Raw genomic sequence first — 259,037 nt, 5'->3', positions numbered from 1 at the left:
AACCCACTCAATGAATTATGAGGCCACTCTTGAACCTCTTGTTTAAAGGGACAGTCTACACCAGAATTGTTATTGTTTTAAAAGATAGATAATCCCTTTATTACCCATTCCCCATTTTTGCATAACCAACACAGTTATATTAATATACTTTTAACTTCTGTGATTATCTTGTATCTAAGCCTCTGCAAACTGCCCCTTTATTTCAGTTCTTTTGACAGACTTGCAGTTTAGCCAATCAGTGCCTGCTCCCAGATAACTTCACGTGCATGAGCACAGTGTTAACTATATGAAATACATGAACTAACATCCTCTAGTGGTGAAAAACTGTTAAAATGCATTTAGATTATAGGCGGCCTTCAAGGTCTAAGAAATTAGCATATGAGCCTCCAAGGTTAAGCTTTCAACTAAGAATACCAATAGAACAAAGCAAAATTGGTGAAAAAAGTAAACTGGAAAATTGTTTAAAATTACATGCCCTATCCGAATCATGAAAGTTTATTTTGGCCTAGACTGTCCCTATAATGCAAATAAGTGTATGTTAAGTGGGTGATTATCAACAGGGAGAGACCACTTTTGTGTCTCATATGGTGAACCTTATATTTTCAGGGGGGGGGGAGATTCTTAAAGAGAAAAGCATACTGTAGTAGGACTATAGTTTTAGGCGATATATAGGGATGATTTAAGGGTAAGTGGAATTTGTTTTATCAATCCCTTTTAGGGGTTCAAAGCTTATCTAAGGAATTCACTAGAGGTTGTACCTCAAAATGTTTAAGGTTAGAGTTATATGCAGCGTTACCTTTACAACTGTTTAGGCTCCCTAAGGATTATTAAATCACCTGGTAGATTGGGTGTAGTCAGATGCTTCTATGTTGGAATATGCAAAAGAAACCTCAGGGTCAAAGGATATTCAAAATGATGCATTTTCCTATTCTTACCTAGTAAGCAGTATCTGTGGGGGGATGGGGTTGGCGGGAAAATACCATAGGAGCTAAAATCACTATATAGCAAGACTTTGACAGATTGCAGTTATAAGTAACACAATAACTGATATCTATATGGGCAGTCAAAATAAAAGAGCTACAGTCCTTAGTAAACTAGCTACTGAACATGGAACTTTGGGGAAAGCATGAAATATATTGAACATGGGTAGGTAACTGGTGTATTAATAATTAAAACGACCAACACTCATACACCAAACTCTAAGAAGCAACCACAATGGATCCTATGGAATAATATGCGACTGATATTTCTGTAATGTCCAAGACTAGTGCAATCACCATACACTATGAATTTGGGTAGTCCCAAGTGGTGCAATACAATGGTGGATTGGTGTAATCAATTTTAATAACGAATCTTCATTGAAAAAAACAGCACCCACTACCATAGTATAATAACAGATGTAATGGCCATTCAGTTAGCGTGTATGTGTATATTCGAATTGGAATGCTCCCAATAGCATAAGCAGCCAGTAATGTTATCACAATTCGCAATACCCACACCGGTAATTCAGTGAATGTTGAAATAAACTTAACTTTATAACAAAGTGTTATCCCGGTCCTACTCACCGCAGGGAGGGTAAATTGCAATGCATGTAGTATGCGATCCTGTCCGTGTTGATTTCACTTTGTATCCCACACACGCTGAGCACGCTGAACACACCTGCAGATTAGCTCAGTGATTGCCTGTTACACAGACTGCTGCTACTCGGAAAGAAACACAGGTCATGAGTTGCATTAGCTTCAAATCAGCGTTTCCCTTGCGCTGATATAAGACAAAGATTCCAAAAGAGTTATGTGAAGCAATGCAGGCAGCACAACTTGGATGTAGTAAAATGTAAATAAACTTTTTATTCCATCATTTAAAAATTATTGTACAAGCACAGATACAAGTGTTACCCAAACACACAGGGGAAAGACTGCCTTCCGACGCGTTTCCTGCTCAGACTGAGCACTTCATCAGGGATGAAGTGCTCAGTCTGAGCAGGAAACGCGTCGGAAGGCAGTCATACAGGAAATAGGGACATCCCTATCAAGTTAAAGATTAACAGAGAACATAATCATTATAATTAAACAACTCAAGCTCCACAAATATACATAAATATCATTGAGCTACCATAGTTGACTAAAATTTGGGCATTAAAAGGCATCATAACTAGATAAACATTATCAGCCATCTGGTATCAAAAACATTATGCCTGCCAGTTGGTGTGCAGAGCTAACTAGGTACATTAATAAATAATCACTCAATAAATTATAGAAAATAGTATCTAACGTCAACTACCATATATTAGGTTATATAAAAGACTCAAACCTACTGGGAGGTAATTTTCAGCTGAATTATAACCTGGACACCAAGCTTATACCCTCAACCAGGATTACCTCGATAGGCTACATCTTCTCTAGTAATCTGTCAAGTCAGGTGTCATCTTAACATAAATTCTATTAATATCAATATCCACAAATGTGTACACAATATAAAAAGGTATGGAATAAATTAAACAGACCCCAGGGTTAGTATTATACATACTCTCCATATAGATATGGTGTTATGAAGGGGTCTATTCGATCCCGGTCTTGTACCAATTCAAGCCAGACTTCATCTGTAGTAAACTATCCTTTTCCAAGTCCATAAGAATAGAGCCAGCGGGTTCCCTATCAGGGAATGCCTCTCTCACACGGCTGTAATGTAGCTCATCTAGTTGGCTGTTGTGGGTGAGGTTCATTGTCAGTTCTCCAAAGAGCATCTCTGTGTCCATCTTCTGCAGCAAGCGCTGATCAACTGCCTTGTGCGGTCGTGGACTCCTCGAGATAACCCCTCTCTCCTGCAGTTATAGATCTCACCACGCACTACAGGTCGCAGCAGTCTTCCACCTCTATTTTCTCATCTGATTTTGTGAGTAAGGACGGAGCTCTTTTCTTCCTTTCTTCTAACGTGGCCAAGGTCCCAGGCTTCTCAAAGCCGTTATCGGTACTCTGCCATGCATTCACTATGCATGTCTCAAGATGTGGCAGCTCAATAGAAAAAATGTGCTCCAAATTTTTCCAGCAACGCTGTTTCAAAACGCTTTGTCGTTAAGGAGACATGTAGCTGAGTAGCTTCAATTGCTATATCCGGATCCACCGAGGTAGGATTAGACAAGAGTCAATTACAAACTAGGCCGCAGCTGTCCTCCCAGAATATGGCCGCTCCTAGGCGAACGTAGTACAAATTGCCACAGAGATTTCAGGTTTCCTTGTCACTCTCCTTCATCACATGGTATTTTCCGACGCTTTAAGCTGGTCGTGATATGTTCTTAGTGTTAGCCACCCTTCTGTGACAATTTTAGGCAGATTTTTAGAGGTTAAGTAAAGGATTTTTGTAATGTTATCAGAGCTATAGTACTAGGAGACCTCTCATTGTCAGAACTTGATCCGTCCCCTCGATTTTTTTATTTTTTTTTAAACAACAAAAATTCTGGTGTTGACTGTCCCTTTAATACAGGACATGACTAAGAACCAATTGCTGGTTTGAAACATTGTTGCTGTATTATGGACTCTGTGTAAGTGAATAAAGTTTTTTTCTTACTATTTGGAGGCTGGAAATCCTTTTGATATTTGACCATGATATTGGGATCTGGCTAATCACTTTCCGTGCCCCAAAATTTGGAGAGAGAGGTGCTATCTTCCCATGTGATTTGTTTGCATATTAAACAGGACACTGACAGAATATTTTTCAGTTATTATAAAAATCTCTCTCAAGGGGGGCGGAGCTAACCACCATACAGAGCGGTCGCACTAGTAAGGAGCTCTGCATTTACCAAGGACAATTGTTATATTTTCAGCAGACAGTTTAAGGGACACTGAACCCAATTTTTTTCTTTCATGATTCAGATAGAGCATGCAATTTTAAGTAACTTTCTCATTTACTCCTAATATCCTTTTTTCTTCATTCTCTTACTATCTTTATTTGAAAATAATGAATGTAAATCTTAGCAGCCAGCCCATTTTAGGTTCAGCACGATGGATAGCGCTTGCTTATTGGAGGCTGACATTTACACACCAATAAGCAAGCATAACCCAGGTTCTCAACCAAAAATGATCCGACTCCTATGCATCACATTCCTGCTTTTTAAATAAAGATAGCAAGAGAACGAAGAAAAATTGATAATAGGAGTAAAATAGAAAGTTGCTTAAAATTGCATGCTCTATCTGAATCATTAAAGATAAAAAATTGCGTTTAGTGTCACTTTAAGCCACAAACTGGCACAGTTACTCTAACTCGGCTGAGTGAGTCCAGCTGCGAGTCCGGAGTTCCTGGGCTAACTTGTTTTTTTTTCCTGGAAGGGACACTTCTACGGCCTGGTGAGCCCCATCTGTATGAGGTAGCGGCAGCCTTTGATTTTGCTCTCAAGCGGCAATTCCGGAGGGTCGGGGCTCTGCTCCGAAGCTATATTGCCTGTGCCTAAAAAGAAGATGACGCGAATCATTGAATATGGATGCTGTATAACTAGCCGGCAATCGACTTCGGATGGGGGAGGAGTTTTGCAGTGTACCTGCATGTAGGTGTTGTGAGAGGACGCCGCATCATCAGCTCCCCGCTCTCCGCCACTTACCTGGGAAAGCTTGCCGAGGTTTATGAGTGTGGCGCTCTGCAGGGTTGCGACCCGCTTGAGAGGTGAAGACAGGATAAGCCATTACGGCTGTGACTGCCTTGCAGTATACATTTTAAACTTTTCCCACAAGCTACTTCCAAGAAGGGGTATTCGAGTGCTGTGGAGGTGAACAAGGAAGGACCCGTCCTGGACAACTAAGTGGCCACGCAGCGGCCTGGGCAAGGCTGTTCAGCAGTGCCGGTGTCTTGGGCTCGAGTGCTGAGAGAGAATCTCGGATGATGAAGTTGCCTTGCTGGACCCGGTCATATTCCTAGACGCCTCCTGGTGAGCCGTAGAGATAAGCCGCAGAGACAAGTCTAGAGCGCTACTGCCCGCTAAATCCCCGGATCTTGCCATCGGCAATAAGAACAGATGCAGGCTGGCGTATTGGAGTTCGGGGGCACACAACTACTGCAGGTCAGACTCTCTTATGGGTTCATTTTATCTGTTTAGAAGGCATGGTGGGCAAACCAGAAGCCCTATATTACTGCCCGGTGTTATTTTGAAGCCCTCTACCTTTAAGATTGGCCCCTGTATACCACATATATCTGCTGGAGAAGAGATCAGCAGCTAAACAAGGGAACGATACAGTCCACTGGCATAGTGAGAGGACGCTGATCCTCGGCATTACCTCCCTGCTTTCTCCTATGCTGAGACACAGAGCTATATTGGCGGGGTATTGCTAAGAGGGAAGAGCTGTTCGGTCCTAGAGCTACGTAGAAGTTCCTCCTGATATTTGGGCGCACTTGGGTTGCGGCGCTGACCTGCTGAAGATGTCTTGGGCAATCTGCCTTATATTCTGCTAAAGATTTCCCGCATACACAGTTTCCAAAAAGTATCTACATTGGACTGGTGTGCTCGCAAGAAGTGGCAGGTGTAATTGTCTATTGCAGTCCTCTTGTCTGCAGCTGCGGTACAGCAAAAATCCACTGAACTAGGTGCTGATTCAGATGCAGTTTTGAAATCCCCTATTATCTTACTGTTTTTGAATGTTAAGTTTCCCGGAGCTCGGGGGGGAAAGGAAAATTTCAGGAAAATAGCAACAGACGGTGATACCACTGCTAAGAAGTGTACAGTGGTGTTAGTTGGCTTATTCAATTTCAAGCTAAAACTGCCTGATTAAGACGCTCTGCTGTAGATAAAAAGTGTCTCTATTCCCTGGGCTGCGGATACATTGAACTGTGGACGATGTTATGGTCAGAGAATGTTTGATTGATCAAATTTAAAATGTATAGTTGTGTAGTATTTTCATTGGTTAAAGCATACATGTAACAAAACATAGAGTCAATATCTTTAATGTGATCGAAGTCCATTTAAAATGTCAAATAGAGTATTAGAAATTTAGACAGTTAGAGGTTAGAGTTCTGCACATTAAACCTGAGCTTTTTACAGCAGGTTTGTTAACTCTTTCTGTTACAATAACAAGTTTGACAGATACCTCTGTGGTTACTAAAAAAAATTTGAGAAAGGGGAAAAAACGGGAAAAAAGAAAAAGAATGTGTAATAAATGGAAGGAATGGTATCTGATCTAGGGATTGAGAATGTTTGACTGATCAAGGCTAATATCTATAGCTGTCATTTATTTCCAGGGTTTAAAGCAAATCCATAATAAAACCTAGAGAGATATCATCCTTAATGTGACTGAAGTTTAGTGGAAACGTTAATAAAGGTGCAGAATTTGTAGATAGTTAGAGGTCTATTCATTTAACTTCTAGGCAGAATTTTTATAGTACAAAGGGCGACGATAATTAGTATACTTGTGCCTCCAGCATTGTGGGCAAAGTACAATTTATGATCTCTTCCACTCTATTAATACAACTTGGTTTGTTAGAGGTCTGTTGATTGGGTATTAAGTGAGAGTGCTATACTATTGGGACTAACTTGAGATCATACTAATATAACAATTACTACAGGGGGGGTATAATTCAGTAACTAGTGGAATAATATTGGGTAGTTATTGGGTGTTTTTTTTTTCACTAAGGTCGAACTCACGGTTGATTAATTTTTTCACACTAGATCACCCCTTTTTTTCCTCAACTTTGTATGCACTTAGGGGCATACTCTTAAAAAAATCAAGGGATCTTGATTCTCACATAGGAGGGGCGGGGTCCCCTCCCTAACTGTTTTTTTTTTTTTTTGTGGCTCATTCACGTGTGTTATTGGTGCACTCACTTTTCACGTAAAAATTTATGGATACATTTTTGCTGCAGGGGAAATCCTCTTCACCTAAAATGCCGGTTAAAGCTAAAGATAAAAGAGCTAAAGTGCCCGATCTAGCAGAGTCGGTGGTCAACATGGTTGACACTCACTCTTTAATTACACAATTGTCCAATTTATTCTCACCACAATTTGATATGATCAAAAAGGAGTTTGGGATCTATTTCATTGGTTGTTGCTGAAACTTTCTTTATACACTTGTCAAAAGATTTTTTTCACCCTGTTGGAAGCTAATAGCCCTCTCACTTCCCCCTTTCCTGCCTAGCTTATCTGGGCGGGTCACCTCCACTTCCCTTTTCCCCTTCCATTAGGTTGTATCCCCATTCCCTGAAGTTAGAGCGGATAACAGAATCTGTATTGCTACTGTAAGAGTACTTCTTAGATACTCACTCACTACTTATTGTTGTCACTTGCATTGTACTTTATTGCATCAGTTTCTGTCCTACAGGTATAGTTCTTGGCTCCCCCCTCTACCCACCCATTTTTGCCTAGCTAGTCTGGGTGGGTCACTTCCTCTTTCCTTTTTCCCCCTTTAATTAGGAAGTATCCCGTCCCTTGGGTGTGAGGGAGTAAGCCAAGTGCTGGAATCCATCTATTCATAATTACTTAAGCCCTTAGTGGTGCCCCCCCCCCCCAGCACTAAGGACCTCCATAGCCCTCTACCCCTCAAAGTACCACCAGACTTAAGGCACACACAGAGGTACATAAATACTATTTACCCCTCACATCTTTTTTAGAACTCAGTGACTAGATTATCTCTCCTGCCCCATATCACATATCCTCAAGGGAGCATTACTACTTCCCCCACACCCGAGTAATAATTAAATAGAAGAGTCTGTTGCTGGTTTACCTGTACCTAGCCTAAAACTAAACTAGCATGGTCTAGAAGTGATGGCGGGACTCTACCTAGCCCAGCTCCGCTGCTGTATTGTATACAATTTGTGTTCTCTAGACAGTTAACCCACTTTTTCATTGGTAAAACACAGTGAACCTAGATAATTTGTGTACCTCATACTTCCAGGAGACACACAAAAACCCCAACAGCCATCAAGAAGACAGTCCATGACCATTTTACCCAACCCAGTAAGGAAAAGGCTATGGATACCAATGGAGAGCTGAGCAACCCAGAATCACTTGATGAGGAATCACAGTCAAGTATAAACTCATCTGTCCCTTCTCAACATTTTATTACAAAATCTACTCTACAAAAGATGCTAGCCTCTCAGGCACGCTCCATCACTCAGGAGATCCAACGTAATTCAGCTGAGCTAAAGAAGGATATCTCTGAGATTGGTGAGAGAGTATATTCTCTTGAACGCAAGCAAGATGATATGGCAGTTGATCAAAACAGCTTACTTTCATACACGGAAAGTTTAGCTTGACCAGCTAACACAACTGGAATTCTAATTAACTGATGTTGAAGACAGAGCCCGCAGGAACAACATACAATTTTGGGGCATCCCAGAGAGCATTGCAACAGCTGATCTACAAGCATTCCTAAGAGAGTTCTACGTAGAGCTAGTGGGTACACCAGAAGGCCTTGTTAACACCATGGAAAGAGGTCATAGAGCTCTAAAGTCGAGAGCAGTACCCCTAGACAAACCAAGAGACGTGATAGTCTGCTTTCATAGCTTCATCTACAAAGAAAGACTGATGCAGGCTGCATTAAAAAAAAAAACTCCCCTCTCTGAGAAATTCAGGGACATCCAACTTCTGCCAGATCTATCTGTTCATACCTTGCAGTACCGCAAAACCAGTCACCTCTGTCCACCGCAAAGTGAATATTAAAATACTGATGGGGATATCCCACAAATCTTATCATCACAAAAGACAATCAGACCCATGTAGCCTCTACCCTGCACCAAGGCCTACAGTCTGATTCACCCCCTTTGCAACCAATTGCAAATCCGAAACTATGAGCCTCAGCTCCTGAATGGTCCAGTAGGGAGCAAAGTGTGAAACGCTCCAAACCTTCTCAGTCTCAGGGGCTCACCTGAATTTGAATTTTCCTAGCTCACCCCTCAACAAGAGATGCCCCATTCTAGGTATCTACACCTGCAACCAACCCTTACTCCTTAAGGTTGGTAAAAGTTTTGTATCTTTGCACTTGACAAATTCTTTATATATAACTATAACGTTTACACTAGTTCTTCCTTGTTATTACATTAACTGTCTGTTAGAAAATGTTATTGTTGCGGAGCAGGGTTAGCATAGATAGCTCCTGTTTCTTACCCTCTCTCTTTCAACTATTGTTCTCCTACCCCAATAGAAGCCCACGCCAGGGTTCCACTGTGGTGGACTAATTCCACTGATTTTGACCACCCCCTACCCATACATTATCTTCGCCTACATCTCTACTTCCCCTTTCTCACCCTTTTCTAGCCCTCACGCGTAACACCCGACTACCTGTCCACGTACGTGACGTATAACTTACAAAGCCCATGTCTACTCTCAAATGATTGACAAATAATGTAAGAGGTTTAAACTTGACACATAAACGTAGCTTATTGCTGAGAGAGCACTTAAATTCCACAATCCCAATGTGGTCTTCTTACAAGAAACGCATTGGGCATCTGACAGCCCCCATCAGATAGTCTCTAAGGACTATACAACATTAGAATATGCCTCATTCTCTAAAAGAAATCAGGGGTACAGCCATATTAGTACATAAGAGAATTGCCTATGAGCAAATCCAGGTCAAGGATCCCCAAGCTAGATTCCTGATATTGGTCTGTTAACTAAACCATGTTAACTATACCTTAGTATCCATCTACCTCCCTAATACCCACCAACCCAAATGCCTGCAGCAAACACTGACTGCAGTAGGGAGAGTTAAAATTGGCACTTATCCTTGCGGGTGACTTTAATCTAGTTTGGGACTACAAATTAGATAGGAAACCAGAAAATTAAATAAACATAATTCCCACGCGAACAACTTGCCCTCAAATTTAGAAATATTATATCCCAATCTAACTAAGGAGGAAGGAAACTTCACCAGAGAATTTCTTGAGGCCACAATTCTCACTATCCCAAAACCCTTAAAAGACATGTTACTTTGCTCTAGTTATAGGCCCATATCCCTTATTAATTTAGATGTCAAAATTTACGTCAAATGATTAGCAAATCACATTTCTAAATTGCTCCCTCATCTTATTACTCTAGATCAAGTAGGCTTCATACCCAATTGCGAAGAACCTGACAACACTAGACACTTGCTCAATATCCTCACCGAATCCACTAGGTTAAACAGACCTTTCTTGGTCATATCACTGGACGCAGAAAAAGCGTTCGACTGAGTCCGCTGGAATTATTTATGGGAGGTCTTTAAGGCCTTTAGATTTCCTGAGGAGACCCTGACAGCTATCCAAGCTTTATACTCCACGCCTACTGCAGTTAAAGGATTAGGTTACAATTCTCCCCCTTTTTTAATTTCCAATGGCACTAGACAGGGCTGCCCCCTCTCGCCCATCCTGTTTGCCCTAGCAATTGAATCTCTTGCAGAAAAGATTAGGTCTGACAAACATATAGATGGAATTACTCTACACGGCACAACACACAAAATAGCTCTTTTTGCATACGATGTGACGGTCTTCTCAGCAGACCCAGCGACCTCAATTCCCAAACTTAAAGCCATTTTAGAATCCTTTGGGAACATGTCCTTTTACAAATTAAACTTATCCAAAACTAAAATTTTCACTTGGGCTATCCCCCAAAGTCAAGTCCAGCTTCTTCACCAAGCTAACTGGGTTGAAAATTATGTTACACATCTTGGAGTTAAGCTCTTGAATAACATAGCCCATATAATTAAGGATAACTATCTCCCTCTTATCTGAATTACGAACCTTAAAAGATAGATGAAATTACACTCACATATCCTGGATAGGATGACTAACGGCCCTTAAAATGTCATTCTTACCTAAAATAACCTACCTCTTTAGATGCCTCCCAGTTAGATTCCCTAGACACTCACTCTATCAATTCCAGAGCGAGTTCACCAAATATATTTGGCAACATAAACCACCTAGGGTGGCACACAAAATCTTTAGATATCACTAACCCAATAATTTGGGAATGCCTCGTGATGTGGGATAAGATTAGGCATTACACTCACATAGCCCCACACACCTCACCGATCACCTCCCTTGCAGGACTACTCACAATTCTCCCAGAGACTCACCTCCATAAGTGGACACAATTGGGGGTACAAACTGTCTCAGACCTTTGGTCTCCCCCCCCCAGAATACCTTATTCGCACCTTAGATGAAATAGGAGATGGCACCCCAATACCGCAATATATGATTTTTGAATACACTAGACTGAAAAGCTTCCTAACTAGTTGGGGCTTTAAGCCCGAGCTATCTCGCCCTTGCACACTATGGGAAACCATTTGGAGCCAGAATAATAGGCTATGCAGGCCCCTTTCCCTACACTACTCTCTTATAGGGAACACAAACCAAGAAGATAAACCATCTCACTTACAAAAATGGGAAACTTATCTAAATATAACTGTCCCCTTGCAAACATGGGAGCACATTTTAACCCTAATTAAAAAAGCCTTACATAGTGTCACACTGTTGAGACCTATTATAAATTGCTAACACATTGGTACTACATCCCTACACGACTTGCCAAAATGTACGGTGCTACCTCCCCTATATGTTGGCGTAACTGTGGGCACATCGGGGACTCAATGCATATATGGTGGGAATGCCCCAAACTTAGACTCTTATGGAATACATGCTTCCAAACACTGACCAGAATGGGTATACCCCTACCTAGAACCCCTGCTATTGCCCTTCTCCATATTGGTACCTATACTCTCCCTAAACACCATTCTTATTTATGCATCTCTCGTTTAAACAGGTTAAAGCGTTGTCAAATCTTGGAAAAACCTATCCCCTCCAAGTTGGCCTATGATTCACAACTCTACGGCATATGTCTACACAATGCAAAAAAGCATCTTCTACTCACTAAACTTTGAACTCATATGGGCAGACTGGGGAACAAGATTTAATACTACATGGACTACTAATGTTATGACTACAAACTGAACTTAAACCTCTTTAAAATATCGGACTTCCCTCTCCCACCCTCCCCCATGCAAAGAGCTCCAATGCACACACACATATATATATATATATATATATATATATATATATATATATATATATATATATATATATATATATACACACACACACATACACACAGTTGTATGCAAATGTTTAGGCACCCCTGACAATTTCCATGATTATCATTTATAAATAATTGGGTGTTTGAATCAGCAATTTCATTTTGATCTATCAAGTAACTGAAGGACACAGTAATATTTCAGTAGTGAAATAAAGTTTATTGAATTAACAGATAATGTGCTATATGCATCAAAATGAAATTAGACAGGTGCATACATTTTTGGCACCCTTGTCATTTTGTTGATTTGAATACCTGTAACTACCTAGCACTGAATCATTGGAACACACAATTGGTTTGGTGATCCCATTAAGCCTTGAACTTCATAGACAGGTGCATCCAATCATGAGAAAGGGTATTTAAGGTGGCCAATTGCAAGTTGTTGTTCTCTTTGACTCTCCTCTGAAGAGTGGCCACATGGGGGCCTCAAAACAACTCTCAAATAACCTGAAAACAAAGACTGTTCAACATTATGGTTTAGGGGAAGGCTACAAAAAGCTATCACAGAGATTTAAGCTGTCAGTGTCCACTGTGAGGAACATAGTGAGGAAATGAAAGACCACAGGCACAGTTCTTGTTAAAGCCAGAAGTGGCAGGCCAAGGTAAATATCAGAGAGGCAAAAGGCAAAGTATGGTGAGAATTGTCAAAAACAGCCCACAGACCACCTCCAAAGACCTACAACATCATCTTGATGCTGATGGTGTCACTGTGCATCGTTCAACAATTCAGCACACTTTGCACAAGGAGAAGCTGTATGGGAGAGTGATGCAGAAAAAGCCTTTTCTGCACACACACCACAAACAGAGTCACTTGAGGTATGCAAACGCACATTTGGACAAGCCAGCTTAATTTTGGAAGAAGGTGCTGGGGACTGATAAAACAAAGATTGAGTTATTTGGTCATAACAAGGGGCGTTATGCATGGCGGCAAAAGAACACAGCGTTCCAAGACAAACACTTGCTACCCACAGTAAAATTTGGTGGATGTTCCATCATGCTGTGGGGCTGTGTGGCCAGTGCCGGTACTGGGAATCTTGTTAAAGTTGAAGGTCGCATGGATTCCACTCAATATCAGCAGATACTTGAGAATAATGTTGAGGTATCAGTCACAAAGCTGAAGTTACGCCGGGGCTGGATATTTCAACAAGACAATGACCCAAAACACTGCTCAAAATCTACTCTGGCATTTATGCAGAGGAACAAGTACAATGTTCTGTAATGGCCATCCCAGTCCCCAGACCTGAATATCATTGAAAATCTGTGGGGCGATTTGAAGCAGGTTGTCCATGCTCGGCAACCATCAAACCTAACTGAACTGGAGATGTTTTGCAAGGAGTAATAGTCCAAAATACCTTCATCCAGAATCCAGACACTCATTACAGGCTATAGAAAGCATCTAGAGGCTGTTATTTCTGCTAAAGGAGACTCTTCTAAATATTGATGCAATATTTCTGTAGGGGTGCCCAAATTTATGCACCTAATCTAATTTCGTTTTGATGCATATTGCACATTTTCTGTTAATCCAATAAACCTCATTTTACTACTGATATATTACTGTGTCCTTCAGTTATTTGATAGATCAAAATGAAATTGCTGATCCAAACACCCAATTATTTATAAATGAAAATCATGGAATTTGTCAGGGGTGCCTAAACTTTTGCATACAACTGTGTGTGTGTGTGGTATATATATATATATATATATATATATATAATATATATATACACACACACACACATACACACACATATACACACACACACATAGATACATACATACAAATGACCTATGATAGATAGGTAAAATAGAAAATGTGGTAAGGCACAAAGAAAATATTAATAAAACTTAGCATTTATGGGTAAAAGTAAAAAAAAAATAGAAAGGAAAGGCAAAAATCTGCTGCTGCTATTAATTAAAAAGACTTGTCTGCCTGATTAGTTTGTGATAATAAATGCTTGAAGATATTAGTGGGTGATGAGGGATAACAGCGGTCAGTGGGGATAGTAGGGAGTTAATATAAGAGCACAATAGTTATGTAATAATGGTGCAGACTCGATATCTGTATATGTATGAATAATACATATAGTAGTTAAATTAGTTTTAAATGGATACTGAACCCAATATTTTTTAATAATTCAGATAGAGCATGCAACTTTAACCCCTTAATGACGAATGTCGTACAGGGTACGTCGCACACAACCTGGTCTTTAAAGACCAGCGACGTACCCTGTACGACATTAGGGGTTTAAAGCGGCTCGCTTCCAGCCGCTTTCCGGTTATTGCAGTGATGCCTCGATATCGAGGCATCCTGCAATAACACCCCTTGGCCATCCGATGCAGAGAGAGCCACTCTGTGGCCCTCTCTGCACCGGACATCGATAGACGGTATCCTTGGTGGGTGGGAGCATACGTGGGAAGCGGGTGGGCGGCCATCGATGGGCCATATGACATCGAGGGGGGCGGGATCGTGGGCGTGCACGTCGGGGGCGCACACAAAGTCGCGCGCGCGTGCACGGGAGGGCGGGGGCTGGCGCGTGCACGGGGTGGAAGCGGGTGGGAACGGCTACACTACAGAATTTTTAAAAAAAAAAGTGGGATAGAGTGGGGTAAAAAATAATAATAATAAAAAAAAGACATCTAAGGGATCTGGGAGGGGTGGGGGGTTGGTCTTTGGCTGGGGGGAAGCTACACTACAGAAAAAAATTAATAAAATAAAAAAAAAGCTGTTTTTTTAGTAAACTGGATACTGGCAGACAGCTGCCAGTACCCAAGATGGCTACCAATAAGGTAGAGGGGGAGGGTTAGAGGGCTGTTTGGGGGGGGATCATGGAGGTTGGGGGCTAAGGGGGGATCCTACACATCAGCATATGTAAATATGCTAAAAAATAGATAAAACAAATTTAAAATACCTTTTATTTTAGTACTGGCAGACTTTCTGCCAGTACTTAAGATGGCGGGGACAATTGTGGGGTGGGGGAGGGAAGAGAGCTGTTTGGGAGGGATCAGGGGGTGTGATGTGTGAGGTTGATCTCTACATTAAAGCTAAAATTAACCCTGCAAGCTCCCTACAAGCTACCTAATTAACCCCTTCACTGCTGGGCATAATACACGTGTGGTGCGCAGTGGCATTTAGTGGCCTTCTAATAACCAAAAAGCAACGCCAAAGCCATATATGTCTGCTATTTCTGAACAAAGGGGATCCCAGAGAAGCGTTTACAACCATTTACGCCATAATTGCACAAGTTGTTTGCAAATAATTTCAGTGAGAAACTTAAAGTTTGTGAAAAAAAATTGTGAAAAAGTGAACAGATTTTTTTATTTGATCTCATTTGGCGGTGAAATGGTGGCATGAAATATACCAAACTGGGCCTAGATCAATACTTTCGGATGTCTTCTAAAAAAATATATATACATGTCAAGGGATATACAGGGATTCCTGAAAGATCCACTAATCAGTAAGCGCTATCCAGGGTTATTATTCAGTCTATCTGAATAATGAAAGAAAAAATTTGGGTTCAGTATCCCTTTAAGGAACATTTCCCCTACCAATCAATCCCCACACCCCATCCAACAAACATGGAGCTATATTTGGTGACAAACAAACAAACAGAGAGCAATTTAAAATAGAACACAAAAAAAATGTGACGCGGTCGCATTTCACATTACGCTTCCTCAGCCTTGCTATATTTTTAAACTATTACCAATAAAATGCTAAGTTTTATTAATATTTTCTTTGTGCTTTACATAATTTTCTATTTTGTGCTAGGGATGCTAATAATTTTAAGCCATGGGGCTTCTGTTTATGTTCTTGTTCAAGTTGTTGTATTGTGGAGATTAGATTTTCGTGTCGTGCTCTTTTTTCTGATAATTTTTTTGCTCTAATTTTGATTAGTTCACCTCTTATGACGCATTTTTGGGCTTCCTAATTGTTTGTACCAGAGGCTCTTTGTCTGAATTATGAGAGAAAAACTCGTTGATTGCTTTACCTATTATCATTGCTGTCAGTGGATCTAGTAATAAGTGGTCGTCCAGTCTCCAAAAATATTCTGTTAGCGGAATCTCTGGCCATAGTAGGGTACAAGTCACTGGGGCGTGGTCCATCCATGTAATTGGGCCTATTTCACATTTTGTTGTGATTGTGAGACTGGTGGAGTCGGTTATTAGTCAATGCAAGAGTATTTCTTATACATGTTGGAATAAAAATTGTAGTCTTTTGTGTTTGGGGTTTAGGGTGCGCCATATATCATGGAGGTTGAGGTCTGTTAGTGTTGATTTAACTAACTTTAGTATACTTTTATGTACACTGGATGTGGAGTTAGATGTGTCTTGCTGGGGGTTAAAAGGAAGGTTGAGTCCCCTCCCAACAAGGCTGTCCCCTTCTGATGGTCAAGGAGGAGTTGTGTGATTTTTTTTTTTTTTACATAAAAAGCAGTGCTGTTCACTTTTGGAGTTATATATATTGAGGAGTGTGATGGGTCTCCCATAGATGAGGTCTATGAGCATTATGTATCGTCCCTCTGGGTCCTTAATTATTGTCGTAATTTGTATAGGAATAGAACTGTGGATGATTATTCCCACCACCTTTTTATTTGTGTGGGTTAGACGCAAAGATCATAGTTGGATATTTGGGATTGGACTAACCGGGTTCCCTTCCCCTTTGAAAGTGTGTTTCTTGTAAAAAAAAATATAGAGTGATTAAGTCTAGTAATTTCATGCATTGTTATTGATCTTTTACCTGGGCTGTTAAGGCCTTTGACGTTTATAGTGGTTAATGTTGGGGTGTGTATTGCTTTGGTGGCTGGCCTGTTAGGCATGATGAAGGTGGTTCGTGGAGCAGGAGAGCAGTTAAGGGACAATGGGCTGTAGTGGGGACGGGAAGTTGGGTGTTTAGGGAGGAGGGTATTGGGTTGAGTTTCAGGAGAAGTTAGTGGACTAGTTAGGATCAGGTCCTTAAATTTGGAAAGAGGGGTTTTGTAGTTAAGAATTTAGTATCTTAATTTAACAGCATCTAGCAAATATAAGAGAGAGGCGCCTCATGTGTGTATCAGTCACCAAATAGACAAATCAGATAGAAAATGTCAAACACAGGGTACTCACCTTTCCATAGAGCACCCTTATGTGCTAATAGACGCAGGCAGGCAGTATGAAGGTGTGTCAGCTCACCTCCTCTCGACAGCTGCACGTAGTCCAGGGACAGCTCAAACACACTCACAGTGATGAACCAAACACTAGGCCCAACACATACGTGCACCTGGCAATTAGGGCTTGTAAACACTTATAGTTTAAAAACTGATTTATTAAAACCATATAAAATTCAAACAATACAGTGTTAAAAGCTGGTGGGTATGCAGTCTGTACCCCCAGATATGCAACGCGTTTCTCAGCAGTTACGCTGTTTCCTCAGGCATAACAAACCCTATACAGATGCACTTATTTAAATGCTATCCTATCCAATCAGATTCTGAGAGCACAGGTGTAATGGCAATGTCATCTAATAACTAACAGTCTTTAGCTGTAGTATCAGTCAGTTTCAAAACAGTGTTAGATCTAAAATATGTCTACATTATATAATACAAATCAATCAATCCCAACTGATTAATCCTTGTATACAAAGCTATTTCACAGATAAAATAATATGTATATATATCCTATTGGAATTGCGATGAAAAATGCTTATGATGAAACAGAATAAAATAAATAACTGACACATCACATATGATAGATCAAAAGTAGATGACTCATTAATGCTAACATTAAGAAAGTTAATGCATACAGTGTATAGACAAAATAATACAATGTAACAGCTTTGTTGAATAATACAATGTAAAATTTCAGTTGAAGCTGACAGAAATAACCCACAACCTAAAAAAATATAACTAATAATAAAAATGAATAATGTGTGGACTTCAAATGAGTAATGTACGAAAATGCCTATAAGTGTGCACTAACTGCTATCTGTGTGTGCACAAACTAATATTCACAATTCTAATACCATAAGTGTCTTACCTAAAATATCTATTGACAGTGAAAAGTCTATGGAGGTGAATCTCTAAACGTGTGTAAGCTTATTGCTCACTTAATATGAGTAAGTGCCTATAAGAGTGTGCACAAACTGCTAAATGTATGTGCACAAACTGCTGTTCACAATTCAAATTCTAATTCCATAAGTGTCTTTACCAAAATTCTCTATTAGGAACTCCAGGATCTTTAATCGTGTGTGAACTTATTGCTCACTTTAAATGAATTATGTGCTTCAGTGCCTATAAGTGTGTGCACAAACTTCTATATGTGTGTGCACAAAATGCTATTCAAAATTCTAATTTTAATTCCTTATGTGTATATACCTAAATTATCTATTGAAGGTGAAAACTTCAAGATGGTGAATCTCTAATCGTGTGTGAGCTTATTGCTCACTTTGAGGGGATTATGTACGTTAGTGCCTATAAGTGTTTGCACAAACTGCTGAATGTGTGTGCACAAACTGCTATTCTAATACTAATTCCATATGTATCTATACATAAATTATCTATTTGAACGGAAAAACCACAAAGTAATGGTAAAGACCCGTGGAAGGCCATCTTACATTGGAGAAACACTCCAACAGAAGGCATGGATAGTAGTCCGGCATAGAGACTGATGTCAAGGAGATTAAAGACATCCTTAGCAGTAGCCAACAAGCTACTTAAGCCCTCTGTGATACATGGTATACCAGAAAAGTTACCACTTTAGAGGCAAGTGTTCAAGGCACAATATGACACATCTGCCAGAGATTTGCCTGAATTAAATATTGGGGAACGAATTCCTATGAAACCGCTGCCTGGAGATCAAACAAGTCATTGGAGAATGGGTACCTGTCTGCAAAAGGTTGCACCACGCTCCTATCTTGTGGACATTGAAGGAACCCATCATGTGGATCTGCGAGTGGCTGAGCAGCCTCATTCTCAATATCCAGTTGACAGGCCAGACTCGCCTGGTATTAGAAGGGCACACTCATCCATTGGCGGTAAGGAATGTACAGAGGTGATGCCACAGACTAATATTAAACAGTCCTGAGCAAGCAGGAATACCTGTTGGTAGTCAAGCACAGAGCATGCCAGCAAGTGGTGAGAAGAGCCCAGTAACCTCAGAGAGAGCTAAGAAACTAGTCTGTACAAGAAGGGCCAGTCTTCACCCGTAATGGCAGACATTCACAACCACCCAAGAGACTTAACCTGTAGAATGTGTTATTACAAGGACTCATCCAAATGTCACATTGTTGATTTATTAACACTAAAAGAGGGAGAAGTTATGGGTTTTATGTTTAGTTTATATGCAACTCTATGATTTATTTCTATTGCACTTGTTTCCTGTTTTGCATTTCCTGTTCTGTTGGTTCTCTTCTATGACAGACATCCCAACCTGCAAAAACTCATTTCAGTGAGTCAGTAAATAAGGTAGTATTTGTGTTTTATTTTATTAAAATCAGTGGGGGGCTTTTTGGTTACTGTTGCATGCTTTAAGGGTTCTATAATGTCACAGCAACTAAAAGCATTCCTTAAAGAAACACTTTTCCGGATTTAGGCCACATTGGATCATGGTACTTGGAGTTTCCGGGAGATTGCATTCCATTTGCTGGCATCAGGGAGTTGCTATTCCAATCAGGGAGACTCCCTGAACTTCAGGGAGAGTTGGGATGTCTGCTATGATCATGGCTTCTGTACACTAATGCCTTGTACTGTCATTATTTACACCAACTGAAACAACACACACACAGTACAGTATATACAGAAATATAACACTCAACACCGGTAAATTATATACACGTATACTATAGAGACACAAACACACACAACTTATATATAGATATGTTGACACCTGTGCTTATAGCTGCCTAAATAAATTCGTTACAATTTTTTTCTAATTAGCTAAAGGGCCAATGATTGCATAGGAGCCGCTTTACCTTTAGCCTCAGCAATCACGTGACTTACGATGATATAACTAGTCCTTTAGTTGAATAGGGACTAAGTTCTACGTCTCATAAATCAACAATCAAAGTCATACTGGTAAATACCTGTGTATAATGTACTAAAGAAGGTGTTTGTGTGTATGTTGTTATGAGGCGGCAGGAACGGATTGTGTATCACAGGGAATCTTGGAAAGGGGCTTCCTGTTTGTAATAATATTAACTCCACAATACTTTCATCATCTGCCTCGTACCAACACAACCTGTTTCCAAGTAACTTATATACAGACACCTAATATTGTACAACTGCCATTCTGCCTCTCAATCACACAGACAACCCATTCCCCCGCGCTATATAAACAGATATATTTTAAAAAAAAAAAAAAAAAAAAGACCCCTGTTTATAGATACCTTCCCGAATCCGCATAGAGTTGAGAGGTGACAGCTAGTTCCCATCTACCTAAAGGACCTGCAATGTCGCAGTAAACACGTTACTGTTGAGAGTATTTTATACAGATCTTAGGACGCAACACTGTATTCTACTGATCAGCTGCTTTATGCTCTCTGTACTATTTGGTGGCTGCAGTTCGTGCAAATATAGCGAAACACAGCTTCTTTAGCTGGTCCGGACTCCGGAGCTCGCTGCCCTCGCTAGGTCTCATCAAGCTGTAGGACCGATAAAGTCACATGGTTGCCGTGACGCCAGTGATATGTTGGCTGAAGGCGACGAAGCAACAAGTTCGATAGACACATTTGTCTGTACTTATTGTGAGTTATCAGCTGCGTGTGACACTAGCGGCTGATATGTGTGTGTGCGCGCGCGAGGTGGCGAGGGTTATGTGTGAGTCAGGATTGGGGTAGCTTTATTATTAGTGAGCTGTGTGGGGGTGAAGATGCCGAATATGGAGCTATGTGTGCGGGACTGAGGCTGAGGGGAGGGGGGAGTAGGAGGCTGTGTGAAGGTAATAAAGGCTTTATAAGGAAGAGGGGGAATCTGTTAGGGTGATGAGGGAGCTGTGTAAGGTAGAGAGTGACTGCGAGGGCGAGGAGGCGTCTGTGAGGTAGATGGTTAGTAGGGATCTGCGAGGGAGAGGAGGGCTCAGAGTGTAAATGGGGTCTCTGTGAGGGATAGGGGTGTCAATTGGGTAAAAAGGGGACTGTGTGAGTGTAAATGATAAGAAGATGGGTATAAGGCTGTGTGATGGATGGGAGGGTGACACTTAACACCATGTGTGTTGTACATTGTGAGCTATTATGGGGCATGTGAGTTAGGGGCTGTGATTGAAAGAGGAGGCAGCACAACAGCTAATGAGAGCCTCCTGTAAAGCAGGTGAGAAGGGGGCTGAATGAGGGAGATGTGAGAGCCTGAAGACCGTGTATGAGGGTGAGGAGGGGGCTGTATGATTACAGTGGGGGTGAGAAGGAGCTCTTGAGAGGGGAGGTGAGAGGGTAAGATGGGGTTGTTGTTTTTTGTGAGAGGTTGAGAAAGGGGCTTTGTAAGGGAAAGGGACTGTATGAGGGAGAGAGGGGCCTGAGAGAGTAAGGAAGGTTCTGAAAGGGTGAGATGGGAGCTTTATGAGTAATATGGGGACTTAGAGGGTGAGAAGGTGGCTTTGAGGGAGTTGTCAGAGGCTGAAGATGATCTGTGTATGATTGTGAGGAGGGGGCTGTATAATTAAGAAGGAGGTGTGAGGGTGCAGAGGGAGCTGTAAAAGGGAGAGGGGGTGACAGTGAACTAGGGACTCTGTCACTGCGATGAGGTGAGAGGCTGAAAAGGGGGCTTTGTAAGGTAGAGGGGGACTGAGAGAGTATAAAAGGTGCTCAAAGTGTGAGAAGGGGACTTTATTACCAATATGGGAACTGAGAGGGTGAGAATGGGGGATTTGAGGTAGAGGGGTGGAAAGGGTGAGGAGTAGGCTATGTAAGGCAGAGTGAGCTGAAAGGGTGATTATGGGGTTGTGTGACAGAGTGTAAGGTGAGTGCTCCCTGAGGGAAAGGGGGCTAAAAAGATAAGAATGGCACTGTGTGAGGTAGAGGGGGTTTGAGATGGTGAGGAGGCTGTGTGTGATGGAGAGGTTCTGAGATGGTAATGAGGGGGCAGAGTGAGGGAGAGGGGGGCTAAGAGGGTGAGTAGGGGGCTGTTTGTGAATGAGATTTGTGTGTGTGTGTGTGTATATATATATATATATATATATATATATATATATAGTGTTATGGACTAGTTACAGGTATTTAGACATGAAGAGAATAGAGAACTAAATGGATACTGAGTTTCTACAGATTGTATGAGACCACACGCTTATCTGACTTTGTTTGCTGTGTGGTTGGTTCTGTATGTAAAACTGCTGTGCACTAATGTCGCACAAAGTCTCCTCAAGCGGGAAGGTTGAAAGGGAAGACTAAAGATACAGCACTGCCTGTCACATCTGGCTAATTAGTGAGGCTCAGATTCCAAAATGCAAAGGAAAAAAGATAAGACACAGCAATAGAATGAGGGGGCATAAGTCAAACCAGAGACTTCACTACCAGACAGGGAGATCTTCAGTGCGCACACAGCTGAAACAACCTCTGGCTATGTAATTGTACAAGTGAACTGAAAGAAGTGCGGCTGTGACTCACACCTCTTCCAGTTAAAGTGTACCGGCTGTTACGGTTGCCTCCAGGCTGGCTGGAAGTTGGACCGTAGAAAAGGATGCTCCTAGCGCTCACCAAAGGATCATCAGCACCGTAGACACTATAACTGCTGCGTAGCCACCATAAGTAATGCAGACTCTACGAACCACTGCTGCTGGGCTGGTATCTCGCCATCTGCTCTGCGCCCTGGACCTACGACCAGGCTCCAGTAGGTGAACCTCTTCCTTCTGTACAGCGAAGCAGGATCAGGAACAAGAGCTCTTACAGGAGCTCAGTAGCTAAGGGAGTATATAGAGCATAGCAATCCCTGTAGTGATTATAGCTGTCCCCTACAAACATGAGTCAAAGCTGCAAGTTAGAGGGTCAGAAAAGGTCTGATGTGCTGGAACACACATCCTGCTTTTTATTGAGGTTACATGCAAAAAAAGACACTCTCAGGGGGAGGCATAAAATCCCCAATCACACATTTGATACATTTAGATAGAGACAACGCCCTTTTACAGGCCATAGTAGAATTACTTTTCTTCAGCAGATAACAATTTACACACAAGAAAACAATGCAGTCCACCTTATCACTAGCAGTCTGATTAGACAATGGGAAGGTTTATCACTAAACTTAATTAGAGCTGATCCTAGCAAACTTGTATTTATAATTGAACAAAATTAACTCTTAATGGCACACAATGAAAACTAATGCTTTTGTAATAGTGCTCCCTTTCTGTGGAACACTCTGCCTGTGTGGTACTTGGTTCAGTAAGCCCTATTTACTGAACCAAGTGGGAGAAAGCCAGGGACAAGTTATTTTACAGGTCTGGGGACATAGTCTTAAAGGGGCATTGTTCACCAAAGTCACAATATGTCCCCAGACGGTTCTTAAAGGGCCATACACACCCAATAAAAGTTAATATGTTTTCAGGGGCACAATCTTCCAGGGGCCATAGTCATGAGGAAGGAGGCTGGCAAATAGGCTTCTCCAAAATCCAGGGAAGCAGGGCAATTTTCCATTTAAAGGGCCAGTTACAAATAGCAGTTTGTAACATATCTCCCCTTTTGGAGGGAGACTAACCAGGCACCTGACCTTCTGTTGGTCAGTGCCTAATTTAGTCTCGCAACCCACCCACAAATAAACATTAGCAGCAAAGTAGCCCCCCCCACAATAAGTAGTACTGGCCTGTAGGTTCCAGGTTGTAGGATGAAAGTGTAGCATCCTCGGCCTTCCTGGCGCAGCTGGGCAAATAAATGTGATAACAAAAATCATAAAAGGAAAACCAAATAAAGTTCTGAATCAAGGATATGTCTGTGTCCTCTGGATGAGTTTTTCAGCTTGTTAGCATTCCTCAGTGAGATCCCATGAAAAAGGAAACAGAAAATTGCAACATAGTGTGAATCTGTAATGGCACTTTGAGGAAGTAGTTGTTTTATAACAAATGACTACTCACATTTGTTGGAGCTTTCGACTAAGCTCAAGGATATGCGCACTCCCACTTTATACTGATGGGAAAACAGTACACTAGGCAAAACTTGGATACAAATTTATTTTAAAATATATAAAAGCATCACATAAGCCTTGATAACACCACAATGTAAGGGTACAAAAGCAGATATGCTGTAATAAATGCTTCAAATCGCCAAACTTGCAAAGAGGTAAATGGATCAGCAGGAGTGTGACCGCCGAAACCAAAACCTCTTTAGTAGCAAGACAGTAGCGCTAAGCCCCCAGGTGTCCTGGCTAGTGTAGAGACGTGATAAAACTCAATATAGAACAGTTCAGTTCCGACGTACGTTTCGCAGGTATGCTTTGTCAAGGAATCTTAAAGGGGCATTGTTCACCAAAGTCACAATATGTCCCCAGACGGTTCTTAAAGGGCCATACACACCCAATAAAAGTTAATGTTTTCAGGGGCACAATCTTCCAGGGGCCATAGTCATGAGGAAGGAGGCTGGCAAATAGGCTTCTCCAAAATCCAGGGAAGCAGGGCAATTTTCCATTTAAAGGGCCAGTTACAAATAGCAGTTTGTAACACCGGCCATTACAACCAGAGCCAGGGTCCATTTTCTTGGCACCACTTGTATCCTAGCACACAGGATAATCAAGTTCTGCTATACACAGTCACCTGCTGTTTCTAATAATTTTTGCTGTCTCTTTAATATAAAATAAACGTGTCACCTCATGATGTTTGTCAAACATGCATAAAAAGATTGTCACGTATTGTAACTTTATATGTTATCTGCTCTACATGCAGCTTATCATGTCTAGAATAAGATTGTCCATAAGTTAAATAAACATGTTTAATATTACAAAATCTGCTCTTTACCATAATATAAATACAGGAAGAGCTCATATTATTTCCTATCTCTCATGTTGATGTTTTTCTTCTTGCAGGTGTTGCATATATAACATCAGACTCAGTCACTGACGATTAAGAAGATGAACAAACACAGGAAGCAGATGGCAGAGCAGTTCCTGAGTCAGGCCCTGGGCATCATCTGTTTGCTGACCGGAGAGGTGAGAGCTGCTGGGTAATGTTATGTAACACTGGTCCTATTTACTGTGCTGCTTCTGATACACGAGACTCGTCTCAATAACCCCAACTTTAGCTCACCCAGACCGTCTCACTAACCCCCACTTCAGCTCACCCAGACCATTTTACTAATCCTAACTTCATCTCGCCCAGACCATCTCACTGACCCTAACGTCAGCTCACCCAGACCATCTCACTGACCCTAACGTCAGCTCACCCAGACCATCTCACTGACCCTAACGTCAGCTCACCCAGACCATCTCACTGACCCCAACGTCAGCTCACCCAGACCATCTCACTGACCCCCAACGTCAGCTCACCCAGACCATCTCACTGACCCCAACGTCAGCTCACCCAGACCATCTCACTGACCCCAACGTCAGCTCACCCAGACCATCTCACTGACCCCAACGTCAGCTCACCCAGACCATCTCACTGACCCCAACGTCAGCTCACCCAGACCATCTCACTGACCCCAACGTCAGCTCACCCAGACCATCTCACTGACCCCAACGTCAGCTCACCCAGACCATCTCACTGACCCCAACGTCAGCTCACCCAGACCATCTCACTGACCCCAACGTCAGCTCACCCAGACCATCTCACTGACCCTAACGTCAGCTCACCCAGACCATCTCACTGACCCTAACGTCAGCTCACCCAGACCATCTCACTGACCCTAACGTCAGCTCACCCAGACCATCTCACTGACCCTAACGTCAGCTCACCCAGACCATCTCACTGACCCTAACGTCAGCTCACCCAGACCATCTCACTGACCCTAACGTCAGCTCACCCACCTGTACAACCTACATCCACAAAACTTTCCTTTACAGTCTACACTGTAAAACCTTCCCAAGCGCTCAGGATCCCCTGTACATCCCTCCATTGTAAAGCCTCCCTGGCGCCCAGGGTCGCCTGCAAAACTTTCCTCTGCTAAATCTTCTCCCGCACCCCTTATCACCTGCATTACTTTCTGTCATGGGGTTAGTGTTGCCAGAGACTGCTGGAGGGAGGAGCGGACAGTCCTGCAGTCAGGGTGGCATTCCTGTGTCCTGAAAAAGACCCAGCTTCCAGCAGGTAGAATCCAGCAATCTCCTGCACCACTCCAGTGGAGATGATCTGTTGCTTACACCTGTGGGTTACATCCTACTTCAGCGTATAAGGATCCTTAAAGGACCAATTTACTTAAATTAATAAACAATATTAGAAAATGTATCTTGAAATTAAAATAAAAATTAATGTTTTAAATGTTATTTTTACCTTTTATATTAATCCTCTGGAGCAGGTTTGCCCTGATATTTAGGGATGCCCTAACAGATGGGCAGAGGCAAGGCTATTGGAGCATGCACCCACTACGATCCTAAAGGAGTATGCAGAGAATCCCTAATTGCATCTGTCACATGAGCGCACATCCGTTAGCTTGACAATATAGATCAATATATTAGTATCCAAAAACAGGGGGTCCAGCAAAGAATAAAAAATAAAAAAAACATTTGTAGTGTTACAGCTGCAACTTGTGGGGGCAGCATCGGAAAACAGGGTCCTGGAGACTGCACACTGAATTATCAGGAGCAGATCCCCGAGCTGTGAGTTATAAACGCACACTTCACCTCAGTAAATCACACAGGGCACAGAACCTGTGCTGTACTTCACTATAACACACACGCACACACACACACACACACATATTACTACTAGCTCAAGTTCATGTCCTTTATAAACTGTGCAGTTGCAATCTTGTCAGCCATAATGTCACAGGCTATTTATATTGTAGCTCTGCATTACCATAGCCCTTTATATCACTACTATAAATTACAAAATGACAAAGGGATCCAGCCAACAATAAAAGAATTCATGATCAGATGGAGCTCAGCTCCCTGTTCACACTTTGGTTGACATCACTTGAGAGACTCACACATGCGCTGTAATAGACAAAGGAACAAGACTGGGACTCCATAGAAATTATATTTGACGTGCGTAAAGAAAAGTTTACATGGGGAAGAGATACGCTGAAGGAGGTCCTTACTTCCTGATAGATCTCCTGATGTCATTGCAATTACCCCAATATTAACTATATGCACCGGATTCTGCTGCTATGGATTCCTGGATGCTGTTTGGAAATCATCCTCCATTTGTGGTGAGAAAGCCGAGACTTGTAACCTGGGAAGTCTGCTTTATTGAGAGAACTGCAGGGGTATAAATAACACTTCTCATCACATGCCATAAAACAATAAAAACTCCCCTTTCATAGGCACTTAACAATAGCAGCCTTAATTGAGACACTGTGACCAATTTGCAGCCTGATGGTAAACCAGCTAATTGTAATAAGTCCACTACAGCGATTTCTGATTGGTCAGTAATTTGACTGTTGATTGGCTAAAACAGAACTAATCATATGAATGTGCTTCAGCCAATAAGAGGAGTCCCTACTTCCTATGGAGTTTAACATTGAGATTGCCTGACTGCTGAATCTTATTAATCCCACACATGTTATTAGTAACTGAAAAATATACTTCCCATTATTACAATAAATTAACATTTAATTATTATTTCAGAGATGGGGCATCCCTGACTCCCTCCATCAAATAACCCCCCCCCCCCCCACAGCACCCAGTGTCACATGCACAAATGTTTACTTTAAAATGTTCCTCAGCACCCAGGGCTCCCTGATAACTATCAACTGTAAAACAACCCAAGCACACAAGATCCACTGCACAACCCTTCATCACAAAACCTTTCCAGACACCCAGGAACTTCAGCACAACCATCCACTGTAAAACATCCCCAACACACAGGGTCTCTTGCACAACTCTTCATTGCAAAACCTCCCCAGCACCCAGGGCCTCTCTACAATCCTTCAATAAAAAAATTAAACAGCCCTAGCACCCAAGTCTCCTCATCCCCCGCAGCATGGTCCGTCCTACCAGGCCATACTACATAGCTCTTGGGGCAAAACTTCCTCCAGAACCCAAGGCTCCCCCTGCATAATACCAGAAAACACAAAATATATATAAAACGGTAGTTCCCAAGGGCTAAATTGCCACACACCAGCAACTGAGGAACCTCCTATCACACAAAGACTCAACTCTATGAATCCTGAAATCAGACTCCCCAAAGGTTATATTTTACATTAATTGATGGTCCTACAATGTCTTAAAGGGACATTCAACACTGCCCACAACATTAATCTATGTTTCAAAACTAAATAAAAGGATAAAGCTGCAAGGTGCCCCCTTTCTCTTACTTACCACCTTCACTGTTGAATCGTCTTTCGCATCTTCCAAATTGTTGTCCTAATATGTCTTCCTAACTCCCCCCACCGTGACGTCTTCGCCTTCTTTCTCAAACTAGCAGCCAATGAGAGCCCATTCCCCGGACTGAAATCCAAGCGCGTTCACGGCCGTTAGGGCATGCGCAATATACTAGGAACTGTAAAAGCGGAACCAAAATAATAGAAGTTGTTTCCGTTACGCTGATATTACTTGTTGTTGCGGATAGGGTATTTACCTAGAAAAACGTAATCAAGTACTATAAGTAAGATAATCGGAACGGAAACACTTTGGGTTATTATGGTTCCGCTTTTAAGGTTCCTATTGTATCGCGCATGCGCTAACGCCCGTGAACGCGCTGGGATTGAAGTTAGTGAAAGGGGACAGAACTGCCGGCTAGTTTGAAGAAGACGAGCTGTACGTCACAGTGGGGGGAGTTAAGCAGCCATATTAGGAGACAAATTTTGACGATATCGATGATGATTGAACAGTGAAGGCAGTAAGTAAGAGAAAGGGGGAACGTTGAAGCTTGCTCTTTAGACTTAGTTTAGAAACATAGATTAATGTTGTGGGCAGTGTTGAATGTCCCTTTAATTCTTGATTGAATCTCATGCCCTCCTTCAGCATCTTCAAACCACAAAGCTCCCACAAGGTAATTCAGTCAGCTACGTTTCTTTATGGTGATCAGCACTGTGAAGAAAACCCCCTTAATTTAAAAAGATTTAGAAGTAAATGAAAAATAGAGAAATGTTAGTTCAGAGAAATAGAGTCTGATGATTTTCTCTTATATATTGTATAGGAATATGCCATTGTGAAGAAGAGGCCCTCTCACAGCAGCATTCACCGGCAGAGCGGAGAGGTGAGTACTGCTGGGGAATGTAACATTATATCAGAGTCATGTTACAGTGAATCCCTTTACTGAGATATTTGGCCCAGTGTGTGCTTTCCTAACGTTTCTCTGTGTGTCTGCATTTTCTCAGTATTATTATCCCCAACAAAAGCATTCACCAGCTGAAAGGAGCGTTAGCACTGCTAGGGAGTGTGACATTATAACAGTGCCATGGCACAGTGACTCCCTTTATTGACCCATCTGATCCTGTGTGCATTTCCTACCTTCTCTCTTGTGTCTCTGCATGTTCATAGTAACATTATTCCTCAGCAGCAGCATTCACTGGTAGAGCGGAGAAGTGACACTGCAGGGAATGTGACATTGTACCAGAGTCAAGGCCAGAGCAATATTTACATTTCAGGCGCCTGTAGCAACAGACATCTGAAGAATCTCCCTTTCTTTTCTTTTTTTTTTTCTTTCCCAGAAGATTTAATTGTAGCACATGAGTCACTAGTAGCCATTGGCTCAATCTGTGTCACTGAAGGACTAAGGCCCTGATGATCGAAACATCAAAATAATATATTCAAAAGGAATCAGTCACGGAAACAATAGAACCAGTGAAATATTCCAAAGGGCTGACATCGGTGTTTGAAGGCCGTCTCACCAAGACGCATTTTACTATACAGCTCAGTGGGTAGCGATGCTTTTCTGATACCGGCATTATATTCAAAGCAGCATCTACATTAAGGGTGTAATGTAAATGATCCCTTTACACAGTATTGTATGGCAATACAATTTACATGTGTCAATAAAAACGCAACTCCTTTTGTTACAATACAATAGAGAAATTATGAGATCAATAATACACCTATAGGAGCTGGGGGATTGTGGGTATATACTAGATGTATATATGCAATGTTTTATTTACCTGCATTGTATAATTTTATATTATGCAAGTAAAGTCTTGTGGTTGTAAAAAATGTGTATTTTTTTTTTTTTTTTTAAAGGAAGATTTTGTATTTGCCTGATTAATATTTAATAGAAGACAGTAGGGGCAACTTTAGGTTTTATGTATGTATTGCCAAAATAAGTTCTCACTGTTCTGAACGTGTTATATGGTAATTACTGTAACAAATGTGTTATTAAAGGGACAGTAAACCTTAAAAATAATGTTATATAATTCTGCACATAGTGCAGAATTATATAACATTATTTAAGTGCTATAGTTATAAATGCCTTTTTTCCCTTTGAATATTTTAAAAATATGGCGCTTTTACAGACCCGCTCTCTGCTGAGCGGGTCTGTTTTTTTTACTCAGCGCATCGGGCCAGCTGTATAGTCACAGCCCGGCCCGACCGCGCCATAACATTAAGTGAAGCTCGCTCCTGCTGCACTTAGTCTTATGGCGCGGTCGGGCCGGGCTGTGACTATACAGCTGGCCCGATGCGCTGAGTAAAAAAAACAGACCCGCTCAGCAGAGAGCGGGTCTGTAAAAGCGCCATATTTTTAAAATATTCAAAGGGAAAAAAGGCATTTATAACTATAGCACTTAAATAATGTTATATAATTCTGCACTATGTGCAGAATTATATAACATTATTTTTAAGGTTTACTGTCCGTTTAATAAAGAACTCCTCTGTTACAGTATATCACATTCAGAATAGTGAGAACTTACATTGGCAATACATATATAAAACCTGAAGTTGTGGCTTCTCTCTTCTATGAATTATTAATATCAAACACAATATGTTCTTCGGAAAGAAAAAAAAGACAAAAACATACCGAAGGCTAAATACATGATTTTTACAATCATGAGAAGTAGGGCTGCAACAACTAATCGGCAAGTTTGATCATAAAAATAGTTGTCAACAAATCTCATTATCAATTAGGTGGTCAGCAATTAGTTTGTCAGTTGCACAGCACCAGCTGCTTTAATCTGATGATCTACTGCAACTAAGATTGTGCAAAAAAAATTTAATGTATTTATTTTTTAAATCTTTTTTTCTATCCGATTAATTGGATAGAAAAAATAAAAAAAATAAAAATGTTTGCACAATACCATGTGCAGGAGTTCATCAGATTGAAGCAGCTGGTGCTGTGCAATTAACCAACTAATCGCTGACCACCTAATTGATAATGAGATTCTTTGACAACTATTTTTATGATCAATCTTACCGATTAGTTGTTGCAGCCCTAATGAGAAGACTTTTCGTACATATTATAACATTTATACACTACAGATAAATAAAACATTGCATATACATATATCACATCCCCACTCCTATAGGTTTAATAAGAAGGTTTTTTAAATTTATATTTTAGTCTTTATATTTGTGGTATCTGCAGTCAACTTTGTTAATAAAAGGTGTTCTCTGGGAGTTTTATGGGCATTGCATGGGAGCAACCTAATAGTTTAATGGGGACATCCGTGCGAGTGTAATATTTAAAACACTTTCCGCCATCTTAGATACACCTTTTCAGACATGTCAGTCTTGCCAGCTTTTCAGTGGTGAGAATTTCCTGTGTGAGAAATCTATTGAATGTACATTTAAAACCTAATTTGCATATGCATAATTTGAAGTGTTACTACACCAAAACCATTTTTTTGTTTTCGCAAACACAGTCTATGTTGTGTAAACGCACTTTGATGATAGCCCCCCCTCCAGGCGAAATCACAGCTAAGTGGCGATGTTGGCAGAACTATTGCTGAAGCTGCTATCCCTATTATTTCCAAAGGGAGACACATCACACTTATTAAAACAGGTTTAGGACACTTTTTTTTTTTTTTTTTTTAATATTGGGGCCTAAATGTCTGCTCAGTAAATATTTTGCCAACATTTAAGGCTTAGGTAACAGTGCAAAAAGGATTTTGAAGGAAACAGTGCTTCTAAATAAGATGAATAGGTGAGGATACATCAGAAGAATGCAAGAAAAACTGTTCATGCTCAAATCGTGGCTTGATATGTAGCACCTGTGCTCCTTGGATATTGGGAGCTCCTGTATTAATCTTGCTACTTTTGCACAAGATGTAGTAATAAAACCTAAAGTAAAAGAAATAATAATATATAATAAATCTAAAAATATGTAATCCAAAAGTCCATCTGTTAAAAAGTGATCTGCTCAGGCTGCTCCGCTTCTAGCCTTAGTACCGCTATTTCAACTCTAAAGGTTATGAAAAATAAATGGCTGCCCCATAGTATAATCTTGTAGACATTATTTTGATTGGTAAAAAGTACACACAAACGTTTACAGCAAGTTTAATATAATCTGTTGCTTGCTTTGAAGGTGTGTTACCTGACCTCAGTTATCATATTACACTTGTTGGTTATAGGCTTGGGCAGTGACAAATACCCTTCAGCTGATGTGGACTACATTTTCCATAATGTGTAGCAAACTTTGCAGAGCACAATGGGAAAAGAAGTGAACACCAACAGTCATGTCTGAGACTGGCCATCACAAGAGTCTAAGCACTAAGTTTGAAGGATACATGCATAGACCTTCCAAAGATTCCACACAACTATTTTCCTAGTAGGGGCTGACAACTTCAATGAAGCTTGTAATTATTTCCTCAAAGCCTGTGGACAGCTCAGCTGTATTTTACTATACAATAATGCACGTGTTTGAAACCAGCCTATCTTAAAAGGTCCAAATGAATAGATGATGCGAAAATAGTGAATAGATGCCTTAGGAATAAATATTTTAACATACGGCTAGGGATCCCTTGTCATTCCCCCTAGAGACCCTGCCCGGAGCTTACCTTTTAATCTGATATGGGTGACTGGACTGACTGCTCTTTGCCGCAGGGATTACGTGCTGAGACACTGTGTGGAATTGCAGGTCCCCATATTTCAGCACAGATGGGACCCAAGGGTCACCATTGACCACCACATGACCTGCTTGGCTCTGCCCCTAAGACAAGATCACCCCTGATCTCAACAGCTGTCCCTTCAGGTAATACACCAGGTTGGTTTTAGTGATTGTACGGATGACATCCTCAGAGACCGCCTGGGGCAGGACTTGCATCAGGTTTCCGACGGATAACCATTTTACCAGGGAAAAGTGATGCTGGTTAGGAGCAGCAAAATAATTAAAACTTACTGATTAAAACAGGCATGGAGTGCCCCTCTATGGAGGACACCTGTAGGCATGTGCCTACTTTGCCTTCTGTCTCTGGTCAGATTACAGTGACACCCTTTACTGATACATTTGACCCTGTGTGTATTTCCTACCTTCTGGCTGTGCCTCTGCATGTTCTCAGTAACATTATCCTGGCTCTGTCAGTAAAAGTGTGTGACAGAACCAGATCCCTGTGTCAGCACTGAATGAGTTGTGTGTGTTTCAGGTGCCTATAAAGTGTGATGATGTTGCTATGCATTTCACTATGGAGGAGTGGGAGTTTATAGAGGGACACAAGGAGCTTTACAAGGACGTCATAATGGAGACTCACCAAGCACTAAGGACTATGGAGATCCCAGGAAATGAGAGCTCAGGTAACGCTGTGTAGTAATAAAATATCTCACTCAGGAAATGCACAAACACTACTGACGTGACTGACAGGCAACAAATCTACAGTGAATCCATCACATGTTATATTACAAACATATTTAGAGGGTCGAGAGGGATAAATGTTAAATAAATAATATTAATTTATATACAGTATGTAAACATTTTTATATGCAAAAAGTAGCAGATGCTTTCTTTTTGTTCTTAAAAAAAAAAAAAATGAATACATTTTAATATGCAACAATTGTTTCATATCCATTTAACAAAATAAACTGATTCTATTCTTTATTATAATTAACAGGTCACAGTGATGAACATCTAGACACAGGAGCTGCAGAACTTGTACAGAATATTCAGCCAGTGGAGACCCCATCAGACGTCTCTGCAGGTAACTGATATATGGCAGAAGCTACTAGTATTGTTTTCTTTAACAATTATTTGAAAACTCAGATTGTAAAATGATTTTATCCTTCAGGAAAATAATAACAACTATGGACCTGAAGATTGACCATTTCCAGTCATTAAATACTGTAGTGTTGTGCAATATTACTGTATAATTTGTGAGAGCTAATTGAGCTTACATCCATTTAACTAAAAAATAATAATTGCATTCTTTATTAGAACTAACAGGTTACAGTGATGAAAATCTAGACACAGGAGCACATGGAGACCTTGTACAGAATATTCAGCCATCAGATGTCTCTGCAAGTGAGTGATCTATGGTATAAGATTCACAGTTAAAAAATTCAGATTCTGAAATGATTTTACCCTATAAAAATGATGATTCCCTTCTCTCTCACCTTCTATTTTATTCAAATACTCCACACACACACATGTCCTCTCTTCTCTCACGATCTGCTTCATGTGAATAGTACAAATGCCCTCTCTTCTGTCTCACCCTCTACTTTACTTTATTTGAATAGTACATACACATGCCCTCTCTTCTCTCTTACCTTCAGCTTCATGTAAATGGTACACACACATGTCATCTCTTCCATTTCCCTCACCCTTTGCTTCAAGCTAATGGCACACACGTCCTCTCTTCTCTTTCACCCTCTGCTTTATACAGATATCCCAACCTGCAAATACTAATTTTAGGGAGATGGCTTCACCCGCTACTGCGCCACCCCCCCCTCCCCTCCAAGTTATATATTGGACACCTCGAAACCCTAAATAAGATAGACTTATCATTAAAGTAGCTTCCCACTAAAGTCACATTAAAAAAAAAAGTAGCTTTATTGCACAACCACATACAACAAACCTATTTTCCAGTGATCGTACGCTTGTTGGTAGTATTTGTGTTTTATTTTATTAGAATCAGTGGGGGCTTTTTGGTTACTGATGCATGCTTTGAGGGTTCTAGAACGTCCCAGCAACTAAAAGCATTCCTTAAAGAAACACTTTTCCGGATTTGGGCCACATTGGATCATGGTACTTGGAGTTTCAGGGAGATTGCATTCCATTTGCTGGCACCAGGGAGCCGTTATTACAATCAGAGGGACTCCCTGAACTTCAGGGAGAGTTGGGATGTCTGTTTATATGAATAGTACATACACATGCACTCTCTTCTCTCTCTCACCTTAAGCTTCGAGTGAATAGTTCATACACATGCCCTATATTCTCTTCTCTCTTACCTTAACATTTAAAGGGAATAGTACATGCCCTCTTCTCTCTCTCACCTTCTGCTTTGTGCTAATGGTACATACACATGCCTTCTCTTCTCTCACCCTCTTCTTTATGTGAATAGTACACATACATGTACTCTGTTCTCTTCTCTCACTCTGCTTCATGTGATTAGTACACACACATGCCCTATCTTCTCTCTCACCCTCTGCTTCATATGAATAGTATATACACATGCACTCTCTTCTCTTTCTCACCTTAAGCTTCAAGTGAATAGTACATACACATACCCTATATTCTCTTCTCTCTCACCTTAACCTTAATGGGAATAGCACATGTCCTCTTTTCTCTCTCACCTTAAGCTTCATCTGCATACTATATACATGACCTATATTCTCTTCTGTTTCAACTTAAGCTTTATGTGAATAGTACACATACATGACCTCTATTCTCTCTCACCCTCTGCTTTATATGATTAGTACAAACAGATGCCCTCTATTCTCTTCTCTCTCACCGTAAAGTGATGGTAAATTTCAGACTATAAGAATATTGCAATGAAAAATGTTAGTTTGCAAGTAAAACCACAAGTTTTTTTTTTTTTTATAACAAACAATTTATAATCTTTATAATCCTAATTTGTATTGTCAGTTCCTCCACCCCCTTTCAGTTCTTCTTTTGGCAAGGCTGTGATGTATAGAACAGTCCCACCCACTCTCTACGTAGGCTGTCTAAGGGCTTTAAAGGGGCTGGACTTCAAGATTGTTTGACACATATGTTGATTGGATATTCACTGGAAATTTTATTAAAACAAAAAAGAGTTCATCCAAGTGGGCCGGCATAAGATTGCAATAGAAGCATTACTATATGCCCTAATTTAACCCTTTCACATATGGATTTAAAATAAAAAAAGGTTTACACATACTTTTTTAATGGCAAAGATTACATATCTGGCATTTGATTAGTTAAAGTTTACCATCACTTTAAGCTTCATGTCAATAGTACATACACATGACCTCTATTCTATTATCTCCCACCTTCTGCTTCATGCAAATGACACACACACATGCCCTCTGTTCACTCTCACCCTCTGATTCAAGTCAATGGCACACACATTCTGTCCCTTTCCTTTTTTTTTTTCTCAGCCTCTGCTTCATGTAAATGATACACACATATGCCCTCTATCTTTTCTACTCACCCTCTAGTTCATCAAATGGTATTCTGAAAATTATGTTTTTTATTGTGAATTCAGTCATTTTGACTATTAAAAATAAACTGCCAACTGGTACTTTGCAGTATAACTATCCTTTTAAATCAATGACTGTATTGGAACATTATTTAATCTACAAATTATTCTACTGTATGTACATTTAAGTTCTGAAATATATTTTGGGTGTATAGGGTTCATACTCAAACCTTCAATTTTGCCATTTATTTTAAATATTGAACGTTACATCTGAATTTGCAAATCTAATAAAAAACAAATTCTTGATGTTATCGATCAATCTGAATATGCCCCAAATATTGAGTGTAAGGAAATTATAAAGTACCCATTGCTTTTAGGGTAAAATTAAATCCTAAACCATGAAATATTGTCTGCATTAAATGTTCTGACAGATGACATTAATACTGATGTATTTATGAAAACAGAAGATCTGAGTGTAACGTGTCAGCTGGAAGTTCTAGTGAAGGAAATCTGTTACAGCGATAATGAAGGTAAGTGCACATGTGTGACATGTCTTCTGTTTAATGAGGTAATTGCCTGGCTTTTATAGCGTATTATCTGTAAGTAGCAGACAGCTATTTTAAGTACACCTAATAATATATTATACATAGTATATGCTAATATTTGGACAGAAGATAGAAAGATAGAAAAGAGGAAACAAAAATAATGTAATGAATAAAAGTTAAGGTATGAGAAAATGTGTGAAGGAATAAATCAGATACTATATGACATAAGATGTGTACGGTATGTAAAAATTAAGTAGAATGTAAGTGTGATATGAGGGATGAATATGGTTATGTGTGAGGGAATGGTGAGTAAGTTTAATATAACATAAGGCGAAACTGATATTGTATGTGTGGAGAAAGAGAAAACAAAAATGGTGGGTTGTGAAACTATCTGAGATGTGTGGTGAATAGGATTTTTTGTTAAAGGTGGCAATTAAAGAGTGATGGGGAGGATAGGAAATTGGTGAAAAGTGTGTGATAAGGAGGAGTGTAGGAGACTGGAAATGTATTTGATAAAGGGAAAGGGAATAGATAGTTATGTTGATCTGGGTAATATGTGGTATATGTTGTAAGTGTCAAAAGGTGAGAGAAGGAAAAAAAAAGAGAAAGCTTACTATGGCAAAATAATTTAATAAAAGCTTCAAACAATATCTTATTATACAGCAGTAAACAATTTTAAACCCCAGATTTAATTGATACCATTGGGTTTTCCTGTCTTCAGAGAAAAAAATCCAAAACACCTCTCTTTTGTTAAGTTGGGCTAATCTATCTCCTCCAAGAATACTAGGATGAACACAATCAATGGCTTAAAATGAAAACATACTCAGGGATCAATTTATCAAAATGTCATCTGAAAATACGCTTGAATCCAGCGTCATATTTGATGCGAGATTGATCCGCCGTAGTTATCAAAGCGTCACGATCGGCAAATGTTGAAATTTGTGACGTAAAATATGATCCTGCGATCTCAATCCAACGCAGATTGATGCTTGCGTCATTACAGATGTTTTGAATTCAGATTCCACTCTATTTGACCCTTTTCCCGATTTATCAAACATTTAACAGGTATACTCGCGTCTATTCCAACGCAGCATACCTAGTTTTCAATCCGCCACCCTTGAGGTCGCTGATGCCATAGAACTCAATGGGAGTCTGAAAACACAGAAAGCTTATGTTCGATGCTGCAAGAGAATGAAGTATATTACATAATAAAAGTAAATTAGAAACTCTATTAAAATTGTATACCCTTTCTAAATCAATCCATATTATTGCTCCACATTTGGTGCACTAGTAGATATAGAAATAAAAATGAAAAAATACATTACTACTTATGGATTATGCTACAAATTTGTCTCTCGTTATAAAGCAAGGGGACAATATTATTTCTACAAATTTGTTGACAAGTTTTGCCCCAAACTTGTCGCACTAATAGATATAGAGATAAAAATGAAATAAATACACAACATAATATAGCTAACTTCCTTTTTATATTTTTAAAAAAAATCTATCTGCACCATGTTTAAGGCATGTAATAAAAGTCCCACTCTACACATTGCACCAATTTTGACGCAACACTTTTCGCATCAATTATAACACAAACTCCTAAACAACCCACACACTAGTGAATTTTTCAACCACTTTTGATTGGAATATGCATAATCACATGATTTATGACATCAGCCAATCTGATTCGAATATACATTTTAAACTATCACTATCGAATCAAATTGCTTGATACTTGTTATTGATCACTAATCAGAACTTGTAAGTGCCATTTGTTACATTGTGTATTTTACTTTGAAAGTATGTATATGTGAATTTAGAATTAAAGATAAACATTGATGCTGCCTTTAGGACACACAGTGTAATATTTTAGACAAGGATTTTAAAATTCAAATTGATGTTTGATTCAATATAATCTTAAACTGATAGCGCAAAGGGATAGCCCACCTAACATTAAACTGTCATGATTCAGATACAGCCGAAATAATTTCTACCTTTTCTTGAATTTCTTTTTCAGTAACAAATGTCATCTTATATACCAGGCCATTTTTTAACACCTGTGAAGGGGTGGTTTTTAAAACTAGATTGCAATCAGGAGGGGTTACACATGTACAGAGGGAAAACTGGCCCAGCTCTTAAAATATCCATTGATTTGCAAATAAATACATTTGATACTCTGATTACGTTATATTTGCAATTATTCCTGCTCAGAATAATAATACATTTACTTTATATATGTCTGAATGGTTGGACTTAATCCTACAGAGAACAGTAAAATCACTACATAGTCATCTGAGAGATACTACCCATGTCCTGTCTATGTTCAGGGATTTCCAGTGGCTGGAGTGATATAGCTGGCTGACAATTGATGTTATATCATTGTATTCTAGCATCCCACATGACAAAGGACTCCAGGCCATTGGTTATTTTTTGGATCTAGGTAACAAATGAAATACCCCAAATAGGTAGTTTCTGCAACTCACAATGTGTGATTTTCCCAATATTCACACTAAAAGAATGTTAAATACCAAATGTCTGAGTGTGCATAAAAAGCTCTACCTAATAGTTATGACCTTAAATTTAATTCACTTAGAATATACTAAGATTTAAAATATTAATAGTTTATTTTTAAATGTATAAAATTCATACAAACGCACATTTATAAAAAATATATATGTATACTAGATTACTAAGGTGCACCTTTTCAAATTAATACATTAAAATCATAACATCCAATTTGTACACTTATTTAAGTTAATATTCAATGTATATTTAATAAATGTCCAATGAATCCCAAAATATTAAGGAAAAAGCTTATAGTTAGTCTTTTTTAGAAAATTGTGTCCAATGTTGCAGCTTTGTTAATTAAGGCCTTTTAAGTCCGTTTATAAGCTGAAACAGTATCCTTTCAATTTGTTATAATATTACTATTGCAGTGTCTCTCCAATTCATATGCTTGTTAGGGAGATTGCGCATGAAGTATGTAAGCCCCAAAAAACCTTTTATACACTCACCAGATTACAAAAGTTTATATTTTCTTTCCCCGACCGTGCCTTTCACTTTTACAAACAGTTATCCGGCGTCTCCGAAATCGGCCGTTAGCTCAGGCCGTGACGTGTATCCTCACACGTGTCCAATGTGTTAAACCAATGGCTCGGTCGGGTTACCGGTGCAGTATGTCAGGCTGTGGGTTACCTTAAGTATGAATGTACCCGTTTTAAAGGGGTCTTAGTGTCATCAATGCTGTTCCTCAATGTGGCTCCGTTGATATAGCAATCTCCCCAATATTGCTTTAGCCGAAAGAAACGGCAGATAGGTGAATGTCAGCAAAGTCCAATCAGATCTTTCCAGCTGGCCAGCCTAGCAAGTTAGTTCATCTACGCGTTTCAGCTCGTAAGCTTTTTTCAAGATGAACCTGCTCCTGCCCAGCAAACTTTTATACACCTTTCCTTAAAGGCACAGTTGGATTCAATTTGGATTTCTGTATTTTATCCATTCCATCTATTAGTTTCAAATGTTATTCACTTTGGGATTCTATTTGACTTTATATTTTGATACAGTCTTCATTTGGGATATTTGTAATAAAGATTATTAAAACTTATACATTTTGATAATATATTGCAAATTGTTTTCATTGTATCGTTTCAAACCTTATTTAATTTGGGTCATAACATATGAGAACCACCTTTTATTAGAAAACCAAAATATTAGCTAGGGATATCTATTCTATCATATTTTCATACTCATCAGTCTTAAAAATAGGGATTTTTTTTAAGTTAAATTTTATAGATCTTTCCTTTAAACCATTAAACCAATTTCTGAAATTTTTAAAAACACTTTTTAGCCATAAAATAATAATAGATGTATATATTATCAAGAAAGGGATTTCTTAAAAATGTTTTTCTTATTGTTCACAACTTCCTAAAAATTAATGAAATAAGGAATATTGATATATTAAACATTCATTCAAAAAACTCTCTCTAGACTCTCTAAATATTAATTTAAAATATGAATATAAAAGGGATTGGAAAATTTGATGTTGTATTCACATTTTATAAGAATGCATTTAAAAACATATACTAGGTCAACATTTAATTTGTGGATTCTATAGGGTTTGTGAATGGGTAGGTTTTATAGGGGTTAGAAGGTGCAAAAATATACAAAAATTATTCCTATTCTTAACAATCTTATTATAAAATCACTAAAAATAGATTAATATAAAATTCTTATTAAAGAAACGTCCCTAAAAAACACTACATATATATATATATATATATATATATATATATATATATAAAATTAATTAAAATTATTTATATAAAATGATTAAGATCTAGCTCTGCATTTAATCCTAGAGGAGTTAGTGTTTTAAAGTTAATAATTAGTTCCGCTTCTATTCTTAAAAGTTTTTTATTTACATCACCCCCTCTCCAGTCTGGTTTAATCTTCCTTAAGCCCCAATATTTTAAACCTTTTGGGTTCTGATCATGTTTTTCTTTAAAATGTTTGGACAATAAATGTCCTTCAAATCCATTTTCAATATTTAGGAGGTGCTCCCTGATCCTATCTCTCAACATGCATGAGGTCTCGCCCAAATATTGCTTTTTACATGGGCATTCTATAAGATATACTGTATTTTTATCAGAGCATTTAATAAGCTTTCTAATTTTAAAATCTCTTTGTGTTACAGTTGATTTAACAATGGTCTTTTTACTGATAAATTTACATGCCTTACATGATATGCATGGGATGTACCCCTCTATTTTATTCCCTTTTAGATCCACATCTATAGATTCCATCTTTCTAGGCTTAAAAGTGTTTGGTGCTAGCATATTCTTTAAATTTCTCGCTTTTCTGTATACTATTCTTGGTTTTTCAGTGAGGGATTCACCTATAAAGGGATCCCTCAACAATAAATGCCAGTGTCTATTTAAAACCTCTCTTAATTTATTATGATTGATGTTAAAATCTGTAATAAAAGGTATATCTAAAACTTCATTATTGCACTCTTTTAAAACTTTCCCTTGTAATAATTTGTTTTGTGTTTTTTTCTTTGGCATTCATTTTAGCTATATTTACAAGATCTCTATTATATCCTCTTTTATTAAATTTATTTTCTAAAATAGTTGCCTGTTTTTCAAAATCTTCTAGCTCGGTACAGTTTTTTCTGATTCGCAAGAATTGATTTTTTGAGATGTTCTCTAGCCATTTTTTATAATGGTAACTTTTATTATGAATAAAATTATTGGAATCTACTTCCTTAAAATGAGTTCTTGTAATAATTTTATTATCTTGAGCTCTAATATCTAGGTCTAAAAAATTAATGTTACTTCTACTTATTTCATGTGTTAAATTTATTCCAAATTCATTATTACTAAAATCTTCTAAAAATAATTATAAAAGTTCACTGTCACCTTTCCAAATTAAAACTATGTCATCTATGAAACGACGATAGAGCACCAAGTTCGCCTCCCATAAAAAGATTTGCATAACTGGGGGCGAACTTGGTGTCCATCGCTGTTCCTTTTATCTGTAGATAAAATTGATTATTAAAATTAAAATAATTGTTATTTAATATAAATAAATAAATATGGTAATAGAAAACTGGAACAAAGGCCAATAAATGATTATCACAAGCATAATACCAACAACGATGATAATAATTGGAATAGAGAAAGGGAAACTAATTATCGCACGGGACATGGGAGATGTAGAAAAAACATTTATTCTGCGTGTTACACAATTTCTCCTAGAACATAATTTCTTTATGTTCAAGGTTTTTTTTTACCTGCAGCTACGAGGCACGCAAACTCTTAACAACCCACACACTAGTGAATTTTCCAACCACTTTTGATTGGAATATGCCTAATCACATGATTTATGACATCAGCCAATCTGATTCAAATATACATTTTAAACTATCACTATCGAATCAAATTGCTCGATACTTGTGTCATTGATCACTCATCAGAACTTGTAAGTGCCATTTGTTACATTGTGTATTATACTTTGAAAGTATGTATATGTGAATTTAGAATTAAAGATAAACATTGATGTTTACATTAGGACACATAGTATAATATTTTAGATAAGGATTTTAAAATTCGAATTGATGTTTGATTCAATGCAATTTTAAGCTGATAGCTCAAAGGGATAGCCCACCTAACATTAAACTGTCATGATTCAGATACAGCAGAAATTAAAATCACCTCTTTACTGTCATGCTATTTTCAGTGTATTTCTACCTTTTCTTGAATTTATTTTTCAGTAACAAATGTCATCTTATATGCCAGGCCATTTTATAACACCTGTGAAGGGATGGTTTTTAATACTAGATTGCAATCAGGAGGGGTTACACATGTACAGAGAGAAAACTGTCCCAGCTCTTAAAATATCAATTGATTGCAAATAAATACATATGATACTCTGATTACGTTATATTTGCAATTATTCCTGCTCATAATAATAATAAATTTACACTATATATGTCTGAATGGTTGGACTCAATCCTACAGAGAACAGTAAAATCACTACATAGTCGGACTTCCGGGAGGCGGAGCTACTGAGCGGCAGCAGGGACTGAGAGCTCCGGTAAAGCAGCGGCTTAAAATAACACGAGAGCCAGACATCCAGAGGACCAAGATTTCACATGTATATCATCATCTAAACAAACATTGTTGAGGATAGATTTCTTCCTTATATCAACAGCTCTGAGCCCCCTAACACTAGACACAAAAATTGACGCAGTCACATTGTCTGATCACGCATCGATGTCGTTGTCAGTGGGTCCCAAACGACTTAAAAGGGAGGGGTTGAAATTCCCATACTACCTATACAGAGATCCAAATCTCCTGAACCACCTTAAAGGGGAATGGCTGCACTATGCAGAAATAAGCAAAGCACATATTTCAAACCTGTCTTTGTTCTAGGATACCGCGAAGGCAGTACTATGGAGGGTAATTATGGCATATGCATCAGGGGTTAATAGGAAATGCAAACAAAGAGAAGAACTGTTAATAAAGCAGGTAACAAATGCTTACAATAAATACCTCGGATCCCCAACGCAGAGAACAGACAAAATTACAACAGAATTAAACAGCAGAGGGACACTTTTCTCCTTCAAAATGCCCATAGAACTATAACTAAATCGAAAGCACGTTTTTATAGGCACGGTAACAAGATAGGTAGTACCCTAGCTAGTATCACTAAACTAGTAAGAAAACCCAATGTCATACCGCCACTGAAGGTACAAGGGAAATCCCTGGTAACAGAAATAGAAAAGCAGCAGGCATTTTGTAGCTACTACTCAGTTATATAATTCAGTGCCAGTAGACAGGGGAAAAGAGAGCAGTTCTGGGATGGGATATAACATAACCACAAATTACTGAAGAGAATCTCCAACACTTAAATGCACCAATCAAAGTACAGGAAATACAAGCAGTGATCAGACATCTTCCCTTAAATAAGACAGCAGGGCCCAACGGCTTACCCAACAAATTTTATAAGCTCATGATAGAGGAGGTGTCAGGACCCTTGGAAAAGCTTTTGGCAACATAACAGAGGGAGGTACACATATGCATCCTTCCAAAACCTGGGAGAGACCCCACAGCTAGAGAGTCATATAGACCCATATCAACAGACTGGCGGAGATAATACCAAGCCTTATCCATAGTGACTAGACGGGGTTTGTTAAAGGTGATCATCTGTACTCAACATTAGGAAAGTGCAATTAATATTGCAACACTATTGGAATAGTCGTGAGAAAGAGACAGACACAACACCACAAAAAGCATGCATGCTGGCGATCGACGTGGAGAAGGCCTTCAATAAGGTGTTATGGGACCATTTGTTCCATGCGTTACACAGATACGGTTTTGGGGGCCCTTTCTGCGCGGCGGTCACCGGCATCTACTAGTCAGCACAGGCAGTGGTGATAGTCAATGGAACACTCTCCCCAAGATTTCAACTACTCAGAGGCACGAGACAGGGCTGCCCTCTGTCCCCTCTTCTCTTTGACTTAGCGATGGAGCCAATTCATCCATATTCAGTGTCATATCCTCTTCACATGTTACCTGCAATTGTTCTCCTTTTTTCCTTAAACCTTATGGATTGGTCTATACTTATATCACGCACCTTTTTCCTCTGTATATATTCCCACTTCAATCAAGTTACCTTGCTTGGTAATTCTGCTGTGTTAGGATTCATTCAGCCTATCTCCTACCTGCTACAATTGAGGATCGCAACTTCCTTTCAGAGCACCTGCGCTCCTGACCGTTACAGGCAAATTTCATTCAGAGCAACTGCGCACCATTCTCGTCTGCGGTGACGTCACGCCAACTCTGTTTCCGCCGAGCACTAACCGACTGAATGCCTTTGCATCTCACTCCTCACAGCAGCTAAACCTAAACCTGCATCACGTACTTGAAGTAAGATTTATATGAAATTCGTTACTTTATGTGCAGTTCTTCTCTCTCCATGTTCAAACCAATCTTGCAACTAAGTTTCAAATTGCACATGTGTCATTTATACCAAAGGGTTGTTACGCTTAAACTGCATTAAGATTCCTTGCTGTTTGAAATCAATACGCATAGAGCCGATACTTAGTAACTTGTTATTGTCCTAATGTGCCTTACCTTACAGATGTACTTGTCAGGTTAACTTAGTATTTTCACTCTTTTCTGCTTATTTGTCACTTCCTGAATTCATATTCAATTGCCATATTTTTTTTATTTTTTTTCTTCCCTTTTTTATTTTTTTTTTATTTTTATTTTTTTGCTGTACACATCAGTAGTTTATTTTAATGTTAATTTTGAACACATTCAAAAATAAGGAAACTGAAGAAATTCTTTCCATCTGCAAAAAGCTACTAACTTCTACTGGCATATAATGTTCAACTCATTACAGCAATGAAGATGGTAAACCATTCACCGCCTTCAATATCAAAATGATCAAATATGGTACGGCAAATGTGTTGAAATAGGAAGTTTAATGATAAGTCAATATCAAACAAAACATCTAAAGAATAACTAAAGGGAAATTGCCACAATGTTGTATGAGGTACATTTACTGAAAAATCAGGACAATAAACACTTAAATGTACACAGTAGGTGATCACCAGGTAAACAACTCAGATGTTCACATGTTTATTTGTGGTATTTAAAAAAAAAAAAAAAAAAAAAAAATTGAAGCAGACTCTAAAGCTTAATGGCTCTGATGCTCCACTAGAATCATATTTTACACTTTACTTAGTCCCAGCTCCATTTGCCATTACACAGTTCAGATGATGGCAGGGTTTGAACAGCAAAAAAATAATAAAAAATCTGGCAAACATCCATAGCTAAATTGGAATGAGAATAAAAACTAGTCCCAATATTTGTTGTAAGCTAGGGAATTCAAGTAAAATACTTCCAGGTAACATTGCAAATATATATGTATGTATATATAAAATAATAACCATGAGAAATCTGTGTCCCAGAAATGTATGAAATAGTGTAAGACTTGCCATAAAAACACAGAAGACCTCTACTGAGGGGAGGGGGGGGGAGGAGAAAAAAAAATAGTATGAGTCTTATTTTGCCTAGCAAACTGGAAAAAAAAATACCTTTGTGCACAGTTTTAGAAGAGGCTCAGAAAACAGTTGCATAAGTCAAAAGCAGCATGTTACTCCATGTGCATCTATGCACGTAGATTTGATTTCAGAGGAATGAGGTCTCCTATACTTCCAGATGCAGCTCTAAGTGTACACACTTCCCTTCTGAGCGAGGCTGGTCAGTATTTTCTTTTACATTTGCAGTGTACTGGAATGTAGAGAGAGACAATAGTCCTAAAATGGTGCATTTCAGGGGACCATTTGAGGAGAATAGCTGTAAAAAAAAAAAAAAATATGAATCCTCAGAGACAGAAGGATGGTTTCTGGTTAGTTTTCAAAGTTGTGCAAAAAAAATAAAATACTAATAATCGCAAGTAAAAAGAACCCTGTATAAGTGTAAAGTGCAGACACTTAGAGCTGTTCATCCCTTCATTGAGCACTGTAGTAGATCCTCTGCTTCCAAGTCCAGTAGAACTTCAATAAGTTAATAGAACTGTGCAACTGGACATTTGCGGAGCACCATGTACATATTCTCCACTTGATGCACTTTTAAGTAGATACAGTAAGGGCTTGAAACATACAGACATAGCCACTACTCGCTCCCACAAACGGTATCCCCCCACTATTGGTAAACAAATACCAATGAGATTAAGGTGAACCACAGCAAATACAGAAACTCTAACAACAGACCAATGTACAGATACTGCAGTTTGGTTAGGCAGGCGTTTCAATGATTCTTGAATGTATTGAAGCGGTTTGGCTTTGCAGCACAGTAATTCATTCACTGTACAAAATCACCAGCAAGGACTGGAATGATGTATTAATAGAAGGCACCATCATGCTTATTACATTACCAGAAAACTAAATTACAATAAAGTACTAATTGTTACTGTACAAAGCTGAAAAGGTTTTAAAGGGCGGAGTAGGTTAAGCAGCCAGCCATCTATATCTCAGAAGGGCAAATGCAAAAAAAAAAATCTTCATTTACATTTAAAAAAAAATAAAAAAAATGGGCTAGTAGATTCAATCATATCTGAAGTACTGGATCAGGTTTAGTTCAGAACTAAGAACACTTCTGGAGTATTCACTTCTACCAACACTTGCTTGTGTACAAAATGTTAAGGTTGGCAGGCAAACCAGATGCCATTAACAACCTAGTGACTATTTTTTTTACATATGTGACAAGAGGACACAGTTAGTGCATTTTGAGGAGCACACTGATTTCCACTGTAAGGGAAGCATTGTGAAGGGCTTGGGAGTAGGCACACGTTGCACTGCTGTTTCCAACGAAGAAACCATAATACAAGCAACATGCGCAGTGGAAGGGTTTCAATACAGATTTTTTTTTTTTACTATGTCCTTTCAACGTCTGATTACTTGCAGTGCTAATGGTCATTTTAGTCAAATTTCCAAAAATGTGATGTATAACAGTTTAAATTCTGTTCTGAAACTGGGGAAAAGAAAGTTCACCTCAACTTAAAAAAAAAAAATGCTGTTTTTTCCACATCAAAGAAATGAGGGGAAGAAAAAGGCTGCGTCACATTCCAAAGCTAAAAATTAACAAGAATGCAAACACGACGATTAATGTGTCAAGTAGGCTTGACTTTGTTTTAATAACATTTCAGCGGCATTGAGCTGTGAAACGGCATTCCATGGGTGTGGTTCCTCTTCCTGTTCCTATCTTTTGCGCCATTCCACCTCGAGGTGGGGGACCTCTCCCATCCCTTTCACGCATCATTCCTCCACCAATTATGCCACGAGGGCCCCCTGGTCCCCTATCATTACGGCGTACATCTCTCCGATCATCTCCTCGAGTTTCCCTCTCACGTGCGGCTCTTGTTTTCTTCTCTAAAAAACATTCAAACGCACTTCTCCACGAAACATTATTGGTTTTGCAAGTAAAATCCGCTGGACTGGTTCCGAGTCATCAAAAACCACAAAGCCAAAGTTTGGCAATTTTCCTCCAACACCTTTGGTATTGATTCTTAGTTCCATTACATTTCCATAACTCATGAAAAACTCCTTCAGTTCACTTTCATCAATATCATGTGGTAAATTTCCCACAAAAAGCTGATGACTATCTGGGTAGCGAAACATGCGTCTATTTTCAGATTCTCCTTGTTCTGAATCACGACCTGGTCTTGGGCCTCTTGGTTGAAAACTTGGTCTGTCTGGAGGGCGATGATCTCTCACACGAGGGGACTGAGCTTGTGCATCAGGCTTATTTTCAGTTCTTACCTGTGAGGCTGGAGCTTTAATTACATGGGGTGAAATTCCTGATGATGGGACAGTACCACTTGGAGGATGGTTTTTACTGGTCACTGACGCCCAGGAAAAGGCCTTTGGTGGCTCTTGGGGCAAAGTGATTGGCTCTACAGGTGGTGGTGTTGGTGGTTTTTCCTCTGGCTCCTCAAAGCTTTTCTCTTCAGTCTCTGGTTTTAGCTCCTCACTTTTTAATTCTGACTCTGGTTCAGGCTCAATGATTGGTTCTTCCAAAGTTTCTTCTATGCCATTGGTGACAGCGTGAGCATCATAGTAAGAGGAGTTTGTGTTCTCTTGTACTGGTTCTGGGGATGGCTGCCTTTCCTCTTGTTCTTCTTCTTCTTCTTCTTCTTCAGATTCTTCATCCAGTTCTGCTTCTGAATCACCAAAAACCTCATCCTGTCATTATGAACATAAAATTTGTTTGGAACAGACCCTTCTGGAGCAAGAACAAAGGTTTGCATAAACTTTCTCATTGGTTGTCCATTATTTGACAGTTGACCCATGACTTGCACAACAACGCCATCACTCAAAGTAGCATGTGCATCCACATGTCTAATTTTTATGTGACATTCGCTGAATTGGAGGGACATAACCTTTTTGTGAATTTCTGCTTGCCCATAAACTGCATCCTGGGGCTTCCCACTAGCATCCAGTCCACCATGAACATACAAAGAATTTCTTCCATAAAACCTGTGCAAAAAGTCTGGAGCTTTGTTTAGAAGTGTGTAATACTGTCTCACGAACTCCCGCCCTACAAGCAGGGGACTTGGCTTCTCCATCACCATTTCTTTGGTACAGAAACGGATTTGCTCCTCACACAGAGCCAGTCAAGCGGTCGGGCGCACACGTTGTTATTGTTATGATCACCCTAGGCGGCAGGGGGCGGGGTTAAGGACTCAATTGCCATATTTTATATATAGCTATATCTCTCATGAGAATAGGTTGGCTAATTGTTTACACACTTCCAGTAACTTGTTGCTTGAGTTCCATGTGTGTTTAACTAAATCAACCTTAAAGGGACAGTCTAGTATAAATTAAACTTTCATTATTCAGATAGGACTTATAATTTTAATCAACTTTCTAATTTACTTTTATCATCAAATTTGCTTTTTTCTCTTGGTATTCTTAGTTTAAACTAAACATAGGTAGGCTCATATGCTAATTTCTAAGCCTTGGAGGGCTGCCTCTTATCACTAGCTTTTTAAATCTCTTTTCAACACAAAGAGACAGAAAGTACACGTGGGCCATATAGATAACACTGTGTTCAGGCACAGGGGGTTATTTAAAGTGAATGTAAAGTCTGGTAGCTCGCTAGAGTTCGGCGTAACAGTTAAGTTTAAATAACATGAGTTTAATTCATGATTTTTTTTTAAACATTGTATGTACCGTCATTTTTAATCTTTATATCCTTGCACCCGACATCCGTATCCTCCGCCCGGCATTTTAGATTACTCATTGTCATTTTTAGTCACGCTCCTTACAACCAATAACGTTATTAACCACGGGGGGACCCACCCCCTTTATATTTCGTCACGCGTCTGTATTGCGCTTGCGTTTGACAGCTCTTCCGATAATCTTATATGAAGCTCGTTCACATTTCGCGCATGCGCAATTGCAAACTTCACGGACTTCATTCATTCTCCAAATATTATAGCGCCCGGTAAGTATATTTTTAAATGGGCTCCGTATTCTACTATAAGATACCAATAATAATTAGGGCAATTCAGAGGAGATGCTTTGCTTCTATAGCAAACGATAGTATTCAGTGAATGTATTGACAGCGGAATCGGGTTTGACGCATGCGCAGTGTTGAGCAGAGACGGGAGCGTTGTATACGTAATATGGAACAGAATAAGGAAGTTGAGAGTGGGAGGAGCAGGTATACACAAATAACGATATTTGCAAATGTATATAAAACTTTTATTAGACATCTTATGACAAAATGAAAATTGCGGTTTGTTTAATATACTTATTAGCTATATAATCATACTTTCTGAACTTAAAAAATTGACATTCACTTTAAGATTTAGCACAAAACAATGCTAAATTAAAGACATTAGATAATAAACAGTCGCAGTCATGTGATCAGGGGGCTGGAAGAAGGTTCTTAGATACAAGGTAATCACAGAGGTAAAAAGTATATTCATATAACTGTGTTGGTTATGCAAAACTGGGGAATAGGTAATAAAGGGATTATCTATCTTTTAAAACATTAACACTTCTATGGTAGACTGTCCCTTTAAATTAACTGTTTGGATGCCTACCTATACAGAGACTGTATTTGCCTCCGTTATTCTGTACCATCTTATACTCTGTATGCTAGGCGGACTTACAAATACCCCTTCACCAGAATCTAAACTTGAGTTATCTGCAGTTGTGGTTCATAACATTAAAACCAGACTTAACCCTTCCTTTTAGGATCTTGTATTCTGATTGACTCTGACAGTATTACCAAGCCCGTTATGATGGACCCAGCAGATCTCATAAACACGTACAAGCCCTAACTGAAAGAGTTGAAACATTCACTCAGGGTCTCACCTCCCTTCAGCAAGAAAATATAACACTTAAGACTACATTAATGACAAGATACATACTCTCACACGTTCAGACTCCCCTCCTGAACCCCAGCCCAGTCCTCCTGAGAAATTATTTGGTGATAGGAAAGAATTTAGGGAGTTTAAAAATGCCTGTTTATTATTATTTGCCTTAAAACCAAAGACCTATCCAAATGACCACATTAAAGTACTGACTACAATTTCCTATCTCAGGGGAGAACCACAGACCTGGGCCAATACATACTTTGAGAGTAATGACCCCATATTGCATTCCATTGAGGATTTCTTTAAGGCCATGGCACAGCTCTATGAAGACCCTTACAAGCAGCTTAGTGCTGAAACAACATAAAAAAACCTGTTGAAGATTACGTCACAGAATTTAAGAAATGGGCTAAAGATACCCTATGGGACGATTTATCCTTACGAAACCAGTTCCGTTTGGGTTTATCAGACCCATTAAAGGATGAATTAGCACGTCTAGAGTTACCCGAATCTCTAGATGAATTAATTAACCTCAGTATAACTTCAGATAGACGATTAAGGGAAAGGAGATCAGAAAGACAGCACATTGAGTACCCTTCAAAGAAACTACCTATCACAACTACACCTATATCTTACACTAAACAAGGTTTTAAACCTCCTACTGAACCAATGGAATTAGGTTTTATCCGAGCATCTTTGACACAGCAAGAGAAGTTAAGAAGAAGAACAAATAACCTTTGTATGTATTGCGGTAATCAAGACCACACTGTTAAGGACTGTCCCCTGCTACAACAACAGAAGGGTTTGCTGAACACTAACTCATTCTGTTTATCTACCCAGGCTAAGAGTCTTACACACTGTTCCTTTCCTGTTCTCTTGCAGTGAGAGGATCAACAAATCTGAACACAAGTGATTCTTGACTTGGGAGCCAGCTTTAATTATATAGATTTTGGGTTCACGGTAGCGAATAAAATACCACTAATTAAAAAGAAAAGACCCATTGTTTTGCGTTTTATTAATGGCAAGGAATTGTCATCTGGTCCAATACTTTACCACACTGTTCCCCTACAGGTAACTACTGATCAATTCCATCACTGAGCTTATAACCTTTGATGTTATCTTGTCTCCCTTATTCCCTATAATTCTGGGAATAACATGGTTTACCTTACATGACCCAACAATAATTTAGTCTAAATCTCAAATAAAGTTCTTCTCAGATTATTGTAAAAAAACCTGTTTTACACATGCACATATTTTGCATACATCCACAACATCTATTCCTCAGGAATATATCCACTTCTCTGACAATTTCGATAAGAAAGAATCTGAAAATCTTCCACCACATAGGAAATACGATTGTCCTATTGATCTCCTCCCAGGTGTTAATATCCCTTATGGACATGTCTTTCCCCTGTCTGAACCAGAGTTAGAGTTTTTAAAAAATGATATCCAGGACAATCTTAGAAAAGGGTTTATCCGCCCTTCGACCTCTCCAGCTGGAGCAGGGATTTTCTTTGTTCATAATAAGGATCAGAATCTTAGACCTATTGTGGATTACCGAGAATTAAATAAACAATAAAAAATCGGTACCCTTTACCCTTAATACCCGAGCTCATAGAAAGGCTTCAAGGAGCTGTATTCTTTACCAAATTAGACCTAAGGGAGGTATATAACCTAGTAAGGATAAAATCTGGATACGAATGGCTCACAGCCTTCCGAACCCGATATGGCTTATATGAATACACCGTTATGCCATTCGGGTTATGTAACGCCCCTGCGACTTTCCAGTATCTAATGATATATTTAAGGATTTACTAGATCAATTCCTAGTAATATACTTAGATGACATCCTAATTTATTCAAAAATCTTAGATGAACTCATAAAACATGTCAGTATAGTTTTATCTTGCCTCCGTGAAAACTTACTATATGCTAAACTGGAAAAATGTATATTCTATTCCAAGGAAATAACATTTTTGGGCTATACCATTCCTCCCAACGGTATTAACATGCAAGATGAAAAAGTCTCAGCTACAAAAAATTGGCCAGTTCCCTCTACTAAGAAACATGTTCAAAGATTTATGGGCTTTGCCAATTTTTATAGAAAATTTATTAAGAACTTTGCACAAAAGACGAGACCCTTAACGAACCTCACTAGGTCCACTATGAAGTTTTCTTGGAATTCTCAGTTACAATCCTTATATGAGGAGTTAAAAAAAACCTTCACAACCGCCCCAATTCTCCGTTTCCCTAACCCCTCGTTACAGTATATACTAGAGGTAGACGCCTCTAATTCTGCTATTGCTGGAATTCTATCACAAATGGACAGTCTTACAGAACCACTTCATCCAGTAGCATTCTACTCACGAGTACTCTCTTCCGCTGAAGAAAATTACCCCATTGGGGAAAAAGAACTCTTGGCTATAAAAAGTTCCCTTGAACATTGGAGGCATCTACTAGAAGGTACCATTATTCCAATCCTAATTTACACGGACCACAGAAATTTGCAATATCTAAAATCGAATACCACGTTAACATCTTGTCAGGTACGATGGAATTTGTTCCTCAATAGGTTTAATTATCTCATCACCTATCGCCCCGCTAACAAAACTGGGAAGGCTGATGCCCTCTCCAGACAGTGTAACATCTCGTCCACAAAAAAATCTCTAATTCCTTCTGATCGCTTTCTATGTTTAACCATAGAACAAAAAGAACTCTTCAGAACTAAACAGGCTTCTGATTCCAAAATACCTACAACTGACCTAAAGTTAAGCGAAGATGGACTTTACTACCATAATTCTCAACTCTATGTCCCACCTTCTTTACGGAATATGGTTCTTCAAACAATACACAATTCTTCCCTCGCTGGACATCCTGGAGTTACATAGACTCAAGATCTAACAAAAAGTTTTTTTTGGTGGCCAGAGCTCAACAAGGACATCACAGACTACGTACTTGCTTGTAAAACCTGTACCATTTCAAAAAGGGATAAAAGAGCACCATATGGACAACTCATTCCACTTCCCACTCCTGATCGACCTTGGCAAGACATTGCACTAGATTATATAGTGGATCTGCCAATATCCAACAAAAATAACACTGTACTAGTTGTAGTCGATCTGTTCAGTAAAATGGCACACTTTATCCCCTACTACAAACTGTCTACTGCCTTCGAGACTGTTCACCTTTTAATAACCAACGTATTCAAACTACATGGCATTCCGAATTCCGTCACCTCTGACAGAAGCACACAATTTACCAGCAGATTCTGGTGCCAACTCTGTCAAACCATGGGAATCTCTCGCAACCTCGGTACATCTTTCCACCCTCAACGTAATGGCCAGACTGAGAGGACCAACCAGTGGGTAGAACAGTACATTAGATGTTTTACTTCTGCTAAACAAGATGATTGGTCAACCCTTCTACCTTATGCCGAGTCCGCCTTTAACAACTCAGTACACACATCTACAAAAACCTCTCCCTTCTATGTTAATTATGGATTTCATCCAACCTTCCATTGGGACACTGACAGTTCATGTGACTGTCCTTTAGTTAATGAACTTATCAATACCATCTATGATACTTTCGCCCTGGTAAAAGAGAATATCATACAAGCCAATGCTTCACATAAAAAGTACTATGACAAACATGTCTCCGAACTACTCTCTCTGAGATTGTCTGGTTATCCACCCGCAACTTAAAACTACAATGTCCTACCAAAAACTCTCCGGTGCCTACATCGGACCGTTTCCTATTGAGAGAATTGATAATCAAAATGCTGTTACTCTTAAACTTCCACCTAGTATGAAGACACATCCGACCTTCCATGTCTCCCTGTTGAAACCCTACAGACCTATACGTGATCTGGATGTTACCACTCCTCTGCTCCCAAGCTTTTAAGATATTTCACCTGAGTACGAAGTGCAGGCTATTCTGGATTCTTGCAGATTTCGTGGCCAACTTCAGTACCCGATTCACTGGAAAGAATATCCAGATGAGGATGACTCATGGGAACCAGCTTCCAACTTATCTGCTCCCAGACTTCTTGCCCAGTTCCATCGCAGACATCCTGACAGGCCATCATCTGATCCCCGGAGTTGATCTTTGAGGGTGGAGTCCTGTCATATCCTCTTCACATGTTACCTGCAATTGTTCACCTTTTTTCCTTAAACCTTATGGATTGGTCTATACTGATATCACGCCCCTTTTTCCTCTGTATATATTCCCACTTCAATCAAGTTCCCTTACTTGGAAATTCTACTGTGTTAGGATTCATTCAGCCTATCTCCTTCCTGCTACAATTGAGGATCGCAACTTCCTTTCAGAGCACCTGCGCTCCTGACCGTTACAGGCAATTTTCATTCAGAGCAACTGCGTACCATTCTCGTCTGCGGTGACGTCACGCCAACTCTGTTTCCGCCGAGCACTAACCGACTGAATGCCTTTGCATCTCACTCCTCACAGCAGCTAAACCTGCATCACGTACTTGAAGTAAGATTTATATGAAATTCTTTACTTTATGTGCAGTTCCTTTTAGGATCTTGTATTCTGATTGACTCTGACATTCAGGGAATAAGATTAGGACAGACAACTTCACACCTCTCACTATACGCGGATGATATGATAATATTCATGTCGGAACCAGAGACCGAAATACCACGGTTGATGTCCCTTATTGAAGAATTCAGCCAGATCTCAGGGTATCAAATTAATAAAGATAAAAGCAAAATTCGATGGCTCTCACCCCATGACTCTAAAGAATCTTTAGGATATAATTTTAAAATACTAGAAGACAAAATTAAATAATTGGGGATAGTCCTCTCAAAAGACCCCTCCAGATGATATTCACTTAACTATAGCCTAATCACAAATAAAATAGTGGAAGGTCTTAAAAATTGGAGGATGTTGCCGGTATCGGTATCGGGCAGGATATGCCTAATAAAGATGATTCTGTTTCCAAGGATCCTGTACGCCTTTCAAATGCTTCCCATATTATTACACACAAGACCTGAAACACTTAAATAAACAGTTCACAAACTTTGTATGGTCAGGGAAAAAACACAGGTTTAGTATTGAGAAACTAATGTGTTCAGTACAATCAGGGGGTTTTGGATTACCAAATTTGGAACTATATAACTGGGCAACGTCCAGTAAATAAGTGTTAGATTGGTTGAGCCACACAAATCACTTTACACACACGGACATAGAGAGGAATATGGTGAAGCCATGGTCGCTAGCAATGTTGCCGCACATGGAGACACATAAAATAAATACAATGACTAAAGGCTCTCCATTATTTGGAGACTCACTCAGGGCCTGGAAGAAGTTGGGCGACTGGATGGGGGTATCATATACACATACCAAATTCTTACCTATTGGAGGGAACCCAGAATTCCCGGTAGGACTAACAACCAAACCTTTCGAACATTGGATGGAAAAAGGACTACATTCAGTACGGCAGTTAGTATCAGCAACAAACGGACAAATGCACACATTTCAAGACCTACAAAAAGAATAATCACTCACCTCACAAGGCAACCATTCTATCTCACCTATCTATAAGATGCTATTAGACAGATTTAATCAAAAACACAAGGAAAACTTGAGTAACAAATGGTCGGACCTCCTGCAGATACAGATACCTGAGTAACAAATTACAAAGAGCGTTGAAAGGGTCAGAAAAGCTACGCTACTGGCGGACATAAGGGAAATGCACACTAAAACAATACACAGAGCATACATAACCCCTAACGCATATAGCAAGTGGGTGAAAGATGCAGACAAGGCCTGTATCAAATGCCGGCAACCCAACCCTGACTACACACACCTGTTTGAGAAATGTCCACGTTTAACTAAATTTTGGGCAATGACATAATTCTCCTAGCGAGAAGACTAATACTTAAAGAATGGAGAAATAGGGATCCACCAACACTAAGACAATTAAAAAATTCACTATTACAGTTGATAACAGAACAATTTGACACTATGGGAGACGTAAAAGGGAGGGTAAGGGCCTTCATGAGGAAATGGGGAAAAACTGATCTTACAACCGCCACAGCAGATCCAAAAACAAATAATATAGCCGTTCCGCAACTCAGAGTACATACTGACCGCACAATTGAGAGGGGAATGGAACATACTGTAAAATCAAAAAGGAGGAACCAAGTCCCAGGGGAAGGAGGAGTCAACTGTTAAGCACCCACGATCAAAGGTATTTAATTAAAGAGATATGCTTGAGTTATGTTACAGCTTGTTGTAGTAATTAGCAATTCAAAGGATTATGTAAAGATGATAGCACAGAAGTGGTAAGAGTGGAGGTCTCCCTCTGAGTTTTGGTCCTACTCTGGCGAAGGGGAGGGGGTTTCAGAAGAAGACATTTATAGTATAAATGGTGAATAAATACAAAATGAGAGACATTTGGACAACACGTTATAAGACTCTGACTCTGCGTCGAATCACGTATTAGAGACAATATTGCTTCTTACTGAAGGACTCATTCTCAATAAGATTGATGTAACCAAATGGCACTAGACTGTAATTGTTGTTAATTTGTCACTATAAAAAAATACGTTTAAAAAAAATTTAAAAAAAATCACTACATAGTCATCTGAGAGATACTACCCATGTCCTGTCTATGTTCAGGGATTTCCAGTGGCTGGAGGGATATAGCTGGCTGACCATTGATGTTATATCATTGTATTCCAGCATCCCACATGACAAAGGACTCCAGGCCATTGGTTATTTTTTGGATCTAGACAGAGACATGGGAGATGTAGAAAAAACATTTATTCTGCGTGTTACACAATTCTCCTAGAACATAATTTCTTTATGTTCAAGTTTTTTTTTTTACCTGCAGCTACAGGCACTGCGATGGTGGCAAACTTTGACCCCTTGTATGCCAACATTTTTATGAGTTGGCTAGAAAGCAAGTTTGTTTATTCTGATGCCAACCCCTTGCGGGAGGGCATCATTCTATACAAACGCTACATAGATGATTTGCTTGTAGTCTGGAGATTTGGTGAACAAGAAGCTGAACAATTTGTTCGGTAATTAAATGCACAAGATACAGGTGTTAAGTTCACCCAGGAATGGAATAAAGAAAGAATGTTTTTCTTGGATATTAAACTTTCAGGGTCTGTAAAGACTGGGAAGATCAAAACAAATCTGTATCTCAAAAAGATTGCAGGCAACTCTATCTTGCGCGCCAAAAGTGCTCACCCTGAACATGTGTATAAAGGAATTTTGAAGAGTCAGTTCATTCGAACTAAACGTCTGTGTTCAGAAAACATTGATTTTCTTGAACAGAGTAATGAACTTAAAAATATATTCAAAGATAGAGGGTACAAACCCAAATTAATTAATAAGATCTTTAATGATACATATACCCTTAAGAGGGAAGAAACTTTGCTGCCCAAAGTGAAGATCACACAGACAAAACAGCCACTTTCTATCACCAAATATTCAACGGAATATCCAGAAATTTGTACCATTATTAAAAAATATTTTCCCATTCTGTATGGCGATAAAAAACTGAAAAAGGTTGTAGAGGAAGGCTGTAGATGTTCTCAAGGAATCTAACAATTGGTAACATACTCTCCCCTAGCAACCTAAGATCATCTAACAATACAAGCTCTTGGTTATAAACTAATGGCCCATTTAGGTGTGGTCATCCACGATGCAAGTCATGTTACTTTTTATCGGTGGGTAAAGATTTTTACTCATGTGTGACAGGATAGACATTCCAAACAAAGGGTTGTATCATATGTTCCACCACATACGTTATTTATCTTATTGAGTGTACAGAACACAAACTTCAAAATGTGGGAATGACGAGCAGAGCCGTAAGAACACGAATTAGAGAACATATTGGATATATACATAATGAAAAAAGATGTTCAGCCCTTTCTAGACATTTTCTAGACATACAACAGTAGAACACTAAATCCTTTAAATGGAGGGCAAAAGAACATGTCAGAATACCAAAAAGGGGACGAGATAAAGAGATTGATTACTCTCTAGACGAGAAATTTTCTGGATTTTTAAACTGGATAAACAAATCCCCAAAGGGTTTAATTCTGAATTCGATGTAATTAATTATTGGGAATAAGATTTCTATGTATATATTTCTCTTCCCATACTCCCATACTCCCATTACATATACTCATTTAGAGAACTGATTTCATCTCACTAGTTGATTGTAAACTTATGTTAGTTTTTCACTGGTAAAATATATTTTACATTATACTTGATTGGTATAATCCTTCTGTGAACTATACACTATTTATATAAAAAATATTTTTATTTAATCATCTGTAATGTACCAGGTTTTGGAAAGTTGTAGTCGGAGAGGATATAACAATATTAAAGTACTCCAAAATTCATGTACTTACTCGAAGCTTAGCTTTTTAGCTAATGGTAACGAGTGAACATAATGGAATAATTTGTACATATATTTATCCTTTCCCTAATTTTCGAACAATTATTAAATTCTTGCATTTGAATTTTAGCACCTGTTTTATAACAGTATTTCATTATAGTGTAAATAAGTGTATTTAATTAATTCTAAGTTGGAAATTATTTCATTATATCTAGCATTCCCATAGCAATAATTTATGTATGAGGTGTAGTCACTTTAATAATCAATTGTTGATTTCCTGTCCGATGACTGTAAACCAGCCCCTTTTTAAAGTAAGTTGACTTAGCACTCAGTAGGTCTACCATTTGTACCCTGTCATGAACTGTGTTCATCATTTTTAATTGATAAAGAATAAAGGATTGTTTTTTACTCACATGGATTGAGACTGCTTTCCGGACCATTTCTTCTGTCTGTCTGTTTTCACATGGTATAAATAAACACTGAGATATGAAAGACAACATTGTTTAGAACAAAAAAAGGAATTTAGGTAAATGTAAATATGTTTGCAAAAGATTTCTGACATAACACACACACACACACGCACACATATATATATATATAGATATACAGTATATATATATGAAAAATATATGTACAAATTCTAGCATTAATAATCATTTATAAAAAAAAAAAATGAGATAAAAGCATATCATGACTTCTAGAAATACAAATACACATTAATTTATGTGATAGTATCATATAACCTATTTTTTTTTGTATAACAAATAAATATAAAACTAACTTTCTATGAGATATTGTTTGTTGAGGTATAAATGTAGCTATTTCTTGGACATTAACAGCTGAAAAATAAAAGATTAGCTTTAGAGAAATGTGCTTGTTCATGGACAGTAATGAAATGGTATTAATAAAGTTGGGAAAAACCTGAATAACCGCAACATCGATGACTGTTGGTTAACACCAGTCCGATGCTCTTTGCTCCGTACTTGAGGCGTGTGTTTTTGACGGCTTTTTTTTTTTTATAAATAAGGGTATCGTATTCAGATCCGCGTCAGCGATGTCGGCCGTGCATATTGATGCCGGCGAATGCACTGAGATTGACGCTTTGATAAACGACCCCCTAGGTAGTAATTTCTCGTCAAAAACATCAAAATGGGTGGCATGATGTCGAGCTACTGGAGTTTTAGGTGGAACAGCCAATATAGAAAAACATCAGACTTTCCTTTAAATTACTGAAAGAATTTTGTTGCTGCAGAAATAGGTAGTCCGTCCTTTAACTGACTAGTTAATCACACATCTAGGGCTGCAACTAATGATTATTTTCATAATCGATTAATTGGACGATTGTTTTTTTTTCGATTAATCGACTAACCGGATAAAAAAAGAATCCATAAGCAAAACAAAACCACAAACTGTTTGAAAAGAGGAAGAACTAGTAATAGGTAGACTATCACTGTTAATAACATTCTGTTATTCACTTTTTCAGAAACTTTGCATTGAAATCCAAAAATTTCAATATGTCCACATGCTTCTGGCTAAGGCTGGTTCTCTGTTTGCAGCAATATTTCCTGCAGCAGAGAAGAGGCACTCAGATGGTGTTGAGATGCATAAGTAGGGTTTCTGCCAATTTCACCAAAGTGGGATATTTATCTTTGTTAGCTCTTCACCAATGCAAAGTGTTTTCCTCCTTGGCAAGGGGCCTCTCAATAACTTGACTTCATTCTAACATAAAAAAATATCTTGATTATCTATATGCAATGGTAAATAACCCCTTGACTTCATTCTAACATAAAAAAATATCTTGATTATCTATATGCAATGGTAAATAACCAGCTAAACGGTTAGGGGAAAATATATACTCCGCTCTAAAAATAACAGATATATACTTATAAGGGTTGAATCTGATACATAATATCACAATTTATTAAAAATTTAAAAAAAAAACAATAAAAAAAATCAAACGCGCTAAAGACTATATATAAATAACAGGACAAAGCCTTACACATTTATCTATATTGTACATATAATCAGCAATAGCAAGCATCTGTTAATAATTGTGCAAACAGAAAACAATGCACATCAAATAATTCCCATCAATCTAGGGGCTAGGTGTAAATAACAAGCTTGGCACTATATCATGCAAAGCATACTTCCAAATTACCTGATTTAATATAAACAATCCAAATGATGACTCCTATTATTTCTGGGTTGCACATAAGCCAGGAGTAGTTGTAAACTTATACTGTTGTAATGAGTCACTAGATTATGTGACTAATTTTACTTATCTTGAGGATAGAACTCTAGGATAGAACTAAGTAAATTGAGTTTGTGTTACAGACCAAGATTTATGCTTGCTAGTAAGGAAACATGTAATCTTAACTACTTGTTATATTGCCTATTCAAGCTTCCAATAACTATATGTGTAATTACTGGATTACTACTAGGCAGAACATTAGATAATAAGTAGTAAATGACTTTAGGTAAATTCTAGTTAAGCCCAAGACAATAATTAGTACTCATAGCATACGTTAATAAAGCATACTGCAGGATTGATAAGATACTAAGCATTTCTAAGAGACAAGTAAAGCTATAGCTGGGGGTTAGCTGGCAGATATTAACCCAAGCTGAACAGTTAGTGCACAAAGTACAGCAAACGAGATACCAAGCTTTAGGCACAAGTTATGTGAGAAGCTGAGTCAGATCACAACAGGTTAATTACACATACGGAACCTAATAGGCAGATGTAATGCTGTTGATGTAGCAAGCTGAAGACACAGTGAGTGTATGAGTTCTGGAGAGCTGTGACTGTGTTTCACAAGGTCCGTGCAAGCTGTGGAAGTTGGAACGCTGCCAGGCCTCAGCAGCGTGTATCGAGTGAACGGCTTGTAGAGTGACGTCAGAGTAAGCCGGAAGGAAAGACAACAAGCAGCGCTTTTTCCAAGTAGTAACGAGAGGTTTTCTTTAGAAGCAGCAGAGTACTTGCTAACACAAGGAGATGAGCTGGAGATGTGAGTAGATCACTTCAATAAACCAGCAAAGATTGTTTAGTCAGTGCAGGCTTTATAGGCAGCAGGAAACGATGTTAAGGTGGTATGGAATTGATATGGCATAATGCATTAAGGTGGAACATTTGAGATAGAACCATGACAGATTCCCCCCACAAGGAAACATCAAAGAGGTTTCAAGGAGCAGGACGATACGGATGTCTCCGATGGAACAGAGAGACCAACCTATCCACAGACAGATTAGAAGCGGGTTCCCAAGAATCCTCTGAGGGGTAGTATCCAGACCAGTGTACCAGATATTGCAGTTCACCATGCCAACGTCTGGAGTCCAGAATGGCTTGGACCTCGTATTCAGGATCCGGGATAGGTGAACCCAGGGATGTGGACGGTAGAGAGGAAGAAGAGTTGCAAGGTTTGATGAGCGACACATGAAAGGTCGGGTGGATGCAGTATGAGGGAGGAAGCTGCAGCGTTACTGTAACAGGGTTAGGAAGAGCAGAGATAGAAAAAAGACCAACAAAAAGCCTGTTAAGGATTCCAACCCCATGCAAGAAGTTTAAGTTCTTTGTTGATAACCAGACTTTCTGACCGACAGCATAGGTAGGATGAGGTCGATGGCGTAGGTCATAAAACCTTTTTTGGGAGGCTTGTGCTTGCTTGATGTTATTTTGAATGGTTACATAAGTCTGTTTGATGGAATTAATCAAATCATTAACCTGAGGACAAGAAGAATGTGACATAGGTAATGGATGAAAACGAGGCTGGAAGCCTGAGTTGATATAAAAGGGGGAAAACCCTGTAGATAGGCCCAAAGGTGGTTGGTGTGAAGGCTTACAGGTTTGACAGGTAATGCATAATTTAATGTATTCTTTGACAGTGTTTCTCATGGAAGGCCACCAAAAATACCTCTGTAGGAGGTCAAGTGTCTTGTGGATTCCCATATGACCTGCTAACAGTGAATCATGGGCAATGGACACTGCCTGGTTACGCAATGAAGGTGGAATGTATAGTTTGGAATCTTTGTAAAGGACTCCAGCATTATCAGGAGTAAGCGTGTAAGCGGTTTTAGTAGTGTCTTGTTGTTGGTGTGTTTTTAGATCTGCCAGATCATCTTATAGAAGACCTATGAAAGAGGTTTTTGGAATGATGGTGGATGGTTTTTGGGTAGACATAGGCTTTATATCCCTTCTTGAAAGAGCATCTGCCTTTCCATTCCGTATGCCAGGACGGTATGAGAAGTGAAAGGAGAAACGAGAAAAATACAGGCTCCAACGGAGCTGTCGTGCTGAGAGGGTTCTGTTTGTCTGGAGATACTGTAAATTCATATGGTCTGTGTATATGATTATGGGTTGTTCTGTACCCTCCAATAAATGCCTCCATTGGTCAAAGGATGACTTAATAGCCAACAACTCCTCACCAACTGTATAATTCAGCTCAGCTGGTGTTAGGAGCCTAGAGAAGTATGACACGGGATGTAACAAGTCCTTAGGAGTGGATCTTTGAGCTAGCACGGAGCCAATGGCATAATCTGATGCGTCAACCTCTAACACGAATTGACACTTTGTGTTTGGAAGATGGAGTATTGGAGAGGTGGTGAAAAGAAGCTTTAGTTGGTCAAAGGCAGCTTGGGCCACAGGTGTCCAAAGAAATGGAGTCTTTCCCTTGGTCAGATTTGTCAGAGGTTTTGTTATGGCAGCAAAGTTCTGGATAAAACGTCTATAGAAATTTGCGAAGCCTAGGAATCGTTGGACTTCTTTCACAGAGGAGGGTACAGGCCATGATGATATAGCTGAGATTTTGTTATCCTCCATCTTTATCTGACCCTTACTGATGTGATAGCCCAAGAAAGAAACTTCTGTGACGTGAAACAAACATTTTTCTAACTTAACATAGAGTCTATGTGTTTGTAGTCTAGACAAAACAAGCCTTACATGTTGTATATGTTCTGTCAAGGAGGGTGAGTAAATAAGAATGTCGTCTAAGTAGACAACCAAAAATGTGTCAAGGATGTCTCGAAAAAAATATCATTAATAAAGTTCTGAAATGTCGCTGGGGCGTTGCAAAGACCGAATGGCATAACAGTATACTCATAGAGACCATACCTAGTGCTAAATGCGGTCAGCCACTCGTCCCCGGCTCTTATTCTAACAAGGTTATAGACACCCCTTAGATCTAATTTAGTGAACACTGTGGCGCCACGTAACCTCTCAATCAATTCTGGGATGAGAGGTAACGGTTATCTATTTTTTCTGGTTCTTTTGTTCAACTCACGATAATCTATTATCAGGCGTAAAGACCCATGCTTGTTCTTTACATAAAACACAGCTGCTGCTGCGGGTGAGGTGGAGGGACGGATGAACCCTTTTTTTAAATTCTCAGTGATATAAGTTTTAAGATGTTGTAACTCAGGTCTAGAGAGGGGATAAATATGGCCATGAGGTATCGTTGCACCAGGCAGCAAATCTATGGGGCAATCATAGGCCCTATTGGGAGGCAATATCTCGGCCTCTTTTTTATTGAATACATTAGAAAAATCAGAATACTCAGCAGGTATGACAGGAGTGGATGTGATCAAGATATGTTTTCTAGGGAAGCAAGTGGTAGTACAGTAGGAGGAGCGAAAGGAAAGAGAGAGAGTAGGCCAGTGCAAAGTGGGTTGGTGTAAACGAAGCCAGGAAATTCCCAGAACAATAGGGTAGATAGGAGAGGATATGATATCAAAAGTGATTGTTTCGGTATGACCAGAGGGAGTTGTAACTAAAAGAGGGACAGTTTGCTGTGATACTGGACCAGAAGCTAAGTGAGACCCATCAATGACTTTGAGAGGCAGTGGAGTGCTTTTTAACTGAAAAGGAATTTTATTACATTCAACCAAACGAACATCAATGAAATTGGTACATGCGCCTGTATCAATGATGGCGTTAGTGCTGATCCTGTGCTTATCCCACTGCAATTGTAAAGGTAAGGTAATATAAGTTGATGAGGCTGACTTTGTGTGTAGACAATTACTGTCTGATTTTGTCTTACCTAGCTTTTGTTTTAAAAGCAGGGGACAATCCTTGACCACATGCTCCGTTCCAGCACAGTACATACAAAGATTCAGATTACGGCGTCTGGTCTTTTCTTGCATGGTGAGAGGTCCCCTCAGGAAACTGATGTCCATAGGCTGGTCAGGGGGAGTAGTAGTAGGCGGAGTTGGGAACAACCGGCGTGTAGGACAGGCAGAGCTACCTCGTTCCTGTCTACGCTCTCGAAGTCTGCGATCTATAGTAGTTGTTAAGGTATAGAAATCCTCTAGGCGATCTGGTATACCAGTTCTGGAGAGTTCATCTTTGACCTCCTCTGACAACCCCATTCTGTACTGATTCTTGAGAGAGACCTCATTCCAGAGCGAATCTCTGGCCCAAATTTTGAAACGGGTTATATACTCCTCTACTGGAGATTTTAGCTGTTTGAGACCTCTGAGTTTAGTCTCAGCAGTGATCTGTCGATAAGGATCATCATAAAGATTAGATAAAGCTTTTAGGAAGGTATCTAAAGAATTCAATATTGGGTCCTGGGACTCATAAAACGAGTCAGCCCAGGCCCGAGGTTCCCCACGCAGGTAGGAAAGAACAGTTAGTACTTTAGATCTGTCTGTAGGATAAGTTCTCGGCTTTAAATCGAATAACAATAGGCAAGCGTTTCTAAACTGGCAAAAGGTGGAGCAATCCCCAGAAAATTTCTCAGGGTATGAGACCTGGGGCTCAGCCTGGTGGTCATTTCCAGCATTCTCCTATTGGCCAACACTTCTCTAAGGCAGGCTTTGAGACTCTGGTTTTCCACCTGTAAATCTCTGAATGCCTGAGTTAAGTTGTCCAGGAGCTGATTTAAACTATGTAGCTGAGGGGCCACATCTGAAGGCTCCATAGTTACAATTATTTATATATAGGGCTGGTTTATTATGTAATGAGTCACTAGATTATGTGACTAATTTTACTTATCTTGAGGATAGAACTCTAGGATAGAACTAAGTAAATTGAGTTTGTGTTACAGACCAAGATTTATGCTTGCTAGTAAGGAAACATGTAATCTTAACTACTTGTTATATTGCCTATTCAAGCTTCCAATAACTATATGTGTAATTACTGGATTACTACTTGGCAGAACATTAGATAATAAGTAGTAAATGACTTTAGGTAAAGTCTAGTTAAGCCCAAGACAATAATTAGTACTCATAGCATACGTTAATAAAGCATACTGCAGGATTGTTAAGATACTAGGCGTTTCTTAGAGACAAGTAAAGCTATAGCTGGGGGTTAGCTGGCAGATATTAACCCAAGCTGAACAGTTAGTGCACAAAGTACAGCAAACAAGAGATACCAAGCTTTAGGCACAAGTTATGTGAGAAGCTGAGTCAGATCACAACAGGTTAATTACACATACGGAACCTGATAGGCAGATGTAATGCTGTTGATGTAGCAAGCTGAAGACACAGTGAGTGTATGAGTTCCGGAGAGCTGTGACTGTGTTTCACAAGGTCCGTGCAAGCTGTGGAAGTTGGAACGCTGCCAGGCCTCAGCAGCGTGTATCGAGTGAACGGCTTGTAGAGTGACGTCAGAGTAAGCCGGAAGGAAAGACAACAAACATCACTTTTGCCAAGTAGTAACGAGATTTTTTCTTTAGAAGCAGCAGAGTACTTGCTAACACAAGGAGATGAGCTGGAGATGTGAGTAGATCACTTCAATAAACCAGCAAAGATTGTTTAGTCAGTGCAGGCTTTATAGGCAGCAGGAAACGATGTTAAGGTGGTATGGAATTGATATGGCATAATGCATTAAGGTGGAACATTTGAGATAGAACCATGACAACTGTCCTGATGGCATAACAGTAAAACACAATACCATGTGCAGGAGCTCATTGAAGTGAAGCAGCTGGTGTTGTGCACAGACCAACTAATTGCAAACCAACTAATCGATTATGAGATTTGTTGACAACTATTTTCATAATCGATTATGCCGATTAGTTGTTGCAGCTTTACACACATCCTTCTGTCAGCTAAACAAATCAACAATATCGAAGACAATCCACTTTTCTACACTGGACCCACTGTTTCGTACAATGACACATCCAATTAAGGAGAAAAATTAAGTAAAATTCTTCCATTTATTGGTCATAAGTAAAAGTCAACTCTTAAAGTTCAGCATTCATGTTACACTGACCTTGCACGTCATCTGACTTGTTTTGCATCCGCTTTCTCAAAGATTATTTAATTTTTCTCTTTGATTCAATGTATATCATTGTACCCCATAATGGGTCCAGTTTTAAATTTTCTTTTAGTACATTTTCATCCTACATATTGTTTAGAACATCATTTGTATGTTATGTGAAAGAGCTGCTTCATTACTGTAGATGTAAAGGAATCACCTTTTATGTACATATTCACAACTTTTGCATGGTGAGCACCCACAGCTGTAAAAAAAACAAGTTTTGGTTTTAACCAAGTATGATTGATGTCTGATTTTTTTTTTTTTTTGTAAAAATGTTCACCAGGGACCCGATCCGATATGCAGCGTCGCCGAATTTTGCGTGGGTTTGGTATCCTATATACGGCGTAACCTAGAAGTTACACTCGTATATTTCTGCCTTCACCCGTAGTTTTTTGGGCCATAGGCAGGTATACCAAACCTGGGCAGTTTGGTATCCAATATACAGCGTAAGGACTTACGTGGCGAAAATGGAGAAATCTTACTCCATTTTCATCTCGCCACAAAATGCAGCCGTAGTAAGCCTTACGCTGTGTATTGGAGCCCCGTAACTCCATAAACTACCTGCTAAATAAAGGAAGAGAAGAGAGGCGCCCAAACCATAAAACAGTATCGTGATGTAAAAATGGATGCCCCTCACTGCCAAATGAGCCCGCTGATCCAGATACTCACAAGACTGGCGGCACGGATGACGTGCCTCAAAACGCAGGTCGGGACTATTGTGAGTCGCCCGACTGACACACCTCCGTGAACGTACGTCACTCCCTGTCCACCAATCGGTAAGCACCTCTGTTGGCCTCGTGTGTCTCCAAACAAACCCGAACACTGTCACAGGAGATGTCAGGTATACCGCTTCGGGCACAGGCAGCAGGTCTCGGCTTACAAAAGGGGGATAATAGTGATAATAAAAGCAACAGGATCGGACAGGTATATTAAAAAAAGTCTGTATTTATTTGGTAAGAATACAACAGCAACGCGTTTCCCGGCTAGATATGCTGCTTCATCAGGCTCTGCTAAATAAAACCTAACGCATGCGCAATGTCTATCTACCTGTCAACCGAGATCTGCAAAATAAAACCTAACATCTAACGCATGCTCAATGTCTATCTACCTGTCAACCGTGATCCCCCGCCGCAATCCCTAATAAAGTATTTAACCCCTAAACCGCCGCTTCAGGACCCCGCCGCCACCTACATTAAAAGTATAACCCCCTAATGTGATCCCCCTACACCATCGCCAGCTACATTACCTACTCCCTAATGTGAGCCCCTTACACTGCCGCCACCTACATTACCTACCCCCTAATGTGAGCCCCCTACACCGCCGCCACCTACATTAACTACCCCCTAATGTGAGCTCCTACCCCGCCGCCAGCTATATTACCTACCCCCTAATGTGAGCTCCTACCCCGCCGCCAGCTATATTAAAATTATTAACCCCTAATTTAATCCCCCTACACCGCCGCCAGCTATATTAATTACATTAACCCCTAATTTAATCCCCCTACACCGCCGCCAGCTATATTAATTACATTAACCCCTAATTTAATCCCCCTATACTGCCGCCAGCTATATTAATTACATTAACCCCTAATTTAATCCCTCTATAGTTATTATATTATATATATTAACTATATTAACCCTAATTATATTAGGGTTAATATCGTTATTATATTATATATATATTAAGTATAATAACCCTATCTAACTCTAACATCCCTAACTAAATTCTTATTAAAATAAATCTAATTAATATTAATATTATTAATTAAAATATTCCTATTTAAATCTAAATACTTACCTATAAAATAAACCCTAAGATAGCTACAATGTAATTAATAATTACATTGTAGCTATTTTAGGGTTTATATTTATTTTACAGGTAACTTGGTATTTATTTTAGCTAGGTACAATAGCTATTAAATAGTTAATAACTATTTAATAGCTACCTAGTTAAAATAATTACCAATTTACCTGTAAAATAAATCCTAACCTAAGTTACAAATACACCTACACTATCAATAAATGAAATAAACTAAAAAATATCTAAACTAAAATACAATGAAATAAACTAAACTAAATTACAAAAAACAAACAAACACTAAATTACAAAAAATAAAAAAGATTACAAGATTTTTAAGCTAATTACACCTATTCTAAGCCCCCTAATAAAATAATAAAGCCCCCCAAAATAAAAAAATGTCCCTACCCTATTCTAAAATACAAAAGCACTAAAACAGCCCTATTACCTTACCAGCCCTTAAAAGGGCCTTTTGCGGGGCATGCCCCAAAGAAATCGGATCTTTTGCCTGTAGAACCCCCCCCACAATACCACCCCCCAACATTACAACCCACCACCCACATACCCCTACTCTAACCCAAACCCCCCTTAAATAAACCTAACACTACCCCCCTGAAGATCTCCCTACCTTGTCTTCACCCAGCCAGGCAGAACTCTTCATCCGATCCGGAATTAAGGTAGAAAAATCTGATTGGCTGATTGAATCAGCCAATCAGATTCAAGTTCAATCCGATTGGCTGATTGGTTCAGCCAATCGGATTGAACTTGAATCTGATTGGCTGATTCAATCAGCCAATCAGATTTTTCTACCTTAATTCCGATTGGATAATAGAATCCTATCAGCCAATCGGATTTCGACAGACGCCATCTTGGATGACGTCATTTAAAGGAACCTCATTCGTCAGGAAGTCGTCGTGCCGGATGGATGTTCCGCGTCGGAGGAGCGAAGAAAGAAGATTGAAGATGCCGCTTGGAAGAAAACTTTGCCCCGATGGAGGACCTCTTCTCTGCCGCTTGATTGAAGACATCGCCGGATGGAAGACTTCTTCTTTGCCGCTTGGATGAAGACATCGCCGGATGCAAGACTTCTTCTTTGCCGCTTGGATAAAGACATCGCCGGATGGAAGATTTCTTCTCTGTCGCTTGATTGAAGACATAGCCCGGATCGGATGAAGAGTTCTGCCCGGCTGGGTGAAGAAAAGGTAGGGAGATCTTCAGGGGGGTAGTGTTAGGTTTATTTAAGGGGGGTTTGGGTTAGAGTAGGGGTATATGGGTGGTGGGTTGTAATGTTGGGGGGTGGTATTGTGTTTTTTTTTAACAGGCAAAAGAGCTGATTTTTTGGGGGGCATGCCCCGCAAAAGGCCCTTTTAAGGGCTGGTAAGGTAATAGAGCTGTTAACTTTTGTATTTTAGAATAGGGTAGGGACTTTTTTTTATTTTGGGGGGCTTTATTATTTTATTAGGGGGCTTAGAATAGGTGTAATTAGCTTAAAAATCTTGTAATCTTTTTTTATTTTTAGTAATTTAGTGTTTTGTTTTTTTTGTAATTTAGTTTAGTTTATTTAATTGTATTTTAGTTTAGATATTTGTAGTTTATTTAATTTATTGATAGTGTAGGTGTATTTGTAACTTAGGTTAGGATTTATTTTACAGGTAAATTGGTAATTATTTTAACTAGGTAGCTATTAAATAGTTATTAACTATTTCATAGCTATTGTACCTAGTTAAAATAAATACCAAGTTACCTGTAAAATAAATATAAACCCTAAAATAGCTACCTTAGGGTTTATTTTATAGGTAAGTATTTAGATTTAAATAGGAATATTTTAATTAATAATATTAATTAGATTTATTTTAATAAGAATTTAGTTAGGGATGTTAGAGTTAGATAGGGTTATTATACTTAATATATATATAATATAATAACGATATTAACTATATTAACCCTAATATAATTAGGGTTAATATATATAATAACTATATTAACCCTAATATAATTAGGGTTAATATAGTTAATATAGCTGGCGGCGGTGTAGGGGGATTAGATTAGGGGTTAATCTATTTAATATAGCTGGCGGCGGTGTAGGGGGATTAGATTAGGGGTTAATTAATTTAATATAGCTGGTGGCGGTATAGGGGGATTAAATTAGGGGTTAATGTAATTAATATAGCTGGTGGCGGGGTAGGGGGATTAAATTAGGGGTTAATGTAATTAATATAGCTGGCGGCGGTGTAGGGGGATTAAATTAGGGGTTAATAATTTTAATATAGCTGGCGGCGGGGTAGGGGGATTGGATTAGGGGTTAATAATTTTAATATAGCTGGCGGCGGGGTAGGGGGATTAAATTAGGGGTTAATAATTTTAATATAGCTGGCGGCGGTGTAAGGGGCTCACACTAGGGGGTAGTTAATGTAGATGGCGGCGGGGTAGGAGCTCACATTAGGGGGTAGTTAATGTAGATGGCGGCGGGGTAGGAGCTCACATTAGTGGGTAGTTAATGTAGATGGCGGCGGGGTAGGAGCTCACATTAGGGGGTAAAATAGATAATGTAGGTGGCGGCGGGGTTAATAGCTTTATTAGGTGGCTGCGGGGTCCGTGAGCGGCGGTTTAGGGGTTAATACATTTTTTATTGTTAGGATAGTGAGGGGGTATAGCGGATAGAGGGTTAGACGTGTCAGGCTATGTTTGGGAGGCGTGTTAGACAGTACGGGAGATTTAATAATTTAGTCAGGTTTTGTAGTCGCCGGCAGTTTCTAAAGTGCCGTAAGTCACTGGCGACTCCAGAAATTTGTACTTACGCAGATTTCTGGACATCGCTGGTTTATCAGATTTAGGGCACTTTAGCATCTGACGGCGCCGTATATAGGATAGCTCGAGTTGCGAGCTGAAACTACGGACGGCGGGGGTTCCCTCGCTTGCGCCGCAAACTACGATCTTTATCGGATCGCGCCCCAATTGTTTTAGCTTTTCTAGATGCAGATTGAATACCATATTGATGTATATCCTTGCCTTTTTTGGAATCCTTTTCTAATATTGGAACAAATATTCAAATAATATCACACTCTTTTCCAAATTGTTTGCTATATGTTGTAATAAACCTAAATGAAGAATCCCTAGATCTAGCTACAGTGTAATCTTTATATCTCAAACAATCTGTTCTGCTCATTTGATCAACTTCTGACCTCAACTTAGTTGGTTCAATGTAGTCATAGGCCTCTATGTATTAAGCCGTCTACTTTCCTGCATTCGCCGCCCCAATACGCTCGCCTACCATCGCCGCCGCGGACCTGAATACGTTTGCCAAAGTTATCAAAAAAGCTCTCAAGAATCCTCGCACCAAGTACGGAGCGATGAGCAGCGGACTGTTGTTAACTAACAGTCATCGATCTCGCTGCTCATCGACTTCTTCGCAGCTTTTTTGATAGCCTGTCACTAAGCACCCACACTAAACTACACTGTTTTACCCCCTAAACCGCCGCTCCTGGACCCCGCCGCAACTATAATAAATGTATTAACCCCTAAACCGCCGCTCCCGGACCCCGCCGCCACCTACATTATACCTATTAACCCCTATCCTGCCGCCCACTACACCGCCACCACCTATATTCAACTTATTAACCCCTATCCTGCGGATCCCGGACCCCACCGCAACTAAATAAATTGTTTAACCCCTAAACCGCCGCACCCGGAGCCCACCGCCACCTATATTAAACTTATTAACCCCTATCCTGCCTCCCACTACACCGCCGCAATCTACATTAAACTCATTAACCCCTAAACCGCTGCTCCCGGACCCCGATGCAACTAAATTAAATGTTTAACCCCTAAACCGCCGCTCCCGGAGCCCACCGCCACCTATATTAAACTTATTAACCCCTATCCTGCCTCCCACTACACCGCCGCAATCTACATTAAACTCATTAACCCCTAAACCGCTGCTCCCGGACCCGATGCAACTAAATTAAATGTTTAACCCCTAAACCGCCGCTCCCGGACCCCGCCACCACCTATATTAAACTTATTACCCCTAAACCTAAGTCTAACACTAACACCCCCCTAACTTTAATATTATTTTAATAAATCTAAATCAAACTTACTCGTATTAACTAAATTATGACTATTTAAAACTAAATACTTACCTATAAAATAAACCCTAAGATAGCTACAATATAACTAATAATTACATTGTAGCTATTTTAGGATTTATTTTTATTTTACAGGCAACTTTGTATTTATTTTAACTAGGTACAAAAGCTATTAAATAGTTAATAACTATTTAATAGCTACCTAGTTAAAATAATTACAAAATTACCTGTAAAATAAATCCTAACCTAAGTTACAATTAAACCTAATATGGCTCAATAGATCAGCCAATAGAATGCAAGCTCAATCCGATTGGCTGTTTGGATCAGCCAATCGGATTGAATTTCAATTTGATTCGCTGATTGAATCAGCCAATCAGATTTTTCCTACCTTATTATACATTTGCCGTTAGTCTATCGGGGAAGGTGGATGTTCCGCGTCGGCGGTCTGAAGATGGACCTGGAAGAAAGAAGATAGAAGATGCCGCTTGGAGGAAGACATCGCCTGGATGGAGGACCTCTTCTTTGCCGCTTGGATCAAGACTTCTACCGGATGGAGGACCACATCGCCTGGATTGGATGAAGAATTCGGCTCGGCTGGGTGAAGACGGCTCAAGGTAGGGAGATCTTCAGGGGGTTAGTGTTAGGTTTTTTTAAGGGGGGATTGGGTGGGTTAGAGTAGGGGTATGTGGGTGGTGGGTTTTAATGTTGGGGGGTTAGTATTTTTTTTTTCACGTTAAAGAGCTGATTACTTTAAGGCAATGCCCCGCAAAAAGCCCTTTTAAGGGCTGGTAAAAGAGCTGGTTACTTGGTAATTTAGAATAGGGTAGGGCATTTTTTTATTTTGGGGGCCTTTATTATTTTATTAGGGGGCTTAGATTAGGTGTAATTAGTTTAAACTTCTTGTAATTCTTTTTTATTTTCTGTAATTTAGTGTGTGTTTTTTTTGTACTATAGTTTATTTAATTTAATTTAATTTTAGGTAATTGTAGGTAATTTATTTAATTTATTTAATGATAGTGTAGTGTTAGGTTTAATTGTAACTTAAGTTAGGATTTATTTTACAGGTAATTTTGTAATTATTTTAGCTAGGTAGCTATTAAATAGTTATTAACTATTTAATAGCTATTGTACCTAGTTAAAATAAATACAAAGTTGCCTGTAAAATAAATATAAACCCTACGATAGCTACAATGTAATTATTAAATATATTTTAGCTATCTTACGGCTAGATTTAGAGTTCGGCGGTAAAAGGGCTGTTAACGCTCCGCGGGTTTTTTTCTGGCCGCACCATAAATTTAACTCTGGTATCGAGAGTTCAAACAAATGCTGCGTTAGGCTCCAAAAAAGGAGCGTAGAGCATTTTTACCGCAAATGCAACTCTCGATACCAGAGTTGCTTACGGACGCGGCCGGCATCAAAAACGTGCTCGTGCACGATTCTCCCATAGGAAACAATGGGGCTGTTTGAGCTGAAAAAAAACCTAACACCTGCAAAAAAGCAGCGTTCAGCTCCTAACGCAGCCCCATTGTTTCCTATGGGGAAACACCTCCTAAGTCTGCACCTAACACCCTAACATGTACCCCGAGTCTAAACACCCCTAACCTTACACTTATTAACCCCTAATCTGCCGCCCCCCGCTATCGCTGACCCCTGCATTACACTTTTAACCCCTAATCTGCCGCTCCGTAAACCGCCGCCACCTACGTTATCCCTATGTACCCCTAATCTGCTGCCCTAACATCGCCGACCCCTATGTTATATTTATTAACCCCTAATCTGCCCCCCACAACGTCGCCGACACCTACCTACACTTATTAACCCCTAATCTGCCGAGCGGACCTGAGCGCTACTATAATAAAGTTATTAACCCCTAATCCGCCTCACTAACCCTATCATAAATAGTATTAACCCCTAATCTGCCCTCCCTAACATCGCCGACACCTACCTTCAATTATTAACCCCTAATCTTCCGACCGGAGCTCACCGCTATTCTAATAAATGTATTAACCCCTAAAGCTAAGTCTAACCCTAACACTAACACCCCCCTAAGTTAAATATAATTTTTATCTAACGAAATAAATTAACTCTTATTAAATAAATAATTCCTATTTAAAGCTAAATACTTACCTGTAAAATAAATCCTAATATAGCTACAATATAAATTATAATTATATTATACCTATTTTAGGATTAATATTTATTTTACAGGCAACTTTGTAATTATTTTAACCAGGTACAATAGCTATTAAATAGTTAAGAACTATTTAATAGTTACCTAGTTAAAATAATTACAAATTTACCTGTAAAATAAATCCTAACCTAAGATATAATTAAACCTAACACTACCCTATCAATAAAATAATTAAATAAACTACCTACAATTACCTACAATTAACCTAACAATACACTATCAATAAATTAATTAAACACAATTGCTACAAATAAATAAAATTAAATAAACTATCTAAAGTACAAAAAATAAAAAAGAACTAAGTTACAGAAAATAATAAAATATTTACAAACATAAGAAAAATATTACAACAATTTTAAACTAATTACACCTACTCTAAGCCCCCTAATAAAATAACAAAGCCCCCCAAAATAAAAAATTCCCTACCCTATTCTAAAATACAAATATTACAAGCTCTTTTACCTTACCAGCCCTGAACAGGGCCCTTTGCGGGGCATGCCCCAAGAATTTCAGCTCTTTTGCCTGTAAAAAAAAACATACTATACCCCCCCCCCAACATTACAACCCACCACCCACATACCCCTAATCTAACCCAAACCCCCCTTAAATAAACCTAACACTACCCCCCTGATGATCTTCCTACCTTGTCTTCACCATGCCAGGTTCACCGATCCGTCCTGGCTCCAAGATCTTCATCCAAGCCAAGCGGGGGCTAGACATCCACTGAAGAAGTCCAGAAGAGGGTCCAAAGTCTTCCTCCTATCCGGCAAGAAGAGGACATCCGGACCGGCAAACATCTTCTCCAAGCGGCATCTTCTATCTTCTTCCATCCGATGACGACCGGCTCCATCTTGAAGACCTCCAGCGCGGATCCATCCTCTTCTTCCGACGACTAGACGACGAATGACGGTTCCTTTAAGGGACGTCATCCAAGATGGCGTCCCTCGAATTCCGATTGGCTGATAGGATTCTATCAGCCAATCGGAATTAAGGTAGGAATTTTCTGATTGGCTGATGGAATCAGCCAATCAGAATATAGTTCAATCCGATTGGCTGATCCAATCAGCCAATCAGATTGAGCTCGCATTCTATTGGCTGTTCCGATCAGCCAATAGAATGCGAGCTCAATCTGATTGGCTGATTGGATCAGCCAATCGGATTGAACTTGATTCTGATTGGCTGATTCCATCAGCCAATCAGAAAATTCCTACCTTAATTCCGATTGGCTGATAGAATCCTATCAGCCAATCGGAATTCGAGGGACGCCATCTTGGATGACGTCCCTTAAAGGAACCGTCATTCGTCGTCTAGTCGTCGGAAGAAGAGGATGGATCCGCGCTGGAGGTCTTCAAGATGGAGCCGGTCGTCATCGGATGGAAGAAGATAGAAGATGCCGCTTGGAGAAGATGTTTGCCGGTCCGGATGTCCTCTTCTTGCCGGATAGGAGGAAGACTTTGGACCCTCTTCTGGACTTCTTCAGTGGATGTCTAGCCCCCGCTTGGCTTGGATGAAGATCTTGGAGCCAGGACGGATCGGTGAACCTGGCATGGTGAAGACAAGGTAGGAAGATCATCAGGGGGGTAGTGTTAGGTTTATTTAAGGGGGGTTTGGGTTAGATTAGGGGTATGTGGGTGGTGGGTTGTAATGTTGGGGGGGGGGTATAGTATGTTTTTTTTTACAGGCAAAAGAGCTGAAATTCTTGGGGCATGCCCCGCAAAGGGCCCTGTTCAGGGCTGGTAAGGTAAAAGAGCTTGTAATATTTGTATTTTAGAATAGGGTAGGGAATTTTTTATTTTGGGGGGCTTTGTTATTTTATTAGGGGGCTTAGAGTAGGTGTAATTAGTTTAAAATTGTTGTAATATTTTTCTTATGTTTGTAAATATTTTATTATTTTCTGTAACTTAGTTCTTTTTTATTTTTTGTACTTTAGATAGTTTATTTAATTTTATTTATTTGTAGCAATTGTGTTTAATTAATGTATTGATAGTGTAGTGTTAGGTTAATTGTAGGTAATTGTAGGTAGTTTATTTAATTATTTTATTGATAGGGTAGTGTTAGGTTTAATTATATCTTAGGTTAGGATTTATTTTACAGGTAAATTTGTAATTATTTTAACTAGGTAACTATTAAATAGTTCTTAACTATTTAATAGCTATTGTACCTGGTTAAAATAATTACAAAGTTGCCTGTAAAATAAATATTAATCCTAAAATAGCTATAATATAATTATAATTTATATTGTAGCTATATTAGGATGTATTTTACAGGTAAGTATTTAGCTTTAAATAGGAATTATTTATTTAATAAGAGTTAATTTATTTCGTTAGATAAAAATTATATTTAACTTAGGGGGGTGTTAGTGTTAGGGTTAGACTTAGCTTTAGGGGTTAATACATTTATTAGAATAGCGGTGAGCTCCGGTCGGCAGATTAGGGGTTAATAATTGAAGGTAGGTGTCGGCGATGTTAGGGAGGGCAGATTAGGGGTTAATACTATTTATGATAGGGTTAGTGAGGCGGATTAGGGGTTAATAACTGTATTATAGTAGCGCTCAGGTCCGCTCGGCAGATTAGGGGTTAATAAGTGTAGGTAGGTGTCGGCGACGTTGTGGGGGGCAGATTAGGGGTTAATAAATATAACATAGGGGTCGGCGGTGTTAGGGGTAGCAGATTAGGGGTACATAGGGATAACGTAGGTGGCGGCGATTTGCGGTCGGAAGATTAGGGGTTAATTATTTTAAGTAGCTTGCGGCGACGTTGTGGGGGGCAAGTTAGGGGTTAATAGATATAATACAGGGGTCGGCGGTGTTAGGGGCAGCAGATTAGGGGTACATAAGTATAACGTAGGTGGCGGTCGGCAGATTAGGGGTTAAAAATTTTAATCGAGTGGCGGCGATGTGGGGGGACCTCGGTTTAGGGGTACATAGGTAGTTTATGGGTGTTAGTGTACTTTAGGGTACAGTAGTTAAGAGCTTTATAAACCGGCGTTAGCCAGAAAGCTCTTAACTCCTGCTATTTTCAGGCGGCTGGAATCTTGTCGTTAGAGCTCTAACGCTCACTGCAGAAACGACTCTAAATACCAGCGTTAGAAAGATCCCATTGAAAAGATAGGCTACGCAAATGGCGTAGGGGGATCTGCGGTATGGAAAAGTCGCGGCTGAAAAGTGAGCGTTAGACCCTTTAATCACTGACTCCAAATACCAGCGGGCGCCCAAAACCAGCGTTAGGAGCCTCTAACGCTGGTTTTGACGGCTACCGCCGAACTCTAAATCTAGCCGTTAGGGTTTATTTTACAGGTAAGTATTTAGTTTTAAATAGGAATAATTTAGTTAATACGAGTAAGTTTGATTTAGATTTATTAAAATAATATTAAAGTTAGGGGGGTGTTAGTGTTAGTGTTAGACTTAGGTTTAGGGGTTAATAAGTTTAATATAGGTGGCGGCGGGGTCCGGGAGCGGCGGTTTAGGGGTTAAACATTTAATTTAGTTGCGGCGGGGTCCGGGAGCGGCGGTTTAGGGGTTAATGAGTTTAATGTAGATTGCGGCTGTGTAGTGGGGGGCAGGATAGGGGTTAATAACTTTAATATAGGTGGCGGTGGGCTCCGGGAGCGGCGGTTTAGGGGTTAAACATTTCATTTAGTTCTGGCGGGGTCCGGGATCCGCAGGATAGGGGTTAATAAGTTTATGTAGGTGGTGGCGGGGTCCGGGAGCGGCGGTTTAGGGGGTAATAAATTTATTTAGTTACGGCGGTGTAGGGGGGGCAGATTAGGGGTGTTTAGACTCGGGGTACATGTTAGGGTGTTAGGTGCAGACGTTTCCCATAGGAATCAATGGGATATCGGGCTGCAACGAACATGAACTTTCGCTATGGTCAGACTCCCATTGATTCCTAAGGGATCCGCCGCCTCCAGGGCGGCGTATTGAAATCCAGGTACGCTGGCCTGGAATAGTGGCGAGCGTACTTGGTAGTAGTTTGATAACTACCAAAAGTAGTCAGATTGTGCCGAACTTTGTCGGACTGAGTCCGGCGGATCGAAGCTTACGTCACTATATTCTACTTTTGCTGGGCATTAGGGGTTGATAACTAAGGCAAATCAGCCTCGCCACAAATACACTGCGGAATTCCAGCGTATTTGCGGTTGACGGCTTGATAACTAGACGCCTTTATATTCAAAACCTCGCCTCTCAGGTGAGATATTCTAAAATGATCCTCCAGTACTGCGAGATCCCTAGTAAAATTTTCAAAAGGCAGATTTTGCTTTACTTCTCCAAAGGACATTCCCTGCATTTCTGTATGTAAAGGAGAGATAAGTCCAGTGCAATATAGCACAGCATGACATGACATTTCTGCTGCATTTACACTTTTTGCTTTCTCTTATATCAATTTACACTTCAGATTAAATTGTATTACATTCAAACTTTGCACTTTCTATTTTGTATTTTATTTTGTATACAGCAGTGTATTTGGGATTGGGATTTTATAAATTCTACAAACAAATTTTACAAATAAAGTTTCTGTGTAACTTTAACAACTTAGGCTCATACTTTGTATATTTATGTGTATCTTTTACCAATTAGATTGCACTTTGCATGTCTTTTTAATTAAATTAAAACTGAAAAACTGTCATCTTCAGTTTCCCAGAGAGCGTCATTACTTTCTAAGGGCCAGATAATAAAACATTCTCTAGTTTTAAGAGAGACTATAGTGCTGACTTCACAGGGGCAGAACTCACTTAATTTTCTAAGAAAAGGGAAAGCACGTGGAAATCCCAGAGAGATGTCTTCCATAGAAAGTAATGAAGCTCTCTGGGATACAAAATTTCACATGGGAGAGAGAAGGTAACTGGAGAACCACTGGGGCTGATATAAAGTCTCCATTTGCATCAATTCCAAATTAAACTGAATTTTTTTCACTACAATTTGCTTTTGTCTATATTTTAGCATATTTTGTGTTTCTATTAGTTAAAATAAGTGTATTGTGAATTTTGAATAAACTTCACCTGCATACAGCTGGCGAGACAAATCAGTGAGACCAGCTTGTTTAAAGAAATAGAAAACCTGCAAGTTTTCTCATTTGCATCGCACAGAACATTGCCTTCTAAAGAATTATGCAATATATTGTTTAACAAATATTTAAAGTTTCTTTCATGTAATTAGCAAGAGTCCATGAGCTAGTGACGTATGGGATATACATTCCTACCAGGAGGGGCAAAGTTTCCCAAACCTCAAAATGCCTATAAATACACCCCTCACCACACCCACAAATCAGTTTTACAAACTTTGCCTCCTATGGAGGTGGTGAAGTAAGTTTTTGTGCTAGATTCTACGTTGATATGCGCTCTGCAGCAGGTTGGAGCCCGGTTTTCCTCTCAGCGTGCAGTGAATGTCAGAGGGATGTGAGGAGAGTATTGCCTATTTGAATTCAATGATCTCCTTCTACGGGGTCTATTTCATAGGTTCTCTGTTATCGGTCGTAGAGATTCATCTCTTACCTCCCTTTTCAGATCGACGATATACTCTTATATATACCATTACCTCTACTGATTCTCGTTTCAGTACTGGTTTGGCTTTCTACTACATGTAGATGAGTGTCCTGGGGTAAGTAAGTCTTATTTTCTGTGACACTCTAAGCTATGGTTGGGCACTTTTATATAAAGTTCTAAATATATGTGTTTAAACATTTATTTGCCTTGATTCAGGATGTTCAACGTTCCTTATTTTCAGACAGTCAGTTTCATATTTGGGATAATGCATATGAATAATTAAAAATTTTTACCTTAAAATTTGACTTTTTTTCCTGTGGGCTGTTAGGCTCGCGGGGGCTGAAAATGCTTCATTTTATTGCGTCATTCTTGGCGCTGACTTTTTTGGCGCAAAATTTTTTTTTCTGTTTCCGGCGTCATACGTGTCGCCGGAAGTTGCGTCATTTTTGACGTTTTTTTTGCACCAAAAGTGTTGGCGTTCCGGATGTGGCGTCATTTTTGGCGCCAAAAGCATTTAGGCGCCAAATAATGTGGACGTCTTTTTTGGCGCTAAAAAATATGGGCATCACTATTGTCTCCACATTATTTAAGTCTCATTATTTATTGCTTCTGGTTGCTAGAAGCTTGTTCACTGGCATTTTTTCCCATTCCTGAAACTGTCATTTAAGGAATTTGATAAATTTTGCTTTATATGTTGTTTTTTCTATTACATATTGCAAGATGTCCCAGATTGACACTGAGTCAGAAGATACTTCTGGAAAAACGCTGCCTGGTGCTGGATCTACCAAAGTTAAGTGTATCTGTTGTAAACTTGTGGTATCTGTTCCTCCAGCTGTTGTTTGTAATGAATGTCATGACAAACTTGTTAATGCAGATAATATTTCCTTTAGTAATGTTACATTACCTGTTGCGGTTCCGTCAACATCTAATACTCACAGTGTTCCTGTTAACATAAGAGATTTTGTTTCTAAATCCATTAAGAAGGCTATGTCTGTTATTCCCCCTTCTAGTAAACGTAAAAGGTTTTTTAAAACTTCTCATTTTTCAGATGAATTTTTAAATGAACATCATCATTCTGATTCTGATAGTGGTTCCTCTGGTTCAGAGGATTCTGTCTCAGAGGTTGATGCTGATAAATCTTCATATTTGTTCAAAATGGAATTTATTCGTTCTTTACTTAAAGAGGTCTTAATTGAATTAGAAATAGAGGATTCTGGTCCTCTTGATACTAAATCTAAACGTTTAAATAAGGTTTTTAAATCTCCTGTAGTTATTCCAGAAGTTTTTCCTGTCCCTGATGCTATTTCTGAAGTAATCTCCAGGGAATGGAATAATTTGCGTAATTCATTTACTCCTTCTAAACGTTTTAAGCAATTATATCCTGTGCCATCTGACAGATTAGAGTTTTGGGACAAAATCCCTAAAGTTGATGGGGCTATCTCTACTCTTGCTAAACGTACTACTATTCCTACGGCAGATAGTACTTCCTTTAAGGATCCTTTAGATAGGAAGATTGAATCCTTTCTAAGAAAAGCTTACTTATGTTCAGGTAATCTTCTTAGACCTGCTATATCTTTAGCGGATGTTGCTGCAGCTTCAACTTTTTGGTTAGAGCTTTAGCGCAACAAGTAACAGATCATAATTCTCATAGCATTATTAATCTTCTTCAACATGCTAATAACTTTATTTGTGATGCCATCTTTGATATCATTAGAGTCGATGTCAGGTATATGTCTCTAGCTATTTTAGCTAGAAGAGCTTTATGGCTTAAAACTTCGAATGCTGATATGTCTTCTAAGTCAACTTTGCTTTCCCTTTCTTTCCAGGGTAATAAATTATTTGGTTCTCAGTTGGATTCTATTATCTCAACTGTTACTGGAGGGAAAGGAACTTTTTTACCACAGGATAAAAAATCTAAAGGTAAATTTAGGTCTAATAATCGTTTTCGTTCCTTTCGTCACAATAAGGAACAAAAGCTTGATCCTTCACCCACAGGAGCGGTATCAGTTTGGAAACCATCTACAGTCTGGAATAAATCCAAGCCTTTTAGAAAACCAAAGCCAGCTCCCAAGTCCACATGAAGGTGCAGCCCTCATTCCAGCCCAGCTGGTAGGGGGCAGATTACGATTTTTCAAAGAAATTTGGATCAATTCAATTCACAATCTTTGGATTCAAAGCATTGTTTCAGAAGGGTACAGAATTGGCTTCAAAATAAGGCCTCCTGCAAAGAGATTTTTTCTTTCCCGTGTCCCAGTAAATCCAGCGAAGGCTCAAGCATTTCTGAAATGTGTTTCAGATCTAGAGTTGGCTGGAGTAATTATGCCAGTTCCAGTTCTGGAACAGGGGCTGGGGTTTTATTCAAATCTCTTCATTGTACCAAAGAAGGAGAATTCCTTCAGACCAGTTCTGGATCTAAAAATATTGAATCGTTATGTAAGGATACCAACATTCAAAATGGTAACTATAAGGACTATCCTGCCTTTTGTTCAGCAAGGGCATTATATGTCCACAATAGATTTACAGGATGCGTATCTGCATATTCCGATTCATCCAGATCACTATCGGTTTCTGAGATTCTCTTTCCTAGATAAGCATTATCAGTTTGTGGCTCTGCCGTTTGGCCTAGCAACAGCTCCAATAATTTTTACAAAGGTTCTCGGTGCCCTTCTGTCTGTAATCAGAGAACAGGGTATTGTGGTATTTCCTTATTTGGACGATATCTTGGTACTTGCTCAGTCTTCACATTTAGCAGAATCTCATACGAATCGACTTGTGTTGTTTCTTCAAGATCATGGTTGGAGGATCAATTTACTGAAAAGTTCATTGATTCCTCAAACAAGGGTAACCTTTTTAGGTTTCCAGATAGATTCAGTGTTCATGACTCTGTCCCTGACAGACAAGAGACGTCTAAAATTGATCTCAGCTTGTCGAAACCTTCAATCACAATCATTCCCTTCGGTAGCCTTATGCATGGAAATTCTAGGTCTTATGACTGCTGCATCGGACGCGATCCCCTTTGCTCGTTTTCACATGCGACCTCTTCAGCTCTGTATGCTGAACCAGTGGTGCAGGGATTACACAAAGATATCTCAATTAATATCTTTAAAACCGATTGTACGACACTCTCTGACGTGGTGGACAGATCACCATTGTTTAGTTCAGGGGGCTTCTTTTGTTCTTCCGACCTGGACTGTAATTTTAACAGATGCAAGTCTGACAGGTTGGGGAGCTGTTTGGGGGTCTCTGACAGCACAAGGGGTTTGGGAATCTCAGGAGGTGAGATAACCAATCAATATTTTGGAACTCCGTGCAATTTTCAGAGCTCTTCAGTCATGGCCTCTTCTAAAGAGAGAATCGTTCATTTGTTTTCAGACAGACAATGTCACAACTGTGGCATACATCAATCATCAAGGAGGGACTCACAGTCCTCTGGCTATGAAAGAAGTATCTCGAATACTGGTATGGGCGGAATCCAGCTCCTGTCTAGTTTCTGCGGTTCATATCCCAGGTATAGACAATTGGGAAGCGGATTATCTCAGTCGCCAAACGTTACATCCAGGCGAATGGTCTCTTCACCCAGAGGTTTTTCTTCAGATTGTTTAAATGTGGGGACTTCCAGAAATAGATCTGATGGCTTCCCATCTAAACAAGAAACTTCCCAGGTATCTGTCCAGATCCAGGGATCCTCAAGCGGAAGCAGTGGATGCATTGTCACTTCCTTGGAAGTATCATCCTGCCTATATCTTTCTGCCTCTAGTTCTTCTTCCAAGAGTAATCTCCAAGATTCTGAAGGAATGCTCGTTTGTTCTGCTGGTGGCTCCAGCATGGCCTCACAGGTTTTGGTATGCGGATCTTGTCCGGATGGCCTCTTGCCAACCATGGACTCTTCCGTTAAGACCAGACCTTCTGTCGCAAGGTCCTTTTTACCATCAGGATCTCAAATCCTTAAATTTAAAGGTATGGAGATTGAACGCTTGATTCTTAGTCAAAGAGGTTTCTCTGACTCTGTGATTAATACTATGTTACAGGCTCGTAAATCTGTATCTAGGAAGATATATTATAGAGTCTGGAAGACTTACATTTCTTGGTGTCTTTCTCATCACTTTTCCTGGCATTCTTTTAGAATTCCGAGAATTTTACAGTTTCTTCAGGATGGTTTGGATAAAGGTTTGTCTGCAAGTTCCTTGAAAGGACAAATCTCTGCTCTTTCTGTTCTTTTTCATAGAAAGATTGCTAATCTTCCTGATATTCATTGTTTTGTACAAGCTTTGGTTCGTATAAAACCTGTCATTAAGTCAATTTCTCCTCCTTGGAGTTTGAATTTGGTTCTGGGGGCTCTTCAAGCTCCTCCGTTTGAACCTATGATTTCATTAGACATTAAATTAATTTCTTGGAAAGTTTTGTTTCTTTTGGCCATCTCTTCTGCTAGAAGAGTTTCTGAATTATCTGCTCTTTCTTGTGAGTCTCCTTTTCTGATTTTTCATCAGGATAAGGCGGTGTTGCGAACTTCTTTTAAATTTTTACCTAAGGTTGTGAATTCTAACAACATTAGTAGAGAAATTGTGGTTCCTTCATTATGTCCTAATCCTAAGAATTCTAAGGAGAGATCATTGCATTCTTTGGATGTAGTTAGAGCTTTGAAATATTATGTTGAAGCTACTAAGAATTTCCGAAAGACTTCTAGTCTATTTGTTATCTTTTCCGGTTCTAGGAAAGGTCAGAAGGCCTCTGCCATTTCTTTGGCATCTTGGTTGAAATCTTTAATTCATCATGCTTATGTCGAGTCGGGTAAAACTCTGCCTCAAAGGATTACAGCTCATTCTACTAGGTCAGTTTCTACTTCCTGGGCGTTTAGGAATGAAGCTTCGGTTGATCAGATTTGCAAAGCAGCAACTTGGTCTTCTTTGCATACTTTTACTAAATTCTACCATTTTGATGTGTTTTCTTCTTCTGAAGCAGTTTTTGGTAGAAAAGTACTTCAGGCAGCTGTTTCAGTTTGATTCTTCTGCTTATAATTTCATTTTTTTTCATTATAAGATTTAAACTTTATTTTGGATGTGGATTATTTTTCAGCGGAATTGGCTGTCTTTATTTTATCCCTCCCTCTCTAGTGACTCTTGCGTGGAAGATCCACATCTTGGGTAGTCATTATCCCATACGTCACTAGCTCATGGACTCTTGCTAATTACATGAAAGAAAACATAATTTATGTAAGAACTTACCTGATAAATTCATTTCTTTCATATTAGCAAGAGTCCATGAGGCCCACCCTTTTTTGTGGTGGTTTTTGATTTTCTTGTATAAAGCACAATTATTCCAATTCCTTATTTTTTATGCTTTCGCACTTTTTTCTTATCACCCCACTTCTTGGCTATACGTTAAACTGATTTGTGGGTGTGGTGAGGGGTGTATTTATAGGCATTTTGAGGTTTGTGAAACTTTGCCCCTCCTGGTAGGAATGTATATCCCATGCGTCACTAGCTCATGGACTCTTGCTAATATGAAAGAAATGAATTTATCAGGTAAGTTCTTACATAAATTATGTTTTTTATGCAATTTACCTTTAAAGTTTATAAGCTTGCCCAAGCCCTCCAAATTTCACTGCTAATCTGCCAATAATAGCAATCATATGCACAAATCAGGAGAATCCATTATGGCCCCTGGCACATGCGCATTATTACCCGTACGCCTCAGCTACATCACAGTAACACTCATATAGTTCCAGGGAGGGTGTTAATGTGAATGAGCAGGCTGGAAGTAGGGCTGTACTAAGGGGCATTAAAGGGACACTGAACCCAAATTTTTTCTTTCGTGATTCAGATAGAGCATGCAATTTTAAGCTACTTTCTAATTTACTCCTATTACCACTTTTTATTTGTTCTCTTGCTATCTTTATTTGAAAAAGCAGGCATCTAAGCTTTTTTTGGTTCAGAACTCTGGACAGCATGTTTTTATTGGTGGATGAATTTATCCACCAATCAGCAAGGACAACCCAAGTTGTTCACCAAAAATGTGCCGGCATATAAACTTACATTCTTGCATTTTAGATAAAGATACCAAGAGAATAAAGAAAATTTGATAATAGGAGTAAATTAGAAAGTTGCTTAAAATTTCATGCTCTATCTGACTCATGAAAGAAATAATTTGGGTTCAGTATCCCTTTAACTATTACTCCTAGTCACTAAGGGGCGTTGAATTTCACTTCTGTTCACTCCCTCAAGTATACGGAGCATCAAATTAATGCAGAAAAGTACACCCACAAAACACAAATTATTAATATTGAATATAAGTTACTATTTACCTTATATAATGAATAAACATTAGGAATATGAAACTATAATAATAAATTAGCAGTCAACAGGATTGACACAAGCAGCGTGTTATATAAAAAAAATATGCACTTGCACTCAAACAAATTATAGAACGGCAAGTCAACTGCATTGTGCAAAAACGAAAATTGTGAATGCACATTTTGTGTTTCAATATACCACGGCACTACCGATTGAGATTGCATATAGAATAAACTAAATGGCAGGGCTGTCAATCGGATTGCAGAGGAACTGTCCAATATGGCACATAGATGTCAGTCAGATACAGAATGCTCTGCCAATCCTAACTACATAATCATCAAAAAGGCCCCGTATGCATGAGGAATTCTTGGGCGAAATATGCCTAAAGAGGAAGTGATTTCTGATTGGCTTTCTCTCCTAGAGTGCCAGTACCAGAAATAATTGGTCTACACAGAGGGCATGTGTGTGTACTAATCCCAAAAAGCAGAGGGTGAGAGAGAAGGATTTTTGTGAACCTTTGGTAGATGTTTGAATACTGGCCCTCTGGGAGAGTGGATCACTACTAGACAATCCATTGTGCAAGTAGTTCTAATACCCTGCCTCATTGCAGTTTGTAAAAAGTCATTCAGTTCTTTCTTAAATTTAATTGTGGGATTGAAAGTAATTCTGGCATATGTATTAGTGTAGCTCAAATGTCTAATAGCGTCCAATACATATTTGTCCCTATCTTGAAGTAATATTGATCCTCCCTTATCAGAATTTAAAATGATTAGTTGAGTAATGTTTTTGTAATTGTTTTAAAGTTAAAAAGTCTCCTCTAGTATTTCCTTCCATAAGGCAGGGAGAGTCCATGACTTAATTCCTTACTGTTGGGAAATACAACACCTGGCCACCAGGAGGAGGCAAAGACCCCCCAGCCAAAAGGCTTAAATATCCCTCCCACTTCACCCAAGTCATTATTTGCCTTTCGTCACTGTAGGAGGTGGCAGAGAAGTGTCAGAAGATTTGGATAGTCCTGTAATGAGTATGTTCCCTTCAAGAAAGGACTGGAGTTTTAAGTAATCATGTCATCCTCTCAGTGAGAGTAAAGATGAAAGTTAGAGGAGTCTGGAGATGCAGGGAAAGTTTTTCTGCGAACCCATCCAATCTGTTGCTAACAGCTCCTGAGCAATCAGTATTGACGAGTTTCACTACTTGCTGTTACACACTCAAGTCCATGTCAGAAGCGTTGCTGCAAGACTGTCACACTTGAGAGTCTGTGCCTGTTCCACAGCATGGATCCTGGAGGGTAAGAACGTTTTTATATATACACTTTAAAACGCTATAGTGGGTCACAGTTTTGCTCCTTTATACCTCGATAGGATCACGGGTTAATATCCCCTTCAGGGAGATTATTTGAACAGATCGGGAATTTTATATTTGCTTTAATGTGAGAGTTTTCGGGCTCATAGACTGTGTCTGTTTTTGGCTTGGAACAAACTGGTTTCACTTTCGTTTTTGAAGTGTTGCGTAGCTCATAATAGCTTAGCACCCTTTTCATAGCAGGGGAAGTCCTGTCTTACGCACCACGTTACCGGGTGCGGTCTCTTTCATTTCCTACTATCTTGCTGCAGACATCACTCCTGAGGAGAGCACTGTTAGCTGTCTGGATCTAGGAGGTGGTGAGTGCCCCAGCCATTGGGAGTATAAAGGTGCTGGTTTTAAAAAAAAAATCTTCTTTTTGTTTGTCCTTCTGTGGGTATATACAAAGCTATGGAGGACTCTGATACTACATTAGAAGGTTTCACTCCTTCTGTCCTGAATAATAATTCCTGTTTATATTGTGAGGAGGGCGTGGTTTGCCCACCTGCTCAATTTTGTTCCATTTGCCTAAATACTGTTTTAAAGTCTAAGATGGGAGACAAGCCTGCTGATACTCATAGGGGTACATTTATCAAAGCCATTCTCCTTTTAATTACGTCCAAAATGACGCATACGAACTGATCGTCATATTCATCAAAGCACTCTGCGCCTATAATTGCACAAATCTGAAAGGAACTTCTTCGCACTCCGCTTGCATTCGCCTAGGCGCACAGGCACGCTCCTGAGTGCAACAATATACATTAGTACTAGGCGTAATTTAACAGCACGACCAACAAATACGCCTAGTTTCTTGTTTATCATTGCTTTGCGCCGATAGGGAACTGAAATTTCGGCTTCAATTGCGTGTTGTATATTTCGCCATACAGACTGAGGCGAACACCATTATAATACATGCTTTTACATCTTGTGATGCAGTACTTTCTTCTTTTAACTAATTTTTCAAAGGCTCAGCGCCAAGAAGAGACTGTTATTGTCAGAAATTTGCGCTTCCACAGGCGCATATGGGTACCAACAGTTTTATATATATATATATATATATATATTCAAAAAGGTGGATACAGCGCCTATATGTCCAGTATACTGTAGGGGTATGTAAGGCGTATATGTTATAACAAAGTGGAGAAAAGTAAAAAGTACATAAATATAAAGTGTACAATACTAAAAGAAAATAAGAAATAAAAAATATTATATATAAACATAAAACAGTAAATAATGAATGAGAGTCCAGCTAAAGATAGCATATAAAATGTATGAACTTAAAAATAGTGTTCATAGAAGTCCTGGAGATGATATAATTCGTAATAAATCTCCAGATGTAGTAATTATGTAGATTATAGTTGGTATATACTACCCTTACCAGATATTACCTCAATCGAATGAGGTAAGTATGCCGCACTGGGGGTAGATATAGATGATTGGATTTCCTCCTTGTATTCTGCTATGGTGCCTCTTGTGATGTTCGTTGACCTCTTGGAGTATGCAGGGATAAGTTTCTGAAGGTGAGTTGATCCCTTGTACTTCCTATGGGTTGTTGGTTGGCCTCTTGGAGTGCTCTTTCTGTTCTGGTATTGACTTTCTCCAGTATAGAGATACCCAGGGAGACACAGAGAAAATATATAGTGTAATACTGTTTATTTGTTAAAAGAGCATAAAAATACACTTTATATTGCACTCACATTTGACAACCTCAAACGATATGAGGTATGTATATAGCATATATATTTAAAAGAGTCTTTCCACAGGTTAGAGAGGGATGCGTAATCCCCAATCTTAAATGCAAGCCTCTTAAAGAAGTTACATGCAGCTGTGGTGTGTTCCAAGATAAATAGTACAGAATAAGGTGCCCACAAAGCAGCGCTAGTGAAACTGGCTGCAGGAGGATCAAGTAAAGATATATTAAAAACAACTAATAAAACGTAGATAAAATATGTTTACACAGAAGTTAATTCCCTAACGCGTTTCAAAGGTTTGAGTCCTTCTTCTTCAGAGGGTAGAATTGAATGCTGGGCCATTATCGTTTGTTTTAAACGCTTTGGGCGGCGGCACGCCCTCAGCGTATAATTGGTCATGTGGGCCCGCGTTACGTGACGTTAGTTTCACGTTCGTTTCAGTGTATTTCATTGTACAGTGATTGGTTACATATCGGCACACGTGATATACATTTTATATGCTATCTTTAGCTGGACTCTCATTCATTATTTACTGTTTTATGTTTATATATAATATTTTTTATTTCTTATTTTCTTTTAGTATTGTACACTTTATATTTATGTACTTTTTACTTTTCTCCACTTTGTTATAACATATACGCCTTACATACCCCTACAGTATACTGGACATATAGGCGCTGTATCCACCTTTTTGAATATATATTTACTCTTACTGTCTAGGGCTTTACAACCCTCCCAGTATTTGTCTTATATAGCAGCCATTATCTCCTATAACCTCTCTGACCAGCGCCCACTACAGAGTAACACTTGTGTCAACTCAGGTTTCTGAGGAGACACATTTTACTTAATCCTACATATATATATATATATATATATATATTTTTTTTTTTTTTTGCAATCTTAAATGATCAACATATGGCAAAAACAGCACAAAAAAAACCATTATATAATATAACTATAAGCTAAATAGTTACCTAAAAAACACTTTTTTAATAATCAAAACATGGCGGCTTAAATATTTATATGGATGTACTGTGATAAATAGGGAGTAAATGCTTTTCCGACAGGCAAAATGTATCATTATTACGCCCCAGCTCGCCTGCGCAAAGTTACGCCTATTTTTTTTTTATAAATTCAGGTGCTCATGTGCGCTTCTCCAGAGGAGAGCTGGGGTGCAGTTACAGTCGAAGCACATACAGAGTTCACCTAGCGTTTGATACATCTAGCCCATAGCGCTATTAGTCCCTCTGAGCCGTTTACCTCTCAGGATTGTCCCGAGAGATTACTACCCTTTCTATGCTCCACGCTCCACATGCAGTTCCCCGCGGCACAACTAATCCTCCATCTTGAGGGGGCTTTTTTCCTGCGGACTTTACCGCACAGTTACAATCGGCGGTGTCTGCGGCCCTGAGTGCCTTACCTTCCTCTGGCAAACGTAAGAGAATGGTTAAACATAGTTCTCCTGACCTAGAGTCATCTACATATTTGTCGGATTTAGCTACTATGTCCCAGCTGTCCGAGGATGAGTTAACCTCTGTAGCTTCAGAGGGTGAGCTTTTTGAGTCGGGGACTTCAGTGTCTAAACCTCCTACAGTGGATTGAACATTGAACATCTGTGTTTTTTATTAAATTAGACATGGTTTATGAAGACAGGAAGGTCCCTCTGACTTCTCCTGTGCCCGTTAAAATAGCGTACATTATTAGTAACGAATGGGAAAGAATCGGATCTTCTTTTCCCCCTCGTCTACCTTTTAAAAAATGATTCCCGGTCCCTGACTCTCAATTTGAAATGTGGGCTCCATCCCTAAGGTGGATGGCGCTATTTCAACGCTTGCTAAGCGTACTACTCTCCCCCTTGAGGATAGTTATTCCTTTAGAGAGCCGATGGATAAAAATAACTTTTCTGAGGAAGATGTTTCAACATACAGGGTTTTTATTTCAACCGGCGCAGGGAACATTTTCAGTTCCTGAAGTTTGCTTTTCTGGATCAGCACTTCCAGTTCATAGCCCTTCCGTTTGGCCTGAAGTGCCTAAACAGGTTTCTCAGTGTCCCCTCCTTCAAGATGGACGGTACGCTCAATTCTTCCTCTGGTTCAGGAAGGACCGTTTATGACCACCATAGACCTGAAGGATGCATACCTTCACGTTCTAATACACAGGGAACATTTTCAGTTCCTGAATTTTGCTTTTCTGGATCAGCACTTCCAGTTCATAGCCCTTCCATTTGGCCTAGCTACTGCCCCAAGGATAATTATGAAGGTTTTGGGGGCTCTTCTAGCTGTTTCCAGAACACGAGGTATTGCAGTAGCGCCTTACTTGGACAATATCTTGTTACAGGCACCATCTTTTTGTCTATCGGAAGAGCACTAGGAGTCCCTTCTCAGTGTTCTTGGATCAAATGGATGGAAGATAAACTTGGAAAACAGTTCTCTTTCTCCAAATACCAGGGTGAATTTCCCTGGGTACTATAATAGACTCCTTATCTATGAAGATATTTCTAACAGATCAGAGACGTTGCAAGCTAACTACTGCATGTCTTGCCCTCCAGGCCTTCTTGAGTCCCTTAGTGTATGGAGGTGATTGGAATCATGGTGTCCTGTATGGACATCATTCCTTTTGCCAGATTCCATCTCAGACCCTTACAACTCTGTATGCTGAGACAATGGAACAGCGACCATTCAGATCTGTCTCAACAGATTTTGTTAGACAACTGGTCGAGAGACTCGCTCTCTTGGTGGCTCTGTCCAGAACATCTGTCCCAAGGCACGTGCTTCTTGAGATCATCCTGGGAGATTGTGACTGCGGACGCAAGCCTATCTGGCTGGGGAGCCGTTTCGGATACCAGGAAGACACAAGGGTTGTGGACTCAGGAGGAGTCCTCCCTTCCGATCAATATTTTGGCACTCCGGGCAATCTTCAATGCTCACATTCTTCTGGGTCCGTCCCAGTTTATCAGATTCCAATCAGACAGTATAACTTTGGTTGCCTACATCAACCATCAGGGGGAACGAGAAGTTCCCTGGCGATGAGAGAAGTATCTTAGATACTAGAGTGGGCAAAGACTCACAACTGTACGCTGTCAGCGATCCACATTCGGTGTATGGACAACTGGGAAGCGGACTTCCTCAACTGGAAATCATTTCACCCAGGGGAATGGTCTTTCCACCCCGAGGTGTTTGCAGAGATATGCAGCGAGTGGAGGATGCCAGAGATATATCTCATGGCATCCTGCCTCAATACCAAGCTACCCAGGTACGGGTCGAGGTCGAGGGATCCTCAAGCGGAGCTAATAGATGCCCTAGCAGTGCCATGGAGGTTCAGACTCATATATCTTTTTACTCCATTACCACTTCTCCCTCATGTGGTGGCCCGCATCAAGCAGGTCCGAGCATCAGTGATTCTGTTTGCTCCATCGTGGCCGCAAAGGACGTGGTTTACAGATTTGATGGGGATGTCCTCATCTCCTCAGTGGAGGTTACCTTGTCGCAGAGATCTGCAGATACAGGGTCCCTTCGTACATTAAAATCTAGATTCTCTGAGGCTGACTACGTAGAGATTGAACGTTTAGTCTTAGCCAAGAGAGGATTTTCTGAGAGTGTTATCGACACTCTGATTCAGGCTCGTAAGCCAGTTGCTCGTCGTATCTACCATAACGTGTGGAGGACTTACTTGTACTGGTGTGAAGAGCGTGGGTTTTCCTGGCATAAGGCTAAGGTTGCCAGAATTGTATCTTTTCTCCAGAATGGACTGGAGAAGGGTTTGTGACGAATTCCCTGCTACCCCGACTATCTAGCTCTGCCAAAACGATCTTCCAACACCTGGAACCAGCCACTATGTAGCAGAGAAAAAGTGATTTCAGCAATCCCCACCCAAATAACTAGACAACTAGCATTTAGGTGGAACAAAGAAGAACTAATTTTATTGGAAAACACACACTCCTTTTATACACAAAGCTCATCTTGATGAGACACTGGACAATGTTCCCGCTATTCCTGCCCCTCCAGACAGGCTGGCGCCTCCATAGCAGCCACAGTCTCACAGAATCCTATTACCCAGGGGTGGAGGCGGTTTTTTGGTGACCCAGGGTGTCATTTGAAAGCTCTCAGTCCCCAGATGCCACAGTCTAAAAAGCGGGGTGATTCGTTATTGGGGACTGGAGATACAGTCCGTTGATGTTATGGGGGTAGGGGTGTCCAAAACCCCCGGTTCCCAACGGAGTTCCCCTCCGGTAATTCCCCCTCCTCTTGTCCTCCCTAGGGGCTACGAATCCCCAAAAGAGCGGAGCTCTGGGGCAAAGGGCCGCTGGAGCGACCAGAGGTAAAGTTAGCGGGTGTCCTGCTGTTCTGTGGCCGACCGGGAGTTCCAGGAGCCCGGCCAGCCTGAGAGGGGTTAGGCGGGTGTCCATTGTGAGGCGGCCGATCGGGAGTTCCAGGAGCCCGGCCAGCCTAGGAGGGTCATTGACCAGCTCTTCTCTGACAAAGTAGAAACACAAAAACAAGCAAACAAATACTCATAGAGATCACAGTTGCTCTGAGGAGCCCAAAACAGCTGAGGAACAACAGGGGTGAGGTAGTAGGGGGGGTAGAGGTTTAACCCTTGCAGCCCGGTGCCTGTGACATGTTTCTTGCTTTGAAGTTTTATCTTTAGGCTACTAAGGAGTTCAGACAATCTTCCTCTTTGTTAGTTATCTATACGGGGAAGCGTAAGGGGCAGAAGGCTACTATGACTTCCCTATCTTTTTGGTTGAGGAGTGTCATCAGCATAGCTTATGAGACAGCGGGACAACAGCCTCCTGAGAGGATAACGGCTCATTCCACTAGAGCAGTGGCTTCCTCCTGGGCTTTTAAGAACGAAGCTTCTATGGATCAGATTTGTAAGGTGGCTACCTGGTCCTCCTTAAACACTTTTTTTCTAAATTTTTCAAGTTGGATGTGTTTGCTTTGGCTGAAGCAGCTTTCTGGAGAAAAGTTTTGCAGGCTGTGGTGCCCTCAGACTAGAGTCCACCTCTCTTTTTTGTTCCCTCCCGTTATTCTTTCAGTGTCTTCTGGACTTGGGTATAGTTTTCCCAACAGTAAGGAATGAAGTTGTGGAGTCTCCCTGCCTTATGTAAGGAAAACATAATTTATGCTTACAGATACATTTCTTTCCTTTATGGCAGCGAGAGTCCACGACCTTGCCCATAATTTATTTTTGTTGGGCGGTTCCCTTTTTATATTATTTCTTCTGGCACCTTTATACCCTGGTGTTTCTCCTACTTTTCCTTGTTCCCTCGGCTGAATGACTGGGGTGATAGGGGAAATGGGAGGGATATTTAAGCCTTTTGGCTGGGGTGTCTTTGCCTCCTCCTGGTGGCCAGGTGTTGTATTTCCCAACAGTAAGGAATACAATCGTAGACTCTCACTGCCAGGAAGGAAAGAAATTTATATGGTAAGCATAAATTATGTTTTCTCTTCTGTTTTTGATTAGGACAGAATCAGCTAATTTAGTAATTTCCTTTTCAACCATGTTATGGAACACCTACAAAAGGTCACCTCTCATTTTGAAAAGGATACAAATATTTGTTTGAAGGTAAATATTAAAATTAGGAAGACATAAAGACTGTTGGTCATATTTATAACTTTTACTCTTCAGATGTTGTAATGTGACTAAATCGCATTGTTCATCAAAAGATAATGTATCTAGACCGGAAGTAATTTCATCACATTAATTATTTATTTATACACTGTATTTATAAATATTTTTATATGCAACAAATAACAGATGCTTTTATTTTTGTTCTTAAAAAAATAATACATTTTTGATGCATTTATTAGATGCAACGACAATTGTTTCATATCCATTTAACAAAATACACTAATTGCATTCTTTATTAGAACTAACAGGTCACAGTGATGAAAATCTAGACACAGGAGCACAAGGAGAACTTGTACAGAATATTCAGCCAGTGAAGACCTCCTCAGACGTCTCTGCAGGTGAGAGATCTGTTTTCTTCACCATTTATTTGAAAACTCAGATTTTAAAATGACTTATTCCTTAATAAAATGATGTAAATTATGGACCTGAAGACTGACCAATTCAAATCCTAAAATATTGAAGTGTTGTGTAATATTACTATATATTCAGATTTGTGTGAGCTAACAGATTAAATCCATTTAACCACAAAAACTAATTTCTTCAATGGCATGGAGAATCCACAAATTAATTTATTACTGTTGGGAATTAAACACCTGGCCACCAGAGGAGGAAGCAAAGACACCCCAGCCAAAGCATTAAGTTTCCCTCCCACTTCCCATACTCCCCCAGTCATTCTTTGCCTAGTAAACTATGAAAAGTGCTCTGAAGATTTATCGTAGTCCTTTAATGGGTAGTTTCCCTACAAGACACGACTGGGGTTCACAGAGTAGCTTTGTAAGTCTCTTACTCAGAGTATTGGTGAAAGTTAGCTGCTGAATGTTGCAGGGAAGCTTCTCTGTCCTCCTTCCAGCAATTTGTGCTAACATCCCCTCTGACAACCAGTGTAAGCTTACACTGCTTTCCTTTCTACCTCAGGTCACTGTCAGATGTGGATATGAAGCTGTCAGACCTAGAAGTGCTGTGACTGTTCCACAGCAGAGACCCTGGAGAGTAAGTCCTTTATTGTATATCCTTTCAACTTGGACCCCTGGATACTCACTACTGGGATAAGAGGACTTAAGAGTATCCACATGCAGTTACTTGCCCTGAGGAGGGTTTGGGGAATTGTAAGTTATATCCCTTATGCAGGATATCAGTTATGGAGCAGTATGGAACCCCTTTTGATGGCGGGTGACTTTCTGTCCGGTGGGGTTAGGGTTAATCCCTTTCCCGCTGAGGAACAGTTTTAGTGCGCTCTCTCCTCAGTTTATGGCGTCTTCTATGACACGGGCATGTTCCGCTTCTCTGTCAAGCTCTCTATAATACTAAGCTTGTGGGATATTTGTGGCACCTTATTTATTACACTGTGTGGTAATTTTTATTTTATCAAAAGTTTCTACAGCTCAGTGGATAGAGCTCACAAGTTTTGTGTAAGATAACTTCAGCTGCTTTATATTGATTTTTAAGAGATCCTTTATCTAAACGTTCTCTTTAGTTACAAATTATTTAGAGTTAAGAACTTTTATAAGTTCTGATTTTTCCATGTTTCATTTTCTGTACTTTGCTGACATCTAGTGGCTATTGTGATTACAGTACGACTGCTCAAATTCAGGTTTAAGCTGGAATATCCTCGCTTTTTTTCTAAAGGAGGTTTTTTCACCTCGAGTTTCCTGAGTCTAAGCTGTCTGAGGAACCTAAGACTTCTAATCTGGACCTTTCCGGAAGCGGCTCGAATAGCGGATGTCATTTCTAAGAATTGGGAGAAGCCTGGGTTCCTTTCTCCTCATCTACTAGAAAAATGAAAAAAAAACTTTTCCAGGTTCCTGTCTCTCTTTTATTTAAAGGGTGATGGACCTATTTCCTTACTGGAAGTGTACTACTTTTTTTCTTGAGGATAGTACCTCCTTCTGAAACCCCTTGGACGTAAAGATGGAGGGGTATTTAAGGAGAATGTTTAGCCAGATGCGACTTTTCTTCAACTGACTGATAGGCTGTGGGTTTTAACCCAGGTAAGCTCTGGCATGTGATTATAGTGAAAGCAAACATTCCAAGCGTGCGTGGTTATGGAATGGCGATCTTTCCGGTCTATTCAATCAGGTCGTTCTGGTTAGCCATCGAGAGACTCTCTCTCCTGGTGACTCTATCAAGAACTATTGTCTCAGGCTCATGCTTTTTATGTCCTTTATGGGAAATTCTGACTGTGGACGCCGGCCTTCTTGGCTGGGGTACAGTTTGGAGGTAACTTGAAGGCACAGGGGAACTAGTACCTGGAGGAGTTTTCACTTCCCATCAACTTACTGGGATTGAGGGTCATCTTCAATACTCTGATGGCATGGCGCCAAATTCGTTACATTTAGTTTATCAGATCTTGTAGAACAAAATATTTTCTGTTGTTTATATCAATCCTTAGAGGAACGAGGACTTCTCTGGTGAGGAGAGTAATGCCTCGACCCTCAGTGAGTGAAGTCTCACATGTGTCACATTGTGCCCATCTCAGCACAGGGGTTGACATTTGAGAAGCAGATTCCCTGAGCGGCCTTTCTTCTCTGGGAGTAGTTCTTTCTTCCCGAAGTTTTATCCGAAATAACTCTCAGGTGGGGAGTTGTCAGGGTGCCAGGAATCAGACTGAGATGAGAAGTGCAAAAATAATCACACCTTTATTCATAGCAAAAAATAATAAAAAGTCCATAAGTCAAATAACAAGCCAGGAGTCAAAACCAGAGCTGGTAGTCAGACGAGCCGAGTCAGGAGCCAAAGCGAATAGTCAGACGAGCCAGAATCAGGAACAAGGAAAACAGCAGAGTCAGGAACACGCCAGGGATCAGGAACCAGGAAGAACGTCAGGCAGCCAGGTAATACACAGGAACTCTCACAAACAGGTCTGAGACAACGTAAAGGCAAAGCATACTGAACAGAGGCCCTTTAAATAATAAGTGATGACATCACAATTCTGAGACTGCATCCTGTCTCACATTGATGATGCACACCAGTCTGGCCATAAAAGGAAGTGTAGGAAATGAGCAGCATCCCCCACAATGCACCATAGTCAGGAAGAGAGGTGAGTAACATGGCAGCCAGCAGCACATGGCAAACAACAGGGAAAAAGCTCTGACAGTACCCTCCCCTCAACGACCCATCCCCCGCGGGAGGACAAAAGGCTTATTGGGGAAACGGGCATGGAAGGCACGGAGGAGGGCGGGAGCATGAACATCACAGGAGTGAACCCAAGAACGCTCCTCCAGGCCGTAGCCCCTCCAGTGAACCAAATACTGTACACAGCCCCTGGACATACGAGAGTCAATAATGCTGCTGACCTCATACTCCTCATGGTTGTCAACAAAGATAGGACGGGGATGAGGCAACACAGTGGTAAACCGATTACAAACCAATGGTTTCAAGAGGGAGACATGAAAAACATTGGAGATACGCATAGCAGGAGGAAGGTCAAGAGCGTAGGCCACAGGATTAACCCGTCGGAGTATTCAAAAAGGACCAACATAACGGGTAGCCAATTTATTGGAAGGCACACGAAGGTTCAAGTTGCGGGAGGACAGCCAAACTCTCTCACCAACCTGGTAGGAAGGTGCAGGCAGACGCCTACGATCAGCCTGGAACTTTTGGCGCTACATAGAACGATGAAGGCAATCCTGAATCTGCATCCACGTGGAACGGAGTTGCCGGAGATGCTCCTCCAAAGCCGGAATACCCTGAGACATGAATGAATCGGGCAACAAGGATGGTTGAAACCCTTAATTCGCTATGAACGGGGATAACTTGGCGGAAGCATTAATAGCACTATTACGAGCAAACTCTGCCCAAGGTAACAGTTCAGACCAATTATTGTGGTGATCTGAGACATAGCAACGGAGGAACTGTTCCAGAGCTTGATTAGACCGTACCGCAGCCCCATTGGATTGAGGGTGCTATGCCGAGGAGAAGGAAAGCTGGATCCCCATTTGAGCACAAAAGGAACGCCAAAATCTGGAGACAAACTGGCTACCCTGGTCCAACACTATCTCCTTGGGTAACCCATGTAAACGGAAGACCTCCCGGGCAAAAATCGAAGCAAGCTCCTGAGCGGTAGGCAGCTTCATCAAGGGAATGCAATGGGACATTTTAGAAAAACGGTCAACCACCATAAGGATAACAGTATTGCCATTGGAAACAGGTAGCTCGACAATGAAGTCCATGGAAAGATGTGTCCAAGGACGCTCACTATTAGCAATAGGTTGAAGAAGACCCACAGGAAGACATCGAGGAGTCTTATTCTGTGCACAAACTGAGCAGGAGGCAATATACGCAGCAATATCAGAACGAAGACCTGGCCACCAGAGTTTTCGAGTGACAGACCAAATCATTTGGTTCTTGCATGGGTGACCTGCGGCTTTAGGATAGTGGTAAGTGTGCAAAAGTTTAGTTAGAAGATTCTCAGGAAAAAAACACTTATCACTAGGTTTCTCAGGAGGTGCATTGGTTTGTGCAGCCAGGATCTCCTCCCCCAAGGGAGAAGTCAAATTAGTATGTATGGTAGCCAAAATATGGTCAGGAGGTATAACAGGAGTAGGTACAGACTCCTCCTTGGACAGAGGCGAAAATTGTCGAGAGAGGGAATCAGCCCTAACATTCTTACTACCAGGCAGGTAGTAGACCACATAATTAAAAATAGCGCCCATCTGGCCTGTCGGGGCGACAAACGTTTTGCTTCAGATAGATAAGTTAAATTCTTGTGGTCAGTAAAAATGAGCACTGGCACGCTAGTACCCTCGAGAAGATGCCTCCATTCCTTAAGTGCCAAAATTATGGTCAGTTATTTCCTGTCGCCAATTTCATAATTGCACTCCGCTGGAGACAATTTCTTAGAGAAGAAACCACACAGATGCAAGGAACCGTCAGGCGTAGGACGTTGAGACAAGAGGGCACCTTCTCCAGTCTCAGACGTATCGACCTCAAGAACGAAAGGCAGGACAGGGTTAGGATGAGCCAGAACTAGAGCGGCAGCAAAGGCAGTCTTAAGACTATCAAAGGCCTTAATGGCAGTAGGTGACCAATGGAGTGGATCATTCTCTTTACGGGTCATGTCTGTGATAGGTTTGACCAAGGAAGAAAAGTTTTTAATAAACTTTCTATAGTAATTGGCGAACCCCAAAAAACGTTGAATAGACCGAAGACCAACTAGGCAAGGCCACTGCAAAACTGCAGATAACTTGTCAGGATCCATTGAGAACCCTGCAACGGAGATAACATAACCTAGGAAGGTTACTTGAGTCTGATGGAACTCACATTTCTCGAGTTTACAAAACAGGCCGTTTTCACGTAGTCTCTGAAGAACCTGTGTAACATCAGAACGATAAGCCTCAATTGTGGGTGAGTGTATGAGGATGTCGTCTAAGTACACCACAACACACTGTTGCAACATATCTCATAGGACATCATTAATAAATTCCTGAAAAACAGCAGGAGCATTACATAGGCCAAAGGGCATTACAAGATACTCATAATGCCTGCTCCTGGTGTTAAATGCTGTTTTCCATTCGTGACTCTCCTTAATCCTAACGAGATTGTACGCTCCTCTCAAATTAAGTTTAGTAAAGACTGTAGCTCCCTTAAGGCAGTCAAATAGTTCCGTAATGAGCGGAATAGGGTAAGCATTCTTAATGGTAAGACGATTAAGACTCCTATAATCGAGACATGGTCTTAACTCGCCACCCTTTTTCTTCACAAAGAAGAAGCCAGCCCCTGCAGGAGAGCAGGATTTGCGGATGATTTCCCGCGACAGAGCATCGGCAACATACTCCTCCATAGCACAATTATCTGCAACAGACAGAGGGTATACCCGGCCCCGAAGAGGAATGGCTCCGGGTTGCAGGTCTATGGCACAATCGTAAGACCGGTGAGGAGGCAACGTACCGGCACGCACCTTGTCAAACACGTCTAGGAACACTTGGTACTCCTCTGGCAATTGATATACCGAAGAAGTGCACAAGACTTTAACTGGTTTCCGAAGACAAATTGAAATACATTGCGGGGACCACAACAAAATTTCGGACCTGCGCCAGTCGAGACTGGGATTGTGCTATTGGAGTCAGGGATAACCCAGAACAACCGGAAAATGCAGAGAGTTTATCACCTGGAACTGGAGGGTTTCAAAATGGAGAGCCCCAACAACCATGGACAACGGAACAGTTTCGTGAGTAACGAGTGCGGGCTGAAGGGGCCTGCCATCAATGGCCTCAATAGCAAGCGGAACGGACCGAGGCAAAACAGGAATGGAGTGCTTTGATACAAAAGCACTGTCAATGAAATAGTCCGCAGCACCGGAGTCAACACGAGCCTGAGTGACTATGGAGGAGTCCACCCAGGAAAGGACAACCGTGACAAAAGGTTTCTCCTTAAGCGGTTCCGGGGGACGAGGATAAACCACCCAAGGTATGCCCCCGACAGGACCTTAGGTGTGAGCATTTCCCAGCCGTGTAGGACAAGACTTCAAAAGGTGGCCCTGTAACCCACAATAGAGGCAGAGCCCCTCCCTCCTCCTAAAGGCCCTCTCCTCCGCTTATAGACGTGTGAATCCCAACTGCATTGGTTCAGCAGTACCTGGTGACTCGGGACCAGGATACAGCGCTACACTACCCCTGATGGGGGTTGTGTGGCTAAAGATGGTGTTCACGACTAGTTAGAATATTCGTGATATACAAATAGATAGACGTATATATATATATATATATATAAGATAATAATGTTAAAATCATAAATCAATAGATAAAATATAACAATTAGTTTTTATTCAATGAAATGTATACACAATCAATAAAAAGAATAATATAGGATAAAACATATATATATATATATATATAATATAAATGAAAACCGGATAATAGAGGTTTATATGGGATGAGCTATAGGTAAAACTCTATAGTGGGTATTTTACAGAAGTCTTATCCTTGGTGTATCACTGATATGTAACGGATATCCAATCTTATTGAAGTCCTATTAAATGTCCAAAAATTAAATGTCCAAAAAATTAAATGTCCAAAAAATTTAAATTAAGTGTCCAAAAATTAAATATCCAAAAATTAAATGTCCAAAAATATTGGTGGGTGGTGATCCAAAGCTAATGCATTAATTAAAGTGATCAATAAAAAGAATTGGTTTGTTAAAAAACTCCAAAATATGGTAAAATTTTAAAAATATAAAAAATATAAAAAAATATAAAAAGTAGTGATCAACAATCCATGTGGAAAAAAGAGAAAAAAGAAAAAATTATACAAAATGAGGTGTACACCTAAAATTGTGCAATAAAAGTGTGTCCAAAAAATGGCCTAAAAAATGCCCTTAAAACAGTGTGACCTAGCAAATTCTGGATCCTTGTGATGACAAAAAAGCAATATCCTTGCAAGTAGTCTTTATATAAATCCTTGTGTTAGCCAAAAGAAATGTTCATAAAGATAGTATAGTTGTGAATAGCCCAAAGTTAAGTGATTCAAATGTAAATGTATGAGGTTCTAAGATGATGTTCCTCTTCTCAAAGGGTATATCAGTTTGTTAGGATGTCCTCATGTACCTATAAGAGTGTACAAAAAACGGACATAGTGCAATAAAGTCACCCTAAAGATTGCAATATTAGTGTTCTACTCACCAGATATAAGCCTGAGCTGCAATACCAGTATATAGCCAACGCGTTTCGGTCCCCAGGGACCTTTCTCAAGACTGGTCTATATTTTTTATATTTATATTTTATATTTTTTAAATTTTACCATATTTTGGAGTTTTTTAACAAACCAATTCTTTTTATTGATCACTTTAATTAATGCATTAGCTTTGGATCACCACCCACCAATATTTTTGGACATTTAATTTTTGGATATTTAATTTTTGGACACTTAATTTAAATTTTTTGGACATTTAATTTTTGGACATTTAATAGGACTTCAATAAGATTGGATATCCGTTACATATCAGTGATACACCAAGGATAAGACTTCTGTAAAATACCCACTATAGAGTTTTACCTATAGCTCATCCTATATAAACCTCTATTATTCGGTTTTCATTTATTATATATATATATATATATATATATATATATATATAGGTATCCAAAACACCAGAACTCGCCCACAAAGGAAAAATGCCTGGGTGCAAATTTGTAAAAGATATGCAGCCAAAAGAAAATGCACTCTCAGGACTTTCATAAACAAGTTACTTTTATTTCTGTAACGTTTTCGGAGGTCTTGCCTCCTTCATCAGCATAAATAAAGTGAAAAGAAACAAACTCTTAAATAGTGACATACTCACTCAAAATCATTTCAAACCACTACCTGTGCTGGCGCCAAAATTACCGGTGTTGGACCGCATAATGCGTTCCAAATGTGCTAAGTGGCGGAAGTAGTGCGCCAGACTACTTCCGGTTGTCAAAAATCTATAGCCGTAAACAATCGGCTTTCTCTATATAACTGCTATAATTGTAAAGCCATTGTGGAGTGTTTATCTAAACACATAAAGCAAATTCTTAGCATGCAAACGTTTATGCTAATATATTAAATAGTGATAGTAAATGTGACAGCCGCTTGTTGCCATAGCAACATAAACAATGCTGGAGTGTTATCCTGAACAGGAACAGATAGACAGTAACTATGTTTCTAAATATACCAAAATGTGTTAGAACGGGCCTGTTATTTGGCTACAATGTATATGTTTACAGATGATGTATATATTAATAAGAGAGGATACCCAAATCTATTTATTAGGCACGCCAGCTGACATGATGTGCTATATATGTTGTTATGTTATCTTATGTTAAAGATATTGAATCAGTATATCCAATATTCATAGAGGAATCTCATATGGAGATATATATATATCTCCGATTTAAAGCCTTCAGTTTCTACATAGCTATACTGCTAAAGATTATCGTCTATCTGCGATCTTCCCATTAGTATGAGCTGTTAACATACATACTGTTCCTAAAAAAAGCCTTTTGTGTAATCAAAACTTGAAACAAATATTATTGAAATTTATACCGCTCACCTAGTTCCTATTGAGTGATGAGGTTATATACTCTCAACATATTAAATCTCATAGTAAGAGCTACGTGGGTCATATATGTATATTCCACTCCTATCTTGTGGCTAACAATGCCCTCATATGCTCCCTATGTCAATACTCCAAAGCATTCAAGCACAAACGTACAAAAAGTAAATAGAACTAAACTTAAAAAATAAACTTAAAAATAAAAACAATTAATATAACGGTCTTTCCATACATTTAAGCACTACTTAAACACTATCCCATTCGGGATGGATTTAGCTCTAAAAGTTCTTGATTTTCATATATGTAAAATAGAGAGCGTTCGATCATTAACTCCTGAATTTATGTATGTTGTGATCCGCTCTGTGTTTATTTCTGTGCATTCTTCAGTATCTTCTATTGCACCCTGGACCCCTGGGTTACCGTTGCCTTTAGGATCGAATGCTTAGTATGCATTGTGTTATCCTAGTTATTATGCCATCAAAATATTCTCCATATTGTTATTTCTTCTTCCTGGGTTGCTTAATGATCAAGTGTCCAGTTTTGGCTATGTGTACTGCTATGTGTGAAAAAAACTGGTAACTCCAAGGCACCACTATTCGACTTCCACACAGGTGTTAGAAATACCAAAGATTCCTATCCCTGGTGCTGTGTGTCAACATGGTTTAGGGGTACCCCTAGGACGAGGCACGCCGACCACATGGCGCACAGAGTCTTAATAGTCTAGGTGCCGTACCCTGCGCTTGTATCACATTATATAGCTATATTACACCAAAGCCTTAAAATCAGGGGTGGTGTTGAGCCCCCCTGGGTGAATGGTACCCAGTCGGTACATCCATTGTGCCTCTCGTTGCAGAAGTAATTTACCTCTGTCTCCCCCTCTATCTAATGGGGGTACATGATCAATGAGTGTGTATCTTATTGATGCCACCGAGTGTCTGTACTCTGCACAGTGTCTCGCTACTGGTTGTTCCGATTCCCCGGATTTATGAGCCGACCTTATGGCGTGACGATGATTGGCCATCCTTTCTCTCAGGGTACCTGTCGTTTTACCGACATAATGCCAAGAGCATGGGCATACCAGTAAATAGATAACATGTGTGGTCGTACAGGTAATCGAATGTCGTATATGGAACTGCCTGTTGGTATGAGGATGGTTGAATATTCTGGTACTTATAAGTCCATTACAGGTAGTGCATCCTAAGCATCTATAAGATCCTCTGATGTTAGTATGTGTCCTGGGATTGTAACTTGCCTTTGAGTCAGTTTTGACTAATAGGTCTCGCAGATTTGTGCCCCTCCTATAGCCGACCATCGGCGTCAGATGTTTGCTAAATTGTAATTTTGGATCAGTGGAAACGATAGGCCAATGTGTCCTTAAAGAGAGTCCAGCATTTCTGGTACTAGGGGAAAATGTAGTTGCCAGTATGATTTTATCATCCCTGATTTGTCTAGGTTCTTGAGCCAATAGTTGTGCTTGTGTTATTTGTGACACTTCCTTCATCATCTTGCTGATGTGTTGGACCTTATATCCCCTCTCTTCAAATTTTGCACCCATTTCAGACAACTGAGTGGCTCCTAATATGGGATCCGAATTATTTCTAACTGTTCTGATAAGCTGTGATTTCAATATACCCTTTAGTAATGCTGGGGGGTGACAGCTATCTGACCTCAATAGGGAATTCCTATCCGTGGGTTTACTGAATAGTGTACATCCTAATCCCTGTGTGGTTTTGTATACTTTAAGGTCAAGGAAGTTAATAGACTCTGCGTTACTTAGCATTTTGAATCTAACAGTGGTCTTTGTATTATTGATAGTTTCAAACCACTCATGGAGGTCATCCATGCCCCCTCTCCAAATCAAAAAGATATCGTCAATATACCTACGGTAGAAAATGATGGATGAATCACATTTTCCCCATAGGTATATGTTCTCGAAATGTGACATGAAGATGTTAGCATAGGAGGGGGCCATGGATGACCCCATGGCCGTACCTGCTATCTGAAGAAAGAATTTGTTTTCGAATCTAAAATAATTCTTGTGTAAACAAAATTCAATGAGAGACAGCAGGTATTCAATAGGGGGTCCCTCATAGAGGGGATTATTCGTGAGGTGTGCCCTAACTGCTTCTAATCCCTCCCCGTGGGGAATAATAGTGTACAGGCTGTTCACGTCCATAGTGACCAAAATGTCACCAGTCTGGACGTGAACAGCCCCCAACAGTCTAATGAATTCGCTGGTGTCCAGCAAAAAGGATCGTGTTCCTCTGACAACCGGCTGTAGTAGTAGGTCAATGTACTGTGATACCGGTTGGCATAAGGAATCCACTGCCGACACAATGGGACGACCCGGAGGTGTCTTTGCATCCTTGTGCACCTTAGGTATTGTGTATAGTATGGGTATCCTTGGGTGTGATGTGATGCAGTACTTTTTGATGTGTTCAGAGATAAAACCCTGTTCGCAACCCATCTGAATTAAATCATCCAATTGTTTTTTGTATGTATCTGTTGGATCACCCTTCAGAGCCATGTATGTAGATGTATCTGAGAGTTGATGTACAATGTCACCTTTGTAATAGTCATAATTCAAAAGGACTATGGCCCCTCCCTTATCCGCTGGTCTAATGGTGAGGGAGGTGTCATCCTGGAGTGTTTTAATGGCTTCTCTTTCCATTTGTGTGAGATTATGTTTCCATATAGAGTGCTCTCTGTCCTTGTCTAGGTCTTGAGAGACCATGCGAATAAAGGTCTTGGTGCTAGCACTATAATTGGTAGGCTCAAATGAGCTTGGTATATGACATTGACGTTCAATTGCAGTTTTGGTGTTATCTGATATAGTATTCTGGAAAAATTCTTTAAGCTTTAAAGTTCTGCAAAATTTGTGAATATCAACTTTCTGTTCATACTCATTGATTGTTGTGCTGGGAACAAATGATAGTCCCTTATTTAGCAGTTGTATTTCACCATTTGTCAGAACATGAGAGCTCAAATTAATTATTGCATCCCTCGCCTCCCCCTTCTTGGCGGTCTGTGTCTTGGTGCCCGCCCGCCTGATGTGGGGTCTCGTGTGTCTGCTCTTTGTGAGCGTGTTGTAAACCCTAAAAAATGTCTGGGTGTTGACTGTGCATTGTATTGGTCAAAATTGTCACTTGTGCCCGGTGGGGTGTATGGCCTTGCATTAAGAGCTCTCTCATTATCAGTGGACTCAGCTCCACTAGTATCCACTGTGTCAAAGCGTACACGCCTGTCACGCTGTCTTCTCCTGGGCTGTATCTCTCTAGTGCCTGTGAGCCATTTATATACCTTGCCCTGAGAATAATCTAGCTTAACAGTATCCAGTTTTCTATTTTTAAATGTAATTAAATCATTTTTGTATTTATCAATTTGAGTTTTGATTTTGGATAACCAATTTTCTTGTTGATCATTAGCAAGAACTGGGTTATGTGTTGTTTCAAACTGCTGAATTTCAATTTTAACCTTAGTTAGGATAGAAGTGACTTCTTCAATAACCAATAATATTAAATCAAAAGAACATTTGTTTAAAATGTAGCACCACTTTTTTCTGAATTCAGGGTTGTCTCTGCCTATGGTGGGAATATTGTGTACCCTAAACCCCCTTGGAATTTGCCCATTTCTATGATAATCTGAAAGATAGCTACCGTGTAAAGATAAATCTATCTCACGTTTTTTCAATTTTAGCAAAGCAAAATATAAGTTAATAGGAGTCTCACCAGAAGTTCTGGATATGGGTGCAAACAATATGCGGTTAGCGTCATCCTCGGTGTAGGAAACCGTCCCTGTTTGTGCTGCTATGGCTTGTACTGCCGGATCTTCAACTGTTTCCACATGAATGACCATAGGATCTTGTTGGCTCTCACCTTGTGATGACATGGTTAGTACCAGAAAGTAAGGGAGCCTATGAAGAGAATTTCCACAGCAATCACACTGAACCTTATGAAAAAAGATGTATCCAATCTTGTATACTTAGAGCAAAATCACAATAGGAAAGTTCCGTTTATCAAGTGGTAGAAATGATGAGGTTAATTTAGGAGGGGCACGCCTGGTCGTGTGTATAGGTATCCAAAACACCAGAACTCGCCCACAAAGGAAAAATGCCTGGGTGCAAATTTGTAAAAGATATGCAGCCAAAAGAAAATGCACTCTCAGGACTTTCATAAACAAGTTACTTTTATTTCTGTAACGTTTTCGGAGGTCTTGCCTCCTTCATCAGCATAAATAAAGTGAAAAGAAACAAACTCTTAAATAGTGACATACTCACTCAAAATCATTTCAAACCACTACCTGTGCTGGCGCCAAAATTACCGGTGTTGGACCGCATAATGCGTTCCAAATGTGCTAAGTGGCGGAAGTAGTGCGCCAGACTACTTCCGGTTGTCAAAAATCTATAGCCGTAAACAATCGGCTTTCTCTATATAACTGCTATAATTGTAAAGCCATTGTGGAGTGTTTATCTAAACACATAAAGCAAATTCTTAGCATGCAAACGTTTATGCTAATATATTAAATAGTGATAGTAAATGTGACAGCCGCTTGTTGCCATAGCAACATAAACAATGCTGGAGTGTTATCCTGAACAGGAACAGATAGACAGTAACTATGTTTCTAAATATACCAAAATGTGTTAGAACGGGCCTGTTATTTGGCTACAATGTATATGTTTACAGATGATGTATATATTAATAAGAGAGGATACCCAAATCTATTTATTAGGCACGCCAGCTGACATGATGTGCTATATATGTTGTTATGTTATCTTATGTTAAAGATATTGAATCAGTATATCCAATATTCATAGAGGAATCTCATATGGAGATATATATATATCTCCGATTTAAAGCCTTCAGTTTCTACATAGCTATACTGCTAAAGATTATCGTCTATCTGCGATCTTCCCATTAGTATGAGCTGTTAACATACATACTGTTCCTAAAAAAAGCCTTTTGTGTAATCAAAACTTGAAACAAATATTATTGAAATTTATACCGCTCACCTAGTTCCTATTGAGTGATGAGGTTATATACTCTCAACATATTAAATCTCATAGTAAGAGCTACGTGGGTCATATATGTATATTCCACTCCTATCTTGTGGCTAACAATGCCCTCATATGCTCCCTATGTCAATACTCCAAAGCATTCAAGCACAAACGTACAAAAAGTAAATAGAACTAAACTTAAAAAATAAACTTAACACCAGGGATAGGAATCTTTGGTATTTCTAACACCTGTGTGGAAGTCGGATAGTGGTGCCTTGGAGTTACCAGTTTTTTTCACACATAGCAGTACACATAGCCAAAACTGGACACTTGATCATTAAGCAACCCAGGAAGAAGAAATAACAATATGGAGAATATTTTGATGGCATAATAACTAGGATAACACAATGCATACTAAGCATTCGATCCTAAAGGCAACGGTAACCCAGGGGTCCAGGGTGCAATAGAAGATACTGAAGAATGCACAGAAATAAACACAGAGCGGATCACAACATACATAAATTCAGGAGTTAATGATCGAACGCTCTCTATTTTACATATATGAAAATCAAGAACTTTTAGAGCTAAATCCATCCCGAATGGGATAGTGTTTAAGTAGTGCTTAAATGTATGGAAAGACCGTTATATTAATTGTTTTTATTTTTAAGTTTATTTTTTAAGTTTAGTTCTGTTTACTTTTTGTACGTTTGTGCTTGAATGCTTTGGAGTATTGACATAGGGAGCATATGAGGGCATTGTTAGCCACAAGATAGGAGTGGAATATACATATATGACCCACGTAGCTCTTACTATGAGATTTAATATGTTGAGAGTATATAACCTCATCACTCAATAGGAACTAGGTGAGCGGTATAAATTTCAATAATATTTGTTTCAAGTTTTGATTACACAAAAGGCTTTTTTTAGGAACAGTATGTATATTAACAGCTCATACTAATGGGAAGATCGCAGATAGACGATAATCTTTAGCAGTATAGCTATGTAGAAACTGAAGGCTTTAAATCGGAGATATATATATATCTCCATATGAGATTCCTCTATGAATATTGGATATACTGATTCAATATCTTTAACATAAGATAACGTAACAACATATATAGCACATCATGTCAGCTGGCGTGCCTAATAAATAGATTTGGGTATCCTCTCTTATTAATATATACATCATCTGTAAACATATACATTGTAGCCAAATAACAGGCCCGTTCTAACACATTTTGGTATATTTAGAAACATAGTTACTGTTTGTCTGTTCCTGTTCAGGATTACACTCCAGCATTGTTTATGTTGTTATGGAAACAAGCGGCTGTCACATTTACTATCACTATTTAATATATTAGCATAAACGTTTGCACGCTAAGAATTTGCTTTATGTGTTCAGATAAACACGCCACAATGGCTTTACAATTATAGCAGTTATATAGAGAAAGCCGATTGTTTACGGCTATAGATTTTTGACAACCGGAAGTAGTTTGGCGCACTACTTTCGCCACTTAGCACATTTGGAACGCATTATGCGGTCCAACACCGGTAATTTTGGCGCCAGCACAGGTAGTGGTTTGAAATGATTTTGAGTGAGTATGTCACTATTTAAGAGTTTGTTTCTTTTCACTTTATTTATGCTGATGAAGGAGGCAAGACCTCCGAAAACGTTACAGAAATAAAAGTAACTTGTTTATGAAAGTCCTGAGAGTGCATTTTCTTTTGGCTGCATATATATATATATATATATATATATATATATATATATATATATATATATATATATATATATATATATATAGGTTTTATCCTATATTATTCTTTTTATTGATTGTGTATACATTTAATTGAATAAAAACTAATTGTTATATTTTATCTATTGATTTATGATTTTAACATTTTTATCTTATATATATATATATATATATATATATACGTCTATCTATTTGTATATCACAAATATTCTAACTAGTCGTGGACACCATCTTTAGCCACACAACCCCCATCAGGGGTAGTGTAGCGCTGTATCTTGGCATTCTATTTTTTAAACTGATACATCGGAATCTGGTTGGGAGACTCCGCCTTTTTGAGGTATAGCCTGTATGGTATTTATTGTGGCGCTGCAAGACATACACTTGTTTGACTCGGGACCAGGAGGAGAGGGAGGCATGGGTGGGAACGAACATGTAAGAGACAACGGAACAGGAGGCTTCCGCAATCGCTCCTTGAAAGAGGGCCTCTCTCTGAGTCTGATGTCAATTAGGATCAAAAAAGACACCAATGCCTCGAGATCCTCTAGTAAATCTCTGGCAGCAACTTCTTCTTTAATCGCATCAGAGAGCCCATGAAAGAAGGCGGCAACAAGGGCTTCATTGTTCCAACATACCTCTGCAGCAAGCGTACAGAACTCAATAGCATACTGAGCAACAGATTTTGTACCTTGCTGAATGGACATGAGTCGTTTAGCAGCAGAGGAGGAGCATGCCGGAACATCAAATACCCTTTGAAATGAGGCCACAAATTCAGGGTAATTTGAAATCACAGGTTTATTAGTCTCCCACAAGGGATTAGCCCAGGCAAGAGCTGTGTCAGAGAGTAACGAGATGAGAAATCCCACCTTAGCTCTGTCGGAGGGAAACGCCTGAGGTAACATCTCACTTTTGTTTATTGTAACAACACAAGGAGTTTATATAGGGTACAGATATACATTGAATCATATAATCATTGCCTAATTCTTAAGATTATCTAACACCAGATGTATCCTGTATGTAATTAATCAGCTTTTCTGATATCTTCAAGTCTAAATCTTTGAAGAAAGGATACTCCAACCTTGGCATGTTTTCATAAAAGAAAGACCTTTATTATACCATGATCCACAAAAAAAAGCTGCTTTTTTGTGTGGACCATGGTATAATAAAGGTCTTTCTTTTATGAAAACTTTAAATAAAGGAATTTCTCCAGCTCTAAGTTTTAAATAAAAGGCCTTTATTAATCATACAGGGTTCAAAGAACAAGCAACGTTTCAGGCTTACACTTAGCCCTTTCTCAAGCTTAACATAATGTGAATAAAAGGATGTTTAAATAGCCATTTTGGTGCCAACAATTCGTAATTAGCACATATATTATGCCATCTACTGGTAAAAATAGTGAATGACATTGTGTTGAACAAAATCAATCGATACAACAGCTCCCTCTAGTGGTTATCAAAATGCATGTGCACAAATCTATATTTTTACAATGCTATCTTTAGAAACTCCATTTAATGGCGAGAAAAACGGTATATAATATGTGTGGGTACAGTAAATGAGTAAGAGGAAAATTACAGCTAAACACAAACACTGCAGAAATGTAAAAATAGCCTTTGTCACAAACGGACAGAAAATGGAAAAGTACTGTTGTCATTAAGGGGTTAAAGAAACATTAAAATAAAAAAAACAAATTTACATAGATAATTGCAGTCATGACAATCATATTTGAAATGTTATTTGTCAAGAATATGGTTACTCAGAAAAAAAACAAGACATAAGGATCTAATCCAAAGGCTATATCTGCATATATTAATTGTCAATATCCATAGACATTTATTGGAAAAGTTGGAATAAATATAACATTATGTTGTATGGAAAAATCTAAGTAAATTTACATACACTGTACATGTGTTCTTAAAAGAGAAGTATAATCACCAAAAAGCTGTCCAATTGCATTCCCTGTTGTGTGTTGTGGATTAATGAACTAGATACCTTGACCCCAAAGGGACTTAACAGGGAATGCAATTGGACATCTTTTTGGCGATTATACTTCTCTTATAAGAACACATGTACAGTGTATGTAAATTTACTTTGTTCCCCACCTTTGTGTTTCATCTTTAGGTCTAAAGGCAGATTTATCGCTGATAGGATAACGGAGACGGTGGAAATTTTAAAATACATTTGATGATGTATAGTTCACCTATCAACTGCATAATCAGCATTTTGCACATAACTAGTGAGGGCAAAAGGACATGTATAGTATTTGCAGAATTGATATTACAGAGTTTATGATTAAAGGGACAGTATACACTCATTTTCATATAACTGCATCTAATAGACACTACTATAAAGAATAAGATGCACAGATACTGATATAAAAATCCAGTATAAAACTAGCTCTCAGTTTAGCTCTGTTGAAAAGGTAGCTGGAAAGCCCATTGCAAGTGGGAAATAAGACACTCCCCTCCCCCTTCTTTTGCATATGAAAAGACCATTTACACAAACAGGAGCAAGCTGGAAAAGGTAGCTGACGGTATTCTCATAAAACTTTGGGGCTTGGTTAGGAGTCTGAAAATCAGAGCAATGTTATTTAAAAATAAGAAAAACTATACATTTAAAAAAAAAATATTTATGCAAAAATGAGTGTATAATGTCCCTTTAACATAAAGTTACATAGCAGGATTTAGTATTACTGTTTGATACAATTATACATTTATGTGTGTATACTATAATTAAAGGGATAGTAAACCCCAAAATTTTCTTTTATGATTCAGATAGAACATACAATTTTAAACAACTTTCCAATTTAATTCTATTATCAAAATGTATTCATTCTCTTGTTATCCATTGCTGAAAGGACAGCATTGCACTACTGACAGGAAGCTGAAAATATCTATTTAGCCAATCACAAGAGACAAATGTGTGCAGGCACCAATTAGCAGCAGCTCCCACTAGTGCATGCTATGTGCATATTCTTTTTTTAACAAGGGATACTAAGAGAACAAAGCACATTTGAAAATAGAAGTGAATTTAAAAGTGTCTTAAAATGACATGCTCTATCAGAATCATGCAAGTTTAATTTTGACTTTCCTATCCCTTTAATATAATGAGATACATATGATACATGGTATAATATTCTTACACTTCCTGATGTGCAGTCCTTTGTTCAGGCTCTGATTATAATAAGGCCTGTGTTTTATCCTGTTGCTCTTCTGTGGAGCTTTAATTTTGTTTCTTTGTGTTCTGCATCAGGTTTCGTTTTGAACCTATGCATTCTGTTGACCTTAAAGCTTTTGTCTTGGAAGATTTTGTTTTTGTTGTCTATTTCTTCCACTCGCAGAGTTTCTGAGTTATCCTCTTTGATGTGTGTTCCATGCAGATAAGGCTATTTGTCGTTCCTAGTTCGGTTTTCAACCTAAGTTGGCTCGATTCACATCTTCAATTAAGACATTGTAGTTTGTTCCCTTTTGTCCACCCTTCTTTTCAGAAGGAACGTTTTCTTTACGTTCTGGTTGTAGTGCATGCTTTGAGGATTATTTCTTCATGCACTCAAGGATTTAGACAATCTTTTTCTTAGTGGGTTTGTATGCTGGTGAGGGCTGGACAGCAGAATCCTGGGAGGATTACAGCTCTTTCTACCATGCAGTGTGTTTTTGGGCTTTTAAGATCCAAGCTTCTATGGATCAAATCTATAAGCACTAGATTGACCTCTATATATATTTTCCAAAATTTTCACATTGGATGTTTTTGCCTCAGCTTGGGTTTCTTTGGGGAGTAAAATACTTCAAGCGGTGGTGCCTTCAGATTAGGGCCGTCTACTTTATTTCTGTCCCTGTTCATTCTGTGTCCTCTCTAGCTTGGGTATTAGATTCCCAACAGTAATGAATATATTTGTGGACTCTCCATGCCATTGGAAAGAAAACAAAATGTATGCTTACCTGATAAATTCTTTTCTTTCCTGGCATGGGAGAGTCCACAAACCCGCCCTGTGTTTTTAAGGCAGCATTTTTCCTAATCTTCTGGCACCTCTATAGCCCTAGTGTTTCTTCTACTTTTCCTTTATTTCATTGGCTGAATGACTGGGGGAGTATGGGAAGTGGGATAGATACTTAATGCTTTGACTGAGTTGTCTTTGCCGCCTCCTGGTGGCCAGGTGTTGAATTCCCAACAGTAATGAATGAATTTGTGGACTCTCCATGCTAGGAAAGAAAAGATTTTATCTAGTAAGCATACATTTTGTTTTTATTCTTTATTAGAACTAACAGGTCACAGTGATGAAAATCTAGATACAGGAGCACATGGAGAACTGGTAGAGAATATTCAGCCAGTGGAGACCCCATCAGACGTCACTGCAGGTAACTGATATATGGCAGAAGCTACTAGTATTGTTTTCTTTACCAATTATTTGAAAACTCAGATTTTAAAATGATTTTATCCTTCAGGAAAATAATGTAAACTATGGACCTAAAGATTGACCAATTCCAGTCATTAAATACTGTAGTGTTGTGCAATATTACTGTATAATTTGGGAGAGCTAATTGAGCTTACATCCATTTAACCAAAAAATAATAATTGCATTCTTTATTAGAACTAACAGGTTACAGTGATGAAAATCTAGACACAGGAGCACATAGAGAATTTGTACAGAATATTCAGCCATCAGATGTCTCTGCAAGTGAGTGATCTATGGTATAAGCTTTTCAAATAGAAAACTCAGATTCTGAAATGATTTCACCCTATAAAAAGGATGAGCCTCAATACACAAAGATTTCAATGATAAAATCTTTTTGGTACATAAACGTACCATGTATTCCCTTCTCTTTTACCTTCTATTTTATTCTAATACTACACACAAACACACACATGCCCTCTCTTCTCTCACGATCTGCTTCATGGTAATAGTGTTGTCGAGTTCTAAAAGACACAAAAAGGGCGCCCTTGGTGCAGCAACTTCTAGGTATGCAAAGCGGTATCATATAATAATGATCAGATACTCACAAATATACATGCACATCAAGTGTAATAATAGACGAGCCGAAACTTCAGAGCCATTCGGCTGACTCCCCAGCGACAAATGAGCTGCGAGAGGGGCTCGTCTCCTGGTAGAATAACGGCTTCCGGTGTCAAAGTGTGCTACAGCCGGTTGGATAGTTAGGTGGAGAGACGCTAACAAAATGTCCCCACAATACGATTCCCAAGGAGTGTGATGTTGAATAATCCAAGAGCAAGGTACAGCTATATTAAAAGTTTTATTAAAACAGGTTTAAAAAATGTTGCTTAGCAACGCGTTTCTCGGCTCAATACGCTGTTTCATCAGGCTACATATTGTCTACTAATACCTTGCTCTATTTAAAAGCCTCAGCTGGCCAATCAAAGGCTCTAAATATCACACACCCACAAGTTTTACGTGAGCTCTTATCCTATTTGGCCAACAGCGGATCATGTTTATCTATCGAGGGTGTGATTGATACACAGAGACCATTACCATAAAGATATTGGTGTAAATAACTTCTTACAGAATAAAAATATTTGTGACATATCACCAAACATATAATATAGCAATTTCACAATACATAAATAATAACAGAATTATTTAAACAATATAAAATAATGTGAGTCAAGCAATAATGACGAGATATATATTACAATACCATATCACTATAAATTGATAACTATTGATAACGTCTGTAGACTATACTCCCATACATGCAGCTGTTACAATATACATTGGCCCTATAAAAATGAATATATATTTATATATATAAATACATCCAAACTATCTACTATATAAGTGCATAGTAAACAGAAGCCTCTATAACAAAAAACAGCCCATGATACATAGACACAACTTATTTGCTAATATATTAGCATAAATTTGAAAATTTAATATAATCGTCGTATACTAAATAAATACAATGTGCATATAATTAATGTGAATATATTAAAAATAATAATGGTAAAAAAAAAAAAGTAAATATGTGAAATATAACAAACCATTGCTATATGCATGCTAACTATAATAAATAAATACCCTAATGTGTATAGTGAAAATAGTGATTGATAGTGACAAGACCTAACGTTCTATTGAACCTAATGTTCCACTATTTATAAACCTGATATTCACTATCTGATAATCAGTGGTGAAAGCAAACAAGAATACATTCAGTATGTGATAACTAATAGAGCAAATTACAATATGTCTGGTGTATAGAAGTCCAGGTTTGTGTCCATATGGAGGAGTCCCAAAATAAAATGTCCAAATTGTGTTCCAGTCCTATTGAATGGTTCAGTGTTGGTGATGAAAAAACCGTGTATGAATAAATCTAGAAGAAAAAATCTCAAAAAATGTCAAAAGATGTGAAACAATTAGAAAATCAAAAATGAAATTATATATATATATATATATATATATATATATATATATATTAAAGTGAAAAAATGAAAAATAAATAAATATGTATATAAAATGTGATATAATATATGGCCAAACTGTGAAAAAATATATATGGTGTACACCTAAAAATATGTATATAAAAATATGTATATAAAACTAATCCTAAAAATAGTCCTAAAAAAGATCCTTTGGCGGTGTCTTAAAGGACTGATGATATGTATCCAAATTTAACGTGTAAGGTTCATTTTAAAATAAATCCTTAGTATCCTAAAAATGAGTGGTATCCCAAATGTAATAAAAATGGTGTTAGTGTTCTAGTGGTTACACTCTAGTGATGATCCTCTTCACGTCACCATAATTTATCAAAATTCATATTTGGAAGAGGATCACCACTAGAGTGTAACCACTAGAACACTAACACCATTTTCTCCTGTTAAGTGTGATCAGTCCACGGGTCATCATTACTTCTGGGATATTACTCCTCCCCAACAGGAAGTGCAAGAGGATTCACCCAGCAGAGCTGCCATATAGCTCCTCCCCTCTACGTCACTCCCAGTCATTCTCTTGCACCCAACGACTAGATAGGATGTGTGAGAGGACTATGGTGATTATACTTAGTTTTATACCTTCAATCAAAAGTTTGTTATTTTATAATAGCACCGGAGTGTGTTATTCCTTCTCTGGTAGATTTTGAAGAAGAATCTACCTGAGTTTTTTCTATGATTTTAGCCGGAGTAGTTAAGATCATATTGCTGTTTCTCGGCCATCTGAGGAGAGGTAAACTTCAGATCAGGGGACAGCGGGCAGATTAATCTGCAAAGAGGTATGTAGCAGCTTATTATTTTCTGACAATGGAATTGATGAGAAAATCCTGCCATACCGATATAATGTAAACTCAGCCTTAAATGCAGTAGCAGCATCTGGTATCAGGCTGTCATGTATGTATATTTTACACTTAAGTATTCTGGGGAATGGTATTTCACTGGAATTGCACTGTGTACATAAGACTTTAGCCTAATTTGCAGGGACTGGCAACAGGCTTTTTAATAACTCTTAATTTATGTTAAACGTTTTTTGCTGGAATGTAAAATCGTTTTCATTTTCTGAGGTACTGGGTGAATAAAATGTTTGGGCACTAATTTTTTCCACTTGGCAGTTGCTTGATCTAATTTATTGACAGTTTACTGATCTCTCTCACTGTTGGGTGTGAGGGGGAGTGGCCTTTTTTGGCGCTTTTACTACGCATCAAAAAATTCAGTCAGAAGCTCATTGTATTTCCTGCATGATCCGGTTCATCTCTACAGAACTCAGGGGTCTTCAAAACTTGTTTTGAGGGAGGTAATCCTCACAGCAGAGCTGTGAGATTGTAGTTGACTGTGATAAAAAACGTTTATTCTGTAACCTTTTTTTTTTTTTTTTTTTTTCTGCTATCAGGGTTAGTTATCCTTGCTAATGGGAACAAGCCTTTGCTAAAATTGTGTTTTTTACAAAGATTGATGCTATAACCTTTTCAGTTTATTAATTTTCAACTGTCATAACTCTTTCTGTGCTTCTTATAGGCACAGTACGTTTTCATATCATAGTATTTTACTTGAATAGTATTTCCAAGTTGCTAGTTTATTTGCTAGTGTGTTAAACATGTCTGATTCAGAGGAAGACATCTGTGCTATATGTGCTAATGCCAAAGTGGAGCCCAATAGAAATTTATGTACTAACTGTATTGATGCTACTTTAAATAAAAGTCAATCTGTACAAATTAAACACATTTCACCAAACAACGAGGGGAGAGTTATGCCGACTAACTCGCCTCACGTGACAGTACCTGCATCTCCCGCTCAGGAGGTGCGTGATATTGTGGCGCAGAGTACATCTGGGCGGCCATTACAAATAACATTACAGGATATGGCTACTGTTATGACTGAAGTTTTGGCTAAATTACCAGAACTAAGAGGTAAGCGCGATCACTCTGGGGTGAGAACAGAGTGCGCTGATAATGCTAGGGCCATGTCTGATACTGCGTCACAACTTGCAGAACATGAGGACGGAGAGCTTCTTTCTGCGGCTGACGGTTCTGATCCAAACAGATTGGATTCAGATATTTCAAATTTTAAATTTAAGCTGGAAAACCTCCGTGTATTACTAGGGGAGGTGTTAGCGGCTCTGAATGATTGTAACACAGTTGCAATACCAGAGAAAATGTGTAGGTTGGATAAATATTTTGCGGTACCATCGAGTACTGACGTTTTTCCTATACCTAAGAGACTAACTGAAATTGTTACTAAGGAGTGGGATAGACCCGGTGTGCCGTTCTCACCCCCTCCGATATTTAGAAAGATGTTTCCAATAGACTCCACCACACAGGACTTATGGCAAACGGTCCCTAAGGTGGAAGGAGCAGTTTCTACTTTAGCTAAGCGTACCACTATCCCGGTGGAGGATAGTTGTGCCTTTTCAGATCCAATGGATAAAAAGTTAGAGGGTTACCTTAAGAAAATGTTTGTTCAACAAGGTTTTATATTGCAACCCCTTGCATGCATTGCGCCGGTCACGGCTGCGGCGGCATTCTGGTTTGAGTCTCTGGAAGAGACCATTAGTTCAGCTACTCTGGATGAGATTACGGACAAGCTTAGAGTCCTTAAGCTAGCTAATTCATTCATTTCGGATGCCGTAGTACATTTAACTAAACTTACGGCTAAGAATTCCGGATTCGCCATTCAGGCGCGCAGAGCACTGTGGCTAAAATCCTGGTCAGCTGACGTTACTTCTAAGTCTAAATTACTTAATATACCTTTCAAGGGGCAGACCTTATTTGGGCCCGGTTTGAAAGAAATTATCGCTGACATTACAGGAGGTAAAGGCCATGCCCTGCCTCAAGACAGAGCCAAACCTAAGGCTAGACAGTCTAATTTTCGTTCCTTTCGGAATTTCAAAGCAGGAGCAGCATCAACTTCCTCTGCTCCAAAACAGGAAGGATCTGTTGCTCGTTACAGACAAGGCTGGAGACCTAACCAGTCCTGGAACAAGGGCAAGCAGGCCAGGAAACCTGCTGCTGCCCCTAAAACAGCATGAATTGAGGACCCCCGATCCGGGATCGGATCTAGTGGGGGGCAGACTTTCTCTCTTCGCCCAGGCTTGGGCAAGAGATGTCCAGGATCCCTGGGCGCTAGAGATAATATCTCAGGGATACCTTCTGGACTTCAAATACTCTCCTCCAAGAGAGAGATTTCATCTGTCAATGTTGTCAACAAACCAAACAAAGAAAGAGGCGTTTCTACGCTGCGTACAAGAGCTTTTGTTAATGGGAGTAATCCATCCAGTTCCACGGTCGGAACAGGGACAAGGGTTTTACTCAAATCTGTTTGTGGTTCCCAAAAAAGAGGGAACTTTCAGGCCAATCCTGGATTTAAAGATCCTAAACAAATTCCTAAGAGTTCCATCGTTCAAAATGGAGACTATTCGGACAATTTTACCCATGATCCAAAAGGGTCAGTACATGACCACAGTGGATTTAAAAGATGCTTACCTTCACATACCGATTCACAAAGATCATTACCGGTATCTAAGGTTTGCCTTCCTAGACAGGCATTACCAGTTTGTAGCTCTTCCATTCGGATTGGCTACAGCTCCAAGAATCTTCACAAAGGTTCTGGGTGCTCTTCTGGCGGTACTAAGACCGCGAGGAATTTCGGTAGCTCCGTACCTAGACGACATTCTGATACAAGCTTCAAGCTTTCAAACTGCCAAGTCTCATACAGAGTTAGTACTGGTATTTCTAAGGTCGCATGGATGGAAGGTGAACGAAAAGAAAAGTTCTCTCTTTCCACTCACAAGAGTTCCCTTCCTGGGAACTCTTATAGATTCTGTAGAAATGAAAATTTACCTGACAGAAGACAGGTTAACAAAACTTCAAAGTGCATGCCGTGTCCTTTATTCCATTCAACACCCGTCAGTGGCTCAATGCATGGAGGTAATCGGCTTAATGGTAGCGGCAATGGACATAGTACCCTTTGCACGCCTACACCTCAGACCACTGCAATTGTGCATGCTAAGTCAGTGGAATGGGGATTACTCAGACTTGTCCCCTTCTCTGAATCTGGATCAAGAGACCAGAAATTCTCTTCTATGGTGGCTTTCTCGGCCACATCTGTCCAGGGGGATGCCATTCAGCAGGCCAGACTGGACAATTGTAACAACAGACGCAAGCCTTCTAGGTTGGGGCGCCGTCTGGAATTCTCTGAAAGCTCAGGGACAATGGAATCAGGAGGAGAGTCTCCTACCAATAAACATTCTGGAATTGAGAGCAGTTCTCAATGCCCTCCTGGCTTGGCCCCAGTTGACAACTCGGGGGTTCATCAGGTTTCAGTCGGACAACATCACGACTGTAGCTTACATCAACCATCAGGGAGGGACAAGAAGCTCCCTAGCAATGATGGAAGTATCAAAGATAATTCGCTGGGCAGAGTCTCACTCTTGCCACCTGTCAGCAATCCACATCCCGGGAGTGGAGAACTGGGAGGCGGATTTTTTTAAGTCGTCAGACTTTTCATCCGGGGGAGTGGGAACTTCATCCGGAGGTCTTTGCCCAAATACTTCGTCATTGGGGCAAACCAGACATAGATCTCATGGCGTCTCGACAGAACGCCAAGCTTCCTCGTTACGGGTCCAGATCCAGGGATCCGGGAGCGGTCCTGATAGATGCCTTGACAGCACCTTGGACCTTCAGGATGGCTTATGTGTTTCCACCCTTCCCGATGCTTCCTCGATTGATTGCCAGAATCAAGCAGGAGAGAGCATCAGTTATTCTAATAGCACCTGCATGGCCACGCAGGACTTGGTATGCAGACCTGGTGGACATGTCATCCTGTCCACCTTGGTCTCTACCTCTGAAACAGGACCTTCTGATACAGGGTCCTTTCAAACATCAAAATCTAACTTCTCTGAAGCTGACTGCTTGGAAATTGAACGCTTGATTTGATCAAAACGTGGTTTTTTTGAGTCAGTTATTGATACCTTAATACAGGCTAGGAAGCCTGTTACCAGAAAGATTTACCATAAGATATGGCGTAAATACCTATATTGGTGCGAATCCAAAGGTTACTCTTGGAGTAAGGTTAGGATTCCTAGGATATTGTCCTTTCTACAAGAAGGTTTAGAAAAGGGCTTATCTGCTAGTTCCTTAAAGGGACAGATCTCAGCTCTGTCCATTCTGTTGCACAAACGTCTGTCAGAAGTTCCAGACGTTCAGGCTTTTTGTCAGGCTTTGGCCAGGATTAAGCCTGTGTTTAAGACTGTTGCTCCACCATGGAGTTTAAACCTTGTTCTTAACGTTTTACAGGGAGTTCCGTTTGAACCCCTTCATTCCATTGATATAAAGTTGTTATCTTGGAAAGTTCTATTTTTAATGGCTATTTCCTCGGCTCGAAGAGTCTCTGAGTTATCAGCCTTACATTGTGATTCTCCTTATTTGATTTTTCATTCGGATAAGGTAGTTCTGCGTACTAAACCTGGGTTCTTACCTAAGGTAGTCACTAACAGGAATATCAATCAAGAGATTGTTGTTCCATCCTTGTGTCCAAATCCTTCTTCGAAGAAGGAACGTCTTCTGCACAATCTGGATGTAGTTCGTGTCCTAAAATTTTACTTACAGGCAACTAAAGAATTTCGACAAACGTCTTCCCTGTTTGTCATTTACTCTGGTCAGAGGAGAGGTCAAAAGGCTTCTGCTACCTCTCTTTCTTTTTGGCTTCGTAGCATTATTCGTTTAGCTTATGAGACTGCTGGACAGCAGCCTCCTGAAAGAATTACAGCTCATTCCACTAGAGCTGTGGCTTCCACTTGGGCCTTTAAGGATGAGGCCTCTGTTGAACAGATTTGCAAGGCTGCAACTTGGTCTTCGCTTCATACTTTTTCCAAATTTTACAAATTTGACACTTTTGCTTCCTCGGAGGCTGTTTTTGGGAGAAAGGTCCTTCAGGCAGTGGTTCCTTCTGTATAAAGATCCTGCCTATCCCTCCCGTCATCCGTGTACTTTTGCTTTGGTATTGGTATCCCAGAAGTAATGATGACCCGTGGACTGATCACACTTAACAGGAGAAAACATAATTTATGCTTACCTGATAAATTCCTTTCTCCTGTAGTGTGATCAGTCCACGGCCCGCCCTGTTTTTTTACGGCAGGTAAATATTTTTTAAATTATACTCCAGTCACCACTTCACCCTTTGGCTTCTCCTTTCTCGTTGGTCCTTGGTCGAATGACTGGGAGTGACGTAGAGGGGAGGAGCTATATGGCAGCTCTGCTGGGTGAATCCTCTTGCACTTCCTGTTGGGGAGGAGTAATATCCCAGAAGTAATGATGACCCGTGGACTGATCACACTACAGGAGAAAGGAATTTATCAGGTAAGCATAAATTATGTTTTTATTACATTTGGGATACCACTCATTTTTATGATACTAAGGATTTATTTTAAAAAGAACCTTACACTTTAAATTTGGATACATATCATCAGTCCTTTAAGACACCGCCAAAGGATCTTTTTTAGGACTATTTTTAGGATTAGTTTTATATACATAGTTTTATATACATATTTTTAGATGTACACCATATATATTTTTTCACTATTTTTTCACTGTTTGGCCATATACATTTTTTATACATATTTATTTATTTTTTCACTTTAATATATATATATATATATATATAAATCAAAAGTAAAAGTCACTGTTACCGTCCCATTAAAGATTAGTTGTCTTGTAGACATAAACAAAGTCCGGTAAATGTGCGTACTCCGTTCAGAGCAATAAGCCGTGGGAAATATGTATAACAAGCTTAGAGCCACTTGAAAACAACTTGGCAAACCCCCTGTATACGCCTGTGATGGTTATCAATGAATGTATCAGAGACTGAGTGTGCTTCAGAAAACCGGAGGCTTAGGAGTACAACAAGCGGTTACATACAGAGTGAGTGGTACCTTCAAATCTCAAACATAAAGAGAGAAGACCAGGACATGTGATCCAGGTGGCGTAAACGCCTTTACTCACCACTCCTCTGGACCGCTGACCCCAAATGACTCAGTCTCTATTTCGATCAAAGACCTCCGGAATTCACTATATGTGTACTCAATAGTCTCCTCCGCGTTACTTCGAAAAGGCGTCCTACTGTGCAGGAGGGGGCGTGACGTACGTGCTTCAGCGTGGTGAATCCATACGCTGATCCTTATCAATGTAGAAAACAGAGTTCCCATAGACCGGCTTTGGAGCTGTGAGTCCCAGACCAGACCAGCACAAATATTTATGGCATATATGTTAATACATTAATGAGAATGGATTCAAATGACATTAAACTTCCAATGCATTGGAATCTCTTATGGAAAATACAGTGATATGGCCAATAGATACCTAGCCCACCAAGGAAATGTGGACTAGGAAAAGCTCTATAATGTATGGAAGGGAATAGCTAGAGACACAAAAACACAGTATTGTAGTATTGCAAAATTGCAAAATAACAAAACTACAAAATTACTGGGTGGGAGGGGATTGAGTCAGTCGCCGCAGGAGAGGGAATGAGGACCCAGGGCTCAAAAAATCATTGACAGTAATTAATTAGGTCATACTCAGAGTTCAGGCCAGTGGGCACACGTGTCTGGAGTCTGATGCATTGGAAGTTTAATGTCATTTGAATCCATTCTCATTAATGTATTAACATATATGCCATAAATATTTGTGCGGTGCCCATATAATACAAAATAGATTATTAAATTAATATAGTAAGTTATGTAAATAAATATTAGGCTTCCTCTCTTTCTAGTTCAGTATATTAGTTTAGTATATTAGCAGGTCCCCGATCTAGTATTTGACAGATTATGATTAGGAGGCTGAATGGGTAATATTTTCCATTCATTTATTACATATTAAGTCTTTGATGATTTTATAACGTTTTTTGCCACCATTTATATCAATACTGTACAACTGTTATTTACAGCGAAATATAATGTCATGTAAATTGTTCTAGTGACTTCATATAAGTGAATTGTTTTGTATTGTATTGTATTTCAATGGTTAAATAAGTTGGCCGGTTGTCAGTTAATCCACGTAGTATGCATATATGCGATTCTCTGCATACTCCTATGTAATAATGTAATAATTTTTAAGACCTTTTTAAGACCTTCTAATTAGTTTTCATCAAATTAGTTTTCATCAAATTATTTTCTGTCTTATATGCTTGTGTTCATTTTTACTTGATATGGAATGGTGACAGGTTCTATGTAATAGAAAATTTCTAATTGATATATAGTATTTCTATGTTAAAGTACTCAAAGAGTTAAAACAGCAACACAATGTGTAACTTTGTTTTTATCCTATCAGGGCGATCCTGGTGCTTTTTAAGGTACGCAGGTGCAAGGTCCAGTAGCTATGATTACGGCCCCTGGCCGAAACATGTTAGCGGACTAAATGTTGTGTGTGCATTTGTGGCTCTCCTGGAGTGTTTTTTACCATTGATGTTCTAATAAAGACTTTTTGCTTTTAAGACCGCTGCTAGCAACTTTCTTTCTACTTTATTCTAAATATTCCGGGCAGCAGCAGCTGGTCTGGGACTCACAGCTCCAAAGCCGGTCTATGGGAACTCTGTTTTCTACATTGATAAGGATCAGCGTATGGATTCACCACGCTGAAGCACGTACGTCACGCCCCCTCCTGCACAGTAGGACGCCTTTTCGAAGTAACGCGGAGGAGACTATTGAGTGCACATATAGTGAATTCCGGAGGTCTTTGATCGAAATAGAGACTGAGTCATTTGGGGTCAGCGGTCCAGAGGAGTGGTGAGTAAAGGCGTTTACGCCACCTGGATCACATGTCCTGGTCTTCTCTCTTTATGTTTGAGATTTGAAGGTACCACTCACTCTGTATGTAACCGCTTGTTGTACTCCTAAGCCTCCGGTTTTCTGAAGCACACTCAGTCTCTGATACATTCATTGATAACCATCACAGGCGTATACAGGGGGTTTGCCAAGTTGTTTTCAAGTGGCTCTAAGCTTGTTATACATATTTCCCACGGCTTATTGCTCTGAACGGAGTACGCACATTTACCGGACTTTGTTTATGTCTACAAGACAACTAATCTTTAATGGGACGGTAACAGTGACTTTTACTTTTGATTTGTTTATTTAGGTGCTTTGCCTGGTTGCACCTTACTGTTTCAGTCCGACCAATAGAGCTGTCCTGTTTTCTCCATGGAGGTCACTAATTTTTATTCATTGTTACCTGTCACTGAAAGGGACTATCCAACACTAGAAATTGAGAGGATCTTTTCCACCGATAAGTCTAATTATTCATTGTCCACTTTGTTTGAAGATATGGAAAAGCTCTTAATAAGGGAACACAAATTACAGTGGGACATTTGGACTTTGGAAACATACATCAAATTAAAGATTATACCACGTGGTTTGAGATTGAATAAATTTCCCACATTTGATGTTACTGATGTAGAATTTATTAGTACATGGAATGATATTTTGTCTGACTGTTCTGCACGCCTAATGCTGTTATTAATTTCATATAAGTCTAATCTTCTGAAGGCCATTAGAGGAGAGATAGGGCTTCTACAGACAGAAATTAATTCAAGACAGTTAGAAACCAGCTTTGCCAAATTTGATGGTATCCTTAAAATAACAGTTGCACAGGTGAAAAAGCAGTCCTTGAAACAAAACAAACTAAGTTTATAAGGGACCAGACAGACTACAATAGTAACTCTGTATATATATGGAAAAGGGCAGACAACAAATCAAGAAGGCAATCTAGAGGCAGATCTAGAAATAGACTAAATGGTAGCAGGAATAGGAACACAAACAATGATCAAGGGGCTATACACAATACAGAGGTTAAGAGAGTGACATATTCAGACACTGACTTTGAATCAGGGGATGATAATGGGGCTTCAAGTGGTGACGAACCACCACGAAGCATACATAAAAAAGCCCAACAAAATTCATCGCTACAAGTAGCTAGTGAGGCGTCTGGCTCTGATCAGCATCAGTTACAAGTAGTGATACCTAAGAATAAACATGCTGAACCTAAGGGTTCTTCCACTAAGTATGTTGACAATAGTACAACAGTTTCACAAACAGGTATATCTGATGATGATCAGCGCCAGATAGAGCAGGTTTTTCGTCTTCCCCCACAGCGTACAGGGATAGGACAAACAGGTCAAGACCACTACCAGTTGAGAGGCCAGAGAGGAAGGAAGAAGTACAAATAACTAATGTAAATAATGTGATTAATTTATCAGGATTTACTTTAACAGACCCACAAATCTCTCTTCTTAGTCACAGCCTGAATTTTGCTCCGACTAATCACTTCAATGTATTTAACACTATCCTTGATGTGAATAAACTTATACGCAATATGACCCTTCAGAGACATTTTTTCACAGAATCCCAGCATTCTACACAAGGGGATAGTCCTAATCCACAGGCAGCACAGCTTACATATACCCCTAAACAAAGTAGACTTAATTTTGGTGAAACGTGTGATTTAATTAATTTGGAGAGCTTGTCGCATGATTCATTATCACTGACCAATAAACAGAGTATTAATGCAGTCAGTGGTTTTCAAAATAAATCAGAGTTTTACCCTATTCACAACAGGGGTTCCACCCTAGAGACTTTCTTTAAACGGGTGGAACGTGACTTGATTAAACTTAAAGATTCAGCTGTCTACCAGACTCCTAACCTGTCTAGGTCTGAGAGAGCGGCCCTTAAGGAGCTCCAAGAGAACAAAGATATTGTTATACGCACAGCCGATAAGGGGGGCTCTGTCGTGGTTTTGGACAAGACTGACTATGTAAATGAGGCACTGCGCCAGCTTACCAACATTGAGGACTATATCCCTCTAGATAGGGATCCTACCACGGTATTTAAGAAGGAACTATTGGACATTTTGGACGATGGGCTGGAGAATGGGCACTACGACCAAAAAACCTTTGAGTTTTTGGTAGTTGACCATCCAGTTGTGCCCATTTTCCATCACTTGCCCAAAGTCCACAAATCCCTGACAGAAGTCAGGGGTCGTCCAATAGTTAGTGGCATCAACTCACTGTTGGAACACGTGTCACAATGGGTTGATAGTATCCTACAACCACTTGTACAGAATTTACATAGTTACATCAGGGACACAAAAGATGTAATAACGATTCTAGACAAACTAAAGTGGAATAGTGCCTGTTATAAATGGGCTACTATTGATGTAGTAGCATTGTACTCCTCGATCCCTCACGAAGAGGGTCTAACTGCAGTTGGTTTTTTTCTGGAGCGCTACTCTGATTTTTCTTTGGATTTTCGGTGCTTTATACTTAGAGTACTCAAGTTTTTGCTTACTCACAACTATTTTTCATTTGAGGATAGATTCTATCTCCAAAGACGTGGGACAGCTATGGGGGCCAAGTTTGCCCCCTCCTATGCCAACCTTTTTATGGGTTGGTGGGAGCTGTCCCACGTCTTTGGAGATGGAAATCCCTACAGACATTTGATTTGTTTTTATGTTCGTTTCATAGACGATCTATTACTTGTATGGGAAGGAAGTACACTGCAGTTTACATCCTTCGTGGCGTATCTGAACTCCAATAATATTGGTATTAAGTTCACCCACGAACTAAGTGAAAGCGAAATAAACTTTTTAGACATCACTATCAAAGGTACAGATGATGGAAAAGTGCTTACTGAGATTTTTAGGAAACCCATTGCTGGGAACACTCTTCTCCATGCGAGTAGTTGTCACCCGAGGCATGTACCTTATGCGGTAGCCAAGGGACAATTTACTAGGGTTAAACGCAATTGCACATTACCCTATAAATATGCAGAACAATCAAAGGAGTTGACAAACAGACTTAAGAGTAGGGGATATACCTCCCATGTCATAAAAAAAGCAAGAAATCAGGTTGATGCGCTGGATAGGATGCAAACTTTGGACACAACTAGTAATGTTCATAGTACATCTGAGGGACAACACAAAGGAGTAACCTTTGTTACAGAATATAGTCAGGAATACCAGGACATTTGCAGAATAGTGAAAAAACATTTTTCCTTTCTTGCTGCGGATGACAAATTAGAGAATTGTGTCTCCCAAGGTCTGCGGTGCTCCTATAGAAAAACTAGCACTTTGGGTAATGTGTTGTCACCATCAGTCTTGCCCAAAACCGATACACGACAGAGCTCCTGGCTTACACATAGGGGAATCTTCAAATGCCACAATAAATGTAGGGTATGTGAATTTGTTCTCCCTGCTGATCACATCAAGTCTGAGGTGACAGGTGAAAGGTTCCCCATACAAACATGTCTAAAGTGTACCTCCACATATGTGGTTTATGTCCTCAGTTGTACCAACTGTCATTTACAGTATGTGGGGCTCACCACAACAGAAGTGAAGGTCCGCATACGTAATCATTTGTCAACCATACAGGCAGGAACGGCATCTACACCTTTTTCCTTTCTTGCTGCGGATGACAAATTAGAGAATTGTGTCTCCCAAGGTCTGCGGTGCTCCTATAGAAAAACTAGCACTTTGGGTAATGTGTTGTCACCATCAGTCTTGCCCAAAACCGATACACGACAGAGCTCCTGGCTTACACATAGGGGAATCTTCAAATGCCACAATAAATGTAGGGTATGTGAATTTGTTCTCCCTGCTGATCACATCAAGTCTGAGGTGACAGGTGAAAGGTTCCCCATACAAACATGTCTAAAGTGTACCTCCACATATGTGGTTTATGTCCTCAGTTGTACCAACTGTCATTTACAGTATGTGGGGCTCACCACAACAGAAGTGAAGGTCCGCATACGTAATCATTTGTCAACCATACAGGCAGGAACGGCATCTACACCTTTGGTGCAGCATTTTGCTAAACATCATCGTAGCAGCGTCAATACATTGAAATGGCAGGCTATTGAAAGAGTTACCTGTCCTCCTAGGGGAGGAGATAGGGATAGGTTGCTGCAGAAGAGGGAAATGTTTTGGATCTTCAGACTCCAGACACGTGTGCCCACTGGCCTGAACTCTGAGTATGACCTAATTAATTACTGGCAATGATTTTTTGAGCCCTGGGTCCTCATTCCCTCTCCTGCGGCGACTGACTCAATCCCCTCCCACCCAGTAATTTTGTAGTTTTGTTATTTTGCAATTTTGCAATACTACAATACTGTGTTTTTGTGTCTCTAGCTATTCCCTTCCATACATTATAGAGCTTTTCCTAGTCCACATTTCCTTGGTGGGCTAGGTATCTATTGGCCATATCACTGTATTTTCCATAAGAGATTCCAATGCATTGGAAGTTTAATGTCATTTGAATCCATTCTCATTAATGTATTAACATATATGCCATAAATATTTGTGCGGTGCCCATATAATACAAAATAGATTATTAAATTAATATAGTAAGTTATGTAAATAAATATTAGGCTTCCTCTCTTTCTAGTTCAGTATATTAGTTTAGTATATTAGCAGGTCCCCGATCTAGTATTTGACAGATTATGATTAGGAGGCTGAATGGGTAATATTTTCCATTCATTTATTACACATTAAGTCTTTGATGATTTTATAACGTTTTTTGCCACCATTTGTATCAATACGGTACAACTATTATTTACAGCGAAATATAATGTCATGTAAATTGTTCTAGTGACTTCATATAAGTGAATTGTTTTGTATTGTATTGTATTTCAATGGTTAAATAAGTTGGCCGGTTGTCAGTTAATCCACGTAGTATGCATATATGCGATTCTCTGCATACTCCTATGTAATAATGTAATAATTTTTAAGACCTTTTTAAGACCTTCTAATTAGTTTTCATCAAATTAGTTTTCATCAAATTATTTTCTGTCTTATATGCTTGTGTTCATTTTTACTTGATATGGAATGGTGACAGGTTCTATGTAATAGAAAATTTCTAATTGATATATAGTATTTCTATGTTAAAGTACTCAAAGAGTTAAAACAGCAACACAATGTGTAACTTTGTTTTTATCCTATCAGGGCGATCCTGGTGCTTTTTAAGGTACGCAGGTGCAAGGTCCAGTAGCTATGATTACGGCCCCTGGCCGAAACATGTTAGCGGACTAAATGTTGTGTGTGCATTTGTGGCTCTCCTGGAGTGTTTTTTACCATTGATGTTCTAATAAAGACTTTTTGCTTTTAAGACCGCTGCTAGCAACTTTCTTTCTACTTTATTATATATATATATATATATATATATATATATATATATATATATATATATATATATATATAATTTCATTTTTGATTTTCTAATTGTTTCACATCTTTTGACATTTTTTGAGATTTTGTCTTCTGGATTTATTCATACACGGTTTTTTCATCACCAACACTGAACCATTCAATAGGACTGGAACACAATTTGGACATTTAATTTTGGGACTCCTCCATATGGACACAAAGCTGGACTTCTATACACCATACATATTGTAATTTGCTCTATTAGTTATCACATACTGAATGTATTCTTGTTTGCTTTCACCACTGATTATCAGATAGTGAATATCAGGTTTATAAATAGTGGAATATTAGGTTCAATAGAACGTTAGGTCTTGTAGACATCTCATCGATACATTGTTTTTAATATAATGCATTTTTAATTTGTTTTACACATCCATTTGTTTTACATATCCATTTGTTATACATTGTAACCCTATTAAATTTTAAATTTTGTATACTATAAGACGTATTGTTTTTATTAACTGACCGTGGACACCACCTTAAGCACTTTATCCCCCAATAGGGACACTGTAGCGCTGACTCTTGGCATTTTTCTTATAGGATAGTGGATAATATGTAGTGTAGATTAATATATAATGTGAATAATAATGATAATAATAATAAATAGTGAACTAGTATGATAGAAGTCTGATGCTATATAAACGCATGAGACTAGAGACAGAGGAAATTCCTTTTAAAACTCTGAATAATTATCAAAAAGCCGCTAAATCCACATTCATGTTAAGCCCCAAAGGGTGCATAGTTTTTAATTTGTGGATCCAGTAGGTTTCCCTCTGTCTCAGTCTCATGAATCTATTATATAAGTAAAATACACCGATAATAGTGGGCATAGGTAGCCTCACTGAAAATGCATCTGCATATATCGACTATTTTCTTCAGAAATACGTGGTGAATCTAGATTCATATATTGGGGATTCTTTTGACTTATTGGAAAAATTAAATCGTTTTCAAGTTACAAAAGGTCTCTTATGGATAACTTGCGATGTACAAGCACTTTATTCTAATATTCCCCACGGCTTGGGTGTAGAAGCTGTAGCTGGATTTTTGGAGGGGAATTGGTATATTCCTCCACTTCAGAAACAATTAATTTTACAACTTATTCTATTTATTTTACAACACAATTATTTTTTATTTCAAGATGATTTTTATCTACAGGTCAAAGGGACTGCCATGGGCACCAGGTTCGCCCCGAACTTTGCAAACCTGTATATGGGTTGCTTCGAACATCAATATATATATATATCAATCTAGATTCGAGGCGAACCTGGAGTTCTATGGCAGATTCATAGATGATCTTATTTTTTTATGGAACGGTACCATGGAAGAAGCGGTACAGTTTGTGGACCATCTCAATACTAATAACAGAGGTTTAGTTTTTACTAGTTGTATCCACCCCGAATCAGTGGTGTTTTTAGATCTATGTCTGCTATTTACTTATGTAGGTGGAATAGATAGTCATACCCATTTTAAAACTGTCGATAGTAATAGCTATCTAGACTTTTATAGTAATCACCATTATCCATGGAAAAGGAATGTCCTTTATGGACAATTTAAAAGAATTAGGCGTAATTGTAGTAAACTTTCCGATTATGAAGAACAAAGCCCCATACTTAAAGAAAGGTTTATAGAAAAACATTACCCTTTGGATATCATAGATAAAAGCTATCATCGTGCTAGAAATGAAAATAGGCAAGAGTACTTTCAACCTTACAAAAAAAGATAATAGGGCATTACAAGAGGTAGCAAAGTCTTCTGATGTTAGATTTATCACACAATTTAATTGTAGCCATAAACGTATTCGCCAAACCCTTAATAAGCATTGGAGAATACTCAGGAGAGACCCTATTTTAAGTGAATTAATTTGGGAAAAACCCTCCATAGTTTTTAAGAAGGCTCCCAATCTAAAAAACATCTTAGCTCCAAGTAAATTGTTAAACATAGGAAAACCATTAGAACTAACTGTCAAAATAATAGTAACAGAATTATGGGACGCCTATCTACAATTAGTAGAGGAGCCTTTAAATGTAGAAGTACTAATTTCAAGATGTGTGACCATATCGGTCATGGTAATCTTGTTTTCCATTCACATGTAAATAAGAAAACTTATAAAATTAAAAGTTTATTGACCTGCGCTTCACACTATGTGATTTATCTATTATCCTGCGAGTGTGGGATTCAATATGTTGGCCGCACTATTAGGCATCTCAGCCATCGATGGTCAGAACACTATTGTAGTATCATCAAGAATAAAAAATCACACAGTGTAATTAAACATTGTCATATGAAGCATAAGGGGACTTCCAATTGTTACACTATTACACCTATAAAACATAATTTATGTAAGAACTTACCTGATAAATTCATTTCTTTCATATTAGCAAGAGTCCATGAGCTAGTGACGTATGGGATACGTATGGGATATACATTCCTACCAGGAGGGGCAAAGTTTCCCAAACCTCAAAATGCCTATAAATACACCCCTCACCACACCCACAAATCAGTTTAACGTATAGCCAAGAAGTGGGGTGATAAGAAAAAAGTGCGAAAGCATAAAAAATAAGGAATTGGAATAATTGTGCTTTATACAAAAAAATCAAAACCACCACAAAAAAGGGTGGGCCTCATGGACTCTTGCTAATATGAAAGAAATGAATTTATCAGGTAAGTTCTTACATAAATTATGTTTTCTTTCATGTAATTAGCAAGAGTCCATGAGCTAGTGACGTATGGGATAATGACTACCCAAGATGTGGATCTTCCACGCAAGAGTCACTAGAGAGGGAGGGATAAAATAAAGACAGCCAATTCCGCTGAAAATAATCCACACCCAAAATAAAGTTTAAATCTTATAATGAAAAAAACTGAAATTATAAGCAGAAGAATCAAACTGAAACAGCTGCCTGAAGTACTTTTCTACCAAAAACTGCCTCAGAAGAAGAAAACACATCAAAATGGTAGAATTTAGTAAAAGTATGCAAAGAAGACCAAGTTGCTGCTTTGCAAATCTGATCAACCGAAGCTTCATTCCTAAACGCCCAGGAAGTAGAAACTGACCTAGTAGAATGAGCTGTAATCCTTTGAGGCGGAGTTTTACCCGACTCGACATAAGCATGATGAATTAAAGATTTCAATCAAGATGCCAAAGAAATGGCAGAGGCCTTCTGACCTTTCCTAGAACCGGAAAAGATAACAAATAGACTAGAAGCCTTTCGGAAATTCTTAGTAGCTTCAACATAATATTTCAAAGCTCTAACTACATCCAAAGAATGCAATGATCTCTCCTTAGAATTCTTAGGATTAGGACATAATGAAGGAACCACAATTTCTCTACTAATGTTGTTAGAATTCACAACCTTAGGTAAAAATTTAAAAGAAGTTCGCAACACCGCCTTATCCTGATGAAAAATCAGAAAAGGAGACTCACAAAAAAGAGCAGATAATTCCGAAACTCTTCTAGCAGAAGAGATGGCCAAAAGAAACAAAACTTTCCAAGAAAGTAATTGAATGTCTAATGAATGCATAGGTTCAAACGGAGGAGCTTGAAGAGCCCCCAGAACCAAATTCAAACTCCAAGGAGGAGAAATTGACTTAATGACAGGTTTTATACGAACCAAAGCTTGTACAAAACAATGAATATCAGGAAGATTAGCAATCTTTCTATGAAAAAGAACAGAAAGAGCAGAGATTTGTCCTTTCAAGGAACTTGCAGACAAACCTTTATCCAAACCATCCTGAAGAAACTGTAAAATTCTCGGAATTCTAAAAGAATGCCAGGAAAAGTGATGAGAAAGACACCAAGAAATGTAAGTCTTCCAGACTCTATAATATATCTTCCTAGATACAGATTTACGAGTCTGTAACATAGTATTAATCACAGAGTCAGAGAAACCTCTTTGACTAAGAATCAAGCGTTCAATCTCCATACCTTTAAATTTAAGGATTTGAGATCCTGATGGAAAAAAGGACCTTGCGACAGAAGGTCTGGTCTTAACGGAAGAGTCCACGGTTGGCAAGAGGCCATCCGGACAAGATCCGCATACCAAAACCTGTGAGGCCATGCTGGAGCCACCAGCAGAACAAACGAGCATTCCTTCAGAATCTTGGAGATTACTCTTGGAAGAAGAACTAGAGGCGGAAAGATATAGGCAGGATGATACTTCCAAGGAAGTGACAATGCATCCACTGCTTCCGCTTGAGGATCCATGGATCTGGACAGATACCTGGGAAGTTTCTTGTTTAGATGGGAAGCCATCAGATCTATTTCTGGAAGTCCCCACATTTGAATAATCTGAAGAAAAACCTCTGGGTGAAGAGACCATTCGCCCGGATGTAACATTTGGCGACTGAGATAATCCGCTTCCCAATTGTCTATACCTGGGATATGAACCGCAGAAACTAGACAGGAGCTGGATTCCGCCCATACCAGTATTCAAGATACTTCTTTCATAGCCAGAGGACTGTGAGTCCCTCCTTGATGATTGATCTATGCTACAGTTGTGACATTGTCTGTCTGAAAACAAACGAACGATTCTCTCTTTAGAAGAGGCCATGACTGAAGAGCTCTGAAAATTGCACGGAGTTCCAAAATATTGATTGGTAATCTCACCTCCTGAGATTCCCAAACCCCTTGTGCTGTCAGAGACCCCCAAACAGCTCCCCAACCTGTCAGACTTGCATCTGTTGATATTACAGTCCAGGTCGGAAGAACAAAAGAAGCCCCCTGAACTAAACGATGGTGATCTGTCCACCACGTCAGAGAGTATCGTACAATCGGTTTTAAAGATATTAATTGAGATATCTTTGTGTAATCCCTGCACCACTGGTTCAGCATACAGAGCTGAAGAGGTCGCATGTGAAAACGAGCAAAGGGGATCGCGTCCGATGCAGCAGTCATAAGACCTAGAATTTCCATGCATAAGGCTACCGAAGGGAATGATTGTGATTGAAGGATTCGACAAGCTGAGATCAATTTTAGACGTCTCTTGTCTGTCAGAGACAGAGTCATGGACACTGAATCTATCTGGAAACCTAAAAAGGTTACCCTTGTTTGAGGAATCAATGAACTTTTCGGTAAATTGATCCTCCAACCATGATCTTGAAGAAACAACACAAGTCGATTCGTATGAGATTCTGCTAAATGTGAAGACTGAGCAAGTACCAAGATATCGTCCAAATAAGGAAATACCACAATACCCTGTTCTCTGATTACAGACAGAAGGGCACCGAGAACCTTTGTAAAAATTCTTGGAGCTGTTGCTAGGCCAAACGGCAGAGCCACAAACTGGTAATGCTTGTCTAGGAAAGAGAATCTCAGAAACTGATAGTGATCTGGATGAATCAGAATATGCAGATATGCATCCTGTAAATCTATTGTGGACATATAATGCCCTTGCTGAACAAAAGGCAGGATAGTCCTTATAGTTACCATTTTGAATGTTGGTATCCTTACATAACGATTCAATATTTTTAGATCCAGAACTGGTCTGAAGGAATTCTCCTTCTTTGGTACAATGAAGAGATTTGAATAAAACCCCAGCCCCTGATCCAGAACTGGAACTGGCATAATTACTCCAGCCAACTCTAGATCTGAAACACATTTCAGAAATGCTTGAGCCTTCGCTGGATTTACTGGGACACGGGAAAGAAAAAATCTCTTTGCAGGAGGCCTTATTTTGAAGCCAATTCTGTACCCTTCTGAAACAATGTTTTGAATCCAAAGATTGTGAATTGAATTGATCCAAATTTCTTTGAAAAATCGTAATCTGCCCCCTACGAGCTGGGCTGGAATGAGGGCCGCACCTTCATGTGGACTTGGGAGCTGGCTTTGGTTTTCTAAAAGGCTTGGATTTATTCCAGACTGGAGATGGTTTCCAAACTGATACCGCTCCTGTGGGTGAAGGATCAGGCTTTTGTTCCTTATTGTGACGAAAGGAACGAAAACGATTATTAGACCTGAATTTACCTTTAGATCTTTTATCCTGTGGTAAAAAAGTTCCTTTCCCTCCAGTAACAGTTGAGATAATAGAATCCAACTGAGAACTAAATAATTTATTACCCTGGAAAGAAAGGGAAAGCAAAGTTTACTTAGAAGACATATCAGCATTCCACGTTTTAAGCCATAAAGCTCTTCTAGCTAAAATAGCTAGAGACATATACCTGACATCAACTCTAATGATATCAAAGATGGCATCACAAATAAAGTTATTAGCATGTTGAAGAAGATTAATAATGCTATGAGAATTATGATCTGTTACTTGTTGCGCTAAAGCTTCTAACCAAAAAGTTGAAGCTGCAGCAACATCCGCTAAAGATATAGCAGGTCTAAGAAGATTACCTGAACATAAGTAAGCTTTTCTTAGAAAGGATTCAATCTTCCTATCTAAAGGATCCTTAAAGGAAGTACTATCTGCCGTAGGAATAGTAGTACGTTTAGCAAGAGTAGAGACAGCCCCATCAACCTTAGGGATTTTGTCCCAAAATTCTAATCTGTCAGATGGCACAGGATATAATTGCTTAAAACGTTTAGAAGGAGTAAATGAATTACCCAAATTATTCCATTCCCTGGAGATTACTTCAGAAATAGCATCAGGGACAGGAAAAACTTCTGGAATAACTACAGGAGATTTAAAAACCTTATTTAAACGTTTAGATTTAGTATCAAGAGGACCAGAATCCTCTATTTCTAATGCAATTAAGACCTCTTTAAGTAAAGAACAAATAAATTCCATTTTGAACAAATATGAAGATTTATCAGCATCAACCTCTGAGACAGAATCCTCTGAACCAGAGGAACCACTATCAGAATCAGAATGATGATGTTCATTTAAAAATTCATCTGAAAAATGAGAAGTTTTAAAAGACCTTTTACGTTTACTAGAAGGGGGAATAACAGACATAGCCTTCTTAATGGATTTAGAAACAAAATCTCTTATGTTAACAGGAACACTCTAAGTATTAGATGTTGACGGAACCGCAACAGGTAATGTAACATTACTAAAGGAAATATTATCTGCATTAACAAGTTTGTCATGACATTCATTACAAACAACAGCTGGAGGAACAGAAACCATAAGTTTACAACAGATACACTTAACTTTGGTAGATCCAGTACCAGGCAGCGTTTTTCCAGAAGTATCTTCTGACTCAGTGTCAATCTGGGACATCTTGCAATATGTAATAGAAAAAACAACATATAAAGCAAAATTGATCAAATTCCTTAAATGACAGTTTCAGGAATGGGAAAAAATGCCAGTGAACAAGCTTCTAGCAACCAGAAGCAATAAATAATGAGACTTAAATAATGTGGAGACAATAGTGACGCCCATATTTTTTAGCGCCAAAAAAGACGCCCACATTATTTGGCGCCTAAATGCTTTTGGCGCCAAAAATGACGCCACATCCGGAACGCCGACACTTTTGGCGCAAAAAAACATCAAAAATGACGCAACTTCCGGCGACACGTATGACGCCGGAAACAGAAAAAAAAAATTTGCGCCAAAAAAGTCCGCGCCAAGAATGACGCAATAAAATGAAGCATTTTCAGCCCCCGCGAGCCTAACAGCCCACAGGAAAAAAAGTCAAATTTTAAGGTAAGAAAAAAAAATTGATTGATTCATATGCATTATCCCAAATATGAAACTGACTGTCTGAAATAAGGAACGTTGAACATCCTGAGTCAAGGCAAATAAATGTTTGAATACATATATTTAGAACTTTATATAAAAGTGCCCAACCATAGCTTAGAGTGTCACAGAAAATAAGACTTACTTACCCCAGGACACTCATCTACATGTAGTAGAAAGCCAAACCAGTACTGAAACGAGAATCAGTAGAGGTAATGGTATATATAAGAGTATATCGTCAATCTGAAAAGGGAGGTAAGAGATGAATCTCTACGACCGATAACAGAGAACCTATGAAATAGACCCCGTAGAAGGAGATCATTGAATTCAAATAGGCAATACTCTCCTCACATCCCTCTGACATTCACTGCACGCTGAGAGGAAAACCGGGCTCCAACCTGCTGCGGAGCGCATATCAACGTAGAATCTAGCACAAACTTACTTCACCACCTCCATAGGAGGCAAAGTTTGTAAAACTGATTTGTGGGTGTGGTGAGGGGTGTATTTATAGGCATTTTGAGGTTTGGGAAACTTTGCCCCTCCTGGTAGGAATGTATATCCCATACGTATCCCATACGTCACTAGCTCATGGACTCTTGCTAATTACATGAAAGAAAATAAGTTCCTGTATCTCACTTATATAATAGATTCATGAGACTGAGACAGAGGGAAACCTACTGGATGCACAAATTAAAAACTATGCACCCTTTGGGGCTTATCATAAATGTGGATTTAGCGGCTTTTTGATAATTATTCAGAGTTTTAAAAGGAATTTCCTCTGTCTCTAGTCTCATGAGTTTATATAGCATCATACTTCTATCATACTAGTTCACTATTTACTATTATTATTCACATTATATATTAATCTACACTACATATTATCGACTATCCATCACTATTTTCACTATACACATTAGGGTATTTATTTATTATAGTTAGCATGCATATAGCAATGGTTCGTTATATTTCACATATTTACCTTTTTTTTTTACCATTATTATTTTTTATATATTCACATTAATTATATGCACATTGTATGTATTTAGTATATGACAATTATATTAAGTTTTCAAATTTATGCTAATCTATTAGCAATTAAGTTGTGTCCCTGTATCAAGGGCTGTTTTTTGTTATAGAGGCTTCTGTTTACTATGCACTTATATAGTAGATAGTTTGGATGTATTTATATATATATATATATTCATTTTTATAGGTCAAATGTATATTGTAACTGCTGCATGTATGGGAGTATAGTCTACAGACGTTATCAATAGTTATCAATTTATAGGGATATGGTATTGTAATATATATCTCGTCATTATTGTTTGACTCACATTATTTTATATTGTTTAAATAATTCTGTTATTATTTATGTATTGTGAAATATATATTATATGTTTGGTGATATGTCACAAATATTTTTATTCTGTAAGAAGTTATTTACACCAATATCTTTATGGTAATGGTCTCTGTGTATCAATCAGACCCTCGATAGAAAACATGATCCGCTGTTGGCCAAATAGGATAAGAGCTCACGTAAAACTTGTGGGTGTGTGATATTCAGAGCCTTTGATTGGCCAGCTGAGACTTTTAAATAGAGCAAGGTATTAGTAGACAATATGTAGCCTGATGAAACGGCGTATTGAGCCGAGAAACGCGTTGCTAAGCAATATTTTTTAAACCTGTTTTAATAAAACTTTTAATATACCTTGCTCTTGGATTATTCACATCACACTCCTTGGGAATCGTATTGTGGGGACATTTTGTTAGCATCTCTCCACCTAACTATCCAACCGGATGTAGCACACTTTGACACCGGAAGCCGTGATTCTACCAGGAGACGAGCCCCTCTCGCAGCTCATTTGCCGCTGGGGAGTCAGCCAAACGGCTCTGAAGTTTCGGCTTGTCTATTTTTGCACTAGATGTGGATGAATATTTGTGAGTATCTGATCATTATTATATGATACCGCTTTGCATACCTAGAAGTTGCTGTGTCTTTTAACGACATTATTTTCTTTCATCTGTAAAGAGAGCTGCCCATCTGCCATATTTTTGGTCCGCTGCTGAAAGACCAATATTTGCTACTGTTATAATAAGCTCATATTATTGTTCTAATTAACATTCGCCTAGATTACGAGTTTTGTATGTAAAAACCTGCGGAGCTAATGCTCCTTTTTTTCTTACCGCTCCCTTTAAACAACGCTGGTATGGTTAAATTAAACTGTCCAGGGGGCGGAGCCTGACCGAGCTCTAACATGGCTGCTTAGTTAGGGAGATCCGAGCAGTATTTGAGCTATTTTTGGCAAAACATGCTTTAATGACCAACAATCACACAAATATGTAGAGGGGACACATCTGGCACAATACAGCTCATCCGCTTGCATGCTTTTTTACTGGGACACACGGAGGGGACGGAGACCTGACCCTGAAGCCTAATGGCGGCCATAGACATCGCATTGGCAAATGCATGACGAGTAAGCAGCGCTTCCGACCAGAAACACCTCCACTCTGTCAGCAGCTATAGATACGCTATGTCAAGGATGGAAACAGATAAGCTGACATGCGGAGGGACAGAGGCGGTGATATGCATTGACCGGGAGGTAAGCCATGTGTGACGCAGCAAAGATCGGGGGCCCACGACAGTTGGTATGATAACGGCTGCACTAACACCATTACAAAAGTTTACGCATGCAAGCTGAATCAACATAGGCAGCAGTCAGCATTGTTGTGTCACTTGCAGATATCGATTATAAAGCTGAGGTGAAGGGGGCCATATTACATAGCATAACGGACAATAAACTATTGCAATAAGGTCCATACTAAGGAGGAGCTATATAACCTCAATCACTAAGCATAGAAGATCCTAAACACCGGAGGCAGATTTGACAAAAAATACACAGAGTTGACAGCAAACAGAATTGCACAGCTGAGAAGTATTTAGGAGATTATCTTATCATTGAGATGCAGATACCATTTTCTGGGACAAGGCCTAAAACTTATTTCCCATTGATCTGAAAGCATATCACTGCTCATGTGGAGCCCAAGATTCTTTTAACTCAGAGATGAAAGCCAGAAAGAACACCAAATTAGATAAAAACCTCAAATCTACTGCTATGGATAACTTTTTAAAGCAATCCAAAGGTCTCAGCATGACAGAGGCATTGGAGAGGGGAGGTGAAGAGGTACACATTTTAGCTGGGAATCAGCAGGATACAATGGAGACTCTTACAGCAGTCACAAAAGCTGATCTCCAAACATTAGTCTCCAAAGCAGATATGACCTCCAGGTTTGAAAAGTTAATGAACAAAATAGATAACCTCCATACCTCGGTAACAAATAGCTTAGCCGAACTCAAGCAAGACATATTTGAACTAGGAGATAGAGTGGAGACGATAGAGAATGATCATGAAACCCTAGCAGAAGATATGGCTACAGCTACTGAATTCATCTCACATCACCAACAACAAATTCAGGACCTCCAAGACAAGATGGAGGATCTTGAAAATAGAAATAGAAGAAATAACATTAGATTGAAGGGTATTCCAGAGAGTGTGGAAATCACTGATTTGCTTTCTTATCTTGCCCAACTGTTCAGGGCCATCACTGGAGATGAGGGGGATTCGGATTTCCCAATAGAAAGAGCCCTCAGGGCCCTGAAACCTAAGCCAAAAGGTCAGGATGTTGAGATTTACTGATAGAGAAACCATCATGTCAGCCTCCAGAAAACATCAAACCTTTAAATTCAAAGGAACTGTCATTCAATTCTTCCAAGATTTGTGCATACGCACTCTCCAGCGGAGGTATGCCCTACGTCCTCTCACATCTTTGCTGAGGAAACAGAAAATCCCTTACAGATGGGGTTATCCCTTCGCCCTCCACATCTCTCATAACAGCAGGCTGATCACTCTCAAGTCAGATAAAGATATCCCAGAGATCTGCAGCTATCTGAACCTTGATCCACCGGAGATGCAACAGGATTCCTCTCCTCCATCACATCATGGGTCACAGAAACCACAAACATCGGCTCGGAAATCCAGATGGACCAGAGTAGAGAATAAGAAAAAACTCAAAACCTGAACGGCCACTCTGGGGAATATTGTGTGAAATCTTACAGAATGCCAGGAGGCCCATTAGAGGCCAAGGTTTGGTTTTTCATATTGACTCAATTTTGTTAGTATCTTTAATATCAATATGTTGTTTCACATGTTTTATTTAAATGTTCTGCTCTTACCCACACTAAATTCAATTACATGCCTGGGCAGCTTAATGCCTGGATTCATGATGTAGTTTCATGTGTATATATGTTTTCTATTTTCTTTAATTTCTATTGTATAGTTGTTGGTCACTGTGGGAATAATACCCTTCCCTCTGATTTCTTATTTAGTTCTATGAATAACCTAGGTTTTATCTCTAAGTCTGTGATACAATATTGTCAGGGTCAGTGTATGAGCATACGCCGCTTGCGGTGGTCAGATACTGATCATTTGCGGAGTTATTATATACATATATGGCTCTACCAACAATTAGTCTAGTCTCACACAATGTGAGAGGGTTGAATTCAGATTGCAAAAGACGCACAGCTTTTGATCATTATAGAAAATTACAAGCAAATGTGATCTTCTTACAAGAAACTCATCTCACTAGGCCGCACATTCCCAAATACTGGTATAGAAACTTCCAGCAGAATTACCACTCCACGGCAGACACAAAAAAAAGGGGGGTCTCAATATTGCTGCATTCTTCACTACACTTTAAACATACTAAAACAATTGCAGACAAGGAGGGTAGATACTTGATAGTACAGGGTCAAATACAGGGAGAGGAAGTGCTATTTTGCAATGTCTATGCCCCAAATGAAAGACAAGACGCATTCTTCAGGGAAATTTCACATCTGCTAACAGACTGGTCGCAAATGTGGATAGTTTTAGCCGGAGACTTCAATATTGACATACAGGCACTCAAATACAGGACAAATGTACGTTCTTCTAAAAAACAAACCCGGTTGAGAACAATGGCTAATACTATTCTAAATCTTCTCTCCCCACATACTCTAATTGATACATGGAAATACCTATATGGTAACACAACTGATACCACATACTTTTCAGCTGCTCATAATAGCTATTCCAAATTAGACTATATTCTGATTAGCCAGCTTCTATGCCCGCTACTAGTGTCAGCTAACATTCACGTTTGCACTTGGTCAGACCACTCTATCACACAGATACTACTCAAAAGCATAAAAGACAGAGGTAGGACCCAGACCTGGACATATGACCCGGCATGCTTTAGGGACCCGCAAACAAAAGCTAACACAATTCAAGCCATGGGGGAATATTGGAATATTAACCTGGGTACCACTATATGTCCAATGTCGGTATAGGCGGCTCATAAGACGGTGCTTAGAGGTATCTTAATAAAAGAGAAATCGATACTTATTAAAAAAAGAAACTCCACATTCAATACCCTCACTAAAGATATTGAGACATTAGAGAGGCAACACAAACTGACACTAGCAACGTCCATCTTGAAACAGATACAACAAAAAAGACAACAACTAGATACGATTCTCAAAGATCAGTCAGTAAAGTATGCTCATAGAATGAAAACTCATTACTTCTTGTATGCCAACAAACTTGATAAATTCTTAGCCAAAAAGATTAGAGATGGTTATATGGCTACATCCATCCCTGCACTATACAAAGCAGACGGTCTGGAAACTTCTCACCCACAGGAGATTGTTGACGCTTTTGCTTCATACTACGGGGAGCTTTATGATGGTAGGAAGGTTAACCACGCTCACTCTACTCAAGACTTACTCACAGACTTTCTAACTAAGGCGAACTTAAGGAAAATTACAGACTCAGACAGAGACTAATTAAATGCCACGATCACCTCAAAGGAGGTTTCTCAGGCTATAAAAGACCTAAAACCAGGGAAGGCACCAGGTCTTGATGGCCTACCGGGGGAGTATTATAAGCTGTTTGCGGACACACTTGTTCCACATCTCACTAAATTTGCGAATCATATATTAGAGGGTAGGCCATTGCCCAAAGACTTACTCCAAGCCAAAATAGTGGTTATTCCAAAACCGGGGGAAAATACAAAGCATTGTTCAAGCTACAGACCGATCTCGCTCATAAACCAAGACATTAAAATCGTAACAAAAATATTAGCAAACAGATTAAAACAGATTCTTCCTACTATTATACACCCCGACCAAGTAGGTTTTATTAAAGATAGGGAAGCACCAGACAACATAAGGAGGATGGTGTCGGTGCTGGATTATCTCAGGGCTCATGGAGTGCCTTCTCTGCTCCTTTCGTTGGACGCGGAGAAGGCATTCGATCGGGTGGTTTGGAACTATATGCAGACGGTGCTAAGGGAGGTGGGATTTGAAGGACCCTTTGTGTCTGCAATTACAACACTGTTCTCCTCCCCCACAGCATTTGTCAGGGCGATAGGACATCAGTCACACACTTTCAATATTCTAAACGGCACTAGGCAGGGGTGCCCATTGTCGCCCTTGCTCTTTGCATTATGCATAGAACCACTAGCTGAGACTATCCACAAAGAAATAGACATTAAAGGCTTAGAGCTGGGAGGGAAATCCTATAAAATAACACTATTTGCAGATGACGTCTTGTTAACTCTGACCAAGCCATTGATTTCCCTACCTGTAGTATATAACATTCTACACAAGTTCTCAGTCATCTCGGGATACAAGATCAATGCAGACAAATGTGAGGCCCTCCCCATTAATATCCCTAATCATACAGTTAAACTTATTGAGGCCAATTTTGACGTTAGGTGGGCGAAAAGTCATATACAATATTTGGGGGTGAAACTAACGCAGGACTATGATAAACTCTATCAAGCCAATTATTTAGCACTCTTTAAAACTATGAAAAATGAGATTTCCAAATGGCAACATTATAAATTTTAGTGGTATGGGAAACTCTCTGCGATTAAGATGAATCTGCTACCTAGACTGTTGTACCTCTTTCGGACGTTACCGATTAGAGTACACAAAAAAGACTTAGAGGCTTTGCAAGCTACATTTCTTACTTACTTACGTGGTAATAAGCATGCTAGAATACCCAGCCAAATTCTCACACGACACAGACATTTGGGGGGAGTGGGGTTTCCCAATTTATGGGATTATTACCAAGCCTCCAGACTGGCCCAGAATTCAATTTTTGGACGACGGAATTGCGATATAGTATGGCCCACCTTAGAAGCTTCTATGGGAGGATTCACCTCCCTAGAGGATATCCTCTGGAGGAAAGATGTCGGTACGACTGGGAAGGTATACAGACCACGAGCTCTCGTGCTCACACTTCAGCAGTGGCATAACTCTATACTTGACAGATTGATCCCAGAATACACTGGCGTACGACCGCTGAAATATATTCTCCCGAAAGATAGCCATGCTCTTCTGGATAAATGGGAAAACAAGGGCTTATATAGGGTAGCTGACTTCCTACATAGAGGACTCCCACTTACATTTACCCAATTACAGGAGAAGATACATCCACTTCCATTACATTGGTTTTTATACTTACAGATACTATCTGCGGTCCGTACTTATATACCAAAGAGAACTAAGAGTCAGACCACAACACTTGAGAAGCAGTGTAGTGCAATGATCAGGCCCAAACAAGCAATTTCCAGCATGTATCTAGCCATCCAGTCATCTAAAATCAAGAGCAAACCACCTATTATCAGTAGGTGGGAGACAGATCTAGGGCTGGCCATATCGGCGGAAGAATGGGACTCATTGACAAGTGAGGCTTGCAGAGGATTATTGAGCGCAGATTTGAGGGAAAACAGTATTAAATCAGTGTTTCGATGGTATCTGACCCCTGAAAGGACAGCACACTCTGTAGCAGGAAACACAAATGCATGTTATAGGGGGTATAAAGTCAAGGGAACCTATATGCACATGTGGTGGGAGTGCCCCAAGGTAGAGATGGTGTGGAGACGGGTGTCAGATCTCTTGTCGGGACTGTTGGGGGATCCAGTTATAGTTTCAGCATCACAGGCTTTATTGAATGCTAGAAACAAAACTTACAATAAATATATCAATACTATTGTTAGGACTTCCATCGCTAAATACTGGAAGACAGGGTTTCTGGAATGGTCAGAGATTATTCTCAAAATTAAGAACACATACGCAATGTATGAGACAGCTGCTCATTTACAAAATACCATGGATACATTTGGTAAGATTTGGTTTTACTGGATGATGGAGGGGGCCAATTACAATAACAACTAGGTGCAGGGCTCAAGTGGTATTTGTAAAATCAATTGGACAGTGAAAGTGAGATTCAGCATATGTTGAGGTTGGGGGTTGTGATCACAGTGACCTATATTGTTTAATATTGTTTTTTTATTTTATCCATTTATTCTACACTGATAAGAGGTTTTATTTGGAAAATGTTATGGATGGTTAAAAAAAAAAAAGCCTTGAAAAATGAGTTACAATCGACTAAACCAACAGGATTCTACTCTGCACTCGGGACTTTATAAGATCACATAAAGACTATTAATCCAAGCTATCCAGAGTGGGGGTGGTGGATCATGTCATGGTTATTGGAATTGTTTGTATTATTTCTTCATTTTGAATTGTACTCAATAAAAAATTATTTCAACTAAACAACGCTGGTATTACAAGTTTTCTGAATGGCTGCGTTAGCCTCAGAAAAGTGAGCGTTGAGCAAAATTTAGCTCCACTTCTAACCTCAATACCAGCGTTGTTTACGGTAGCGGTAAGCTGGAACAACGTGCTTATGCACAATTTCCCCATAGGATACAATGGGGCTGAGCTGGCTGGAAAAAAAAACTAACACCTGCAAAAAAGCAGCATTCAGCTCCTAACGCAGCCTCATTGTTTCCTATGGGGAAACACTTTCTAAGTCTACACCTAACGTGAACCCCGAGTCTAAACACCCCTAATCTTACACTTATTAACCTCTAATCTGCCGCCCCCGCTATCGCTGACACCTACATTATATTATTAACCCCTAATCTGCCGCTCCGGACACCGCCGCCACCCACATTATCCCTATGAACCCCTAATCTGCTGCCCCCAACATCGCCAACACCTATATTATATTTATTAACCCCTAATCTGCCCTCCCTAACATCGCCGCCACCTACCTACATTTATTAACCCCTAATCTCCCACCCCCAACGTCGCCGCTACTATAATAAAGTTATTAACCCCTAAACCTAAGTCTAACCCTAACACCCCCCTAAGTTAAATATAATTTAAATAAAACGAACTAAAATTACTATAATTAAATACATTATTCCTATTTAAAACTAAATACTTACCCATAAAATAAACCCTAAGATAGCTACAATATAACTAATAATTACATTGTAGCTATTTTAGGATTTATATTTATTTTACAGGCAACTTTGTATTTATTTCTTCTATAAGGTACGACGAGTCCACAGATTCATCCTTTACTAGTGGGATATTATAATCCTGCTAACAGGAAGTGGCAAAGAGCACCACAGCAGAGCTGTCTATATAGCTCCTCCCTTAGCTCCACCCCCAGTCATTCTCTTTGCCTACTCTAAGTACTAGGAAGGGTAAAGTGAAAGAGGTGATAAAATATTAGTTTTTAATTTCTTCAAGCAAGAGTTTTTTGTTTTAAATGGTACCGGTGTGTACTATTTACTCTCAGGCAGCAGATGGATGAAGACTTCTGCCTGGAGGATGATGATCTTAGCATTTGTAACTAAGATCCAGTGCTGTTCCCACAGAGGCTGAGGGGTACAAGAAACTTCAGTGTGAGGAACGTTGTCATGCTATATAGCAGTGAGGTATGTTCAGTCATTTTTTCTGGAGAGACTGTGTATTTCAGAAAGGCTGACAGTATCCCCATGAGGGTAAGGGTAGGCAGTAATCCTAAGAGCTATAGAAAGGCATTACTAAGCTTGCATAAGGGGCTAATTAAAAAATGGTTGACACTGAGTTTTGAATGTTTGTGGGCAAACGTTTTTTGAACTGGGAGTGCTGTTAACGTTTTGTGGGCAATAACGTTTTTTGGGCAACTTTATTGAGGGTACACTTGGCTTATCTTTTGGGTCTCAGAACCCACATGGCTAGTTTTAGTTGAAATAATTTTTATTGCATATCACACACAGAAATTACAGGATAAGTTATTCAACAGCGACAGATAGAGCTTCCCCCCTTTTCACATTAGGGGTTCTCCTAAACATCAAATTCTTAAAAACCATCAGGATAATACCTTAAATTCTCCAGATTTACATCTTAAACATCCGTCGATGTTGTTTTAAAGTTTAAAAGTCCTGAATCTCCAAGTGTCCTCAAAAGAAAACCCAGGTACATAAAGACATCAAAACATTGTCCCCGCTTTTTCCTCCCCGCCTATCACTTTTAGTTTAAATAACAATAACCTTCTCCCCTCCCCAGACCTGCCATAATTACAAAAGAAAGAAATGCAAATAAAGAAATAAACTTCATCCAACCTATTCGCTTCTACAACACCATATCAAAAGACCCGAGTGGGGGGTCCCCGCCATCATTCTGCAGCCCAGAGATCCCTCTAGTCCGTTACTGTCTCAAGGCAGGATGATAGTCTCCTCCCCCTGTCTGATCTGCCTAACAATTTGTATCAATCTCCCAATATCTTATCCCCCTAGTAGCCTTGCAGGATCCAATACCCCCACACCTTTAGGAATTGGTCATGAGTACCTAATATAAAGGCCGCTGTTTCCGACATTCTATAGGTATTTTGAATCTTCTCCATTACCTCCCCCAAAGTGGGCATCCCCGTCTTCCAATACCTTGCTACACATATTCTAGTGGCTGTGCATAGAGTACGGATAAAAGTGTTAGTTGCTGCATTAAGTGGTTTAATATGTTCATTTAATAGCGCTTGGGATGCAGTCAGGGTGAAGTTTTCCGATAACACCGTGTTTAGCAAGTCATTTAATCTGACCCATATCCTCTGAATCTGGGGGCAATCCCACCACATATGAATATACGCCCCTACCTCTTGACAGCCCCTGTAGCAGTTTTTACTGCCATGTTGGGTATAGTGTGATGTGATTATAGGGGTGAGGTACCACCGGAAGGCAGTCTTAAAGCAATTCTCTTTAAAATCCGCACTAATTAAGCCTTTGCTAGCTGAGTGTAAAATCGTGTCCCATTCATCCTTCGAATAGACCTTATGTATATCCAATTCCCATTTAACCATAAGAGGTGTTTTAAGGGTGTCCTTGGCCCTCTGTAGTGTCAAGTAAATACGTGAGATCAGCTTTTTGTGTCTTATGGTCGTATTGCAGCTTTGTTCTAGTGTTGTCAGGCCTTGTCTAGGGCAGTCTGATGAGTATTTTGCTATAGCCGAAGCTATTTGTAAATATAAAAACCATTGTAGTTTGTCTGGTTGCACATGGCTAGTTTTAAACCGCTCTGGTGCGGTTCTTTGAGGCTGTAGAGACATCAAATGAGATGGGCGGGGCCTATTTTCGCGCCTCAGATGCGCAGTTGTTTTCACTCTGCAAGCAGCAAGCTCCAACTCCTGAGGGCCCTTGTGGATGTTTTGGACCAAATCGAAGCTTTAACCCCATATTTACAATCCCTGAGGAAAGGTAGGCGCCACAGCAGGGCTGTGGCAAGGTGCTGGGGGTGTTTTTTCCGGATTTAGGCCTTATTTCAATCCGGTTTGCACAATAAAAGGTTAAATGTTAAAAAAAAATTGTGGAGCAAACTTAACTACACATTTTCAGTCTGCTATCAAAAATTTGGTGCATTTTAAAGCAGTTTTGCAGAACGTGTATGCTTTTTTCTCTTAAAGGCGCAGTACGGTTTTTTAAGATTGTTATTTCTTTCATGTAATTGGCAAGAGTCCATGAGCTAGTGACATATGGGATATACAATCCTACCAGGAGGGGCAAAGTTTCCAAAACCTCCAAATGCCTATGAATACACCCCTCACCACACCCACAATTCAGTTTTACAAACTTTGCCTCCTATGGAGGTGGTGAAGTAAGTTTGTGCTAAGATTTCTACGTTGATATGCGCTTCTCAGCATTGTTGAAGCCTGATTCCTCTCAGAGTACAGCGAATGTCAGAGGGACGTGAAGGGAGTATCACTTATTTGAATACAATGATTTCCCTAACGGGGGTCTATTTCATAGGTTCTCTGTTATAGGTCGTAGAGATTCATCTCCTACCTCCCTTTTCAGATTTACGATATACTCTCAATTTACCATTACCTCTACTAATAACTGTTTTAGTACTGGTTTGGCTATCTGCTATATGTGGATGGGTGTCTTTTGGTAAGTATGTTTTTTATTACTTAAGACACCTCAGCTATGGTTTGACACTTTATGCATTTATATAAAGTTCTAAATATATGTATTGTACTTATATTTGCCATGAGTCAGGTTCATGTATTTCCTTCAGCAGACTGTCAGTTTCATATTTGGGGAATTTAAACATTTTAAGAAATGTATTTCTTACCTGGGGTTTAGTCTTTTTTCCAATTGACTACTTCTTGCTATTGCGGGTATTAGGCCCGCGGGTGCGTCAAATGCTAAACTTTATTGCGTCATTTTTGGCGCGAAAATTATTTTGGTGCGAAAAAAAGACGTTTATGACGCAACTTCGTCATTTCCGGCGTCATACGTGACGCCGAGACCTTTCACACGGCGGCGTCATTAGTGACGCGAGTGTGTCATTTCCAAATTTCAAATTTTTTTCATTATTTCAATACCCCTTGTATGTTTGCCTCTTGCTTTTTGCTATCAGAGGCCTATGCTATTGCATTTTTTTCCCATTCCTGAAACTGTCAGGAATGGGAAATAGATAATTTTGCTTTATATGTTGTTTTTTCTCTTACATTGTGCAAGATGTCCCAATCTGATCCTGCCTCAGTAGTTTCTGCTGGAACATTGCTGCCTGACATCGGTTCTACCAAAGCTAAGTGCATTTGTTGTAAAATTGTAGAAATTATTCCACCGTATGTCATTTCTTTCATGTAATTGGCAAGAGTCCATGAGCTAGTGACGTATGGGAGATGCATTCCTACCAGGAGGAGCAAAGTTTCCCAAACCTCAAAATGCCTATAAATACACCCCTCACCACACCCACAATTCAGTTTTACAAACTTTGCCTCCCATGGAGGTGGTGAAGTAAGTTTGTGCTAGATTTCTACGTTGATATGCGCTTCGCAGCATGCTGAAGCCCGGTTTTCCTCTCAGAGTGCAGTGAATGTCAGAGGGATGTGAAGAGAGTATTGCCTATTTGAATACCATGGTCTTCCTCTAGGGGATCTATTTCATAGGCTCTCTGTTATCGGTCGTAGAGATTTCTTCTCCTACCTCCCTTTTCAGATCGACGATATACTCTTATATACCATTACCTCTACTGATTCTCGTTTCAGTACTGGTTTGGCTATCTACTTTATGTAGATGAGTGTCTTTGGGTAAGTAAGTCTTATTTTATTTATGACACTCTCAGCTATGGTTTGGCACTTTATATGTAAAGTTCTAAATATATGTTTTATACTTATATTTGCCATGATTCAGGTCAATCAGTTTATTTTCCTTCTTTCAGACTGTCAGTTTAATTTTTTGGGAAAATGCATATGAATGAAATATTTTTCTTACCTAAAATTTTCAACTGACTTTTTTCCTTTAAACTGCGGGCTGTTAGGCTTGCGGGTGCAAAAAATGCTAGAATTTATTGCATCATTTTTGGTGCGAGATTGACGTTTGTATGACGTCATTTCCGGCGTCGTAGTTGACGCCGGAAGTTTTCACGTAGTTGCGTCATTTTTTACTCTCGTGTTTGTTACAGACGTTTTTGGCGCCAAAAAATATGTGGGCGTCATACTTGGCACCAGTTTTTTTTACATTATTTAAGTCTCACTTTTTAGTTGCTTCTGGTTTCTAGAGGCTTGTTCTGTTTGCATTTTTTTCATTCCTGAAACTGTCATTTAAGGAATTTGATAATTTTGCTTTATATGTTGTTTTCTATTACATATTGCAAAATATTCCAAAAACTGTTCCTGTATCAGAAAATACTGTTGGATTCCTGATGACTGATATCAGTCCTACCAAAGCTATGTTCATTTATTTTAATGTTATGAATTTTATCTTTAGCTATGGTTTGTAATAAGTTATCATGATAAACTTTTACATGCAGAGTCCATTAGTATTTATGCATTATCTATTGCTATTCTTTTTACATCTAATGTACAAGATATACCTAGGAATTTATGAGAATGTTTTTCTGATTCTATCCTAAAGGCTTTGTCTGACATCCCGCCTTCTAATAAAATTTATAGTTTTTTTTTTAAACTTCTCATTTAGTTGATGAATTTTTAAATGACCGACAACATACTGAATTATCCTTCTCTGATGATGTTTTTTCTCATTTAGAATATACTTCATCAGATATTTGACACTAACAAATCTACTTTCTTTCATGTAATTAGCAAGAGTCCATGAGCTAGTGACGTAAGGGATATACATTCCTACCAGGAGGGGCAAAGTTTCCCAAACCTTTAAATGCCTATAAATACACCCCTCACCACACCCACAATTCAGTTTTACAAACTTTGCCTCCCATGGAGGTGGTGAAGTAAGTTTGTGCTAGATTCTACGTTGATATGCGCTTCGCAGCAGGCTGAAGCCCGGTTTTCCTCTCAGAGTGCAGTGAATGTCAGAGGGATGTGAAGAGAGTATTGCCTATTTGAATACAATGGTCTTCCTCTAGGGGATCTATTTCATAGGTTCTCTGTTATCGGTCGTAGAGATTTCTTCTCCTATCTCCCTTTTCAGATCGACGATATACTCTTATATACCATTACCTCTACTGATTCTCGTTTCAGTACTGGTTTGGCTATCTACTATATGTAGATGAGTGTCCTGGGGTAAGTAAGTCTTATTTTATGTGACACTCTAAGCTATGGTTGGGCACTTTATATGTAAAGTTCTAAATATATGTCTTTAAACTTATATTTGCCATGATTCAGGATAATCAGTATTCCTTCATTCAGACTGTCGGTTTCATTATTTGGGATAATGCATATGAATAAATATTTTTCTTACCTTCAATTTTCAATTGACTATTTTTCCCTGCGGGCTGTTAGGCTCGCGGGGGGCAGAAAATGCTTCATTTTATTGCGTCATTCTTGGCGCAAAATTTTGTCATTTCCCGCGTCGTAGTTGATGCCGGAAGTTGTTTGTAGTTACGTCATTTTTTTGACGCATGTGTATTCAGACGTTTTTTTGCGCCAAAAAATGTGGGCGTCGGTTTCGACGTCAGAGGATGTGGCGTCATACTTGGCGCCAAAAAATATGGGCGTTGTACTTAGTGCCAATAATGTGGGCGTCATACTTGGCGCCAAAAATGTGGGCGTCAAGGTGCGATTCTTATTCCAGTTTGGCTGGTAAGGGGCAGGTTAAGACTTTTTTTAAACTTGTTTGGTTCTATTTGGTCCAAACTTCTTAAACTTTGGGTACAGAATAGGTTTCAGAGTAAAACCGTCTGTGAGAAGTCTTTTTTCTCTATCATATTCCAGCTATTCCAGTAAGACTAACACTTTCCTGAAGTGTGTCTCAGACATGGAGTTTTCTGGGTATTTTTTCCAGTTTCGTTTTAGGAACTGGGTTTTGGGGTTTTCAAGACTATTCATTTTTCCAAAGATAGAAAATCTTTTTGAACTGTCATATAAGTGTACCATCTTTTAGAATGGTGTTTATATGGTCTATTCGGCCTTTTTGGTCAGTGATGGCATTATTTGTCTACAATAGATACAATAGATGCATATCTTCATTTTCTGTTTTCAATCAGATTATTTTTATTTTCTGAGATTCTCTTTTTTTGACAAGCATTATCAATTTGTTGTTTTTCCTTCTGGTCTAGCGACAGCTCTAAGAATCTTTTCAAGGTTCTCAGTGTTCCTTATTTGGACGGTATCGTAGTACTGGCTCAGTCTTTTCGTTCTGCGGAACCTCATACGGTTCAACTTTGTTGTTTCTTCAAGACATGGTTAGAGGATCTTTTTATCAAAAGTTCCTTGTTTCCGCACACAAGGGTCACCTTTTTTAGGTTTCCAGATAGATTGTGTCAATGTTTTTGTCTCTAACAGACAAGTGACAAGTTTATTGGGTTCCGTTTGTCGGAACCTTCAGTCTCTATTATTTCCTTCAAGTTGCTATTTATGCATGGAAGTTTTAGGTTTCATGGCTGCAGCATTGGATTTGGTTCCCTTTGCTCATTTCATAGGAAACCTTTCCAGTTTTTTATGATGAATAATGGTGCAGGGATTCTAGGATATCACTTTTTATATCTTTGAATCCTAATGTTTATCTATCTTTGATTCGGTGGTTAAGATCACTATCATTTAGTTCTACAGGTCTCTTCGGTTCATTCAACCTGGACCATGATCTCTACAGATGCAAGTCTTTTAGGTTGGGAGACTGTCTGAGGATCTCTGTCAGCACAAGGGGTTTGGAAATCTCAGGAGGCGAGATTACCATTTGATATTTTGGAACTCCATGCATTCTCATAGTTCTTCAGTTTGGTTTCTTTTTGAAGAAGAGACGTTTTTTCAGACAGACAATGTCACAACTGTGGCATATGTCAATCATCAGGGTGGGACTATCAGTCTTTAAGCTGTGACAGAAGTATCTCGGATATTTCCTTGGGCTAAATCCAGCTCCTATCTAATTTCTGTGGTCTTTTTCCCAGGTATAGACAATTGGGAAGCGGATTATGTCTGTTAATCAAGCTTTACATCCGGGAGAATGGTCTCTTTACCCAGATATGTTTTTCAATTCTGTTTTTCAATTTTTTCAGATGTGAGGGCTTCCAGAAATAGATCTGATAGCATCTCATCTAAACAAGGAACTTCCCAGGGGCCAATTCAGGATCTGGGATCCTCAGGCGGAAGTAGTGTATGCATTAACACTTCTTTGGAATTATCAATCTGCCTATATTTTTTCATCTCTGGTTCTTCTTTTTAGAGTGAGTTTTCTAAATCATCAGAGAACAATCTTTGGTGTGGCTGTTGGCTCCAGCATGGCCACACAGGTTTTGGTATATGGTTCTTGTTCGGATGTTCAGTTGCCAATCTTGGTTACTTCCATTAAGGCCAGACCTTATATCTTAACATTCATTTTTTCATAAGGAATTCAAATTATTAATTTGATGGTATAAAAATTTAACGCTTAGTACTTAGTCATAGAAGTTTCTCTGACTCAGTGATTAATACTATGTTGCAGGCTCGTAAATCTGTGTCTAGTAGGATTTATTATCGAGTTTGGAAGATTTACATCTCATGATGCTCTTCTTATGAATTCTCTTGGCATTCTTTTAGAATTCCTAGGATTTTATAGTTCTTCATAAGGTTTTGTCTGCATGTTCCTTGAAAGGAAAAATCTCTGCTTTTTCTGTGCTGTTTCACAGTAAGAATTGCTAAATCTTTCTGATATTCATTGTTTTGTTCAGGCTTTGGTTCGTATCAAGCCTGTCATTAAACCAATTTCTCCTCCTTGGAGTCTTATTTTGGTTCTGAAGGCTTACAGGCTCTTCTGTTTTGAGCATATGCTTTCTTTGGACATTAATTACTTTCATGGAAAGTATTGTTCTTTTTAGACATCTCTTCAGCTAGAACAGTTTTTGAATTATCTGTTCTTTCTTGTAAATCTCCTTTTTCTGATTTTTCATCAGGTTAAGGTGGTTTTTGCTGTCCTCATTTCAATTTTTACCTAAAGTTGTGAATTCTTACAACATTAGTAGAGGGATTATTGTCCCTTCCTTGTGTCCTAATCCTAAGAATTCTTTGGTAAGATTCTTACATTCTTTGGATGTGGTAAGAGTTTTGAAATATTATGTTGAAGCTACTCAGATTTCAGACAGACTTCTAGTCTATTTGTTATCTTTTCTGGTTTTAGGAAGGTCAGAAGGCTTCTGCCTTTTCTTTGGCATCTTGGTTAAAGCTTTTGATTCTTCATGCTTATTTGGAGTCGGGTTAATCCCCGCCTCTGAGGATTACGGCTCATTCTACTAGGTCAGTTTCTATTTTCTGGATTTTTAAGAATGAAGCTTCTGTTGTTCAGATTTGCAAAGCAATGACTTTGTCTTCTTTGCATATTTTTACTAAATTCTACCATTTTGATGTTTTCTCTTCTTCAGAAGCAGTTTTTGGTAGAATAGTACTTCAAGCAGCTGTTTCAGTTTGATTCTTCTGCTTATATTTCAGTTTTTCTCATTATAAAATTGAAACTTTTGATTGGGTAGTGGATTCATTTTTTCAGCGGAATTGGCTGTCTTTATTTTATCCCTCCCTCTCTAGTGACTCTTGCGTGGAAGTTCCACATCTTGGGTATCTGCTATCCCATACGTCACTAGCTCATGGACTCTTGCTAATTACATGAAAGAAAACATAATTTATGTAAGAACTTACCTGATAAATTCATTTCTTTCATATTAGCAAGAGTCCATGAGGCCCACCCTTTTTGTGGTGGTTATGATTTTTTTGTATAAAGCACAATTATCCCAATTCCTTATTTTTGATGCTTTCGCTCCTTTCTTATTACCCCACTTCTTGTCTATTCGTTAAACTGAATTGTGGGTGTGGTGAGGGGTGTATTTATAGGCATTTTAAGGTTTGGGAAACTTTGTCCCTCCTGGTAGGAATGTATATCCCATACGTCACTAGCTCATGGACTCTTGCTAATATGAAAGAAATGAATTTATCAGGTAAGTTCTTACATAAATTATGTTTTTTTATTTTTAAATAGAGTACATTCGTTGTTGAAAAGGTGTTGATTATATTGGATATTGAGGAGTCTAGTTCTTTTGATTTAAGACTAGCTAACATTTAAATTCTGCTCTTTAACCTCCTGTGGTTTCTTCAGAGGGTTTTTTCCCAGTTCATGATACTAGGGAATGGAATAGGCCTGGGACTTCTTTTATTCCTTCTTTAAGGTTTTTAAATTGTATCCTTGCCGGCAGTTAGTTTAAAAGTTTTGAGGAAAGATCCCCAAAGTTAATGGGGCTATCTCTACTCTTGCTAAACATACTACTATTCTTATAGAAAATAGTATTTATTTATTTTATTTCCTTCAGATGGGAAACTTATCTTATTTAAGGAAAAATATTTTATTTCAGGTCCTTTTCTTAGGCCTGCAATTTATTTGGCTGATGTTGCAAATGCTTCAACTTTCTGGTTGGATACTTTAGTGCAACAAGTATCGGATTATGATTTGTTTTAGCATTGTTAAGTTGATCAACATGCTAATAATTTCATTTGTGTTCATTTTTTTTTATATTTTCACAATTGAGGTTAAATCTATGTCTTTAGCTATTTTTAGCTAGAAGAACTTTGTGACTTAATCTTGGAATGCTAATTTGATTTCTAAAATCCATATTTCTTTTTTTCCAAGGTAATCAATTATTTGGTTATCAATTGGATTCAATTTTTTCCAACTGTTACTCTGGGGAAGGGAGTTTTTTGTTGCTTCAAGATTGAGTTCTAAGAGTAAATCTTAAGCTTATATTAGTTTGTTCTTAATAAGGAACGGAATCCTAATTCTTCCCCAAGTAACATGTTTATAATTGGAAGCTTTCTTCAACATGGAATGAATCTAAGCTATTTAAAAGATCAAAGTCAGCCCCCCAAATTTGCATGTAGGTGCGTTTTTTTTATTCCAGCTTAGCTGGTAAGGGGCAGGTTAAGACTTTTTTAAATTTGTTTGGTTCAATTCGGTCCAAACTTCTTAGATTGGGGTACTGAATAGGATTCAGAGTAAAACTGCCTGTGAGAAGTTTTTTTTGTCTCTAGCATATTCCAGCTATTCCAGTAAAGGCTCACACTTTTCTGAAGTATGTTTCAGATCTGTATGTGTTTGGTACTTGTGAGGCGTGGCTGGTTACCAGTCGGGGTCTCAAGGCGCTGCTCAGACCTGGAGTTATCTGGGGTATTCATACCAGTTCCATTTCAGAAACAGGGTTTGGGGTTTTGTTCAAAACTATTCATTGTCCCAAAGATAGAAAATCTTTTTGATTTGTCATATAAGAGTTCCTTCTTTCAGAATGGTGTTTATATGGTCTTTTCGGCCTTTTTGGTCAGTAAGGGCATTATTTGTTTACAATAGATACAATAGATGCATATCTTCTTCTGTTTTCATTCAGATTATTTTCATTTTCTGAGATTCTCTTTTTTTGACAAGCATTACCAATTTGTTGCTTTTCCTTCTGGTCTAGCGACAGCTCTGAGAATCTTTTCAAGGTTCTCAGTGTTTCCTTATTTGGACGATCTCGTGGTACTGGCTCAGTCTTTTCGTTCTCCAGAATCTCATACGATTCAACTTTTGTTGTTTCTTCTAAGACATGGTTGGAGGATCTTTTTATCAAAAGATCCTTGGTTGCTCAGACAAGGGTCACCTTTTTTAGGTTTCCAGATAGATTGTGTCAATGTCTTTGTCTCTAACAGACAGGAGACAATTATATTGGGTTCAGTTTGTCGGAACCTTCAGTCTCTATTATTTCCTTCAGTAGCTATATGCATGGAAGTTTTAGGTCTCATGGCTGCAGCATTGGATTCGATTGCCTTTGCTCATTTTCATATGAAACCTTTCCAGTTTTTTTATGCTGAATTAATGGTGCAGGGATTCTAGGATATCATTTTTAATATCTTTGAATTCCAATGTTCAACTATCTTTGACTTGGTGGTTAGATCACCGTCATATAGTTCTACGGGTCTCTTCGATTCATCCAACCTGGACCTTGATCACTACAGATGCGAGTCTTTTAGGTTGGGAGGCTGTCTGGGGATCTCTGTCAGCACAAGGGGTTTGTAAATCTCAGGAGGCGAGATTACCATTCAATATTTTGGAACTCCGTGCATTCTCAGAATTCGTCAGTTTTGGCTTCTTTTTGAAGAGAGAGACGTTAATGTTTTTGAGACAGACAATGTCACAACTGTGGCGTATGTCAATCATCAGGGTGGGACTCTCAGTCCTTAGGCTGTGAAAGAAGTATCTCGGATACTTGCTTGGGCTAAATCCAGCTCCTGTCTAATTTCTGCGGTCCATATCCCAGGTTTAGACAATTGGGAAGCGGATTATCTCTGTCAATCAAGCTTTACATCCGGGAGAATGGTCTCTTTACCCAGATGTGTTTTTTTCAAATTGTTCATATGTGAGGGTTTCCAGTAATAGTTCTGATGGCATCTCATCTAAACAAGAAAACTTCCCAAGTACCTATTCAGGTCCGGGGATCCTCAGGCGGAATCAGTGTATGCATTGACACTTCCTTGGAGTTATCAATCTGCCTATATTTTTGCTCCTTCTGGTTCTTCTTTTAAGAGTGATTTTTCAAAATCATCATGGAGCAATCGTTTGTGCTGCTGGTGGCTCCAGCATGGCCGCTCAGGTTTTGGTATATGGTTCTTGTTCGGATGTCCAGTTTCCAACCTTGGTCACTTCCATTTAGGCCAGACCTTAAGATTCATTTTTTTCCGTCAGGAAATCAAATTATTAAATTTGATGGTATGGAAATTAAAATGCTTAGTGCTTAGTCATAGAGGTTTTTCTGACTCAGTGATTAATACTATGTTGCAGGTTCGTAAATCTGTGTCTAGAAAGATTTATTATCGAGTTTGGAAGACTTACATCTTATGATGCTCTTATTTCTCTTGGCATTCTTTTAGAATTCCTAGGATTTTATAGTTTCTTCATAAGGTTTTGTCTGCAAGTTCATTGAAAGGACAAATCTCTGCTCTTTCTGTGCTGTTTCACAGAAAAAATTTAAAATCTTTCTGATATTCATTGTTTTGTTCAGGCTTTGGTTCGTATCAAGCCTGTCATTAAGCCAATTTCTCCTCCTTGGAGTCTTAATTTGGTTCTGAGGGCTTAACAGGCTCTTCCATTTGAGCATATGCATTCTTTGGACATTAAATTACTTTCATGGAAAGTGTTGTTCCTTTTGGCCATCTCTTCTGCTAGAAGAGTTTTTTAATTATCTGCTCTTTCTTGTGAGTCTCCTTTTCTGATTTTTCATCGGGATAAGGCGGTTTTTGCTGTCTTTATTTAAATTTTTACCTCAAGTTGTGAATTCTAACAACATTAATAGAGGAATTATTGTTCCTTCCTTATGTCCTAAATCCTAAGAATTCTTTGGAAATATCCATACATTCTTTGGATGTGGTCAGAGTTTTGAAATATTATGTTGAAGCTACTAAGATTTCATTAAGACTTCTAGTCTATTTGTTATCTTTTCTGGTTTTAGGAAAGGTCAGAAGGCTTCTGCCATTTCTTTGGAGTCTTGGTTAAAGCTTTTGATTCATCATGCTTATGTGGAGTCGGGTAAATCCCCGCCTCAAAGGATTACGGCTAATTCTACTAGGTCAGTTTCTACTTCCTGGGCTTTTAAGAATGAAGCAGCAACTTGGTCTTCTTTGCATACTTTTACTAAATTCTACCATTTTGATGTTTTTTCCTCCTCAGAAGCAGTTTTTGGTAGAAAAGTACTTCAGGCAGCTGTTTCAGTTTCATTCTTCTGCTTATAATTTCAGTTTTTTTCATTATAAAGATTAAAACTTTTTGATTTGGGTTGTGGATTGTTTTTTCAGTGGAATTGGCTGTCTTTATTGTATCCCTCCCTCTCTAGTGACTCTTGCGTGGAAGTTCCACATCTTGGGTATCTGCTATCCCATACGTCACTAGCTCATGGACTCTTGCCAATTACATGAAAGAAAACATAATTTATGTAAAAACTTACCTGATAAATTCATTTCTTTCATATTGGCAAGAGTCCATGAGGCCCACCCTTTTTTGTGGTGGTTATGATTTTTTTGTATAAAGCACAATTATTCCAATTCCTTGTTTGATGCTTTCGCTCCTTTCTTTATCACCCCACTGCTTGGCTATTCGTTAAACTGAATTGTGGGTGTGGTGAGGGGTGTATTTATAGGCATTTTGAGGTTTGGGAAACTTTGCCCCTCCTGGTAGGATTGTATATCCCATATGTCACTAGCTCATGGACTCTTGCCAATATGAAAGAAATGAATTTATCAGGTAAGTTCTTACATAAATTATGTTTTTCACTAAATAAAGTGTTTTCATGCTTGTTTGTAGTCATTACTAGCCTGTCCAACATGTCCGACATTGAGGAAAGTCATTGTTCAATATGTTTAGAAGCCATTGTGGAACCCCCACTTAAAATGTGTCCCTCATGCACTGAAAGGTCAATAAATTGCAAAGAACATATTTTAGCTACTTAAAGTATGTCGCAGGATGATTCTCAGTCAGAAGGGAATCAGATTATGCGATCTAATTCTCCCCAAGTGTCACAACCATTAACACCTGCACAAGCGACGCCAAGTACTTCTAGTGCGTCTAATTCTTTCACCCTGCAAGATATGGCCGCAGTTATGAATACTACCATCACAGAGGTTTTATCTAAGCTGCCTGGGTTGCAGGGGAAGTGCAAATGCTGAGCCCTCTGATGCTTTATTCGCCATATCCGATGTACCCTTACAATGTTCTGAGTTGGGGGTGAGGGATTTGCTGTCTGAGGGAAGGATTTCTGATTCAGGAAAGATGTTCCCTCAGACAGACTCAGATATGATGGCTTTTTTTTTTTTTTTTTTTTTTTTTTAAGTTTTCAAAAAGTTTATTGAGAGTAAAACAAGTACATACATTCAAAATGCAAGAAATAAAAATGAGTTACATTGTTGACTCGCTTCACAGTTGAAGTAATATAGGGGTATAAGGGAAGGGGGGGGAGGAGAAATGGGAAAATAAACAATTAAGGTTACAATGGTTACAAGGATAAGCATATTATCTGGGTCAAAAAGCAGTTCTATGTTACATTAACATAATTTTACAAGAACCGATTAATTTTGGACCTCCTGAGTGGTTGGAGTTTTAGTCTGTATGTAAGTTTCCCACATAAAGGTCATTTGGGCATATGTGTCCATAGTTTTGTTTTTCATGTAATGGTATTCTTCTAAGGAAAGGGTGCGATGACACTCTAATTGCCATTGTGCTAGGGAAGGGACTTTATTTGATTTCCAGTTTCTAGCTAGTATGATTTTAAAGCTATTGCTTAAAATATGGAATAGTTTTTTGGAGGGGGTGGGGAGTTTGTTTGGGATCTTATTAAAAAGCCACATACATGGATCGGGGGGGGGGGGGGGTATACCTAAGATTGAGCTAGATTCCTTCGCAATCAGTGCCCACGCGGGGGATAATTTGTCACATTGCCACCATATGTGGGACATGTGGCACTCAGCTGAACCACATCTCCAGCACTGTGCTGATTTGAGTTTGTAAATCTTTTTGCATCTCTCTGGGGTCAGATACCATCGCTGCAGGATTTTGATATTGAGTTCGATGAATTTACAGGAAATTGAAGTCTTTTTAATATTGTTAAAGATTTGCAGGGCTTCTGTATATGTGATCTCTGTTCCTAATTCGGAATTCCATCTATCTATATAATATGGGAGCGAACCATGTGGTTGTTGTGACAAGATTGTGTGTGTGATGGACAGTGCGTGCCTGGTCGGAGTATTTTTATGGCAGAGGGATTCTAGGGGTGTTAGTGATCTGGTCATGTTAGAAGCTTGTGGGTGAGTTGTAATGTATGAATGACATTGTCTGTAGAAGAGCCAATCTTTGAAGACTAGAAACCCTGTGGATATTAGTTCCTGTTGTGTGGGAGAGTGCTGTTCGTTTCCCATATGGTATATCTGTAAGGACCGGAGGGGGGTATTGGTAAGTCTGTTTGATAGCGGGAGGCCCGGGTGGAACTCAGTATTGTGAGTCAAGGGTGTTAGTGGGGAGAACTTGGTCGAAATATTGGGGTATTCAATTAGCATTTTGTCCCACGCTTTATACGTTTCCAGAGTAATTTGCGAGGGAGATTTTAAGAATCTTCCTCGGTCTTTTGGTGTCCAGCATAATTGGCCTAAGTGTTGGGTTTGTGATAGGTCGTGTTCTAATTGGACCCATAGTTTGTTGTCTAAGTTACTGTGCCAATCTATAATGCGCTGCAAGAATGTAGCTTGTCTGTACCTGTGGAAGTCTGGAACCCCGAGGCCTCCCATAGTTATGGGTAGGAGCATAATTTTTTTGCTGATTCTTGCTCTGTTATTGAACCAAATAAAGTCCAATACATTTGACTGTAATGTATTCACGAAACTCGGTGGAAGTGGGATGGGCAAGGTCTGAAAGAGGTAGAGAATTCTAGGGAGGATGATCATCTTAACAACATTAATTCTCCCCAGCCAGGAGATATGTGTTTTTTTCCAGGAGGAGAGATCCGTTATTATTTTGGAGAGGAGGGGTTTGTGATTTATGGCAAATAATTGGTCCGGGGTTGGAGTTAGATGAATACCCAAATATCGGAGTGATGTGGGCTGCCATCTGAATGGACATATTGGTTTGATTGTGTCTAAATCTTCCTGGGGGAGATTTATGTTCATGATTTCCGACTTTTTCTTATTAATCAAGAAGTTAGATACGACTCCGAATTCGTCTAGTAATTGGAGAATATGAGGAATAGTGGTAAGTGGGTTTGTGATACAGAACAGGACGTCATCTGCATAAAGCATTATTTTATGGTGTGAATTTTGAGTTTGTATGCCTGTGATTAGTGGTTGATTACGAACTTTGTGGGCTAGTGCTTCAATCGCACAGGCAAATAGGAGTGGGGAGAGGGGGCAGCCCTGTCTGGTTCCATTGGTGATGTGAAAGGGGGCTGAAAGGGACCCGTTTACCCGTACCCTGGCTGTGGGGGTGGTGTACATGGCAAAAACCCTGCTTGTAAATTCTTGCCCCAGGCCCATTTTTAATAGTACCGCTCTCAGAAACTGCAAACCGACGCGGTCAAAGGCTTTCTCCGCGTCGGTCGACAAGACCAAGAGCGGAATGTTCCTAAGTTTGGCGTGTTCTATCAATTGGGTTGCCCTGATCGTATTATCCTTAGCTTCTCTTGCTGGGACAAATCCGACTTGATCTTTACCAATTAATTGTGGAAGGACGGTGTTTAGTCGGGTGGCTAAAATCTTGGCATAAATTTTTAAATCTGTATTTAGTAGGGAAATTGGTCTGTAATTTTCTACACGCTCGGGGTCTTTCCCGGGTTTCGGTATTATGGAAATAATAGCCTCCAGGTTCTGTGTGGGGAAAGGGTTGTCTGATGTAATTGAGTTAAAGAGGGTCAGTAGATGTGGAGATAGGATGTCTGTGTATTTCTTGTAATAATAGTTTGTGTAACCGTCTGGGCCTGGGGCTTTATCAGTGGGAAGGTCTGTTATAGTCTTTCGGATCTCCAGTAATGTAAAGGGCTGTTGGAGAAGAGTTAGTTGCTCTTTCGCTACCTCGGGGAAGTTTATATCTGATAAAAAGCGTTCAATACGTGATGCAATGTCAGTCGGGGTGTGAGTGTGTTGGTTTGGGGATGTTGCAGTTAGGTTGTATAGGTGGTCGTAGTAAGATCGGAATGATTCTGCTATGTTGGAGGTATCATGATGTGTTTTATCAGTGGTTTTGATCTTGAGAATATATGTGCAGTTGGATGTGCGTTTCAGTTTGCGGGCAAAAAGTCTGCTACATTTATTATCCCCTTCATAGAATGATTGTTTTAATTTAAAGGCTAGTCTTTTGCATTCCTTGTCTAGTAGATTTGTTGTGATTTGTTTACTTTCCTGTAAGGCTTTAGCTATTTGTGTGTCGGTAGGCTTTTTTTTGAGCTGTATCTCCAGCTCATTCATCTTGTACAGGGAGTCCTGTAACAGGAGTCTCTGTTGTTTTCTATGGTGAGATTGCATACTCATTAATTCCCCTCGTATAGTCCCTTTGTGTGCTTCCCATATGTTATGAAATTTTGGCACTGAGCCAAGATTAATATCAAAGAATTCTTGTATAGCTTTCTGTAACTTATCCGTGTATTGTGGGAGGTCTAAAAGTTCTTCGTTGAGTTTCCAAGTATAGGTGGAGGGAGAAGCTGAGGGCCAGTGAATGATGCATGATACTATGGAATGGTCTGACCAGGATGATGATAGGATCGAGGATTGTGTGGCATATGATAGGGAGGTGACGTCGGTTAGGATGTAATCTATGCGGGTGTAACGTGAGTGTGGGTGCGAGAAAAAGGTAAAGTCTTCTACTTCTGGGTGGTGTATCCTCCACACATCATGGACGGCTAGATCTCTCAGTTTTTGTCTTATAGAGGCTATGGTTCTGTGTGGTGTAGATGAGGTGTGGTTGGAGTTATCCTTAAAGGGATCTAGAGTGATGTTAAGATCGCCCCCTAAGATTAGCATACCTTTAGTGACTTCTAAAATTTTATTTGTCAGGGAAGATATAAATTTGTCTTGGGCGGTATTGGGGGTGTATGCGCTTACTAAGGTTGTTGTTGTGTTATAAAGTTTGCCCACTAAAATTAAGTATCTGCCTTCTGCGTCTTTATGGGAATCTAGCAGCTGGAAAGGTATCCCCTTCCTAATTAAAATTCCCACACCGTTAGTTTTGGAGGTGTTAGAAGAATAATATGAGGGGCCAAACTTATATAGAAAGGTTTTGGGTTCGTGGCCCTTTAAGAAATGGGACTCTTGTATAAATATTATATCGCCTCCTTTACTTTTGAGGTCTCGAATAACTATATTCCTTTTGTGAGGGTTGTTTAGGCCCTTTGTATTAATGGACAGGAAAGTTAACGGTCTACTGACTTTTGCATTGTGAGTCATTATGTGTTACTATGTAGCATATATGAAAACATAATTTGGGTCTTGTTTGGGGTCTATCTGGTTCATATGTGTGTTCTGATGGGGAAAAAAGTGAGGTTGAGTATTGTCTGGATCTGTGTAAATTCCTTGTGTGAGTATACCAAAATAAGCAGTTAAGTACTTGTAGTAACCTTTGGGGATAAGGTGGTTGGTCAAGGGGGAGGGATGGTAAAGAACCATAATGGTGACTGAAATTGCTTTCATTTCAGTCAGAGGTTTTACAACAGAGAGGACTTAGTTGTTTTAATAAAATAAAATAACAGTGCAAACATATAAATTAAGAGTTGCATACTTAAACCTTCAAAGAGAAAAATTAAATGGTATATTAACCTTTACAGGTCAGAATACGGGTGGTTAATTCTTCACCACAGTCAAAACTATGAATTGTAGATTAAGCTATGTAAGAACATTGAAAATGTAAATAAGTATAAAAGTAACCAGGAATGCATAATTAACTTTAGCAAAGCAAAACAGATTTAACATGACAACAATAGTTCGTCTAGATCGTAGATGTAATCTCACCCACTGTAGAAATCAAGATAAAGTGACAGTTCAGTCAGTCTCCAGTAGTAGCTGGAGAGGTGTAGGAATGTTCTTTCCGTTTCTTTTTAAGAGATTGGACTTTACTCCAGGATGTCTTCTGCAGAGTGGAAAGATGTGAGCGCAGAGTGGGGGGTTGAAATTCGTCGGAGGAAGATGGAGGTCCCGGGGGTTTCAGAGGGATTCCCAATCCTTTAGAAAGTTTATCCAGGTCCTGAATACCTTTGTAGATGAGTATCGTCCCTTCATGTGGGACTATTAGGCTGAATGGGAACCCCCAACGATACTTGATATTTCTATCCTATAGAACAGAGGTGATGAAGCGAGCTTCTTTTCGTTTTTGAATAGTACTTGGGCATAGATCTGGATATATTTGTAAATCATGATCCAAGTAAGAAATTGTGTGGGAGGACCTTGCTTTTTGCCAGATAGTTTCTCTGTCGTTGAATTTAAGAAATTTGAGAATGACGTCTCTGGGAGGTGCATTGGGGGGGGGTGGGGGTCGGAGGGATCTGTGGGCTCTTTCAATTTCCCATGGTGGGGCTTGTTGATCGCCTACAATCTGACGAAAGAGGCTTTGTAGATATTCCATCAGATCAGCAGTTTTTATAGCTTCTGGGATCCCCCTAATACGGAGGTTGCTTCTCCGCCCCCTATTTTCTAAGTCCTCTATTTTCTCTTGCATGGTCTCAATTTGATCCTCTTGTGCATTTACTTGACTGTGTAATAAACGAATTACTTCAGATGTTGTGTCCTGTGTTTCTTCTATGTCTACTATTCTTTCGCTCATCTCTGTCATGTTTTTTCGCAAAGATGTTAGCTCTTTTGTTATAAGAGTTTTAAGTGAGTCAAAATCTTCCTTTGATGGGAGTTTGGCAATGTCCTGTTTTAGTTGTATCAGATAATCTGCTGCAGGAGTGGGGTCAGTGGGAGCATTATTATCCGAGGAGTCTGTGTCTTGCACTTCTGGTGAGTTAGCGTGAAAAAAGGAGCTGACCAGAGCATTAGCTTGGGTCTGGCTTTTAAGGTTTTTGTCCCCTTTATTTTTATGCTTGGTCGTCATTTTTGTTTGTATTCTTATGGTGCAATGCTTAGTTAAGAAGAAAAACGTAATGTGGGCCCTGGAGGCTCAAAACTTCCTGTGTAGTGGCTCTCGGTTCTTCAGGCGTGGCAAATGTGAAGCTGTGGTAATGAAGATTAAATGCGGAGCGCTTTGTTAGTTCACATGCATTCCTGAGTAGTTTCGTATCATGTATTTAATAGTTCCTTGCTGTCCCCATATTCTCAAAAGTGGCGTAGGTATGAGTGTATATCTACAATGTGCATCTTGGTCCGCTTCAGTGCGACTATGTTTTTTGATGATTAGGTACTTTTTCCTTCTAGCGTGCTTTCTTACTGATCTCCTACATATTCACAATGTGTTTGTTAGTTAACTCACATGCTGTTGTTGTTGTTCGTTGCCGCGGGAGTACCAAGATGGCGGCGGCATTGTGTGGAGCGGATTTTTCACTGCGGTTGTTCAGGAGAGCCCGAACGCTCCCAATAGCCTCATTAGTATCTTTGTGGTCTCTGAGTGTTGAGCCGCCTGTTTTTCGTAGTGAAGGGTGAATAGCACCTGTTTGAACCGAAGTTTGTCCTTCTATTGTACCGGAGCTGTGTGACTACGCAGCCATTTGCCTGCCCGGCCAAGCCCCGCCTCAGATATGATGGCTTTTAAATTTAAACAAGAACACCTCCACTTGTTGCTCAGGGAGGTTTTAGCGACTCTGGATTATTGTGACCCTATTGTAGTTCCAGAGAAATTGTGTAAAATGGACAGATTTCTAGAGGTTCCTGCCTACACTGATGTTTTTCCGGTCCCTAAGAGCGACTCCTTACTAAGGAGTGGGATAGACCAGGTATTCCGTCTGCTCCCCCTCCTACTTTTAAGAAAATGTTTACCATATCAGACACCATGCGGGACTTGTGGCAGACGGTCCCTAAGGTGGAGGGAGCTATTTCTACCCTGGCTAAGCGTATAACTATATCTATTGAGGACAGTTGTGCTTTCAAAGATCCTATGGATAAAAAATTAGAGGGTGGAGGGACGGAGCTTGGCCGCACAGGAATATGGCGCTTGAAAGAATAGCTCTGATGCCCTAGTTCACTTGCCGATTATAAATGAGTGTATGCCTATCACCATCAATCTAAATCACAGCCGTATCTAACACTGAAATACCCCTAAACAACTTGGGGGAGCCTTCTGGAGAAAAAACTGACAAGCAGCAAGGACAGCGTAGATAGGACCCACTTGCGCAACAAGGCCTTATTACTCACAGGCGCCAGAGTCCAGCCGCAACTCTACCCTGACAGAGAACTTTCTATCACCGCTCTGGAGCAGAAGGAATAAAGAAGCGGCACACTAACACCCCAGCAGACTCACCTCTCAGTGCGCTAACCGACAGAGACGGAACTTCACCTGCGCACGGGCCCTCGGGAGGATTCCGGTGAACACTGATCACCAAACAGGAGGCCAATAAAGCAGCAACCGGAACGTATCCGGCAGATGAGCCCTTACCGACACACTCACACCCGATCTCACACAGAGCCTGACCGGCCACCACTGAACACCACTGATTGCCGCCAAGGCCGCGATATATATAAAGGCCACACATCTAAAAGGCAGACAAGCAGGCATTCCCACAGGTCCGGAAGGGAGAAAGATAAACAGCGCATTGAGCAGAGGGGTGATCAGAAAACAAAACAATAAAAATCAATAATAAAAAAGAAGAAGCTAAATAAGTTGGGAAAATAAAAATTAAAATAAAAGGCAAATTCCATTTAAAGAAACAGGCACTAAGTCCTAGCTTCAATCCGGAAGGCCTCCTCACTGTCAGGACAGTAATCAAAACAGACCATTACTAATACCCTCACATTATCAGTACTCCACTGGGCCACAGTACTAAATACACTCTTTTAACTCCTATAAGACAATAGTTACACTTACAGGATAGCAGCAGTGACACAAACAAAAAGGTCCCCAATAGTGCCATTTTTTGAACAACTAACAGCACAAGGGATGATCATTTCTTCTCCAAGGCAATATAAATAACTAAATAAAAGAGAGACAAAGAGACAGAAAATACACAGAGCTCATGCAGCTGGAAATGCCCAACAAAAGGCTCGCTAAAATGAACAAAGACTTTAAATCCTCTACCATGAGCAACTACTTAAAACCAGCTGAATCAACCCCAAAGCCAACAGGCGAGTCCTTTCTCAAGCACAGACAAGAAACAGAAACTCAAACTACCATAGGCTACCCAGACACCTCTCAACAGGTCACTAAAAGTGACCTTAAATACTTTGCCTCTAGAGAAGATATAAAAGAGGCTATGCAAGAAGTGAAGGACATGTTCACTGAATTTAAGAAAGATATTTCAGTTCTAGAACACAAAGTAATCACCATAGAAAAAAAACAGGAAAATCAACAGGCAGAACTACGATCTCAATTTGATAATACTCAAATGCATGCAGATATGTTACATAATCTAATGGAAAGAATGGAGGATTTGGAAAACAGGAGCCGCAGGAACAACCTGCGGATCCGAGGGATCCCCGAATCAATCCCCCCAGATGCATTGCAGGGGCATTTGCAGAGCCTCTTCCGGACAGCAAAAAATACGCCATCAGCACCTGAGGTCCCTATTGAGCGAGCCCACCGTGCCCTACGCCCAAGACCACCAGCCAAGGCACCGCCGAGGGACGTGATAGTAAAATTACTTTCATTCAGAGATAAAGAAGAAATACTCAAGGGGGCTAGGAATACATCGCCCCTCACGCATGCGGGAATAGAAATTCAGATATACTCGGACATATGCCCTGCTACTCTACAAAAAAGAAAGGAGCTAAAAGTCATCACAACAGTCCTGAGAGATAAGGGCATCCCTTACAGATGGGGATTCCCCACATGTATAGTAGCCACAAAAAACAATATCACCTCGGTGTTCCGCTCAGTGGAAGACCTACCATCTTTCAACAACTCCCTCAACTTCTCAATCAAACTACCCCCGACACTGGAACACCTGCAGAACCCACCCGCCACTGCGGAAGAAACAGCTGCCGACGACACAATGTAACTGGAATACAATATCCACAGAGAGAAGGGAATACCCCACTAAACCGAATGGGTGGAACTGTGATGGTCCTCTACCGCATTCTGATCTGAAGGAATATGAACTCTTCACTTAGAGACTATTTCGGACTGAGTAAGATCCACAATTCTTAGGAGTCCCAGGCACCACCACCACACATTATATGTTAAGATATGTTGAACCTATGGTTACCTGTCATTTAATGTTGTGATGCTTGTACAATGTTCCTATATTTACTAATAATGTAATTGCATTCCGAATGCTCAACACTCACAGAGATAGGATTACAGAGCAGAAAAAGACTCCTCTCAAGTATAGACCAGCCGCACTACCCACACGCACCAAACACTACCACACCCACCCCACACACAGAACTACGGCTGACTTTAACTACACACTCACTCACTTAATCTAGAACTTCATACAAACACTAAACACATAGGCAAGGAACTAGGGCCTCTTCCCCTAGAAAGTTTACAGTTACTGTTTGACTGGTGTTTTTTTTTTTTATTTTATATTATATTATTTTATTTTATGCATATATTCTTTGTTTTCTTTCTGTATCTCTCTTACCTGAGTTGTTTAACTTGATTGCCTTGGTTGTCATCACCCTACACGGATCTTTTCCCTTACAGAGCTCCCTGCCGCGGGCGGGGCGGTCACATCCCCACCCCCATCTTACGCAGCTTCAGGTCCTATACCACAGACCGGGATATATTCTCCTGTTTCACCTACCCAACCTGCCCCCCTCCCCTAACAATATACGCACTCTGATCTGGTCCAGTTACCATCACCCGCTGCAATGCCAGCCTATAAAAAACAGCCTCTGCCCCAGGGCATAGAATTGATCACAGTCAATGTAAAGGGCTTGAATAGCCCAAACAAAAGAGCGATAGTGCTCACCGATCTCCAAAGAATGAAAGGAGACATAATCTTCCTACAAGAGACCCACTTTAAAAAAGGTCATGAACCTAAATGGTTCCAAAAACACTATACCCAAGCATACTTCGCATCAGGGCCAAATAAAAAGGGAGGGGTGGGCATTCTGATCCATAAAAAAATCCCTTTCAATCCCACACAAATTGAAAAAGACCCTGAAGGCCGCTATATCATGATGGCAGGCCTCCTATACAACAGACCAGTAACATTAATAAACCTATACTTTCCTAACACAGCACAAGCCCACTTCCTCAAACGGACGATGAAAAAAATTCATGAAATTCAAAAAGGTGCACTCTTTATCGGAGGAGACTTTAATATTCCAATAGATCCACGTTTAGATACTTCTGACGGTTCCTCCAGCGTATCTCCCAAGACACTAAAACTGATAGCACAATACCTGAGGGAGATAGTAGTTCACGACGTATGGCGAATTACACACCCAAACACTAAGGACTTTACCTTTTTCTCCCATCCCCACAATAAATATTCCAGAATAGATTACATCTATTCGGATACCCTGGGCCTCACTACCATATCAAACTGTACCATAAGAAATATCACATGGTCAGATCATGCTCCCGTCTCTTGCACAATTCACTGGCCAGACTCCCCGATTTCAGCCCAAGTGTGGAAACTTGATGACACATTGCTAGACGACTCTGTCACGACCGCAGATCTTACCAAATCACTCCAAGAATACTTTCAACTAAACAAAACAGACACCCTTCCCTTAACCACCATTTGGGAAGCGCACAAATGTGTAATCAGGGGGGAACTTATAAAAATTAGGGCTAGACAGAATAGACTTAAAAGAGAAAAGCTCCACTCCTTACTAACTAAAATAACTCATTTGGAACGACAACATAAAAACAACCCCAATGACACTGCTCTCCTGGCAACCCTGACACAGGCTCAAACAGACTTATCAACCCACCTAAACACAGAGCAACAAAAAAAGGCACTCTTTCTGAACCAAACATTCTATGAACAGGGTGACAAAGCAGGCAAACTATTAGCTAGGGCTATAACACGCAAAAAGCTTAAAACGTATATACATGAGATCAAAGACTCAGATGATACTACCCAACACGACGCGAAAGGCATAGCAAACACATTCATGAATTACTATAAGAAACTCTACAACATACAACCAAGCAATATTAGTTCAGCTGGCCCTCAGATTGGTAGAGAGGAGATACCCCAGATACAGGAATACCTGGCTGGAGTGGAATTACCGTCTCTTTCAGAGGATGATAGGATCTCATTAGACGAGCCTTTCACTATTTCTGAAATCTTACAAACTATAAACAATCTACCATCAGGTAAAAGCCCTGGCCCAGATGGCCTAAGTTCCAAATATTATAAAAAATTCGCCCACATACTAGCCCCCCAACTACTCGACATTTTTAATGCAACTCAAGAAGTTGGGTCTCTGCCTGGTTCTATGCTGGAAGCACACATAGTAATACTACCCAAACCTGGTAAACCCCCTACAAAACCAGAAAACTTCCGCCCTATTTCATTACTAAACTCTGATATCAAAATTCTGGCCAAATTACTAGCAAACAGAATAAATAAATTTTTACCGCAACTGATCTCAACAGATCAGACGGGTTTCATCCCACATAGAGAGGCGAGAGATAACACGCTTAAAGTCATCCAGCTGATCTCACATGCCAAAATAACGTCTGTCCCACTCACCCTCCTATCAACAGACGCGGAAAAGGCGTTTGACCGAGTCAATTGGTCATTCATGCTTTCTACTCTTCAGAAAATGAACTTCGGCCCCGGCCTTATGAAATGGGTCTCCTCCCTATACTCCACCCCAAATGCCAAGGTATATGTGAACGGAGTATTATCAGACTCATTCCCAATTTCGAATGGGACTAGGCAGGGATGTCCGCTTTCCCCCGTCCTGTTTGCTATATCAATAGAACCCCTAGCCAGTAAAATTAGGATAAACCCCGTTATCTCAGGTATTACAGTGCATAACACAGAGTACAAATTAGTTATGTACGCGGACGACATACTACTCACACTTACAAACACACTACACTCACTGCCCGAGGTGCTGAAGGAAATGGAGCAATACGGAGCTGTCTCCAACTTCCATCTAAACCTCAATAAATCCGAGCTCCTTAACATCAATGAAATGAAAGACATCTTCAATCACATAGCTAAAGACTGCCCTCTTAGAATAGTACACAAGGAACTCAAATACCTGGGGATTATTATTAGACCGACCCTGTCCGACACCATAGAGGCAAACTACAAAAAAATCAAAGAGGAAATAACGGCAGACCTCTCGAGATGGAGGATAAAATCCTTTTCATGGATAGGTAGAATCAACATTGTTAAGATGAATGCTTTGCCCCGTATTCTATATATCCTACAAACTATCCCACTATCACCAAACACTCCATACATCCACCACATTCAAAAAGCTATGGAGGACTATGTCTGGCAGGGTATCAAACCCAGAATAAACAGGAACACCTTATACCGTCCCAGATCACAGGGGGGAACGGGCCTACCTAACTTACACTCCTACAGCCAAGCTATTTCATTACAACACATAGTGGAGTGGAGCCAAAACCTCACCCATAAAGCGTGGATTAAACTAGATTCTGACATACTCCAACACTCTAATGTGGGAACCATGGCGTGGATCCCGCACAAACACCGCCCCTCACAACTACAACAATACCCTCTCCTTAAAGAAACTATGATGGTATGGGACAAGATAACAGCCACCCAAACTCATATCTCGACTCCGACATCTCCACTTACCCCGATCAGAGGTAACCCAGCCACAAACATACAAGCTTCCGCGAGACAGGGTGGGGATAACCTACCCCTATACAAATTGTCGATAAATGACGCTCTTTCCAATAAGAAACTCAAATCACAACAGGACCTTAGAGACTGGGACCCAGACTTATTTACATCTTGGTTTCACTGCGCTCAGCTCTCTCACTATGTATCAACACACAGGCACAAATCCTTGCTATTCAGAGCACTCACACCCTTCGAGAATCTCTGCACCCTGCCCACCCCACCTAAACACCTAATCTCCCAACTGTATGAAATAATACAGAACGGCGGTTCCAATGCTCTCCCTGAGTTCACACGGGGATGGCATAGGGAATTGGGCCAGGAATATGAACCCAAAACATGGTACAGAGCCTTTGACATAACAAAAAAATGCTCAATATCGGCCAGAACCCAAGAAGTCCAATATAAATTCCTAAGCAGATGGTACTTGACCCCCAATAGAATCAAAAAGATATACCCCACTACAACAGGAAGGTGCTGGAGAGGCTGTGGGGCAGAAGGCACCATGTTACACATATGGTGGGATTGCCCCAAAATAAGGGATTATTGGAGGGAGGTGTTTGCTGAAATCAACAGGAAACTCCAACTCTCTATCCAGCCAACAGCATCATCCCTGCTCTATCTGGACCTTCCGGAATTTAATTACGAACACGATAGATCCCTATATATCATTATGATAAATGGAGCTAAAGCTCTGATACCCAAGAAATGGAAGACTCAGTTAGTACCCTCCATACTAGAATGGGAAAACCTTGTCACAACATACCTACAACTGGAAAGATATCATTACATCAAGACAGGGAGACCCGACTTTCACGAATACATGACCCTAACGTGGAAAGACACCCCAATCTGAACAAACCCTCCCCCCGCCTGACCCCCCCCCACACACTACATCCAAAGAGTCGCCTATCCAAACTCTGGGTGTTGGCCGCCCTTGCCCGCGGCGGCCCACAAGACCTTCCTATTCCCCCCCACTCCCCCCTCTCTCCCCCCTTTCCCCCACACTCCCACCCTCTCCCCCTCTCTCCTCCCCCCCTCCAATAAGATGCACCCTTTTCCCTCCCCACATCTGAGCCCCCTTCCTTAAACTCTCCCCCCCTCCCCTCCTCCCCCCCCTCCCCCAAGAAGAACTTCCTAAACTTACAACCTACCTGTGTAGGAACTAAACTTCAATCAATGTTTCTGTTAAATTTATATTTACTCACTAAAGTTAATGTTTTAAGTTTCAATGAAAAAAGTAAAAATTAAGAAAACAAAACAAAATCTGCAAGGTTGAACTGCGCTGCAGGAGCATGTTGAACTGATCTAATACCAGCCCCCTAAGGAGAGTCGGGCGAAGACAATGCTCTATTATAATAGACTTCAATGACCACCTAGCTGCAAGAGGTCTCAGGTTCAAACGGAAAATAATGCATAGACTTCTAAATATTGCCCAGCAGCCTGAAATAATGTACCTGTTCTCTGTTACATATGCCTTGCGCTCCTGTAATGTTACATTTGATTTACTTAAATAAAGCTTTGCAAAAAAAAAAAAAAAAAATTAGAGGGTATCCTAAAGAAAATATTTGTTCATCAGGGTTTTCTTCTCCAACCTATAGCGTGCATTGTTCCTGTAACTACTGCAGCTGCTTTGCTCTGGAAGAGGCTCTTCAGGTTGAGACCCCATTAGATGATATTCTGGATAGAATTAGGGCTCTCAAGCTAGCTAATTCTTTCATTATAGATGCCGCTTTTCAACTGGCTAAATTAGCGGCAAAGAATTCATGTTTTGCCATTTTAGCGCGTAGAGCGTTATGGCTTAAGTCCTGGTCTGCTGATGTGTCATCAAAATCTAAGCTTTTAGCCATCCTTTTCAAGGGTAAGACCCTATTCGGGCATGAACTGAAAGAGATCATTTCAGACATCACTGGAGGGAAAGGCCATGCCCTTCCTCAGGATAAGACAAATAAGATGAGGACCAAACAAAATAATTTTCATTCCTTTCGAAACTTCAAAAGTGGTCTCTCTAGGTCTTCCCCTGCTGCAAAGCAAGAGGGGAATTTTGCTACAATCCAAGTCAGTCTGGAGACCCAACCAGACTTGGAACAAAGGTAAACAGGCCAAGAATCCCGCTGCTGCCACCAAGACAGCATGAAGCGGTAGCTCCCGATCCGGGACCGGATCTAGTAGGGGGCAGACTTTCTCTCTTTGCTCAGGCTTGGGCAAGAGACGTTCAGGACTCCTGGGCTTTAGAAATCGTAACCCAGGGGTACCTTCTAGATTTCAAAGATTCTCCTCCAAGGGGGAGATTACATCTTTCTCAATTGTCTGTAAACCAGACAAAAAGAGAGGCGTTCTTACGCTGTGTAGAAGACCTATATACCATGGGTGTGATCTGCCCAGCTCCGAAAACAGAACAGGGGCAGGAGTTCTACTCTAATCTGTTTGCGGTTCCCAAAAAAGAGGGAACCTTCAGACCAATTTTAAATCTCAAGATCCTAAACAAATTCCTCAGAGTCCCATCCTTCAAGATGGAGACCATTCGGACTATTTTACCAATGATCCAGGAGGGTCAATATATGACCACCGTAGACTTAAAGGATGCGTATCTACAAATCCCTATCCACAAAGATCATCACCAGTTCCTCAGGTTCGCCATTCTGGACAAGCATTACCAGTTTGTGGCTCTTCCCTTCGGGTTGGCCACAGCTCCCAGAATTTTCACAAAGGTGCTAGGGTCCCTTCTGGCGGTTCTACTAGGCCGCGGGGCATAGCAGTGGCGCCTTATCTGGATGATATCTTTATTCAGGCATCGACTTACCAACTAGCCAAATCTCACACGGACATCGTGTTGGCTTTTCTAAAATCTCACGGGTGGAAGGTGAACGTAAAAAAAGAGTTCACTTATCCCTCTCACAAGAGTTCCATTCCTGGGAACTCTGATAGTTTCGGTGGACAAGAAAAATTTTCTGACGGAGGTCAGGAAATCAAAGATTTTAACCACCTGCCGAGCTCTTCATTCCATTCCTCGGCCGTTAGTGGCTCAGTGTATGGAGGTAATCGGTCTAATGGTAGCGGCAATGGACATAGTTCCGTTTGCTCGCTTGCATCTCAGACCACTGCACCTATGCATGCTCAAACAGTGGAATCGGTATTATGCAAATTTATCTCCTCAGATAAATCTGGATCAAGAGACCAGAGACTCTCTTCTTTGGTGGTTGTCACAGGATCATCTGTCCCAGGGAATGTGTTTCCGCAGGCCAGCATGGGTCATAGTGACGACGGACGCCAGCCTATTGGGCTGGGGTGCAGTCTGGAATTCCCTGAAAGCACAGGGTTTGTGGTCTCAGGAGGAGGCTCTCCTCCCGATAAATATTCTAGAACTGAGAGCGATATTCAACGCGCTTCAGGCATGGCCTCAGCTGGCTTCGGCCAGATTCATAAGATTCCAGTCGGACAATATCACGACTGTAGCATATATCAATCATCAGGGGGGAACAAAGAGTTCTCTAGCGATGATGGAGGTTACCAAAATAATTTGATGGGCAGAGACTCACTCTTTTACCATCTATCGGCAATCTATATCCCAGGAGTGGAGAACTGGGAAGCGGATTTTCTAAGTCGTCAGACTTTTCATCTGGGGGAGTGGGAACTCCATCCGGAGGTGTTTGCACAATTGATTCAGCAATGGGGCACACCAGAATTGGATCTGATGGCGTCTCGTCAGAACACCAAACTTCCTTGTTACGGGTCCAGGTTAAGGGATCCTCAGGCAGTACTGATAGATGCTCTAGCAGTACCCTGGTCGTTCAACCTGGCTTATGTGTTTCCACCATTTCCTCTCCTTCCTTGTTTGATTGCCAGAATCAAACAGGAGAGAGCCTCAGTGATTTTGATAGCACCTGCGTGGCCACGCAGGACTTGGTATGCAGACCTGGTGGACATGTCATCTCTTCCACCATGGACTCTGCCACTGAGACAGGACCTTATGGTTCAAGGTCCGTTCCAGCATCCAAATCTAGTTTCTCTGCGGCTGACTGCTTAGAGATTGAACGCTTGATTTTATCCAAGCGGGGTTTCTCTGAGTCGGTCATAGATACCTTGATTCAGGCTCGAAAGCCTGTCACTAGGAAAATTTATCATAGATATGGCGTAAATATCTTTATTGGTGCAAATCCAAAGGCTACTCATGGAGTAAGATCAGGATTCCTAGGATTTGAGAAGGGGCTATCAGCGAGTTCCTTAAAGGGACAGATATCTGCTTTATCAATTCTACTGCACAAACGTCTGGCAGATGTTCCAGACGTTCAGTCGTTCTGTCAGGCTTTCTTTAGAATCAAGCCTGTGTTTAAACCTGTTGCTCCGTCATGGAGTTTGAATTTAGTTCTTAAAGTTCTTCAAGGGGTTCCGTTTGAACCTATGCATTCCATAGATATTAAGCTTCTATCTTGGAAAGTTCTGTTTTTAGTTGCTATCTCTTCGGCTTGAAGAGTTTCTGAACTATCTGCATTGCAATGTGACTCGCCTTATCTTGTTTTCCATGCTGATAAGGTGGTTTTGCGTACCAAACCTGGATTTCTTCCTAAGGTTGTTACTAATAGGAATATCAATCAGGAAATTGTTGTTCCTTCTCTGTGTCCTAATCCTTCCTCTAAGAAGGAGCGTCTGTTGCACAACTTGGACGTGGTTCGTGTTTTGAAGTTTTAATTGCAAGCAACCAAAGATTTCCGTCAAACATCTTCTTTGTTTGTTGTCTATTCTGGAAAACGTTGAGGTAAAACAGCTACGGCTACCTCTCTTTCTTTTTGGCTGAAAAGCATCATCTGTTTGGCATACGAGACTGCTGGACAGCTGCCTCCTGAAAGGATTACAGCTCACTCTACTAGAGCGGTGGCTTCCACATGGGCTTTTAAAAATGATGCTTCTGTTGAACAGATTTGTAAGGCTGCGACTTGGTCTTCGCTTCAAACCTTTTCCAAATTTTACAAATTTGATACTTTTGCTTCTTCAGAGGCTATTTTTGGGAGAAAAGTTTTTCAAGCAGTGGTGCCTTCTGTTTAACCATCTGTTTTGTCCCTCCCGTTCGTCCGTGTCCTGTAGCTTTGGTATTGTATCCCACAAGTAAAGGATGAATCCGTGGACTCGTCGTACCTTATAGAAGAAAAGTAAATTTATGCTTACCTGATAAATTAATTTCTTCTATGGTACGACAAGTCCACGGCCCGCCCTGTCATTTTAAGACAGATTATATTTTTTGATTTTAAACTTCAGTCACCTCTGCACCTTTTAGTTTCTCCTTTTTCTTCCTGTACCTTCGGTCGAATGACTGGGGGGTGGAGCTAAGGGAGGAACTATATAGACAGCTCTTCTGTGGTGCTCTTTGCCACTTCCTGTTAGCAGGAGGATAATATCCCACAAGCAAAGGATGAATCCGTGGACTCGTCGTACCATAGAAGAAATTATTTTATCAGTTAAGCATAAATTTACTTTTTAACTAGGTACAATAGCTATTAAATAGTTCATAATTATTTAATAGCTACCTAGTTAAAATAATTACAAAATTACCTGTAAAATAAATCCTAACCTAGGTTACAAATACACCTAACACTACACTATCAATAAATTAATTAAATAAATTACCTACAATTATCTAAAATAAAATACAATTAAATAAACTAAACTATAGTACAAAAAAAAACACTAAATTACAAAAAATAAAAAAATATTACAAGAATTTTGAAAGTTTGGCCTTTGTTAAAGAGAGAACCATTCATTTGTTTTCAGACAGACAATATCACAACTGTGGCATATGTCAATCATCAGGGTGGGACTCGGTCCCCAAGCTATGAAAGAAATATCTTGGATATTTGCTTGGACGGAATCTAGCTCCTAATTTCTGCGGTTCATATCCCAGGTATAGACAATTGGGAAGTGGATTATCTCATCCTTCAGACTTTACATCCGGGGGAGTGGTCACTCCATTCAGATGCGTTTTCTCAGATTTTTCAGATGTGGGGTCTTCCAGAAATAGATCTGATGGCTTCCCATCTAAACAAGAAACTACCCAGGTACCTGTCCAGGTCCAGGGATCCTCAAGCGGAAGTGGTGGATGCGTGATCAGTTCCATGGTGTTACCAACCTGCTTATATCTTCCCGCCTCTGGTTCTTCTTCCAAGAGTGATTTCCAAGATCATCATGGAACAATCGTTTGTGTTGCTGATAGCTCCAGCATGGCCTCACAGGTTTTGGTATACACATCTTGTTCAGATGTCCAGTTGCCAACCTTGGCCACTTCCATTAAGGCCAGACCTTCTGTCTCAAGGTCCGTTTTTCCATCAGGATCTCAAATCATTAAATTTTAAGGTATAGAAATTGAACCCCTAGTGCTTAGTCATAGAGATTTCTCTGGCTCAGTGATTAATACTATGTTACAGGCTTGTAAAGCTGTTTCTTGGAAGATTTATTATTGAGTTTGGAAGACTTATATTTCATGGTGTTCTCATAAATTCTCCTTGCATTCTTTTAGAATTCCTAGAATTTTACAGTTTCTTCAGGATGGTTTGGATAAGGGTTCGTCTGCAAGTTCTTTGAAGGGACAAATCTCTGCTCTTTCTTTTTTTTTTCACAGAAAGATTGCTAAGCTTCCTAATATTCACTGTTTTGTACAGACTTTGGTCCATATTAAGCCTGTCATTAAATCAATCTCTCCTTCTTGGAGTCTTAATTTGGTTTTGAAGGCTTTACAGGCTCCTCCGTTTGAGCCTATGCATTCTTTTGACATTAAACTACTTTCTTGGAAAGTGTTGTTCCTTTTGGCCATCTCTTCTGCTAGAAGAGTTTCCGAATTATCTGCTTTTTCTTGTGAATCTCCTTTTCTGATTTTCCTATCAGGATAAGGCAATTTTGCGGACTTCATTTAAATTTCTACCTAAGGTTGTGAATTCTAACAACATTAATAGAGAAATTGTTGTCCCTTTTTTGTGTCCTATTCCTAAGAATTCTTTGGAGAGATCCTTACATTATTTGGATGTGGTAAGAGCTTTGAAATATTATGTTGAAGCTACTAAAGATTTCAGGAAGATTTCTAGTCTATTTGTTATCTTTTCTGGTTCTAGGAAAGGTCAGAAGGCTTCTGCCATTTCCTTGGCATCTTGGTTAAAGCTTTTTATTCATCAGGCTTATTTGGAGTCGGGTCAGGCCCTGCCTCAGAGAATTTCAGCTCATTCTACTAGATCAGTCTCCACTTTGTGGGCTTTTAAGAATGAAGCTTCAGTTGATCAGATTTGCAAAGCAGCAACTTGGTCTTCTTTGCATACATTTACTAAATTCTACCGTTTTGATGTATTTGCTTCTTCGGAAGCAGTTTTTGGTAGAAAAGTTCTTCAGGCAGCTGTTTCAGTTTGATTCCTCTGCTTATGTTTAAGTTTTTTCTTTTCATTTTGAGAATAAACTTATATTTTGGGTTGTGGATTAATTTTTTTCAGTGGAAAATGGCTGTTATTATTTTATTCCTCCATCTCTAGTGACTCTTCTGTGGAGTTCCACATCTTTGGTATTACTATCCCATTCGTCACTAGCTCATGGACTCTTGCCAATTACATGAAAGAAAACATAATTTATGCAAGAACTTACTTGATAAATTAATTTCTTTCATATTGGCAAGAGTCCATGAGACCCACCCTTTTTATGGTGGTTATGTTTTTTTTTTATAAAGCACAATTATTTCCAAATTCCTTTGTTGATGCTTTTTACTCCTTTCTTTATCACCCCACTACTTAGCTATTCGTTAAACTGAATTGTGGGTGTGGTGAGGGGTGTATTTATAGGCATTTTGAGGTTTGGGAAACTTTGCCCCTCCTGGTAGGATTGTATATCTCATACGTCACTAGCTCATGGACTCTTGCCAATATGAAAGAAATGAATTTATCAGGTAAGTTCTTACATAAATTATTTTCACAGATTCATCCTTTACTTGTGGGATATTCTCCTTCCCAACAGGAAGTGTCAAAGAGAGCATACAGCAGAGCTGTCCATATAGCTCCCCCTCTAGCTCCACCCCCCAGTCATTCTCTTTGCCGGCTCTAAGCAATCGGAAGGGTAAAGTGAATGTGGAGACGGTCCCTAAGGTGGAGGGGGCTATTTCTTCACTTGCTAAATGCACAACCATACCAATTGAAGACAGTTGTGCTTTCAAAGACCCTATGGATAAAAAATTAGAGGGTTTACTTAAGAAAATTTTTGTTCAACAAGGTTTTCTTCTCCAACCTATTGCGTGCATTGTTCCTGTAACTACTGCAGCTGCTTTCTGGTTCGAGGCGCTGGAAGATGCGCTCCAGACAGAGACCTCATATGAGGACATTATGGACAGAATTAAGGCTCTTAAGCTGGCTAATTCTTTTATCACAGATGCCGCTAAGTTAGCGGCAAAGAATTCAGGTTTCGCCATTTTAGCGCGCAGGGCGCTATGGCTAAAGTCCTGGTCGGCCGATGTGTCATCAAAATCCAAACTCTTGAACATCCCTTTCAAAGGAAAGACCCTCTTCGGGCCTGAATTGAAAGAGATTATTTCAGAAATCGCTGGGGGAAAAGGCCATGCTCTCCCTCAGGACAAGTCCTTCAAGATAAAGAACAAACAAAATAATTTTCGTTCCTTTCGGAATTTCAGGAGCGGTCTCGCTTCATCCTCCCCTGCTGCAAAGCAAGAGGGTAACGCTTCACAACCCAGGTCAGCCTGGAAATCTTACCAGGGCTGGAACAAGGGTAAACAGGCCAAGAAGCCTGCAGCTGCCTCCAAGACAGCATGAAGGGGTAGCCCCAGATCCGGGACCGGGTCTAGTAGGGGGCAGACTCTCTCTCTTCGCTCAGGCCTGGGCAAGAGATGTACACGATCCCTGGGCCTTAGAGATTGTATCCCAGGGATATCTTCTAAAATTCAAGGACTCCCCTCCAAGGGGAAGGTTCCACATTTCTTGTCTGTCTACAGACCAGACAAAGAAAGAGGCGTTCTTACGCTATGTAGAAGACCTACATACAATGGGAGTGATCCACCCAGTTCCAATTGCGGAACAAGGGCTGTGTTTTTACTCAAACCTGTTTGTGTTTCCCAAGAAAGAAGGAACTTTCAGACCAATCCTGGATCTCAAATGATCCAGGAGGGTCAATATATGACCACCGTGGATTTAAAGGATGCGTATCTGCACATTCCTATCCACAAAGATCATCACCAGTTTCTCAGGTTCGCCTTTCTGGACAAGCATTACCAGTTTGTGGCTCTTCCTTTCGGGTTGGCCACTGCTCCTAGAATTTTCACAAAGGTGCTAGGTTCCCTCCTGGCGGTTCTTAGACCGGGGGGCATAGCAGTGGCGCCTTATCTAGACGACATCTTAATTCAGGCGTCGACTTTCCAAAGAGCCAAGTCTCACACGGAAATTGTATTGGCCTTTCTGAGGTCTCACGGGTGGAAGGTGAACATCAAAAAGAGTTCTCTCTCCCCCCTCACAAGAGTTTCCTTCCTAGGAACTCTGATAGACTCGGTAGAAATGAAAATATTTCTGACGGAGGTCAGAAAGTTTAAACTCTTAACCACTTGCCGAGCCCTTCATTCCATTCCTCGGCCATCTGTAGCTCAGTGCATGGAGACAATCGGACTAATGGTAGCGGCAATGGACATAGTCCCTTTTGCACGGATACACCTTAGACCACTGCAACTATGCATGCTCAAACAGTGGAATGGGGATTATGCAGATTTGTCTCCTCAAATACTGCTGGACCAGAGGACCAGAGATTCTCTTCTCTGGTGGTTGTCTCAGGATCACCTCTCTCAGGGAATGTGTTTCCGCAGTCTGGGACTCCCTGAAAGCTCAGGGCTTATGGTCTCGGGAGGAAGCTCTTCTCCCGATAAACATTCTGGAACTGAGGGCAATATTCAACGTGCTTCAGGCATGGCCTCAGCTAGCTGCGGCCAAATTCATCAGATTTCAGTCGGACAACATCACGACTGTAGCTTACGTCAATCATCAAGGGGGAACAAGTTCCCTAGCAATGACGGAAATAACCAAAATAATCAGGTGGGCGGAGGATCACTCCTGCCATCTCTCAGCAATTCACATCCCAGGAGTAGACAACTGGGAGGCGGATTTTCTAAGTCGCAAAAAAGATTTGTTCCAGCCACCAATAGTTAAAAAATCTTTATTTCTTCATATGGGGTCTTTAGACAAACATACAACGTTTCAGACCTGCTATAGGTCCTTAGTCATGTATACTGAACATACACTGATTCATCATTTAAATACTTTACACCTGGTCAATTGTTCACCTGTTGTCATGTGACTACTCATTATTGTATCACTGCCATCTTGTGGCCATCTAACATATATATTCCTATTGTAAAAAAGCATTCTGAATAGTCACATTGAAAAGGTTTAAGTATCAAACAATGTTAATAGATAAAATCATATGTACAAAATTAAAATAGAAGAAATATTACACACAATATGCAGATACTATTTACTTGTTATTTAAATGTTAATTTGGACTCTTTCATTTTAGAGTTGATTTGAAAAAATTGCTGCTGGAGATTATGTGGATTACTGTCAATTTGAACACTGTAGGCCTATTTTGAAAATAATTTTTTACTTTTCTCTTTAGTATTTTTATATGTAAAGATAATTTTTAAACATTTCCCTCCAATTTTACTCAGCCCATTAAAAGGGGTTATTAGAAAATTATTTTAAATTAAAGAAATGCAGGTATCATAATACTCAGCCCATTAGAAAGGGAAGATTTACCTATCTATAGAGATGTTTTAGGAAAGACAAATATTTAGTAAAACAGACTCCAATCGAATTCTTTATTCATACCCTTAGGTATGAATAAAGAATTCGATTGGAGTCTGTTTTACTAAATATTTGTCTTTCCTAAAACATCTCTATAGATAGGTAAATCTTCCCTTTCTAATGGGCTGAGTATTATGATACCTGCATTTCTTTAATTTAAAATAATTTTCTAATAACCCCTTTTAATGGGCTGAGTAAAATTGGAGGGAAATGTTTAAAAATTATCTTTACATATAAAAATACTAAAGAGAAAAGTAAAAAATTATTTTCAAAATAGGCCTACAGTGTTCAAATTGACAGTAATCCACATAATCTCCAGCAGCAATTTTTTCAAATCAACTCTAAAATGAAAGAGTCCAAATTAACATTTAAATAACAAGTAAATAGTATCGGCATATCTGCATATTGTGTGTAATATTTCTTCTATTTTAATTTTGTACATATGATTTTATCTATTAACATTGTTTGATACTTAAACCTTTTCAATGTGACTATTCAGAATGCTTTTTTACAATAGGAATATATATGTTAGATGGCCACAAGATGGCAGTGATACAATAATGAGTAGTCACATGACAACAGGTGAACAATTGACCAGGTGTAAAGTATTTAAATGATGAATCAGTGTATGTTCAGTATACATGACTAAGGACCTATAGCAGGTCTGAAACGTTGTATGTTTGTCTAAAGACCCCATATGAAGAAATAAAGGTTTTTTAACTATTGGTGGCTGGAACAAATCTTTTTTGCTACTTGGAGTATTTGCAGGATAAGGCAGATCCTGGGTTCCGTGCCCCACAAGCCACATATCTGTTGGTGCTGTTTTCCACACTTTGTTTTGAGGATTTTCTAAGTCGTCAGACTTTTCACCCAGGGGAGTGGGTACTCCACCCGGAGGTATTTGCCCAGCTGACTCGGCTATGGGGCACTCCAGAATTGGAGCTGATGGAGTCCCGTCAGAACACCAAAACTTCCTCTTTACGGGCCCAGGTCCCGGGATCCCCAGGCGGTGCTGATAGATGCTCTAGCAGCGCCTTGGTCCTTCAATCTGGCCTATGTTTTTCCACCGTTTCCTCTCCTCCCTCGTCTGGTTGCCAGAATCAAGCAGGAGAGGGCTTCGGTGATTCTGATAGCGCCTGCATGGCCACGCAGGACCTGGTATGCAGACCTAGTGGACATGTCATCTGTCCCACCATGGACACTACCAATGAGGCAGGACCTTCTAATACAAGGTCCTTTCAAGCATCCAAATCTAATTTCTCTGCGTCTGACTGCTTGGAGATTGAACGCCTAATTCTATCTAAGCGTGGTTTCTCTGAGTCGGTTATTGATACCCTGATTCAGGCTAGAAAGCCTGTCACCAGGAAAATCTACCATAAGATTTGGCGAAAATATCTTTTTTGGTGTGAATCCAAGGGTTACTCATGGAGTAAGATTAGGATTCCCAGGATATTGTCCTTTCTCCAAGAAGGATTGGAGAAAGGATTATCAGCTAGTTCCTTAAAAGGACAGATATCTGCTTTGTCTATTCTTTTACACAAACGTCTGGCAGAGGTACCAGACGTTCAAGCGTTTAGTCAGGCTTTAGTCAGAATCAAGCCTGTTTATAGACCTGTGGCTCCGCCATGGAGTCTGAATTTAGTTCTTTCAGTTCTGCAAGGGGTTCCGTTTGAACCTTTACATTCCATAGATATTAAGCTTTTATCTTGGAAAGTTTTGTTTTTGGTAGCTATCTCTTCTGCTCGAAGAGTTTCAGAGTTATCTGCTTTACAGTGTAATTCACCATACCTGGTTTTCCATGCAGATAAGGTAGTTTTGCGTACCAAACCCGGTTTTCTTCCTAAGGTTGTGTCTAATAAGAATATTAACCAGGAAATTGTTGTTCCTTCTCTGTGTCCTAATCCTTCTTCGAAGAAGGAACGTCTGTTACACAATCTTGATGTGGTTCGTGCTTTAAAGTTCTATTTACAAGCAACTAAGGATTTCAGACAAACACCTTCATTGTTTGTTATCTATTCTGGCAAGAGGAGAGGTCAGAAGGCGACTGCTACCTCTCTTTCCTTTTGGCTGAAAAGCATCATCCGTTTGGCCTATGAGACTGCTGGCTAGCAGCCTCCCAAAACAATTACTGCTCATTCTACCAGAGCAGTGGCTTCCACATGGGCTTTTAAAAATGAGGCTTCTGTTGAACAGATTTGTAAGGCAGCGACTTGGTCTTCGCTGCATACTTTTTCCAAATTTTACAAATTCGATACTTTTGCTTCTTCGAAGGCTATTTTTGGGAGAAAGGTTTTACAAGCAGTGGTGCCTTCTGTTTAAGGTACCTGTCTTGTTCCCTCCCTTCTAAAGCTTTGGTATTGGTATCCCACAAGTAAAGGATGAATCCGTGGACTCAATACATCTTACAAGAGAAAACAGAATTTATGCTTACCTGATAAATTACTTTTCTCCAACATAGGTGTGTCCGGTCCACGGCGTCATCCTTACTTGTGGGATATTCTCTTCCCCAACAGGAAATGGCAAAGAGCCCAGCAAAGCTGGTCACATGATCCCTCCTAGGCTCCGCCTACCCCAGTCATTCTCTTTGCCGTTGTACAGGCAACATCTCCACGGAGATGGCTTAGAGTTTTTTAGTGTTTAAATATATCTGTTGGTGTGAATCTAAAGGATTCCCTTGGGACAAGGTTAAGATTCCTAAGATTCTATCCTTCCTTCAAGAAGGATTGGAAAAAGGATTATCTGCAAGTTCCCTGAAGGGACAGATTTCTGCCTTGTCTGTGTTACTTCACAAAAAGCTGGCAGCTGTGCCAGATGTTCAAGCCTTTGTTCAGGCTCTGGTCAGAATCAAGCCTGTTTACAAACCTTTGACTCCTCCTTGGAGTCTCAACTTAGTTCTTTCAGTTCTTCAGGGGGTTCCGTTTGAACCCTTACATTCCGTTGATATTAAGTTATTATCTTGGAAAGTTTTGTTTTTGGTTGCAATTTCTTCTGCTCGAAGAGTTTCAGAATTATCTGCTCTGCAGTGTTCTCCTCCTTATCTGGTGTTCCATGCAGATAAGGTGGTTTTACGTACTAAACCTGGTTTTCTTCCAAAAGTTGTTTCTAACAAAAACATTAACCAGGAGATTATCGTACCTTCTCTGTGTCCGAAACCAGTTTCGAAGAAGGAACGTTTGTTGCACAATTTGGATGTTGTTCGCGCTCTAAAATTCTATTTAGATGCTACAAAGGATTTTAGACAAACATCTTCCTTGTTTGTTGTTTATTCCGGTAAAAGGAGAGGTCAAAAAGCAACTTCTACCTCTCTCTCTTTTTGGATTGAAAGCATCATCAGATTGGCTTACGAGACTGCCGGACGGCAGCCTCCCGAAAGAATCACAGCTCATTCCACTAGGGCTGTGGCTTCCACATGGGCCTTCAAGAACGAGGCTTCTGTTGATCAGATATGTAGGGCAGCGACTTGGTCTTCACTGCACACTTTTACCAAATTTTACAAGTTTGATACTTTTGCTTCTTCTGAGGCTATTTTTGGGAGAAAGGTTTTGCAAGCCGTGGTGCCTTCCATTTAGGTGACCTGATTTGCTCCCTCCCTTCATCCGTGTCCTAAAGCTTTGGTATTGGTTCCCACAAGTAAGGATGACGCCGTGGACCGGACACACCTATGTTGGAGAAAACAGAATTTATGTTTACCTGATAAATTACTTTCTCCAACGGTGTGTCCGGTCCACGGCCCGCCCTGGTTTTTTAATCAGGTCTGATATTTTATTTTCTTTAACTACAGTCACCACGGTATCATATGGTTTCTCCTATGCAAATATTCCTCCTTAACGTCGGTCGAATGACTGGGGTAGGCGGAGCCTAGGAGGGATCATGTGACCAGCTTTGCTGGGCTCTTTGCCATTTCCTGTTGGGGAAGAGAATATCCCACAAGTAAGGATGACGCCGTGGACCGGACACACCGTTGGAGAAAGTAATTTATCAGGTAAACATAAATTCTGTTTCTCTTGTGATGTATCGAGTCCACGGCCCGCCCTGGCTATTAAGTCAGGTAGCTTTTTTGTTTAAACTACAGTCACCACTGCACCCTATGGTTTCTCCTTTTTCTTCCTAACCTTCGGTCGAATGACTGGGGGGTGGAGCTAGAGGGGGAGCTATATGGACAGCTCTGCTGTGTGCTCTCTTTGTCACTTCCTGTTGGGAAGGAAAATATCCCACAAGTAAAGGATGAATCCGTGGACTCGATACATCACAAGAGAAAGTAATTTATCAGGTAAGCATAAATTCAGTTTTTTCCGTTGAAAAAAATAAATCCACATCCAGAAGCCTGATTAGTATTTATTTCCTGGGGGCGGTCAAGCTGTCTATTGCCCGTTTGAGGAAGCAAACTACACTCCCCACCTGGAGCGATATCTCTAAAACCATGACTTACCTAGAATTGATGGAGTGCCCCATTTTCACCTCCAACAATAAGACACAGCTCCACTGCCAAGCCTGGGAAGTCTGGGAAACAATAAATGATGATTGACATATGCCACAGTTGTGGTATTGTCTGTCTGAAAACAAATGACTGGTTCTTTCTTCAACAGAGGCCAAATCTAAAGATCCCTGAAAATAGCACAGAGTTCTAAAAAATTCATTGGTAACCTCGCCTCTTGAGATTTCCAAACCCCTTGTGCTGTCAGAGATCCCCAGACAGCTCCCCAACCTGAAAGACTTGCATCTGTTGTGATTACAGTCCAGGTTGGACGAACAAAAGAGGCCCCTTGAACTATACGATGGTGATATAACCACCAAGTCAGAGAGTGTCGAACATTGAGATTTAAGGATATTATTTGTGATATCCTTGTATAATCCCTGCACCATTGTTTCAGCATACAAAGCTGAAGAGGTCTCATATGAAGAAACAACACTAGTTGATTTGTGAGAGTTTCGGCAGAATGTAAAGACTGAGCTAGTACCAAGATATTGTCCAAATAAGGAAACACCGCAATACCCTGTTCTCTGATTACAGAGAGTAGGGCACCGAGAACCTTTGAAAAAATTATTGGAGCTGTAGCTAGGCCAAATAGAAGAGCGACAAATTGGTAATGCTTGTCTAGAAAATAGAATCTCAGAAACCGGTAGTGGTCTGGATGAATCGGAATATGAAGATATGCATCCTGTAAGTCTATCGTGGACATATAATGACCTTGCTGAACAAAAGGCAGAATAGTCCTTATAGTCACCATTTTGAAAGTTGGCACTCTTACAAAACGACTCAAAATTTTTAGATCCAGAACTGGCCTGAATGAATTTTCTTTTTTTTGGGACAATGAATAGATTTGAATTAAACCCCTGACCCTGTTCCTGAAATGGAACTTGTATGATTACCCCTTTAAAGCTCTAGATCTGAAACAAACTTCAGAAAAGCCTGAGCCTTCACTGGATTTCCTGGAACGTGTGAGAGAAAAAATCTTCTCACAGGAGGTCTTACTCTGAATCCTATCCGATACCCTTGAGAGATAATACTCTGAATCCATTGATTTTGGACAGAATCTGCCCAAATGTTTTGGAAAAAATTTAATCTGCCCCCCACCAGCTGAGCACCTTCATGCAGACTTGGGGGCTGGCTTTGGTTTCTTAAAAGGCTTGGATTTATTCCAACTGGAAGAAGGTTTCCAATTGGAACCAGATTCTTTGGGGGAAGGATTAGCTTTCTGTTCCTTATTCTGTTGAAAAGAACGAAAACGATTAGAAGCTTTAGATTTACCCTTAGATCTTTTATCCTGAGGCAAAAAACTCCCTTCCCCCCAGTCACAGTTGAAATAATTGAATCCAACTGAGAACCAAATAAATTGTTACCTTGGAAAGAAAGAGATAGTAATCTAGACTTGGATACCATGTCAGCATTCCAATATTTGAGGCACAAGGCTCTTCTAGCTTAAATAGCTAGACATAGATATAACATCAATTTTGATGATATCAAAAATAGCATCACAGATAAAATGATTAGCATGTTGAAGCAAGCAAACAATGCTAGACAAATCAAGATTTGTTTCCTGTTGCGCTAAGCTTCCCAACCAAAAAGTTGATGCAGCTGCAACATCAGCCATGGATATAGCAGGCCTAAGAATGTAGCCAGAAAATAAGCTTTCCTTAGATAAGATTCAAGTTTCCTATCTAAAGGGTCCTTAAAAGAAGTACTATCTTCCATAGGAATAGTAGTACGTTTGGCAAGAGTAGAAATAGCCCCATCAACTTTGGGGATTTTTTCCCAAAACTCCAATCTAACTGCTGACAAAGGATACAACTTTTTAAACCTAGAAGAAGGAATAAAAGAAGTACCAGGGCTATCCCAATCCTTTGAAATCATATCAGAAATAGCACCAGTAACTGGAAAACCTCTGGAGTAACCACAGGAGGTTTATAAACAGATTTTAAACGTTTACTAGTTTTAGTATCAAGAGGACTAGTTTCCTCAATATCCAAAGTAATCAACACCTCTTTTAACAAGGAACGAATATACTCCATCTTAAAGAGATAAGTAGATTTGTCAGTATCAATATCTGAGGTAGGTTCTTCTGAATCAGATAGATCCTCATCAGAGGAGGATAATTCAGTATGTTGTCTGTCATTTGAAATTTCTTCAACTTTATGAGAAGTTTTTAAAGACCTTTTACGTTTATTAGAAGGCGCAATAGCAGACAAAGCCTTCTGAATCGCATCAGCAATAAAATCTTTTATAATCACAGGGATATTATGTACATTATATGTTGAAGGAACAACAGGCATTGTACTATTACTGATGGACACATTTTCTGCATGTAAAAGCTTATCATGACAACTATTACATACCACAGCTGGAAATATAATCTCCACAAATTGACAAAAAATGCACTTGGCTTTGGTAGATCTGTTGCAAATGTAAGAGAAAAAAACAACATATTAAGCAAAATTATCAATTTCCTTATATGGCAGTTTCAGGAATGGAAAAAAATGCAAACTGCAAACAGCATAGCCCTCTGAGCATAAAAAGAGGCATATAGGACGTGGGGTTTAAATAATTACATTATTTGACGCCAAGTATGATGCACAACGCAAAATGAAATAATTTTTTGGCGCTAACAACATCCAGAAATGACGCATCATGGCAGAAGCAACCTTGTCCAAGGAAACCTGCTGTCAACTAAGACGCCGGAAATGACGAATTTGTATCACTGACCGTACCTTCGCGCCAAGAAAGACGCAATAAATAAGCATTTTGCGACCTCGCGAGCCTAATTTTGCCTGTGAAAATTAATGAAAAAGCAGTCAATTTGAAGAAAAGACTATACCCCAGTTAAGAAAAAATAACTTCCTAAATATGTTTTCCAATTTTGAAACTGATAGTCTGCAAAAGGAAATATACATAAACCTGGTTCATGGCAAATATAAGTACAATACATATATTTAAAACTTTATATTAATACATAAAATGCCAAACTATAGCTGAGAGTGTCTTAAGTAATGAAAACATACTTACCGAAAGACACCCATACACATATAGCAGATAGCCAAACCAGTACTGAAAAAGTATCAGTAGAGGTAATGGAATATGAGAGTATATCGTCGATCTGAAAAGGGAGGTAGATGAATCTCTACGACCGATAACAGAGAACCTATGAAAAGATTTACCATAGAATCAATAGGTGATATTCCCTTCACATCCCTCTGACAAACTCTGTACTCTGAGAGGAATCAGGCTTCAAAATGCTGAGAAGCACATATCACAGAAGAAAATCAAGCACAAACTTACTTCACCTCCATAGGGAGGCAAAGTTTGTAAAACTGAATTGTGGGTGTGGTGAGGGGTGTATTTATAGGCATTTTGAGGTTTGGGAAACTTTGCTCCTCCTGGTAGGATTGTATATCCCATACGTCAGTAGCTCATGGACTCTTGCCAATTACATGAAAGAAATAGTGATATTCTGGCCTTTCTTACAAGTAAAGAATATCTGGTAAAAATATAAAATTCTAAAAAATAAAACTGAATGCTTTGTGCACATAAGCAATAAGCCTCATGTTGTATATTAACCACTTAACAACCAAGGACGTACCAGGTATGTCCTACAAAAAACGGTCGTTAATGACCAAGGATGTGCCTGGCTTGTCCTTTGGGGTTTCAAGCGCTGGAAGTGATCAGGATATTGCAGCGATGCCTCGATATTGAGGCATTGTGAAATACCCTTTTTTAAGCAATTGATGCAGAGAGAGCTTCTCTGTGGTCCTCTCTGCATCGGCCTGCGATGGTGCCGATCGTTGGTGACTTGGGAAGGATAGCTGGGAGGAGGGTGGGCGGCCTATTGCTGGAGGTGTTCCGTTTTGCGATGAAGAGATGTCCTGGAGCGTGCATAAGGGGCAGGACTGCGCACGGGAGCGGTTGGGACTGCTACACTGTGGAAAATTTTTAATGAAAGAGTAGGAGGGAGAGGGGGGCTAAGTGTTGGGAAAGGGATCTGGGAGGGGGAGGGTATTGAGGGGGGGGGCAGCTACACTACAGAAAAAAATGGGTTTTCTATTTATTATTTTTTTAAGGGGAAAAAAGCATAAAATTTAGCAAACTGTTTACTGGCAGACAGCTGCCAGTACCCAAGATGGCAGCAAATAGGTAGGAGGGGGGGGGGGAGCTATTTGGGGGAATCAGTGAGGTTGGGTGGTAAAGGGGATCCTACACTGCAGTATATATATTTATTAAAGAAAGCCTTTTATTTTATAACGCTGCAGAATCTGTTGGTGCTCTACAAATAACCAATAATAATAATAATAATTTTAGTACTGGCAGACTTTCCTCCAGTACTTAAGATGGGGGTGACAATTGGGGAGAAGGGGAGGGAAGAGAGCTGTTTGAGAGGGGTCAGGGAGGGATCAGGGTGTGCGATGTGTCAGGTGGGAGGCTGAACAAAGGTGATCCCAGAGAAGCATTTACAACCATTTTTGCCATAACTGCACAAGCTGTTTGTAATTAATTTCAGTGAGAACCTAAAGTTTATGAAAAAGTGAACGATTTTTTTTATTTGATCGCATTTTGCGGTGAAATGGTGGCATGAAATATACCAAAACGGGCCTAGATCAATATATACAGGGATTCCTAACAGATATCAGTGTTACAATGTAACTATCACAAATTTTTGGGGGGAAATGGTTTGGAAATAGCAAAGTGCTACTTGTACTTATTGCCCTATAACTTGAAAGAAATGCAAAGAACATGTAAACATTGGGTATTTCTAAACTCAGGACGAAATTTGGAAGCTGTTTAGCATGGGTGTTTTTTGGGGGTTGTAGATGTGTAACAGATTTTGGGGGTCAGTTAGAAAAAGTGTGTGGGGTTTTTTTGTGGTTTTTTTTCAATTTTTTTCATCATATTTTATAATTTTTTAACAGTAAATTATATGATATGAAAATAATGGTATCTTTAGAAAGTCCATTTAATGGAGAGAAAAACTGTATATAATGTGTGGGTACAGTAAATGAGCTAAACACAAACACCGCAGAAATGTAAAAATAGCCCTGGTCCTTAACGGTAAGAAAATTGAAAAATGGTCTGGTCACTAAGGGGTTAAACAAACTTGACCCTCTGCTGTGGTGTAAGAGCTCTTAGCCTTTTTTAAGGACCAGTTCACTCAGGAGAGAGAAAGTTACTTAGCAGTAATCAGACCTTTATTAAAGGGACAGTATACACTCATTTTTTCTTTGCATAAATGTTTTGTAGATGATCTATTTCTATAGCCCATAACTTTTTTTTTTTTTTTTTTTTTAATGTATAGTTTTGCTCATTTTTAAATATCATTGCTCTGATTTTCAGACTCCTAACCAAGCTTCAAAGTTTTATGAGAATACCGTCAGCTACCTACTCCAGCTTGCTCCTGTTTGTGTAAAGGGTCTTTTCATATGCAGAGGAAGGGGGAGGGGGGGAGTGTCTTATTTCTGTTTTATAGCAAATACCTTAGCCATCATATGCTCACTACCTAGTCTTGTGTATCATGTTTCTGCTGTCAAGCAGGCTGTGAGAATTTGTTTTGTAGCAATTACCTTAGCCATCATATACTCACTACCTAGTCTTGTGTATCATGTTTCTGTTGTCAAGCAGGCTGTGAGAATCTGTTTTGTAGCAAGTACCTTAGCCATCATATGCTCACTACCTAGTGTTGTGTATCATGTTTCTGGTGTCAAGCAGGCTGTGAGAATTTGTTTTGTAGCAAGTACCTTAGCCATCATATGCTCACTACCTAATCTTGTGTATCATGTTTCTGCTGTCAAGCAGGCTGTGAGAATTTGTTTTGTAGCAAGTACCTTAGCCATCATATGCTCACTACCTAGTCTTGTGTATCATGTTTCTGTTGTCAAGCAGGCTGTGAGAATTTGTTTTGTAGCAAGTACCTTAGCCATCATATGCTCACTACCTAGTCTTGTGTATCATGTTTCTGCTGTCAAGCAGGCTGTGAGAATTTGTTTTGTAGCAATTACCTTAGCCATCATATACTCACTACCTAGTCTTGTGTATCATGTTTCTGTTGTCAAGCAGGCTGTGAGAATTTGTTTTGTAGCAAGTACCTTAGCCATCATATGCTCACTACCTAGTCTTGTGTATCATGTTTCTGCTGTCAAGCAGGCTGTGAGAATTTCTGTTTTGTAGCAAGTACCTTAGCCATCATATGCTCACTACCTAGTCTTGTGTATCATGTTTCTGGTGTCAAGCAGGCTGTGAGAATTTGTTTTGTAGCAAGTACCTTAGCCATCATATGCTCACTACCTAGTCTTGTGTATCATGTTTCTGGTGACAAGCAGGCTGTGAGAATTTGTTATGTAGCAAGTACCTTAGCCATCATATGCTCACTACCTAGTCTTGTGTATCATGTTTCTGCTGTCAAGCAGGCTGTGAGAATTTGTTATGTAGCAAGTACCTTAGCCATCATATGCTCACTACCTAGTCTTGTGTATCAGGTTTCTGGTATCAAGCAGGCTATGAGAATCTGTTTTGTAGCAAGTACCTTAGCCATCATATGCTCACTACCTAGTCTTGTGTATCATGTTTCTGCTGTCAAGCAGGCTGTGAGAATCTGTTTTGTAGCAAGTACCTTAGCCATCATATGCTCACTACCTAGTCTTGTGTATCATGTTTCTGCGGTCAAGCAGGCTGTGAGAATCTCTGTTTTGTAGCAATTACCTTAGCCATCATATGCTCACTACCTAGTCGTGTGTATCATGTTTCTGCTGTCAAGCAGGCTGTGAGAATTTGTTTTGTAGCAAGTACCTTAGCCATCATATGCTCACTACCTAGTCTTGTGTATCATGTTTCTGCTGTCAAGCAGGCTGTGAGAATCTCTGTTTTGTAGCAAGTACCTTAGCCATCATATGCTCACTACCTAGTCGTGTGTATCATGTTTCTGCTGTCAAGCAGGCTGTGAGAATTTGTTTTGTAGCAAGTACCTTAGCCATCATATGCTCACTACCTAGTCGTGTGTATCATGTTTCTGCTGTCAAGCAGGCTGTGAGAATTTGTTTTGTAGCAAGTACCTTAGCCATCATATGCTCACTACCTAGTCTTGTGTATCATGTTTCTGCTGTCAAGCAGGCTGTGAGAATTTGTTTTGTAGCAAGTACCTTAGCCATCATATGCTTACTAGCTAGTCTTGTGGATAATGTTTCTGGTGTCAAGCAGGCTGTGAGAATTTTAACTGCAGTGATTTCTCTCCTAGTCTAGCGATATTATTACACAGCCTGTCCCAGTCTCATGAATGTGTGCAGTCAATGTTCTTATTTTTATTACGCATAAGAATTTTTCAAGGTTGTAAAGGGGATTTATGATCACTGTTACACAGCATACTTTGCAGGATGTACAATGCAGCCACTATTTTTCAGCAGGTTTAACAGCAGTACAAAGTTGTCATCCATTCCCCCACTATTGCCCCCCCCCTTCTCAGAGCATTGCAGATTGATAAATATAACGTGCGCACAGGTCATCAGGCACAGCTCATCGGATAAACCTTTTTAGCACCGCTCCAAACTTAGATTAACATAAATCATGCTTCATCTGTCTGTGCTAAGTGAGCTTGTTACAATAGCTCTGACATAAGAGGGAATAACAAGATTGAGGGGCGGCGCATGAGCAATGCGCTAAAGGGAGTAATAACAGACTGGCCGCACGTCAAGAACATATTCTAAGGGGCTTAGGTAGTGTACTTTGTAAACGGACATTAAAAAAAAATGGTAAATTCAGAAAACGATTTACACAGAAAATTCAGCACTACCAAACTTAATTTCCTGCTATTATGTTTCGAAAATTGATTACTTTTTGGGTGAACTGTCCCTTTAAATTAACTGTGGGATTTTTATGTTATTTTGGAAAATTGGCAAGAATTAATATCCTTTTTGGTTTTACCAGTATTGAAGGAACCATGTACTGTAAAATTGGTTTCACATTAAAGTGATGGTAAACTCTATCATTTAACTAAGTGCCATCTGAAAGTAACTGCATAAAAATCACTATTGCCATTTTTTAAAATACCTTCAATTTCTAACTATAAGTCTCCAAATATAGTATTCCCTGCCGCTTAAACACCATCCCCGCTCCATACTTTATTTGTTTTCCTCTGACCGCATCGCTATTGTCCTATTGCAGTCAGTTGACAGACTTTTTATAATTGCCTTAGTTTTCAGCATCAATGCGCATGCACAAAAGTTTGTGTTGCACCATCATTCTAAAATACCCGTCGTCATTATGTGCATTCACGATCCCCACAGACATGTACATTACTTCCATGGGCAGTTTCAGGATTGCTACATTGTAAACACTGAATTTTAGTTTTTGTGATGGTTCAGTGTTTATTTGGATTGCTGCCAGCAGCTTCTTCTCATTGCGCTACTCTGCGGATCAGAGGGGAAGAATGTGAAAGTATTGAAAACCTTCCGTTTTGAACTGGGGGCAGATTTTTTTGGCAATTAGCTAATTTTAATAATCATATTAGCCCAACTTGGTACTACTTGATATAAAAATGTGAATTTACAGTATAGTAATAGTATAGTAATATGATGATCTTTTATTTTATATTACTATAAAACTTTTATACATTTTACACAATTAAATGCTCGTTACATTCGTAGGGGAACTTTACAAGACGATGTAAACCGTGAATCTCGTAATTCACTGTTTACATATAGTATCTCACAAATGTGAGCACACCCCTCACATTTTTGTAAATATTTTATTATATCGTTTTATGTGACAACACTGAAGAAATTACACTTTGCTACAATGTAAAGTAGTGAGTGTACAGCCTGTATAACAGTGTAAATTTGCTGTCCTCTCAAAATAACTAAAAACACAGCCATTAATGTCTAAATCATTGGCAACAAAAGTGAGTACACCCCTAAGTGAAAATGTCCAAATTTGGCCCAATTGGCCATTTTCCCTCCCCGGTGTCATGTGACCCGTTAGTGTTACAAGGTCTCAGGTGTGAATGGGGAGCAGGTGTGTTAAATTTGGTGTTATCATTCTCACACTCTCTCATACTGGTCACTGAAAGTTCAACATGGCACATTATGGCAAAGAACTCTCTGAGGATCTGAAAAAAAGAATTGTTGCTCTACATAAATATGGCCTAGACTATAAGAAAATTGCCAAGACCCTGAAACTGAGATGCAACACTGTGGGCAAGACCATACAGCAGTTTTACAGAACAGGTTCCACTGAGAAAAGGCCTCGCCATGGTCGACCAAAGAAGTTGAGTGCACGTGCTCGGCATCATATCCAGAGGTTGTCTTTGGGAAATAGACGTATGAGTGCTGCCAGCATTGCTGCAGAGGTTGAAAGGGTGGGGGGTCAGCCTGTCAGTGCTCAGACCATATACCGCACACTGCATCAAATTGGTCTGCATGGCTGTTATACCAGAAGGAAGCCTCTTCTAAAGATGATGCACAAGATAGCCCCCAAACAGTTTGCTGAAGACAAGCAGACTAAGGACATGGATTACTGGAACCATGTCCTGTGGTCCGAGGAGACCAAGATAAACTTATTTGGTTCAGATGGTGTCAAGCGTGTGTCGTGGCAACCAGGTGAGGAGTACAAAGACAAGTGTGTCTTGCCTACAGTCAAGCATGGTGGTGGGAGTGTCATGGTCTGGGCCTGCATGAGTGCTGCCAGCACTGGGGAGCTACAGTTCATTGAGGGAACCATGAATGCCAACGTGTACTGTGACATACTCCCTTCAGAGACTGGGCCACAGGGCAGTAGTCCAACATAACAACCCCAAATACACCTCCAAGACAACCACTGCCTTGTAAAGAATCTGAGGGTAAATGTGATGGACTGGCTAAGCATTTCTCCAGACCTAAACCCTATTGAGCATCTGTGGGGCATCCTCAAAGGGAAGGTGGGGGAGTGCAAGGTCTCTAACATCCACCAGCTCTGTGATGTCGTCATGGAGGAGTGGAAGATGACTCCAGTGGCAACTTGTGAAGCTCTGGTGAACTCCATGCCCAAGAGGGTTAAGGCAGTGCTAGAAAATAATGATGGCCACACAAAATATTGGCACTTTGGGTCCAATTTGGACATTTCCACTTAGGGGTGTACTCACTTTTGTTGCCAACGTTTTAGACATTAATGTCTGTGTGTTGAGTTATTTTGAGGGGACACCAAATTTACACTGTTATACAGGCTGTACACTCACTACTTTACATTGTAGCAGTGTCATTTCTTCAGTGTTGTCACATGAAAAGATATAATAAAATATTTACAAAAATGTGAGGGGTGTACTCACTTTTGTGAGATACTGTAAATCTGTGTGAAATATTGAGCATGCGCACAGTAAGGTGATATGGGAGCGTGCATCGATAGCAGGCGGAAGTCTAATTCTTTGGGATAACATCCGCCCTTCCTGTGACGTTAGATAGGTACAACCCTCAGTGAACGTCATTTACTGTACAAAATTTATGAATATTACAATAATAAAACGCAACATTAAAAATAAATAATATGCGATTATGCTGTTTAGGATATGTGCAATCTAAAATGTGAATGCTGTATACACTACATTTGGCATCACTTTAATGTGTTCCCAATTACATATTATAGTGGCAGCTGAGTTTAAAGTGTATGGAAACATGTTCATTTAGTTTTTTTATATATATGAAATAGCTATTTTTGCTGATTAAATCCTCAAACTATTTTTCTCAAGAGTAAACCTATATAAATGGACTGAGCCTGCAGAAATAGCAGACCCTTATAATCTTATCTTTCTCTCTATACAATAATGCTTACTTATCTATCTGTCTTTACTCAATGGCCAGGAGAGACTGCAATTGAAAAGGCCATTTTCTCTTGTTAAGTGTATCCAGTCCACGGATCATCCATTACTTATGGAATATATTCTCCTTCCCAACAGGAAGTTGCAAGAGTCCACCCACAGCAAAGCTGCTATATAGCTCCTCCCCTAACTGCCATATTCAGTCATTCTCTTGCAAGCCTCAACATAGATAGGAGGTCGTGAGAGTCTGTGGTGCTTTATACTTAGTTTATTCTTCAATCAAAAGTTTGTTATTTTTAAATGGCACCGGAGTGTGCTGTTTATCTCAGGCAGTATTTGGAAGAAGAATCTGCCTGCGTTTTTCTATGATCTTAGCAGACGTAACTAAGATCCTTTTGCTGTTCTCACACATTCTGAGGAGTGAGGTACTTCAGAGGGGGAATGGCGTGCATGTTTTCCTGCAGATAAGGTATGTGCAGTAAAATATTTTTCTAGGAATGGAATTGACTAAGAAAATACTGCTGATACCGAAGTAATGTAAGTAAAGCCTTAAATGCAGCGATAGCGACTGGTATCAGGCTTGTTAATAGAGATACATGCTCTTATAAAAATGTGTTTTAAAACGTTTACTGGCATGTTTAATCGTTTTTTAACGAACATTGGTGATAACACTGTAATGTTGGTATAGCCTTAAATGCAGTAAAAGCGACTGGTATCAGGCTTATTAATAGAGATACATACTCTTGTAAAAATGTGTTTTAAAACGTTTACTGGCATGTTTAATCGTTTTTTAACATATGTTTGGTGATAAAACTTATTGGGGCCTAAGTTTTTTCCACATGGCTGGCTTAAATTTTGCATAGAAACAGTTAACTGAAGCTTCCCACTGTTGTAATATGAGTGGGAGGGGCCTAATTTAGCGCTTTTTTGCGCAGTTAAAATTACAAAATGAATCATCTAGATTCCCTCAGCAGTCCCATGAATACTACAGGACATTTCTAAAGGGCTAAAAAGACTTCCAAAATCGTTTATAGGGAAGGTAATCCACAGCTCTGCTGTGGCAGTTTTGTTGTGTCTGTTTTTAAAAACGTCTATGTCGTTTTTTTTTATCTGTTTTTTTGCATTAAGGGGTTAATCATCCATTTGCAAGTGGGTGCAATGCTCTGTTACCTTATTACATGTACTGTAAAAATGTCGTTTGTTTTACTGCCTTTTTTCACTGTTTTTCAAATTTTGACAAAATTTGTTTCTCTTAAAGGCACAGTAACGTTTTATATATTTGCTTGTTAACTTGATTTAAAGTGTTTTCCAAGCTTACTAGTCTCATTATTAGTCTGTTCTAACATGTCTGACATAGAGGAAGCTCTGTGTTCATTATGTTTTAAAGCCATGGTGGAACCCCATCTTAGAATGTGTACCAGATGTACTGATTTCATGTTAAACAATAAAGATCATTTTTTGTTTTTAAAAACATTATCACCAGAGGATTCTGTCGTGGGGGTAGTTATGCCGACTAACTCTCCCCACGTGTCAGACCTTTTGACTCCCGCTTTAGGGACTCACGCTCAAATGGCGCCAAGTACATCAAGGGCACCCATAGCGTTTATTTTACCAGGGGACTCTGTCGAGGGGAAAGTTATGCCGACTAACTCTCCCCACGTGTCAGACCCTTCGACTCCCGCTTCAGGGACTCACGCTCAAATGGCGCCAAGTACATCAAGGGCGCCCATAGCGTTTATTTTACAAGACATGACAAAGGTGGTGAATAATACTCTGGCAGCAGTATTAGTCAGACTACCTGAAATTAAAGGAAAGCAGATAGCTCTGGGGGTAGATACAGAGCATACAGACGCTTTAAGAACCATGTATGATACTACCTCACAATATGCTTAGTCTGTGGGTGATTTTTTTTTTTTTTTTTGACTCAGGGAAGATGATTAACCTGATTCTGATATTTCTACATTTAAAATTTATGCTTGAGAACCTCCACTTGTTGCTCAGGGAGGCTTTGGCTGCTCTGAATGAATGTGTACAATCGCAGGGCCAGAGAAATTGTGTAGACTGGATAAATAATATGCAGTGCCGGTGTGCACTGATGTTTTTCCAATACCTAAAGAGGTTTACTACAAATTTTTTAATAAGGAATGGGATAGACCAGGTGTGCTGTTCTCTTCCCCTCCTATTTTTTTTTAGAAGAATGTTTTCTAATAGTTACCACCACACGGGACTTCTGGCAGACAGTTCCTAAGGTGGAGAGAAGAGTTTCTACTCTAGCTAAGCATACCACTACCTCTGGCGAGGACAGTTGTGCTTTTTAGATCCAATGGATAAAAAATGTTTATTCAACAGGTTTGCCTTTCTAGACAGGCATTACCAGTTTGTAGATCTTTCCTTTGGGATATCTACAGCCCCAATAATATTTATGGAGGTTCTGGGGTCGCTTTGGCGGTCCTTAGGCCGCGGGGCATAGAAGTGGCCCCTTATTTAGACGACATCCTGATACAGGCGTCAAACATCCAAATTGCCAAGTCTCATACGGACGTAGTACTGGCATTTCTGAGATCACATGGGTGGAAAGTGAACAAGGAAAGAGTTCTCTATCCCCAATCTCAAGGGTTTCCCTCCTAGGGACTCTGATAGATTCTGTAGAAATGAAAATTTACCTGACGGAGTCCAGGTTGTCAAAGTTTCTAAATTTCTGCCGTGTTTTTTCATTCCATCCGCGTCCTTCGGTGGCTCAGTACATGAATGAAATCGGCTTAATGGTAGCGGCAAGGGACATAGTACCGTTTGCACGTCTACATTTCAGACCGCTGCAACTATGCATGCTCAGTCAGAGGAACGGGGATTACACAGATTTGTCCCCCTGTTAAACCTGGACCAAGAGACCAGAGATTCTCTTCTCTGGTGACTATGTCGGGTCCATCTGTCCAAGGGTATAACCTCCCGCAGGTCAGATGGGACAATTGTTACAATAGATGCCAGCCTTTTAGGTTGGGATGAAGTCTGGAACTCCCTGAAGGCTCAGGGATAGGGGACTTAGGAGGAGACCCTCCTTCTAATAAATATTCTGGAATTGGGAGTGATATTCCATGCTCTTCAGACTTGGCCTCAGTTAGCAACTCTGAGGTACATCATTCTCAGTCGGACAATATACACGACTGTGGCTTACATCAGCCATCAAGGGGGAACAGAAGTTCCCTAGCGATGTTAGAAGTCTTACAATAATTCACTGGACAGAGACTCACTCTTGTCTATCAGCTATCCATATCCCAGGTGTTGAGAACTGGGAGGTGGATTTTCTAAGTCGTCAGACTTTTCTTCCGGGGGAGTGGGATTTCCTCCGGAGGTCAAGACCAAGCAGGAGAGGGCTTTGGTGTTTTTGACAGCGCCTGCGTAGCCACGCAGGACCTGGTATGCAGATCTGGTGGACATGTCATCCTTTCCATCACGGTCTCTGCTTCTGAGACAGGTCCCTCTACCTCAGGGTCCTTTCAACCATCTAAATAGAATCAATCTGAGTTGGACTGCCTGGAGACTGAACGCTTGATGTTATCAAAGCATGGCTTCTCCGAGTCAGTCATTGATACCTTAATACAGACATGAAAGCCTGTCTCTAGGAAAATTGAACATAGATATGGTGTAAATATCTGATTTTTATGAATCCAAGGGTTACTCATGGAGTAAAGTCTGGATTCCCAGGTTATTATCTTTTCTCCAAGATGTTTTTGAGAAAAGGGTTGTCAGCTAATTCCTTAAAAGGGACAGATTTTTACTCTGTCTATTTCTTTGCACAAGCGTCTGGCAGGTTTTCTAGACGTTCAGGCATTTGGTCAGGCTTTGGTTAGATCCAAGCCTGTGTTTAAACCTGTTGCTCCGCCATGGAGCTTAAACCTGGTTCTTAAGGTTCTTCAGGAAGTTCCGTTTGAACCTTTTTTGTTCCATAGATATCAATCTTTATCTTGGAAAGTTCTTTTTGGGTAGCTATTTCCTCGACTCGTAGAGTCTCCAAGTTATCTGTGTTACAATGTGATTCTCCTTATCTGGTCCTTCGTACGGATAAGGTAGTCCTGCGTACCAACCTGGGTTTTTTCCTAAGGTGGTATCTAACAAGAACATCACTCAAGAGATAGTTGTTCCATGCTTGTATCCTAATCCTTCCTCAAAGAAGGAACGTCTATTACACAATATTGGACGTGGTTTGTGCTTTAAAGTTTTACTTACAAGCTACTACAGTTTTCATCAAACGTTCACCTTGTTTGTTGTCTATTCTGGACAGAGGAGAGGTCAAAAGACTTCAGCAGCCTCTCTGTCTTTTTGGTTAAAAAGCATAATTCATTTAGCTTATGAGACTGCTGGTCAGCAGCCTCCTGAAGGGATTACAGCTCATTCTACTAGAGCTGTGGTTTTCACTTGGGCCTTTTTTAAATGTGGCTTTTGTTGAACAGATTTACAAGACGGAGTCTTGGTCTGCGCTTCATACTTTTTCAAATTTAACAAATTTGATACCTTGCTTCTTCGGAGGCTATATTTGGGAGAAAGGTTTTTTTTTTACAGGCAGTGGTAACTTCCGTTTAAGTACCTGCCTTGTCCCTCCCATCATCCGTGTACTTTAGCTTTGGTATTGGTATTCCATAAGTAATGGATGATCCGTGGACTGGATACACTTAACAAGAGAAAACATAATTTATGCTTACCTGATAAATTTATTTATCTTGTAGTGTATCCAGTCCACGGCCCGCCCTGTCAATTTAAGGCAGGTAATTTTTTTCATTTGATCTACAGTCACCACTGCACCCTATGGTTTCCTTTCTCTGCATGTTTTCGGTCGAATGACTGAATATGGCAGTTAGGGGAGGAGCTATATAGCAGCTTTGCTGTGGGTGGACTCTTGCAACTTCTTGTTGGGAAGGAGAATATATTCCATAAGTAATGGATGATCCGTGGACTGGATACACTACAAGAGAAATAAATTTATCAGGTAAGCATAAATTATGTTATTGTTGCATATCTCTTCCATACCCTACTGGGAACTTTATTGCTGCTTGCTGACTCTTGTTTACATAGAGAATACCAAAGTATTCATATTTTCAGTATAGGTGGTGATTTCAACAGACAAAATCAACTCATTTAAATGACAAAATAAAGATAAAGTAGTTGTTTATTCACAATTTGTTATACTTCAGTGTCTAATGCAGATCATAGGGAGCATATTAAAATGGAGCACAATTACTGCACAATGTCCATTTAAACCTACAGAAGAGACTAAAGAGTGATTATTTATTCTTTTTTTTCCCCAGATGAAAACGATGCTAAGATTTCATGTAACATGGAACAAACAGAGGATCAGTTGCTAAGAAATGTTGAACCATCAGAGCAGGAAATTTGTGGCAATATAAGTGCAGGTGAGTGGGTGAGTGTGAGATGTCTAAGGGACGCAGGGTGTAGGTGAGTGTACGTGTTTGACATATCTGTGGGATGCAGGGTACAGGTATGTGTGTGCTATGTCTGGGAAGTAGGGCACAGGTGAGTGTATGTGTGACATGTCTGAGGAAAGCAAAGCACGTGAGAGTGTATGTGTGTGGCATGTCTGTGGGAAGCAGGGCACATGTGATTGTATGTGTGTGATATGTCTAAGGGATGCAGGGCATAGGTGAGTGTATATTGGTGACACGTGAGAGGGACACAGGGAATAGGTTAGTGTAAGTGTGTGATATGTCTAAGGGATGCAGGGCATAGGTGAGTGTATATTGGTGACACGTGAGAGGGACACAGGGAACAGGTTAGTGTAAGTGTGTGACATGTCTGTGGAAAACAGGGCACAGGTGAGTGTACATGTGTCTTCCCTTTGTAAAGTAGGGCACAGGTGAGTGTGCGTGTGTGACATGTCTGTGGAAAGGAGGGGATAGGTGAGCGTACGTATATGACATACCTAAGGAAAGCAGTTTAAATGTGTGACACTTGAGAGGGATGTAGGACAAAGTGAGTGTTTGTGTGTCATGTCTGTGGGGAAACAGGGCACAGATAGTGTATGTGTGCCACATGGGAGGGTTTCAGGGCAGAGGTTAGTGTACATGTGAGATGTGTGTGCTGGAAATAGGACACAGGTGAGTGTACATGTCTGATGTGCATGTTCACTAATAAAGTTGATTTTACATATTATATATTACTTTTTATATAAAATGATATTCTGGTCTTCATTACAAGTAAAGAATATATGGCATAAATGCAACATTCTAAAAAAATATAAAACTGATTCAAGGAACACTAGTCAAAATAAACTTTTATGATTCAGAAAGAACTTTCCAATTTACTTCCAACTGTATCAAATTTTGCATTCTTTTTATATACACAATTTCTGGGGAACAAGCTCTTATTGAACATGTGCACAACCTCACAGGGTATAAATATACTAGTCTGTGATTTGCTGATGTCTGTCACATGATACAGGGAGCGGAAAAAGAGAAAAAATACATTTGAAATTAAGAGTAAGTGTTATTGCATTGTCTTTTTATTATGCATTTGTTAATTATGTAATTGTACTGTATTAAGTGGTCCTTTTATTTGCATATTAACCCTTTCTTTCATGTAATTGGCAAGAGTCCATGAGCTAGTGACGTGTGGGATATACAATCCTACCAGGAGGGGCAAAGTTTTCCAAACCTCAAAATGCCTATAAATACACCCCTCACCACACCCACAATTCAGTTTTACAAACTTTGCCTCCTATGGAGGTGGTGAAGTAAGTTTGTGCTAGATTTCTACGTTGATATGCGCTTCTCAGCATTGTTGAAGCCCGATTCCTCTGAGTACAGCGAATGTCAGAGGGGCGTGAAGGGAGTATCACTTATTGAATACGATGATTTCCCTAACGGGGGTCTATTTCATAGGTTCTCTGTTATCGGTCGTAGAGATTCATCTCCTACCTCCCTTTTCAGATCGACGATATACTCTCAATTTACCATTACCTCTACTGATAACTGTTTCAGTACTGGTTTGGCTATCTGCTATATGTGGATGGGTGTCTTTTGGTAAGTATGTTTTTTATTACTTAAGACACCTCAGCTATGGTTTGGCACTTTATGCATTTATATAAAGTTCTAAATATATGTATTGTACTTATATTTGCCATGAGTCAGGTTCATGTATTTCCTTCTGCAGACTGTCAGTTTCATATTTGGGAAATATAAACATCTTTTAAAGAAATTTTTTTCTTACCTGGGGTTTAGTCTTTTTTTCAATTGACTACTTCTTGCAAATTGCGGGCGGCATTAGGCCCGAGGGTGCGTCAAATGCTAAACTTTATTGCGTCATTTTTTGTGCGAAAATATTTTTGGCACGGAAAAATACGTCTATGACGCAACTTCGTAATTTCCGGCGTCATACTTGACGCCGAAACCTTTCATACGGTTGCGTCATTAGTGACGCGAGTGTGTCATTTCCGGTTATTTTTGGCGCCAAAAAAGTTTATGTTACGTTGTGCGTCATACTTGGCGCCAAACTTTTTCATTATTTTCATACCCCATTGATGTTTGCCTCTTGCTTTTTTCTCTATCAGAGGCCTATGCTATTTGCATTTTTTCCCATTCCTGAAACTGTCATATAAGGAAATAGATAATTTCTCTTGTTAAGTGTATCCAGTCCACGGATCATCCATTACTTATGGGATATTAACTCCTCCCCAACAGGAAGTGCAAGAGGATTCACCCAGCAGAGCTGCTATATAGCTCCTCCCCTAACTGCCATTACCAGTCATTCTCTTGCACCCAACGACTAGATAGGATGTGTGAGAGGACTATGGTGATTATATTTAGTTTTATACCTTCAATCAAAAGTTTGTTATTTTATAATAGCACCGGAGTGTGTTATTCCTTCTCTGGTAGAATTTGAAGAAGAATCTACCTGAGTTTTTACTATGATTTTAGCCGGCGTAGTTAAGATCATATTGCTGTTTCTCGGCCATCTGAGGAGAGGTAAACTTCAGATCAGGGGACAGCGGGCAGATTAATCTGCAAAGAGGTATGTAGCAGCTTATTATTTTCTGACAATGGAATTGATGAGAAAATTCTGCCATACCGATATAATGTAAACTCAGCCTTAAATGCAGTAGAAGCATCTGGTATCAGGCTGTCATGTATGTATATTTTACACTTCAGTATTCTGGGGAATGGTACTTCACTGGAATTATACTGTGTGCATAAGACTTTAGCCTAATTTGCAGGGACTGGCAACAGGCTCTTTAATAACACTTAATTTATGTTAAACGTTTTTTGCTGGCATGTAAAATCGTTTCATTTTCTGAGGTACTGGGTGAATAAAATGTTTTGGGCATTATTTTTTCCACTTGGCAGTTGTTTTATTTAATTTATGACAGTTTACTGATCTCTCTCACTGTTGTGTGTGAGGGGGAGGTCAAAAAATTCAGTCAGAAGCTCATTGTATTTCCTGCATGATCCGGTTCATCTCTACAGAACTCAGGGGTCTTCAAAACTTGTTTTGAGGGAGGTAATCATTCACAGCAGAGCTGTGAGATTGTAGTTGACTGTGATAAAAAACGTTTATTTCTGTAACTTTTTTTTCTGCTATCAGGGTTAGTTATCCTTCGCTAATGGGAACAAGCCTTTGCTAAAATTGTGTTTTTTACAAAGATTTGATGCTATAACCTTTCAGTTTATTAACTTTCAACTGTCATAACTCTTTCTGTGCTTCTTATAGGCACAGTACGTTTTCATATTATAGTAAATTACTTGAAAAGTATTTCCAAGTTGCTAGTTTATTTGCTAGTGTGTTAAACATGTCTGATTCAGAGGAAGACATCTGTGCTATATGTGCTAATGCCAAAGTGGAGCCCAATAGAAATTTATGTACTAACTGTATTGATGCTACTTTAAATAAAAGTCAATCTGTACAAATTGAGCACATTTCACCAAACAACGAGGGGAGAGTTATGCCGACTAACTCGCCTCACGTGTCAGTACCTGCATCTCCCGCTCGGGGGGGTGCGTGATATTGTGGCGCCGAGTACATCTGGGCGGCCATTACAAATCACATTACAGGATATGGCTACTGTTATGACTGAAGTTTTGGCTAAATTACCAGAACTAAGAGGTAAGCGTGATCACTCTGGGGTGAGAACAGAGTGCGCTGATAATGTTAGGGCCATGTCAGATACTGCGTCACAACTTGCAGAACATGAGGACGGAGAGCTTCATTCTGCGGCTGACGGTTCTGATCCAAACAGATTGGATTCAGATATTTCAAATTTTAAATTTAAGCTGGAAAACCTCCGTGTATTACTAGGGGAGGTGTTAGCGGCTCTGAATGATTGTAACACAGTTGCAATACCAGAAAAAATGTGTAGGTTGGATAAATATTTTGCGGTACCGTCGAGTACTGACGTTTTTCCTATACCTAAGAGACTTACTGAAATTGTTACTAAGGAGTGGGATAGACCCGGTGTGCCGTTCTCACCCCCTCCGATATTTAGAAAGATGTTTCCAATAGACACCACCACACGGGACTTATGGCAAACGATCCCTAAGGTGGAGGGAGCAGTTTCTACTTTAGCTAAGCGTACCACTATCCCGGTGGAGGATAGCTGTGCCTTTTCAGATCCAATGGATAAAAAGTTAGAGGGTTACCTTAAGAAAATGTTTGTTCAACAAGGTTTTATATTGTAACCCCTTGCATGCATTGCACCTGTCACGGCTGCAGCAGCATTTTGGTTTGAGTCTCTGGAAGGGACACTTGAATCAGCTCCATTAGATGAGATTACACACAGTCTTAAAGCTCTTAAGTTAGCTAACTCATTTATTTCAGATGCCGTAGTACATTTAACTAAGCTTACGGCTAAGAATTCCGGATTCGCCATTCAGGCGCGCAGAGCACTGTGGCTAAAATCCTGGTCAGCTGACGTTACTTCTAAGTCTAAATTTCTTAATATACCTTTCAAAGGGCAGACCTTATTCGGGCCCGGATTGAAAGAAATTATCGCTGACATTACAGGAGGTAAAGGCCATGCCCTGCCTCAAGACAGAGCCAAACCTAAGGCTAGACAATCTAATTTTCGTTCCTTTCGGAATTTCAAAGCAGGAGCAGCATCAACTTCCTCTGCTCCAAAACAAGAAGGATCTGTTGCTCGCTACAGACAAGGCTGGAGACCTAACCAGTCCTGGAACAAGGGCAAGCAGGCCAGGAAACCTGCTGGTGCCCCTAAAACAGCATGAATTGAGGGCCCCCGATCCGGGAACGGATCTAGTGGGGGGCAGACTTTCTCTCTTCGCCCAGGCTTGGGCAAGAGATGTCCAGGATCCCTGGGCGCTAGAGATAATATCTCAGGGATACCTTCTGGACTTCAAATACTCTCCCCCAAGAGAGAGATTTCATCTGTCAAGGTTGTCAACAAACCAAATAAAGAAAGAGGCGTTTCTACGCTGCGTACAAGAGCTTTTATTAATGGGAGTAATCCATCCAGTTCCACGGTCGGAACAGGGACAAGGGTTTTACTCAAATCTGTTTGTGGTTCCCAAAAAAGAGGGAACTTTCAGGCCAATCCTGGATTTAAAGATCCTAAACAAATTCCTAAGAGTTCCATCGTTCAAAATGGAGACTATTCGGACAATTTTACCCATGATCCAAAAGGGTCAGTACATGACCACAGTGGATTTAAAGGATGCTTACCTTCTCATACCGATTCACAAAGATCATTACCGGTATCTAAGGTTTGCCTTTCTAGACAGGCATTACCAGTTTGTAGCTCTTCCATTCGGATTGGCTACGGCTCCGAGAATCTTCACAAAGGTTCTGGGTGCTCTTCTGGCGGTACTAAGACCGCGAGGAATTGCGATAGCTCCGTACCTAGACGACATTCTGATACAAGCTTCAAGCTTTCAAACTGCCAAGTCTCATACAGAGTTAGTACTGGCATTTCTAAGGTCGCATGGATGGAAGGTGAACGAAAAGAAGAGTTCTCTCTTTCCACTCACAAGAGTTCCCTTCTTGGGGACTCTTATAGATTCTGTAGAAATGAAGATTTACCTGACAGAAGACAGGTTAACAAAGCTTCAAAATGCATGCCGTGTCCTTAATTCCATTCAACACCCGTCAGTAGCTCAATGCATGGAGGTGATCGGCTTAATGGTAGCAGCAATGGACATAGTACCCTTTGCACGCCTACATCTCAGACCGCTGCAATTGTGCATGCTAAGTCAGTGGAATGGGGATTACTCAGACTTGTCCCCTACTCTGAATCTGGATCAAGAGACCAGAAATTCTCTGCTATGGTGGCTTTCTCGGCCACATCTGTCCAGGGGGATGCCATTCAGCAGGCCGGACTGGACAATTGTAACAACAGACGCCAGCCTACTAGGTTGGGGCGCTGTCTGGAATTCTCTGAAGGCTCAGGGACAATGGAATCAGGAGGAGAGTTTCCTACCAATAAACATTCTGGAATTGAGAGCAGTTCTCAATGCCCTTCTGGCTTGGCCCCAGTTAACAACTCGGGGGTTCATCAGGTTTCAGTCGGACAACATCACGACTGTAGCTTACATCAACCATCAGGGAGGGACAAGAAGCTCCCTAGCAATGATGGAAGTATCAAAGATAATTCGCTGGGCAGAGTCTCACTCTTGCCACCTGTCAGCAATCCACATCCCGGGAGTGGAGAACTGGGAGGCGGATTTCTTAAGTCGTCAGACTTTTCATCCGGGGGAGTGGGAACTTCATCCGGAGGTCTTTGCCCAAATACTTCGACGTTGGGGCAAACCAGAGATAGATCTCATGGCGTCTCGACAGAACGCCAAGCTTCCTCGTTACGGGTCCAGATCCAGGGATCCGGGAGCGGTTCTGATAGATGCTTTGACAGCACCTTGGAACTTCGGGATGGCTTATGTGTTTCCACCCTTCCCGATGCTTCCTCGATTGATTGCCAGAATCAAACAGGAGAGAGCATCAGTGATTCTAATAGCGCCTGCATGGCCACGCAGGACTTGGTATGCAGATCTAGTGGACATGTCATCCTGTCCACCTTGGTCGCTACCTCTGAAACAGGACCTTCTGATCCAGGGTCCCTTCAAACATCAAAATCTAATTTCTCTGAAGCTGACTGCTTGGAAATTGAACACTTGATTTTATCAAAACGTGGTTTTTCTGAGTCAGTTATTGATACCTTAATACAGGCTAGGAAGCCTGTTACCAGAAAGATTTACCATAAGATATGGCGCAAATACTTATATTGGTGCGAATCCAAGAGTTACTCATGGAGTAAGGTTAGGATTCCGAGGATATTGTCTTTTCTACAAGAAGGTTTAGAAAAGGGTTTATCCGCTAGTTCCTTAAAGGGACAGATTTCAGCTCTGTCCATTCTTTTACACAAACGTCTGTCAGAAGTTCCGGACGTTCAAGCTTTTTGTCAGGCTTTAGCTAGGATCAAGCCTGTGTTTAAAACTGTTGCTCCACCATGGAGTTTGAACTTAGTTCTTAATGTTTTACAGGGGGTTCCGTTTGAACCCCTTCATTCCATTGATATCAAGTTGTTATCTTGGAAAGTTCTGTTTTTAATGGCGATTTCCTCGGCTCGAAGAGTCTCTGAGTTATCTGCCTTACATTGTGATTCTCCTTATCTGATTTTTCATTCAGACAAGGTAGTTCTGCGTACTAAACCTGGGTTCCTACCTAAGGTGGTCACTAACAGGAATATCAATCAAGAGATTGTGGTTCCATCTTTGTGTCCTAATCCTTCTTCGAAAAAGGAACGTCTGCTACACAATCTAGATGTAGTCCGTGCCCTGAAATTTTATCTACAGGCAACTAAGGATTTTCGACAAACGTCTTCCCTGTTTGTCGTTTATTCTGGTCAGAGGAGAGGTCAAAAAGCTTCGGCTACCTCTCTCTCCTTTTGGCTTCGTAGCATAATACGGTTAGCCTATGAGACTGCTGGACAGCAGCCTCCTGAAAGAATTACAGCACATTCTACTAGAGCTGTGGCTTCCACTTGGGCCTTTAAGAATGAGGCTTCTGTTGAACAGATTTGCAAGGCTGCAACTTGGTCTTCTCTTCATACTTTTTCCAAATTTTACAAATTTGACACTTTTGCTTCTTCGGAGGCTGTTTTTGGGAGAAAGGTTCTTCAGGCAGTGGTTCCTTCCGTATAAAGAGCCTGCCTGTCCCTCCCGTCATCCGTGTACTTTAGCTTTGGTATTGGTATCCCATAAGTAATGGATGATCCATGGACTGGATACACTTAACAAGAGAAAACATAATTTATGCTTACCTGATAAATTTATTTCTCTTGTAGTGTATCCAGTCCACGGCCCGCCCTGTCACTTTAAGGCAGGTAATTTTTCCATTAAACTACAGTCACCACTGCACCCTATGGTTTTCCTTTCTCTGCATGTTTTCGGTCGAATGACTGGTAATGGCAGTTAGGGGAGGAGCTATATAGCAGCTCTGCTGGGTGAATCCTCTTGCACTTCCTGTTGGGGAGGAGTTAATATCCCATAAGTAATGGATGATCCGTGGACTGGATACACTACAAGAGAAATAAATTTATCAGGTAAGCATAAATTATGTTTTTGCTTTATATGTTGTTTTTTTTCTTACATTTTGCAAGATGTCTCAATCTGATCCTGCCTCAGAAGTTTCTGCTGGAACATTGCTGCCTGACATCAGTTCTACCAAAGTGCATTTGTTGTAAAATTGTAGAAATTATTTCGCTGAATGTCATTTATAATAGTTGTCATGATAAACTTTTACATGCAGATAGTGTATCCATCAGTAATAGTACATTGCCAGTTGCAGTTCCTTCAACTTCTAATGTGCATGATATACCTGTAAATTTTAAAGAATTTGTTTCTGATTCTATCCTGAAGGCTTTGTCTGCATTTCCACCTTCTAATAAAAATAAAAGGTCTTTTAAAACTTCTCATTTAGTTGATGAAATTTCAAATGACCAATAATATAATAATTTATCCTCTTCTGATGAGGATCTATCTGATACAGAAGATCCTTCCTCAGACATTGACACTGACAAATCTACTTATTTATTTAAAATAGAGTATATGCGTTCTTTATTAAAAGAAGTGTTAATTACTTTGGATATTGAGGTAACCAGTCCTATTGACATTCAGTCTAATAAACGTTTAAATGCTGTTTTTAAACCTCCTGTGGTTTCTCCAGGGGTTTTTCCTATTCCTGAGGCTATTTCTGATATGATTTCTAAGGAATGGAATAAGCCAGGTACTTCTTTTATTCCTTCTTCAAGGTTTAAAAAATTGTATCCTTTACCAGCAAAATCTATAGAGTTTTGGGAAAAAATCCCCAAATTTGATGGGGCTATTTCTACTCTTGCTAAACGTACCACTATTCCTATGGAAGATAGTACTTCCTTTAAGGATCCTTTAGATAGGAAGCTTGAATCTTATCTAAGGAAGGCCTATTTATATTCAGGTCATCTTCAAAGACCTGCAATTTCTTTGGCTGATGTTGCGGCTGCATCAACTTTCTGGTTGGAAAATTTAGCGCAACAGGAATTGGATTCTGACTTATCTAGCATTATTTGCTTACTGCAATATGCTAATCATTTTATTTGTGATGCCATTTTTTATATTATCAAAATTGATATTAGATCCATGTCTTTAGCTATATTAGTTAGAAGAGCTTTGTGGCTTAAATCTTGGAATGCTGATATGACTTCTAAATCTAGATTACTATCTCTTTCTTTCCAAGGTAATAATTTATTTGGTTCTCAGTTGGATTCTATTATTTCAACTGTCACTGGGGGAAAGTCAGTTTTTCTGCCTCAGGATAAAAAAAACTAAGGGTAAATCTAAGGCTTCGAACCGTTTTCGTTCCTTTCGTCAGAATAAGGAACAAAAACTCAATCCTCCCCCCAAGGAATCTGCTTCCAATTGGAAGCCTTCCTCAAATTGGAATAAATCCAAGCCATTTAGGAAACCAAAGTCAGCCCCATATATCCGCATGAAGGTGCGGCCCTCATTCCAGCTCAGATGGTAGGGGGCAGATTAAGGTTTTTCAAGGATATTTGGATAAAATCTGTCCAAAATAAATGGATTCAGAGCATTATCTCTCAAGGGTATCGAATAGGATTCAGAGTAAGACCTCCTGTGAGAGGATTTTTACTCTCACATATCCCAGCAAATCCAGTAAAAGCTCAGGCTTTCCTGAAGTGTGTTTCAGACCTGGATTCTTCAGGGGTAATCATGCCAGTTCCTCTTCAGGAACAAGGTTTGGGGTTTTATTAAAATCTATTCATTGTTCCAAAGAAGGAAAATTTATTCAGACCAGTTCTGGATCTGAAAATTTTGAATCGTTATGTAAGAGTACCAACTTTCAAGATGGTGACTATAAGGACTATTCTGCCTTTTGTTCAGCAAGGACATTATATGTCCACAATAGACTTGCAGGATGCATACCTTCATATTCCGATTCATCCAGAACATTATCAGTTTCTGAGATTCTCTTTTCTAAACAAGCATTACCAATTTGTTGCTCTTCCATTTGGCCTAGCAACAGCTCCAAGGATCTTTTCAAAGGTTCTGGGTGCCCTACTATCTGTAATCAGAGAACAGGGTATTGCGGTGTTTCCTTATTTGGACGATATCTTGGTACTAGCTCAGTCTTTACGTACTGCAGAATCTCACACGAATCAACTAGTGTTGTTTCTTCGGAAACATGGTTGAAGGATCAATTTACCAAAACGTTTCTTGATTCCTCAGACAAGGGTCACCTTATTAGGCTCCCAGATTTAGTGTCCATGACTCTGTCTCTAACAGACAAGAGACGTTTAAGATTGGTTGCAGCCTGCCGGCACCTTCAGTCTCAGTCATTCCTTTCAGTGGCTATGTGCATGGAAGTTTTAGGTCTCATGACTGCAGCATCGGACGCAATCCCCTTTGCTCGTTTTCACATGAGACCTCTACAGCTTTGTATGCTAAATCAATGGTGCAGGGATTATACAAAGATATCACAATTAATATCCTTAAATCCCAATGTACGACACTCTCTGACATGGTGGATAGATCACCATCGTTTAGTTCAAGGGGCTTCTTTTGTTCGGCCAACCTGGACTGTGATCACAACAGATGCGAGTCTTTCAGGTTGGGGAGCTGTTTGGGGATCTCTGACAGCAAAAGGGGTTTGGAAATCTCAAGAGGCGAGATTACCAATAAATATTTTAGCTCTCCGTGCAATTCTCAGAGCTCTTCAGTTTTGGCCTGTTAAAGAGAGAACCATTCATTTGTTTTCAGACAGACAATATCACAACAGTGGCATATGTCAATCATCAGGGTGGGACTCACAGTCCCCAAGCTATGAAAGAAGTATCTCGGATACTTACTTGGGCGGAATCCAGCTCCTGTCTAATCTCTGCGGTACATATCCTAGGTGTAGACAATTGGGAAGCGGATTATCTCAGCCGCCAGACTTTACATCCAGGGGAGTGGTATCTCCATCCAGATGTGTTTTCTCAGATAGTTCAGATGTGGGGTCTTCCAGAGATAGATCTCATGGCCTCTCATCTAAACAAGAAACTTCCCAGATACCTGTCCAGGTCCAGGGATGTTCAGGCGGAAGCAGTGGATGCGCTGACACTTCCTTGGTGTTATCATCCTGCTTACATTTTCCCGCCTCTAGTTCTCCTTCCAAGAGTGATCTCCAAAATCATCATGGAACAATAATTTGTGTTGCTGGTGGCTCCAGCATGGCCACACAGGTTTTGGTATGCGGATCTGGTTCGGATGTCCAGTTGCCCGCCTTGGTCACTTCCGTTACGGCCAGACCTACTATCTCAAGGTCCGTTTTTCCATCAGGATCTCAAATCATTAAATTTGAAGGTATGGAAATTGAACGCTTAGTACTAAGTCATAGAGGTTTCTCTGACTCAGTGATTAATACTATGTTACAAGCTCGTAAATCTGTCTCTAGAAAGATTTATTATAGAGTTTGGAAGACTTACATTTCATGGTGTTCTTCTCATAAATTCTCCTGGCATTCTTTTAGAATTCCTAGAATTTTACAGTTTCTTCAGGATGGTTTGGATAAGGGTTTGTCTGCAAGTTCCTTAAAAGGACAAATCTCCGCTCTTTCTGTTTTATTTCACAGAAAGATTGCTATACTTCCTGATATACACTATTTTGTACAGGCTTTAGTTCATATTAAGCCTGTTATTAAATCAATTTCTCCTCCTTGGAGTCTTAATTTGGTTCTGAAAGCTTTACAGGCTTCTCCATTTGAACCTATGCATTCTTTGGACATTAAACTACTTTCTTGGAAAGTGTTGTTCCTTTTGGCCATCTCTTCTGCTAGAAGAGTTTCTGAGCTATCTGCTCTTTCTTGTGAGACTCCTTTTCTGATTTTTCAGAAGGCAGTTTTGCAGACTTCTTTTCAATTTTTACCTAAGGTTGTGAATTCTAACAACATTAGTAGAGAAATTGTTGTCCCTTCCTTGTGTCCTAATCCTAAGAATTCTTTGGAAAGATCCTTACATTCTTTGGATGTGGTAAGAGCTTTGAAATATTATGTGGAAGCTAATAAAGATTTCAGGAAGACTTCCAGTCTATTTGTTTTATTTTCTGGTCCTAGGAAAGGTCAGAAGGCTTCTGCTATTTCCTTGGCTTCTTGGTTGAAACTTTTGATTCATCAAGCTTATTTGGAGTCGGGTCAGGCCCCGCCTCAGAGAATTACAGCTCATTCTACTAGATCAGTCTCCACTTCGTGGGCTTTTAAGAATGTAGCTTCAGTTGATCAGATTTGCAAAGCGGCAACTTGGTCCTCTTTGCATACATTTACTAAATTCTACCGTTTTGATGTATTTGCTTCTTCGGAAGCAGTTTTTGGTAGAAAAGTTCTTCAGGCAGCTGTTTCAGTTTGATTCTTTTGCTTTTGAATTAAGTTTTTTTCTTTCAATTATGAAAATAAACTTATTTTTTTGGGTTGTGGATTAATTTTTTCAGCGGAAATGGCTGTTTTTTTTTTATTACCTCCCTCTCTAGTGACTCTTGAGTGGAGATCCACATCTTGGGTATTGCTATCCCATACCTCACTAGCTCATGGACTCTTGCCAATTACATGAAAGAAAACATAATTTATGTAAGAACTTACCTGATAAATTCATTTCTTTGATATTGGCAAGAGTCCATGAAGCCCATCCTTTTTATGGTGGTTATGATTTTTTGTATAAAGTACAATTATTTCCAAATTTCCTTTGTTGATGATTTCTACTCCTTTCTTTTATCATCCCACTGCTTGGCTATTAGTTAAACTGAATTGTGGGTGTGGTGAGGGGTGTATTTATAGGCATTTTGAGGTTTGGGAAACTTTGCCCCTCCTGGTAGGATTGTATATCCCATACGTCACTAGCTCATGGACTCTTGCCAATATGAAAGAAATGAATTTATCAGGTAAGTTCTTACATAAATTATGTTTTTTACTGTGATGTAAACGCTCTTAGCCTTTTTTTAAATAAACACATTAACTGTGGTGGTTTGATGTTTTCTTTTTTATGACACGATGAGTCCACGGATCATCTTAATTACTAATGGGATATTCATCTCCAGGTCAGCAGGAGGCAGCAAAGAGCACCACAGCAAAGCTGTTAAATAGCTCCTCCAGTCATTCTCTTTGCCTTCGTTAGTGATAGGAAGTGGTAAAGTGAGGTGTTAGAAAAGATTCTTCAATCAAGAGTTTATTATTTTTAAGTAGTACAAAATTGTGCTGCTTTGTTCTAGGGTGTAGCCGTAGTCCATATCAGTCTCTTCAGTAGAGCAGTGGTGGCTTTAGAGCAATGAGAACTGGTGGGACATAATTCTCACTGCGCCTCTCATAGATTTCATGCTCCCCTGATTGTGAAGATCTGGGGGAAAATAAAGAACTCAGTCCTTCTTATTCCACAGGCCTATGTGAGGGTGAGGACCTCTCAAGCCGGGTGAGATGCCTTGCTGTCGGGCATTAATCAGGTAAGTGCTTACTTTAATTTTTTCTGGAGGTGACACAGTTTTCACATCAGAAAGAGTGGGCACTATGTTTACTTGAACGAGAAAAGGGTTGACAGACTCTTTATTCTCATATGGGACAGTTTATTTATCCTTAGTAAAGGAGAATTATTAGGCAGCGTAGCAGGCACTGGGGCTGGGGATGCTGCGTGGATACAACTTTTTGGCGGTTCCACTAAAATCCCGGCGGTTTTAATACAGTATAATACCAACCGGGAGGTTGTTTACAGAGACGCCCACGAGGGGCGGGGCTTAGTGTAGCGGGTTTGTTAGCACTGCGCGCCATTTCTCTGACACATACGGAGGTGACTCAGCTCCAGGCCGACTAGAAACGCTTAGAAACGTTTTATAAGAACAAGCGTTTCTAGGAGTGGTTTTCTTGCATCCTTTTCTTGCTACTCTACGGATCATCTCCTGTCATAGTGGGACGTATCTCCGGTGTTATGGGAAGGTAGGCACCTCAGCAGACAGCTGAGGTGTAGAAGTGTACTGTTTTTTGGTCAAATTATCGTTTTTACTACATTATGCAGTTTAATTAAAAAAAAAAAAAAGTTAGTTTAATTCTTAAACAGACAGTAAAGTTTTTTTGCAAAGTTTAATTTTATTAAAATATTTACTTTTTAGTTGCTACTCCTGGTCATTAAGAGTAATAATGGACCGTGAGGCATTGCAAAATGTCACCTGCACTTTGTTTTGATGCCAATGTGGAACCACCAATACCATTTTGTCCCTCTTGTGTTGAAAGGACTATAAGTTACAGGGATAACATTTTTCCTGAGCCATCACTCTCTAAGGAGGATGAGGGTCAGGAATCTAATGACAATGTTCATTTTTTTTTTTTTATTTAATAATTTTTATTGAGGCATACAATGTTCCGACATACATAAATAGCAAAAATAGTATTAAACAAGGAGTAAATCTTTAACATAAATTGTACTGAAGTCCAGTTTAAACTACTCGGTTACATATCATGGTCGAGTTCCCAAATTGAGAGAAAGCCTCACATTTTTTGTTTTACATTACTTTTCCAGTAATTAATTAACATTGAAACAATTGACTTGACAAGCATATATAATGTTCATTTTATGCCGCAGTTTTCTCCCCAAGTGTCCCAAATTTTGCAGCCCTCACATGCAGTGCCCTGCGTTTCCTCAGTAGCTCCAGTTGGGTTTACTTTAAAAGACATCGCTTCTCTCATGTCTGCTACAATTTCAGGTGCGTTGTCTGCCTTTCCAGTATTGCAGGGAAAGCGTAAGAGGAAAATCAGACATTTAGTAAGTGAGGTTTCTGACGCAAATGTTGCTATTTCAGATACCCCCTCCCAGAAGCCTGAGGAGGGGGATACCGTAGTAGCATCTGAAGGAGAAATTTCAGATTCGGACAGTGTAATTCCTCTTACTGATACTGAAGTTGTATCTTTCAGGATTAAGCTAGAACATCTCCTTCTACTACTTAGGGAGGTTTTAGCTACCTTGGATGACAGTGACTCCAGATGTTTCCTATAGCCGACTCTGTTAAGGAGGCTTGGCAAACAGTCTCCAAAGTTGAAGAAGCCATTTTCTCCTTAGCCAAGAGAACTACTATTCCCATAGAGGATAGTTGTGCTTTCAATGATCCTATGGACAAGAAACTAGAAGGATTACTCAAGAAGATGCATGTACATCAGGGCTTACAATGGCAGCCAGCTGTGTGTATTGCTACCGTCACTATCGTGGCTGCATATTGGTTTGATGCATTATCTGATGCTATCAGAACAGAGACTTCTCTGGATGAAATCTAGGATAGGATTAAAGCTCTTAAATTGGCTAATTCCTTTATTATGGATGCTTCCCTTCAAGTTGATAATCTGGGAGCAAAGTTTTCAGGTTTCTCTATTTTAGCTCACAGAGCCTTATGGTTAAAACCTTGGTCTGTGGCTGTGTCCTCTAAGTCTAAGCTTTTAGCAATTCCTTACAAGGGAAAAACCTTGTTTGGACCTGGCTTGACTGAAATTATTTCTGATATCATGGGAGGTAAAGGTCTCCTTCCTCAGGACAAGAGAAACAAACAAAAAGGATGACAAAGTAATTTTCATTCCTTCCAAAACTTCAAGGGAAATTCTTCCTCCTCTGCCTCCAAACAGAACCAACCTAGACCAATCAGTCTTGGAATAAGGGAAAACAATCCAAGAAGCCTGCTCCTGAGTCAAAGACAGCATGAAGGGTCTGCCCCGATCCGGGACCGGATCTTGTAGGGGGCAGACTATCTTTCTTCATTCAGGCTTGGGTTCGAGATGTTTGGGATCCCTGGGCAGTAGAAATAGTGACCCAGGGATACAAACTAGGGTTCAAAAGTTTTCCTCCCAGAGGTAGGTTTCTGATTTTAATATTATCTGCAGACCAGAAAAAAAGAGAGGCATTCTTACATTGTGTAGGAGACCTCTCCGATCTGGGAGTGATTGTTCCTGTTCCGATACAGGAACAGGGTCTGTGATTTTCCAATCTGTTCGTGGTTCCCAAAAAGGAGGGAACCTTCAGACCAACTTCAAATCAGATAGCGATAAGAGCTAAAGAATCCTACTCACAAGGTGTAAAGCACTGATGTGCAGTACGAGCAGTCCGGAACCACCCGTCGTCCAGTAGAGCAAATGAAGATATCGCCAAAAGGGATCCTCGTCTCACCAGGGAGAGTCCAAAGATACCAGAAAAGGAAGGGTCTAGACAAGCCTGTATGGCAGTGGTCAGCCAGCGGGTCCAAACACCACTCAAAAGGTGCAAAGTGTCCGAGAAGTCAAGTTGATGGAAAAGTATCAGAAACAAAAATGAATCAGCAGCAGATGGAGAGTTAAAAAGATTTAAAAATTTAATACAATGATAAAAACAACAGCAACGCGTTTCTCAGTGTAACACACTGTTTCATCAGGCTATACAAACAAACTCTCAGCTGCCATATTTAAAACCAAATAGAACCAATCAGAAATCAGAAAAAATGCACACCCCCTGCAGGCAATACCAAAATACATGTGGCAGGGGTGGAGGATTGGCATAAATAAAGATATATTAATACTGAAATTTAGTTAAAAATCATATAGACAAATAGTAAACACTGATTATTTCTCCAAGGACAACAGATCATTAATTTTATATGTGAAAGACTAAGATATAGAAATATATTTAAGTATTAAATAACCAGTCAGGTTAACCTGTGACTAGCTGATAATGGTATATTCCATTATTCAATAGTGGAACATAGAAAGCGTTTATGTTGAGAACATGTCAATCATACTATATTGAAAACACTTTAATTGTCATTATTGAGCTGTTATTTCCAAATTGGGGAAAATGTTAAATAGTTTATATAATGTGGTTCATTATCCTAACGAGTAAGTGATAAAAAATTCCTAGTGTGATGTCACTATATAACCCAAATTGTAATGCGATCTGTTTAGGACAAATCACCCTTCTTTTAATGATTTTCCCTGATGTCTGTTAATCACGGTCTTTTATATAATTATACTCGGCGTGACTGACAACGCCCCTTTTTCTGACATCACAATAGGAATTTTTTTTCACTTACTCGTTATGATAATGAACCACATTATATAAACTATTTAACTTTCTCCCTGATTTGGAAATAACAGCTCAATAATGACAATTAAAGTGTTTTCAATATAGTATGATTGACATGTTCTCAATATAAATGCTTTCTATGTTCCACTATTGAATAATGGAATATACCATTATCAGTTAGTCACAGGTTAACCTGACTGGTTATTTAATACTTAAATATATTTCTATATCTTAGTCTTTCACATATAAAATTAATGATCTGTTGTCCTTGGAGAAATGATCAGTGTTTACTATTTGTCTATATGATTTTTAACTAAATTTCAGTATTAATATATCATCTTTATTTATGCCAATCCTCCACCCTTGCCACATGTATTTTGGTATTGCCTGCAGGGGGTGTGTATTTTTTCTGATCCCTGATTGGTTCTATTTGGTTTTAAATATGGCAGCTGAGAGTTTGTTTGTATAGCCTGATTAAACAGTGTGTTACACTGAGAAACGCGTTGCTGTTGTTTTTATCATTGTATTCAATTTTTAAATCTTTTTAACTCTCCATCTGCTGCCGATTCATTTTTGTTCCTGATACTTTTCCATCAACTGGACTTCTCGGACACTTTGCACCTTTTGAGTGGTGTTTACACCCGCTGGCTGACCACTGCCATACAGGCTTGTCTAGACCCTTCCTTTTCTGGTATCTTTGGACTCTCCCTGGTGAGACGAGGATCCCTTTTGGCAATATTTTCATTTGGTCTACCGGACGATGGGTGGTTCCGGACTGCTTGTACTGCACATCAGTGCTTTACACCTTGTGAGTAGGATTCTTTAGCTCTTATCGCTATCTGATTTGAAGTTGCTTATGATCTGCACTATGTGGCGCCCTCTATTTTGCTTTCCATAGATTCTCTTACCTTGTGTTGTGGCACGACACCCTGGAGGAGCGGCCTACTGCTCTGGATGTGCATTTTTTGAAACCACCTGGGATTGCATGAGCAGGACTGTTACATCATTGCTTATCACCCACTGGACTATTTAGTCTGTATACCCATTTACCTTTGCATATTGTTGTTTTATTGAAATACCTAGATATTTTAGCATATTGTTGTATTATTGTATTTTTCTAGTACTGCATTTATTTGCCCCTAGGCGCCTCTTACAAGTACCCTGGTGACGTATCTTGTCACTAGTGTACTAGTTGCCATTTGAACCTTCAGACAAATTTTAGATCTCAAGAGTCTAAACAAATTTCTCAGAGTACCGTCCTTCAAGATGGAAACTATTCGTTCTATTCTCCCTTTGATCCAAGAGGGTCAATTTATGACAACGCTGGATTTAAAGGACGCGTACCTGCATGTTCCCATTCACAGGGATCATCACAAGTTCCTAAGGTTAGGCTTTCTGGACAAGCTCTTCCAGTTCTTGGCTCTTCCTTTCGGTCTTGACGCAGCTCCCAGAATTTTCACAAAGGTTCTGGGTTCGCTGTTGGCGGTGCTTCGGTTAAGAGGCATTGCAGTGGCGCCCTATCAGGACGACATCCTAGTCCAGGCGCCATCCTTTTAACAAGCAAGATCACACACGGACAAGGTGTTATCCTTCCTGCGATCTCACAGATGGAAGGTAAATTTGGGGGAAAAAAAGTTCCTTAGTCTAAATACAAGTACACACAGAGAGAAATGCACTCACAGGAACGAACAACCAGCTCAATACTATTGTTAGCCTGTTCTATGGCGATTTACCACCTGGGTGCAACTTCTTTTAGCCCAGCAATGCTTTTCACAGAGTAGAACTTTCCTGTAGTATATCAGTCTGATCCCGCCTATTACGGTCAGTCCAGCACCGAAATACCAGGCAATTCCTCTCTGAACAAGGAACAAAGCAACCCCAGACGATCGTTTCGGCCTTCATTGGGCCTCGTCAGTGAGGTGTAGCAGTATTCCTCTAAGCACACTGAGCAAGGAGTCCACGTCTGGTTTCCCCTTTTTCCCATAGGGAGACTAAATACACACAGAGAGAAATGCACTCACAGGAACGAACAACCAGCTCAATACTATTGTTAGCCTGTTCTATGGCGATTTACCACCTGGGTGCAACTTCTTTTAGCCCAGCAATGCTTTTCACAGAGTAGAACTTTCCTGTAGTATATCAGTCTGATCCCGCCTATTACGGTCAGTCCAGCACCGAAATACCAGGCAATTCCTCTCTGAACAAGGAACAAAGCAACCCCAGACGATCGTTTCGGCCTTCATTGGGCCTCGTCAGTGAGGTGTAGCAGTATTCCTCTAAGCACACTGAGCAAGGAGTCCACGTCTGGTTTCCCCTTTTTCCCATAGGGAGACTAAATACACACAGAGAGAAATGCACTCACAGGAACGAACAACCAGCTCAATACTATTGTTAGCCTGTTCTATGGCGATTTACCACCTGGGTGCAACTTCTTTTAGCCCAGCAATGCTTTTCACAGAGTAGAACTTTCCTGTAGTATATCAGTCTGATCCCGCCTATTACGGTCAGTCCAGCACCGAAATACCAGGCAATTCCTCTCTGAACAAGGAACAAAGCAACCCCAGACGATCGTTTCGGCCTTCATTGGGCCTCGTCAGTGAGGTGTAGCAGTATTCCTCTAAGCACACTGAGCAAGGAGTCCACGTCTGGTTTCCCCTTTTTCCCATAGGGAGACTAAATACACACAGAGAGAAATGCACTCACAGGAACGAACAACCAGCTCAATACTATTGTTAGCCTGTTCTATGGCGATTTACCACCTGGGTGCAACTTCTTTTAGCCCAGCAATGCTTTTCACAGAGTAGAACTTTCCTGTAGTATATCAGTCTGATCCCGCCTATTACGGTCAGTCCAGCACCGAAATACCAGGCAATTCCTCTCTGAACAAGGAACAAAGCAACCCCAGACGATCGTTTCGGCCTTCATTGGGCCTCGTCAGTGAGGTGTAGCAGTATTCCTCTAAGCACACTGAGCAAGGAGTCCACGTCTGGTTTCCCCTTTTTCCCATAGGGAGACTAAATACACACAGAGAGAAATGCACTCACAGGAACGAACAACCAGCTCAATACTATTGTTAGCCTGTTCTATGGCGATTTACCACCTGGGTGCAACTTCTTTTAGCCCAGCAATGCTTTTCACAGAGTAGAACTTTCCTGTAGTATATCAGTCTGATCCCGCCTATTACGGTCAGTCCAGCACCGAAATACCAGGCAATTCCTCTCTGAACAAGGAACAAAGCAACCCCAGACGATCGTTTCGGCCTTCATTGGGCCTCGTCAGTGAGGTGTAGCAGTATTCCTCTAAGCACACTGAGCAAGGAGTCCACGTCTGGTTTCCCCTTTTTCCCATAGGGAGACTAAATACACACAGAGAGAAATGCACTCACAGGAACGAACAACCAGCTCAATACTATTGTTAGCCTGTTCTATGGCGATTTACCACCTGGGTGCAACTTCTTTTAGCCCAGCAATGCTTTTCACAGAGTAGAACTTTCCTGTAGTATATCAGTCTGATCCCGCCTATTACGGTCAGTCCAGCACCGAAATACCAGGCAATTCCTCTCTGAACAAGGAACAAAGCAACCCCAGACGATCGTTTCGGCCTTCATTGGGCCTCGTCAGTGAGGTGTAGCAGTGAGGTGCAGCCACATTCCAGTGTGCTTAGAGGAATGTGGCTGCACCTCACTGACGAGGCCCATAGGAGGCCGAAACGATCGTCTGGGGTTGTCATGTTCCTTGTTCAGAGGAGAATTGCCTGGTATTTCGGGGCTGGACTGACCTTACTTGGCAGGATCAGACTGATATACTTCAGAAAAGTTTTCTTCTGTGAAAAGCACACTGGTCTAAAAGAGGCTGCTTCCGGGTGGTAAATCGCCATAGAACAAGCCACTGAGCTGTTGTTCGTTCCTGGTAGAGCGCTTCTCTCTTTGTATGCAAATTATTATGACCCTGGGGAAGTCTCCCTATGGGTGATGGGGGAAACCAGACGTGGACTCCTTGCCCAGTGTGCTTAGAGGAATGTGGCTGCACCTCACTGACGAGGCCCATAGGAGGCCGAAACGATTGTCTGGGGTTGTCATGTTCCTTGTTCAGAGGAGAATTGCCTGGTATTTCGGGGCTGGACTGACCTTACTTGGCAGGATCAGACTGATATACTTCAGGAAAGTTTTCTTCTGTGAAAAGCACACTGGTCTAAAAGAGGCTGCTTCCGGGTGGTAAATCGCCATAGAACAAGCCACTGAACTGTTGTTCGTTCCTGGTAGAGCGCTTCTCTCTTTGTATGCAAATTATTATGACCCTGGGGAAGTCTCCCTATGGGTGATGGGGGAAACCAGACGTGGACTCCTTGCCCAGTGTGCTTAGAGGAATGTGGCTGCACCTCACTGACGAGGCCCATAGGAGGCCGAAACGATCGTCTGGGGTTGTCATGTTCCTTGTTCAGAGGAGAATTGCCTGGTATTTCGGGGCTGGACTGACCTTACTTGGCAGGATCATACTGATATACTTCAGGAAAGTTTTCTTCTGTGAAAAGCACACTGGTCTAAAAGAGGCTGCTTCCGGGTGGTAAATCGCCATAGAACAAGCCACTGAGCTGTTGTTCGTTCCTGGTAGAGCGCTTCTCTCTTTGTATGCAAATTATTATGACCCTGGGGAAGTCTCCCTATGGGTGATGGGGGAAACCAGACGTGGACTCCTTGCTCAGTGTGCTTAGAGGAATGTGGCTGCACCTCACTGACGAGGCCCATAGGAGGCCGAAACGATCGTCTGGGGTTGTCATGTTCCTTGTTCAGAGGAGAATTGCCTGGTATTTCGGGGCTGGACTGACCTTACTTGGCAGGATCAGACTGATATACTTCAGGAAAGTTTTCTTCTGTGAAAAGCACACTGGTCTAAAAGAGGCTGCTTCCGGGTGGTAAATCGCCATAGAACAAGCCACTGAGCTGTTGTTCGTTCCTGGTAGAGCGCTTCTCTCTTTGTATGCAAATTATTATGACCCTGGGGAAGTCTCCCTATGGGTGATGGGGAAACCAGACGTGGACTCCTTGCCCAGTGTGCTTAGAAGAATGTGGCTGCACCTCACTGACGAGGCCCATAGGAGGCCGAAACGATCGTCTGGGGTTGTCATGTTCCTTGTTCAGAGGAGAATTGCCTGGTATTTCGGGGCTGGACTGACCTTACTTGGCAGGATCAGACTGATATACTTCAGGAAAGTTTTCTTCTGTGAAAAGCACACTGGTCTAAAAGAGGCTGCTTCCGGGTGGTAAATCGCCATAGAACAAGCCACTGAGCTGTTGTTCGTTCCTGGTAGAGCGCTTCTCTCTTTGTATGCAAATTATTATGACCCTGGGGAAGTCTCCCTATGGGTGATGGGAGAAACCAGACGTGGACTCCTTGCTCAGTGTGCTTAGAGGAATGTGGCTGCACCTCACTGACGAGGCCCATAGGAGGCCGAAACGATCGTCTGGGGTTGTCATGTTCCTTGTTCAGAGGAGAATTGCCTGGTATTTCGGGGCTGGACTGACCTTACTTGGCAGGATCAGACTGATATACTTCAGGAAAGTTTTCTTCTTTGAAAAGCACACTGGTCTAAAAGAGGCTGCTTCCGGGTGGTAAATCGCCATAGAACAAGCCACTGAGCTGTTGTTCGTTCCTGGTAGAGCGCTTCTCTCTTTGTATGCAAATTATTATGACCCTGGGGAAGTCTCCCTATGGGTGATGGGGGAAACCAGACGTGGACTCCTTGCCCAGTGTGCTTAGAGGAATGTGGCTGCACCTCACTGACGAGGCCCATAGGAGGCCGAAACGATCGTCTGGGGTTGTCATGTTCCTTGTTCAGAGGAGAATTGCCTGGTATTTCGGGGCTGGACTGACCTTACTTGGCAGGATCAGACTGATATACTTCAGGAAAGTTTTCTTCTGTGAAAAGCACACTGGTCTAAAAGAGGCTGCTTCCTGGTGGTAAATCGCCATAGAACAAGCCACTGAGCTGTTGTCCGTTCCTGGTAGAGCGCTTCTCTCTTTGTATGCAAATTATTATGACCCTGGGGAAGTCTCCCTATGGGTGATGGGGGAAACCAGACGTGGACTCCTTGCCCAGTGTGCTTAGAGGAATGTGGCTGCACCTCACTGACGAGGCCCATAGGAGGCCGAAACGATCGTCTGGGGTTGTCATGTTCTTTGTTCAGAGGAGAATTGCCTGGTATTTCGGGGCTGGACTGACCTTACTTGGCAGGATCAGACTGATATACTTCAGGAAAGTTTTCTTCTGTGAAAAGCACACTGGTCTAAAAGAGGCTGCTTCCGGGTGGTAAATCGCCATAGAACAAGCCACTGAGCTGTTGTTCGTTCCTGGTACAGTGCTTCTCTCTTTGTATGCAAATTATTATGACCCTGGGGAAGTCTCCCTATGGGTGATGGGGGAAACCAGACGTGGACTCCTTGCCCAGTGTGCTTAGAGGAATGTGGCTGCACCTCACTGACGAGGCCCATAGGAGGCCGAAACGATCGTCTGGGGTTGTCATGTTCCTTGTTCAGAGGAGAATTGCCTGGTATTTCGGGGCTGGACTGACCTTACTTGGCAGGATCAGACTGATATACTTCAGGAAAGTTTTCTTCTGTGAAAAGCACACTGGTCTAAAAGAGGCTGCTTCCGGGTGGTAAATCGCCATAGAACAAGCCACTGAGCTGTTGTTCGTTCCTGGTAGAGCGCTTCTCTCTTTGTAGTCTAAATACAAGGGTATCTTTCTTAGGAACCAGAATAGATTCCCTATTGATGAAGATTTTTCTGATAGATGTCAGGAAATCAAAGATTTTCAATACTTGTCTAGCCCTTCAGTCCACTCCTCGGCCATCAGTGGCTAAGTGCATGGAGGTAATAGGGCTGATGGTGGCGGCAATGGACATCATCCCGTTTGCTCGGTTCCACCTCAGACCTCTGCAGTTAAACATGCTCAGGCTATGGAACAGAGATTATGCATACTTGTCTCCTCGAATACTTCTGGAACAGGAGACAAGGGATTTTCTGCAATGGTGGTTGTCTCTGGATCATCTTTCCAAGGGAACATGTTTTCACAGACCATCTTGGGTAATAGTGACAACAGATGCCAGCCTTCTAGGATGGGGAGCAGTCTGGGGCTCTCTAAAGGCTTAGGGGGTGTGGACTCAGTCAGAGTCTGTTCTTCCTGTAAACATTCTGGAACTGAGAGCGATCTTCAATGCTCTTCTGGCTTGGCCTCAGCTAGCCTCGGTCAAATTTATCAGATTCCAGTCGGAAAACATAACTTCAGTGGCTTACATCAATCATCAGGGAGGAACGAGGAGTTCCTTAGCGATGACAGAGGTATCCAAGATAATTCGATGGGCGGAGGCCCATTCTTGCTATCTGTCAGCGATCCACATCCCAGGGGTCGACAACTGGGAGGCAGACTTCCTGAGCAGACAGACCTTTCATCCGGGGGAGTGGGAACTCCATCCGGAAATGTTCTCCAACCTGATTCTCAAGTGGGGTCAACCGGAATTGGATCTCATGGCATCTCAACAGAATGCCAAGCTCCCGAGATACGGGTCGAAGTCCAGAGACCCCCAGGCAGAACGATAGATGCTCTGGCGGTCCCTTGGACCTTCAGCCTAGCATACCTATTTCCTCGGTTTGCTCTGTTTCCTCGGGTAATTGCTCAAATCAAGCAGGAGAGGGCATTGGTGATCCTCATTGCACCAGCTTGGCCTCGCAGGATTTGGTATGCAGATCTGGTGGACATGTCATCTCTTCCACCTTGGAGACTTCCGTTGTGGAAGGACCTTCTAATTCAAGGACCCTTCCTTCACCGAAATCTAGTTTCTCTGAAGCTGACTGCTTGGAAATTGAACGCTTAATTTTATCCAAGCGGGGTTTTTCTGACTCGGTCATAGAGACCATGATTTAGGCTTGTAAGCCTGTAACTAGGAGGATTTACCATAAAATATGGCATAAATACCTCTATTGGTGTGAATCCAAGGGCTACTCATGGAGTAGAGTTAGGATTCCTAGAATTTTGTCCTTTCTCCAAGAGGGTTTGGAGAAAGGATTATTGACAAGTTCCCTAAAGGGTCAAATCTCAGCCTTATCTAATTTGTTACACAAACGTCTTGCGATGTCCCAGATGTACAATCATTTTGTCAGGCCTTAGTCAGGATCAGGCCTGTGTTCAGACCAGTTACTCCTCCATGGAGTCTTAATTTAGTTCTCAAAGTTCTTCAAGGGGCTCCATTTAAGACTATGCATTCCTTAGATATTAAGTTGTTATCTTAGAAAGTTTTATTTCTTGTTGCTATTTCTTCTGCTTGTAGAGTGTCAGAGCTCTCGGCATTGCAGTATAATTCTCCTTACCTTATTTTCCATTCAGATAATTTAGTTTTACGTACTAAATTAGGATTTCTTCCTAAGGTTGTTTCTGATCAGAACATTAATCAGGAGATTGTTATTCCTTTTTTGTGTCCTAATCCTTCTTCTCAGAAAGAATGACTTCTGCACAATTTGGACGTGGTCCATGCTTTAAAGTTTTACCTGCAGGCGACTAAGGACTTTCGTCAGTCTTTTTCTTGTTTGTGATTTTCTCAGGAAAACGTAAGGGACAGAAAGCTACGGCTACTTCTTTTTCTTTTTGGCTGAAGAGTATCATGCATTTTGCATATGAGACTGCTGGACAGCAGCCTCCTGAGAGAGTTACGGCTCATTCCACAAGGGCTGTTGCTTCCTCATGGGCATTCAAAAATAAAGCTTCTGTGGAACAGATTTGCAAGGCTGCAACTTGGTCTTCTCTTCACACTTTTTCAAAGTTTTACAAATTTGACACTTTTGCCTCGGCTGAGGCTGCTTTTGGGAGAAAGGTTCTTCAAGCAGTGGTGCCTTCCGTTTAGGTTCCCTGTCTTGTCCCTCCCGTATCATCTGTGTACTCTAGCTTGGGTATTGAATTCCATTAGTAATTAAGATGATCCGTGGACTCATCGTGTCATAAACAAGAAAAGAAAATTTATGCTTACCTGATAAATTTATTTCTTTTTTGACACGATGAGTCCATGGCCCGCCCTGTTCTTGTAAGACAGGTTGTTGGTTATTATAAACCTCAGACACCTCTGCACCTTGGTTTTTCCTTTCTTTCCTTTACTTCGGTCGAATGACTGGAGTGGGAGGGAAGGGAGGAGCTATTTAACAGCTTTGCTGTGGTGCTCTTTTCCGCCTCCTGCTGACCAGGAGGTGAATATCCCATTAGTAAATAAGATGATCCGTGGACTCATCGTGTCAAAAAATAAATTAATTTATCAGGTAAGCATAAATTTTCTTATTTTGGAAATTTGTCACAAGTTGATATTCTTTTGGTTTAGCTGTATTGTTGTTTTTAAGCCTTTTCAGTTAAATAATCCTTCTCTATATGGTATAACAGAATTGCCTGAGTAATACAGTTGGCTGCTGAGCTGCTAACTATCCCAGAAGGTGTAGTTGACACATGCGTGAAATTCCTTTCTCTGTTGAAGATTTGATATATTACTTTGGTATACTACACCACCTGGGGCCATTTTCATAATTTTTGTTGTTCTAGAGTCATCCTTGTTTTAACTACAAGCACACAAGCAGTAGTTATAAAGATTAGTTTTTGGTCTGAAACAATTGTATTACTAAAAGATTCTGTGAACACAATTTTAAAAGTACTAGATATGTTGGGTAGAAAAACATTAATTTAAATTTAGTTTGGTCTTTGACTAAGTGTGGATTCTTAGAAATAGTGCCTAATGTCCAGTAAACTGCCCTTAAGCCTTAGCATGGAAGCTGTGAAAAGGTCTAGTTGTCACAGTGTCTACTACAAGTGTAGGGGACTGAATAAATCAGAACAGTTGATATGTTCTCATGATAAAATAATTATGTCATTAATAACATTACTCCCATTGTGTTTCTTATTGACAGGTGAATTCACAAACTGCGCTAATCCTAGCCATGATCAGAGTGCAGATGTTTCTTTAAATTTTCTTCAAAATCAAAGAAGCCACGTGGGAAATGTATGTTCTGAATGTGGGAAATGTTTTCTTAAGAAATCACAACTTTATAAACATCTAAAAATTCATAGAGGACAAAAGCCATTTTCCTGTCCTATATGTGGGAAATGTTTTAACCGTAAAAAAAATCTTGTTGCTCATCGGAAAATTCATACAGGAGAAAAAGGATTTTCATGTTCTGACTGTGGGAAATGTTTTACTCGGAAATCAAATCTTATTACACATCAGAAAATTCATACAGGGGAGAAAGGATTTTCATGTTCTGACTGTGGCAAATGTTTTACTCTGAAATCAAATCTTATTACACATCAGAAAATTCATACAGGACAGAAAGCATTTTCATGTTCTGACTGTGGGAAATGTTTTACTCTGAAATCATCTCTTATTAAGCATCAGAAAATTCATACAGGAGAAAAAGCTTTTTCATGTTTTGACTGTGGGAAATGTTTTACTCAGAAATCACATCTTATTAGGCATCAGAAAATTCATACAGGGGAGAAAGCATTTTCATGTTCTGACTGTGGGAAATGTTTTACTCTGAAATCATCTCTTATTAAGCATCAGAAAATTCATACAGGAGAAAAAGCTTTTTCATGCTTTGACTGTGGGAAATGTTTTACTCAGAAATCACATCTTATTAGGCATCAGAAAATTCATACAGGGGAGAAAGCATTTTCATGTTCTGACTGTGGGAAATGTTGTAATCAAAAATCAAATCTTATTGCACATCAGAAAATTCATACAGGGGAGAAAGGATTTTCATGTTCTGACTGTGGAAAACGTTTTACTCTGAAATCAAATCTTATTAGGCATCAGAAAACTCATATTAAAATAAATCAAGTTTAACCTAAGTGCAGAGGGTAATAAGTAGTTGTCACCCACACAATACCAAGTGTTGTTGATGAATGCATGTGACCTGGGGCACACAGTTTTAGAGCTGTTTTAGGCCCCTTCTACACCTCAAACATTTATGAAGTGACCCCCAGGGTGGATGTGATTTAAAACAAATTGATTTAACTCATGATTTAAATCACTAGTCAGTAAGACTGATTTAAATTATGTTTTTCATTTTTAGAATGTTTTCAGATTATTTTTTTTCAGTTATACCAGATCATTACTAAATTGGTTATATATCATTAGATATGCATAGATAGATCATTGAAATGAACAAAATTATTTGGAGATGAACTATCTCTAGTTTAATTGGTTAATCCTTCATATTTGATAAACTTTTCACCTGTACTTTATTGGAAGGGTAAAAATGATTACATTAATAATAACAATAGAAATAGTTTTATTTTACTAAAACAATAACATTATTTTTAATTTTTAATGGTTGTCCCTCCCTCCTCACACTTAAGTCCTTGTACAGATCTATTCCACTCCAAACAATCTTCTATTCAGTGAGCTTCTTGAAACTTAGTATGGGTTGATTCTGTGTACATAGATTTGCAGGGGAGCAATGGCATTAAATGAAAGTAAAAATGAAATTTTCACGATTCAGAAAGAACATGATTTTTTTTTAACAATTTTCCAATTAACTTCTCTTATCTAATTTGCTTTGTTCTCTTGGTATTCATTAATGAAAATCCTACATAGGTAGACTCACTCAGACGCAATGCACTACTGTGAGCTAGCTGCTTGTCACTGTCTCATCAATTGTATTCAGATAGGCCAAAGTAGAGCATTTCTCTACTTCAACAAAGGATTCCAAGAGAATGAAGCAAATCTGATAAAGGAAGTAAATATGAAAATTGTATGCTCTATCTGAAACCCAAAAGTTATTTTTCATGATTATATCCGTTATCAACTCTGTGTGTTAATTTTATAAGATTTTGCAGTGAAGAAGGGGCATGTTATTTATGCAGACTCAAATTCACAGTTTTGAGAACTACAAAACCAATAATATGTGATAATATCTTCAAGATTGAAAAATTGTCCAAATTAATCTGACAGAAACCTCTGGGAGAGCATGATAATTATGAATGGATTAATGGAATTAATGTACCAAAAAAAAACAAAAAAACATTACAGCCATGAATATACAGCATCTTGCTATGTAATTAAAACTTTATCTATACTTCAGGATTAATGACCATTGTATTATAATGTATTTTAAATAGAAACTATCTTTTATGTAGATTTTTCCTCAAAAAGCATTTTATTTTTAAAATCCCTTTTTTTTTTAAATCATTGATTTTTATCCATCCTGTGTGACCCAGTGTGCTTGCCATCCCTGGGGGGGGGGATCCAGGGTCCCTATATAGGTTTGAATTATATATATATATATATATATATATATTGTATAGGTTAGAAGTGATCATCTGGAGCACCATGTGCAGATCAAAGTTATAAATATAACCAAAAGCCCATTTCCTTTTGAATTAAATAACTAATTTCTATAAAAAAGCTCCATGTGATTGTTTTCTGCTTATCTTAGAAATGTTACCTGATACAACTATAGGTCCACAACAGTTTTGACTATAGACTTAAGGGGACATTCCAGCCAAAATTTAAATCCACATTGATGCATTTTAGTTTTGAATAGAAGCATTTTTGTAATTTACATGTATTAGCAAACATGCTTCTAATAAAAGCTAAAGCTGTTTCAAAAGTGTATTTAAGTATGCACCGTGCACCAGCATTTTAAACGCATCACTTGCTTAGAGAGCCTAACATAGTAACATAGTAGATGAGGTTGCAAAAAGACTGAAGTCTATCGAGTTCATCCTTTTCATTCTGCAAAGTATTCACTGATTTTTTCCTCTCCTGTAACTCTATTTTGGTATGTAATATTTACATAGAGCAAATGATTTTAGTTTTTTAATTTAGTCCTACATTTGTTGTACTATTATCCAAAGTCTAATAATGTTTTGATAATTGCCATTTGATGCTCAATCCTGGTCAATACTTGCTATTATTCTAAAATTTATAGCTGTCTTATGCCACAGTTTTAACCCCCTCCAAATTTTATTGTCTGTTTACTTAACATCTCACCCTGACCAGACCAGAATCTAACTTTCCAATTGGCCTTTCCAATTTTCTTTGATTAGCAATCAACTAAAGAATTAAGTGAACATTTTAAGTGAGGCATTAACATTAGAATTATACAAGAATTGAACAAGGATTGGACAAGGGGCAAGACACAAGGCAAGTACTTATGTAATATGTTTCATATATCTTTTTGTTTTCTTATGCAATACTGTAATTCTGTGTCTTATGTGTTTAACTGGTTCCCACTTTTGTAAAAATGCTCAATATATTAATATTCATTTTAGCTACCTCTTGTCTCTATAACAAACAACATTATTCAATTACTCCCTCTCCACCTGCACTGTTTATTAGCCCATCTCTCTTAAACTCACCTTGCATTTGTACTCATGAACTTTACCTATTCCTAAACACTCCCCCCTGCAGCTCGTCTCAAAAGCAGTCTCACTACTGCAAATCCGTATCTCATCTCATGTCACTTTCCCTCTTGCTTTTACTTACTGCTGGTGACATCTCCCCTAATCCTGGTCCCCAACCACTGCCTAGCCGTGCACATCCATGTGTACCGTCCCATAGACTCAGAAAACAAAATTCCGCCAACCTTACTCACATTCCTCTTGCATCAGAAGCCACTACCCCTTTCACTTGCGCACTCTGGAGCTCTCGCTCTGTTTGCAACAAGCTCACTTCTATACATGACCTCTTCATCTCCCGCTCCCTCAACCTTCTGGCCCTAACAGAAACCTGGCTCTCTCCCCTAGACACAGCATCCACTGCTGCTCTGTCACATGGGGGTCTCCACTTCAGCCACACTCTTAGACCTTGTAATAGACAAGGAGGTGGTGTAGGTATTTTACTTTCCTCTTGTTGCACCTTTCAACAAATACATCCCATCTCTTCCCTCACATTTCCCTCATTCGAAACCCACATAATTTGCTTATTCTCCCCTCTCTCTGTACGTGTTGCAGTCATATACCGACCCCCTGGCTCCTCAACTCAATTTCTAGATCACTTGGCTGCCTGGCTACCTTATTTCCTTTCCTCAGACACCCCTGCCCTCATTCTTGGCGACTTTAACATCCCTCTTGACAATCCCAATGCCTCATCTGCAAAACAACTTCTGCAACTCGCTTCCTCTTTCGGTCTGTCACAATGGACTGATTCTCTCACTCACAAAGACGGTAACTCTCTTGACCTGATCTTTAGCTATCGATGCACTCTCTCAAACTTCACAAACTCCCCCTTTCCTCTTTTTGACCACCATCTCCTTACTTGCAACATATCATCCCTCCCTACAACTCTCCCTCCTTCTACTCACACCAAACTTCACAGAAGCATTATGTCTTTAGATCAGCAACAGCTTGCTAATTCCCTCAAGCCTCTCCTCTCATCCTTCTCCTCCTTTTCCTGCCCTGAACAATCTATCTGCCACTATAATTCCACCCTTATATCCGCCCTTGACAATCTCACCCCTCTTTCCATTGCTCGGAAATCACACACTCATCCTCAGCCCTGGCATACTCCTCTGACACGGTACCTACGCAGATGTTCCCGTACTGCTGAACAGCACTGGAGAAAATCTCGGAGTTCAGCTGATTTTCTTCATTACAAATTCATCTTGAACTCCTACTACTCTGCCCTTAATCTCCATAAGCAACACTTCTTCTCTACTCTTATCTCTAATCTTTTTCTTAAACCCAAAACATCTGTTCTCCACTTTCAATACTCTCCTCCGCCCTCCCCCACCTCCTAATGCAACTTTTCTGTCAGCTCAAGACTTTGCCAGCCACTTCGATAATAAAATTGACTCCATCAGAAATGAAATCAGCTCTCAACATAATTCCATTCTCCCCCCCCCCTCAAATGCTCTCACTCAACCACAACCCACATAACCTTAAACGTAGCTCATTCTCCACTGTTACTGAGGAAGAAGTTTCAGCACTTATACTGCGCTCTCAACTCAGTACCTGTCCCCTTGACCCTATCCCCTCACAGCTACTACCCTTACCCCATACTAACACACATTTTCAACCTCTTCCTCGGCACCGGTATATTTCCCTCATCACTGAAACATGCACTGGTCACACCTATCCTCAAAAAACCTTCCCTTGATCCTACCTCCCCATCCAACTACCGTCCTATTTCCCTCCTCCCTCTTGCCTCAAAGCTTCTCGAAAAACTAGTATATGCACGCCTATCCCATTTCCTTACGTTAAACTCCCTTCTTGACCCATTGCAATCTGGATTTCGTCCCCATCACTCTACAGAGACAGCTATTGTTAAGGTTACCAACGACCTACTTACAGCAAAATCAAAAGGCCACTTCTCTCTGCTTATCCTCCTTGATCTGTCCTCTGCCTTTGACACTGTTGACCACCCTCTTTTGCTCCAAACCCTCCAATCCTTTGGCATCTGTGACACAGCCCTTTCGTGGCTCTCTTCCTACCTGTCAAACCGTACCTTTAGTGTAGCCTTCTCTGGGGCCTCCTCTGCCCTGTCACCACTTTCTGTCGGAGTACCGCAAGGCTCTGTCCTCGGTCCCCTTCTCTTCTCAATCTACACGTCATCACTTGGTTCCCTAATAAAGTCCCACCGTTTCCAATATCATTTGTATGCCGACGACACCCAAATCTACTTCTCTGCACCAGACCTATCTCCTTCCTTGCTAACCCATGTCACTAACTGTCTTTCTCACATCTTTTCCTGGATGTCCTCTCACTACCTCAAGCTAAATCTCTCCAAAACTGGGCTCCTCATTTTCCATCCTTCTTAAAAAATATCCACCCCAATCTCTCTATAACTGTCGACAACTCCATCATTACCCCTACCCCACATGCCTGATGTCTCGGGGTCACATTTGACTCCGATCTTTTTTTCATTCCTCACTTTCAGTCCTTGGCTAAAGCCTTCCACCTTAAAAATATCTCTAAAATTAGACACTTCCTTACCCAAGACGCAACTAAAATTTTAATCCACTCTCTCATTCTTTCCCGCCTCAATTACTACAACTCTGTCCTCTCTGGTCTCCCCACCTGCCGCCTAGCTCCTTTACAATCCATAATGAATGCCTCTGCCAGACTCATCTTCCTTACATGTCGCTCTTCATCTGCTGCACCTCTCTGCCAATCCCTTCACTGGCTTCCTCTACCCATTTGATCCCTATAATTGTTTTGTTGTACTCCCCCTTTGTTTATAGCGCTGCAGAATCTGTTGGCGCTCTACAAATAACCGATAATAATAATCCTATACAAATCTAATATACTTACAACAAAAAAAAGCTCCAGTTGAGCTTAAATTAATCCCACTAAAAGGTGACCCATTTAATACAAGCAATTGTATCCATGAATTGTTTTTCTAGCCAGAAATGTATCCAAACAATTTTTAAATTTATTTAGGGTATTGACATTCACTACCTCCTTTAGTAATGAGTTCCACAATTTTATTGCTCTTACAGTGAAAAAACTTTTCCGTTGCAGGAGAATCAATCTCCTTTCCTCCAACCTTAAATTTTGACCTCTTGTCACAATTAATTTTTTTGGAATAAACAGAGCTTCTGCCATCTCTGTATATTGAATCAATGACTCTTAATACATGCTAGTATCTTATTAGCCTTTGAAGCCGCTGCCCTGCATTGTGCATCCATCTTTAGCTTGTTATCTATTACTACTCCCAAATCCCTTTCCTCCTCTGTTTGGCTAAGTCTTGTCCCATTTAAATAATACAGTGCCTGCTTATATTGACTTCCAAAATGTAGAACCTTCCATTTTCCCGTATTAAATCTAATTTTCCATTTACCTGCCCATACTTCTAATTTTTGCAGATCCCTTTGTAACGAAAGTTCATCCTGCTCTGACCTAATGACCTTACTTAACTTGGTATCATCTGCAAAAATAGAGATGTCGCAATTTAATCCTTGCTCCAAGTCATTAACAAAAATATTAAAAAGAACAGGGCTCAGTACTGATCCCTGGGGGACTCCACTGATTACCTTTTCTTTCATGTAATTAGCAAGAGTCCATGAGCTAGTGACGTATGGGATATACATTCCTACCAGGAGGGGCAAAGTTTCCCAAACCTCAAAATGCCTATAAATACACCCCTCACCACACCCACAAATCAGTTTATCAATTTGAAGGTATGGAGATTGAACGCTTGACTCTTAGTCATAGAGGTTTCTCTGACTCCGTAATTAATACTATGTTACAGGCTCGTAAATCTGTGTCTAGGAAGATATATTATCGAGTCTGGAAGACTTACATTTCTTGGTGTACTTCTCATCATTTTTCCTGGCATTCTTTTAGAATTCCTAGAATTTTACAGTTTCTTCAGGATGGTCTGGATAAAGGTTTGTCTGCCAGTTCCTTGAAAGGACAAATTTCTGCTCTTTCTGTGCTGTTTCACAGAAAGATTGCTAATCTTCCTGATATTCATTGTTTTGTACAGGCTTTGGTTCATATCAAACCTGTCATTAAGTCAATTTCTCCTCCTTGGAGTTTGAATTTGGTTCTGGGAGCTCTACAAGCTCCTCCCTTTGAACCTATGCATTCTCTAGATATTAAATTACTTTCTTGGAAAGTTTTGTTTCTTTTGGCCATCTCTTCTGCTAGAAGAGTTTCTGAGTTATCTGCTCTTTCTTGTGAATCTCCTTTTCTGATTTTTCATCAGGATAAGGCGGTGTTGCGGACTTCATTTAAATTTTTACCTAAGGTTGTGAATTCTAACAACATTAGTAGAGAGATTGTGGTTCCTTCATTGTGTCCTAATCCTAAGAATTCTAAGGAAAGATCATTGCATTCTTTGGATGTAGTAAGAGCTTTGAAATATTATGTTGAAGCTACTAAAGATTTCCGAAAGACTTCTAGTCTATTTGTTATCTTTTCTGGTTCTAGGAAAGGTCAGAAGGCCTCTGCCATTTCTTTGGCGTCTTGGTTAAAGTCTTTGATTCATCATGCTTATGTTGAGTCGGGTAGAACTCCGCCTCAAAGGATTACGGCTCATTCGACTAGGTCAGTTTCTACTTCCTGGGCATTTAGGAATGAAGCTTCGGTTGATCAGATTTGCAAAGCAGCAACTTGGTCTTCTTTGCATACTTTTACTAAATTCTACCATTTTGATGTGTTTTCTTCTTCTGAAGCAGTTTTTGGTAGAAAAGTACTTCAGGCAGCTGTTTCAGTTTGATTCTTCTGCTTATAATTTCAGTTTTTTTCATTATAAGATTTAAACTTTATTTTGGGGTGTGGATTATTTTTCAGCGGAATTGGCTGTCTTTATTTTATCCCTCCCTCTCTAGTGACTCTTGCGTGGAAGTTCCACATCTTAGGTATTCATTATCCCATACGTCACTAGCTCATGGACTCTTGCTAATTACATGAAAGAAAACATAATTTATGTAAGAACTTACCTGATAAATTCATTTCTTTCATATTAGCAAGAGTCCATGAGACCCACCCTTTTTTTGTGGTGATTATGATTTTTTTGTATAAAGCACAACTATTCCAATTTCTTATTTTTTATGCTTTCGCACTTTTTTTCTTATCACCCCACTTCTTGGCTATTCGTTAAACTGATTTGTGGGTGTGGTGAGGGGTGTATTTATAGGCATTTTGAGGTTTGGGAAACTTTGCCCCTCCTGGTAGGAATGTATATCCCATACGTCACTAGCTCATGGACTCTTGCTAATATGAAAGAAATGAATTTATCAGGTAAGTTCTTACATAAATTATGTTTTTCCAATCTGAGTATGATCCATTCACTACTACTCGTTGCTCCCTATCTTATATCCAGTTATTTATCCATGAGCTAACATTTTCAGTCTCTTAATTTTGTGCATTAATCTCTCATGTAGCACTGTATCAAACGCCTTTTGAGTTTATCTATATTTCTTTTACAAAGATATGACGAGTCCACGGATTTCATCCTTACTTGTGGGATATTAACCTCATGCTAACAGGAAGTGGCAAAGAGCACCACAGCAGAGCTGTATATATAGCCCCTCCCTTCCCCTCCACCCTCAGTCATTCTCTTTGCCTGTGTTATACTAGGAAGAGGTAAAGTGAGGTGCTAGTTTTATTTTCTTCAATCAAGAAGTTTTTTATTTTAAATGGTACCGGTGAGTACTATTTTCCTCAGGGGGTTATGGAAGAAGATTTCTGCCCTGAGGTTGATGATCTTAGCAGTTGTAACTAAGATCCACGCTGGTTCCCACAATACTTCTGAAGGTAACACATGAGACATCTTCAGTGTGGAGACCGATTTCATGCTAAAAGCAGCATTAAGGTATGTGCAGCCTTTTATTTCTGAAGAGACTTGATATATCAGAACTGGCTGGCATTTATTTCCCTATATGGGAGTGGGGTAAGCAGTAGACCTGTTTCACAGAAGGGTGTTACTGGAGTCCCTTGTTATTTTTTTTTATTTCTGACAAAAGGGCATGATATGACACTCTGGGAGAGGCATAAGGACTTTTAATCATTAAGCTGTTAAACGATTAAGTTATTTTTTATATGACCAGCATGACTTGCTGGGATGTGTTTTGTGTTCCACTTAGCTGTATGATAAACCGCTTCCCATGCAGTTGTGTTTGGGCCTACTCCAGTGTCGGCCATAAGGGGCGGGGCTTGTCTTTGCGCGCTCAGATGCGCACTTCCTTCTGACAGAGGAGCAGCAAGCAGTAACTCTGGTTGCTCCTGGACAGTAGTATTTGGCTTGGAGTGTTGGCAGTGCTGTGGCGAGGTGCAGAGGGTGTTTTCGTGTAAACTGATATTTCTCCTACATTGGTGTGTCCGGTCCACGGCTTCATCCTTACTTGTGGGATATTCTCATTCCCTACAGGAAATGGCAAAGAGAGCACACAGCAAAAGCTGTCCATATAGCCCCCCCTCTGGCTCCGCCCCCCAGTCATTCTCTTTGCCGCTCTGAACAAGTAGCATCTCCACGGGGATGGTAAAGAGTATGTGGTGTTAGTTGTAGTTTTATTTCTTCTATCAAGAGTTTATTATTTTAAAATAGTGCCTGTTTGTACTATTTACTCTACAACAGAAAGTGATGAAGATTTCTGTTAAAAGAGGAGTATGATTTTAGCACCAGTAACTAAAATCCATTGCTGTTCCCATGCAGGACTGTTGAAACCAGAGAACTTCAGTTGGGGGGAACAGTTTGCAGGCTTATCTGCTTCAGGTATGACCAGTCTCTTTTCTAACAAGACATAGTAATGCTAGAAGACTGTCAGTTTTCCCTTATGGGACCGGTAAGCCATTTTCTTAGACTCAGTAACAGAATTAAGGCTTATAAATTGGGCTCTATGCTGGTTGACACTATTGTGGGCTAAATCGATTTATTTTTATATGACATTTGGAGTGTTTTGTGAACTTTGAAACACTTTTGGGAACGTTTATTTGCGCCTGGCAGTTGTTTAGACGCCTAATCTAGTCAGAAAGGCCCCTTCACTCTGGTATGCAGAGGGAGGAGGCCTCATTTTCGCGCCTCAGTTGCGCAGTTACTTTCTATAGGCAGTGCATGCAGCTTCACGTGAGAGGGTCCTGTGGCTGAGAAAAGGACTCAGAAAGGCTTATTACTGTGGTGAATAACCCCTAAGGAAGGTAAAAGCCGCAGCAAATTCTGTGGCAGGGACTGTAGTGTGTTTAAACCGGTAAATTGAACTATTAGCTCCGGTTTGCTCATTTAAGGATTTAGAGACTTGAAATTTGGTGTGTACTTTCAAAGCATTAAGACACTGGGGTGTAAATTTCATAAAGATCGGATATTTCTTTGATACTTTTTCGATCATTCAGAAAAAAAGTGTGCTCTTTTTATTATTTAAAGAGACAGTAACGGTTTTGTTTAAATTTGTTTTTATTGCATTAATAGCCTGCCTAAATCTGTCTAACATGTCTGTACCTTCAGATAGCATATGTTCTGTGTGTATGGAAGCCAAGGTGGTTCCCCCATTAAATGTATGTGCAAATTGTGCCATGGCGTCCAAACAAAGTAAGGACAGTACTGTCACATTTAATAAGGTTGCCCAAGATGATTCTTCTAATGAAGGTAGTGGGGATAGTTCATCATCCTCTCCTTCTGTGTCAACACCAGTTTTGCCCGCGCAGGCGATACCTAGTACATCTAGCGCACCAATGCTTGTTACTATGCAGCAATTAACAGCAATAATGGATAATTCTATAGCAGCTCTTTTATCCAAACTGCCAGCATTTCCCAGAAAGCGTGATTGCTCAGTTTTAAATACAGAGGATGAGCAAGTAGGCGCTGACGATAATTGATCTGTTATACCCTCACATCAATCTGAGTTGGCAGTGAGGGAGGGTCTGTCTGAGGGAGAAATTTCTGATTCAGGAAAAATTTCTCAGCAGGCAGAACCTGATATCGTGGCATTTAAATTTAAGCTAGAACATCTCCTCGACCCTGCTTAAGGAGGTGCTAGCTACCCTTGATGATTGTGATTCTTTGGTGATTCCAGAGAAGTTGTGCAAAATGGACAAATTCTTAGAGGTCCCAGTGCACGCTGATGCTTTTCCGATACCCAAGAGGGTGGCGGACATAGTGACTAAGGAGTGGGAGAAGCCAGGTGTACCTTTTGTTCCACCTCCTATATTTAAGAAAATTTTCCCCATTGTCGACCCCAGAAGGGACGCATGGCAAACGGTCCCTAAGGTAGAGGGGGCAGTTTCAACGTTAGCCAAGCGCACAACTATTCCTATAGAAGACAGTTGCGCTTTCAAAGATCCTATGGATAAAAAATTCAGCAAGGTTTCCTTCTTCAACCAATTTCGTGCATTATTCCTGTCACCACGGCGGCGTCTTTTTGGTTCGAGGAACTAGAAAATTCGCTCCAAAAGATGACTCCATATGATGAAGTCATGGACAGAATTCACGCACTAAAGTTGGCTAATTCCTTTATTTTGGATGCCGCTTTTCAATTGGCAAAATTAGCGGCGAAAAATTCAGGTTTTGCAATAGTGGCGCGCAGGGCGCTTTGGCTCTTGGTCGGCGGATGTGTCGTCCAAAACAAAATTGCTTAATATTCCTTTCAAAGGTAAGACCCTTTTCGGGCCAGAATTGAAGGAGATTATTTCAAGGGCCATGCCCTCCCACAGGATAGGCCTTTCAAGGCTAAGAACAAATCTAATTTTCGTTCCTTTCGCAATTTCAGGAACGGACCGGCTCCTAACTCAGCCTCTAGACAAGAGGGTAACGCTTCCCAGCCTAAACCAGCATGGAAACCATTGCAAGGCTGGAACAAGGGTAAACAGGCCAAGAAGCCTGCTGCTGCTACCAAGACAGCATGAAGGGGTAGCCCCCGATCCGGGACCGGATCTAGTAGGGGGCAGACTTTCTCTCTTTGCTCAGGCTTGGGCAAGAGATGTTCCGGATCCCTGGGCACTAGAAATAGTCTCTCAGGGGTATCTTCTAGAGTTCAAGGAACTTCCTCCAAGGGGAAGGTTCCACATGTCTCGCTTATCTTCAGACCAGATAAAGAGACAGGCATTCTTACATTGCGTAGGATACCTATTAAAGATGGGAGTGATACACCCAGTTCCAACAGCGGAACAAGGTCTGGGTTTTTACTCAAACCTGTTTGTAGTTCCCAAAAAAGAGGGAACTTTCAAGCCAATTCTGGATTTAAAAATTCTAAACAAATTCCTCAGAGTTCCATCATTCAAAATGGAAACCATTCGGACGATTTTACCAACAATCCAGGAGGGTCAATATATGACTACCGTAGACTTAAATGATGCGTACCTGCATATTCCTATCCACAAAGATCATCATCAGTTCCTGAGGTTCGCCTTTCTGGACAAACATTACCAGTTCGTGGCTCTTCCATTCGGTTTAGCCACTGCTCCCAGAATTTTCATAAAGGTGCTAGGGTCCCTTTTAGCGGTCCTAAGGCCGAGGGGCATTGCTGTAGCACCTTACCTAGACGACATTCTAATCCAAGCGTCGTCCCTTTCCAAAGCAAGGGCTCATACAGACATTGTTTTAGCCTTTCTCAGGTCTCACGGGTGGAAGGTGAACATAGAAAAGAGTTCCCTGTCCCCGTCCACAAGGGTTCCTTTTCTGGGAACAATAATAGATTCTGTGGAAATGAAGATTTTTCTGACAGAGGTCAGAAAGTTAAAGCTTCTAAACGCTTGGTCATTCAATCTAGCTTATGTGTTTCCACCGTTCCCTCTCCTTCCCAGGCTTGTAGCCAGGATCAAACAGGAGAAGGCCTCTGTGATTCTAATAGCTCCTGCATGGCCACGCAGGACTTGGTATGCAGACCTGGTGAATATGTCATCGGCTCCACCATGGAAGCTACCTTTGAGGCAGGATCTTCTAGTACAAGGTCCATTCGAACATCCAAATCTAGTCTCTCTGCAACTGACTGCTTGGAAATTGAACGCTTGATTCTATCTAAGCGTGGGTTTTCAGATTCGGTTATAGATACTCTGGTTCAGGCCAGAAAACCTGTGACTAGGAAAATTTACCATAAGATATGGCAAAAATATATCTGTTGGTGCGAATCCAAGGGATACTCTTGGAGTAAAATTAAAATTCCTAGTATCCTTTCCTTTCTCCAAGAGGGTTTGGATAAAGGTTTGTCAGCTAGTTCTCTAAAAGGACAGATATCTGCTCTGTCTGTTTTGTTGCACAAACGTCTGGCAGCCGTGCCAGATGTACAGGCGTTAGTCAGAATCAAGCCTGTCTACAGACCTATGACTCCTCCATGGAGTCTAAACTTAGTTCTTTCAGTTCTTCAAGGGGTTCCGTTTGAACCCTTACATTCCATAGATATTAAGTTACTATCTTGGAAAGTTCTGTTTTTGGTTCCTATTTCTTCTGCTAGAAGAGTTTCTGAATTGTCTGCTTTGCAGTGTACTTCACCCTATCTGGTATTGCATACAGATAAGGTAGTCTTACGTACCAAGCCTGGTTTTCTTCCAAAAGTGGTTTCCAACAGGAATATTAACCAGGAAATAGTTGTTCCTTCTCTGTGTCCGAATCCAGTTTCGAAGAAGGAACGTTTGTTACATAACTTAGATGTAGTTCGTGCTTTAAAATTCTATTTAGAAGCAACAAAGGATTTCAGACAGACATCTTCTTTGTTTGTCGTCTATTCTGGTAAGAGGAGAGGTCAGAAAGCTACTGCTACCTCTCTTTCCTTTTGGCTAAAAAGCATAATCCGTTTGGCCTATGAGACTGCCGGCCGGCAGCCTCCTGAACGAATTACAGCTCACTCTACTAGAGCTGTGGCTTCCACATGGCCTTCAAGAATGAGGCTTCTGTTGAACAGATCTGTAAGGCAGCAACTTGGTCTTCTCTGCATACTTTTGCCAAATTTTACAAATTCGATACTTATGCTTCTTCGGAGGCTGTTTTTGGGAGAAAGGTTTTGCAAGCTGTGGTGCCTTCCGTTTAGGTTACCTGACTTGTTCCCTCCCTTCATCCGTGTCCTAAAGCTTTGGTATTGGTTCCCACAAGTAAGGATGAAGCCATGTGTGGTGACATTTTATCACTGGAATATTACCTTAGCTGTTATTGGGATCCCTTCCCCCAGGTACACCTTTCTCTCTGAACTATAGACACTCCCATTGGTCTTTTTGAGTGGCATTTGATAAAGCCACTCCCTTTTGAATTGGGTTATAAAATACTGTAACACCAGAGCCTCTGCCTCTCTTTTGTATCCTGGGCATGCTGTAAAGATGGCTGAAACTCCTCTCTTCTTTGTATCCTGCTCCTGCTAAAAGATGGATGATGTTGGACACAGAGAATCTGGCTTTTCTGTGTAGTAGTATTGCACAATTGGGGTTAGTGTAGAAAAATTGCCCTGTATCTTAAAATGTGGACTGTATCTGTAAAATAGATTTATATATATATACCTGTAAATATTTATCTTATTATTAACATATATTGATTCCTAAATAAACTGTTTGACAAATAATGGAGGACCCCTCATAGAGTTTATTTCACAATTTATCTGTGTTGGTTTTAGTGGTTTTACCATAGAGATTTAGTATATTATATTTAGTAGAAAGTAGAGATATTTTAAATTAATAGATAACCACATTTTGGCGGCCATGAAGTTGTAGACGAATCCATATGCCATTTAGTTTTGCAGGAATCAAATGAATGTTGATTTATTTTAAATTAAACTGCAGTAAATGTAGATTTGATGTTTTATAGCAAAGTTTTGTATGTAGTACTTTATTTAAAAAAGCGCAAATAGGGGTTGGTTTCAAAGGCCTGTTGTATGTTTTCAAGAAAAGCATGGCTTTAAAAAAACCCCCTGTATTTCTGGTCTGTATAAATTTGCATAGGGGAAGGCCTGTTTTGTAGCCTGCTAAATCTTAAATAACCCCCACAGTGTCTCTTTGTGTTGAAAAGAGATTTTTTTTTTTTATTTTTTTTTTAAAAAGCATGTGATAAGAGGCAACCCTAAAAGGCTTAGAAATCAGCATATGAGCCTACCTATGTTTGGCTTCAACTTAGAATACCAAGAGAAAAAAGCAAGTTTGATGATGGAAGTAAATTGTGAAGTTGATTATACTAGACTGTCCCTTTAACTCTTGTATTTTTCTTGTTTTTGGAAACTGGATACTTTTATTGTTGAGCCAGTTTTCTATCAGTTTTCTAATGAATTTTAGAGACATGTGTTGTGTTGGTCCCATCTAAATGTTTTTACAAACAAAAGCTTTACAGTACTATGTAATAGCTGCCAACAGTAAGGTTTTTTTATTTATTTCTTTTTACAAAGGATTCATTTCTGTGCATGTGTTACACCCAGAGCTGTAGCTTGCCCTATACATAAATTTAATTCTGAATTGTATGGGAAATTGTGTAGAATTTAAAGTTAAGAAATTACGGTTTAATTAAGCTTTGTTTTGGGTAACAAAGTTAAAAATTTGCATTTCCTGTGTTTGGAGCAGATCCTGGAACCAAAACTACAGTTGAAATTAGCATTTAGAAGAATCTTCCTGTACTTAAAATATTTTTATAATTTTTCCTCAATTTGGGAAAATATCAGTAAAAAGGATTCCTTGCTTTGCTTTGTTCATTTATTTTATTTAGGTTAGTATTATTGATGGTTAACATCTTTTAAAAGAGAACAATATTTAATTTTTTAATTTTGTTCTGCTTAATTTCTGTTTAGTCTGGTTTTTCATTGCCCTATGGAGATGATAATTCCTTGCATTTGGTGCAGTTAAAATAGTCTGGCAAACTATGCTGTGAGAGACACACTATTCTTTTTTTTTTTTTTTTTTTTTTTTTTTTTTTTTTTTTTTTGAAACAGCTTTATTGTAGGATAAAAAAATGAGGTTACAAGTAGTTGGAGACGCAGCTCCAGGTCGCCAGGTACAACAACAGCGGTTAATTTTTAAGGATAAAGTCGAAATGCAAGGTGCCTATCGGCACAAAATGGCAGGACCTCCCAGGATGTCCGTTCTGAGTGTTCTGCGATATCAGGTTATGGTTGAAAAGTCTATGATAGAGTCCTGTTGTAGGATCGCAAGAAACTGGGAGGTAACTACCAAAGGGTATTGTCCTGATTATCCTTTTTTTAAAAATTGAGAATTTAAATACAAAACAATTTACATGAACGGAGGTTGGGCGCCCCCGCTCCGCCCGCGCACAGAACATGAGTGTGATGGGTGTGGGATGCTTTTGGATCCCCTGCTAGCGTGTTGTGTAGAGGTAGTGAATGGGAGGAAACCTGACTGATTTTTGGGAAGACTAACTAATTGGTGCCTTTGTGTTTATTTTGGATGTAAGTGGTCCAAAGTTGGGAGAGTTCCGCATAGGAGTCCATTTTGTCATTTTTGAGGAAGTAGTATTCCTCCAGATCTAGTATTTCCGTGACTTTTGTGATCCACATATTCATAGAGGGGGCCTCCCTACTTTTCCAGTTCTTAGCTATCAATACTTTAACCCCATTGGTCATAATGTTGAGGAGGTGTAGGTAGGGTTTATATTTAAGTGTTGGGGGGGGTTTGTGTAGTAGCCAAATGAGGGGGTCAATCGGGAATTGGGTTGTCAAAATGGTCTCCATTTCGGAGATGGTGTTTCTCCAGAAATTCTGGATGCTGTTGCACCACCACCACATGTGGGCGGTGTCACTGTTAACATGACCGCAGCGCCAACATTTGTTGCTGTGGGAGGGGAAGAGACGGTTTAGCTTTCTCGGGGTTAGGTACCATCTATGCAAGAGTTTAAAATTAACTTCTTGAATTGAGGATGAGATAGAGGATTTTTTTGTGCCCTGGAACATTAATCTACTCGTGTGAGGTAAGATGATTACTCCCAGGTCCCTCTCCCAACTTTCAAGGTAAGGGGGGATATGGCCTGGGGGAGTGTGGGTCAGGATCTTATATATAATCGAGAGTGTATGTCGTAGGGGGGGTTCTTGGGTGCAAAGGGTTTCAAAAGAGGTCAGGGGCCTGATCATATTTCTATAGCCCTGGTGTTTGGTGATAAAATGGGTTACCTGTGCATATGTAAACCAGTCTTCAAAGCATGCGAGGCCTTTTGTTACCAAGTCATTTTGTGAGAGGAGGATTTCGTTACTGGTTAGGTCGTGTATTGTAAGATCTCTGTTTGTGGCTCCTGTGGTGGTTTGTGTGGTGTATGGTCTAATGATAAACTCTCCGTTTTCTATCAAGGAGGTCAAGGGTGAAGGGATTGATGAAATGAAGTGAGATGTATTGATTGTATGTTCCCAGACCTGAAATGTTTCCTGTATTATTGGGTTGGATGAGTTGATGGACTTTAGTAGGCGAGGGCTGCTCCAACACAGCCTTCCTAAGTGAGGTTTATCTATCGATAGGTGTTCTAGTGTGACCCACCTTTTATGGTTGTAGTGGATATTCCAGTCTACGATGCGTTGTAAAAAGATCGCTTGGCGGTAGGCGGCGAGGTCGGGGACCCCCAGCCCCCCTTGTGATTTGGAAGTCAACATTGTTTGTTTGCTAATTCTTGGCGGTCTGCGACGCCAAATGAAGTCGCTGAATGCTCTCTGAAGGGATGGAAGGAATGTCTTGGGGAGTGGGATCGGTAGTGTCTGGAGAAGATATAATATGCGTGGGAAAATATTCATTTTAATGGTTTCGATACGTCCTAGCCACGTTAGGTTCTTGGAACCCCATGAGGAGAGGTCTCGTATGATATTGTGCTTGATAGGGGTGTAATTGAGGTGGAATAGGTCGTCGTGTGAGGAGGTCAGATGGATTCCCAAGTACTTTAGAGAATGAGTGCACCAAGTGAAGGGGGAAACTGCTCGTGTGGCGTCCAGGGAAGGGCCTTTCATGTTGACATTTAAAATTTCTGATTTGGACATATTAATAACAAAGTTAGAAAGGAGTTTAAAGTTTGCAAATTCGTCCAGAAGATGGGGTATCGAGTGGTCAGGGTTAGTGAGAGTAAGGAGCATGTCGTCGGCAAATAGTGACACAACGTATCTGTGGTTTTTAATATTGATACCTGTTATCTGAGGGTTCTGCCTGATCTTAATTGCTAAAGCTTCTATGACGCAGGCAAATAGAAGGGGGGATAAGGGGCAGCCTTGGCGTGTGCCGTTGTTAATAGGAAATGGAGGGGATAGAGTTCCATTGACTAACAATCTAGCCGTGGGGCAAGAGTATAATGAAAAGATCCTAGTAAGGGTCTTCGTGCCCAGACCCATGTGGGTCAATGTGGCCCGCATGAAGTCCCAGGCAACACGGTCAAAGGCCTTCTCTGCGTCGGTGGATAATACTACAGAGGGGATGTTTTTAGTTCTAGCGTAGTGGATCAAATTTAAGGCCCTGACCGTGTTGTCTTTAGCTTCCCTTCCAGGTACAAACCCGACCTGATCCAGGTGGATCAGGTCTGGGAGGACGTCATTCAATCTGAGTGCCAATATGCGAGCAAATATCTTTACATCGGTGTTTAGCAATGATATTGGCCGATAGCTACTGGGAAGGTCTTGGGGTTTGTTTGGTTTGGGGATTAAAATTATGTGGGCTTCCAGTGCGGAAGAGGGGAATGAATTACTTTCATCTATAGATTGAAAATATTTCAGCATGTGGGGAGTGAGAGTATCTTGGAAGGTTGAGTAATATTTGTTGCTAAAGCCATCTGGGCCTGGCGCTTTTCCGTTGGGCAGGTGCCTCAGGGCTAATTTAAGTTCAGACAGGGAGATGGGGTTTTCTAGTTTTTCTTTCTGCTGGTCGTTTAATTGTGGTATATGTAGTTTGTTGAGATATCCCTCTATTAATTGTGCCCTGGTGGAGATTTGGGATGGGTTACTGGGGTCGGTGGGTTGTATGTTATATAATTTCTGGAAGAAGTATTTGAAGGCTTTAGAGATGTTCTGAGTGGAGAATTGGGGGATACCTCTGTTATCCTTTAACTGCATGATGTATTTTTGGTGTGTTTTTTGCTTGAGGTATCTCGCTAATAATCTGCCTGATTTGTTTCTTCCTTCGTAGTTTTTTTGTTGGGTGAGGAAAGCTTGCCTTTTATGTGTCTTGTCGAGATGGGAAGCTAGAGTCTGTCTGAGAGCCGTTATTTCGTCTAACAGGTTTCTGTCGGAGGGGAATTTCTTGTGTCGGGATTCCAAGTGGAGTATTTGTGTTATCAGGGAGTTTGTGTATTCTCTCTTGGATTTATTCATGTGTGCCTTAAGGGCTATCAGATTCCCCCTTATGACGCTCTTATGCGCTTCCCAGAGAGTGTGGGCGTGGGTCTCAGGTAGGGAGTTATGTGTGAAGTACTCTGTGAGGGATTCTGTCAGTTTGGAGATCACTCCCGGATCTGTCAGTAAGTGTTCGTCGAGTCTCCAGAGGAAATCTTTTATGGGTTTAGAAGGCCATGTCATTGAGCAAACTATGGAGGCGTGGTCGGACCATGTGATTGGGGATATCGAGGCCGAATTGAAAAGAGATAAGCCCCCCACATCCGCAAACACATAGTCAATTCTGGTGTAAACACCATGTGGGTATGAGAAGTAGGTGAAATCTTTAGTCTGCGGGTGTAAGGTCCGCCACACATCTTGGGCTACGATTTTCTCTAAATGTGATTTAATTTTGGAGATCCTCGATAATGGTGTGGAGGAGTGGAGTGTTGAGCAGTCTAACTTAGGGTTGAGAGCAGTGTTTAGGTCTCCACATATGATGAGTGTGCCCTTCTGGTGGTCTAAAACTAGGTTTTTGATTTTTTTCATGAAGGAATGTTGTGCGGTGTTGGGGGCATATACTGAGACCAGTGTAATAGGTCTCCTGTATAATAGGCCAGTTAGAAGAAGGTATCTGCCTTCTCTGTCTCTTATCGTTTGTATTGAGGTGAAGGGTATATTTTTCTTAAGTAAGATCCCCACCCCATTTTTCTTGTTACTACAATGTGATGCCCAGAAGCATCTGCCAAAGGTGCGTGTGAAGGTGGAGGGTTCTTTCCCCTTGCGAAAATGGGTTTCCTGTAGGAACACAAGGTCTGCTCCAAGTCTGTGGAAGTCTTTGGAGGCTGTCGACCTCTTGGAGGGGCCTTTGCATTGATGGAGTATATAGTTATGTCATTGCTAGCATGGGGTCTAGTCTTTAGGTTAGCCATTATCTATGTTTTGGGGTGGAATTGTATAGTGTGTGACTAGTAGGGTTTCTATTTGTTGTATTATGGGTATGAGTATCTGTGCACGGGACGGACCGGGGGGGCCCAAGCACGGCCTAAACAACTGGCCATGCAGTTTTGAGGAAGCATTAAACATAACATACAATCTCTTAAAACGAAAAACATTTAACAAAAGAACAAGAGTTATTGAGAGAACCATCAATAACATGAGTTAAGGGATAGGGGGTGTCACATCCCAACTGGTACTGACTCATCGAAAAGAATTTTGAGTGATTGATTGGGGGCAAACTTTGGGAGAGGGTTTAGTTCAAAGGGTAGATGAGAGGAGTTCCTCTAGGGACTACGGGGTGGGTCGCCTACAGTTATAGCGGTCCGTGTATGAAGGTAGTAATATAATCTTGCCTTGGGTGGCAGGGTTCAAGAAAAGGGGGCGAACCGCTTAGACTCTCAGGTAATATTAGTGTGGATTTAAGTAAATCTGGTTACAGGCCCTGGGGGCAAGACTTAAAGGTGGAAGATGAATTTTCCTCTGGTTATAATAGTTGGAGGGGGGGGGGGGCCCCATGGGTTCGTGTCAAATCTGGTTAGTGCTTATTTTTGGAAGGGTTGGGGTGGGGAGAGTTAGTAGCCTATATTTGTGGGGGATGGAAGGGAATGCAATTAAAACAAAATCTTATACAGTTACGGATCTACATTGTACAATAACCACCCTCCCGCAAGAATCTCTTACAGTACAGTAACCCCACATTTCAAAGCAAAAAAAAGGGAAATCATGCCAATTACAGATCACGTGTCGTGGGAAGATTTTGTAGGTAGTAGGCAGGTAGGTGGGGAGGAAAGGCGTGGGAGGTGAGGGAGGGGGATAGGAGATGGGGAGGGGGAGGAGTGAAGTCAAAACCTTTTTTTTTTTTCCTTTTTTTTTTAAAAGCAGTAAAAAAACATGGTAGTTACGAAGAAAGTGAGCAACATTTCAAGGCAGTCCAACATTAATCCCAGTTCCCATCTCCCCACTAGTGAGTTACATTGTGCCATATTATACTTATCGTGTCCTGAGAGAGAGATTCTGTGTCTTCTGTACTTGCATTTCTGCATAGCAGTCAGGCGCCCGTGGGCGCGGCTGGTGAAGGGGACCTAGGATGAAAGAAGGTCCAGTTTTTTCTTTTTGATGGCTTGGGACCACTGTGGTCTTTGCGGCTTGGGGTCTGCTTGATTGCTTGTGGAGGGTGGATCCGAGTCTTTAGGGTGCGGTTGAGGGAATTGAATGTTAAGACCTTTTGAGAGAGCGTCCAAGTCTTCGGTATCTTTGTAGACGTGTGTTTTTCCATCATGCTGGACTATGAGGCTGAATGGGAACCCCCATCTATATTTCACTCGCCTTTCTTGTAGGACTTGGGTAATATAACGTATTCCTCTTCTCCTTTCAATTGTTGCTGGGCTAATATCCTGGAATATTTGAATACTATAGGTCTGGAACTTAATCTCCTTCTGCAGGCGTACTTGTCTCCAAATCTCCTCCTTCTCTAAGTAGTGAGCAAATTTAACAATAATGTCCCTGGGAGGATTAGGTGGTTTTGGGACTGGTCTCAGTGCTCTGTGTGCACGTTCCAGTGATGTTTCAGTAAGTTTAAGGGCTGGGGCAATGTATTCGAATAGTTGTAGCAGGTAGGAGACAAGGCAGTCCTGAGTTGCTTCTTCAGGGACTCCTCTTATCCTCAGATTACTCCTGCGACCTCTGTTGTCGAGGTCTTCTATTTTAAGTTGGAGTGCTTGCATCGTGAGATCCTGTCTAATCATTTGGTGGTTAGCATTGGACATCATGGTATCTAAGGTGTCTTGTCCCTCTTCTAGACATTCTATTCTAGCCCCAAGTTCTCCAATGTTCTTTTTCAAGGAAGACATCTCCGTTTTAATGAAAGATTTTAGATCTGCAAGGTCGGATTTGGAGGGAAGCTGGGAGATAGTCTGCTGTATCAGATTGAGCTGCTGTGAGTGTGGAGCAGGGTCCTGATCTTGTAATATGGGTGTATCAGCCATCAGGAGTTCCTTAGCAGGGTCAGGGGCTTCGTTATCCTGTTTATGGAAGAATGAGGACATAGTAGCAGCGGCTGGGATGGAGGCCTTTTTGTCTGCTTTCGGCTTCTGCCTAGTCGCCATTAGTATAGTGAGCTAACCCGTTTCTTTCTGTAGTATGTATCAGGATTTGGGCTGTCAGGTGGTGAAGCGACTGTGCAGGGCGATTACAAGGCAATCCGGGGCCCTCCGTGACCACCAACTAGGTCTGCGTTTATCGTGGTTATGGGATGGTGTGTAGGCCCAAAGGAACCCTCCTCCCAGTTGTCAAGATGTAAACTATGGGCCCGGGTCATAAAGGCACAACTTTACTGGTGTGGTGTTAGGGGTCTTATGCGGCTTTATACCTGTGTGTTGATGGGCCTGGTGAGGATGTTCGTGGCCGGGCGAGTGAGCGCAGGCTGCCGTTGTTCAGTTAGGAGAGGCGCCACGTGGGTAATGTGCGGGCGTGCGGCTGATCGCGGGGATCCGTTCGATTGTTCTGCCCCGGGTCTTTCTCCGTTACTCCGGGCACTTCGATGCGGCAGGTCAGCTCAGGCAGGTAGGTCGTGAGGTCCCCCGGTCAGAGATCACTAGGCGGGGAATCGCCGAAGCAGGCCTGTATTTGCGGAGGAGTCTCTCTGCTCTTTAAAGTACATCTGGAGTGCGGCAACAACTTGGACTATGTGCCCTTCGGTTAGAGGTGATATAGTCGTTATTTAGACCCTCATTTGCCCCTTAGATCACCATATTAGAGCCAGTGAGTGGGAATGTGTAACGGAGCTGTGTCAAAGTGCGGCCATGTTCCTGCACGGCTGCGCTCCGCCCCCGAGAG

General features: G+C 40.1%; 1 protein-coding gene and 1 pseudogene across 1 annotated transcript; one reads left to right on the top strand and one right to left on the bottom strand.

The window, feature by feature from the left end:
• Window positions 1-20,696: 20,696 nt before the first annotated feature.
• On the top strand, window positions 20,697-236,418 carry LOC128657136 (oocyte zinc finger protein XlCOF7.1-like). The gene is made up of 12 exons (XM_053711385.1): window positions 20,697-20,747; window positions 24,997-25,119; window positions 29,207-29,266; window positions 33,579-33,726; window positions 34,041-34,127; window positions 34,361-34,447; window positions 36,977-37,075; window positions 96,862-96,960; window positions 116,632-116,730; window positions 116,964-117,050; window positions 208,288-208,392; window positions 235,479-236,418. The coding sequence occupies exons 2-12, from the start codon at window positions 25,042-25,044 to the stop codon at window positions 236,411-236,413; spliced, it is 1,884 nt and encodes a 627-aa protein (XP_053567360.1). The 5' UTR covers window positions 20,697-20,747; window positions 24,997-25,041; the 3' UTR covers window positions 236,414-236,418.
• On the bottom strand, window positions 48,304-49,796 carry LOC128657137 (ras GTPase-activating protein-binding protein 2-like; annotated as a pseudogene).
• Window positions 236,419-259,037: the final 22,619 nt, after the last annotated feature.

This window comes from Bombina bombina, chromosome 4 (assembly GCF_027579735.1).
Source record: "Bombina bombina isolate aBomBom1 chromosome 4, aBomBom1.pri, whole genome shotgun sequence".
In the NCBI taxonomy this organism is placed as follows: Eukaryota; Metazoa; Chordata; class Amphibia; order Anura; family Bombinatoridae; genus Bombina; species Bombina bombina.
The sequence above is the reverse complement of the archived record's forward strand: the minus strand, read 5'-3'. Positions and strand labels throughout refer to the sequence as shown.

Excerpts from the sequence above, each read along its gene's own strand:
- LOC128657136 (XM_053711385.1), top strand. The coding sequence starts at position 25,042 with ATGAACAAACACAGGAAGCAGATGGCAGAGCAGTTCCTGAGTCAGGCC. Across the intron at positions 117,051-208,287 it reads GCCATCAGATGTCTCTGCAA|ATGAAAACGATGCTAAGATT; the intron begins GTGAGTGATCTA and ends TTTTTTCCCCAG. Across the intron at positions 208,393-235,478 it reads TTGTGGCAATATAAGTGCAG|GTGAATTCACAAACTGCGCT; the intron begins GTGAGTGGGTGA and ends TCTTATTGACAG.